The following is a 247,679-nucleotide window of genomic DNA, read 5'->3' as shown; positions in this document are numbered from 1 at the left end:
AATTGCCCTGGAAATTTGATATGGTTACACTAATATTGTGCAGCAGTGGTGGTGGGTGATTATGACTCTATCACAATAAATTGGAAATTCATCATTATCAATGCGCACATTATCAATGCATCCCGATAGGTATCAATTAACACTTTCATTAAGATGTTCAAGAATCTAATTACTTTTTGAAATTAATTTTATTTCATTTAGTTAAACATTTTGTAAAACACAAATGACACAGACGAAGTATACCTAGTATTAAAATCGGTATTCTAAAGAAACATTAGTAGCAAATTACTCTAAAACGTAAAACTGAAAATTATAGTGTATTGCATTACAAAAAAATGTGCACGTACCACCATTGATATAGTTCTGGTATAGTATGTAAGATGGCATTTCAACTATAACAACCACTCATCTGGTTTCGTTGTGTACCACCAGCAAACAGATTTGATTACTATAATGATAACAAATAATACATGTGTAATAAACACAATGACAGCTACATATTGGTTTCTGTATAACAATATATATGTAACAAATATTTTTCCATCGAGAATGTAATACTGTAATTGTGTCAAATACATTTGAACACTAACATTTACTATTCTGTCCCTGCTAAAATGCCACACTCACTTGTTCAATATTTGTCCATCATATGCATAAGTTGTCCCTCACAAAGTTCCCAATTTTAAGTAAGTTAATTCACAGTCACAGTCACATATAATGAAATACCATTTTTATTTGGGCTAACAATATAATTAAATACATCGCATTTATAATATACCACTTGGAACGTAAAAAGATACTATAGTTACAGTACTATAACAAACTGAAGGTTTGTCTGAACTGCTACATTCACATGGTTGGCAAACTACTTCTCATTCAGAACAGGACTTTTCCAGTCAACATACATCTTTCAAACCATTGAGAAAAATGTTATAATAACTGTTCAGTGCAATCTCGATGCACATACACTAAATGCCTGACATTATCCACAAAATACAGTATTGTATCTCAACTAATTCTCGTGTCAAGTGCGACACCGAATTGTATTCACAATATACACTTCTCACCATAGTATTGTGTATGTGAGCAATTATTCAACGGCATATAACAAAACAATTTCCCAAAATACTAACAGGCAGTTCAATAATTAAAAATACTAAATAAATAAGTTGTGTGCATTCACAAGATAAATTAATATATGAATTCAGTTATCTGTCATGATATATATATATATATATTATATGAAAGTCCAAATCACAAGATGCCAGTAGACACTTAAAAAATAAGAGTTTCTCTCGCTAAATTTCCCTGAAATAATAATAATCATCGATGAGCAGCAACAAGTCAAGCAGAGTGAATTATTCGATTCTAATTAAATGAAACTGGGAATCACATTATGTAGTGCAATAAGTAAATATATTTGATAATGTATTATACAGTCCAATCCACCCGTAGTATGTTGTAACTTCTAATCCTGTATATTCCCAAGGACTCATACTAGGTTTCTTCAGTACTCGTTTACAAAGCTCGTGGTGTTTGTCAATCAAGTCTGTGAAAATATATTCATACAATTATATGAAACTGTTAAAGCACTCGAACAATGACCCATGCGAAGCATGTTATACATATTGACTTGGTTTGATTTAAATATGCGCAATTAAATTGAGGCGGCGTTTAGTTTTAGTTTTAGTTTTCAACAAATGTAAACAACAACCCAATTATATTAAATTGATAAAAAAAGAAATGTTATGTTGTCACTTGCAAATGGACAAACTATATTATACCAAAGATATTACTTGGATATCAGTATTAAAAATAATTACCATCGACAGTGCAAGCAGTTAGACACATTTCAGCCAAGGCAGTTGCATAAATGTCCGATGCTTGTTCTACCATTTCTTTTGGAGAATATAATGTCCTCATCATAGTTGGATGTTTGGCAACTTCATCAAAATCAAGAAGGTTTTCGGCTATGTCTGCGGCAAATGTTTGAATGTAACCACACATTCCAATCATTCCTTTGTGTTTTGGGGCAGTGACCTTTTTACCACTTCTAAGATGCAATAGCGCCTGCCATGAATCACCATTTTCATAGACAATGTTATAGACAGTTGGCTGACTTGGATCAATTCGACCATTCTCTTCAACTAATTTAAAATCACCATCAACCATGAAAACTTCACAATGTACAAATTGATTACCAAAAGCATGATCAATCATCTTTGATATAATTGCATCTGTCAATTTCCAGACATATTTTACATCATCATTTGACAATGAAGCAGGAGTGAAGCCTCCAATTTTGCAATGTATGTGTTTATTCTGGTAGTAAGGCCATTCAGCTGTAGCCCAATGAATTATTTGACCATTCTGTACACAACATTCTCCTTGAATCAGTCGGTGACAAGGTACATATTCTTCTACCATAATAGTATCATTTACTGTGTAAGGGTATGACTTCACGTTTATGTACTGATTTAGAAAACCAATGTCGTCTATAGAATCTGGTAGTTGATTGAGCTGTTGAACAGCCAATGGCAAATCTTCGATTGAGTTTACACACATAATACCTTGACTAGAACAACGAGTTGTGGGTTTAATGAATAACCCGTGCTTCCCAATAACACGTGTGGCTATTTTGATGATATCTTGCGCTGATGTGTTAGCCTGCACAATGCCGTATTTGTTAGGTGTTGGGTCTTTATCTAGGTAAAGTCTTGTATAATATTTATGGTACGCGAAAAAGGTAGAAACTACTGAAGGACCTTTAATGTGTTCAAGATAGTTGCTAAACATGAAACACCACTGTTCAAAATATATGCAGTGTCTGAGGAAAATTCTAAACATTTCTATAAATTTCAATTTACAATTAGGGTTATTATTTAGTTAATTGAAACTCTCCTGGCATGTACCCGACATATATGCATGTTACGACAATCTCAGCTACCAGCTTCTATTTTCAACACGTGGGCGTGACATCTAAATTTGGTTCACGCTGTATTCTTCGCTACGCCATCAATAAAAAAAATATTTTAACGCCGTTGTACTGTCAGCAACACAGATAAACCGAATAAATAACACCAAATACTTGGTAAGGCAATTGCGTACCGTTTTCAAGTAAAGTAAACCTGTACTATGTACGTGACTCGAACCAATATCTTCGCATTATCAACCTGACATCCGCCAACAGAGATGTTTCATAACTGTGCTTGTTACGTATAGAGACCATAAAACCCGTTCATGCTGAAACCCTTCGATCTTACTGCACAGGTGGTGAAACTTGAATGGTAACAGCATTGATACCAGTATGTAATACTGAGAAATGATTCTAAATGTTATATTCTCATATGAGTAATGTTTTTATTTTACTTCCTGTGTTAGCAGCTATTATTAGTTTTTATAATGATTTAGCATGTAAACACTCCTACACATGAACAGAGGAACAGTTTTTACCGATACTAACCTGTAGGGTACCATATAAAAATGGTTATTCATTCTTACCAGCTACGTACCTACAGGTTATAGTATGAAATGAAATCTAGCAGCACAAGTCTTCACTGTGAATAAATACTTATCGCATTTACACTCACACATAAACCAGTGAAACATTCATCGCAGGGGGTCCTATTAGTGTACGTGTGATTGCTACTTTGAGGGCGTTTCATAGATATATATTTAAAATATCACCATATCACGTCCACGAGAATCACGTACATGTTCTTTTCCAACAATATTTGTTAAGTCGTTAATCGTTAGCACCAAGCATATATTGTGTATGCAGAGTTTGCAATGATGGTGGTTTGTTAGATTTTACCACGCCTGTTTACAATAATTTAGTTGAAACCGGGCTCGAACAGTTAAGTATATTATGGTTACATATTACAGAATGCAACACACTGTCGAGAGCATACTAGGATGGGTGCTGCAACTACTGCTTGTGGGATTGCCATATTTGGATTAATTACTCTTTCATCGCTGTCACGATTATTGTGTGCTTAGGATTAAACCCTGTATACCGCCATTGTGTCGTTATCAGGCGTTTGTCGTTGTCACGTATATCCGCGTACTCGGAGGGTGAATCGTGAAACATTAATGCACCTTATTTTACAGGTGAAACCAAAGCAATGTGTATGACAGATCCTATCTTTGGTTTAATGGTTGGAAATATTGCTGAAGTTAAACCTACTCCTGATGAAAACTGGATTCCAGGCAAAGCTATAATTCCAGCATCACCAGTATTAACCACATCCCAGGCAGAGGCAGAAAAACAATCAATCAAACCACTGAATGTGACGACAGAGAAGGTGGATGCCATTAACATTGACAAGTTGAAAGAATTTCAACTAGAAGATTCTACCCCGACAAAAATGTGGAAGTCAGCACAAAAACAAGGGCATAAGCATACGAATAATGCTAAAAGTATGCATAGAATGGGAATTAAAAAAGTGTATTGTTCAGAGTTTACACGCAGCCAGATAAGTATCGGAAACAGATAATGGTCTTAGCTCATGAAGCTGTAGTTGGTGGGCATTTTGGTGTGAAGAAGACAGTTGAGAAAATAACAACCAGCTTTCCTTAGCCAGCTGTTGCTGGTGACGTTTTTTTTTTCAATTTTGTGACATTTGCCAAAAAGACATACCAAGGGGCAAGGTTCCAAAAGCACCACTGGGATGAATGCCTCTCATTGAGATGCCATTTTCAAGGGTCGCAGTAGACCTCGTTGGACCAATTTATCCAGTTTCAGACAAAGGGAACAGTTATATACTTATAATGGTGGATTACGCTACAAGATATCCTGAGGCAACCCCGATGCTAAAAATTGAGACTGAGCGGGTGGCTGAGACACTGTTTGAAATGAGTCGCCATCTTCACAGAAGGTAGTAGGTTGCATCACCTCTCCGTACCATGAGATTTTCCACTCGATTCTACAGTGAACTGCCGGAAATCGTACTTCTCCTACCTTGTGAATGTATATAGTAAGTGTCTGCATTATATCTGTGAGAAAGTTGCCAGAAGAAAACTAACTTGCCGTACGGCTTAGCTTGGCTAAGCTAGCTTGGTTACTTCATTAATAATTTACTAGCATTGATATCTTAATTGCGTGATCAACTATTATCGGAACATGCCTAAATGTGTTGACTGCGGTAAAATAAAGAATGTCACACTCACGATGAAGATAAACCATTGTGTAATAAATGTGACCGGAGAGTTTAGAGATAGTTCATGGAGAAAAACAACCATCCTTAGTTAAAATTATGAAGGAATTGTCTTGTATTAGCAAGGATATTGCTGAATTAAAATCAGTACAAGAGGGCGTAGTTAAATCTGTAACATCCATGAGTGACAAATTTGAAGAAATGGCGAGAGAAATTGCGCTACTCAAGAAGACGAACGCAGAGCTAAACCAAGAGAATCACCGACTACGCAATCAAGTTAATACTATAGAAAAGGACCTCAATGAACTGAATCAGTACCACCAAGTTAATTTGGAGATTACTGGCATCCCAGAGACACGTGATGATGAAAACACAGAAAACATTGTACTCAATGTACTAAAGAAAATCGATCCCGGAACTACCGAGCACGATATCGATGTTATACATCGTATTGGTAAACGTGAAGATTCACAGTGGAACGATAAATCATTAATTTTAAGTTTTATGTATGATATAATTCATGAGAATCCCCCACAATAAATGTCAACAATTTGCAATATATACATCATAAATATAGAACACGACAAAGATGTCGAGATGATTTACTTGTACCTAGAATGAACACAGTAGCGGGACATTTGCAATATCTTATTTAGGGGCATATCAATTTCTTTAAGGTCTAAAGAAAAACTTATATTCAAAAATACTATACGGGGAAATTTTATGTTAGAGTATTTAGAATAGAATTAATATTTATTATAAATGTATGTTTATATATTTTATTATTATTATATTTTGATGTATAACTACCTACTTAAGTCATCAAATTAAAGTTATATCAGGGATCCTACTCGACTAGCATTTAAGCTATTTCAGATTCCAGATTATTTGTATTATTGTTATTATTATTATATTATTAATTTGTAGAGTGGTGTTCCCCAAAGCAGTCCCATGTGACCGTACACAATTTACCTCTGAGGCCCCATGCAACTACTGAAAGAGCTGTGGACACAGAGTGATCAAGAGTTACGTAATACCTACCAATACGTGATTGACTTGAGAAACAAACACGAATACACGTGCAAAATCGCCCAGGAAAACCTATTTGAGGCACAAGAAGACACACGCATCATTATGATAAGAGAACAAAGGCTTGCCATCTTAAAGGTCAGTCAAAAGGTAACTATCCTACTACCAACAGACAACAACAATGCACTGACAACTGGTGACGAGACGTCACACATTTTATCGTTAATCGGTACAACACCAGTACATTTATTATTTAGAGATACTCTTCCAGAATAGCACCTTCGTAACCATATAAATAGCAAGATTTAGCCCTGCTTCGAAATGTAATGTTTAATGGCGCAGTATTTTATTGACAAAGAGCAAGATTATTTAAGGTAGAGATGCAGGTTCGTGGGCACTTGGGAGTGATTTTTTTTTTTTTTTTGGCTTTTTATTATCCAAACAGTCTTGGCTATAGACTGTTAAATTTTGTAGAATTGTGAAAAAACGAATTTAAAATATAGATAACAGTTGCAAACGTTCTCTCTTTTGAATGCTTAGCAGGATTTAGCAAGGCTGTACATAAATAATCAAAAAGAAACATGGTGAAAAAAGAAAAGGGATCTCCATATTATGCACTATATTTAATAACACAATGATAATACATTTAAATTTGGAACAGTTACAGCCATTTATGAGCATTAGCAAACTTCTTACTGAATGAATTGTTATTAGCAATTATCCCAGCTTCTTTTTAGTGCACATCCCAGAACTTTAATAAAATAGCTCATAGACGCTTTGAACATTTGTTTTGAAATTTCCACAAATGATTGACAATGAGTTTATCTTCAAAACGCTGTCGAGCATTGTTTTTGGCTGAACAATCGTACTGACAACAAGCCTGGGTGTTAATTATGCATAAACTTGAAGTAGTGAAATTTGAGCTTCTGCCCTGCAAAATGACAACTGGTAGACAGTTTTCAAGACGGTACTTTCTTCATTGTAAACAGATGTACCCATCAACCAATTTTGACAGGAAACAGAAGCATGGTTTAGAAGCAAATTTTTTTTGAAATCACTTTTGTGCATATTTCAAACAAACTACAGTGTCCATAAAAATAATACTAACAAAATTTTAAAATTCATACAATAAGCTTTCCGAAAATATATAGTTTTGTGGACAAGGGAGGTCATCTTGGTTTTCCTACTTAACTAATTAAAATACCTGTCAGGTAAACTGCATCCCTACCTTAAGTAAGAGGGAAATGACTTTTAATTTTCAAACAAGGCAAAACAACTAGAGAGGCATAAATTTGGCTTATTCAATCCAATCCAATACAGTTGCACACTGGCTCTATTCGTCTGTTTCGCAAATAGATATTATGTTACCAACTAACTATATTATGTACTTATTATGTAGTCAGCTTGAACAGGTCTGTATTGAATATGTCCCACCAGTGACTAGATGGAAATTCACAAGCTGAATGTCGGGCTACACAGACATTGTAGGTATTGTAACTACACACGCTTAGAAAACGCGTTACCCTGTCCACGTGCAATGATTCGTATGACCTACACTACGAAGTCAATTGTTTTAATTTCTCTGTAATAGCAATCATTTCATAGAGAATGGATAACGTGCCTAGATATATTTTGAAATTGCGAAAATGATACGGCAGTTACTAGATGTATTTAACTAATACCCTGAATGTTTATGAGATCTACTATAGAGAATGTGTGATACCACACAACCATTGTACATGTTGTCTAAAAATAACAGGAAACATAGTTTGGTGTCAGACAAGAATGCTGTTTCCAGGCTGCTCAAAAAAACCTTAAATCGTACCTGCTTTCAAAATAAAAATGACGGGTAAATCTGGACCTTGATCCAGAAATGCTTTTTCTTCTAATAGATTGTGTTATGCAGCTTGCTTGTGACGTCACTAAATAACCCATTCATTGTTATTGTATGTACCAGTAGAATTCAGAAAATACGGGAATTCAAAATGGTAAATTCAAATACCCGAATGTAGTTGATCTCTAGTATATTGTTTTTGTTTTCTGAAAATTGTCACTAGGATATAGTTTATGAGATAATATGCAAATTAATCCCAAAAAGAGTAACTATTTTAACTGATACGAACTTATCAGTATCAATCGTGTTTAAACTTGTAGAGGTACATGTTATTGCACTATATAAGAACGCCCACAGATCTAAACAATTACAGCAATGTGACCGGCCTTTCCATTGTATATACAAGTCACATATTTGCTTCATCACCAGAAGGCGCTTTTATGGTTGTGTGGTAATAGATCGGTAATATTGAGGTATTAAACTTTTACTAAAGATAGAATACGTCATCCAAAATTGGGAGAATTTGTCACAGACTCAGGGCAAAACCGTTGACTGAATTTTGGGGGAACTTTGTTTGATGTGGTATCACAAAGCCCTGGCCAACAAATCCAAGTTGTCTCAAACATATGACATGGATTCTGTGATCAAGTGCACGTTATGTGCCACAATTACTATTGTATATCCGTATATATATAAATTGTTCAATATCTCGTAATTGTAATACTGGACGTTTCACGTCGAACGTGTTTCCATGTAAAATAACTGTTTTTGGAATAAATACAATAAACAAACTTGAGATAATTTAGTCTTATGATTTACAAATTATGCAAAATAATTACATTAGTACATTATATTGATATATACTACTGATAGATTTCATGTAAAGCCCTAATTGTTGAATGGGTCGACGCAACTCACAACCATCTTATTTACATGTTTCTATTTGAGATTGGTGCATTCACTAATATTATCAGTATTAGCAAGAGGTTTTCATTTTAAATTCATTTATCACTGCAGACAAGAAACATCTAGTTCAATACAGTTCACTTTGAATCGTGCAAGTAGGCTGTTAGATTTCAAAAAATTGAGACTGAAATCCAGCTCATTCTTTTTAACCCTTAGTAAGCATGGCAGTGGCTCGTCAGTGCACGATGTATACACAATAAACAGTTGCCTAAAAACAATTTCCAAATTACTTAATAAACCAGCAGTTTAGCAATAGTGTCGCACATTTAACATATCTTACTGAAATTCCAGAAATAATGTTACTATTGTGCATCTATCAAAGTGTGGGCCACGCAGCAAATAAAAGTCATAATGATGCATATTACATCAGACAGCTGTCAATAGACTTCTTTTGAATAGAGGCAATTCAGTAAGCATGATTTTCGTAATAGCATCATCTGCGTCAAATACAAAGCAGAAATAAAGAAACTGATCTCAAACAGCTCGACCACAAGAACAGAAACCTTTTATTCAGAAAACGAATGACATAAAATACAATGCAAATAACTAATATTTCTAACACGAGTGCATATACTAAATATAATATAATATCATATACTGTATGTGCAGTCTGCAATAAAAAAACAATTCTCTTCTCTGTAGAACGTCAAGCAACCATTTCAGCAGTGTACACAAAGCATTTGGAATCGTTAGTGGCTAACATAATATTATAATAACCTTGAATGAGCAAAATACCCGTATAATAGCACACGACTGTCAACTGAAAACACAATTCACATCATCAGTGATAATAATAAATATTTAATGCAATCGTTGCTCGACGTTGCCTGATATTAGCTACTAAATACAGTTAAATCTAAATTAGTTTGTGTTGCAAGTGATTCTTCGCAACACTAAATTTAATCACAATATGCACGACAAATGGGTGTTTTGCTACTTACGTTAAACAACTAATGGCATATTTCACATTGGTACGACCACAATTGGAAAAAAATGGAAATTATGATAATATTCTCATTTTTCTTAAACTAGTCTTGTATTTCAACGGCATACCACAACAATATTACAACAATATCACAAAATACTACCATGCAGTTTAAAAATATCGAATATAGTATGCAATACCATTACAGAATAAATTAGAATATAGTAGTTATAGAATAATACATTCACATCGCCTGAATCATATATGAAATCATGCACAGAAGAATCATATTATCAGATGATATATACATACTAAAACATTAATGGATATCACTAAATAGATATCAAATAAACATTTCTCTCGCTATATCTGTCTGAATTATTTACGAGGTAACATGCAAAGTAGAGGATGTTAATTACCAAAACTTGATTTTTAATAAAGAGTTTTTGTGGGAATCTCATGTATTGCCATATGTATGTCTGTTATTTGATGATATGCTATGGTCCGAATACATCAGTAGTATGCTGTATACCTAGTAAGGAATGTCATTTTGTTTCAACTTCTAATCATGATTATTCCCAAGGAGTCAAGTCTGGTTTCTTCAGTACTCGTTTACAAAGCTCATGATGCCTTTTAATCAAGTCTGCAAAAAAATTATAATGTTATAAAATTATGACCAAATTTATAATGCATAAAGTAAACAATAACGAAGATGACATGATTTCTGAATTTGTTTTACATATGAGCCAATCACACACACAGCGCTGCCTCTTTATGTGATGTTAATACTTCTAGAATTCAACTATTATGAAATCTATATAAACAATTCAATTATGTTCAATTAACAAAATAGCATGTCATTTTGTCATTTGCAAAATGGACAAACTATATCATCAACGCAGATATTACTTTTTATGATGTTAATTTAATAATAATTACCATCGACAGTGTAACCAGTAAGACACGTTTCAGCCAAGGCAGTTGCATAAATGTCCGATGTTTGTTCTACCATTTCTTTTGGAGAACACAATGTTCTCATCATAATTGGATGTTTGGCAACTTCATCAAAATCAAGAAGGTTTTCGGCTATGTCTGCGGCAAATGTTTGAATGTAACCACACATTCCTAACATTCCATTGTGTTTTGGAGCAGTGACCTTTTTACCACTCCCAAGATGCAATAGCGCCTGCCATGAATCACCATTTTCATAGACAATGTTATAGACAGGTGGCAGACTTGGATCAATTCGACCATTCACCTCAACTAATTTAAAATCACCATCAATCATGAAAAACTCACAATGTAGAAATTGATTATTAAAACCATGATCAATCATCTTTGATGTAATTGCATCTGTCAATTTCCAGAGGCGTTTCGTGTCATCATTTGACAGTGGGGCCGGAGTGATTCCTCCAATATTACAATGGGTATGTTTATTCTGGTAGTAAGGCCATTCAGCTGTAGCCCAATGGATTATTTGACCATTCTGTACACAACATTCTGCTTGAATCAGTCGGTGACCAGGTACATATTCTTCTACCATAATAGTATCTTGTACTGCGTAAGGGTATGACTTCACGTTGATGTACTGATTGAGAAAACCGATGTCGACTTTCGGACTTGGTAGTTGATTGAGCTGTTGTACGGCCATTGGTAAAGTGTTGATCGACTTTACCCTCACAATACCTTGACTAGAACAACGAGTTGTGGGTTTAATGAATAACCCGTGCTTCCCAATAACACGTGTGGCTATTTTAATGATATCTTGCGCTGATGTGTTAGCCTGTACAATACCGTATTTTTTAGGTGTTGGGTCTTGATCTAGGTAAAGTCTTGTATAATATTTATGGTACGCGAGAAAGGTAGAAACTACTGAAGGACCTTTAATGTGTTCAAATGTGTCAGATAATGCAGCATGCACAAGAGCACTGTAATCATTGGCACTGAGAACAACATCTATTCCGTGTGTGGTTACCATCAATGAACACTTATTCATGAACTGCAGAAGATCCAACACAGATCCAGTATCATGTTTTACAAACACAAATTCATAGTTCTCTTCTTCTTTACGTTTGATACGGTCATATAAGGCTTTGTATACCTCATGTTCCGTCTCAGAGGTGCACAGAGCAAGTACTTTCTTAGGTGATGCCATGGCAACTATTTGAATCTAGATGGTAAAGGAGACAGTTTTGAAATTGTAATTTAGTGGTTTTTAATATTAATCTATATAGCTTTTGTAACATTTTAAGTCCACATTTTTGCAATGTGTCACATACACGACCATTTTCAGTAATTTAAATTATATCATTAGAACGGTCTGAATCTCTTTCACAGTAATATGAGATTACATCTGAGTCAACTGTGAGTAACTGTTACTGTAATTAGTGGTACGTTTTTGTGTTAATATTATGACTCTTAGTTATGGGTCATCAATTAATAGGCTTGTAACACAGATTGCTCACAAACACAAACTGCAGTAGACAAAAATTGTAGAGGAAATGTTGATACGATTTTGAAAAATATTTGCCAAGCATGAAATATCACTGTACCCCACATATATACAGGTTACGACAAACTCAGCTATCAGCTTCTATTTTCAACACGTGGGCATGACATCTAAATTTAGTTAACGCTGTTCTGTTCGCTACGCTCTCAATAAAAAAATATTTAAACGCCATTGTACTGCCAGCAACACAGGTAAACCGAATAAACAACACAAAATACTTGGCAAGTACACCTGTATTATGGAAGTGATTCGAATCAAGATATTCGCATTAGCAACCTGATGTTCTAACAGAGATGTTATAACAGTGTTTATTACGTGTTGAGACCATGAAACCCGTCCATACTGAACCGTGTCACAAAGCAAAGCCACATATTTGTGCAAAAACCCTCCGATCTTACTACACAGGTAGCGAAACTTGAATGGTAACAGCATTGTTAACAGTATGTAATACTGAGAAATGATACTGAATGTTAGATGCTTATATGAGTAATGTATTTAGTTTACTTCCTGTGTTAGCAGCTACTACGAGTTTTTAAAATGATTTAGCATGTAAACACTCCTACACATGAACAGGAACAGTTTTTACCGATACTAACCAGTAGGGTACCATATAAAAATGGTTATTCGTTCTTACCTTCTACGTACCTACAGGTTATAGTATAAATTGAGATCTAGCAGCACAAGTCTTCACTGTGAATCACAATGCGCAGTTTTCCACTGGATAAATATTTATCCAATTCCCACCCACACATAAACCAGTGAAACATTCATTGCAGGGGGTCCTATTGGCGTTCCATGCCGATGCAAACCGAAAACGTCCTAAGCTGTGTAACTTGTGAATAGAAGGTGTGGTACGTTCGTGAGAAAGTACTTCCACGGCACTCTAACAGTTTTACCTAGCAAATGGTCAAATAACTGGCGTTTGAGAGTGTCTTAATTTATTTCAAAAATGTTATACTCGGTGAATTGATTCACATTGCTTAAACACGGTTACTAAAAAGACTATTCATGGCAGAAAATAACATTTACTGAGTGTATTTCGCAGTTTATTTTCAGCAAACAATGTATGTATGTTATTGAGTAATGTGAAAGTTGTTATAATAAATAAAATAAAATGTTGCATAATTCAAATATAAGTGTTGATATTTTGTGGGAGATTTATGGTAGACATGATTGTGCATGGTGGATGTCTGCTCGGTGTGATAAAATAAATTACACATGATCATTCGCCTTCGGCTCTGTCATCATGAATATTATGGTCATGACCACCATCCCTTGGGCAGACAACAAATAGTGATATTACCCTCACAAACATGTGTTATTATTTAAATATTTATTTTTAAATTATCACCATATCACGATCACGAGAATCACGTACATGTTCATTCCCATGATGTTTATTAAGTATATTATGAGCTTATATCCTACCCATGTTTTAAATATACTGTAGTATATTGCAAGGTTATTTACCCTTGAGAGTCGAGATCTAGAAATTATGTAATTATGGATAACATGTTATACACGCCTAGATATTTAAGGTAGAGATGCAGTTTACCTGACAGGTATTTTAATTAGTTAATTAGGAAACCAAGATGACCTCCCTTGTCCACAAAACTATATATTTTCGGAAAGCTTATTGTATGAATTTTAAAATTCTGTTATTATTTTTTTTCATGGACAAAAATGTGCTTTTTGATCAAAAGTGATTTAAAAAATAGCTTCTAAACCATGCTTCTGTTTCCTGTCAAAATTGGTTTACGGGTACATCTGTTTACTATAAAGAAAGTGCCGTCTTGAAAACTGTCTACCAGTTGTCAATTTTGCAGGACAGCAGCTCAAATTCCACTACTTCAAGTTTATGCATAAATTAACACCCAGACTTGTTGTCAGTACGATTGTTGTAACACTGTTCAACCAAAAACAATGCCCCGACGGCGTTTTGAAGATAAACACATTGTCAATCATTTTTGAAAATTTCAAAACAAAAGGTCAAAGCGTCTAGAAGCTATTTTTTATAAAGTTCTGGGATGTGCACTAAAAAGAAGCTGAGATAATTGCTAATTTGTATAACAATTCACTCAGTAAGAAGTTTGCTAATGCTCATAATTAAAATGGCTATAACAGTTCCAAATTTAAATGTATTATCGTTTTGTAAAAAGTTAAATATAGTGCATAATATGGAGATCCCGGCATTTCTTTTTTTCATTATGTTTCTATTTTATTATTTATGTACAGCCTTGCTAAATCTTGCTAAGCATTCAAAAGAGAGAATGTTTGCACTTGTTATCTATATTTTAAAATTGTTTTTTGAGTATGTTCCACTATTCTATAGCCTATAGCCAAGACTGTTTGGATAATAAAAAGCAAATTCACTCCCAAGTGCCCACAAACCTGCATCTCTACCTTAAGTTGTTCCACATCTGATTTGTTAATATATATATATATATATATTGTATGCACATCACGTTTAAACCTGACTGTGATAATTACATCCGACTCATCTTATTTGACATGAATGAAGAGAAATACTTAACGAGGATCACACGTGTTTTATAAGCTTCCACTAAATAAACTTTAATGGTATTACCCAGTATGAGACAAATGTCCTGAAAATCTTCAATGTATGTGGAATGTCGGTCAAGACAGTTAACAGTATGTTCCACTATTCACATTTCTACAAAATTTTAACAGTCTATAGCCAAGACTGTGTGGATAATAAAAAGCAAAAAAGAAATTTCAATTCCAAGTGCCCACGAACCTGCATCTCTACCTTAATAGAGGTGTAATCAAATGTAATTGGAGTAGGGATTTTTTTTCACTTATGTATTTGTAAAATATCATATAAATAACCTATCTGGGAAAATAATAGATTCTATAAATTAACACGCCTTGTATAAATAATTGAGAGTCCAGGACTGAATCCCTTCCCACAGGGGCCACGTGATGGCGCACCTAAGAACAATACAGCCACCAGCGCAGACTGGCCACCCCAGAGAAATTCATGCAACTGGCGAGTCCACGAGTAATACCGTCCAAATCTACATTCGCAACTATATCAATGGGTTTCTATCCCAGTTGGATTTCAGTCTTCAGTTCAATGCCAATGTATTAATAGTACTTGCTGCTAACCTGCAGGTTACAATTTGAATGATATGCGAATGAATACAGATTAGCTTAATTATGTGATGTGAACCTAAAGGACACAATATCAAAATTGCATAACTGGAATTTGACATGTACACACAGTATTTCGGCCTAGAGACATTACACCCGATAATCATAGCGTTGTAAATAACAATAAGTCATTCACGACATGACACGTGTTTAAATTTGTAGAGTTGGATTTATCGCATTATAAAATAACGGCCACAGATCCAAACAATAACGGTTATGTGAGTGGTATTTCCATTACTTACATATTTAGTCACATATTTGCTTCATTGCTAGAGAGCGAGATTATGGTTTTGCGGTAATAGACCGATCATATTTGAGGTAAGTGACTTTTACTAAAGATAGAATATGTTTTATAAACTTCGGTGAATTTGACACAGACTCAATGAACATAAAACAGTGTCCGGACGTGTTGCCATGAAAAATATATAGTTTTGGAATCAATACGAGGATCAAACTTGAGTTAATTAAGTCCTATACATCTAGTACATTATACTGATATATATTACCGATAGATTCCATGTAATTGTTGAATAGGTTGACACAAGCAACAGCCATTATATTTACAGGTTCCTTTTTAAGACTGGTGCATTCACTAATATTACCAGTATTAGCGAGACGTTTTAATTTTAAATTCATTTATCATTGACAGTACGAGTATATGAAAATTGACTTCCGGTTTTGAATGTGATATATATTGAGATCAATATATCACTTCTTGTAGACAATAAACACCTAGTTCCAAAACAATACTCTATCCATTGAGATTGATATTCAGCTCATTCTTTTTAACCCTTAGTAAGCATGGCAGTGGCCCGTCAGTGCACGATATATACACAATAAACAGTTGCCTAAAAACAATTCATGAATTATTTAATAAACCAGCAGTTTAGCAATAATGTCATACATCTTACTGAAATTCCTGTTACTATTGTGCATCTTGTGACGCGCGACGTAAAATCATTGTGACCACAAAACAGAAACAAGAAAGCAATACTTATTTGCACATAATGGCACAGATCAGTGCCCAAAACCACAGTGGCTTTCAAAAAAGTCATAGAATATTGTTATGCTACATACTACATCAGAAGCTGCCAATAAACTTCATTTGAATAGAGGACAGGCAATTCAATGACGATGAATTTCGTAATACCACCCTCTGCGTCAAATACAAAACAGAAATAATGAAACTGATCTTAAATAGCCCGACCACAAGAACAGAAATCTTTTATTCAGAAAACGAATAACATAAAAATACAGTGCAAGTGGCTAATTAACTAGACATACATAACACTATTTCTAACAACTAGAACTATCTAGGCAGCCAGAAATTATTTGGGAATACCTTTATATATATTTAATATATTTACAGACAAATCAATGTCAGAATCAGCACCCATGAATAACACACAGTATCAGTGTTTAAATTCACGTTGATGCAGGGGAAAAGATAGATACTATCCTTGCAATAGATGTGGACATTGAAATGAGACCTAGAAAATTATTGAAATGTAAATACGATATTTATAATAACTTTGAATGAACAGAATACCCATATATGATTCAGTGAAAATAAAATCCAGCGAATATACATTTTTCTTATGTTTTACATTCGACTTGTCAAAAAAAAGTGGAAATAAATTCCATACAAAACATTCAACAAGTCTTTTCAGCGAAAATTAATTCCAGCTAAAATAAAAATAACAAATGAACAAACTATATTATCACCACATGTATTACTTAGATTGTAATATTAAATATAATTACCATCAACAGTGTATCCAGTCAGACATGTCTCACCCAAGGCAGTTGCATGAATATCCGATGTTTGTTTACCACATCTTTTGGAGAACACAATGATGTCATTACAGTTGGATGTTTGGCATCTTCATCGAAATCAAGAAGGTTTTCGGCTACATCTGAGGCAAATGTTTGAATGTAACCACACATTCCAATCATTCCTTTGTGTTTTGGAGCAGTGAGCTTTTTACCACTCCCAAGATGAAATAGCGCCTGCCATGAATCACCATTTTCATAGACAAATTTATAGATAGGTGGCAAATGTGGATCTATTCGTCCATTCACTTCAACTAATTTAAAATCGCCATCAACCATAAAAAACTCGCAATGTAGAAATTGATTATCAAAACCATGATCAATCATTTTTGATATAATTGCATCTGTTAATTTCCAGATACGTGTCGTATCATCATTTGAAAGTAGAGCAGGAGTGATCCCTCCAAGATGGCAATGTATGTGTTTATTCTGATAATAAAGCGATTCAGCTGTAGCCCAATGAATTATTTGACCATTCTGTACACAACATTCTGCTTGAATCAGTCGGTGACCAGGTACATATTCTTCTACCATAATAGTATCTTGTACTGCGTAAGGGTATGACTTCACGTTTATGTACTGATTTAGAAAACCAATGTCGACTTTCGGACTTGGTAGTTGATTGAGCTGTTGAACGGCCATTGGTAAAGTTTTGATCGACTTTACCCTCACAATACCTTGACTAGGACAACGAGTTGTGGGTTTAATGAATAACCCGTGCTTCCCAATAACACGTGTGGCTATTTTGATGATTTCCTGCGCTGATGTGTTAACCTGTACAATGCTGTATTTTTTAGGTGTTGGGTCTTGATCTTGGTAAAGTCTTGTATAATATTTATGGTACGCGAGAAAGACAGAAACCACCGAAGGACCTTTAATGTGTTCAAATGTTTCAGATAATGCAGCATGCACAAGAACACTGTAATCATTGGCGCTGAGAACCACATCTATTCCGTGTGTGGTTACCATCAAAGAACACTTATGCATGAACTGCGTAAGATCCAGTACAGGTCCAGTATCATGTTTGATAAACATAAATTCATATTTATCTTCTCCTTTATGTTTGATTCCGTCATATAAAGCTCTGTATACCTCATGTTCTGTTTCAGAGGTGCACAGAGCAAGTACTTTCTTTTGTGAAGTCATGGCAACTATATGAATCTAGATGATGAAATAAAATAGGTAGAAGTATTGAAATTATGACAATTATAGTAATTTCAAGGCCGTTTTAAATCTCTTTAACAACAATCTGTGTCACTAGTGGGGAACGGTTACTGTAATTAGAGATACGGTGTTGTTCTAATATTATGACTCGTAGTTATTGGGCATGTAATGTGTTTCTATCAGGGGGAAATCTCTCTTCTCTCTGGGTTCTCCACACTTGCCAGGGGGGAATCTCGTCTCGTCTCTCTATCGCGTCCCCTTGAGGTACGGGATCGGGAAAGTCACTTTAACTTTACAGTCAAATAAGACACACACAACGAAATACGTTTCAACTCTCGTCTTAGTCGATCTTTTGGAACACTCTATAAGACACAGCGCCCTGGGGAAAAGTCCCCAAGACTCTCACAAAGCTGAACCAAGACTCGCCTCAAGGCTCACCCCTGGGCTCTCTTGGACTTTCGACTGCGTCTGCACTCTCTCTCTTCTGCGTCTATCGTGGAGTATTCGCCAAGACCAACTCAAACTCTCTTTATTCATTTTCAAAACTCTAACCAATTACAAAGCAGTAAAAAGACTCTAAGGCGTAACCTTCAATCATAAAGCCAATCACACTAAATACTGAATACGTCATATCTTTTGATTAATCGTTCACTACATTAATAACTACGGATATAAACTGTCAAAATGAGTAGTCTAAAAAGCGGCGGTTATCTGGTAATTAGTTCCAAATCACTGAGCCAAGTTCCGTCCAAAACTTCAAATAGACCTAAACGATGACAGACATAACACAGCAATTCAGCTAATAATCAGCTAATTAAGTCGGTTAACAGATACGAAAAAACAAATTCATGACATTTCTCATAAAACATTGATTCAATTCGTGGCGAAATAAGCACTGGCTGTTGATACGATTTGAAAATATAGTTTACCAAGCATAATATATTATTGTTCAAATATGCAGTGTTTGAAATTCTAACCATTTTTATACATTGTAATTTACAGCTATGGTTATTCTGTGAATCAAAACACTCCTTGCCTGTGCTTCATATATGTGTTGTGCGAATATTTTGAAATGATGAACACAAAATTGAACTCTATTGCATTAGCAGTACACAGTATGCTTATCATAGGTAATTATTATGTCTACCAGCTTGTATTTCAACACGTGTGCATTAAAGGTACATTTGGTTAATGCTGTTGTTCTTGGCTACGTCATTGATAAAAATAACCTAAATTGATTTTAAACGTCATTGTACTTAAAGCGCGGTAGCCGTCGCGCTGCGCATGTGCGAGATATATGGGTCTCATATAAACAAAGATGGCGATTTTGACTGTTGCGCAGATCAACGAGTACGAACTGACACGTTTCCAAGCTTTAATTAGGTAATGTTCATGTGATTGGAAGGTATCGAAGGAATCACCGGCAGTAACCAGTGCAAGTCGCGCTCAGGTCAAACGGCATACTTGTGATTTCCATTTGTTAAGCGCATTGGATTGTTGGGAAATCAATGTTTATCAACACAAATGTCGAACATGCGCAGCGCGACGACTACCGCGCTTTAAGCAACACAGGTGACTATTTACGAATGTACCTAAATATTTATTCATATATATTTAAATAACCACTTATACCTAATTTACTGAAAAAGTTTGTTACTCGAAATGTTGCGTTAATCAAGTTATATATCGGTATATAATGAGCATCTCTTTGGCCTTGGATTCAGGGCATTGTCAGAGGGGGCGTTATTTATAATCGGTCATCGGCTGCCCACTCAACACCGCCATGATGGATTTTTTGAGGGTTCAATAAAATAGATATTATTTCCGATAACATTTCATCCTGTACTCTTTTTTATGTGCAATTTAAAGTTGTCATTATTTCTATATGTGCAATCACGGGATAATTGCAGACGATTATACGAGATATGCCAAGAAACAGGTCGGTGTGCAGCATGCACTAGTGTGACAGACGATGATGGATTCTTGTCGTAAATGCACAAAATGATACAATATTGTAAAATAGTTCTACCCAGTACATAGTATTGTTTTCGTATACGCCACATGTTGTGCATGTTTCAAAACATTACCAACTTGCATAGAGTAGCGGCAAACCTGACCGTGTAAACTATGGAAGCAAATATTCAGCTGACCATGACTAAAAAAATGTACACTTACCAGTTGAGACAGGCTCGGACAACGTTACTTGATTTCAAACACAAAATGCAATTCACTAGGCAGTTGTAGTGAATATATTATATATAATTGCTGTTGACTTCGGGTCTTGGCGAAGCAAACAAACACTGAGAAAAATATCACGTATCAGCAACGTGGCAACGGTACCTGGTCACTCACTGACGCCAATTTATTGTATGGCAGGTCATTTAGGTTATAATGGACTGTCCTCGTTCTTTTCAATTACTATGTTCATGCTAGTCGTGCTCATGTACCATACGATTTTTACGATAAAAAGGTCACTTTAAAAGGCGGTAGTCGTCATGCCGCGCATGCGCGAGATATGGGTATCAAATAAACATACGATTATTACGATAAAAAGGTCACTTTAAAAGGCGGTAGTCGTCACGCCGCGCATGCGCGAGATATGGGTCTCAAATAAACAAAGATGGCGATTTCTATTGATGCGCACTTCAGCTAGTACACACTGGAATGTTACCAAGCTTTAATTAGATACTTTTTTGGTGTTTGGAAGGTATGAAAAAAGTCGCCGGCGGTAAATAGTGCAAAAATGCGCCCAGGGGCAAAACTCGTATTTGTGATTTCATTAGAAAAGCATATTGGATTATGGGGGAAATGAATGTTTGTCAATGTCAGATGTCGCACATGCGGGGCGCGACGACTACCACCCTTTAAGTTCATAGCCATTTAAAACAAGCAAGCGTTTGCAGTTAATTGTTTCGTGTGCTCAGCTCCTTAGCACGGGTTAAGGAGGCAAAAACGTAAGTCCGTGCTAAAAAAAAAAAAAAAAAAAAACGTACGCGAACGCTTAGCATGGGCTAAGAAACGCCAGATCCCGGCTTAGCGCGGGATAAGGAACGTTAATCCCGAGCTGATTATTTGACTGATTGTCCATCGTCGTCCGCCGTCCTGAGTTCGCGTCAACTGAAAACCGAAATTCCTTTGACATTTGGTATACAATATTGTGGCAATATTTTTAATTCTCTATTTTTAGCGAATATTCATGTAATTTTTAGTGAAAAATACTATTTCGACTTCTTTTTAAAAACAACTACTTGATACTTGGTGTAAATGTACCTTGTGTGGCCCTCTCTCAGTTTTGTGACGATATTTTCAATTCCCCGATTTCAGCAAATATTTATGTCATTTTTAGTAAAAAAAATGATATTTTCGTCTTCTTATTGATTGCTTTGATACGTTATACATCTTGAGGGGACCTTGCTCAGATTTGTTAATTTCGTGATATTATCTTCAATTCTCTAATTTTGATGAATATATTTTGTAATTTTTGATAAGAAGTTATATTTTCGATTTCTTGTTGTAAACCACAAGTCGATTCCTTTGTTATTATACATTTAAGTACCTCAGATGTACCTCCATAAGATTTGTCTATGATGTCTTTGGGAAGATATCATAAATACTCGACAGCTAACACCCGAGAGGCTGCTTGTTTATTTATTTTCTCAGCTCGTAAATAGTTGAATCAATAATTTTTTTAGACATATTGTAGAATTCTAGAATGGTAGCAACACTCACTATGCAAATGAGATAGATGCACTTAATCGTGCCATGTAACTCCCCATGTTAACACAATCGCCGTTGCATGCGCAATTGCGTTTTTAAATATTTCATAGAAATATGATATATTTATGTTTTATCATAACTCTTTTTATTATTGTTTTACGATATATTATACTATATTTTTGCCAAAACACAATTATTTAAGCAAATTTGTCTGTATATTCTGATGACGTAGAGAATTGTATTGTTTTGTAAAATAAAGAAAAACAAGACATGAATGTCACAGTCCCCGTCATTTAATTATTTTAATTATAAAATACTCATGTTAAAATAATACATGGAACATCTGCAAACAATTGAATTAATATGTACTCTATGTGGGTACAATTCATCATAAAGTGATTTACCTTAATCTAGTATTGTACTGATATAGCTGAAAATTCCATTGACCCATGTCCAAAATCTCAGAGTGCACAAGTGCAACTATGTCTCATACATGCTCAAGAATCTGCATTCATAAATCTGAGTAAACCTTGATGTACCTTTAATAACAACTTGACTTCTTTGTTAATTCAGGTCTTTTTATATTACCAGGACCTAGGTTTGTTTCATTATCACCACTATAATTCCCATCAAAATGTACGCCTGACACCCCTCTACAGTTTCCATTGAGATTGGTAATGGTATGACCCATTTCCCACTGATTCAGATCATGGTCATAACCAGGTCATGGCATCACTAAAAACCCTGGCATTACAATCTAAGCTAATTATTTATTCTGAGCATGCTCAGTTCTCTCAGTGGTGTTGGGAGAGGTAGTTTTGGATAAAAATCATGAAAACGACCTACTTAGGATTTTCAGATCTGGAAAAAAAATTACGTGCCTATTCGGCAGAGACTTGTTCATAAACCTGCCAAGTTTCATGGATATCTGATAAACCGCTCAGGTGGTATGACGTAGTCGAAGGGTCATTGATAATGATTGTCATTGAGTTATATGTCAGGGTATAACCTGTAATGTTTTCTAACGTCACGTTAGCAGGTATTGTCCAATTCACAGTTGCGGCACGTGTATCCATGGAAGCCATGCAAGGAACATTCGAGCAGACGATAATAGTTAAGATGAGTAAAGCTGTGGCATGCATCGCCATGATCTTGAGTATCTGCAAGAAACAGCATCGTTTAATTAGACATTGAATAAAAACAATTAAATGTTCATTACACGTCTTGCATTATTTCATAAGAATAATTTGGAATGACATTGGAATAATGAAATCCATGAAAACACAGAGCAGAAGTTACACAATACAAGATAAACATGATATACATGTATATGCATCCCGTATATCATTGCAGTTTTTACAGTCTGACATGTAGGCGTGAGTGACGAACGGAATCAGACCCTACTAACGCCTGACAGAATATTGTATGTCTTGTCGGCAAGATCAATACTGCGAATTAACAAGGTTCACGCCCTCTTGCAATGAGTTTCATTCTATATTCATGTTAGTGGTCATGGTAACAACAACAATCAAAGCCCTGTTTGCATTGTTCAACAAGATGATATAATACATTGGGCTGAAATTTGCCAGTACCTTATTACACATTATGTCAACAAACAAATAAACTCGTGAATAAATGGTTACTCTTCGATGGCTGTCACTATCTGACGTTCTTGCAATTTGATTGGTACCGACAAAAAAATCGTCGGGGAAGTGAAAAACTACATCGTTCTGTCAGGCGTGTGTTTGATTTGGAGTACCGCGAAGGGCGAAACTCACGCGACCTTGTCATGCTAGTATTCCTATAATGGAGAATTTTCAATATACAATATTTCATTAGTCATGTCCAGGATTCGAGATGGTAAATGTTAGTGAATTACTTGCGTCAGCTGACTGAGCTGAAAACATGTGAAAACGACGTCACTGAATTACTACACTCATTTTAACTAATATCACGTTTCGCTCATCGAAGATCATCTTTATCCTGTGAATCCGTCGCATCCCATCTCATTTGCATACAAGAACATCGTTCTGTGAACGGACATTTTACTGAATGTTAGAGCAAATGCTGCAATGGTCTATACACATCTCATGAGATCTCGGCAACGGTACATTTGGGTAACGAATTTGTTGAGCTGCCAAGTTAAAGGGCGGTAGTCGTCGCGCCACGCATGCGCGAGATATATGAGTCACATATAAACAAAGACGGCGACTTTGACTGTTGCGCAGATCAACGAGTGCAAACTGAGACGTTACCAAGCTTTAATTAGGTATTTTTTTAGGTGATTGGAAGGTATTGAAGTAGTCACGGCGGCGAATAGTGCAAGTCGTGAGCAAATGTGATTTCCACTAGAAGAGCGCATTGGATTGTGGGAATATCTATGTTTATCAACACAAATGTCGCACATGCGCAGCGCGATGACTGCCGCCCTTTAAGTTTGAGATAGAAATTTCAGTGAATGTTACCCGGCCCGGTATATAGCGAAATGATTCAAATTCATTGAAAATAGTCGCAAGTCTTCAAATGTTTTTGCATTTATTGAGATGACGCAAGAACCATGAATTTCGCGCAAGGTCCAATCGAATTGCATATTTGGGGTGAGATACCGAAAATATCCAATGTGTTGTAAAATCACCTAAACCTAAGTTCGGTTCATGGAAGTTTTAAATTACAGTAAACAGGAATAGTTGGGCAGTTCCATATATGGAACAAAGTGATTTCTCGCTTAAAAATCGCAACTCTTGACCCCGCGACACAGCGAATGTGAATCATGCGTCATTAAAATGACGCCACACCGCACATTTCATTCAGTGTATGAATCTTCGGCGAATATTTTAAGTCATGCATTAACATTAACCACACAGTTTTATTTTGCGCTATAAAGTTTATTTTTCAAAGGAAGTTCAATTGAAGACTACCACAGTATTGTAATGATATGTTCATTTGTGATTCACGTGACGTTATGACGTAGTTCCATAGAAAAGTCCTGACAAAGACGTATATCACGAAGTTGTGTTATTATATATAACAAGAACTACTATTATATGTTATTGACGAAATATCGTTTTTGCATATTACGGCACAGGCATTGTATTATTCATCTAAACGTGATGATTATCAGAGAATTTTTTGTAAACGCCTATTGAGTGATATTTTGAATTAACTTTGCGATGATAGTTCGTGGTATGCAGGTAATGTTAGATACATTTGTCAGAATCTTCACATGTCAAGGTTTGTTTATTCGGCATTCGGCCATCTCCTCGCCATTATACCTTTCGGCAACTCTGATTGGGTGCATGTTCTTGACGCGCTTCCAATCAGATCTGCGTATTTTACCGCCATCTATCGGCAGAATCAATATGTTTAGTTTACATCGAGTTTACAAAATTATGCGATTTAGACAACGCTTGTCGGATGAGTAATCCTATTTAATTATGGTTCATGGTAAAGTCATCAATAAGAGGTTCGATTTAAGAATTAAATATTCTTGTTTTGCAGTAGTTAACGTTCAGTTACGACAGAATAGGACGGTCTGCAACAAATGTTGAGGACCATTTTGTTGAAATTCTTTCAAATGGTAATTTGAACTCAATCGTTAAAATAATGATCACATTCAATGTATACCGTCATGAAAAACAGCGTGCGTGAAACAAAGAGTTGATTCGTCGCGTCATTGTTCTTAGTGGCGTCTATAAACAGTGGTGAGTTTTCAATTGCCCCTATTCATTGTATGGCAGATAATAAAATGTAACAAAACCCAAAAAATGCCGTTGATGAGTACAAGCCACCTAACAGTCGGATGTCGGTATGGTTGCTACTGTAAATCGAGATTTCTAAAAAAATCAATATACCTATGTTAAATGGCGACTTCTTATGAAATGAATGGTCACATAAGGTACCATCAAGGAATATTGCTGAATTCTTCTGTTAGAAGCACAGTTCAGCGCCATAATATCTAGATTTGTGACGTAGTAGTGACAAAGGTGTCGAATACAGCATCCATCTAATTGTCATTCCGACAGTTAGAATGACAAGACGGAGATCAATCAATTGAGCTGACAATAATTACGGAGCGCGTATTGCACTCTAACATATTATTTTAATTTATTATTTTTAATTTAAAAAAAATCTGATTATCATCTCAAGAAAACTATCTAATTTATCTTAGGCTTGACTAAATTAAACTTATGCACTCACCTTAAAAAGTTTGTCCTCTTCCGTAACGTATTAATCAGACGTACTAATAGTGTAACCCAAAATCCTCTTTATTGTTTCGATACCGTAAAGCACGTATTACGTCACATACAAAGAATGCTGGGATATTCATCTGACAACTTTCTCTTCCGGTTAATGTTTCGTGGACGGGTGTCATTTTCGTATTTATCTCTAATTAACAATTGGGGTGAAGTTTTTAGCCGAATACGCACACCCAAGGAGAAAATATGAGGGGGTCAACAATACCGTGAGTTTTAACCAGCCATTGAGATTTATTTGCCAACGTCGAGACGCGATTGTTTTTCACAAGGCAGCTGACCAATAAAGCCAAAAGTGTTGAATATTGACCCTGACCGTGGGTGAATACATAGTTTTCACTATAGTTAAAATACTGGGGCATGTGACACTGTTTTGACTCCCATTTTCATGATCCAGCCGATCGATTTGTCGGCAAATTTTAAGTATTTCAGCAAAATTTATGCAATTTTTTGCCAAAAAACGTATTTTTTTCAGTCATTGCGCCCTCAACGTCCAGTTTTCAACTGGCTGCAAAGCACTGCCACACAACATCCCCGTGAGTATCTCTCTAAGTTTTCATGCATGACACGTGTGTGCATTTTGACCAATCATCGTGTCAACAATGACTTAATATTTATCGCAGATGTGGTATAACGATTAGCGCGTCCATCTGTCTAACAGAACATGTAATAGACTAGCATACATTCTCTTGTTTGTTTTTGTTTTTGTGAAAGTTTCAAAGTACAGCAAATAAGCGAGCGAGTTATCGCCACACTTACACTAATTTAAAATTGTCCCAGGTAGTATTTGTCAATGATTGTAGAACATCTTTTTTTTTTTATTATAGAGTTCACCGTGTCACGTGTTCACTGTCACTCGCGACATTGTTTTTATTTCTACCACGTGATTATTGCGTTTGAAGGTCAGACGGAATTATTTCATATATACAAACAGATATGCAGAAATATTTTACATACACCTCCTCGTGTCTACGGTTTAATCGAAAAAAATCTAATAAAATTATATTATATGTATTTGTAAATAAGTTTCTATATTAACTACAAACGTGGTCGAACTGGCGAGATCTGATGACCACTCGTTACGTTGACTCTGTAGTAAAGCAATGTGACATTTGTACGTCGACCCACAATTCACTTGCACAGTGAATTTTATGAATTATGGCGATAATCGCCAAGAAAACGGCAACCATAAAAAAACAGGTTAAACTATAGGATGCTTCACAGCCGATAATTGTATAATATGATTCCAATATACGTATTAATAATGACGCGTTTCCATCATGATGAATACCGGAACCCTTTCATGAACATTACGTAACGTGATCATCCTCCGTAACAACGACAAAACCGGGCAGACTATCACAATATAGTAATAGAAATAATTTATTTCACTTTAGATCGCAAACGGCCAATTGAAAATACATACAAACTAATACTCAACACAGTATTCACGTTTAAAGTAAACAGTACAACTGCGCAATCTTTCCAATACAACCTGGCTGGTTATGTTTATTGTTTTCTGAAAAGTCGCATACTTTCAACGTTGTTTGTAATTTCGAAGTCAGACTCAGGTGCCTTCACGGGTGCAGCTTAAAAGGGCGGTGGCCGGCGGCGACTCCTTCGATACTTTTCAATCACCTACTCGTTGATCTGCGCAGCCACAGTCCCTCAACTGTGGATGGACTAGGGCGCAGCCCATATCTCTGGTATGCGTGGCACGACGACCATACTGAGAGATTTTTTTCCCGACTAGTTGAAAGTGATGTTTATGAAAATTATCATGACTCTGGTTTAAATATCGAACCCACACCGGACTGCTACACAACAGTGACCAATCATATATCTATTTGCGTCATTTACATAAGTATAATACACAATTTATATGATCTACCAATCACAGGCGCGAGTCGTCGCGTTACGTTGTGAATATGTTCTCAATATGTTGCGAAAGAGATGCGATATTTATTACCATATTCGACTTTTCCAGTGAGTTGCGCCCTCTAGTGTCAACGACGTAGAAATGTGAAAGCAATAGCAACGTTAGTCTAAGCTAAACTCACCACAACGCACACTTGCACAAGGTAAGGTTCATGTCAGGTGCGACAAAAGCAGACTATAATTTCACATTAGATTATATTACCACTAATTCTAAAATAAACTAAATAGGAAAAAACTTAATTAGGCTTCTACATCTGCGAAATGTTGACATAGGCTGTAAAAAACTTGATATTATTGCTCATATTTACTGCTAAAATAAAAATAATGGTTTACAGTTTACAAAGTTTGAATGATTCGTTAGAAAGAATGAATAAATACGCTTTAAATTAATAGTGCGTCCATGTACTTTATAACGCATGCACATTTACGACGTAGTTTCTACATAATATTATTTATAATATTAGCTGCGAACATGCGGTTATTAACCGTGCCACGAATAATATTTGTGGTGAATCCAATGTGCCCTCACGTTTCACTTTGGAATGTGTTCTTGTTTCAATCATGGTGGCATTATATCTACACAAAGTGTGTCTATTGTGCTGCACAGCATATGTGTAAGGGGGTAATCGGTGTGTTTTACGCTACAGTGAATTGTTTATACTGCTATAGCAAAGCCATGTGTTATACTCAAACAACCCACGATTTCGAAGCGAGATTTTAAACAGAGTGTAAAACGAGGACGCCATATCATAACGCCGCCCTCATAGATTCGTGTGTATTATCTACAAGATTTCGTAAAATAAAATAAAGATTTTACATTTTATATGTTATTGAATTTTCAATAGCCACATGAAGTACAAATTACGTTCGGTGTTGCCCCCTACCACCACCACCACTTCCCAGTGACACCCGTATTCTGTCCGTCGTCCGACTGTATAGCCGAACATTTTTACCTTGATTTCTTCGTTGAAATGTATGTTATTTCCCTGAATTATGGGTAGAATTATTGAAATAATCCCCAAGGATTGTGAATGACAAAAGTACAGGCGATAGAGTTGATATCGACTTAGTCTTGAATTGTTAAATCGTGTGTGAATGTATCATAATCTTTGTTAGGATAAAGTGTAGTGACACAAAACGCACCAGTCGTGATGATTCGGTATCAATCGTATTGATTCGGCATCTCTCGGTAACCCTGTGATTTGTTGAGGGACTGTGATTCAGCCGGGTCAATGGACCGGTTAGGGTTAGTTCAATTATCACAGACGTCTGCGGGCACCTTCCGATATCCTTTAAACACAGTCACTCTCCTAGTAGAGTGACTGTGCTTTAAATGACTTTGTTCAGACAAATAGATCTGTGCCACATGGTCGGCACATGCATCCATCGCGATGGATTGGGTGCAGCTGTCGGATCTGGTGGTCACGTCTTAGCAGCATAGTACTATTAGGCCAATTGAAATGCGTTAATTTCACTCTTTTTGAGATACGATGTCAAGAACCCCGGAAGTACGTTGACGACACGGTCTAACCACTGCGGTGCTCACAGTCATTAAATTAGATATCATATTACAAAATCATATATGTACATAATCTGAATACATTACTTGTATACAAATTATTATAAGTTTTTTAAACGAATTTCATTATTTGCATTTGTAACCGTTTATTCGTTTCAATTAATAACTTTGTCAGCTTTGTCAACTATACGCCGCTGCGTATATTAACGTGAATGTAAGTTAATTAATTACTCAGCACAGTTTCAGGAACTAAATTTTTTGTGTATTGTAAGAGAATCTTTATTCGAAAAAAATAGGAATCCATATATAATGGCGAACCATTAAAACAGAGACCAATTTAATATTCAATATTTATTATGAGATGTAAGTCATTGCTGTCATAGCTGAGTCAGTAATCTAACTGTGAAGTCGTGATGAAATATATTGCAGTAAGTGCGCATATACAGTAATGTAATGAGGATGGTGGTACTAGTGGTGATTGTTTCCAACGGTGCTATGGATAGAAAGACCAGGTAGACGGATCAACTTGAAGATGATGCAACTAGGTGGTGATAATATAACAATAATTGGAGTGTAGGATCAAATAAAGTACCCCACACCAAAAACGTCTTGGTCCAACAATTTTATTCTAGTAAATAATAAATAATGTGAATAAATGCCTATTTGGACGATAAAACCGCATTTCTGGTTTGTGTGTGACATCAGTAACCAATTACTTATCATAACTTTGGTATAAAACCAATTAAATGTGTTCATAATTATTGAAACCATTAACTCACGCACGAATTCCGACATAATGAATTCGATATGCATAACGAAATGGTGACTAGTGTTTTGTTCATAACAGAAATCCAACAGTACTTGTCCATTGCAGTGTACTGGGGCACTATAATAATAGACGGTCCATAGTAATAGACTAGTACCTGCTGGTCTTATAACGGAGACTGCACTGTTTCAGTGCAGAAGAATTTGCACGATAAAATGAATAGATGACAGCAAGTTCCTTGTGACAAATCACAGTTGTCCTTTGCTTTACTTTCTTTTTTAAACGTTGTCATGGGTATCACAGTTCAGTGACGCAATACTGACGTCAATAAATTGTGTTCCCATACGATTTGTAACTATTTACCTAAATTCGATAAACTGTCAGCAATTTTGATTTTTTTTAACCAGTGACTCAACTAGTTATTTCGATGATTAAGGAATGCTCCTTATACGTGTACCATTTATTTCGGTGACCGCGTTGGCAATTTGTTAATTAGTTTTGGACCCGTATTCACGACGACTTAGCTGAGATATTTGGACAGTCTTCTTTTTCTCAATTTTGAATTTATAATTTGGAGAAATGGAGATAATTTACGACGATTTATCCCGATACATGTCAATCTATTATATACATCTCGAACGATTTAGAATATTACAATTTCTACACGTATTTACGTCGATTTAGCAAGCCATTCTGGTGAACTAAGTTGTGTACTCAAATTGTAAAATAAACAGGAACAGGCTTTCTACTTCAGTTCATTGTAGCCGTTTTGACATACTGTAGTACTTTATTTTAGCTATTAAGGGGGAACCTGCGCACGCGCGGGGACAACGGACACTGAAAACGAAATACCTCGTAAGTGGTCATTTGTTTGTAAACAACATGTAAAATAATAATAATAATCTTTATTTCATAATCGTATCCTTATTTGGATATTGACAAAAAACTGAGGAAGTAACAAAATGGAAGCACTAACATATGCATGAACGCCTAGCGCATGCACAGGTGACGACTCCTCGCTATAATACTAGTATTCGCTATTTTGTGTGAAGCTTACTTTCACTGATTTTTGATAAATTTGGGTGTAAAATATGGAAAACACTATTAGTTGAAATATGGTCATACATATAGTATGGGTGCCAGAATCCTGTCCCATTGGTTAACCCCCCCCCTCTCTCTCTCCCTCTCTACTGCAGTCTGTATTTGCTGCTAAGATTATGTCTTTAACCAAGTAGATATATTTGTAACGTCGTAAAGAATGAGACATTCACACTTTCACTGTAGAAACAGTTATAGCACGTGGGAAAAATGTATAAATGTCTTCGAGATTAGCGTGCTACATATATCAGCCAATCAACGCCATGATCACACACTGGCATCGGTGGCAAAGATCTAGCAGCAGATTCAGACGTGTGCAGGAGAGGAAACAACGTATACTCAACAGTGTTCTCCACAAATAAAATTTGAAGAGGGGCGCTAATTTGCATATAATTAGCATATTTAATTTGCATATAATTAGCATACTAATCAAACATTTCAAAGGAAATTCTTAGCCCTTTTATATTTACATCAATTAAATACTGTGTACAGTACAAGTACTATATTAATGTTCTTGAACTATTTTGATGAATAAGTTAAACCACTTGATGTGTAAAAAAAATATCAACTTTGAAGAGGGGCGCTTAATCCCCTCGTGGAGAGCACTGAATACTCAACTAACAATACAATGTATTTGATCGGGGCGGGAAATGTGAATGCAGGGCGCTTGTTGACCGATGCAGGGCGCACGACTTCTCATGCAGGGCGCTGCGCCCTGCTATAAAAACCCCTCGTGGAGAACACTGCTCAATAATTAATCCCAGTTGTAGATAGATAGATAGATAGAATTTTTTATTTGGAACGTACCAATGAAAACTTGAGTAAAGTCCAAAAATAACAATAACAAAATAAAACATTCAGAACAACAAAAACTTACAGTATGAATACATATCAAGAATATAGAAAATAAATTTTGCAAAAATGCTAAGAATGAAAAAATCATTGTAAGATAACATCCCGGTACGGTGATGACTTCGGTCCCCCTTATGATTTTCATGCCATGTCCCGTATCTAAATATGTGCAAATAACCCCAAATATCGGTGAGGAATACAATTACCATGTTCACATGTGTGCAATAGTTGACTAACTTGTAACAATCATTATCAGTAGTTTTAATTGGTTCAGTGTTCATACGTATATAAAGACTAAAATAAGCCTGCTTTGTTATCGGCCGCCATGTTTCTTTAAATTACTTGCAAAGAATGGAACTCCAGCGCGAGGCTGGCATTGAGGACGTGCTTTTAAGGAGGCTTTATTGTTCACACATGTTAAAGCCGTTTCTGTAAGAACGGGTGCCGGTCGAGACTTAAACTAACTCGGCGTGGAGCCGGCTTATCGTGTTCACACGTGTATCAAACACCGGCTTCACTATAAAGCTGGCCTCCAAGCCGTTTTTGGCACAAGTGTGAACACGGTATTATTTTAGTACAAGAAATTGTCTCATTTATAATGAATATACGCAGAATAAATTGTCGATTTGTCTGTATAATTCCCATCGGGATTAACGACATGACAATGCTAACGTAATCTCTGTATTTGTATATAGGTCGAGTCTGACTACAATCTGACGTCACGGTAGAGATTCCGGTCTTTGGCGTACAATCTGATCAATTTTGCAGTATTGCACTGGGTATTTTCATCCTACCATATTAGGAAATGCGAATTCCATATATGGAGCGATTACCCGCCAGCCGACCCGCGTAAGTATCCTCAAATAATAAAAACAAACATGGCAGCCCCAGGGTTTGACCGGACCCATACAAAGAAGTTAACTCAATCTGTTCTAAACTGTTTGTATTTCGGCCTTTCCGTCGCGCATCGGTCGATACTTCCGCTGTACTGTCTTCGTGCATACTTTTCGGTATTCTCGTAATACCCTCATAGTATTAATACTTAGCATTGTGAATCTGAGCCGACAAACGATTTATTGAATTGACACATTATTATTTAGAAAATAATAGCAACATCTGTTATTAATGTTTACTTAGGAAATTAACACTTAGTTATGATTAATATTTGTAATGAATAATTATAATATCAGTGCGCATATTGCCCTCGTTAAATTGAAGCGGTGTTGACATGGGAGATCAACACCACAATTTGTGAATCAGATGTATTGATGTACTTTTTGCTGTTTTTTTCTGTTCTGTTACATGTACTAGCATATTGTTATAATATAAACAAGGACTGTTTATTGTGCTGTAACTGGGTTTTTGTTCGTTAATGCAACGTCCAAAAGTAATCACAGTATAATGGAATGGCTGGCAATATTTTGTATTAGTAATTATCACTGAGAATCAAAAACAATGAACGGCAACAATTATATTTTTACTCGATAAATTAATACTAGTAAATGTATTTAGTAAATCGGTAAATACTAGTATTTAAATGTATAGGAGTAAGTACTCATAATTTTGTTTTTATTTTTCCCACAAAACGTCATCAAGATTTGTAGCAAAGTAGATTTGTCCATTTGGTTCTAAATTTTTCAAAAAAAATAGAAATATAAATAATTTATCTTCAAAAATTGCTCAGGTTTCAACTCCAACTGCATTTGATCTTCTGACATATTCAAATAAATAAATTAAACCCAATAAACTACATTTATTCAAAAGGATAAATATTTGTATGTTAACGTATGTGATTGTGAGCTGGTTGGTTTTCGGTTGGTAACTCCACCGGCTCTTTGCAATTTTAGCTTCGCTTGATACATTAATAGCACAGATTGTCGCTCAGTATATATCGTTTGTTTTGTTTTTTCCAATGTCTATGCATCTATGCCATTACGACAAAATACTTGAAAATCTACGCCCATATCGATAGAGTGTGGTCTTGTCTCGAGGTGTACGTCGCAGTTTGTACACAGAAACAAATTTCAAAAAACAAAGTTTCAGGCTAATTGTATACAACATTTTTCCAAAATTTAGGCAATTCGTATTTTATACATCTATTTAGTCATTATTCATTAACTTTTCTCAAAATGTTTGGATATTTAATTTTTAATTTTCTGAAATTCAGCGATGCGTGGTGATATTGTTGGCGACACAAGGTCACTGACCTTTCACCTGAACCTCTATAATACAATCATATCGTAGTGTGATACGAATGTCTTATTCACACTGGCCAGATTTTCGCACATTCACATTATGCTACAAATAGTCAAAATGCTGTTTCCATTGGCCTCCCAGTAAGGAACTAACTGTTTGATTTTTATAACACGCGTGTTCTTATTGTTTTTGTCGTTCTTAATTGCAAAAATTCAACTACACATCCTAGGTTCACGTTGCTGCTAATAATAATAACAACTGTATTAATCAACAAGTACCGTGGTACGGCATGGTAAACAGAACACATAAAATACATTGCACAGACAGAAATTAATAATACATAATGAGAAACCATTAACTATTAGAAAATTTTTATTTCAGAAATAAAACCCTTTTGTTCCTTATTTTATTTTGTATGATGTATTTTTTAAATATTATTTGGCCAATAACACAGTTGCATATTGTTTAAAAGTTATTTAGTCTTTTTTTTTTTTTGGTTTGTTTTGATATCAGATTACGATTTCTCCTTATATAATTTACAATCTAGGGTGAAGGAAATTTCATTCCCAACTACTTTGTTGATGCATTTATTCTTTTCTACTATGGATGTTTTTCTTCTTCTACTTAATTCAATTTCCAAATTATGGTCACTGATTCTAAACCCTGTCACAATTCTCCCCGTGTTGTAGTTTTTTGTTAAAGGCACTAATAATTGGACTTTCGCATTTGCGCAATAAGCAGGAATTTGCCAAAAGTGCAGTTTTCGACACCGAGTGGGTCATTTCATTTCATTTACGCATTGAGGTATGTATATTTTGAAACGCACTAGCAGATATACTATCATATCAGTATTTTCTGTGTTCTTTTCCCGGACTACGCGACACATTATTTGGAGGCCCGCGTTGGTAATGGTGGACAGATGGGAAACAGATGTCACAAAGCGAGCGATCAAAGGCCCCCACATGATTCTACCTCGTAAATACACACACTACCTATACGGGTGCTTATGGTGCAAGTAGGCAACAGCTATATCCACCCGATCCTTTCAGCAACAGCCTGGTCAATGTACGCCCCGTGACGTATGTGAACACGTGCACTGACAATGCGCAACAATGACTGATCACGTGATCTACTCGTATCGCCACGTATCGATAGCGTCACCGGACCGATGTCACGTATTCAATACGATGGGAGCATTGGTAAATTATGATAAAGACATAACAAAACGGACGTTGTTCGTAATTTCAATTGAGACAACGACCACACGACGTGTTCATTATATACGTATCAATGTCGGCGTGCATGGATACTGCTTTCCGTTCAAACGTACATACACCCTACACAAATACAATGTATACACAATTTATGTTACATTAAAATATCAGCACACTTATTCATGGCTGTTGTGTATCTGAATATTCTAATTATTCAATGTTCTGGTCGTTAGAATGACGTTTTAACACACATGACCAAGAAAAGCTAATTTTACATTTCATTTTTGAAATACACATTTGAAATTTTTGCAATGTACATTTCGAATTGTTCATATTCAATGAAGGCTCATACGCTCTGATATCGAAAATGCGAAATACGTAATTGTTTTAAACATGCTAACAAATTAAATTACATTTATGACGACTTGCATATTTGTCATTTTTGGCACATTTCAAAAATTCCGAAAGTGAACCATTCAAGTTCTTAGCGCCATCAAATCATGTTTCAAAAATACTGAACGTGCTATTAAAAAAAATCACTATTTCAGATGAGCAAGTATTAATGTAGCTATTTCAAACGTTCCAGACATTTAGAATTGTTTCCTAATTTTTAGATACATGTTTGATTTGCATTTATTTCTCAAACGTGCTCTGCTATATACAAATATTTATATTTAATAGATTACTTATTTGATCCAAAATGAAAAACGTGCATCTTACTCCGCCATGTTGGCTATACATGTGCTTTTTTCTGTTTTTTTTTTTTTTTTTTTTTAATTGTCATTTTTAGTTCTTGGATAATAGCAGCTCATATACCAATGACGTCATACAAATGAGAGATGCAACAAAACAAATTTAAATTTTTGTAAATAACAATTTATGGCATGTAGGCATGTACTAGACACATGATACTAACTTACTCTAATGATCCGTCTCGGAATCTGTAGTCGGTCTCCGGCCAGATCATCAGTTTGCCTGTCATCCTATCTACGGTAAAAACTACAGTACATGTATATGCCTACACTCTTCTAGAATAAAATGTTTCAATTTACAACTTTAGTAGAAGTAGGCCGGCTCACCAGTACCTTTCAAGTTGCCGGAGTGTTCTCTAGCAAAGGTTGGGTACCCAACCTCGAAAATGGGTTTTAATTTCACCCTAAGGTGCTGTGTTGAATTTTATTGTTATTCGTGCGTAACCGTCTAGATTATGTTTCGTGTATACAACACATCCTCGAATGTATACTACATTGTGAGTTTTCTGTGAGGTCGCCTTTTAACCCAAACTCGGCGTTTGTCACCTTTCACAAGATTTTGTTTTCTATTTTTTTTTATTTTGATTAAGTTATTCCCATGTTGTTCAAAATTAATAATATAAATTACAAACAAAAAATAAATAAAAATGTAAAAAACAAGAGTCAGTCAGACACATTGTACAAATCACGTGACGTACCATTCTTCCAAGACATATCGCGAATTTTTTTGCGCACACGAAATACTAATTAAAAAAAATACCAACATCATTGGAGTTGGTCTTACAAAGATTTGAAATATGAGATTTATTTCTTTACTGCGAAAAAGTTTTCAAGGACGTATTTATAAGTCTCTGCATTTCTTCTTTATTAAATGCCTTATGTTGCATACACATACCAAATATTCCATTTTGAAATGCCATGTTACATGTAATGAATGATTAGCTTATTTTTTATATTTATTGTATATTTATTTAGTTAAAAAAATTACTTGACCTACTGAAATGCAGTATTATACAAATATACACGGTTTGAGGGCGCAATGGTTGAGGATATTGTGTATAACAAATGGTTTAGTTCCAAGGAGAAAGTCACAAAATCGCGGCCAAGAATAAACTCTGTATACATTATAGTTTTTTTGTTTTTTTTCAGTGGCAGGATACAATTTCGTTGGGGCGTGTAACACGGCGAGCGTTCAATTTCCATTGTAAGATTGCTAAATAGTTAAAAATATAAAAGTAACTTTAGCGATACTTTCTAATATAATAATAAAAGACAATGAGTAAATAAAAAAAAATGGGAACACCTAAATTTGTTTTCACCATGAAAACAACGATATAGAGATTTGCCCAACGTCTTAGCGTGATGATTCTTTATAGCACCTAATATTAACTCATAATGACTTTCCATTCGCACTGAAGTATATCTCGTATTACAACAATTTTGAAATGAAAATTGGTTAAAATGCATAAGTTCATAATTCAAAAACTAGTTGGATGACACACTTTATTTTGTTTGTTTTTTGTTGACTTCCAAATACTGTAACCAGTCACCGCGAAAAATTTCAATACTAGGAGATCAATTCTGTGTGAGCAGTGTGATATCAACGTGCACCCGCATGGACATTAATTTAATTCACGTTGTCACGTGTTTTGCGGTGGCTCGTGAGAATCAGTATCTAATCTCTATATATAGCGCGTTATTTTCAGTTTGCCGCGAATAACCTCGAAGTATTATATTTACATCACTCCGAAACATTCGAAAGGAAAACTGGAAAAAGATATAGTCAATTATTTAACATCATTTTTATTTGGAAATATAATTCTGCTGTTATTTTGGGAATATATCAAAGCCATCTATTTTCCATGCCAAGTCATAATTGCAGTCGCCCAGAAACGGTTTTTATTTTGTGTATATGAAAAGCAACAAGCTGTTTAACATACGCCAGATCGGCTAAGACATAATATTTGAATTCGAAAAACGAGTTCCGTTAATGAGGTCACGGTCATGGTCAGGCTTTGCGAAGTACTTGGTCAAAGAATCGGTTTTACGATTTGTATGCATTCATGAAAACGTGACGCTGATTCCACAACTGCAATTTCGTGTATAACACAGACGTAAGAACAACCTATATATCACTTTTTATGTGTGGCAATGGGTGTTATTTGAGCGTCGTAATGCTTCCAGCAACATGAAGTTTCATTTCCAGTTTCAAAGAAAATAACGCACGTGCGTTACGTGTTGATCATAATGTTTTCTTCTCTCCGCCTTTAAATACGTAATTACTAAAATTATAAATTCGACGTACTCTTCCCTGATTCACTTTACGTGCTTGTTTATGTTGCTGCTAATTCAATTTCATGACTCTTTAGATATTAGTCGCGAATAATCAACACCTTGTCCCAAATATAAAAATATATAATATATGTGTGTACAGACAATGGCGATGTTTTTTAGTAATATTTTATATGAATTACTCCAAATGGAAAGTCTTGAGCTTAAGGCTATGGTTTTGGTTCATCGGTAAAATCGGTAAATCGGTCTTTAGAAACTGCGAATGTAGTGCTTGGAGATAAACGATACGTTTCAAAAACGCGATCTGGAATCAAAGAGTGATATGTGTTGTCTTCGTTCATCTGGAAATAGATTTATGAAAATCTTAGTGAGGATTCGAGATGTCTGTAAGTTATAATACGTCATACTAACCACGTCATGCTTCAGAGTGGTTTACATATTATAAAGATATTAAGAAATGGGTTTCAGTCTTTTTTTTAATGGACTACCTTTGTATGGTAACCCATGACGTGCTTCCATTACACTTGGGTTTGGTCGTTCTTACTTGTCGGCTAAAAGTCAGTTAAATAAACCGTGTTCCGAACTTGAATACATGCACCACATAATATACGCTGGGGAGGAAAGATAGAACGACCGTTGTGCTGTTAATGTTCGTATGCCGCGAAAGGTCAACACTGTGAGTGGTTGGTTCACGACAAGTCGCGTCGGTACTGTGCTGTTTTCAGAAGCACATCCAACGAATCTGTGGCCATACTGGCACGATGGATATCGTATATAAGTGACCTTGTCTTTTTTTTAGTAAGGTGGGCCTTTCCGCGAATTTACCTCCCTTGCGTGCATTTGATGACGTCACCGCATGTATCTACCCGTATAAATCTACCCATGTGTTAGGGTTAAAAATTACGCCAAATTGCATCGGTGTGTTGTTGCACGCAAACTCCCGGAACTCCCGGTGTACCCGGAAATCGAAATGTCGAATCGAAAACGTCATAGTTCAATGACTAAGTAGTATACGTCTATTTTAGAAATATTTATATTATATTTTGTGTCTGTGTCCATCCATAATATTACGTAACCAAGACAACCCTTCGTGGAGCAAATCTTGTTTTTTGCCACAGCTAAACCAGCGCGTTTTTTGTGTTTGTATGTGGAACGTCACACCATATTTTTATTAGTTAATCTGTTTATTATTATTTTCATTATAATGAATATGATTCCGACTGTCCCGTTTTGGGTTGATTATATACCTATGTCATGCCGTGTCAATAGTTCATAGGTGTACGGCATAATCGGTGACACTGGTTCGGGATGATCCAGACGCGATTATACTGTGTCATCGGAACTCTGCTGAAAAACAGCCAAATGTGACTTAGAAACGGGAGAAATGCACGTTACACAATTTGTTGATATGTTTGTCAATTAAATGTGTCTTGTATTATTAAAAATATTGTTTAGATTCTTTCCAGTTGTTTTCCGATAAGAAAGCAACCATCATGCATTTCGCGACGACTCCCTTTTCTGACGCCATCTTGGATCCATTGGTGTCTGAAGAACTCGTCTCTAAAGCGGAATTTCGTCAAAAATATCCATTTAAAAGTAAGAGTTCAGTTTTATTTTTTGTAGAATCGTATTCGTTTTTATTTTATCTTTAAGATTATGTTGGTATTTTGTAGTTTTGTTGTCCCGTTTAAAATATTTTTGACGGAAACGCCCGGGTGAACGGCTGGCCTTTGCATGCGACCTCGCGGTGTTAAAAAATGCTGTCGGCCTATAAACAATGGTGAGAAGGGCCAAACTTTCGATCGCTGTCTGGGCGTTTTTACCATCTTCCTGTGCCGATTCTCATCACAGATTTAACACGAAAGCTAATAACGTTTGGGGCATATATTCAGCGACCAGTATTGAAATTTGAGCGTATTTTCAGCGCGGTTGCCCGGAAAAGATGCAATGCACACGGGGCTTCAAAAACGGATAGGCAAGGATCGCTGCGCCATTAGAAAAAAAAATGCAATCCCGTTTTCAAAAAGTCGCCACACTTTCGTTCTGTAATTTCCGGGCAAAGTATGCGGTGATGTACTTGTGCGATTATATTACTTGTTTGAAATCCAAAGCAATTAATATTTTCAGACTTCCTTCCTGGAATAAAATATTTTTTTCGCACACCGAAGTAGAATTTTTTCAAAAAGTCGGATCTCTGTACAGTGTACGGAGATGCACGATATCGTGTTTTGCGTGGTACAACAAACATAATATCAGCGTTCGTGGCAGCTTGGATTTATCGCAGTCCATCAGATTCAACCACCGATCGACCAGTTTGGACTCGAAAGTGAGTGAATATAGCGATTTAACGATCTATTTACGTGGGTGAAGGAAAGTTAAACACCCAGTTGAAAACGGCCATGTTTGCCAGTTTACAAGGTCACTCCACTCCCACCGTGTGCTACGTGTTGACCGCAATTTTAGTAATGAAGTTTTATTTCGGGCTTAGCCGTTTTGGTTCAAATGTATAGTGATCGAAAATTAATATTTGTTGAATCTTTTTTTTATGTTATTAATTAAGTCCTACAGGGTTTTTGGGATTATGAACAGATTTTCTAGCTAAGCCTCTATCTAGGCAAGAATATGTCATCTTGCTGTTCTGTGCATTAAATCTCACATTGCTTTATATTTGTTTGTTATGTTTCATCATAATTATAATATCGAAGGATATAGTTCCCACAAATTTATAGATTTTTGAAAAAAAATTCAATGACATTTCTTATTTTAAAATAATTACTTTTAAGAATTGGAGTAAATATTTTAAAAAGTGTGCAGGTAGGAAGACCAAAGCGATAACAGGCCTACGACAGCATGTGTTTTGAGAGACATTTATTTGCTTCATGGCTTTCAGGGGGGTGATGATGGACATCAGAACAGCACATACGTACATAAAAGAATGGCAACCAAACAAGCCCTCAATAGCTACATGCATATACATTTTGAAATTTTTTAATTTTTTTCCTTCTATTCCTGCTATATTTAGTATTGTGGCTTTTTTTTACCATTACTTATGTTCACTAATCGATTAATGAATGTTAATGTTACTAGTCGTAACTTTGTTTGGTCCCGAGTGTGTTTTCTCTATTGTTGTATCTATGTGTTCTTTCAAATGTGATGATTAATGCCTTGTAAGCAGTTGACGTACATGAGTGCATATATTAGATTCCTGATATTCATTTGGACTGAGTAGACAATTTTCTCAATAAATGGGAAGTCAATGACAGCGCTTGAGCTTCAGAATCTGGAGGGTACACTTTCAAAGCCAATGTTGATAAAAATGCTTTAGGATGCTAGTTAGTGCTCTATTACAGGTAGTGGTGATTATGTAAATTCACAGAGGTATTTCGATGGTAAAAATAAGTAAATGTATAACAAATGCAACATTTTACTTGCCCTTTTTTTGTAAATGCCCTTGTAATAAAGCAAATATGGTAAAATAATTATATAAGTGAATATTAGATCATCTGAGTGGTTAGTAAGTAGGTCATCCAGGTAAATTGGTGATTTTGATGCCTGAGTGAATGTTAATCTCTGCAATGCTGCACTGTTCAATGGTTGCATGTGGAAAATATTACTTATATTACACATTTGAAAATGGCCACCGAGATCTTATTGAGAGAAAAAAATTAAGCCACAAGACGTGTTGCCTCCTAACTAGTGTACCATTTTCTACTGTTCCCATGGAAACTGTTTGAAATACAGATTTGAAATAGTGAATGAGATGACGAGAGAGATAGCAATACTATTGAAGATGCAAAAATAAGTAATGACTTTCTCATTTCGACGATATGTTGGTGGCCATTTTACTGGACGCACTTGAACATCTTGTGAAAATGGGGCTTGGGGGTGGGGTACGGGTGTGACTCCAAGTGAAGACACAACTTTTGTATATGTGTCATTTACTGTACTGTATACCACTTTGAAATAGCTACTATAATGCATCAATTATTCACTCGTTTTTAATTTCATTAATAAGTAAAATCTTAACTAAATCCATGTGAACATAACAATAGAACTCATTGTTTCCTTGCCAAGGTTATGAAATTTAAAGTTTGTGAAAGTACATTAGGTTTAATGTTTTATGTAAGTATATACTTTCTTTTAGAAAAGCTACATTTTGAGTTAGTGAAATTACTTTGTATGCTAAATACTGTAAATGCATTAATTATTCACAGGGTTTTAATTTCCATATTTTTGCTGCTAAGTAAATAGTGAAATTAAATGGCAGTGAAAATAAATGGTTTTACCATTAGAATATTATAGCTGCAGTCCATGTCAGATTAGACTTGAAATGACATTCCAACATATAACTTTATCTGGGTCTGAAATAGATCATAGCTTTATGGAGGATACATTCCCAGATAAGAAAGAAACATGAATGAAAACTAGATAGAAATATCATGAATGAGTTGCAGGTTAAAATAAGGGGGGAAAACAAATTATTATAGCAAAATAAAGATAATAAAACTAGGAGGTCCAGAATATTGATGTTACACTGAAGAAAAATAGGAGCTAAGGCCTTCAGGTAAAAGGACACCCTAGCCTAATAAAGAAAATCAAAAGCAGAGTACCTAGCTCAATATACTCTATTTTATAATACTTTTCAGTTGATAAAATTATCTGCTCATTCAACTACCTTGGGAAAACATTTCTTCTTTTTTTGCTTAAATATACTAAGATTAAGACAATGGTCTAGCGTTATTGTTGAACCCTTACACTTGACTTTACAGCAGACACAAAATGAGATTCATATGGGTAACGTGCAACTTCCCTTGGAAAGTACTTATCAATGTTCCAGTAAACCCCCCCCCCCCAGACCATTGAAGTGACTGTGGATTCATTAGAATATCATACAACTACCTTTGCATAGTAACAACAATAATACAACACAGACAACATGGAAACAAATGACAACAGACAACTTGGCTATGGTACGTACTTTGACAAAAATTAATTTGTGCAAAATGAAGTGGTGCCAGGGAAATTGAGATTGTCACAAAATGTAGCAAATTGTTTTCATAACATTAAATCATTTGATAGCACTAATAGAAAAGTTCCTCACGATATTGCAATGTTCATAGAAACTTTCATAGGGAGTTTGCTAACTCCCCGAACAAATCTTGTTTTTGGCTGCTGTAACCTATCAATGCTTTGGAGGAGGTCTCAGCACTGCAATTAGTTTATGTGTGTAGGGCATTTTACAAATTGTGGTTCAAATTCAATATTTAGTTATTACTGCTTTTAAGGCAGTTTGAACTGAAATAAAATTTTGCAATAGGCATACTGCATATTTATGCAATGCATCATGGGAAAATTGGTATTTTGCACTACTGAGCATACTACTGCATATTTATGCAATGCATCATGGGAAAATTCGTATTTTGCACTACTGAGCATACTACTGCATATTTATGCAATGTATTATTTTATTTGTATATAATAGGGAACCATTATCACCCTGAAATTATATGCAAATCTTTTGAAATGTTTGACTGATAATAGGATTCATGTCAATAATAATATAGGACCTTTTCAGCTCATATCACCAAGCAAAAAGTTTGAGATATGAAGAAATAATAGAAACCAAATGAGGATTTAAGACTCTTGTAAAATTGCCTGGTGATCCCTAATTTGTTTTTATCCATTTCAATATCCTAATGACATAAACCCATAGTAATAAAAATATCATGAACATTACGTATAATCTTCCATTCAGCTCATATCTACTCGAATTAGAATGCTACTTGCAAGTTTTTTACATCTGCACATATTTTAGCGCATATGGCAGTAGTAATATTTTATGTCAGTATATGTCTACAGTTATTCATTTTAGTCAACATTATGTGAACTTTTTTGGTTCCCTGTCAATCTGCTTTTTGATAAAAACGATGAAATAGTATGCATAAAATGTCATTTCAGCAGCAGTTTCCATAGACCACAATGAAAACACATTTCCTTGTTAAAAACCCACAAAAATATTGTAGATTTTTCAATACTGTAGACATCAAAAATACCATCAAAAATGTCACGGAACGAAATTTTGGGATACTTCCATGAAAAATAATTGTAAAATGCACTAAAAGTAACAAAGTTTGCTACTTTTGCTACCATATTTTTATTCCATTTTTTTAGCTCCGCTGTCGACTTTGTCGAGCGGAGCTTATCATATGAGTGATTGTCCGTCGTCCGTGTCAATGTTTTACTTTTTCGACTTCTTCTTGAAAACTACAAGCCTGAATGCTTTGATACTTGGTGTATATGTACCTTGGGTAGACCTCTCTTAGGTTTGTTCATTTCATGTTGATATCTTCAATTCTCTAATGTTGGTGAATATTTTTGTCATTTTTGGTAAAAAGTGATATTTTCGACTTCTTGTTAAAAACCGCAAGTGCAAATGCTTTGATATTACATATATAGGTACTACATGTGGACCTCTCTCAGATTTGTTCATTTTGTAATGATATCTTTAATTCTCTAATTTTGGTGAATATTTTTGTCATTTTTGGTAAAAAGTGATATTTTCGACTTCTTATTAAAAACCGCAAGTCCAATTGCTTTGATACTACATATATAGGTACTACATGTGGACCTCTCTCAGATTTGTTCATTTCGTGATGATATCTTCAATTCTCTATTTTTGGTGAATATTTTTGTCATTTTTGGTAAAAAGTGATATTTTCGACTTCTTGTTAAAAACCGCAAGTCCGATTGCTTTGATATTACATATATAGGTACTACATGTGGACCTCTCTCAGATTTGTTCATTTTGTGATGATATCTTCAATTCTCTAATTTTGGTGAATATTTTTGTCATTTTTGGTAAAAAGTGATATTTTCGACTTCTTGTTAAAAACCGCAAGTCCGATTGCTTTGATATTACATATATAGGTACTACATGTGGACCTCTCTCAGATTTGTTCATTTTGTAATGATATCTTCAATTATCTAATTTTGATGATTATTTTTGTCATTTTTGAATTCTTGTTGAAAACAACAAGTCCCATTGCTTTGATACTATATATATTGTTCATTTTCTAATGATATCTTCTGTTCTTTAATTGCAATGTGCATTGCTAACAGCGGAGCTATCTCAGCCGAGAGGCTGCTATCATAAACTTCCTAACATGTACCGCATTTGCTTTGCTTTGTTAGATGTACATCTCCAATGCATTTAAACCAGCAGTTGCATGTATGGATTATTAAAAATGTGGCTTATTTAGACCATAGACATAAGTCATTCATGTAAGTGCATGCACTATTGGGGCTTTAACTTGACTGTCAAAGGCCTAGCCTTTAATATCCTAGGCTTTAGTGCCCTTTAAAAGAAACATAATACACTAAAGCAATTTTATCAATTTTTGCTTTGAAAATGGATGTCTTATTAACTATTAGTTCCAGCCCTGTGCTACTAATAGAGCAAATGTGGTATACTGCTACAACAAATTTCATCTTAGCTCAGAATTTTAAGGTATTAAAAAAAAAATGTAGCTCATCCCTTTGTTTTTTATATATCAATTCATTGGTGTTTGATGCCATGCATTCAGTTATTAATACCAGTAATACCGTACTCGACCGCGATAGCGCCCAACTCAGAAAATCATGATTTTTTTTACCCAAGTACCCCCTCGGAAAAGAAAGCAAATTACAATTTTAGTTCACTATGTGACAGATTGAGGGGATATTACAAATTTGGGGGAAAATACAATTAAGAAATTAGTTGCTTCATTATTGACTTTTACAATGAAGAAACAGAAATGGTCACTAAAAATATGCACATTTTCTTACAATATTAATTACGTACCATCTGAATTTAAGAGGTTAAAAATATTACTGTTGAAACATAAAATCTTCATCATTGTATGTATGTATGCAAACTCTTGATGAAAAGCACTTTCCGCTATGATGTTTTGACCATGATTTGACCTGCAACAACGTCATTTGACCTAATGGGTCAAGTCTGTTATTAACCTATCAGAATTCTGTGTTGTACCAACACAATTATTCGAAAATTCCCAAAGACTTTTTTGTAACGCAATGCGGAAGTGAATTATTGATGTCGCAGTTTGATCTGTTGGAGTTGATATCGGCAAATGAACAACATGATTTTTTTTTGTTACACAGGATAGATAAGACTGTACAATTGATTTATTCATATTCCCATTGTGCATCAATTACCCTCAGAAAAAAAACAAATATCCTTTTAAACTTAGATTTTTGTGGGAAGGTTAAAAGTCAATATAGTTTATTATTATTTCATTATCTTGTACGTAACTCTCCAAAACATCACACAATATTTATAATTTTGAACTGTTTTTGAAGTTGATGTAATCTCAACCCTTCCTCCTCTTTGGCAAGAGATACATGTATGCGTGATAACCTGGCGATGTATCTTGGTAAATGTTCTGTTTATGAGGATTGTGATTATGTGTACAGTATATCATGAACAGGGAAATACCATATTTGCGTCTCACATAAGGCAAAAATTAACTATTGTCTAAGATAGACCAGAATAGGAAGTCAGTAGATGACAAAGGATTTTTTCCGTTGGCATGAGAACAAGTTTTCTAGCATGGGCGAAAGTTTGTTAGCATGGGTGAAAGTTTGTTAGCATGGGCAAAACTTGGTTAGCATGGGGGACAGTTAGTTAGCATGGGGGAAAGTTGGTTAGCATGGGGGAAAGTTAGTTAGCATGGGTGAAAGTTTGTTAGCATGGGCAAAACTTGGTTAGCATGGGGACAGTTAGTTAGCATGGGGGAAAGTTGGTTAGCATGGGGGAAAGTTGGTTAGCGTTTGGGGAAAACAGAGGTGTTAATTCGAAAAACCATTGTTTGTGATTGTTTCTAGCAATGTTTCGGTACTTTCGACATATGCTGGATTATTGAAATATGACTAATTTTAACTATAGGTACATCTGTTATTTATGCAAGCACATTTAAATTTAAAATATTATTATACATCTGTCACCGTAACGCCACAAGTTACAGCATGCCGTAATTTTGCGGTATTTTACGGGGTAATTTCATCCTACCATATTAAGAAATGCGAATTCCAAATATGGAATGATTACGTATGGAAGCGTCCTCTGATAATAAAAACAAACATGGCTGCCACCAGAGTTTGACCGGACTCCACACAAAGAAGTTCGCTGATTCTGTTTTGAATTTCGGCATTCCCATGGTGTATTCTTGGAAGGAAAAGATGTATAATAATAAGGTTATTGCGAGAATACCTCAAAGTATGTACTCAGACAGTAACGCTGGGCATCGACTATGAGGAAAGATAAACACAACACAAAATAATATGCTCAACTTTCATTATGGCTTTTATAGTTGCATTCACACTTTATATTGATTGCAATCACCATGAGAAATCATATAAAATCAGCTAGATCACAAATCCTGAAATATTGAAAAAAACCTGAAGCTTGCCTGCACTGAAAGTTGTAGCATCTAATCTCCAAATCTAACATTATATTGTTGTAATCACTCCAGGGCTTTGGCCATTTACATGCACCAAGGTACTGAAAATGCTTCAATTCACTGGTTTTAATTTCACTATTTTCACTATAAATGGTTTCACAGACATTAAATTCAATTTTAGGACTCTGATTATCATAAGGATTTTGAATTTTGTTTAGTTCATGAAAAATCTTATTCAACAGAATCCTGCAATTGAACTTAGATGACCCTCTCAATATAATAAAGGAAAGTTATTTGACAGAGAAAAAGTACCATCATCATCTTGAAAATTGAATTTTTACACAACTTTTCCCCAGTGTGTCTAATTTCTGCTATAAGCATTACTATTCAGAGAAGAATTACTATAGAACAGACAGTACAGCTGCTCTGTCTTTGTTAGATATAATCATACAGTGGTCATATAGGATGTCTTTCAGCTATTTCTCAGAAATTCGGGATAACTGCTCCATCCTTTCTACGGATATTTGTTGTGTGTAAAAGACCATAGAAAGAGAGGAGATCTTTATTGATATCAAACAAGGACATATGTACAAGAAAAGTATCTACCCATGCTACAAATATGAACACAAACAACTGGCCTATATATATTTTATTGAATAAGCATTTTGCGTAATTCCCTCAACTTATTTTTGTACGTTAGTTTTCCAATCCTTATCACTTACATTGGCTGAGCTGAGCTAAAATAGAGGCAAGAGTTCCTTTTGTATCCCTAACCCTAACTCTAACACTCACTCCCAGTTACCCAATTCATTTGTATATGCCCCCTATAGATGTCCTCAGGAGAGGCATGTACAATTAAATGGGGAGTGCTGGAGGGTAGGGGTAGGGGTAGGGATGGGGGTATAAAAGGAACACTTTCCAAAATAGACATTATAGGCATGGTTAATAGTTATGACATAAAACTTGTTCTGGAAATTGTTGCAATATTGAATAATTTACACTTTTACTGATGGTCTGCACAGGTATTGCTACTATTCTTTTTTGGTTTTTCAAATTCCATCATTAGTAGAGTTTGTTATTATACTGTAAAATACTTTATTTTAGATGAAATTAATTTTAAATGAAAAGACATTTTAGCTGTTTTGTTAGAAGTACTAATTTTTTGTGAGTTGAATGTAAAATATAGAAAAAAAGTATTATTTGATGGATTATTTTCACACTCATTTATCCCTTCAGTGAAAATAGAGAAAATAAAGTACTTTATCATGAAAGTATCTCATTGTTAGCAATTCCCTTAAGTTAAACAGTGGTAACTGATTGATATTTGTTGAATTTAGATTTGTATAAGATGCGATAAAAACAAAAATGCATTTAAGGGAATCATGAGAGAACATTGTTTACACTGTTTTCTTTTTTTTTTTCTTTTTTTTAAACCCAGTAATTTTGCTGTGAGATAAATCTCACCTGGAAGTGCTCCTTTAAGGATTCAAATACTTATAATGCTGACATTTGGGATTATATTGAAACTTATTGGCCTTTACAATGTCAATACTTGACATCTGACCATTTTGGGTGAGAATTAATAGTGAATATAAAGATATGTCTAATGACATAGACAATGGTTATGACAGGGACTCTCAGATTGTTTGACCATATCATTTAGTGTGTTCCAATGAGGAGATGCAAAGGGATTAAGAATTATTACTGTAATCATTCTTGGCCGAAAACTCTCAGAAAACTGTACTTGTATAGCAGCTCTCGCAGAGCCCATACAAATACAGTGATACTGTGGCGTCTTACTGTTCTCTGATGTAGCTCCACTCCCTGAGGGTATTGTGAACAGACATATTATTTCTCAGATTTTGAACAAATATAATTTTATTCATGTAAAATTCATTGGCATGAATTAGAATTTTTTATATAGATATTATGAAAGAACTGAAAATGGGAGATAGATACAAATGTAGGTGCAGTAAAATCATTCTATAATAACAATGTAGGATGTAGCATTGTCACTGTACTTTGGGGAGTGATTATTCTGCTTGCTTATCACTAGGACAAATCAAGACCTAACTGGAGCTAATTACAGCACTCCCAATTCTGACAATTTTAAAGAGAATTTAATAGCATATATAGCTCCTCTAATTGCTTACATTACTCTGTTCAAGGGAACAATTTGTAGCTTTGCAGTCATTGTCAATGAATCCTTTACACAGTGAATACCATTGAATACTACATGATAGTGAATAATTGCAGTGGTAATGCATTAAGGTTCACACTATGTATAAAATTAGCTCAAAAATAAAGAGTAAGCAAAACGATGAAAAAATGAATCTGTAGAGCAGCTTTGTTGGGTCCAGGTTTGATGTTTGAATATGTCTTAATTTGTATGCTGTGGTATTTTATGTTTTTTTTCTCTCAAAATAGCAAGTTCAACTGTTATAGAACTTCTGAGAAATAATGCCTCAAATTTTTGCCATTTTTGGTGCAAATCCAAGATAGCCCCCTACCACAATACAAATACTAAATTTAAAAAAATATTGGATACTGTAAAAACTTTATCTTAGCTGGTATTAATTTTCGCTGAAAAAACTTCATTGGGTGTTTTATATGAATTTATTTTCACTGATTTTGGACGAGTTGAATGTAAAATGGTATATTCGCTGGATTTTATTTTCACTGAATCATCATTCAGTGAAAATAACGAAAATAAATTGCAAGCGAAAATTAAGTATTTTACAGTACATTTATTAACCCCCGTAAAAAATATGTAACATGTAAAAAAACATTTGTTATTTTATACGCTACTTGCAAAATCTGATCGCTCACAATGCTGGTGGTTCATAGTGTTTATATGTAAATGCAGTTAATTATACATATACTGTATTTAGAAAAATTAGATACTATTATTAACTGGAAGAAAATGCGTGTAAAATACAATTGTTTGTTTACATGAAATCTGACAATATGCAACACTGATGGTTTACAGTGTTTACATGCGACTACAGTTCACTGTACTAAGGCTTGAACTTTACAGAGACAATTGCCTCAATTCCCAAGAAGTGCATTTTGAAAAATAACAGATTTTGATATAGATACTAATCCAAAACACTGCCCTGTGAAGGGTGCTCTCTCAACTCAGAAGTTCAAACCAAGCTCATATGGATACTACCGGTATATTTAAATAAATAGTTGCTATTATTAATCCAAAGAAAATGCATGTAAAATACAATCATTGATATAACATTTTACTGTTCACTGCCAATTTTAAATCATGAATGTTATTAACTTGAGACATTTTGTCATAATGGAATATATTAAATTGTTTGCCATATTTTGGATGTAAAACAGTAGATATAAATTTAACACTTAGACCCTTTGTCTGAAATGATTGAACAAAATTAGGATATTTTGAAAACAATACCAGCAAATGTCCAGAGAGCATTTGAGTCACTGCTTATACATGTATTTAAAAAAATACACAGAATGGGGTTAATTGGTTCACAGAATGGGGTTAATTGGATATTCATTGAGAAATCTTGTACGTTTTTATTAAATAAGTACATTTGTAATTCTAAATTTCTCAGAAATTTCTCAGAGCTGATGTTCATGGCAAATATTAGGTTTTTAATGCTCCTGAATTGCTTACATAACTCTATATTTTTGACTGATTTTCAATTCAAGATTGCTACAAGAGTGAGATATAATAATTGTTAGCTTTATTTTTATATAAGTTTTTTGCCATGTGCATGGCATTAGGGTATATGTTTTAAATTATTTATAAACTTAAATATTTATGAAATCAAAATGGCAGTTAAAGATGCTTGTGCACAGATAGCATAGATTTGGTAGATTAATACAGTAGATCATGATGTGAATGCTTCACAATTTTTCAGCTTAACCAATCGGATTTTAATGATACATTTCTTTTTTATAGATACATTTATAAAATGTAAACAAGGGTTTGTAACACTTCATTGTCTTTGAGGTAACAACAGTTGTAGCAGTTTTATTCTCTTGATTTTCTACTAGTCACTAGTGCCTTTTGAATTAGGCATTGATACTAAAAATGAAAAAAGTAAATGGGGGTCACTGAGCATTTTTCCAAGAAACAGTAGTTTGTGGACTTGTTTTTATGGTGAAATTAATTCTTCATATCTTGAATGATGTTTTTTTGGGTTGACATGGGATGAATGAGAAGTCCATGGACTAATTTATACCAGACACTTTGCAATGAGTAACTTTTGTGATCTACTTTTGCAGAAATATTTGTTTACAATTTTACATACCTTTCGTTTATGATTTGGTTTTGCAATTCTCCATCACCAAATGTTTTACATAGCATGATGGGTAGCATTGTTGCCTCTAGAAATAAGTTGTTCAACTTTATGTGATCCATTTTAACAAATCCATTATCTCTCAAAAAAGTGCATTTCAAAAACATGTTTAATATATAAGGTATATAATAAATCCTAATATTATTAAAACATTTTTTTTTTCAAAAATGTCGCGAGTGATAATGGTTGCATGTAATAGATAGGTATTCCCACAATGCATCATATACATGTAGTGCTCAGTAGTGCAAAATTAAGTTTGGGTTGCACACCCTTTAAGGCAATAGTTTAAACAGAATAGGATTCTGTCAAGTGTTGTCATTATTAACACGTTGACATTTATCTTTAAGGAAACTATAAATGGCTCATGCATTGTTCATTTTCTGCTTCTTTATCTGGAGCCGCTAAATGCTTAAAAAGAAGTTAAATTTACTATATAGAGAAAGGGAGTGATTAAGTATTTTTAAAGTCTGATGATATGTGCATTTCTGGTGGATGAGCTTGGGCTTCCACTGAGGATAAAATAATCATAGCCATGGTGTGATTATGACAGTCACAGATAATCTTGTGTTTTGAAGTGTACTATATGTTTTACTTGTTCAAATTTTCTCTTTCAATATGTCATCACTGTTCTCTGCTGGTATGTTATTAACATGACAGCCAATATCCAGCCAGCAATAATCAAAATATCAACCATACAAAAGAGTCTATAGAACTTCACCCAGTATAGTTTGTGAGAATTAAAATAATAGTCTTAGCAGCATGCAACAGTGTACATGTTATTTTTATGAAGTACCTGCATCTAACTCAGTGTAACAAACACCAAATATTGTTGACTTTGTTTAGCAAATGTATTTTTTTAACCATAAGGTTGTTTATTTGAGATTTTTCATGCGTGATCAAAATAAATCCACTAAATTACATCCACTCTCATGTCTTTGCCAGGTCATTGACCTCAGTATTAGTGACTGAAACAGTGTATACATTCATTACCTTTGCAGAGTTATTGTATTTTTTTCAAATCAGGGAATCTATTCGTATTTACAGTTGGCTTAAATGTTCTATTCTACATGAACTGCATGCACATTATGTTTCAGATTTACATATACACATACTGAAAATAAACCGTATCATGTGCACCCAAGTATTTTGAACCCATGATTGGGATACCATTTTTAGCTCCGCTGTCGACTTGTCGAGCGGAGCTTATCATATCTAATTTTGGTGAATATTTTTATTATTTTTGGTAAAAAGGGATATTTTCGACTTCTTGTTGAAAACCGCAAGTCCAATTGCTTTGATATTACATATATAGGTACTACATGTGGTTCTCTCTCAGGTTTGTTCATTTTGTAATGATATCTTTAATTTTCTAATTTTGATGAATATTTTTGGTAAAAAGTAATATTTTCCACTTCTTGTTGAAAACCACAAGTCTGATTGTTGTGATACATATTGTTCATTTCCTAATGATATCTTCTGTTCTTTAATTGAAATGTGCATTTGCTAACATCGAAGCTATCTCAGCCGAGAGGCTGCTTGTTGTATTATTATTGTTTCTTGGGTGTGTTATTATCGTACTTGCTGGACTTGTGGTATTATAGCCACAGTTGTTTTTTTTGGGCAGTTTTCAACCTGTTCAACCACCACCATTATTTTTGCAATTCATGTAATATGCTACTGCAATATGGACTTTTATTAAACTGTTTCCCAGACATTTAAATTGATTTTTCTGTTGGATGTTTTTAAAATTCTCTGTTCCACTGTCCACAAACAAGATTACACACTGCTCTTTAAAATTAACACCTTTCCTTCTCTTAGATTAGTCCCCATGCTGACACAATAAATTTTGTTTTCTTTTTACTTCCTGTTCTGTTTTTCTTGAAAAATGGACATAATAATGATACTGCAATCAGTGTTTGACACATGAAAAGACAGGGCTTGAACATCACTGATGTCTCACCAGTGTGCCTCAGTGTCACTTGCAAAATACAGATATTCTCTATAATATTCATATTTGACTTAGAAACTGTGTCTTTAAAGGCTCCTCATTAGCTGGTCAGCTTGCATTGCCAATAATGTATATAAGACACTTTCTTATTAGTCTCCGTTCGGACACAGTCCGAAAACGGGGACTTATGTTTTGCCCTGTGTGCGTCCGTCTGTCCGTCCGTCCGTCCGTGATCACCTGTATCTCGAACATGCATGGACCGATTAAGTTCAAACTTCACTCATACATCACACATTATATGGGACATATGCACATGCTTTTTTTTCATGATCTGATTAACGATAGCCGAATAGCGGCCATTTTAAGGCCGAAAATGCATCAAAATCGCACATTTTCACCATTCCGGACCCGGATCTCTGTTATGCATGGACGGATTTTGTTCAAATTCGGTACATACATTAAACATAATAGGACCTTGATGCACGTCATTTTTTTTTTTGGATCGTGTTCGAAATGGCCGACTGGCGGCCATTTTGTTTTAAAGAATTCAGTTCTGGATCCGTATCTGAGACATGCTTGGATTGATCGAGTTCAAACTTCACACGCACAAGGTACATCATGTCACAAATATGTATGTGCATTTGTTTCATGATCTCATTAACGATAGCCAAATGGCGGCCGCTTTAAGGCCGAAAATGCATTGAAATCGCACATTTTCACCATTCCGGACCCGGATCTCAGTTATGCATGGACGGATTTCATCCAAATTTGGTACATACATTAAACATAATAGGACCTTGATGCACGTCATTTTTTTTTCGGATCAAGTTCGAAATGGCCGACTGGCGGCCATTTTGTTTTAAAGAATTCAGTTCTGGATCCGTATCCGAGACATGTCTGGATTGATCAAGTTCAAACTTCACACACACAAGGTACATCATGTCTCAAATATGTATGTGCATTTGTTTCATGATCTCATTAACGATAGCCAAATGGGGGCCGCTTTAAGGCCGAAAATGCATTGAAATCGCACATTTTCACCATTCCGGACTCGTATCTCAGTTATGCATGGATGGATTTTGTTCAAATTTGGTACATACATTAAACATAATAGGACCTTGATGCACGTCTTTTTTTTTTCGGATCAAGTTCGAAATGGCCGACTGGCGGCCATTTTGTTAAAGAATTCAGTTCTGGATCCGTATCCAAGACATGTCTGGATTGATCAAGTTCAAACTTCACACACACATGGTACATCATGTCACAAATAGATATGTGCATTTGTTTCATGATCTGCTTAACAATAGTGGAATGATGGCCATTTTAAGGCCGAAAATGCATCAAAATCACGTATTTTCACAATTCCAGAACCGAATCTCAGTCATGCATGGATGGATTTTGTTCAGATTTAGCACAATGTGTTGTACATATGCAGGTGCATTTCGGTCATGATCTGCTTTGAATGTATATGTCACTCAAATATGAACGGAACAGGGACGTGTCATTGACAATGACTTGTTCACTTTAATTCTAAATAATTCTAATAATTATGTTGTATGTCATGCTTGTGTAATCTTGGTGAAGTCACTGCGACACACCCTTCCCATGAATCATGGCCTTCAGGAATAAAGAACTTGTGACATAGATGAGCAACTTTACCATTGTTGACATATACATATATAATCAATCCATCAGTACAGCGGTAACAAGTATTTAAAAGATTTGCTCTTTTAGTAGTACATATGCATACATACATAGAGTCAAAATAAGTTTTATTTTAATAATCCAGCATAAAGTAGGTATACACAAATGAAGATTTACAAAATTTGCTTCTAATACCGAATTCTACACTGACCAATGGCTACATTCTGAAAAGTTGTTGCTGTACATGATATTACTTCATCCGTACTTGTCACAGAATTACTTCAGAGCTAGAGGGTGTGTTTTATTATAAAGATGTACATGGCCTTTATTAATATGTTTCAGCTGATTGATTATAATTTTTCAATTAAGCCACCAGGAGATTAAATTGCCAGTTGTAGCTTCTAATTGAAAGCACCAGGTTTATTATAAGTTGTTCAAAATTTTAATTGTAGTTTTTCTGAAGGCTTCTCTTTTGATTTGGTTATGTAATGCTTAGTGGTTCAGTGTTGACAATTAGCTCTCTTCTGGGAGCAGCACAAATCCTCATTAAAATCCTCCATTAAATTAGACAAACTGGAAACAAGCCATCAATAGACAAAGATTATCTTATGTTCTGGTTGACTGACATCGGACTTTAATAAAATATTTACTCTCAATGTAGCTTCAACCAGTGAAAACATATCAACAAGTAGTGGCTAGAGCGCCATCTAGTGTCGCAATAAAATAAAACTGCCTCTGTATTTCTATGGTATTCTCTGGGGAGGACATCCGGGCATTTTCACCGCATGGCAACCATCACAGTGAAAACAAAGGCCGAGAACTCTCAGAAACCGGTACTTTGGGATGGTTGTTGAGACTCCCCTGAACAGTGTAAGGGGTCATCTCATATTCAAATATGCGAGTCAAACCTACGAAAACCCAAACCGCCCTAAACTGCCCGAACAAAACCCAGTTTTGCGGTTTGGAAGTTTAAACAATAGACAGTGCGGTTCAGGACGGCGAATTTGCATAAAAACTGCGGTTCGAACCGATCTCATTCACACTTCATTCAAGCTGTTGTTTATTTTTAGGATTGACAGAGTTTACATTGCTTTTTGAAGACTAGATAGTTGTCTCTAAAATGTGTCGATTTATTGGTGTACACACGGTTACTAAAAAAGACCGTGGTGTACAGTAGTCATTTTACCGTGTGTCTTGCCTAAAAAAAACACTTTTTTCATATATCGGTGAACAGCGTGCTGAATAAATTGTTTTGTTTTGATAAACTGTTATGCTTGAGTCGCAAATTGAGCAGAGGACGTGAATCAGACTTTTCATTGGGCTGGACAATTGATATGTGTCTCTGACAGCTAATAAGTATCAGAAGACGAACATTTGTTGAGACTTACGCTACTGTGTTCAAGCCTTTACTACTGTTGCGCGTTCAATTTTCAAAAAGTTCATTCAGGAGTGCGGCATCCGGGAAAACAAATGCAGCATATGCCACGAAAATTTATTTTGATTTGCTGCACATCGGTTATTTGCAGTTTTCTTATTCAATTGCCAGTGACACAAAGTATCAAAACAGAAAATTAAATTAAATGGACTCGCGCTGATTATATAAGGCTATTTATCTGCAGACGAGACTGTTTATAAAAAACGAACCCTGACCTCTGAAAATACCCTATTCATAGAGTGCCTTGTACCTAAGACTGTCGCCCAAGGCAACACAGTGCATGTTGCGATATCACAATCGATGCATGCTGTGGGTGACAAGGAGAAATTCTGATTAAGGTAACCAAGATGGCTGCGTTGAGTGCATGATTTTCTGCGGTGTTTAAAAACAACACCTCGCTGCCTACTTCGTCCACAGTCTCTCAAGGCACTGTGCTTCGATCTATTTTCTAAAATAATCATTTATTTTTAATTAACCGGGGGTTCGAAATGTGTGCATTTCACTGTGGTTTTCAGATGCTTTCGTAGAAAACAATGTTGCCATTATCGATTTAATACTTTCATCATATTTTGATAAATCGCAGTCTCACAGACTTTACAAGCTTAACCAAAAAATGTGTTCTATGAATTTATGAACTGACATGGACACAAAACTGACCGTACTTGTTGCGGACAAAATGTACCAGTTCGCTCCATGGATAAACATATTTTACTGACTATGCCAAATATATATATATAACGTAAGTAATTTATCCTAAGAAGCTGCTCATTAAAATTCTAGTGCATTTTTTCCCTGTTCTGTTTCAAACATTAATTTACCATATATATCACAATAGAGAGGGTCTATGGTATCACTTGATTCACATTTAATGACAAAATATAACAAACCATCACGTGTGTAATTAATTCCAGATAAATTAAATAACAATAACAATTCTATTGTCTTGTACCAAAATGTAAGTTGTGGGAAACTGATTATTATTACCAATCACAGAAATAAATAAATATAATTTTCATCACACTTATAAATGACATGATGTAAATAGATTTGTGAAATAAATGCAAGTTTGTTTTTTATTAGCATTTACATGTACAAGACTTGCAAAGAAAAAAAATCGCTGCTGTAATTCTTAACACTTCAAAATATAACACTCAGTATGAACATGGAGCTCCATAGTATACATCTTATTTGTTTCCTACTGAAACCAGGCTGTAACAGTATTGTAAGAAAAACCTAGGTTTCCCTAGGTCTGTCTTCTTTGTTCTCTGTTTGTTTTCAGTGGGGGCGTTAATGGGCAGTTAATCTGGAGGTTAGGTTCAAACCTACTACTAATTTGCATATTGTAGGTCTAGTACGGTAGGTCTGAATAGGGCAGGAAAGGGCAGGCCGGGTTAACCCAGGTTTGACCCAGGAGTTTGAATATGAGATCACCACTAACAAGATTACCCCACAGTCAGCTGGCGCACATGTGATAATAAAATAAATACGATATTTACTATATGTGGGCCGCCATCTTGAATGACGCATAAAACTAAATAAGAGACAAGTTGTGAAACGCGTTTTTCAGATTCCTGCAAATCAGGACAAAAATACCAATCTTTCACAAAAATACGGTTCGTTGGGGTTATATTAAGCCAACCGATAACAAAATTCGGCCGAATTCGTCGTTTTTGTGTGGAAAAATCCATGCATACGAACACCTAATTACGCGAAGAACCTGGAACACTAAGCCGGGGTATTTGAAACCGAAATTGTCATCTAAGCGTTAGGCCGTCGCTGATTGGCTGCTGTGCTGGAATGCCAATTTTTAGTTTCAAATACTCCGGCTTAGTGTTCTATGTTTTTGTGAAAGATTGGTATTTTCGTTCTGATTTGCAGGAATCTGAAAAACGCGTTTCACAACTTGTCTCTTATTTAGTTTCATGCGTCATTCAAGATGGCAGCCCCCATATAGTAAATATCGCATTTATTTTATTATTATATCAGATATGCGCCAGCTGACTGTGGATTACCCCTGCGTGTGTAACTCGTATAAATTTGATTGTTCAGGATTAGTTGTGTTCCTATTGTTTTCTTGAATTTTCACCGGCTCTTCGCTTGGCGTTCCTCAGCAGCGCGCGCAAAGCCCATAGAAATACATGGTACAGTGGTGCGCGTCTTAGCACTATGGAGCGTCTTGTGACATAGCTCCGCCTCCGAGGAATACAGATTTGGTTTCTTATGAACATTATTTATTTACTTCTTTTGCAACCATAGATTGGTGACTTCCTGAACAATATACTGTATTGGTCATCAATGATGGAGTCACCCAGTGACTAACGGTGAATGTGCATGTGCCATTCTACTTTATGTCTGCACTCCCTCTTGTTAAATTTTGAATCTATAGTTCTTTCTAGATTCATCTTCCATGTGTATATGGATCAGCTTCACATTCAACATGAATTCAAAATAAGAGAGATATCATTTGTGGTTATTCAAACTATTGAATAAGTTTGTACATGATCAAGTTTATTGTTGAAACAATATTTCATAAAAAAATTAAAATAATTTCTAAATAAGACCCCATCCTTTATCTACATACATGTATTATTTTGTTTTATGTACTGAAACAAAATTTTGAGATATGACAGTGTTTTTATCATAGAATCCAGCGGGTCAATAATCTCTATAATCATTGGTGTTTGCCATATTTTTGTACAAAATATCGCTCAGCATAAAGTAAAACCAAATGTCAAGGAAATAACTATAGAGGTACATTACTTTAGGTTTGCCACTCGCATAGTACTGTATGATGACATCATGCCATTAGTAGAAAATAGAGTAGCCTGTAATGTACAAGCATTTCAGAGAAATTAGTCTAGACAACTGATCTTGCATATGATCATTACAGAATGCCTCTGATGTGAATGTATGGTGGACATTATTCATGCCAATTTATCAGTCATTGATAGTGCATTTTGGGTGCACCATATAGTATTTTGTTCAAATTTACTTTTTGAATGTGATGTCAGAAATTGTTCTACATGTTCTACAGTGCTGTTGGCTTGGCTCTAACATGTCACTATTGGTGATCAAAATACAAAACATGCAATGGGTCTATAGAACTACGCTCAGCGGGGATTGAAATAGCATTATTGTGTTATGAGGCTTTCTTCAGTGTATCGTTATTGCAATGGGGACTCTGTCTTGTCACAAAATGAGGATCTTTCTCTGATGTTGAGGATTACTGAGCAAAATTTGTGTTAAACACATTAAACCAGACTGGCTGTTGTGTGGGATTTATTTTCACTATATTTTTAACCAGAACAGGATTTCAGTGTTATTTTTAAATATTTATTTTGTTTTAAATAGGGTATATTTTTACATGTAAATGATGCAGTATGTCTATGATCAATATAAGTCATACTGTAAAATGACTAATTTTCACTGGGTTTAAATTTTGCTGATTTACCATTTCAGGCATATTCAGTGTTATTCACGGTTTTATCATTTAGATAATGTGTTCTATTCTAAATTTTACATATGCACTATGTTTTAATTTAGCGCATTTTCCAGTCAGCGAAATAAGCAAAATTAAAACCCAGTGAATAATTAATCTTTTCACAGTATTCTAATGACCAATCATATAATGAATCTTATTTGGCTTCTATTAGAGATACACTTTTAATAGAACAAATATGGTAGATAAATAATAGAGCAGTGTTTTCTCCGGGAATTAAATATGTGGGGCAGAATTTTTTCATTACTGTAGAAAATATCAAATGCATGTTTAGGAATTCAGTTGTTAAATTTTTTTTCTATATTTATAAATTGTGACTTGTATTTGCATTTATGAGAAAAATAAATCTGGGAAAAAAATATAAAACATGAAGCAAATGTTTCGTATCTGGGGAAAGTCAACTCTGTCAAAGTATATTTGCAATAGGTTTTGAGTATATTAGTTGTGTTGGAAGTACATGTATACCCAGCTTTATTTTATTACTTTGACATGACATGAAATACCGTTTTACATGAGCATACATTGTATGCACTTCAGTAGAGCAAATACGTAAAGGTGAAGGCAATGTCTGGCATTATAATACCATGAACAAACAAACAAGACATTCACCACTAAACCTTTGGTCAATGCACAGTCCCCCCAAAATGCTCATCAACTGGCTGACTTTGCACCAAAAAACAATTTTATACATGTAAGGGCAAGGTGATATGTTCATAAAGGTCAGACCGGTAATGTGAAATTTTTATGTCTATCCAAGGGCATGATGTTAAGCTCAAACATAAACAAAATACTAATTTTAATAGTGACAGAAATCTAAAATTCAGTCTTCAAATATATTCAAACTATAATATTTTCATTGAAGTGATTAATCAGAATTGTGAATGAAGGCATGACGTATCTTGCATTATGTGTTATAACTTGTAGAACTTGTATATTGAATGATTGATGGCAGGCGATTTCAAGGTGGATTAGCCAATCATAATTTTGGAGTTTGTGCACAGTTAACTAGAGAATACCTGTGTTGCTCTGCTTTATTTCCTATTTGGCTATTTTCACTACTATGAACGTTATAATGTGAATTTTGGATTCATAATTTTGGAGTTTGTGCACAGTTAACTAGAGAATACCTGTGTTGCTCTGCTTTATTTCCTATTTGGCTATTTTCTCTACTATGAATGCTATAATGTGAATATTTATATTGTATACTATTTGTGAACATTTCTCCTCACTATTGCATGTGTACAGAACTGTGTTTAGTGATTCAGTAAGTTATTTTGTATGGTTGTGTGCAACATGGAGGTCCATGTGTGAACATTTCTCCTCACTATTGCATGTGTACAGAACTGTGTTTAGTGGTTCAGTAAGTTATTTTGTATGGTTGTGTGCAGCATGGAGGTCCATGTGTGAACATTTCTCCTCACTATTGCACGTGTACAGAACTGTGTTTAGTGGTTCAGTAAGTTATTTTGTATGGTTGTGTGCAGCATGGAGGTCCATGTGTGAAGCTAGCTGATAAGGAAGTGAATACCTTGTTTGTTTGTTCATGGTATTATAATAATAATGGACATTGTCTTTAATTATACATGACATTAGTACATACAGTAAACATGCTCAAATATTTCGACTAAAAATGCCCATGATTTGATTATTTTTAGGGCATTTGTGAAGACAAAATTACTTGACATTTTTATGTACAATATACTTTGATGGCCCATACTTCTACTGTATGTTATCAGGTTACTTTGATGGCCCATACTTCTACTGTATGTTATCAAGTCTTGTGAACAACATATCAAATAAAATGATAAAGTGGTGAAATGTGCTCCCTTGTAATGAAGTGGACTACTTTAAATTGCCCTCATGATAAATGTACATTTAAATGCCTGATTCTGCTGTAGGGTTAGTGTGGTGATAAAATACCATTGATTTCTGACAACAGTCACCATTGATAACTTGTTTTTTTTCCCTTCTGATGATTTGATATATACTTTATATAAAGCCAAATAAAATTAACAGCGTTAAAGGTGTACCTGCAAGTGCCTGCTGTCCAGTTTAGCCATAAAAAGATGCATGGTCAGCCTGAAAAATCTGGGCAAGGTTGTGTTACTGGAAACGCATTATTTGTTGTATTTGGCCTAAGCAGTTGAATATGCTATTTAAAATAACACCCTAGTTCAGGTTGAGGTTATAAAGTTGAAATGGAATTACCCCAATTGTTCCTGTTACACACTATATATACCCAACAAGGCCTGTATTTGGGAATATTCATAACTAAATGTCATAAAAGAAAATGTCAAATCATAATTTCTTCTAAATTGAGAGCATAGGTTCCCTCTATTAGATTGGTCTACTGTAAAGGCATTAAATTATTAGAATGTAACATTTAAGTTTGATTGAGCTAATAGTCATGGTAGCTTGTGTTACAATACAGTGTTGGAAACTCTATTCGGTAATTGGAATATAAAGTAAAGTTTATTCTCCCTATTGTACTATGTTTACATTTGTACTATTGTATGTGTCTTTATTTATATATCATCAAATAAATGGAATGAACCCCAAAGAAGTCAAATAGAATGTAATTGGTGTTGACATAATAAATGTTTATTGTCTTGCAGACACAAGATACTGTAATCTTTTTATTAGTTGGACCACCTGATTCTTGTTGCAGCAATGATTTATTTTCCTTCCGATAGCAGTTTAACCACATTTAGGTTCTGTCATTCCATCTTGATTGACAAGGAATGTATTTGATATTACCATAGTAGCACATGTCAGTGATAGATGTGTGTCTTTTGTCAAAATAAGTTATGTTGATGGGCTGAATACTCATCTAGTAAGTCTTGTTCCTGTGGCCAATATCAAGATTTATCAATCGATCATGTGACCGTTTTGGGCCAATAACATTGTCTGTCTTATACTTGAGGGTTAATAATCTTTATTAGTAGGCTAAATCTGCATTTTGTTCATTAGTCTTATCCACCTACCATTGGGTCCCTATTATTAGGAATTGTTTGAACCCTGACACCTTGTTCACATGTTACATCAATGGGTTAAACACGCAAATCTGGGTCGCGACCAACCCTCTTAACTGAGAGCTAAACTACCGGTAACAAGTGTTAGACTGGGTTAACCTATTCATGCATGTTTTACACAATGGGTTAAAATTAACTCTTAAATTAAATCCTACACATGTGAACATCACAATAGTAGCTATGGAAACTCTTCACATTGTGTGGTCTCATCTATTTTAGATAGCGACAATGTAAGAACTGAAACACCTGTTGCCAACTGAAAAACACAATAAACTTCCATAATTTTACTATATTTTCTCAAATATTTTGACAAAAACCTGTAGCTGGTGAGAAATTATGTCCTAGGCCTAAAATTAATCCTCTAAGTGTCAAAGTCAACTTCAGGCACAATCCACAAAATAGTTCCATTTGTAGTCAACTTTTTTGATCAAAAATGTCACATTTTGTCTGTTGTGTCCAATATTAAGATTGAATTCAGTGAAAATTACAGAATGTGAACAAATTTAACTCATTCAGAGCTAGAGGGGTTAACAGATAAAGTGTAGAAAATTGCATAAGAATGTGCAAAATGTGCTTACATTGTAAAAAGGAAAAATTTTGTGTAATAAGTTATTTTTGTTTTTAAGCCATGTATAATCCTTCTATTGTGAATAACCTGCTTTTGTAAACAATATTAGAATATTGACTTGAGGTAGTAATGTAAAATCAAAAACACTTAGAGAACACAAAATGTATTTTCTATTGTCTTTGGTAAAATGATGTGTTCTTTTTAATGCAGTACTGTAAAATACCAAAAATTCATTTGTAATTTATTTTATGAAGGAATGATTCAGTGAAATTAAAATCCAGCGAATATATATTTTTTTCCTATGTTTTTCGTCAAAAAATTAGTGAAATTAAACTCCATACAAAACACCCGGAAAGTCTTTTCAGCGAAAATTAATTCCAACTAAAATAAAGTGTTTCACAGTATGCAGAGAACAGATCCAACCCAACTACTGTCTCTAGAAACACTCCTAAAATGGGCATATATGGGGTATTAGGCAAATATCCCTTGGATTTCTTCATTAAAAACAAATAATCAAATATTACAACTGTAATTATTTCTAACAATATTACTCTAATTGAAGCAGGTGACTTAAATACAAAATGTAGATGGATAGATAGTAAAAGGTATAATAAAGTAGAATCACAAATTAATCAAACAGAAATTATAAACAAAGAATTAAACAAGTAAAAATGTTGAATAAGAATCTTGAACAAATCTTTTATAAAACATTAGGAAAATAAAATATAAACTATAATAACAAACAAAATAAAATAAGGACTTGCAGAACCTTTAAAAAAAAAAACTTTTAAATTGAAAGATTATTTATTCAGCAATGGAAATGTAAAATTGCATGAACATGTATGTAAATTTGGTAATTAACCATTGTCTAAAAATATTGACAGGATGTCACACAATTTCCAGAAAATTAAAATGGGCACCAACTGTCTAGCTGTTCCAGTAGCCAGAATTCTACAGAATAACTTTAGCAACACCCATCAATTCAAAAGTAACTTTTTACTGGTACTGTACTATACAAATGTTTTTATCATATTTTATCTTTTTGTGACCTTACTACTGTACTTTCCTGTAAAGTTAGGGTTAGTAAATATTATTTGCTATGAAATCTGAATTAGGCAGTACATGTATGTTTCTGATATAAGATGGGAATACTAATACAGGATTATCTGCATCCCTGCTGGCATGCTTGCAGAATACATACATTAAAGAACATATTGACAAAGATTGGATAAAACCACAGATGTGAGGTATTGGCACCAGATGACACAAAATAACATTAGCACAATACCAGTCTACTGAACGGTTTTTGCCCAGGGATGTGTTTGAATGAATATACATGCATCTTTACTGGACATGTTATATGAAATGAAACTTTATGCAGCCAGAAATAATAATACAAAAAATTATGTTAACTAAAAAGACACATTTAAAATAGACTTATTATTATCAGAGGTACATTACTTGGGGTTTGCAACTACGGTGACATGATACCAAGATCCCGTTACAATCTCGCTCTCGCATAAGCGTTCCAACTCAGAAAAATGCGAATGCGTATGTCCGAGGTAACTAGGATACTGGGATGTCCAGGTGGATCAAAATAGCTGGCCACGATATGACGGATTACGAGAACTATATTTTCTGTACATTTTCGATGTATTACATTGTTTCACTATGAATGTGTTAATACATGTTTTATTGATTATTACAAACCGGCTATTTCATGTTTGAAGGTCGTAGCATCAGTCTCGCTATCTACGAGATGAGACTTGAATGGGATCTTGGCATGATGTCATCATACAGTACTATGCGAGTGGCAAACCTAAAGTAATGTACCTCTGTTATTATACATGATTTTGAAAACAGGTTGATGACATTTATATTATGCCTTACCTGTGAATTTAATTGTTTTCCTATATGTGTACTATGAAAGTGTTGATATATAGACCATTTTATGTTCACTCAGGGATCCCAAGCTAAAAGAAGTTTATACCATCGCATTGGGGTCAAAACATTGCATGGGACTTAACAAATGCTAAACTATTTTGGGGTATTCCAGGCTTAATTTGATTTGATTAATAGGTCATCTGTTATTAGCTGTAGTTTTATTTTTTGGTTAGTTCACTAACAGCCAAACACAGTGAGTGTGAAGTTATAGAATATATAGATTTTTCCACAAACCAGTGAAAATAACACTTTGTAGATGTCCCTGCAACATCGAATCATAGACCTTAGAATGATCGAATCCACTAAAATTAAATCCTGTGAATATTTCTCTTACTGTATTATCACAATCCCTCCCCCCCCCTCCCCCCCCACTCCCACCCAAAGTACTGAATAAAACTCTTTTGGCTGAACTAATTTTATTCAGGTACTTGATGACACTTAATTAGATGCACCTTGAATGAAAATTAGTAGAAAAATCAATTTCACCTGTGTAAAATTGTAAATATGTTCAAACCTGTATTTACTGAATGTAAATGACATGTGTGTCTATACTCAAAGAAAATCGCATTTTAAATGATCCATCCATCCAGAGATATGCTAATAATATAAGGTTATTATGAGGAAGTATGAACGAAAACAGCGAAGGTCGATGTGACAGCGTACTATCTGAGTGCATACTTTGAGGTATCTTCTTCATAATAACTTTATTATATAATTATACATCTTTTTCTTCTAAGGATTCATCATGGGAATGCCAAAATCCAAAAAGTTTAGAACAGAATCAACCAACTTCTTTGTGTGGAGTCTCTGGTCAAACGCTTGTGGCAGCCATGTTTGTTTTTATTATTAGAGGACACTTGCGTGCATAATCATTCCATATTTGGAATTTGCATTTCCTTATATGGTAGGATTAAAATACCCCGTAAAAAATGCAAAATTACGGCGCGCTGTAATGTTCGGTGACAAATATGCTAATAATAACAAATACAACACCCTTCATGTAGCGTACATATAATTGTACTTTGTCCCAAAAGATAGTGCAAATAAAGGAATGCCTCAAATGTCAATGACCTCCCAGATATCTACAATGTATACCACTGTATGTCTATAGTAAATTATACTTATATGACAATTCTGTTTTTGTCCCATGATTGTTATATAATATAGACATAATTTAAATATTGTTATGGGGTCTACCATATAACAGTGATTTTCTTCTCAGTAATGCAGTTTATTATTATCTGTAAAATGGATACGTTTTCTTGATCTTTTGTAGTTGTATATCTATTATTGGTATATTGTGAAGTTATAGAATATATTGATTTTTCCACAAACCAGTGAAATAACACTTCATAGATGTTCCTGCAACCATGAATCCACTAAAATTAAATGTTCTTCTACAGTATAACAATTTCCCCAACACCACTCTTACCCAGAGTACTGTATAAAACTCGTTTGGCTGAACTAATTTTGTAATCTATACGAAATACTACTATTTTGATTTATTTTGGCTATGTTGGCTGAGGAGTAAGTCGGTGAAAATCCAATGCAGTAACTGGTAAATGAAGCATTTGTCAGAGAAAAGCTGCAATGCCCTGACTGTAAATACAATTACTTGATATCATTGTCTGAGTTTTATATGTTTGTATAAGAACAGGTTTCAGTCTTACTTTGCTCTTAGAGTATGTCACCATGAACAAAAGGTCTGGCAGTACAGTAGACACATACATCTAGATGAATGCTTTAATGCATATTATCTTTGAAACGAGAAAAACTTCATTTGACATTATTCTTTCAATATGTCTTCTACTTCGACAGTCTACATCTTTTGCAAGATTTTAACCTAATAAAGGTAATAAAATTATGACAATTTTTGGTTTTGAAAATGTTTCAGAATTATTGAATATGACACATTTGCTTCATTTGTCTGAAATAGCAAACATGGACATTTTTGGAACTATTCAGTTCAAAGGGGCTCAAAATTGTCTAGGTTTCCCAAAACAAATCTTTTTTTGTAGATTTGTTTATAAGTTTTTATGGGAAAAAAGCAAAGACAGCTTATAGCCAGCTGGAGAGTAGTTATCCTACGACTGAACTGTAGTTTGCTGTGATGTTGATGATCTTGTCTCTGCTGAGGTGTCCAATAGTCTTGTTTACATACCAATGTTTACATGTATAGTCATCCTTGGTACTGTAAAACCATTTATTTTCACTATTTTTTTATGTTTTGAGGATATTCACTGTGTTTTTATTTCACCAATTTGTCAAAGAAACAATGAGTTTTATTGTTATTTTAAATGTTCATGTAGATTTAATTTAGCGTATTTTACTTATCAGCGAAACCCAGTGAATAATTAATGCATTTACATTATAGTGTAGGTTCATCCACTACATGTAAAATGTTTAAACTGTTCTAAAGTTTACCTAAAACAAAACAGATTATTTGAGTTTGAAGTCTAACATTAACTTTAAGCTCAGCTGTTGACTTTGTCGAGCGGAGCTCATCATATGAGTGATTGTCCGTTGTCGTCATCCGTCGTCGTCGTCCCTGTCAATGTTTTACTTTTTCGACTTCTTCTTGAAAACTACTAGCCTGAATGCTTTTAATACTTGGTGTATATGTATCTTGGGTAGACCTCTCTTAGGTTTGTTCATTTCATGTTGATATCTTCAATTCTCTAATTTAAGTGAATATTTTTGTTATTTTTGTTAAAAAGTGATATTTTCGACTTGTTGAAAACCGCAAGTCCGATTGCTTTTATATTACATATATAGGTACTACATGTGGACCTCTTTCAGATTTGTAATTTCATGGTGACATCTTCAATTATTTAATTTTGATGATTATTTTTGTCATTTTGGGTGAAAAGTGATATTTTTGACTTCTTGTTGGAAACAGCAAGTCCCATTGCTTTGATACTATACATATTGTTCATTTTCTAATGATATCTTTTGTTCTTTAATTGTAATGTGCATTGCTAACAGCGGAGCTATCTCAGCCGACAGGCTGCTTGTTTAGGTTTTCAATGTTTGTTGGGTGATTGATATGAATATCAGTTAAAATAGGACCATACATGTATTTAAATTTAAATCAAATATGATGATCAATTCTGCAATAAATCCATGCCAGTCCCTTCAGGCCAATTTTTGTCTTTGAATTCAGACAGCAAGAAACACCTTCTATATATAAATGTCACCTGATCTATTTTTTGTTTGTTTTTAGCCTAGTTTTTTTGTCTGTTTTTGTGCATTGTATCCATGATCATCTATTGCAATAGATGTTAGATGATAAAATAAATCTGTAGTGAACAGATTCTGTGAAAATTTTACTTATTCTGTCCAATGTACCATATTTCCTCTATTATTAATAGTGTACAATGCATATGGTTATGCAAATCACAGTGGTGTTTTTATGGTTAAAATATAATAGTATTTCAATGATTCAGTGTACATTACAAATGCAATTTATTGTAATTCTATTTAAGAGACACTTAGAGAGTGGAGTAATTACAGTAAAGGTCAAAAACCTAAGTGTTGCTAAATAGTGACAGCCATAATCTTCTATCAATTGAACCACTATCAGTTAGGCAACCTGATTTTTTTCTAAAACAATAAATTGGTATTTTCCACTAGCAGCTCAAGTACTCTGCACGAAAAGGCCACTACATTCATATACCACATCCATCCATCATCATCCACCTCCAAAAAAAATACTTTGGTGGAATCATTATGGTATTGTGAGTTTTCCCTGCTTGAATTAGTGTAGTGGTGATGTTAAAACTAAGCTGTTTCCAAGCTTTTGTTTTAGGCCTGTAAAATTCATTCCTATTTTGCAAGTGACGAAAAATCAAATGTTTTCTAAAAGTGTGCAGCTGCTGCATTTCTGACATGCAAGATTAATAGACTTACTTGTCATCTTCACACTTGTAAAATCTGAATTAGATGCCACCTCCCAAATAGAGGCTGCATCAATTCTTTTTGAACAATTAAGAACCAAAAATTCAACTATTCTCATATATGTAGATGGTCTAATAGAGGCTGCATTCCCTCTATTGCATTGTACCATTGTAATAGAAGTCTGGGTTTTACAGTAATATAATGTTATTACAAGGATACTGAAAAGTATGCACAAAGACAGTACAGCAGAAGTATCGACCAATGTGCAGCAGAAGCCGATACGACGGCCTATTGTCTTGAGTGCATACTTTGCGGTATCCTCGTAATAACCTTTTTATTATACATCTTTTCCTTCCAATGATACATCAAATGAATGCTGAAATCTAAAAAGTTTAGAACAGATTCAGCGAACTTCTTTGTGTGGAGTCCGGTCAAACCCTGGTGGCATGTTTGTTTTTATTATTAGAGGACGCTTACACGTGTAATGATTCCATATTTGGAAATTGCATTTCCTAATATGGTAAGATGAAAATACCCTGTAAAATACCACAAAATTATGGCACGCTGTAACTTACGGCGTTACGGTGACAGATGTATAATAGTAATTTATAATTATTGCAGCATATTCTGGCTGTGAACCAGAGAAAATATTGTATAATGTACTAAGATAATTATAATGTTTGATACTCTAACCCAGCCTATTTAAAGATCTATCAATGAAAATGTCAACATACTCTCTTATTGATCTATTTCAATTTCTATTTTAATAGGTTGTAATGGATGGCTAACTGAACTGTGTTGAAGTAATATTTCTGTGTATCCAAGTGAAGTGTGACTTCTTTCTCAGGTAAGCCTCACTAAGTAGTCTGTTAAAGGGCTATGTTGGATTCATAATGAACCCTAAACACTGCAGATCATTTTCTTCAGTTCTCTTGTAAACAGCCCCCATCAAGTTATGGTCAAGTTATTTTCTGTTGATTGTTAAATCTATCTAGCGCCAAAGTGGATACACTGTGTAAGTTTTGTGTGGAGTTTATTTTTCTCTAACTTTTGTAGAATGTAAAATATAGGAAATGTATTTTCACTCATTCATCACTCCTAAGTAAAGTAGTATACAATATCTGTGATTTTATATCATACTCTGTAATTAAGTGTGCAGATTTTGTGCAAAATGAAGAATAAAATGACAACATTTCAGGAGGAAGTTCCTGTCTAAAATGAGCTATGAAGAAATGAGTCATCTGGGTTTTACCTAAAAATAATTGTTAATTTCTTGTTAATAAGGAATGGAAAATTCAGAGATTGCAGAAGATACAATGGAGGAGGTACCAGACATGAAAATACCTGTAGCGTTTGAATTCAAGCCATCTATTGTTGAAGATAACAAAATAGGTGAGTGTACTATGACTTTCTTGGAATAAAATTGTGATATTCCATACAATATTTAACAGTAAATAATAAAAATTACAACTCAGTTGATATTTTACTACATTGTTATAACAACACACTATTGCAGTAATTTTTTTAAATGAGGGAACAGGGGCACAGCGCCCTCATGCCATGGCCATGCTGCCACTTGCTCTGGGGAGCAGATCCTCTTGAAACCATAAAATTCTGAATGACCAGGGGTCACATGTGGCCAGTCTTCAACTATGACCTGTCTGATAGTAATTTTGGTCCCAAGGAAGCCATAAAATGTTCCATTTTAACTTCACACCCTGGTAGAACCCTATCTCCTCCACTTGGTGGCGCCGCTGAATTGCAGTGTTCCCTCTTGCATTTTTTTCTAGAAAAACCCCTGCTATTCAGTTGCCTCGCTGTTCATTGTGTCATGACCAATTAACGTAACTATATGGAATATGTTAATCATCTATTGTGTTCATTGTTGTGATCATTGACTTTGTTATTATCAAAAAAGGGTGGGGGGGAGCTACTGTATAATGTCTTGGAGAACGCTGCTCAGAGATATGTAAATTGTATGACTGTAGGTGTATGGACAAAGACGCTTATTAAGGAAGGTACACTCTATGGACCGTATGGAGGTGAAAAGAAGAAAATACAAGATCACTGTGATCCATACTATTCTTGGGAGGTGAGATATAACATTCTGTAATAATTGGGTGGTGGCGCTGTTGTGAGATACAGAAATGTAATGGTGATAAAGATTTTCCATAACATAATTTTCCAAACTAGTTTAATTCTATGTGTTTTTATAATTATTTCTGGTCCCATTAATGAATTATTAATAGAATTAATTAGTTTGAATCAGTAAAAACTAAAGTTATGAAAATCTATGTGACTTCAAATTTGGGTCTGAATCGCATATCACTCCAGTTGCACACCCTTGTCTTGTAAATGATTGGTATATACAGTCAAACCTGTCTATAGCGGCCACCCAAGGGACTTTGAAATTTTGGCCTTTATAGACAGGTGGCCTTTCTATACAGGTTCACTAATTTATTCATGAATATTAATTAGGCACTGAATGTATTAAAACGGATCTCGCAACCCCATTTGACACACTATTACACTACTGTACACAGTATCCTAACACTTTATTACAAATAAAAATGTTGATTTTAAATTGTATTATGTAAACTAAAATCGATCATTGCACAATAATGAGTACCGGTAGTATGAAAATTATTTGAAGATTTGTACAGTAAAGTTCATGTTCAGCAGCAGTTTGAGTCTCATTTCCTACTAAAGAAATCACTCAGCTTGCTTTGCTTAGCTATTCTGAATTTCTTTGTTTCTTTAAATATCTATTGTGTCTGGTAACTGTTCTAATAAATCTGAATGTTTCTGGGCTATAGCAAATTCTTTCAAGGAGAAGGAAGAGGGACAGTTAGCAGTGCTTTATTGATCCCTACAACGTTACGTATACGGAAAGAACACTTATCTATTGTATCCTTCCAGTTACATGTACGTGACAACTTGAAAGTTTCCTCCCAAATCACAATTCCCTTAACATTTCGTTCATTTTTTTTCAAAAATCTTCTCGACCTACCTCACTTACGAAATGGTTGATCCCTAATCAAAACATTACTTTGCGCAATCGAAATCTGGTGCAACAATAGAAACATGTGAAATATGCCTGGCGGCTTTGGCCGGCCATGGAGGTAATAATGGGCCGGCGAACTGGGGTCAATTTAACATCATTGTTAAAAGCATCTATTGTTAGTAACATGTACCGAGGCAGTAGCGACCAAAAAAAAATTGTTGAACGAATTTAGTTTAGACAACGAGACGATACTGCACACACATTCCCTCGCAGTGATCGATACACACTAACGCAGGGCTAACGGAAACGACTCTACTTTTTGACCCGAGTTATCATAACCCCGGAAGAACAAGAACGCACATGCGCAAGGGAAATTAGCATAATTTATTTGGATGGATAAACAGGCATGGCCGTTGCGTTGATTTTTTTACTTTTGCTATCAGTTCCAGTTACATGCGTATTTATCGGTATTTATAGGAGTTCAAAGTGAATAAATATCGATACTAAATAACAAGTGAGCTGTTATGTTTTTTTTGTTGGTAATCAATTCGATCGGGGATTTACCGTCGGCATTCCGATTCACCCCAGCCACATGCATAGGGACCGTGACTGTGTCCCGGCGACTCACACAACTTTTGCGGGTCGTCGTCGTTGTGATTGCTCGATTCATTAATTGAACAAAATTGTAAGTTATTCCAATGTATACATATTTCAACAAAACATTAATGACAGCATGTTTTTTTATCAAGACACTTTCAAATTCGTAATTATGTTTTTGGCGTTCCATAGCCATCGGTACGGTGTGCTTGCCGTGGTAAACTAAATTATAAACAAGAATAAAACATAATTGCCGAAGCCATCGGTTGAAAGGTGTGAAAACGTGCTAACTTTGTCCTTTGTGAGCTTATTAGTTGTCTGAGGTGGAAGGCAGTAGTCTGCAAGACATCCGGGAACTATGTCCGTTATATGCAGTTCAACTGATCACTGCGGCCGCTGAAGCGTGGCCGTTGGCCGCGTTAGGCATGTGGCCGCTGTAAACAGGGTACTTTACATGTAAAATTCGTAGGGACTGTTCGGTTGAAACCGCTATAGGCAGGTGGCCGCTATATCCAGGTGGCCGTTAACACAGGTTTGACTGTAATGTATTCTCTGGGACGGATCAACATCACAGAATGTTCTGCATTGCTAAGACGTGCATCACTGTACCATTTATTTCTATGGGCTCTGCACAAGCTACTGTAGAATGCTGGTCAAAGAGCCGATGAAAACAGCTAAGTCAAGGGAACAGCACAAACTTAACTTTCAAGTAATCCTGAGCAACCAAATTTACATATGCTGTACATGTAGGGGGAAACTTGTAACACTGTTCACAAGAGTTCCAACAACTACCCTGAAGAACAGTATTCTTAAAGTTTTCGGCCTTTCATCGTGTTGATTGCCAGGTGGTGAAAATGCCCAGATATCCGCCCCAAGAATACTTTTTCTATCAACTTACACTTGTGTATACATAACAAGTTGTTTTCTTAACAGATACGTGGACCAAAAGGCAGAAGGTTATTCTGTATAGATGCATCTGATCCCAAGAAATCTAATTGGTTGAGATATATCAAAGTAGCCCGTTACTATGAAGAACAAAATATGGTAGCAAATCAACAGAACAAACAGATCTATTATAAAACAATTAAAGTGAGTATAGTTCTGAACCTTGTATGCATAAGGGTTAGTACTGACACCCATTTTTTAGTCCCCGTTCGGACGCAGTCCGAAAACGGGGACTTATGTTTTGCCCTGTGTGCGTCCGTCCGTGCGTCCGTGCGTCCGTGATCACCTGTATCTCGAACATGCATGGACCGATTAAGTTCAAACTTCACTCATACATCACACATTATATGGGACATATGCACATGCATTTTTTTCATGATCCGATTAACGATAGCCGAATAGCGGCCATTTTAAGGCCGAAAATGCATCAAAATCGCACATTTTCACCATTCCGGACCCGGATCTCAGTTATGCATGGACGGATTTTGTTCAAATTTGGTACATACATTAAACATAATAGGACCTTGATGCACGTCATTTTTTTTCTTGGATCGGGTTCGAAATGGCCGACTGGCGGCCATTTTGTTTTAAAGAATTCAGTTCTGGATCCGTATCTGAGACATGCTTGGATTGATCGAGTTCAAACTTCACACACACAAGGTACATCATGTCACAAATATGTATGTGCATTTGTTTCATGATCTCATTAACGATAGCCAAATGGGGGCCGCTTTAAGGCCAAAAATGCATTGAAATCGCACATTTTCACCATTCCGGACCCGTATCTCAGTTATGCATGGATGGATTTTGTTCAAATTTGGTACATACATTAAACATAATAGGCCCTTGATGCACGTCTTTTTTTTTTTTTCGGATCAAGTTCGAAATGGCCGACTGGCGGCCATTTTGTTAAAGAATTCAGTTCTGGATCCGTATCCGAGACATGTCTGGATTGATCAAGTTCAAACTTTACACCAGGGATTGCGTTAACCCCATATTTTGCTTCCCGGACTCCAATTATTGAAAAGGGACCCAGTTTTTCAGGCAAGCTGGGGTCCAATCTCTAATAAAGTTATCCAGAGTCAAATTTAAATTTCTTAATATTTTGTAAGTGGGACTCGTCTTGCCGAGACATTAGCGCAAACCCTGCTTCACACACACATGGTACATCATGTCACAAATAGATATGTGCATTTGTCTCATGATCTGCTTAACAATAGCGGAATGATGGCCATTTTAAGGCCGAAAATGCATCAAAATCACGTATTTTCACAATTCCAGAACCGAATCTCAGTCATGCATGGATGGATTTTGTTCAGATTTAGCACAATGTGTTGTACATATGCAGGTGCATTTCGGTCATGATCTGCTTTGAATGTATCTGTCACTCAAATATGAACGGAACGGGGACGTGTCATTGACAATGACTTGTAAAATCATAGTTTGAACTAAGCTTGGTCAACCTTTCAGTTTGTGTTGAGAAAAAGTACAAAAATGTTGACTTATGGATTGATGTCTGCGTGTGCGCCACTGGACTGGTCACATTCAAACAAATACTGTAAAACATGTTAAAAAAGCAACAAACTATTTTTGCGAATTGTGGTAAAATTATGTAATAGCGAAATGTTGATTTAGAGAATCTCTCTTGTCTTTGTTGATTTCCTGTTTTCACAATAGTTGTCTGTCAAAAGAAATGCGCAGTTATCACCTCTATAAAAACAAAGAAAAACTGTCAATTGTAATAAGGAAGTGCTCCAGATTATTACGTTTTCTGTGTTGTTTACAAAGTGTGTTTGTGGAAAAAAAAAGATATTGTTTGGCCGCCATTTTGAATTTATAATGAAGTCATTAGCAACGTCTTAAATTAGCGAATTAGTTCTCTCACTAAATTCACTAAGAAGACGTGTTTTACAATACATCATACATTTTGATACTGTAGAATACTTTATTTTCGCTTGGAATTTATTTTCGCTGAAGGGATGATTCCGTGAAAATAAAATCCAGCGAATATACTTTTTTTCCTATATTTCACATTAAACTCCATAAATTCCATACAAAACACCAAAAAAGCCTTTTCAGCAAAAATGTATTCCAGCGAAAATAAAGTATTCCACAGTACACAATGACTGAATGGCAGCCATTTTTGCATTTTTGTGCTAAAAATTCATCTGGATATGTTCTTGATCATTCATGTTCAAACTATATATTTTCTAAACCTGATATCTCCCAGGGGCGATGTAAAAAGTCTAAAAGTTGCCAAGCTCACAAAAAAGATACTAATTTACATATGTACAAAACAAAATGATGATTACTAATCTGTATATAACAAAAACAATACCACAATTAGACACACTCCAGTTATCTAAATATCTATCATTCATGCAATGACTTAGACACAGTTCACTTCAGTTCAGTAGGTCATAAACATTGCTGTGCACTCACTCTAGTTGAAATCAACACAATCAAACAATGAACCCAAACAATAGCTTTACCATCTACTGCACAAAACAACACCACTCTGAAGATGAATGACCCATATATTCTTGCTATGGTAAACAACATTATAGAAGAAAGGCTTGACATTTGAATTACAGGCAGGTTGCTTCACATCCCAGTCAGTGTGCTTTCTCTCTCTGCCAATATGATGCACCACGTATGCTGTTACACAACTAGTTGTGCTAATTCACTGAGTTGAGAAAATCATACATTGATATAATGTTACTATGTAATGGAATTTGTAATTGAATAAGGAATTGAAGGAGAGCAAGGCTACAACATTTCTCTTTGTGCCTTAAGTAATCCATTCAGTTGCAAATAATTTTAACTTGTTTTAACCTGAATCTCAAACAGTCAACAAACTCAACTCATTTTGGGGGATTCTATCTCCCTCATGAACCTTGTGTAATTCTATGGGAAGGTCACATATTTGTCCTTGGTAAAATGCATAGACCTGATTGGAAACACCGCAAATATACACACCCAATCAGAGTTGCCCTAGCACATGGCAGTGGATATAAAACTAAAGATGGCCTGTCCAAGTAAACTCAGAATGTTTAATTATTAGACATGTTACAACTAATTTATTTGCATTATAGGACATTAAACCAGATGAAGAGCTGCTGTGTTGGTTCAATATTCTGTCTGAAACTCAAGCTGATTCAGATGCTTCAGAGAGTGGTGAAAACACCAAGAAAGAAAAAACACTGACGGCTGTTAAACCAAATGTAGAAATGAGGGCACCAAAGAAAGGCAGTAAACAAAGAAGTTGCAGTATATCACCTGGGAAGAAGAAAAAGATGCGACAGAAAGAAGAGAGAAGTGCTGATGAAGATGGAAAAATGGACAGTGACGAAAAGATGGATAAACAAGGTGAAGGAATTAAAAGAAAGAACAAAAATTCCAAAGATTTATCAACAGTGACAAGTAAAAAATCTAAAACTGCTCATCATGAGAAAGACGGAAATGAAGAAAATGATGAGGAAGAACTGCCTGTGTTGGATAAAACAACTGAAGAAATTGAACAAGGTAGTTTGAAATATTTTAAAATAACATTTTTTTATTTTTTCCAATTCTTTGAAATTTTTTTAATCTGTTTAAAGCTGAAAAAAATAACAGCTGTGGTACCAAATAAAATGTTGGAATGTAGAGGCTCTATCTATGTAAACCGCATCTAGACAGCTGGAAATTTAATATTTGTTGAACAATGCTTAGTTTATTTTGTTTATAACCAATCACTACTACAGCTTGATATTATGATAATTTATAGTCAAATATGGGTTCATTAAACTCTCTGCTACCGTTGATACTCTGCCTGATTTTGCAGTGCAATGCATTATATGTAAACTCCAGATAAAATCAGCTTTGAGCTCAAGTCTCAACCAGACAAGCCAACAGTGATATTAGTGCGCTGTTTTTGGGAGGTATGGTGGGCAGTGTCAGTGTAAGTGACTGGCAGTGACTAATAAACAAGGGAACTATCTAGTTGTATAAGTATAACATGGTGTGGTACATTACACTTTGTTTACTCATCTGGTGCCACAAAGGTTATAGTGGCTCAGTATTACACAAATCAGAAAATGACAAAATATGCAGAACCTGGCCAGTTAATTGTAATTGACAATTCTGTCTGTGGAATCGTAATCATGCTGTATAGCATTTTTTTTTTATGGCAACTTGTTAACTTGGTTTGTGGAATACAGTATTTGTCTTGATTAAAAGATCTTACTAAAATTAAACTGACATAATCCTTGACAGCATACAAATATTTCTGCAGCTGGAATAAATTACTGGAAAGTAGTTGAAACACTGTTTCTTTTTGTCTTTATACATTATCTCATTTTATAGTACAATATTTTGTATTTATTTTCTCAGACGATGCTACAAATGGCGAAGATGGAAATATGCCAGTGTTAGAGAAGATTTCAGCTGACTATGATGAGGGTAATTCCCAGGATGAAATGATGGCATGCAAACCTTCTAGTGAAAAATCTATAGTTGAAGCTGATAGCACCACTACAGATGCTGAGGAAAAACGCAAGCAGAACAAATCTGTTCAGCTAGTGGATAATACTGATCCAGTTGTTGGTGACAGTGATACAAAACCAAAGAAGACTTACCCCAAGGTGTTTCTACCTCGTCAACTTAATGATAAAGGCGAGCCAATCATCTATACTTCTTTCAAGGATTTTAAATATGAATTAACTGCAAATGACTTTATCAAAGGTGAGGGGAAAAAGGCTATGTACCAGTGCAAGCTTTGTCCGTGTATTGTAGAATATCCACAAAATTTGAAAAAGCATTATTTTAAACGTCATATTGAAAAGAAGTTTAAAAAGCTCACCCAAGTTGGCAAGTCTTTGAAAGCTATTCAGCGCAGGGAGAAGAACAAAACCAGAGCTGTTAGTTCTGATGCAGAGATGAAGTCAGCTGATGATACAAATGGAAAAACAAATGCAGGAAAGGTGGATATGAAAGTGGAAGATGAAGGAAGTGGGGATGGAATAATGGATGTTGGAGAGAAAGCAAAAAGTGAGACAGAAGTGAAAGATTCTGTGATTAGAGCATCTGATGATAAAACAGGATACCCTTGTAAAGTATGTGGGAAGGTTTTAAAATCACCTAAACGACTCAGTAATCACATGTCACTGCACCCTAAGCAAAGCATTATGGAATGTACCAAGTGTAATCGGCAGTTTCTTTGTAAGCAGGGCTTGGAGAGACATCTGCTAACTCACACCGGTGAGAAACCACATCGCTGTAAGTACTGTGGGAAGCGGTTCAGTACCACAACTAATGTCAGAAGGCATGAACGGTTGCATTCTAGAGACAAAAAACACCCATGTGAGAAATGTCGCATTAGCTTCATCCAGGCAAGTGACTTGCAAAGACATTTACAAAGCAACCATGGAGATGTTGATGACTATGCAGATGAAGTACCTACTGAAGAAGAGCTTAAATACGATGGTGAAGATGAGGAGGAAGCAACAGATGAAAAGAGGGATAAATTAATAATCGATGAACCTGATGATGATGAACATTCATGTCCATGGTGCAGGAAGACGTTTGATAACCCTACTAGTCTGAAGCGACATGCCAGCCATGCACATCGAGGAATATACAACAAACCTGAAAAAAAGAGAGTGAAATATACCAGACGAACTGTTAGTGAAGGAGATGAGGATGATCCTGAAGGATATGTGGAGATGACAGGTTTATCTGACAGTATATCAGAAAATCTTAGTAAATACTTGGATGGTAAGATACAGAGCGCTCCAGAGATCTCAGATGCTTCTCAGGAAGGTAGTGAAAGCCTCAGGTCAAGACGAATTAAAATCACCAGACCAAAAGATCATAGTTTAGGAGGTGCCACTTCACAGGGTGGTTCACCGGCTGATCATGTATCTAGAACTTTAAAAACATCACAAGCTCCTTATAGTACAGCTACAAGTCCTGAAAAAAGTATTTTAGGTTCTGTTTTGACATCCACTAACAAAAGCCGATTCATGCCAGCAATTAATGATCATGTACAACATTTAGTAACTCCGAAAGATGAATCTCCTGCAAGGCAACTACCTCTTCCAACTCAAAAGAAAGGTGGATTTAGGTCAGTAACCTCGCCACGGAAAGTTGTAAAAAAGAATTTTGAAACTGTAGATATTATGCAACCACCAAGTGCCCATACCAGACCACCATATATTGGGAGTTGTGGACCTAAGGATTGTGGAATTTTCCACAAGAAATCTAACACTGTGAGTAAATCGAGTGAAGAAAAAATGCCAAAATCTTCTGAAAAGCAACCAAAGAGTGTAAAAGAATCTGATTCAAGAACATCCCCAAGTTCACCAAAAGCAATATCAAATATGAACAACCAAAGCAGCCCTGTGAAAGGGTCCATTGATCTATCCTGCCAGAAGAGTCCAGTGTGTGATGTGAAACCTGCGACCCCAACGAAGGCAGCAAACTATGAAAGTACCAATTATTCCAAGAGACCTGCTTCTGAGTCTGATGATGAGGTATTAGATCTTAGTGTAAAGCGTCCCAGGATGGAAGAAAAACCATTAACCAAAGCAGTTACTAAAAAAACAGACAAAGACGTTTCCCCTTCTACATCTGCTGATCAACCTTTAGATCTCACATGTTTTTCAAAATCCAAGACCTTTATCCCACGTTCTACAAGCATATTTAAGGGAAACATGTCAACAACATTAACAAAACATGGTCTGTCAAGTCAAGTTACAACTCTTTATTCACGATCAGAGGGTTTGTTATCTCGTGTTGGTTTATCACTGGCTAGTCAAAGTCAACAGTGGTCTAAAGAAACATCATCATACAGTAGCTCAAATCAAGATATGTCTGAGAATTCCATGAAAAGCCCTACATCCCCAAGTACATCTGAAGATGTGGGAAGCAGCCCAGAAGACATCACTGCAGATATTCTCTTATCTAGTAGTACTAGATCATTTACTTGTAATGTTTGTTCTACACCATTCCAATCAATGAAAGATCTTAGTCAGCATGTTAAAGTTCACAGCGATGAATGGAAGTTCAAATGCGAGTTTTGTATTCAGCTCTTTAAAGACTCCAACATTCTGGTTGAGCACAGATCTAAGAAACACAGAGTTGGCAAAACCTATGCATGCTCTGCTTGTAACCGAGAATTTGGATATTTATCCAACCTAGAGCAACATCAGGTTGATGTACATCCTAACATCAGATGCACTTACACAGAGCTTGGGTCTGGAATACTCAGAAGACACAATTTTACTGATCCTTCAAAGTCAACTCCACCTGTAGAAAGCTCACATCACATAGGAACATCCGAACAAAACAGAATTAGTCAGTTGATTGAGCAAGCTAAAAGTCAAACTGCACTAAAATTCTCTCCCAGGAAGGTTGGGAACAGCCTCTCTAAGGAAGCCTCCCCAAGAAAAATAGTCAATCCTCAGAGAAATCATCCATTCTTGGGATTACGTCCCGGTATTGATTTGCTTGGTACAGCCACAGTGGAAGATGCCCAGCAATACGTGCAGTCTATGCCAACTAACCAGTGTACCAAGTGTGGAAAGCAATTCAATGATGTTACAGCTTTCCACAAACACATCTTCTTGTGTGCCGTGAGGATACAAGAAAAGAAAAAGAAAAGAAAGAAAGGTGGTAGAAAGGGACGGCCACCAAAGACCAGTAATGAAGAGTTGATAAAAAGGTATATAGCTGCTGGAATGACTGCTTCAAACAAATTGAAACGCAGAGCATTACACCTACAACAGCAGTACAGAACCAAACCACAGCAAAAATTTTATAACCCATTAAATCATACCAGACGGAGAGAGAAGTCGGATGTGTTGGATACTTACAAATGCCAGGCTTGTGAAAGGGAGTTCAGTAACATCACTAAGCTAGAGAGGCACATGAAAGTATGCCCTAACCGGGATCAGCTTAGGAAAGCCACACTGCAGAAGACACTTGAGAGGATTGGAGAAGGCTATGATGAACAGAGTAAACAGTTATTGCAGCAGCATAGATGTCCTCATTGTACAAGGCAATTCACATATCTTCTAAGTCTGAAGAAACATGCTGAAATCTGTACCATGAAAAAGGATGGTTCTCCCATGAAAAAGCTCAAAGATCTAGGTCAAGTATTTGGGAATATGTCTGCAGATGGAACAGTACCAGTAAGGAAGAAACGAGTGAAGACTGGTGGTAGAAAGAAAAAGAGTGAAACTGAGATTGCCGCACAGCAGGTCCTAGAAGGTAAACCAAAGAAAAGACATTGGAGAAGGAGGAAGAATATTGAAGGTGACAAGAAGATTAAATCAACTAGTACTGTAACAAGTATTAGTGAGAACAAACTTGTGATTGTTGTTAAAACAGGGGGAAAAATGGGCCACTCTGTCAGGAGTGTGCACACACAGGATGTCTCAAACATAGCAAAAATACCAAAACTTCAGAATGAATCCACCAATGTCAAAACTGAAAATACATTATCAGATAATGCAGTCAAGGACAAGTTGTCAGTGGTTGTTAAAGAGGAGAATGCTGTGGTTAGTCTCGGTGGAAAGGTAACTTATGCTGTGGAAACAGCCGGAGAGACCTCAGTTGTTCCCTCAAGTGAAAGAGATGCTGTCCACATAATACAACAAACTTCATATATTAATGAAGATAAAGTGTTGCCTGTTGATAAAACCAGAAAAAAAGTAGGACATAGTGACAAAGGCATTGTTCCAAAAATGTCACCTGTTGCTAAAACTGGAGACAAAATAGGACATAGTGACAAAGGCATTGTTTCAAAAATGTCACCTGTTGCTAAAACTGGAGACAAAATAGGACATAGTGACAAAGGCATTGTTTCAAAAATGTTAACTGTTGCTAAAACTGGAGACAAAATAGGACATAGTGACAAAGGCATTGTTTCAAAAATGTTAACTGTTGCTAAAACTGGAGACAAAATAGGACATAGTGACAAAGGCATTGTTTCAAAAATGTTAACTGTTGCTAAAACTGGAGACAAAATAGGACATAGTGACAAAGGCATTGTTCCAAAAATGTCACCTGTTGCTAAAACTGGAGACAAAATAGGACATAGTGACAAAGGCATTGTTCCAAAAATGTCACCTGTTGCTAAAACTGGAGACAAAATAGGACATAGTGACAAAGGCATTGTTTCAAAAATGTCACCTGTTGCTAAAACTGGAGACAAAATAGGACATAGTGACAAAGGCATTCTTTCAAAAATGTCAACTGTTGCTAAAACTGGAGACAAAATAGGACATAGTGACAAAGGCATTGTTCCAAAAATGTCACCTGTTGCTAAAACTGGAGACAAAATAGGACATAGTGACAAAGGCATTGTTTCAAAAATGTCACCTGTTGCTAAAACTGGAGACAAAATAGGACATAGTGACAAAGGCATTCTTTCAAAAATGTCAACTGTTGCTAAAACTGGAGACAAAATAGGACATAGTGACAAAGGCATTGTTCCAAAAATGTCACCTGTTGCTAAAACTGGAGACAAAATAGGACATAGTGACAAAGGCATTGTTTCAAAAATGTCACCTGTTGCTAAAACTGGAGACAAAATAGGACATAGTGACAAAGGCATTGTTTCAAAAATGTCACCTGTTGCTAAAACTGGAGACAAAATAGGACATAGTGACAAAGGCATTGTTTCAAAAATGTCACCTGTTGCTAAAACTGGAGACAAAATAGGACATAGTGACAAAGGCATTCTTTCAAAAATTTTACTAGATGCTAAAACTGATAAAAGCGGAAAAAGTGTTGAAGATATTACAAAATTGTCAACTATTGCTAAATCTGAAGTAAAAATATCTGACATTGAAAAAAGCTTTGTACCAAATGAGTCACATATAATTGGGGAGAAACTAGGACTTGGTCTCAAAATTGCTGTTTCCAAGACGGGAGAAAAAGTAATAAGACACAGTATTGTGAATATACCCAAAGTGTCACCTGTGGCAAAAAGTATGGAAAAGGTTCCAATCGTTTCACAAATTGTAAAAAAACTTGCGCCAGCTGCCAAGAGTGAAAATAATCCCGAAAGAGTTGTCAAACCTGCAGAAATAATCCCTTTAAAAACATCAACATCTACAGACATCTATAAACCTGTTTCACATACAGAAAAATTAACTGTTAAACAAACAAATAATACACGTGTTGCTCCAAATGTTGTGTCGTTAGGTATTGACGAAACAATTGATCCCAGCAATGAAAAAGCAATACAAAGTATACTGGAAACAAAATTGAGGGAAACGAAAGAAGATACTGGAAAGTCATCAACATGTGCTATTAAAAGTGGAGAAGCAATAAATGAAGAAGAAGAGAATGAGACATCATCTGTTGATAGCGATGAGTTGCCTTTGTCAAAACTGATAGCATCATCAGCATCCAAAGTAAAAGCTGATCAGGTGGATATGAAAAAAGATTGAAAATTATGAAACATTTTGACCTTTGTTTTGCTTCAACTAATTTATTTAAATACAGTGGTAGAATAACTATTTCAGAAAAAAATTAATGTAATTTCTGTATTGGAACTCTTATAATGTGATTTTAATTATTGATTAAAGTTGCATTCAGAGATTATACTTATTGATGCAAAGTGTTTGCATATTATACAATCAATGATTAGTTCAAAACACCAATGAACCTAGAAGTTTCATGTCAACTTAAAACATTTTGTTTCATTGAGTGCTCTAGGGTTAGCCTGGAATCTACAATGTTGGCTCACCACAATGCTAATTATTAGTTATTTATTGATCTTAAATATGATTGGTCGAATGAAAAAGATTGTCAGTGTGTAAACGCTGTAGATGATCTAGAGATTCTATGTTGGCGTTGTCTCTACTCATTATTTATTGTTCATCAAAAACCACAATGTTGTTATCTAACGCTCTCTATCTGAAAACGTTTACAACTATGGAATGACAAACCTCCATCTTGAAAAAGTCAGTTTATGCCAGCAGATATATATTCTCTAATTTTGTCATTTTTCCATGTAAAACAGCATTTTGAATTGTAGAACATATGTATAAAGCTAAAGAAGCATGTAATGGTTGGCAAAATTAACACTGTATTCAAGGTACTGTCAATGGGATGGCTGAAATGCAAATATTGTTTAAGTTGTAATGTTAAATTTCTCTTTGAAGTGGTTTGCATATGCTGAGATTTTCTTCTGTTTAAATTTGTGTCAAAATAAGGGCTCTCTTTGAGACTTGTATTCACTGATCTATATAGAATTTTACAATAAGTATCTTAAATATGCATGTTTAAATTAGGAAGAGAAATTACATCTGGGTGCTGTTAAGGATGTTATTAAAATAGTGCATTTACAAAATGTTATTATTTGTATGAGTAATATAAGACAGATCCACCTATTTTTATTTTTTTCTTTAGGTGTAATATAAAAATTAAAAAAAAAGTAAAAAGAATATTTTTACTGTATAAATATTTATTATTAAAACCCTTTCTTGTTATTTTTTTCAATGCAGTTTGGTATCTTAATATTATGCTTTTTCGCATATTGAATGTTTTCTAATATTGTAAAGTGTAGTTGTGGGTAGATTGGAAGTTGAGGTCAAGGTCTAGAACATTCTAGAAAGTTATTATAAAAATTGGTTTTTGATAACATTTCCTAGAAAGGTATAGTTCATAATAAAAATTAGTTAGTAACACTTTTGGCTTCCTTATCAACATATTCTGTACTGTTGATCATGGAGAGTTTCAACCATTCTAATTTCATTGGAGAATAACTGGTAATTCTCAAGTTGCAGGAAATTGCAAAGTAATGTGGCATTACACTACTGTAGAATACTTTATTTTCGCTTGGAATTTATTTTCGCTGAAGGGATGTTTCCGTGAAAATAAAATCCAGCGAATATACTTTTTTTTCTATATCTCACATTAAACTCATCAAAAATCAGTGAAAATAAATTCCACACAAAACGCCCAAAAAGCCTTTTCAGCGAAAATTAATTCCAGCGAAAATAAAGTATTCCACAGTATTCATTGCAATCCTAAAACAATGAGTCAGCATTTTATCATGATTTCCCTTTAATCAAATAACAAATTTTTATAGCCTCAAATGTCCTTGTAGTTATAATCATTGAGATTATTATCCACTGATTTTATTGTCTGAACTGGGCACAGTTTAATGTGTAGAAATTTTTCAACATTTTGTAAATTTTGTTCACCTGAATGAACTGGTGGTTTTGGTATTTCGCATTGCATCTCAAACTCTCAATATAATTCGTTGTTTTTGAAGTTATAACTGGTAGAAAAAGAATTTCCTGATCAGCAATTAATTTTGGTATACAAATATTAAAAGTCTTGGCTTTTTTTTTTTTTATATTAGAGTCTGTTTTTTGAAATGTAAGTGCCTTTTTGCCTGTAGAAGGCGTTATGCAAGTGCATTATATGTTTTGAGAGTTTTTGAGCTGTACAAACTATAACGATAAATATAGATTTATATTGAAAGCATTGTATTTGCTCCAAAAGAAGTGTATTTCTAATATATGTGCATGTACCAGGGGAAAGCAGTATCCCAACCTATCATTGCAATTTACATGATATGTTTTTATTGGAGCAAATACTGCATATCATTTGGGCAAGGTTTGTGAATAATTAAACTGATCCTACTACAGCAAGCATGTCTTTATTCTTCATTCACATATACTGTGTGTTAATTAATTTACCTATTTTTTTAATAATATATTTGATCATTAGAATATTACTAGTATTTTACTTAGTACTTTTTGGAAGTATTAGGAAGCATTGTTTGACTCAATGTATTTCTATTAGCGATCCTAGGATTAGTCATTAGACTTTACAGTACTTCTGTAAGTTAGAAACTTTTGGTTACCTATAGAAGAGATATTTGACGACATTTATTTTCTATTAGATGGTTATCCTGGAAGAATTGTTTGGCTAAACATGTAATTCCATTAGGTGGTAACCCTGGGTCACCTTGGGGAGGAGTTATTTGTCTACATTTATTTTCGTTTAGATGGTGATCCTGGAAGAATTGTTTGGCTAAACATGTAGTTCCATTAGGTGGTAACCCTGGGTCACCTTGGGGAGGAGTTATTTGTCTACATTTATTTTCCATTAGATGGTGATCCTGGAAGAATTGTTTGGCTAAACATGTAGTTCCATTAGGCGGTAACCCTAGGTCACCTTGGGAAGAGTTATTTGACTACATTTATTTTCTATTAGAGGGTGATCCTGGAAGAATTGTTTGGCTAAACATGTAGTACCATTAGGTGGTAAGCCTGGGTCACCTTGGGAAGAGTTATTTGACTACATTTATTTTCTATTAGAGGGTGATCCTGGAAGAATTGTTTGGCTAAACATGTAGTTCCATTAGGCGGTAACCCTAGGTCACCTTGGGAAGAGTTATTTGACTATATACATAGTAGTTCCATTACAAATAGTTTCATTCCATGGCGATCTAGGGTTACCCTGGGAGCATTTGTTTGATTGTACTTCTATTTTTCTATCCTGCTGTATTCATAAGATTTGGGTGCTTTCTTTATATTCTTCATTCAAATAAAATGATTTGAAGATGTTATTCTGTATTGAGTTATTTGTTACTTGTGTGGCATACATCTTCCCTATTGCAGTAAGAGGAATTTTTACCTTGCCTGTATCATCAAAGATGAAAGGGAAAAGTATATTAGGGGGAAAATGTCTGTTGCCGTTGTTAATAATTGTTAGTGTGTGCAGAATAACTTTACTAATTCTAATCCAAACTTTATCAAACTTGGTAACCTAATTCATCAGTATAAAATATTTCCTTAGTGTGAATGACATGCGAAAATATCATGCACAAATTGAGAAAGTAGTAGTAAAAATCTGATAAAAGTTTTTGACTGTTTCTACTTGATTGATTACAGATTACATACACATTCAAAGGTCACTGGTCCCAGTGGAAATATGCAATGCTTTGTGTTCAATGAAGTAGATAAATTATCTTGTAATCATTATCATTGGCAATGTATCTCCCAAGTCCCATGGGAATATTGGATTGTAATCAATATCATTGGCAAAGTATCTCCCAAGTCCCATGGGAATATTGGATTGTAATCAATATCATTGGCAAAGTATCTCCCAAGTCCCATGGGAATATTAGATTGTAATCAATATCATTGGCAATGTATCTCCCAAGTCCCATGGGAATATTGGATTGTAATCAATATCATTGGCAAAGTATCTCCCAAGTCCCATGGGAATATTAGATTGTAATCAATATCATTGGCAAAGTATCTCCCAAGTCCCATGGGAATATTTGATTGTAATCAATATCATTGGCAATGTATCTCCCAAGTCCCATGGGAATATTGGATTGTAATCAATATCATTGGCAATGTATCTCCCAAGTCCCATGGGAATATTGGATTGTAATCAATATCATTGGCAATGTATCTCCCAAGTCCCATGGGAATATTGGATTGTAATCAATATCATTGGCAATGTATCTCCCAAGTCCCATGGCAATATTGGATTGTAATCAATATCATTGGCAAAGTATCTCCCAAGTCCCATGGGAATATTTGATTGTAATCAATATCATTGGCAATGTATCTCCCAAGTCCCATGGGAATATTGGATTGTAATCAATATCATTGGCAATGTATCTCCCAAGTCCCATGGGAATATTTGATTGTAATCAATATCATTGGCAATGTATCTCCCAAGTCCCATGGGAATATTGGATTGTAATCAATATCATTGGCAATGTATCTCCCAAGTCCCATGGGAATATTGGATTGTAATCAATATCATTGGCAATGTATCTCCCAAGTCCCATGGGAATATTGGATTGTAATCAATATCATTGGCAATGTATCTCCCAAGTCCCATGGGAATATTGGATTGTAATCAATATCATTGGCAATGTATCTCCCAAGTCCCATGGGAATATTGGATTGTAATCAATATCATTGGCAATGTATCTCCCAAGTCCCATGGGAATATTGGATTGTAATCAATATCATTGGCAATGTATCTCCCAAGTCCCATGGGAATATTGGATTGTAATCAATATCATTGGCAATGTATCTCCCAAGTCCCATGGGAATATTGGATTGTAATCATTATCATTGGCAATGTATCTCCCAAGTCCCATGGGAATATTGGATTGTAATCAATATCATTGGCAATGTATCTCCCAAGTCCCATGGGAATATTGGATTGTAATCAATATCATTGGCAATGTATCTCCCAAGTCCCATGGGAATATTGGATTGTAATCAATATCATTGGCAATGTATCTCCCAAGTCCCATGGGAATATTGGATTGTAATCAATATCATTGGCAATGTATCTCCCAAGTCCCATGGGAATATTGGATTGTAATCAATATCATTGGCAATGTATCTCCCAAGTCCCATGGGAATATTGGATTGTAATCAATATCATTGGCAATGTATCTCCCAAGTCCCATGGGAATATTGGATTGTAATCAATATCATTGGCAATGTATCTCCCAAGTCCCATGGGAATATTGGATTGTAATCAATATCATTGGCAATGTATCTCCCAAGTCCCATGGGAATATTGGATTGTAATCAATATCATTGGCAATGTATCTCCCAAGTCCCATGGGAATATTGGATTGTAATCAATATCATTGGCAAAGTATCTCCCAAGTCCCATGGGGATATTGGATTGTAATCAATATCATTGGCAATGTATCTCCCAAGTCCCATGGGAATATTGGATTGTAATCAATATCATTGGCAATGTATCTCCCAAGTCCCATGGGAATATTGGATTGTAATCAATATCATTGGCAAAGTATCTCCCAAGTCCCATGGGTATATTGGATTGTAATCAATATCATTGGCAATGTATCTCCCAACTCCCATGGGGATATTGGATTGTAATCAATATCATTGGCAATGTATCTCCCAAGTCCCATGGGAATATTGGATTGTAATCAATATCATTGGCAATGTATCTCCCAAGTCCCATGGGAATATTGGATTGTAATCAATATCATTGGCAATGTATCTCCCAAATCCCATGGGAATATTGGATTGTAATCAATATCATTGGCAATGTATCTCCCAAGTCCCATGGGAATATTGGATTGTAATCAATATCATTGGCAATGTATCTCCCAAGTCCCATGGGAATATTGGATTGTAATCAATATCATTGGCAATGTATCTCCCAAGTCCCATGGGTATATTGGATTGTAATCAATATCATTGGCAATGTATCTCCCAAGTCCCATGGGAATATTGGATTGTAATCAATATCATTGGCAATGTATCTCCCAAGTCCCATGGGAATATTGGATTGTAATCAATATCATTGGCAATGTATCTCCCAAGTCCCATGGGAATATTAGACTGGGTTTGTTGCACAATCTTATACATATTTGCAAACATAGCAATAAAATACATAAACTACCTTAACAGAAAACAAGATGTCAGATAATCGATATAAACACTCCTATGAATAACCCTTTGAGTGCCAAACTATTGATCAATATCTGAAACTGATAGAAAATTATGTTCGTTTAGTTTAAAGTTATCAAAACAAAAATAATGCACCCTCACAATTTTTGAGCATGTGAATTTGTTTTTATGTTTTGCACCCTGGTTGAATGCACGTTGACACACATTTGTGACTAAGACTGAATTCATGGAAACTATACTTCCTCTGCAAATTTCTTTGCTATACCTAAATTAATACGTTTATTTTTTTTTCAATATTAGCCATAAATTGTACCCACTTGCATGCAGATATCTGCCCCTAATGTGTGTCTGAATTATATCCCATTACACAGAAATATGCTACTTTTATGTTCCTAATATGTGATTATTCTGTTCCCATTATGAATTATATCCCATTACACAGAAATATGCTACTTTTATGTTCCTAATATGTGATTATTCTGCTCCCATTATGAATTATATCACATTACACAGAAATATGCTACTTTTATGTTCCTAATATGTGATTATTCTGCTCCCATTATGAATTATATCCCATTACACAGAAATATGCTACTTTTATGTTCCTAATATGTGATTATTCTGCTCCCATTATGAATTATATCCCATTACACAGAAATATGCTACTTTTATGTTCCTAATATGTGATTATTCTGCTCCCATTATGAATTATATCACATTACACAGAAATATGCTACTTTTATGTTCCTAATATGTGATTATTCTGCTCCCATTATGAATTGTATCACATTACACAGAAATATGCTACTTTTATGTTCCTAATATGTGATTATTCTGCTCCCATTATGAATTATATCCCATTACACAGAAATATGCTACTTTTATGTTCCTAATATGTGATTATTCTGCTCCCATTATGAATTATATCCCATTACACAGAAATATGCTACTTTTATGTTCCTAATATGTGATTATTCTGCTCCCATTATGAATTATATCCCATTACACAGAAATATGCTACTTTTATGTTCCTAATATGTGATTATTCTGCTCCCATTATGAATTATATCCCATTACACAGAATATGCTACTTTTATGTTCCTAATATGTGATTATTCTGCTCCCATTATGAATTATATCCCATTACACAGAAATATGCTACTTTTATGTTCCTAATATGTGATTATTCTGCTCCCATTATGAATTATATCCCATTACACAGAAATATGCTACTTTTATGTTCCTAATATGTGATTATTCTGCTCCCATTATGAATTATATCACATTACACAGAAATATGCTACTTTTATGTTCCTATTATGTGATTATTCTGCTCCCATTATGAATTATATCCCATTACACAGAAATATGCTACTTTTATGTTCCTAATATGTGATTATTCTGCTCCCATTATGAATTATATCCCATTACACAGAAATATGCTACTTTTATGTTCCTAATATGTGATTATTCTGCTCCCATTATGAATTATATCCCATTACACAGAAATATGCTACTTTTATGTTCCTAATATGTGATTATTCTGCTCCCATTATGAATTATATCCCATTACACAGAATATGCTACTTTTATGTTCCTAATATGTGATTATTCTGCTCCCATTATGAATTATATCCCATTACACAGAAATATGCTACTTTTATGTTCCTAATATGTGATTATTCTGCTCCCATTATGAATTATATCCCATTACACAGAATATGCTACTTTTATGTTCCTAATATGTGATTATTCTGCTCCCATTATGAATTATATCCCATTACACAGAAATATGCTACTTTTATGTTCCTAATATGTGATTATTCTGCTCCCATTATGAATTATATCCCATTACACAGAAATATGCTACTTTTATGTTCCTAATATGTGATTATTCTGCTCCCATTATGAATTATATCACATTACACAGAAATATGCTACTTTTATGTTCCTAATATGTGATTATTCTGCTCCCATTATGAATTATATCCCATTACACAGAAATATGCTACTTTTATGTTCCTAATATGTGATTATTCTGCTCCCATTATGAATTATATCCCATTACACAGAAATATGCTACTTTTATGTTCCTAATATGTGATTATTCTGCTCCCATTATGAATTATATCCCATTACACAGAAATATGCTACTTTTATGTTCCTAATATGTGATTATTCTGCTCCCATTATGAATTATATCCCATTACACAGAAATATGCTACTTTTATGTTCCTAATATGTGATTATTCTGCTCCCATTATGAATTATATCCCATTACACAGAAATATGCTACTTTTATGTTCCTAATATGTGATTATTCTGCTCCCATTATGAATTATATCCCATTACACAGAAATATGCTACTTTTATGTTCCTAATATGTGATTATTCTGCTCCCATTATGAATTATATCCCATTACACAGAAATATGCTACTTTTATGTTCCTAATATGTGATTATTCTGCTCCCATTATGAATTATATCCCATTACACAGAAATATGCTACTTTTATGTTCCTAATATGTGATTATTCTGCTCCCATTATGAATTATATCCCATTACACAGAAATATGCTACTTCTATGTTCCTAATATGTGATTATTCTGCTCCCATTATGAATTATATCCCATTACACAGAATATGCTACTTTTATGTTCCTAATATGTGATTATTCTGCTCCCATTATGAATTATATCCCATTACACAGAAATATGCTACTTTTATGTTCCTAATATGTGATTATTCTGCTCCCATTATGAATTATATCACATTACACAGAAATATGCTACTTTTATGTTCCTAATATGTGATTATTCTGCTCCCATTATGAATTATATCCCATTACACAGAAATATGCTACTTTTATGTTCCTAATATGTGATTATTCTGCTCCCATTATGAATTATATCCCATTACACAGAAATATGCTACTTTTATGTTCCTAATATGTGATTATTCTGCTCCCATTATGAATTATATCCCATTACACAGAAATATGCTACTTTTATGTTCCTAATATGTGATTATTCTGCTCCCATTATGAATTATATCCCATTACACAGAAATATGCTACTTTTATGTTCCTAATATGTGATTATTCTGCTCCCATTATGAATTATATCCCATTACACAGAAATATGCTACTTTTTGTTCCTAATATGTGATTATTCTGCTCCCATTATGAATTATATCCCATTACACAGAAATATGCTACTTTTATGTTCCTAATATGTGATTATTCTGCTCCCATTATGAATTATATCCCATTACACAGAAATATGCTACTTTTATGTTCCTAATATGTGATTATTCTGCTCCCATTATGAATTATATCCCATTACACAGAAATATGCTACTTTTATGTTCCTAATATGTGATTATTCTGCTCCCATTATGAATTATATCCCATTACACAGAAATATGCTACTTTTATGTTCCTAATATGTGATTATTCTGCTCCCATTATGAATTATATCACATTACACAGAAATATGCTACTTTTATGTTCCTAATATGTGATTATTCTGCTCCCATTATGAATTATATCCCATTACACAGAAATATGCTACTTTTATGTTCCTAATATGTGATTATTCTGCTCCCATTATGAATTATATCACATTACACAGAAATATGCTACTTTTATGTTCCTAATATATGATTATTCTGCTCCCATTATGAATTATATCCCATTACACAGAAATATGCTACTTTTATGTTCCTAATATGTGATTATTCTGCTCCCATTATGAATTATATCACATTACACAGAAATATGCTACTTTTATGTTCCTAATATGTGATTATTCTGTTCCCATTATGAATTATATCCCATCACAGAAATATGCTACTTTTATGTTCCTAATATGTGATTATTCTGCTCCCATTATGAATTATATCACATTACACAGAAATATGCTACTTTTATGTTCCTAATATGTGATTATTCTGCTCCCATTATGAATTATATCCCATTACACAGAAATATGCTACTTTTATGTTCCTAATATGTGATTATTCTGCTCCCATTATGAATTATATCCCATTACACAGAAATATGCTACTTTTATGTTCCTAATATGTGATTATTCTGCTCCCATTATGAATTATATCCCATTACACAGAAATATGCTACTTTTATGTTCCTAATATGTGATTATTCTGCTCCCATTATGAATTATATCCCATTACACAGAAATATGCTACTTTTATGTTCCTAATATGTGATTATTCTGCTCCCATTATGAATTATATCCCATTACACAGAAATATGCTACTTTTATGTTCCTAATATGTGATTATTCTGCTCCCATTATGAATTATATCCCATTACACAGAAATATGCTACTTTTATGTTCCTAATATGTGATTATTCTGCTCCCATTATGAATTATATCCCATTACACAGAAATATGCTACTTTTATGTTCCTAATATGTGATTATTCTGCTCCCATTATGAATTATATCCCATTACACAGAAATATGCTACTTTTATGTTCCTAATATGTGATTATTCTGCTCCCATTATGAATTATATCCCATTACACAGAAATATGCTACTTTTATGTTCCTAATATGTGATTATTCTGCTCCCATTATGAATTATATCCCATTACACAGAAATATGCTACTTTTATGTTCCTAATATGTGATTATTCTGCTCCCATTATGAATTATATCCCATTACACAGAAATATGCTACTTTTATGTTCCTAATATGTGATTATTCTGCTCCCATTATGAATTATATCCCATTACACAGAAATATGCTACTTCTATGTTCCTAATATGTGATTATTCTGCTCCCATTATGAATTATATCCCCATCACTAAACAGATTTTCTGCTCCCAATATGTGATGAGTAATATCCCCTTCACAGACTATGAATAATAATTCCATTATAAAGAGATATTTTGTTAGACTACCTTCCCACTGCTGTTTCAAGTCTAAAACTTGTTTGTATTCAAAATTATGACAATGCATATTCATATTTCATCATACTATGATGAAGGCACTAATATTATATAAGAAATGGCAAGGTCACCTGAGTTAAACTATATTTTAATATACTTGCGCACCAAGATCGAACAGAGTGCAAATGGTAAATAAAATCTTGTGTTGAAAACCGTAATATGGAATCATTTATTGCCAGTGTTAGCTGGGCTCGTTGTGAATGGAGGTCATTTTGTCAGCTCCTTGTTGTACCAAAATGAGAAATGTGGCTATTTAATGCTACCTTGGGATATGTTCTACCAGAAGTTCTGGGTTGAAGAGTGAACGTCTTGTATCAAACTCATTGAACCTATATGGCACTTTTTTGACTTGGAGCAACTTTGTGTAAATTGACTGCCTACAGATGTCTAGAGCTTTTCTTTTGAATTTAGTATGACAAAAACGATTTGGGGTGTCCTTTTAAAGTCATGATACTAGTATACATGGTGGTGACGAGCTTTTTCTTTCAACTGCGCATATTCAAACTAAGGGGTTTATATACTAAACTAGTTTACAGAAAATCATGAATGTTTTATAGTCTGTTGTATACGTTTTATAAATTTTAAAACATTTCCTGAAAATTTAAATACCCGCGAATCGTTTTGAAATGCATTATTTGATGGTCAATGTTTCGCATCATTGGTAGATCAGCCAAGATTTAGGAAAGAGTGAAACTTGGTTAATGAGCTGGCTCGTCTAACGATTTGAATAGAGCACAAGGGTCTTCCATTACAATGTTCCATGAATTTTACAGCTAATTTTCTGAAAGTAATATAATGGAAGTGCCACTTGTGTAATTGGCACAAGTATTTTCACAGCGCCCTCTGTCAGTATTTGGTTTTGTCGCGATATAAAAATGTCTAGGCGGACACAATGTCCTCAAAACTAGGCTGGGACAAACGTGCTGACGCAACAAGCATGAAAACCTATTCCCTCAAACAAATCACGTTTTCCCGGACAATTTACAGTCTCATTGTCGCCTGTCTCGAGCTGAAATGAGGAAACGTTGCGAACACCCGGCCAAATCTGTCGCACAAGGCACTTGTCTGGTACAGGTAGTACATTGCGAGTGTTCAGAAACAACCCTTTCCACTGATTTTAAATACAAATTTACTCCCATTTTTTTTTATAAAATGCGGATTCTGTCTTTTGATGTGTTTGGTCGAACTTCCAACAAGGAATTCAACTTGATTTCGAAAAACACACGTGCGTACCTCTCGACCAGCCAAGTGCATCCGACGCCTACTTTCCCGCCCACTAATATATAGAATATAATCTAACTTTGTTTATTTATTTCGCATCTACACATAGCTTGAGGGGAGTGTTGTAAATTGATGCATTGATGAGATATATACCAAACTAGATCTCTGTCAAATGAAAACTTTGCCTGCTCACATAAGAACCACCATTGGTCAGTTTTTCCTGTTGAACCAAATTGTGGAATAGTCTTCTTAACCATATTATAAATATTTCCAATCGCAATACTTTCAAGAAAACATTAAAAGCTCATTTAGCCAACTTACATAGTTAGTTTTTTTCTATTTACATACCTGTGGTGAAAAACAACTTCCATCTGATACTTTATTGTCAACCGAGTTTATTGCATTTATAATAAATTTTATATTTATTGTTATTTCTATTAGATTGTATAAATGTAATTTTATTTCTTAACAAAACCCCCACCAAAATGATTATTTAGCCCCGTCATTATTCGGGAGGAGACTAGACAAGCTTTACCTAAGCTATTTTCTGCTGTCCAAACATTACTGCTCATAGTTGTATACTTTAATTTAATGTGGATTTCCTAATGATTTAATGTGGATTTCCTAATGATTTAATGTGGATTTCCTAATGATTTAATGTGGATTTCCTAATGATTTAATGTGGATTTCCTAATGATTTAATGTGGATTTCCTAATGATTTAATGTGGATTTCCTAATGATTTAATGTGGATTTCCTAATGATTTAATGTGGATTTCCTAATGATTTAATGTGGATTTCCTAATGATTTAATGTGGATTTCCTAATGATTTAATGTGAATTTCGTCTTGATTTTAATAGCTATGTGTCATCTAGTATTAATGGTGAACAAGACATGAATGTCACAGACCCCGTTATTTAAGGAACATCTGCAAACAGGTGAATGAATATGTAATCTATGTGGGTACAATTCATCATGAAGTGATTTCACATAACCTAGTTTTGTACTGACAACTAAAAACTTCCACTGACCCATGTTCAGAATCTACTAAGTGCAACAAAACTATTTGTCATACATGTATACTTGCTCAAGAAATTGCATTCATAAATCTGAGTGAACCTTGATGTACATGACTTCTTTGTTAATTAAGGTCTTAGTATATTACCAGGACCTGGGTCAAATCAAAGTTCAAATAACTGCATTGATCTAATTTTCATATTTGTTGGGAATGTGTGGTCATTACTGTCAGAAGCACATCTACTCGTGCCATGGTGTAATCATACCAAATATGAATAAAATCGACACGGTGGTGGTAGAGATAGCAGCAAATAACTGCATTGATCTAATTTGCATATTTTTGGGAGGGTGTGGTCATTACTGCCAAAAGCACATCTACTCATTCAAAGGGGGGTTCCTACCACATATGAACTAAATTGGCCCAATGGTTGCTGGGATAAGAGCAAAAAACTGCATTGATCTAATTTGCATATTTTTGGGTGGGTGTGGTCATTATTGCCAAAAGCACATCTACTCGTGCCAAGGTGGAATCATACCAAATATGAATAAAATCGACACGGTGGTGGTAGAGATATCAGCAAATAACTGCATTGATCTAATTTGCATATTTTGGGAGCGCGTGGCCATTACTGTCAGAAGCACATCTGCTCGTGTCAAGGTGTAATCCTACCATTTGAATAAAATCAGCTCAATGGTTGCTGAGATCAAAGGAAATAATAGGATTTAGCTAATTTACATATGTTTTGGGTGGGGTGTGGTCATATTAATAATAACCTAAAAGATGACTTCCGATGATAAGGAAGCTATTTTGAAATTGGGTTCTGAGGTTCTGCAAAGTTGGTTCTGAGTTCTGAAAAGTATACACTACCGATTGAATACATTTGGTAAAACTTGTGAATCAGGAATTCATGAATCTGAATTTAACAATATCAATTATTCTGAGCATGCTCAGTTGCTCTGTCAGTGTAGTAGAGAGAGGTAATTTTAGATGAAAATCTTGAAAGAGCCCCATTTAGGATTTTCAGATTTGGAAAAAAAATACGTGCACATGTAACACAGACTTGTTCATCAACCTGCCAAGTTTCATTGACATCTGCTGCAGAGTTTCTGTGAAAATGTGAGTACCGAAGTCTCGCGCAGATGAGAAACAAGGTTATACATGGAATAAAATTGTATTTCATTTCTTCTCTCCGATCAATGATCTCACTTACAATTTTTTGATAATCACACAAATCTAATGGAAACAAGGAATTAATTTAATTTTTTCCGCCCTCCTCAAACAAATTGCCTTATAAAAACTCGGGAAACAAGGAATAAAAAAAGTTTGGCCTAAGTGTGAACTCTGATCCGATTGCTACGATCGGTACGGATGTAACTTTCCAATATATCGGGAGTTCGAACATAATAACCAAACGACATGGTCATTGTAATTATTACTATCTAACACGATTACACAAACAACTACGTAGAAAAAAGCATTTTTTCAGAATAAAACGGTGATTATTATTCTTTACGACTTTTTTTATTTGGATGTAAATTCTTGTACGTACCGAGAAAAATTATACATTTTTACAGTGTACGAAAAAAATATTTGATTGATTACGTGGTACGTCTAGCCTGTGATTACACAATTACGGAATTTATTTTTTACAATTTACGAATATTGCAATTACGTTGAACGAAAATAACCCTTGCCCCCCCCCCCCTGTACATGCTGCCATATGTGGTGCGAACTACGCCAAATAATTCCTACTACAGTGGATTTACAGCACGCAGTATGTTGGATTTCAAAATTTTTCTTTTACTCAGTTACGATTCTGTAAAATAAACCTATTAAGATATTGCTATTGTTTTGACAATTTTCATTCGCAATCGTTTGCAAAGCTATATACCATGCAGTATTCGTTTTTGTATGTGACGCCCTCTGGTTAAGATTCGCTTCTATGACGTATTAACCACCCGACTTTCTCACTCACATTTTTCTGCACGTTTTTCTTATATTCTTCAATATTTCTGGAAATGAACTAATTTTGGAGCCAACAGACAAAATTTGAGTAAATTTTCAGTTTTTTTTTGTCACAATCTTCTGAAGAAAAGTGTAGAGTATAAACGAAACTTTTGTGAATTTTTGATGAAATATGGAAACTGGTGTGTGTACGTGCAAGGGACGCTAGCGAGCCAAAAAAAATCATATTTTTAGGCATTTTAAATGACGAATGCTTTGAATGACAATGTTTTCATCATAGACTCTATGATGTCTTCCATCTACCTCATTTTGACGTTATAGATGGCGCAACTTACTGGAAAGGTGTATTACAAAATACCACTGATATTTGCAAACGAGGCTGCTGAAATATACAGGCGTCTGGTCACTTTGTGCCATGTTTTCATTTTTTTATTAATGTAACAAGGTGCCAAATGTGTCTTTATCAAGTAAGCAAAAATCATATTTCTCGGTGCTTCTTGAATATGCATAGCACATACATCCAACCTTTTTCTCTGTGTGTCCATTCGATACAAGAAAGAAGAATTACATGGATGATAATATATGAGAACAGACTACCTGTTGTTGAACACTTCTGCCATAACGACAGCCTATAGGTACTGGGCGTAATGCCAAATGTTGTAACACACGCATTTTTGTTGACTGAGTTAAGTGTTATTATTACTGTTCGTCTGTAATGTCCAAAGTCAATAACTCGTTTATCATTGCGCTTTGCGCATCAAGTATGCAGCGCCCTCAATGCAGTTGCCAGTACCACTGTGTTCCACGGAGTTGTGACTGTCTCCACGGCGATTGTCAGTACTAGTATGCACATACATATATGCAAATTAGGCGAAAAAAAATATTCAGATTTTCCTGAATGAAATAAATTGAATGCGTGCAAACATAAGTTTTTTGGGAATTGTCATTATCCTTGCTACTTTGTTATGCACACATATGCAAATTAAACAACAAAAAATATTCAGATTTCCCTGAATGAAATAAATTGAATGCGTGCAAACATAAGTTTTTTGGGGAATTGTCATTATCCTTGCTACTTTGGTATGCACATACGTGCAAATTAAACGACAAAGTATATTCAGATTTCCACTGAATGAAATAAATTGAATGCGTTCAAACATAAGATTTTGGGAATTTATAAATCATGTCTGAGGTATTAGCTTCCGCTGCATGACGATGATGTCAACGCCCATATCGCGATGCGTCGTAATCGATGTGGGTCCCATACGACGAATACAATGGGTGTAAAATACATTGTTTACGTGAAATTCTGGATACTAGTGTCCTTCTTCGCGAAAACTGTATTCACTGAACACTTTTGTGTGAGTTTTAGATTTTTTTGAAAAGTGTTATGTAATGAGCACGCACGCCGCGCGTGTTTTTGTTCATAAAATACATTTAAACATTATACAAGCGACAACAGCTTTCTGTCTAATGCAAATCCGTACGACATCCTACATCTTGTGGAGGTGTGACACAGAGTGATTATTTGATATGATAGGTACGTCATCAGTATAATAAATTAAACTACCCAACTTTAATCAAACCACGGTGTTGAGGGACGGTGATCAAACGAAGAAATGGTGGTCGGTTTACTTGTGTCTTTCTTTTGGAAATTACTACGGATTTTTTATGAATCTCCCAAATGTAAATGCTATTGTTTATGTGGATAGGACACATTCTAGTTTTCGTTCATAAATAGATGTATACAATTTACAAAAAAAAACCTGCTTTCAGTCTTATTCAAATCCAAATGTATAATATTCAAAGCAATCAGATTTTCCCTGGTCGACTTATTCCGTAGAGATCATGATTACGTCACTGCACTAGCATCATAACAGTTGTCTTGGAATCATAAATATTTAGGTGATAAATAATTTAAAACATAATCAATGTATGTACGTGTTGGCATTGTTGTAAATCAAGAAATATATTCAAAGTTGACGTTTTCTTTCTGAATACGACACGTGTGGCGTTGTTGGTTTTACAACGCAGTGTAAAATGTTTCGAAATCAGAGACTACCATAATGATTCCTTTTTGAAATTAGAATAACGTAAATGTACTATGTAATCTTGGTAATTTTATTGCTTCAATAAATAATAATCCTTTTAAAGATGTTTTTTTCACTTGGAGATTATTATATTATAAACGATTGGCATTAGTAAAAACAGGGGTCATCGACCTCGTGTGTGAGAAAATGCTGCAGTGTTTTTGCGACCATTCTATTATTTATAATTTTAACTATTTTCGCTATCTTTTTCCTAATTTTCTTTTCGACTTATATACTTATAGGACTTATATAAGCAAGTCGTAGTAATTATGAAAAATGACAAATAGATATGTTTCATTTCTAGGCCCTTGACGGGAAATGCAATCTATAATAAACTTCTGCGTTTGGTTGTGTTGAGTTGTTTAGTTAGTTCTCACCCAGTTCTTCGGAACGTCGAAGTTTGCTCGACCAAGAGAGTGCATACCGTGTCGAGACAACGAAAACAAGATTGCCACTGTACTCGAGGGAAACGCACTTTATACTTGCTTTGCGAATAATCAAAGGGATCAAGAAAAAAAAAACACGAAATTTATTTTCACACGCACGCATTTGTATTAGTGTACGCCTGTCTGGCATTTTATGGTCAACTCTCATTTCGCGTGACTTCGTATTTTCGTATTGTAATATTTTCTTGTAATCTTTTTCTTGGTAAATCTAAAAAAATAATGAGATCTTACTTGGTAACAGTTCTTATAAACCTTGGAAATATTGTTTTAATTAAACAATTTTTTTCTTCGGATATTGTATCTCTCCTACCCCAGACCATTCGTCCCGGAGTTATCGTGTGGCGATAGCGATAACACCGGGACGAATGGTCTGGGGTATATCTCTCCAAACATATTCCATGTGTATTATTATGTCCAATGCTCACTGTTTAATTTTGTATTCTGGCATTGTCTAAATGAATGCCTAGTCGATAAGCTCACAAGTTAATGTGTTTTCTAGCATTATGTTTATTTTTAGTCACTATTTCATCATCTGTTTGAAGCCTGCAAAACAGGTGGAAGCCTGGCTACGTTGGTTGCTCCACTATTTACATTAAGAATTAATTTACAATGTTTTATTGTTAATTATTTTTAATTGGTTTCAGGAGGTTAATTAAGTTTTGCTTAATGACGCCGCCATACCATACTTCACATTATTTATTCGATAACAACTGGAAATAATATACCAGTATACAATTTACGCCAGCCACGCCTGTTACAGTTCAGTGGAGTCAAGATATAACGACCAAACGTACTTGTGAGCCGCCATATTGATATGGAGCCGACGTGTAACTTCTAATGACTAGGGCACGTAAACCTTGTTGTAAATGCCGACTTAGACGATTTAGTACATGCAAGCGTATACGGCACACGAGGATATAGTCATGGTTGGTGGCAGAAGGCATAAAAATGTGTGGCAGACTCTTTTATTCGTCGGTATACTTGTTTGTGTCGGGTACGGCGTTTACCTTTTCAATGATGTCAACCAAAAGTTGAAAACAACCGAAGCGAGGGCATCACAATATCAACAGCAGCAAGAATCCCTTTCAGCACAGCTGCAAGGTAAGACTTTTACATGCATATATTGTTATGTACACCTATTGAATGCGCGCTGGGGTTCCCGCGGTGGTAAAACGCTTTCAAATGAACCCACCACTCGCTCATTTTTTATTGCCTCGATCGTCAATGCCCAATCATGTTGTGTTTACAATTCATATCCGGAAGTCGAATGTTACTGACCTTACCGTGTTATGCAAATATAACGATTAATATTTAATTAAATAATTAAGCTGGCGTACAAATTTATATAAATTTTGGACGCATTTTTGTTTCAATCGTAGAGCCGAGCACCCCTAATCAATGATAATTGTGCAATATACACTACATACTGTTTTTACAGGTAGATATTGTTCAATGAAAGGTTCCCATAGTGTAGTGGAGTAAATAAACTGCATTATTTATGGTGGGTTCCCTGGTGTCTTTGAGTTTTATAGTAGCTTGTGATAGTTATAAATATGAATGTGGGAATTTTGCAATGTACATATTTGCCGACGTTAACGAATGTTAACATTATTCAAATGAAGCTTCATTTCAGATCAGTGTCTCATTTCTACATAACGCAATTTTTGGTATTTATAGTGCTCGTTAAACAGAAATGTACATTTACGGATATATGCATTATTAAATATGAGCCGATAACTAATTTTTCAAATTGATCACAATAACTTGCCATCGTAAAAAGTAATTGCATGCTTGGATTTAGTAAATATGTTATGTCAGCCGAAATGTAATTTCAGAATTTAAAACATTTTTTTTTTCTAGTAATTTAAAAAGCTGATTTATAGCCATATTTTTGCGAGCAAACATCCAGGCATTTTCACTGCCTGGCAACCACAGCCAATGAAACCAACAGTCAAAAACTCTCAAAAAAATGTACTTTGTCTAGATGAGAATTTCATGTGTAGCAAAATTCCCCTACGTGTGTAACATATTTAAATTTGGTTGTTCAGGATTGTCTCAAATCTGAGTTAGTGCTGTTTTCACCAGCTCTTCGACTGGTGTTCCACATTAGCCCCACCTCTGAAAATAGAGAAATATCTGGTAGTCCATCACTATTATTTTGTTAATTTTATGTTTTAAATATTTACTCATTTTTGTGTATCATACACACAGTAAAATTATTACTTTTCCCTCTATATTTCATTTCACCATTTTGATATCACAATTTACTGGATTTTAAATTCACACATTTTCTAGTGACACAGGGAGCTGTATTGTAACTTTACATGTTCAACAGATTTCCTGTGAACTGTTTTAATTGATTAATTTTTAATTTCCAAACATACAAGTGTCAGTGACTTTGTCAAAATTTGGTCTTCACAAATGCCATAAAGTTCTCAAATCACAAAATATCCAAATACATGTATCCTAGCAGTGAAAGCTGTTTATTTAATGTTTACAGTACACAATGTATTAACGAATACCAAAACAATAACACAGGTAAAACTGCCCGAAATCATGCATAATATTCTTGTGATAACCTCAAGGTTGTTCGCAGACATGTACCCTGGTAACCTATTGAACAAGAGGAAAACAATTATTATGTTTTGTTGGTACCAAAGTATTGCATGTAGTTGTTGATCTAGACATGTGTCATGAAATTTTGGCCATTTTTACTCAGTACAAAATTTTTAGAAAAAAACAATCTTAAAATATGGCAAACTATGCCTTTTTTTATAACTATTTCTATAGGAATTCACGTTAAAGCATTATTTCATAAAAAAATTAATATTTTATGTCTGAAATTCTGAATGTCTGATTGATGAAACCATTTTATCATAGAAACCAATGGTAAATGTCCCAAAAATGGTCATTTTCAAGGCACTTTTTTTGTTCAAAAACTGACGCATGCGCAGGTGATGACTTAAACTAAATGTATATTTATCCAAAATTTTGAGATTGATGAAACCATTTTATCATAGAAACCGAAGGTAAATGTCCCAAAAATGGTCATTTTCAAGGCACTTTTTTTGTTCAAAAAAAGTTTAGTGATCCTAAATTTTTTTCTGGATTTTATGAATTACATCATAAAATAAAACCACCTAGTAAAAGTCAAGGAAATACGAGTGATACATTTTAATGGTATCAACTACTAGTACATGTACGCTACATGTACAGTACCTTAAAATTATTATGTATTTTTGTAGTCGTTATTCAATGAGCGATAAAAAGTTTACGCAATTTGTTCGAGCCTGATCGTTTGTATTTGTTGGTGGTATTGCATTTATGACATGCGCTACATTGTTGCTGAATTGTTTGAATATGTGAAGCACATTCTCTGAATTGGGAAGACATACACATGTAACACATTCAACCTGTTCTTTACACTTTAGAACAGGTTTGTACAGGTTTGTAAAACGACTAAATTTCACTACTGTCAGATGTGATATTGTTCATTTATACATACAAATATGGACAAACTAATGAACACATTTTTTGATTCTTTGTGTATTCAATTTTTTGAACACCACCATTTTCTATTTTTTCTATAATTTATTTTTAAGAAAGGCCAAACAAAAAACAACTTGTTCATCAGATTTTGTGTGTGAAAACTTTGTGGCTGTGGCTGAAATACTTTTTTTTGCCACTTATCATGTTATTAATGAACGGTGTACAAAACCTTCGAATTTGGAAGAAAATATTGCAGTCATTACTGAACAGCAGTGAATAGTGATTACGAATGTGATTATATTGTATTGAAAATTTCCGCCAAACATTATGCCATACAGTTAACATTATTGCAGTAGACTTTGACTTCACGTAAGTGAATCAGTTGTAAAACATTTGAAATGGTAAAAAACATTCCCCAATTCTATATTATATCTTTACTGTAGAAGAGAAAATATAATATAATAGAATATGTGGAATATAAATACTGTAAAATACTTTATTTTAGCTGGAATTAATTTTTGCTGTAAAGACATTTTGGGTGTTCTGTATGGAATTTATTTTTACTGATTTTTGATGAGCTGAATGTAAAATATAGGAAAAAAAGGTATATTCGCTTGATTTTTTTTTTCACTGAACCATTCCTTCAGCGAAAATAGCGAAAATTAATTCCAAGTGAAAATAAAGTATTTTACAGTATTTATATTCTACAAAATGTATTGAAAGCCTGCTAAATATAGCTCATTTTGAACTGTGTCCTCTAAAGCTGATACCACCTGTAACTGACCCACACAGATTATTAAATTTGTTTTGACGCAACTAATAATTCTAATTTCTGTCACAACTGATGGTTGATTAGCATAACGTCTGTCGAAATCCTGCATAGATACTGCAGATGAAATGGAAAAAAATGGCGTCAGCAGGGCGATATGTTAAAAAAGCAGTAATGAGAATAAAAAGAAAAGAATCAGAATAAATTAATTTCTGTACAAATTCAAATATAGCAAACTGAATACAAGTGACAAACAGGCATGTGAGAATAGGTATCATCTTTGTAAGTAGAGTTTCTATAATAATTTATGACCAATACTCGAAGCAGGTCTCTTCAAAACAAGTGTTAACTATTTTCACTGGTATTTTCACTGTTTTGATAAATTTGAGCAATTTCACCGGGTTTAAAGTTCACAAACTTAGCAGAGAAACAATGAGTTCTATTGTTATTTTACATGTTCATATGGGATTAATTTAACAAATTTTACTTATCAACAAAAATATCTAAATTAAAACGCAGTGAATAAAATTAATGCATTTACAGTATAGTCTTAACCATGCTTATATGGATTCAACTTCGCTGCTAGAAATTTGATGATTTTATGGCATTCATGAAGGCAAAATTTCATCGACAATGCATAGAAGTTTTCACTGCTAAAAATTTTTTCTATTTTTCTGTGTTTTTCGTTTTTTTTGACATGAAAAATTAATTTTCAATGCAATAAAATTACTCCCATAACTCACCTCAATGCTTTAGGAAAAGCTATTTTTCACTCTCCAACATTTTTAAAAGCCGGCTTTATTGGTACATTTATGTTAAGAGGACAATGAGAATTCTTTAATAATGTTACTTGTATAATGATGCCGTCTATACATGTAGTTATAACTATCACGGTGTAAACAGCAAAGTATGTATAATAATTATTTAAATATCAATACTTTTCAGCATTTCTGAACACTCATTGATCGTGTGCTTGAATAAATGCTGCTTGCGCTTTTGAATATCACTCCAGCATCCATGGATTTGCAAGAATTCTCTTTATGTTAGAAATTACTACATTGGCAGAATCATGGCAGACATTTGTGGGTTTTTTTACCACCAATCATTAGATCTTCACTTAATAGTCCCACGACGCCAATAAAGCTCTGATTGTCTTCAGAGTACAAATTTAAAAACTGGTTATTTGTGTAAATGTATACCAGTACATTACTGATATAACTGCATGTATAATGGTGTATTCTGGGAAAAAAACAAACATTTCATCATAATTGCTACTCCCATAACAATATTCTTAATTTTTTTGCATTCTCCATCCTGTGGCTGTGAACAAAAATAAAAGTCAGTGTGTTAGGAAATTTTGCTTTTGTTTCAGTTTCAATTGAAAATTCTATTTTTTATTGAGTGAAGACAATCACATTTATAGTGATTGTCTGATTTTGGCGGTGGCGTCCACGTCCACATTTTACTTTTTAGACCTCTTCTGATTGCTTTGGGTAAACCTCATTTATATTTGTTCATTTCATAATTTTAATGAATGTTTTTGTCGTTTTTGGTAAAAAGTGATATGTTCGACTTCTTGTTAATAACCGTTTTGATATTATACATATAGGTAACCAGGAGGACCAATCTCAGATTTGTTCATTTCATGATGATGTATTCAATTCCCTAATTTTAATAAATATTTTTGTAATTTTTGATAAAAATTGATATTTTTGACTTCTTGTTTGTAACTGCTTTGATATTATACATATAGGTACTAAAGGTGGGTTGATCTCAGATTTGTTTCATTTTTTGTGGATATCTTCAATTCTCTAATTGAATTGTGCATTGGTAGCAGCAGAGCTATCTCAGCCTGGAGGCTGCTTGTTTCTAAAATTATGACAAAAGCTGATCACCATGATGACTAGATACCTAAAATAGTTTGCTGCAAAAACACTGTCATCCATTAACTCCGAGTGCTAGCTATTTTTCCAACCCAAAATTCTGTGCAAATATTTTCACATTCTGTAAAATTTTCACTAAATTTCATTATCATTTTGGGCCAAATGAACAGTTTCAGATATTGCTTTTAGTTTTTGATCAAAATGTTTGTCAGTTTTTATCAATATTACATATGGGGAATAGCAGACTGTACAAAAACATTTTGTAGATTGTGCCAAAAGTTGATTAAGTGGTTTACTAAAAAAATTTATAATCAATGTACAAGCTGTAGGCACAGCTGAATTTGCAATATAAAAGATATTCTTGACATAACAATTCAACACTGTGTGATATTATAATTTTTTGTTGACTGTCAATTATCTATAAATAAAAGCAGCATATATTAAATAACAGCTGTTTCCTGTATTGAAGCAGACAGCTTTGAGTCGTGTCAGCACATGTGGGCGCACTATGATCTAAATAAAATTGCTCTATTATGTGTAAATTTTTTTTTTTATAAATTTGTCATAATTTATTTATTTGAAATTATCAATTATTGTTGCCATTCATTTAATAAATTATTGTAATGTTTGTTTTTTCTCAAACTTTCAAAATAAAATGATACATTAATGATACATTAATGAACATATTATAAATTATACATTAATTGATAAAAAGAGAATGTTTAGTGAGCTGCAAAAATCTGCAAAGACCAGTGACAAATCAATTCTAGTTTTGACATTTTCATATATTGAACTTGATTTTCTATTACACACTCAAATGGAAATAATAAATTAACCCAACTGACTACACGCATCCTCCACATACCAGTGAGATTAATAGAGATAAATGAGATTTTCTGTGTCCATATGGGATTCATTTGAAAACTAATTACTTTGTCAATATGATTTTATAAAAATTCTCCATGTACTGTATAGAGCGTAGGTTTCATACCACATATCTGTTATATGAAATGGGAAAATTCCATTTCTATCAGTTTGACATAAGTTCAACACATAATTTGCATAATTCTCACATCTATAATTTTACTGGGAGTATGAGAAAACAGCATTCTAGTAATATGTAAAAAAACAAAAAAAAACAGGATGATTACCGGTCACATGACATCGAATGTTAAACCTGTTTTGTACTATTCATATTTCAAAATATAGTAATTTGCAAATTACTGTAAAATACTTTATTTTCGCTGAAGGAATGATTCATTGAAAATAAAATCCAGCAAATATACCTTTTTTCCTATATTTTACATTCAACTTGTCAAAAATCAGTGAAAATAAATTCCATACAAAACACCCAAAAAGTCTTTTCAGCAAAAATTAATTCCAGCTAAAATAAAGTATTTTACAGTAGACATTATTAATTAATATGCAAATTAGATACCATGTATCTGACATTTAGAATATTGAACTTATATTTCAGTGAAGCAAAACTGGTTGTCCCATTCAAATTATATATTTGTTTTACAATCTTCATTAATAATGAAATATCGTTATTTTATTATTGTGTGTAGAAATAATGTAGTTTATCCTATTCACAACCTGACTTCTTCCAACATTTTTCTCTATATTCTGGAAATACACCCTAATTTTGGAGCCAACAGACAAAATTTGAGTCATTTTTCAATTTTTACTCCAAAAATTTGTCTATTTTTGTCCCAATCTCCTGAAGGAAAGTGTAGACTATAAACAGGACTATTTTGTAATCTGTGATGAAAAGAGGTACTGGTGGTGAAAAGGTTATATATTATCTCTCACCTCGTAGACCTTGTATTTTTATAGGCAAGTGTTTGCTTGTGAGCAATTCACTGGCGCAAAATTTCCCCGGAGCATACACTAAAATTTTAGTGAAAAAGGGGTAGTTAGACGCTTCATGTTTCTGAAGTGCTTATGGCACACACTATTACTACCGTAGTATTTTGCAAATGAGCCCCTTCCCCCCTCCCCAATAAAATTAATGGTTACACATTTATGTGCACAAGTTTGTCATCACATACTTTCATTATGTCATTCCTTTCTTGATTATAGAGAAGTATCATTTTCTTGGTGACATGTTGTCAAGTAATCAACATATTATAAGGCTTGATTTCACTGTTAGCTCAGTTCGCTGCAAATTTATGAAAACAAATTGTAACCCTGTAAACCAAAATTACATTTGCTGTATTAACTGTTAACATACACTATTTTCATTGGCATTTAATTTCACAATTTAAACTTTTTGAGCATATTCACGAAAAAAATGAATTATATTGTTCTTTTACATTGTTCATGTGGATTTTATCTAACACATTTTACTTATCAACGAAATATAGCGAAATTATAAACTAGTGAATAATTAATACATTATATATAATTTGCCATGTGTTTACTCATTTGGTGTCACAAAGGTTAAGTTATCACAATATTACATGCATCAAATAAATGGTTCTTTAATGCATGGCTGTATGAGTTGATTACCTACTTGCTAAGATAGACACGCATGCATGTAATAATAACAATTATTAGTAAAACCTAGATCATCCATGAGTTCAAAGGTCATACAGAGCTGTCAGCTGTAGGATGAGGTCACACACAGCTATCTGCTACTGATTATGTAATGGAAGTCAATTGTTATTTTCACTTGGATGATTTCAAATAAATTCCAACTGTATGATTGACAGTTTTAGTTTATTACTTTCAAACACCTGATACTTACCTCCCATCGAGACTTGCTATAAACTGTAGATGAGGAAATAGTCAGTGTTTAAGTTTAGTGGATTTAGATATTGCTAGGATATTCACAAGATTTAAAATTCACTGGTTTGTAACGATACATGTTGTTGTTTACTTTTCATATTTACTGGTTTTAGGCATGCATGGTTAGATATGAGTGATATGAAAATACAAGCCAACTAATATTGAAGCTTCTATACAGTAGTCAGTGTAAACTACTTGTACCACTGTCTGATTAATGACACTTGTACAGTGTATCACAGAACTTATCAGGACTTAGATTTAGCCATGGTGGCTAATACATTGTTTGTCTTACTATATGATTATGAAACATAACATTTGTATTAGGTTTTACTGATGTATTAACTTTGTTAATGACTTGTCAATTTTAGTGATGATGTGTCAATTTTAGTGATGATGTGTCGATTTTAGTGATGATGTGTCAATTTTAGTGATGATGTGTCAATTTTAGTGATGATGTGTCAGTTTAGGTGATGACATTTTAGTTTTGGTAATGACGTGTCAGTTTTGGTAATGTCAATTTTGGTGATGAAGTGTCAATTTTAGTGGTGAAGTCAATTTTAGTGGTGATGTTTCAATTTTGGTGATGAAGTGTCGATTTTGGTGATGTGTCAATTTTGGTGATGGAGTGTCAATTTTGGTGATGGTGCGTTAATAACTTATTTATGGTAATGAATGTCTGTGAATGAGATCGTTGATAGAAATTACATACAGTGCCCTTTTATAATGCAAAATGTTTTTCTCACACTAATCTGTTCATACAATGCATCTACAGGACTTAAACACACGATTCAAAGGCCAAGATTTCTGTAAATGCTTTTGACTGATTGAAATATACAGGTCAGATGACATTGTGTGCTTCATAACAGAATTGAAATGTACACTGTATTTAATTGTTGTTCAAAGCACCAAAGTTATCATATAGCTCATGTTTAAATTTCATCTAACTGAAATAATTTTAATGAATATTTTTGTCTTTTTTGGTAAAAAGTGATATTTTTGACTTCTTGGTAAAAACTGCAAGTCTGGTTGCTTTGATACTATACATATAGGTACCTCAGGTAAACCTCGCTCAGATTTGTTTTTTTCATGATGGTATCTTCAATTCTCTAATTTTAATGAATATTTTGTCATTTTTGGTAACAAGTGATATTTTCAAATTCTTGTTAAAAACTGTAAGTCCGATTGCTTTGATACTATTCATATTGTTCATTTTCTAATGATATCTTCAGTTCTTTAATTGAAATGTGCATTGCTAACAGCGGAGCTATCTCAGTTGACAGGCTGCTTGTTCAAAATTGTTACATAATTGCCGATTCCAACTTTTGGGTTATTTTACCCTGTTAGCTAATTAGTTAGTTAGTTAGTTTGAAAATATTTAATATTACTGTGAGAATTCATGTAAATGTGTTGCTTGCTGATACTGTTTTTTTTTCTCATTTGTTTTGGTGATTTATGAAGGCTCTCAGCTGGCAAAATGTTAAGCAATATATCGTAAAAAATATAAATACTATTTATCAGAATTTACAAACAATTCATGACAACCATATGTATCCATCAAATAACTACGTATGATTTTTTCACCATATGTAGCCAACCACATGTTTGATATACATGTATAACTAAATTAAAAACGTTTTCCCATAGAAATCAATGGATAAAAATTGCTTTTTTTGTGTCACATTTTTAGCTCCACTGTCGACTTTGTCGAGCGGAGCTTATCATATGAGTGATTGTCCGGCGTCGTCCGTGTCAATGTTTTACTTTTTCGACTTCTTCTTGAAAACTACAAGCCTGAATGCTTTGATACTCGGTGTATATGTACCTTAGGGAGACCTCTCTTAGGTTTGTTCATTTCATGTTGATATCTTCAATTCTCTAATTTTGGTAAATATTTTTGTAATTTTTGGTAAAAAGTGATATTTTCGACTTCTTGTTAAAAACCGCAAATGCAATTGCTTTGACATTACATATATGGGTACTACATGTGGACCTCTCTCAGATTTGTTCATTTTGTAATGATATCTTTAATTCTCTAATTTTGGTGAATATTTTTGTCATTTTTGGTAAAAAGTGATATTTACGACTTCTTGTTAAAAACCAAAAATTCAATTGCTTTGATATTACTTATATAGATACTACATGTAGACCTTTCTCAGATTTGTTCATTTCGTGATGGTATCTTCGATTCTATAATTTTGGTGAATATTTTTGTCATTTTTGGTAAAAAGTGATATTTTCGACTTCTTGTTAAAAACTGTAAGTCTGATTGCTTTGATATTACATATATACTACATGTAGACCTTTCACAGATTTGTTCATTTTGTGATGATATCTTCAATTCTCTAATTTTGGTGAATATTTTTGTCATTTTTGGTAGAAAGTGATATTTTCGACTTCTTGTTAAAAACTGTAAGTCCGATTGCTTTGATACTATACATATTGTTCATTTTCTAATGATGTCTTCAGTTCTTTAATTGAAATGTGCATTGCTAACAGCGGAGCTATCTCAGCCGATAGGCTGCTTGTTTGTATGAAAAGTAGTATGACCATACTTTTTTTAATTTCAATTTTGTGAGCAACAATATAAAATGAAACCATATGGTGATAATCACGGAATTCCAGTGATAAATTTATTATGTGTCACCAAGAAAGTTAATTTTTTCTGTGTATTTGTTTCAGTTGTTTATGAACATAGATCAAGACTTGAAAAGTCATTACAAAAAGAAAAAAATGAACACAAAAAATCAAAAGAAGGTAAGTCCAAATTTATATTTCTAATTTTCTTTTGCTGGAATTAATTTTACAAAAAAAAAGTATTTCTTTTGCCATTGCCTCAAACAAAAATCAGTTAATTTGTAAAATAATTACAATATTTGAGCTGGAGTAATATTTCACATATCGATGCTTTTTAGATCGTAAATGCAAATGGCGACGTTTTGAAATGACAATGTACTCAATTCTGTGCTAAAAAAATCATTTATATACAGACATTGAAGCATTGTTATATACTTTTGCATAGAATAAAGTCATTAGTTGTTGTATAGTTGACTTGAACTGTTATGAACCCACCAAGAATCAGAAATATCACAGATTTTTCGATTGACTACGTTAACATGAACAACGCCATTTTGACAAGATTTGTTTAGCGATGTCAGCATGTTGGCACGCAAAGTTTTTTCCCTATTAATTTTTGCATTGCAGGAACTGGATGTTTATGAGTTGGTAGGCTGGTTGTGATGCGTATCAGGGTTCAAAAAACCCAAATTTCATAGTGATAATTTTGTTTACATGTTTGTTTACATTGTGGTTGTCTGAATTTGAAGTCAAAGTCATACAATGAGGTATCGCTTTGCATGACGGTAAATTTTCCGATTTTATTGAATATTTTGACTGTATTGTAAACTGTCTGACTTCCTGACTCCCTCGGCCCGAGTGTGAACGGTTTGTTTACCCGCACACGATTTGAAACAAAAGAATGCTAGTCGTTTCCAGACCGGGGATAGAGGGACTGTGCCTCGTACTATAATTTTGAAGGTCACAACATTGCGGTACTAAGTTGAATTCTCTATATTAAGTAAATACTGTTTAAAAATGTTTCCAATTGGTAGTTTGGGCAAGGTGGGTGGTGGTGCTGCAACCACATCAAATCATTAACGTCCTGATTAATTTTATGATACGTCATGTACCCCTTCTGGAAACAATGCGACATCCTGTTTGGATTATTTTGTCTGCTATATATTAGGACACAATTTTATTTTATACAAGTGTTACCTGGCACATGTGTAGCCATCTGCTCAATGTGCTATTTTGTGATATAACTTTTGAAACAATTTTCTTAATTTTTGGGTTACAGTATAAAATCACGTAAAACACAAGACCATTGATTCGTCAATCACATCACAGAATCTGTATCATAATAACAATAGTTGACACTGGAGGGCGCCATTACCAATTTGTGATATTCTAAAGTTCTATTCATAATGTACACGCTGCACTTTGAGGAAATGAAGAGTTCATTGTGGGAGTCTGTTCATCTATCTTCCATGCACATTCTAATAATTTTCTCTTATTCTTTTAGATTTACAAACCAGTTTTGCAAAAGAGAAGGTAAATAAATGCATATTGTGTGAGGTACAATGTATATCAGGAGTATTTACTGTAAACCAAGAAAATCTTGAATTTCTTTTTTTGGTGACCTGGTTTACAGAATTTTTGTGATTATTATTTACTATTTAAAGCTGTTCTTTACTCTGTGGTTTGTAGACTTGTGTTTTTGTTTGATCGTATATGTTCCCATGCTAATGTACTGAAGTCTCAGAGAGAGTCAATCAATGACATAGAATTCTGTGCCAACTAAGTACTTGCATAGCGGTTCACCTGGCCATTCTTGAATCCATTACTCATGAAGGTTTTCTTCAATCATTGGTCAATTTTACTTATCCATCCTTTAAAACATTGTGATTGGTCAATTTACTTATCCATCCTTTAAAACATTGTGATTGGTCAATTTACTTATCCATCCTTTAAAACATTGTGATTGGTCAATTTACTTATCCATCCTTTAAAACATTGTGATTGGACAATTTACTTATCCATCCTTTAAAACATTGTGATTGGACAATTTACTTATCCATCCTTTAAAACATTGTGATTGGTCAATTTACTTATCCATCCTTTAAAACATTGTGATTGGTCAAATTTTTTCAACTTTAATTTTAAATTTGTAACATTCATAAACATTTTATATAAAAATATTTCTGCATCCATGAAACTCACTACTGTTATGGCATAAGTAAATCTAATCTATATTTTGTTGTTTTCATAGCAAGAATCATAAAATAGGTTTAATTCACTAAATATTTCTGCATCCATGAAACTCACTACTGTTATGGCATAAGTAAATCTAATCTATATTTTTTTGTTTTCATAGCAAGAATCACAAAATAGGTTTAATTCACTAAATACACAGCATAAAATGCTTAAGGTAAGTGTAACATCCAAACTTTAAAAATATCAATGTTTAGAAAAAGCTGTTTACTATTATTATCAGTGGTATTTCTAGAAAAAAACTGCAAGAGGGAGCACTTCAGTGGCGCCACTAAGTGGGGGATATAGGGAGATAGGGTTCTTCCTACCAGGGTGTGGAGATTTTGATAATTCTAAGTTAAAATGGAGCATTCTATGGCTTCCTTGGGGCCAAAATTACTATCAGTCAGGTCACAGTTGAAAACAGTGGCCACATGTGATCCCTGGTCAATCAGAATTTTATGGTTGCCAGAGTATCTGCTTCCCAGGGTAAGGGGGCGCTGCACCCTTGTTTCCTGCACCCTGATTAGGCCAGGAAAACAAAATTCTCTGTTTCTCGTTTCATGGAAATTTTAAAATGGGGATTTTTTTTTTTTGAATACTGAGCTAAATTGGGGCAAATTTGAAACATGTGTGAGTACAAGCGCATTTTGGAATGCTTTAGAAGGAAGATACAAGAAAAAATTGGTGACAAATGCAGATCTTTCATCTTTCAGGAAAAGTGTTTTTGTTAGATCACTGAAAAATGTTATTCCTGTTTGTATCTGTTACCTAGAGTGAACACGAGGATGTACAAAATGAACTATCGGCATGGCAACATAAACATGCAAAGCTAGATGAAGATTTCAAACAGCTGCAGTCAGATAGAGAATTAGAATTTAAACAACTTAAAGAAGATAAAGTACAGTACATGTCCAATTTACAAGGTAAGAAACTTTTATAACTTTATATTACTCTTAAATGTTTTGTTTTGCTGAGACGTGGTTGATAGATATAAATACAGAAGATTGACATTGACCTCTATGATGCATTCTAACTATGCTTCAACAAATAAATAGTGGCTGTTCAAGTCACTCAAATGATAACAATTATTTGCAGAGCCGGTATAACATGTGTTTGTTGGGTGACAACCTTCCCCATTTCAGTGTTCCAGTGTTCAAATTTTCCCAAGCGGTTATTCATGCACAGAACTTTTGTTGAATTAAATCTTCATCACTCATTATCATAGGTGGCTATCAGAGTTGAATACTTGTATTGCAATTATCCCGTATTTGCTCAATTAGTAATGTATCACTTACGTAAATTACAGCGGTGTTTTCCATGATCAAAATGTTGATGTTAATGATTCAATAGCCATGTAAAATAAATGCAATTGTTTGTATGCTCTCCTATTGGAGATGTGCTTCTAATAGAACAAATACAGTAACTGTTTGATGCATATTATTTCTGACAGCACAAATAGACTCTTTACAAGATGAAGCCTCCAGACTTCGAGCCATACACACAGGTCTGACAGATCAGCTTAGAGAATCACAGGTAGGGTAGGGTAGAGCAGAAAGAGCAGAAAGCATGTGTTTATAAATGCAGTATGAAACTATGTTGGGTTGAATCATTATACACAAGGTAGAATTTGAAAAAAGAAACTAGCTGCTCTCTGATTGGTCTGATTGTTGGGTAGCCAATCAGGTCTAACTATGTTGCATCACACACAATAATTAGTTTGGGTAAGATGTCATATGAATAGAAGATACAACTGAACACAGTATAGTCAATGGTGTAGGTGATTGCATCCTAAGTTATAGTAGTCTTTTAGACACGAATGGCTGGCAAGATATTATTCAGAGAGAGACAACCACAAAAATCGTTTTTGTTCCTCAGTGCTCCATTTCTCCATTCAACGCTTCTATTGTTTACTTGACGAATGTAACCATGGTGATTAGAACAGTAGAATGTAGTAGAATGGAACTCATGTGACTCGCTCGCAATGAGATCTTGGCGGCCATTTTGGACTAATATCTGTTAAAGGAACATTTTATGAAATTAATGAATACAGCTAGCACTGATTAAAATGAAGGCATATGTGCATTGTGGTACTCTCAAGGTGCACTGTGGAACTCTCAAGGTGCACTGTGGAACTCTCAAGGTGCACTGTGGAACTCTCAAGGTGCACTGTGGTACTCAAGGTGCACTGTGGAACTCCCACAGTTCACTGTGGTACTCTCACAGTTCGCCGTGGTACTTTCAAGGTGCACTGTTGTACTCCCACGGTGCATTGTGGTACTCTCACAATTCACTGTGATAGTCCATGGTGAAACTTTCACATGCAAACAATAGCCGGATTGGCTCACTCAATTCTCAAAACACAGAAGAGAGAATAAAACCATTTATCTTTCACAGAAAGAAGTTTGTAACACAATGAGTGAGGTGTATCATGGGAGTTTCACCAATGCGTCGTTGGATGTCTTTATTTATAAAATTACAAATAATGTTTTCAAACATTTCTAGCATGCAAACAACTTGTATAGTTACATGAGAACTAACATCATTCCCAGCATTGACCACATCTTTAAATTTCTATACAACATAATACAATGTTTCCTCTGAGATGCACATGTTTGCTGTCATTGTAATCTCCAACAAAGAAACCTATGTAGACAAAAATGTCTTGGAAGCATTTCTGCCAGACAGGAAAGCATGTTTTCTAATAAAGCAATTACGATATACCTTAAACCTGTGCTTGCTTAACAGTTGCTATGGAGACAAAATACACAGCAATACAAACGTTATTGTGAAAAGTATAACTTTTGCTTAAACATTTTTGTATGTATATCAACCTGCATGCATTTCTGGACTACTGCATGATGGGTTATCTATTTTGATGTTTGTTTTCTCTTTATTTTCTGCATTTCATCTTAGTGTTGTGCATTTTTATTAGCATGCTTTCTTCAACTCTTAATATTATTGCATACCTTGCTCTGTCAATTAAACTTGATGATAACTTGTCTTTTGTTGTAACTGGCTTTGTAATTTGATAAAAATATGTTTGTACGGTAAATTCCATTTGCCACAGCAGCTATTTAGTTCAAAATGTGATCATGATGATTCATTCAAAAGAAATCTGTTTTATTATTTTTGGCACATCCAGGTAATTCATTCTGCCACCATTCTGTTATGACTTATCTCTGCCAAATTGGTAGTCTTTGCTAAGCCGCTATCTAAAATGTAAAAAAAAAATAATCAAAAATCTTAAAAAAAAATAATAATACCGGTAGCACTTAGTGGATTCGTCTCCGTCTAACATTTTTTTCTCCAAAATTTGTTGTACAATTGACCAACAGATGGATCTGTACTGAATTTGAAACTAAAAAATTATGATTTCTGTATCGTGCAAGTTTATCATCATGTTTACCTGCCTGTGAATCTTTCCAATCTTCTTTTCAGCTTATTGCTAATGACAGTCTCAACAACAATCAAATGCTGAGTAAATTAAAAGAAGACCTAGTGATAAACCTCAAAGATGTGGAGGTTGGGTTATCATTTTATTATCGTGAAATGCTAGCTTAAATCATTGGCCTTGTAAGCTGTTAAAATACAATCATGTTAGTTTCTAATTAACATGCATAAACCTAATTAATATGCATAAACTTAATATGCATAAACTTAATATGCATAATTAGAAGAGTCTCATAGGTGATGATAACATAGAAAGATAATAATAAAAGAATATTGCATACAAAGTAACGTGAATGTTTAAGTAAAGTGGTGCATGCGTGATAAGTTTGGTTATTAACCTTTTCACTGCCAGTTCCCTCATTTCATCACGAATTCACAAAATAGTCCCATTAATAGTCTGCACAAATATAGCCGAATTTTTTGAGTAAAAACTGAAAATTTACTCAAATTTAGCTGTTGGGGTTCATTTTAAGAAATATTGAAGATGATAAGAAAAAATTGGAGAAAAATTTGGGCGAGAAAGTTTGGTGGTGAATAGGTAAAGTCTAGGGATGCCCTGATGGAGAAGGGTATGGAGTAGCAAGGCGATTCCATGCCGAGGTTTGAGTCATACATGCAGCTCTGTGCTTGAAATACCTTACTTTACCATCTATGCAGCATTATTGCCTTTGACATGTCAAGTAATATATGCAGAAGCTATAGAATTCACAAAATATTCAGCTTGATAATCTCTGAACATCGCCAAGCAGTTCTGTAAATTCGAATTGGAAGTCAGATTAGATTGAATTATTTTGATTTTGGGAGAAGTGATTCAGTTTGAAACCTGCTGGTGACTTTGTGCTGCAGTTCAGAATGCTAATTTTACAGTGACTATATATGCCCAAAACAATGTAATGGTTCATTCTTAACAGCTTTGAACTCATGGAAATTTAATGAATGACTTATGAATAACACAGATACGTAAATGACAATCAATCCACTTAAAGAAAGTTTTGATTTAGTAATATTGGACCAAATGTTGACCTATGATTTGAATTCTATTAGTGGGCATTTAGCAAATCTGATAGTTAATTCTAATTCATGTTCCCTGGCATTTCAACAATCTATAAGATTGAACATGAACATGAAAATTTAATGGATGACTTATGAATAACACAGATACGTAAATGACAATCAATCTACTCAAAGAAAGTTTTGATTTAGTAATATTGGACCAAATATTTACCCGTGATTTGAATTCTATTAGTGGGTATTATTGGGCTGATAGTTAATTCTAATTCATGTTCCCTGGCATTTCAACAATCTATAAGATTGAACATGTTTTCAACTTTTCTGTGTGCTTCTCATTGCTACCAAATTAAACAAAGACAAATATTTAAGGCTTACCGGTAGTAATCAATCATGATTTTAAATCTCACTTGTACCTGTATGTGTACCCTCTTTCACTGTTTCTCCTCATGTTACCTAACTTCCTATTCCTGAACTACAAACTATTATTGATTTCTTGAGTTTTGTGTCTCTGCTATGTTTGGAGTTTAAGACAAATTCATGTTTTACATTTACCGAGGATATTACTAAGCATATGTAATGTTATAATTGAATATATTTGACAAATATTATCTGGATGGAAAATACAATTAACCAGTAAATGACAATTTCAATTTTGTTAACAAAATTAGGGTTCATAATAACATGTGACTTATTTAGCCTCTGTCATTGAGCAAAATTGGTAGGGTGTGTGTGTGCACTTTGAACCATACCCACTTCTTGACTTATTTTGTATATTCAGATATCAATTACCAGATAGGGCAAGTTTTGTGTCACTTCCAATGAACATTGGTTGTGTGGACATGTTCACTATTGTTGTGATCAAATTTAGATTTCTTGTGCACATTTTAATTAATTGAAAAATAAAGTGAAATTAAACGAAAAAATAAGAAAATAGGCACCCACTTCTGGACTGAATCGAATAGTGCCCCTAGTTGTGGACACGTACTTGTAGAGTTGTTCTATGAAAGAGGGAAAGTTTGAATTCATCTTAGCATGTTTGTTTGGAATATTGTTTCAAATGTAGTATACAACTTGCACACCTGTACACAAAAATTAGCAGTGTGGAAAAAGATACATTATGTGATATATTAAAGATTCTATCATGCATGGCACACAACGTTCCTGTTCCTGCATATTTACAGCTTCCTTAAAAAATAATTTATTTATTAAAAGCATGTGTGTATGGTAGTTGTAGATAATGCTTTTCATCATATAATATGGTAGGTTAGTGGTTACTACTACCAGTTGATGCGGTTTCTATTAGAGCATCTACACATATGAGAACTGATGAATTTTTGTTTCTCAATTTTTCAAAAAGAATGGATGAGACTTCTATTAGGAGTGGCTTCTAATACAGATTTTATGCTAGTTTTAATTTCAATGTTCTCATGGTACTTAAGTGGTTGTTTGTTTGAGTTGTCTGGGATTCTTTGAATGTTTCATTTGTTTGTAAGATTTCAATGACACACTTACATGTACATTTGTACCCATAATGCCATACCACATACATATAAACACAGACTAATGTATTGGTAATGTTTTTCTAATGTTAGATTGACACAATACTGTAATGTCATAACATGTACATTTACATATCATAAATATGTAATTAGACACAATGCGTCTTCATTTCATTCATGTCATTAGTGACATCTTGAATTAGCTGTCTCTCGGTAAGTTCGCTAAAAAGATATGCTCGTGAAAAAGACATGTTTTACAGTACTACTTGCAAACACATCTACATTTATTGCAATGTTACATGTATGTCTACAAAATTTCACAATTTTCACAAACATGTCTTGAAATTTGTCTCTCACAAGATGGAAGCGGTTTACATTATATGTTTTACACAGAGCTGACAGTAATTCTTTTATCTGTTTTCTCTGTGACATCCTAAATCATTTTGTGTAAAACCATCAAAAAGAAATGTATTTGTTAACATGTACTGGAATATTTTGTAATTTGTACATTTATTATTCTCTACTTTCATTCCATTCCACAGATTTTTGTAATCATGTTTACGCTTTTTTTGACATTGGCATATAATTGTCACTATGTTGTATCAATGCTGTAAACCATAACAATGCTCTTTTACAGCAGGACTGTGTTTTTCCCTATTTTTAGATTATTTTATTTTTTATTAACACTCCAAATTACCTTTGTGATACCAAATGAGTGAGTGAATGGATATGTTCGGGAACTGTTTGTGTGTGTAGCATGAACTGTCTTATATTTTACCATGTGTGTCTTAGTTTGGTTCCACAAAGATCATTTGGCATAGAATTATATGAAACAAAAAAATTACAAAAACACAGACCCCTCTGAATTTTCACAATTTGGTTATGCTTTGATGAGAATGAAATGCTGTGCAAGTTGCTGTGACTCCTTAGAACCCCAATAAATGTCACTGTGACTCCCTAGGACCTCAGTGAATGTTACTGTGACACTCCCTAGGACCTCAGTGTCACTGACTCCCTCGGACCCAAGTGAATGTCACTGTGTCTTTCTAGGACTCCAGTGAATGCATGCACTGCTAAAATAAATGGTTTTTCCTTGACTTATGAAAATTTCCCAACAAAATTAAAACTGTTTACAGTAATAGCTTGATACAAAATATTGGCAGCAATCATTACCCACTAGTAAGATCAAACTGAAAGTAAGTATCATAGGATTGTTATTTATGCTTATGTTTTCTGTTTTGATAAATTGTAGGATGAAAGGCAAACACTACTTGACAGGATACGAGAACTTGAGAGACAAGTCTCCACAAATAAGGTTCTTAATTTTACTTATTTTATATCTTGTATAGTCTGGTCTAAGCTTATCATATCAAAGTATTCACGAAGGCAGTACAACATTAGTATCAACTAATGTGTTACAGATGTTAATTCTGTACCCATACTGTCTGTGTGCATACTTTGTAGTATTCTTGTCATAGCCATATTATTGTACATGTTTTCCCACTAAGAGTAATAATTGAGTACTAATAATGAGTGATTATAACCCCAAATTGCAACGAAAAATGCTTCAGGCCGTGCGAATGTTTGCGTTCAGTGTCAGGTGTCAGTGTCTATTTCTGTCGGGTGCTATAGTGCTTCTCCATCCGATGTAATCAAGGAAAAAGTGTTCAATTGTGACATGAATAATCTTGATTTAGACAAGTGAGTGATCATCCTCATTAGACAGCACACATTGTAAGCTTGAGTGCTTCTGTATCCAGTTTATAAAAATTACTACTGGTATCTGTTAAAAGAGCACTGTCTTCAACATGGTGGGACAAATATGTTTTTAAACATGTATTTTAGCAGCTTTGTAATGCATAAAATACATCACAATTCTTGCTATTCACTCCAATTGAATATCAGGTTTTCTTTCATGTTGCATACTGCGTTCTGACCAATCACTGATCAGCAAGAAACTATAAACATATAAAACACATTACTGCATTCTAACCAATCAGTACGACTACATAGAAATAAGTAGTGATAATTAATTTATGAGTTTTTTGTATATTAAACTGTACATGACTAGTTTTGTACACAAATTAATCAGTTAAAATAGATTGGAACCATTCTGATACCCATCCTGACCATTTCAGGGCATGGTCATACTTCATCTCCATATCTTACAACCGACCACTCTCATGACCCCCAAAAGTCACACATCCTGGTACTTTTGATGGTATGATGGCATCACAAATATGCACAAGCATCTCAGTGTGTGTTTTGCTCCTTGCGTAACATTTTACTCAAGCAGCAGAGACACATAGCAAAATTGTCTGATTGTCAATAAAATAAATTCATTCTTGATTCATTTCAACTAATTCACTAATAGTAGAAAATGGTCTACTGACTGTTGATGAATATGCACTCTGTTAACGTTCACTGATTCTGCTTGCAGATGAAAACGTGATCTGATAAAACCGCTTATCATTTTTCGCGCTGTTAACTATGTGCCCTGTGCTTTTGCTACCTACAGGAACAGGATGCTCTCTTTCAAAACCAAATGGCTGAGTTACATGACACTGCAGCACAACACAAGGTTCTAACATTTTTATTTCTATTAATTTAATTATTTAATATTATTTTCTGTTTCAAACTGTTTTATGTTGCTTAATCCATCCTATTATATCCAACTTTCTAATCAAATCTTGCTTTGCATCAAAGCACCGATATTCTGTTGTGGCATTGATCATTTCATCGCGATATTTAAGACAAAATTTGTCTCTTTGTGATGCCCCTAAATGAGAATATCAAGAAATTGGTTTAGGCGAAGAAGAAAAAAGATTCTGACCAATTTGTTTTCCAAAATCAAAACTCACACAGGTTGATTTTTAGTTTTATTTAAAAATTTTCATTAAATTTCTGTTTTTATTACGAATTTTTATAAAAACTGATAACAAATTTTGAAAAATATAAAAGTGATGTGACATTTAACTAATGCATGTACTAATACATAATACATAAATATTGTATTCTGTATGTATTACAGCAGCATTAAATCAAAATGTATTTAACAAAATTTTAAGAAAAAATTTCAGTAGTTTTGAGATTATATTCTTATTTGCGATGCAGATGGAAAATGTCAGATTAAAACAGGATTATGAACAAGTACTGAGTAATTTAAATAATCTCCAGGTCAGTATTAGCATGTGATATCCAGATTGCTTGTAAACTGGTTGATGACTTGATGGCTGCAAACTGAACATTATCATTCATAATGGGTTTTATTGTACATCTGTTCTCCTAATATTTACATGAAATATTTAAGACTTTCTTAAATTTGTAATCTCCATTATCAAGTACTGTTGTCATTCATGGAGTTTGTCCATAGGATATCTTCTTAATTTCTTCAAAACTTACAAACAAAAACAGTAATGTTGTCCGGTATATCTAATGTTAATATCTGAATTTAAAAAAAGCACTACAAGGAAAATCATGCAATAAGAAGAGTTGTGCACAATTTTGACTTTGTTTGTAAGATTCATAATAAAGAAAAACAATTTTTGAGAGATGTACAATAGTATGAGGTTATTACTAGTATACTGAAAGGTATACATGTAGGCAGTACAGTGATTGTATTATCAGACGCAAAGTGGATGGTGATGCAATCCTCTATTGTCTGAGTGTATACTTTGTTTATTCTTGTGATAACCTAAATATTATACATCTTTTTCTGCGTGTAATAATAATTTAGTAAAATATAACATCCCCCAAATGACAGCGAAAATTATTTGTGCCTTTACCATCATTTACATTCAGTAACATAATTACATTCAGTCAGTAAACAAAAGTAAATGTTTGGATGTGACATGACTCACATTTTCAAAATAAGGAAGGCATCGCTTCACGGATGATTTCTATAGCTCTTGGTGTCAGATGTACAATAATGAGGTTTATCATATTCCATCTTTCACACTGTCCACTGTTTGAAATGTTTTATGGTGCTGGGTTAGTATTTAAGTTACATTGGTGGCAGTGATGACATTCTTCTCATTGATACCTGGTCTTTTTGCTGTGCAATGTACATTAATTCATTATAGTTAAGAAATGCTAAGTAATCCTGTAAGCTTATTGAGAATATAATATTTAAATAGATGGGCCAGACTGAATTATTGCAAAGCAAGCATAGTTACAAACGGTTATTTTCAATTCTTTGTGTATCCACTATCTTACTTCAGCTCTGCTGTTGACTTAGTTGACAAAGTGGAGCTGTTCATATTACTGATTGTCCCTTGACATCAACTTTACATTTTCGACTTCTTAAAATCAACAAGTCTGCTTGCTTTGATACTTGGTATATATACTTTGGGTGGATCTCTCTGATTTGTTTATTTCATGAGGATATATGCAATTCTCTAATTTTGATGAATATTTTTGTAATTTAGATAAAAAAGGCTATTTTTTGATTTCCTCTTGATAAATGGCTAGCCTGATTGCTTCAATATTTCATATGTAGACACCTTGGGTGGACCTTTGTCAGATTTGTTCTTTTTTGTAACAATCCCTTCAATTCTCTAATTTTAGTGAATGCTTTGGTAATTTTTGATAAAAAATGCTATTTTCTACATCTTGAAAATGACAGCATTCCTTTGGTGGACCCTAGTCAGATTTGTTCATTTTGTGATGATAAGTTTTATTTTCTAATTTTAGTAAATATTTCTGTCATTTTTGGTAAAAAATGCTATTTTTAACTGTCTAACTGCAGTGTATACAGAGCTATATCAGTCATTATAACCACGGAGCTTGGTCCAGTCTCCTTCTCATTACGGCTCCCTGTTATAACTAATACATGAAGACTAGAAACATAAATATTGTATTCTGTGTGTATTACAGTAGCATTAAATAAGTATATTGCATTATATCTTGTTGTAACAAAATTTTAAGAAAAAAATTGTCTGTAGATTTGAGATTATATTCTTATTTGCGATGCAGATGGAAAATGTCGGATTAAAACAGGATTATGAACAAGTAATGAGTAACTTGAATAATCTCCAGGTCAGTATTAGCATGTGATATCCCGATTGCTTGTAAACTGACTTGATGACTTGATGGCTGCAAACTGAACATTTGCTACGTTCACACGACAGCATTTTATCGGAGCCCAACGGCTCGAGTCGGCTCGAGCCAGCAAAAATGGCCGTGTAAACGCGTTTGGCTCGAGCCGGCTCGAGCCAAGTTCGGCTCCACTAAACCCTCGGGTTGAACTCCGATAGGGTTGAGTCCCGACATGGCTCCGATCGTGTAAACGCATCGGGGCCCAACTATCGGAGCCGAAATCACGCCCTCAATCGTCTTCTTCGAGTAACCTCTCATTTCAATTATGGTGGAGACAACATCTTTCATAATTTCACACAATTTCCGGCTTGAATAAGAGGTACGCGTCCTAATATATAGTAACGAATTATTGCGTTAGATTGATAGCTCAACGGGAAACAAAAAATGGCGTACGAAATTATGCGACAGAAACTTGAAAGAACGACTGAACGAAAACTTTTTAAAGACACTGAAGATAAAAATCGTAGAAGCGATCGCGGTACGATGACGTGTTCCTGGTAGGTTTAGATTCTTCCATAGTTTCTCTATGATAGATAGAGAGAATCTGTGATTCTTCCTAGTAGTTTAGATATCACTACAGTTGAATAGTTACAAAATGGTAATTTTGCATGACAATAACTTGAGCGAATAGGCTGTATTAAACGCATTTTAGCTGCCGTGTTTCCTGTTTATTCGAGATACTAGTACCTAAATCATAATACCAGTCATTGTCTTTCCTACCTCCATGCTCAGGCTCTTTTTTCTCCTAGCTCAACGCATCATGCCATGTAAAGAAAAAACACAAGCACGACACTAAAATCGTTTTCAGTCACTAATTATTCAAGGGCACTGTTCCGTTCGACTCTAATCGAACTGAATCGAACTCTGGCAGATCTCGGCTCTCGTTCGGCTCCCGACCGTATGAACGCATTGGAGATAATCTCCTGTTAATCCGTGGGAGGAGAAGTAGTTCGGCTTCGATAGAATGCTGCCGTGTGAACATAGCAATTATCATTCATAATGGGTTTTATTGTACATCTGTTCTCCTAATATTTACATAAAATATTTGAGACTTTCTTAAATTTGTAATCTCCATTATCTACTGTTGTTATCATTCATGGAGTGTGTCCATAGGATATCTTCTTAATTTCTTCAAAACTTACAAACAAAAACAGTAATGTTGTCTGGTATATCTAATGTTAATATATGAATTAAAAAAAAACCACTACAAGGAAAATCATGCAATAAGAAGAGTTGTGCACAATTTTGACTTTGTTTGTAAGATTCATAATAAAGAAAAACAATTTTTGAGAGATGTACAATAGTATGAGGTTATTACTAGTATACTGAAAGGTATACATGTAGGCAGTACAGTGATTGTATTATCAGACGCAAAGTGGATGGTGATGCAATCCTCTATTGTCTGAGTGTATACTTTGTTTATTCTTGTGATAACCTAAATATTATACATCTTTTTCTGCGTGTAATAATAATTTAGTAAAATATAACATCCCCAAATGACAGGGAAAATTATTTGTGCCTTTGCCATCATTTACATTTAGTAACATGATTATATTTCAGTCAGGAAACAAAAATGAATGTTTTGATGTGACGTAAAAATGATGCAAATTTTCAAAATAAGAAAGACATCATATTTGTCTAACACTTTCAAACACTTCCGTACAGTGTTTTACTGACGGATGATTTCTATAGCTCTTGGTATCAGATGTACAATAATGAGGTTTATCATATTCCATCTTTCACACTGTCCACTGTTTGAAATGTTTTATGGTGCTGGGTTAGTATTTAAGTTACATTGGTGGCAGTGATGACATTCTTCTCATTGATACCTGGTCTTTTTGCTGTGCAATGTACATTAATTCATTATAGTTAAGAAATGCTAAGTAATCCTGTAAGCTTATTGAGAATATAATATTTAAATAGATGGGCCAGACTGAATTATTGCAAAGCAAGCATAGTTACAAACGGTTATTTTCAATTCTTTGTGTATCCACTATCTTACTTCAGCTCTGCTGTTGACTTAGTTGACAAAGTGGAGCTGTTCATATTACTGATTGTCCCTTGACATCAACTTTACATTTTCGACTTCTTAAAATCAACAAGTCTGCTTGCTTTGATACTTGGTATATATACTTTGGGTGGATCTCTCTGATTTGTTTATTTCATGAGGATATATGCAATTCTCTAATTTTGATGAATATTTTTGTAATTTAGATAAAAAAGGCTATTTTTTGATTTCCTCTTGATAAATGGCTAGCCTGATTGCTTCAATATTTCATATGTAGACACCTTGGGTGGACCTTTGTCAGATTTGTTCTTTTTTGTAACAATCCCTTCAATTCTCTAATTTTAGTGAATGCTTTGGTAATTTTTGATAAAAAATGCTATTTTCTACATCTTGAAAATGACAGCATTCCTTTGGTGGACCCTAGTCAGATTTGTTCATTTTGTGATGATAAGTTTTATTTTCTAATTTTAGTAAATATTTCTGTCATTTTTGGTAAAAAATGCTATTTTTAACTGTCTAACTGCAGTGTATACAGAGCTATATCAGTCATTATAACCACGGAGCTTGGTCCAGTCTCCTTCTCATTACGGCTCCCTGTTATAACTAATACATGAAGACTAGAAACATAAATATTGTATTCTGTGTGTATTACAGTAGCATTAAATAAGTATATTGCATTATATCTTGTTGTAACAAAATTTTAAGAAAAAAATTGTCTGTAGATTTGAGATTATATTCTTATTTGCGATGCAGATGGAAAATGTCGGATTAAAACAGGATTATGAACAAGTAATGAGTAACTTGAATAATCTCCAGGTCAGTATTAGCATGTGATATCCCGATTGCTTGTAAACTGACTTGATGACTTGATGGCTGCAAACTGAACATTTGCTACGTTCACACGACAGCATTTTATCGGAGCCCAACGGCTCGAGTCGGCTCGAGCCAGCAAAAATGGCCGTGTAAACGCGTTTGGCTCGAGCCGGCTCGAGCCAAGTTCGGCTCCACTAAACCCTCGGGTTGAACTCCGATAGGGTTGAGTCCCGACATGGCTCCGATCGTGTAAACGCATCGGGGCCCAACTATCGGAGCCGAAATCACGCCCTCAATCGTCTTCTTCGAGTAACCTCTCATTTCAATTATGGTGGAGACAACATCTTTCATAATTTCACACAATTTCCGGCTTGAATAAGAGGTACGCGTCCTAATATATAGTAACGAATTATTGCGTTAGATTGATAGCTCAACGGGAAACAAAAAATGGCGTACGAAATTATGCGACAGAAACTTGAAAGAACGACTGAACGAAAACTTTTTAAAGACACTGAAGATAAAAATCGTAGAAGCGATCGCGGTACGATGACGTGTTCCTGGTAGGTTTAGATTCTTCCATAGTTTCTCTATGATAGATAGAGAGAATCTGTGATTCTTCCTAGTAGTTTAGATATCACTACAGTTGAATAGTTACAAAATGGTAATTTTGCATGACAATAACTTGAGCGAATAGGCTGTATTAAACGCATTTTAGCTGCCGTGTTTCCTGTTTATTCGAGATACTAGTACCTAAATCATAATACCAGTCATTGTCTTTCCTACCTCCATGCTCAGGCTCTTTTTTCTCCTAGCTCAACGCATCATGCCATGTAAAGAAAAAACACAAGCACGACACTAAAATCGTTTTCAGTCACTAATTATTCAAGGGCACTGTTCCGTTCGACTCTAATCGAACTGAATCGAACTCTGGCAGATCTCGGCTCTCGTTCGGCTCCCGACCGTATGAACGCATTGGAGATAATCTCCTGTTAATCCGTGGGAGGAGAAGTAGTTCGGCTTCGATAGAATGCTGCCGTGTGAACATAGCAATTATCATTCATAATGGGTTTTATTGTACATCTGTTCTCCTAATATTTACATAAAATATTTGAGACTTTCTTAAATTTGTAATCTCCATTATCTACTGTTGTTATCATTCATGGAGTGTGTCCATAGGATATCTTCTTAATTTCTTCAAAACTTACAAACAAAAACAGTAATGTTGTCTGGTATATCTAATGTTAATATATGAATTAAAAAAAAACCACTACAAGGAAAATCATGCAATAAGAAGAGTTGTGCACAATTTTGACTTTGTTTGTAAGATTCATAATAAAGAAAAACAATTTTTGAGAGATGTACAATAGTATGAGGTTATTACTAGTATACTGAAAGGTATACATGTAGGCAGTACAGTGATTGTATTATCAGACGCAAAGTGGATGGTGATGCAATCCTCTATTGTCTGAGTGTATACTTTGTTTATTCTTGTGATAACCTAAATATTATACATCTTTTTCTGCGTGTAATAATAATTTAGTAAAATATAACATCCCCAAATGACAGGGAAAATTATTTGTGCCTTTGCCATCATTTACATTTAGTAACATGATTATATTTCAGTCAGGAAACAAAAATGAATGTTTTGATGTGACGTAAAAATGATGCAAATTTTCAAAATAAGAAAGACATCATATTTGTCTAACACTTTCAAACACTTCCGTACAGTGTTTTACTGACGGATGATTTCTATAGCTCTTGGTGTCAGATGTACAATAATGAGGTTTATCATATTCCATCTTTCACACTGTCCACTGTTTGAAATGTTTTATGGTGCTGGGTTAGTATTTAAGTTACATTGGTGGCAGTGATGACATTCTTCTCATTGATACCTGGTCTTTTTGCTGTGCAATGTACATTAATTCATTATGGTTATGAAATGCTAAGTAATCCTGTAAGCTTATTGAGAATATAATATTTAAATAGATTGGCCAGACTGAATTATTGCAAAGCAAGCATAGTTACAAACGGTTATTTTCAATTCTTTGTGTATCCACTATCTTACTTCAGCTCTGCTGTTGACTTAGTTGACAAAGTGGAGCTGTTCATATTACTGATTGTCCGTTGACGTCAACTTTACATTTTCAACTTCTTGAAATCAACAAGTCTGCTTGCTTTGATACTTGGTATATATACTTTGGGTGGATCTCTCTGATTTGTTTATTTCATGAGGATATATGCAATTCTCTAATTTTGATGAATATTTTTGTAATTTAGATAAAAAAGGCTATTTTTTGATTTCCTCTTGATAAATGGCTAGCCTGATTGCTTCAATATTTCCTATGTAGACACCTTGGGTGGACCTTTGTCAGATTTGTTCTTTTTGAAACAATGCCTTCAATTCTCTAATTTTAGTGAATGCTTTGGTAATTTTTGATAAAAAATACTATTTTCTACTTCTTGAAAATGACAGCATTCCTTTGGTGGACCTTAGTCAGATTAAGTTTTACTGTAAACGACAAGCCCCATTGCTTTGATAATTCATACATAGACCCCTGTCAGATTTGTTCATTTTGTGATAAGTGTTATTTTCTAATTTTAGTAAATATTTCTGTCATTTTTGGTAAAAAATGCTATTTTTAACTGTCTAACTACAGTGTATACAGAGCTATATCAGTCATTATAACCAGGAAGCTTGGTCCAGTCTCCTTCTCATTACAGCTCCCTGTTATAACTAATACAAGAAGATAGAAATATAAATATTGTATTCTGTGTGTATTACAGTAGCATTAAATCAGTATATTGCATTATATCCTGTTGTAACAAAATTTTAAGAAAAAAAGTAGTTTTGAGATTATATTCTTATTTGCGATGCAGATGGAAAATGTCAGATTAAAACAGGATTATGAACAAGTACTGAGTAATTTAAATAATCTCCAGGTCAGTATTAGCATGTGATATCCAGATTGCTTGTAAACTGACTTGATGACTTGATGGCTGCAAACTGAACATTATCATTCATAATGGGTTTTATTGTACATCTGTTCTCCTAATATTTACATGAAATATTTAAGACTTTCTTAAATTTGTAATCTCCATTATCTACTGTTGTTGTCATTCATGGAGTTTGTCCATAGGATATCTTCTTAATTTCTTCAAAACTTACAAACAAAAACAGTAATGTTGTCCGGTATATCTAATGGTAATATCTGAATTTAAAAAAAGCACTACAAGGAAAATCATGCAATCAGAAGAGATTTGCACAATTTTGACTTTGTTTGTAAGATTCATAATAAAGAAAAACAATTTTTGAGAGATGTACAATAGTATGAGGTTATTACTAGTATACTGAAAGGTATACATGTAGGCAGTACAGTGATCGTATTATCAGACGCAAAGTGGATGGTGATGCAATCCTCTATTGTCTGAGTGTATACTTTGTTTATTCTTGTGATAACCTAAATATTATACATCTTTTTCTGCGTGTAATAATAATTTAGTAAAATATAACATCCCCAAATGACAGCGAAAATTATTTGTGCCTTTATTATCATTTACATTCAGTAACATGATTATGTTTGAGTCATTAAACAAAAGTAAATGTTTGGATGTGACACATACATGATGCATATTCTCAAAAAAAGGACATCACTTGTGTCCATAACACTCTCAAACACATCCGTACAGTGTTTTACTGACGGATGATTTCTATAGCTCTTGGTGTCAGATGTACAATAATGAGGTTTATCATATTCCATCTTTCACACTGTCCACTGTTTGAAATGTTTTATGGTGCTGGGTTAGTATTTAAGTTACATTGGTGGCAGTGATGACATTCTTCTCATTGATACCTGGTCTTTTTGCTGTGCAATGTACATTAATTCATTATGGTTATGAAATGCTAAGTAATCCTGTAAGCTACTAAAGTTCACCTAGCTTTTTCAAAAGGATACTGTATTATGATGTATGGCAAGTGAAAATATGGTGATGGTTGTTTGACGCGTTTCTTGCTCATCTGTATTCACTTCAATCGATTGCTTGTTAGACATTTGTATACTTACATCAGTTATTTCTGTTTTTATGACCATTTTAATGTGAATATTTTATGTGCAGTACTGACTATTCTATTTTATAAATTATAATGTGTTGTGACTGCTTGTCATTGGAGTCTACCACAGCCATGGATGGATGCTGCAAACTTGTAAAAAATACAGCATAGAGCAAATGTGTGATTGTCCCACAATCCGATGCGCCCTTCTTATGGATATAACAAGTACGAGTTTTGTCCTGAGCATGACATGCCCTAATTACTGCTGGTGACTCATTTGATACCTTCCAATCACCAAAGAAATAACCTACTTAAAGCTTGGTTAAATCTTAGTTTGTACTGGCTGGTCAGTCAACAGTCAAAGTTGCCATCTTTGTTCATATATGACGTGTATCTTGAGCATGAATTACTGATGATTACTGCCCTTTAAAAAGCATTTTTGAATTGAAAATTGGTCAAAATGCAAAGAAGTTCATAATTAATTGCTAATTGCTCTTAATTTCAGGGAATTCTTTTTTAGTTCCACTGTCATCGAAGATGACCGATCGGAGCTCATGGGTTTACTGGGTCTACTTTTATTCAAGCGACTTCCTTTCCCAAACCATAAGCTAGATCACCTTGACATTTATAGCACAGCTATCTGAGATGGTCTTCTCTCAGATTTGTTCCTTCCATGACATCACATCCAAATCTCTATTTTTAGGGAATATTTTTGTCATTTTTGGTCAAAAATTATTATTTCAACAACTGCTCGTCCGATTGCATTGAAATTTGGCATGAATGTTCTTGACATGGACTAGACTCTGACTTATTAATTTCATGAGACCATATGTAAGTGTTTTTAATAAATATTTTTGTTTTTTTTGGCTCATGTTTGTGACTTCTTCTTCAAAACCACCTACCAGATTCCTTTGTGATTCATAATGTAGACACACAGATGAGTCTCTTCCAAATTTGTTCATTTGGTGAAGATATCTCTATTTTTGTGAAAGTTATGACAATTTTTGTGAAAATTTTTTTTAAAAATTTTTCCCCACTTTCCCATACATTTTATATGGGCTATGTATGATACATGGACTGTAATAGACAAGTGTATTGTTGGGTTCTGAACTACCAGGGCCAATGTTTTTCAAGAATTTTGAATTTCAGGTCAAGGTCATTTTTCAGTACACATTGTGTTGGGTTCTGAACTACCAGGGCCAATGTTTTTCAAGAATTTTGAATTTCAGGTCAAGGTAATGACATTGTGTTGGGTTCTGAACTACCTGGGCCATTACTGATCACAGCCTATCAGATTATAGACTGATTAAATCTGTAACATTGCGTAGCTCTATTTTAATCTCTATTCTATTTTGAGTTTTAAAAATCCTGACTGGCCATATCATACTCCAATAATACAATGACCAGTTTCTTTTCTGGTGCCAAACTTTATCAACATCACTCCACCCTACATTTCCAACTAACAGTCAATAATTACAGCGGAACTCTTTCGACCGCAAGGTCACTTGTTCAAAAGTCACATTCATCCTTATTATAAAAATCACGAATTGTCATAATTTATTACATGAAAATAACATTGTCCCTTCTTGGGCGAACTCATAAGTCTACTAATTGAGAAACACTCAGAGGTTGACATAAATGTGTGTCTGAAAATAGACTTCTAACATCTGGGTGACTTGCCAATGATTCATTCTAAAGCGGGGGGATTGTCACCTTCACACATGCAGAAATTGAGTCTATGTGACTATAACAATGCATGCTAAAAACGCAAAGGTTCATGGGTAGACGCTTGTTTGTAAACAATGACATGGCTGTGGCCATCTGCCACATACGCAGGTGATGACTCCTCCGCTTTTAGTAATATACCCTGTCACAAATTGAGATTCTGGCCTTCCCTACTTTGATACATGGGTTCACGCCCTCTCGTGGCAAAACTTGTCACTTCTTTTGTTTTTATTTAGAATTTTGTATTTTGCATAAAAATTGCTTAGGATACTCCCAACTTGTGTACTGTACACATACAAAAGTCACTGATTGATACCACTAAATGATGGCCTGATGTAACTCAGGAACATAAGCATATTAATAAATAGTAAACAAACATCTATAGAGATTTCCAGTTAACTGACAAATTAAATATTAAAAATTCATACATACTCCTAAGGTAAACATCACATTGAAAAAATAAAGATTTGAACTACTTCACTTCACTGATAATAATTCTGTTAACATCTTTTAACACAACAGTATGACAAAGACCAGTTAATACAAGAAAATCGCCAGCTACGTGATGAATTGGAAAACCACAAGGTCAGTTTAGCGCCTGATAAATAAAATACTTATTCTTCTTTATATGGTACTACTTCTGGAGATAAAATAAAAAATCTTATTCCTTGCAATCTTGATAATATCTATCTATCCATCTTATTTACTGCTTTGCAGGATTTTTTTTCTTAGGGTATTATAATCATTATCTTCACTGAACCTTTATTTCTTGTAAGCTAAGTGGGCTTGCATGGTTAACATCGGTGAATGCTTTATTCCTTGCTCTCATTAGTTGATGCTATCCATCTTTTTTAACTTTCAGTGCATCACGTAATTCATATTGCTTTATAATTGATTTACTTTCATGTTTTTTCACTTGATACATAGGGGTTTTTCTAGAAAAAAACTGCAAGAGGGAGCTCTGCAATTAAGCGGCGCCACTAAGTGGGGGAGATATGGTTCTCCCAACCAGGGTGTGGAGTTTATGATAATTCTAAGTTAAAATGGAGCATTCTATGGATTCCTTGGGGCCAAAATTACTATTAGACAGGTCACAGTTGAAGACTGTGGCCACATGTGATCCCTGGTCAATCAGAATTTTATGGTTGCCAGTGGATTTGCTCCCCAGGGTAAGGAGGCACATGGCCATGGCATGAGGGCGCTGTGTCCCTGTTCCTTTGTTTAAAAAAATCCCTGATACACTTGTGCTTTAATTTGATTATTTCACTAATATAGCTGTATGTGTTTGATTAAATAGTAGAAAACACATGTGTTTAATGAGTTCCTACCTCTGTATCTTGGACATGTTCAGGCTGATCACATTTACAATACATTATATACCCGGTACATGTACATCTTGAGAGATGTGCTCACTCACGTCCATGTTTTTCGCGATGTGATTGGAGATGGTCAATACTACTGTAAAATACTTTATTTTAGCTAGAATTAATTTTCACTGAAAAGACATTTTGGGTGTTTTGTATGGGATTTATTTTCACTGGTTTTTGATGAGTTGAATGTAAAATATAGGAAAAAAGGTATATTTGCTATTTTATTTTCACTGAATTATCCCTCACCAAAAATAGCGCAAGTAAATTCCAAGCGAAAATAAAATATTTAACAGTAATAAATGAAAATGCCTCTGACATGTCATGTTCCCCCCCCCCCCTACATTACACATGTTACATAGCGGTAATATTGACGTGCTTTTGCTTGAAGTTCTGATTCAAAATGGCTGACTGGTTTTCATTTTCTTTACTATTTAACAATCAGTACAGTGTCATGTCTTGACATATGACCTGTGTGTTTTTCAATATTTCATTGGCTGACTAGTTGGATTATGGGAATTGACTAGTTGAATTATGGGAATTGGCTTGTTTGAATTATGGGAATTGGCTTGTTTGAATTATTTGAATTGGCTTGTTTGAATTATGGGAATTGGCTTGTTTGAATTATGGGAATTGGCTTGTTTGAATTATGGGAATTGGCTTGTTTGAATTATGGGAATTGGCTTGTTTGAATTATGGGAATTGGCTTGTTTGAATTATGGGAATTGGCTTGTTTGAATTATGGGAATTTACTGGTTTGAATTATGGGAATAGACTGGGTTGAATTATGGGAATTGACTGGTTTCAATTATGGGAATTGGCTGGTTTCAATTATGGGAATTGGCTGGTTTCAATTATGGGAATTGGCTGGTTTCAATTATGGGAATTGACTAGTTTGAATTATGGGAATTGACTGGTTTGAATTATGGGAATTGACTGGTTTGAATTATGTGAATAGACTGGTTTGAATTATGGGAATAAACTGGTTTGAATTATGGGAATAGACTGGTTTGAATTATGGGAATTGACTGGTTTGAATTATGGGGGATTGACTGGTTTCAATTATGGGAATTGGCTTGTTTGAATTATGGGAATGGGCTGGTTTGAATTATGGGGATTGACTGGTTTCAATTATGGGAATTGACTAGTTTGAATTATGGGAATTGACTGGTTTGAATTATGGGAATTGACTGGTTTGAATTATGGGAATTGATTGGTTTGAATTATGGGGATTGACTGGTTTGAAATATGGGAATTGAGTGGTTTGAATTATGGGAATTGACTGGTTTGAATTATGGGAATTGAGTGGTTGGATTATGGGAATTGACTAGTTGGATTATGGAAATTGAAAAGTTGGGAGGAAATTACAAATAGCCTAATAATTATGAGTGTTACAGTTACTCGTCCTAGTTATGTCAAAATATATGTAGGCATGTTTTTATACTGAATCATGTAGCATTGTTCAATTGTGCAACACAGTATGGTGATATTGTTGACAGTATCAAATTTCATGGTTGATCTATTTTATGTTCTTTATTGTTTTGTCAAGGTACGTGTATGTCATATTGCCATCATCTTCCAATGGTCCTGTATAGTATTCTTATAACTTATTCTTAAGTGATAACCTTAGTAAATGCATAGTAAACAAAGAATTGTTTATAAAATATAAAATTCAAGTTTGCAAATTTTAGGCAAAATAATTTCCACTACTGTCATTACTTAGTTTTCATTTTCGTAAATGTTTGCACCTTCAATTGTTTATAAAGTTAGATAATTTTGGACATCGAGGAGCTGTCCCACTGAGCAAAGATGAGCGAGAGTTAGCTGACCGATATGACCAGTGGGTGAAAAAATATCAGCAAGACCGACAAAACCCATTTCATGGTGTAAAGTTTGTAGCAGATGAACCAGAAAATGTTAGGGAAATTCTGAAAGTAGAAGAGAAAAATGAGAATGATGTAGACGATGAGGAAATTCTGAAAGTAGAAGAGAAAAATGAGAATGATGTAGAAGATGAGGAAATGAGGAAAGTTGGAGACGAGCACATTGAGAAAGATGTTGGTGCATTCGAAGAGAAGGATGATGATGATGATGAGGAGGAGGAGGAGGAGGAGGGAGTTAAAGAAAAAGAGCAGATTAGAGATGATGGTGATGATGTTGGTGATGATGCTCAAGAAGATGAGAATGAGGACAAAGCTATACTTCATGGTGGTCTGAGTAATGGTGGAAAAAATATGCTGAACCCAGACATGGAGGTTGGAAAATACTGTTTGGATTTATGAAAAATGAAATTATTATGATTAAGCAATCACTCACCTCATGACTCACTGAGTGTATGTTGTCAGCTCATTCAGTGTCCATGAAGGAATTGTCTGTACGAGTTAAGTCCTACCCACCAGTCTTTCTTCTGCTTTCTTCATTGTCTTAGTAAATGTTTGTATAAGAATCATGTAAAGTTAAAGATATTGTCTCCATGAATCAACAGTAGACTCTTATTTGTGTTAATAAATCATAATAAACATAACCACTTTGCTGATGCAATACATTCCAAAAAGCTGTGAATATTTTTATATAAAATAAACATGTTTTTATGAATTTCAAATTACAGTTTATCTTAACAAATCTATGTGGATGAATACTGCTTGTAAAAAATTTATGGATGGTCAGCCAGACATCTGACCCATTTTCACCAGCTGAGATGTATTCATTCGGCCATGCATTGCGACTTTACCTTGGAAGATTTTTTTAACAAGGATGTCCGCTTTGGCAATTTGACATCTGGCCATTTTGTTTTATTTTCTATGTCATATCTATTCAATCTACTTATTTTTCCAAGGATGAATACATCCCATGGTAAAATCACACATACCTGTAATAAATGCTGTTTATAGTGATCATATGTCTCTAAGCTCAGCTCACATTTTAAAACATCATTCCTTTCACAGGCTTTTTACGTGTACTAAAAAGAATACGGTTCTAAGTGAAAATGTGCAACAGTTGCCCTGATCCACAGCTAATCAGTACAAAACTGCTTCCATCAGTGCTGCCATTCTCCTAACTATTAATGGAGCAGTTACACCTACTTTTCAGAGCTTTTAAAGAGCTTCAAACCCCTGGGTTTTATTTATATATTGTAGGGAAACTTGAAAGCAAATGGAAACATATTATAATAATTTACTTAAACTACACAGGGCTGCCAATTGCTGATTTTCTCTCTAATATCTTCTATGACAACCATCTTCAGTTGTTTATTTCCACCAGGTGGTTTCCATGGCAACATTCTTCATGACAATCTCTATCGTTTTTCATTTCACCAGGTTGTTTTCATATCAACATCCTTTATATAACCCTTCATTATTTGTGTTTGATTCTACCACATAGTTCCATATCAACCTATGCAGTGGGTATATCATATTTGTTATTGCATGTAAATTAAAAAGCAGCATTCAAAGTAAATTGGTACTTTCATGTTTTCACAGGTGGAATTAGCAAAATACAATGAAGAGAAGCAGAGAGGAGATGAACAGCGGGAGATGCGGGAAGAAAATGGTAATTATAACAGTTTAGGCCAAGTTAACAAAAATTGTTTTTGGTCCATTTGCTTTCCAAAATCGTTTTTTTTTTTAACTTGAATGTGTAAAACCTGAATATTTTTCTCTGGGCTCCTAATCTAATATTTGTATCAGCTTTGCTAACATCAAACTTAAACTGATAATTTATTAATTTTATCAACAAGTTTCTAATTCTTTAAACTTTGACATTAAAAATAAATACCATACTAGATAAATAAATACTAAGAATCCATTCGCGATAAAATTGCTTTTAAACTAAGTGCCTGTGAAATGCCTACAATTTTCTTGCCTAAACATTGGTACATAAATATTAATTTTTATGTTTCTAAGCTGAAAATATTTGTTTAAAGTGAAAAAATGTATTTCAAACTTTAGGTCAAGGCAACTTTACTTTTGTGTATTTTAAAACGAGGCTCCTCATTAGCTTCTCATTTGCATACAGAAATTCCCCTTGTGACGTCAGAAAAGGAAGTCGCTGGGCAGCTTGCATTGCCAATACGTGTATATACAGTACTCATTCCGCCCAACCTCCCGCTTTTATCGCTTTTTTTCCGACTGCTTATCGCTTAATTTCCGACCGGAAACCGACCGCTTTTTTTCCTGCTCGCTCGCGTTCGCTTTTGTTCGCTCGCTCGCTCGCTTTTGTTCGCTCGCTCGCTCGCTTTTGTTTGCTCGCTCGCTCCTGGTATGGCTTGCCAACCGACCGCTGGAGTAACAATGATCGTACATTGTATGTATAAACTTGTTTGTATTTGTAATAAATTTAGGTTTTAATGACGATTCAAAACACAACATCTATTGCTTCTCTGTTTTGGGAAGGGGACAAAGACGCCTTCAAATCACTTGACACATTGTAACGTTTGCTAGGCAAGTCCAAATGTGACCTGTATTTACATATTTACGTCCTTGTGTGTGTAGTTCAAGCAGCTGTATAACTGGTCAATCGCGATATGTACTAGTATTTGTGTGTTGTGTGTGTGATTTTGACTAAATTTATTCCGAACGGCGCTCAAAATGTACATGTACATGTACATGTACATGCGGCGACGAATTATTGGATTGGCAGCAGCCGGACGAAAAATGAAAGAGATCTTGGAACAGTTAATTGTTGAGGAAAACGAAACAAACGCAGCCAGTGATACATTTTGAAAACAAAAATACAAATTAAACGCAATCAGAGGAGCCGACCACGCGCGTTGGAAATAAATAAAACGTGTTGTGACAGTCTCACCAAACTCTTTCACTCGCGCAATATAATTATGTTATTTCCCAAAGCACTTATATTTAATACATTGACGAAAAACACCGCAAGAAAAATCTAAATCAGGCTTGTAATCGATCATCATTTTTGGTACCTGGGCATGTTATTTCATTAAAAAAGTTATATTTTTCAAAGTCCCGGACTTTGTCTATGGAGGTACGCAGGGCTGTGGTGGGGACATCTATCAACCGAATAAGTTACACACAGCACTGTACGCAGGGCTAGAACGAACCATAATGAACACATAATATCAAGTTTGTCGCACTGTTTTATTTCATCGATCGTCTGAGTAAAAAATAAAACAAACATTCAAAAATAAAGATTGAAAATGAAGATTTCTAAACTATAGTGATTAATAAAATAGAGAAATATTTTTTTAAAATACGACAAATCACAGTTACTAAATACTAAGTCGTTACTATATGACAGCCGCATTTTGTTGAAATGGGTGAAAGTGTTGAGGACACATGGACAGTCCAAGTGTGGATTCTTATTCCATAAATTATTATACGATCAAGCTGCAAGTAAAGGTAACAGGTGTGAATTCGTCATTCAATACCAATCAGCAAACAATTATTTTAGCCTGTGAAAATGTAAACAAATAGCAATGTGTAAGTGCTGCGTAATTTCCTGTTTGTCGTCGCTTTGATTTCGCGCAAGTTTTAAAATAAATGCTACCTCTTACGTAACACGAACAAGTGATGGTATTGCACCTAGTTTAAGTTATCTGCGCTTTTCTTTAAAAGCTGGTTGTTCTTTCATTAACGAGGATAGTTTTATGAAACAAAAATCTGAGGTAAAATGGGCACTACATATGATGGTGTAAGGAGAACGTCCATCCCAAACTTTTCTCGTTGCTTTCACTACTTTTGTCCACTGATGTCGCACCTTTGGATCAATTTGAAAACACTATAGCTATACGTATCACTCCACCCGACCACAACACAACGTTTAACCATCATAAATGTTTTTGTGAAAACAACCCTAAAAATCTCTCTCTCAAAAAAAAAAACTAGACAAAAAGTGCATTATGTGTTATAAAAGTACGGCTCAAAAGTATGGGTTCCTCTCATATTTTGGCATTTGGTGGTGCACTTTAACTTTGGCGAGATTCGGAAATCCGGAAACAATCGATCGTTTCAGGATAGTTAGGTGTGGCTACAGCATGAGAAATATTTCAAATTTACTTTGATACGAGCAATCATTTTCAACAACAATGTCAATAACTGTCTATTTCTGTAGGACACAGATCTAAAATGGGAAACGTGTGAGTGGGCATTTCACAGGCACTTTAACATTACATTTATTCTGTGCTGGATCATTGACATTATGACCAATTTTGACCATAAATATGTAACATTACACATGTGGTACAAATACTCAGAGACTAGAGAAAATTTCATTTTGATAGTGTAGTCCCTCTGAACTCGTGTTGAGCTGTACTTGATGAAGAAGTTTCACTTTTTCGTTATTTCAGTTGTGAATCAAATTGCTGCGAGACAGGACCCAGACGAGAGACATGACCCGAATGATCAGTATAACGCCAGAGACGAGAGACATGACCCAAATGATCAGTATAACGCCAGAGACGAGAGACATGACCCAAATGATCAGTATAACGCCAGAGACGAGAGACATGACCCGAATGATCAGTATAATGCCAGAGACGAGAGACATGACCCGAACGATCAGTATAACGCCAGAGACGAGAGAGAGGATCCAAATGATCAGTATGATGCCAGACGTGATGAACTAATACAGGCAGAAATTGACATAGAACAAGAGAAATATCATAAGAAATTCCAGGCTGAAGCTGAAGATGGACCAGATGGCTACGATATGAGGATGGCTCATTATGGTGCATTCTGGGATAACTACCTTAAAGAACATAAAATGGGTAACTGCATTTTATGTTTATTCAAAGAAAATCAATGATTGAAATTCTGCATATTTATGCTATTTATTTCTTATTTTTTATATATATTGAAGACACGTTGGTTTTCCATTCTCTTCTATCATCTCATCAACTGATCTATTTAACCTTTTCACCACCAGACTTTCTCGCCCAAATTTGTCTGCAATTTTTTTTTATATTTTTGGAAATGAACCCTAATTTCAGACCCCAACAGACAAAATGCGAGTCAATTTTCAGTTTTTACTCAAAACAAATTTGCCATTTTTGTCCTAGTCTTCTGAATGAAGTGTAGACTATTTTGTAGACTAGCAGAAGTATTTTGTGATCTGTGATGAAAAAAAGGGAACGAGTGGTGAAAAGTTTAAACCCGGTATTTGAAATAGTGGACTTGAGAAAAAGGCTCACTGTTTGACGAACAAATACGTCTATCGTGGCTCTTTCGACCTCAACGAGATCTGATCCGCCAATTGTGCTAAGTGTATCAATATATGGCATATTGTATTCAATAGGAGTTCCACTTGCAATGAACAATGCATGCATTTGTTTTTCTCTTTGTCTTTTTTTTTAGAGATCGTCAAACGAGTAGACGATAGACTTCAAAGAGAACGTGATATGTATGATCATCACCAACAGGTTGTAGATCAGGATTTAGAAAAAAGGTAAGTCAGAAGAGCTGATAAGCAACCAAATTTGGCATGTGGAAACTTTTCTCTGTCAAATTAATATTAATTTTTATTCTGAGATTTGTTGTTAAGCTACATATATAGTGGAATTAAGTTAAATATTTAAGTGTGGATTATTCCAATGGATTATTGTCTTCTATCTAGTATCCTGGCTACTTAATTGCCTTTCAACTGGTTAATTCAACCCTGACAGGAATCTGGAATTTCTACAAATTTATAGTAATGTAATGAACCATTGAAGAATGAGATCATAGTACATTATCACTGTAACTTTCAGTTGATATAGCACTGGGGAAAATGTATAACTCATCTATTGCACATTTGCATATTGTTATCAATGTCATGTGGGAGGATAATTGATATGGTTGTCTGTTCCTCATGCTGTTAGTTCTACTGAGGCGATTTCAATGCAAGATGAAATATTGAGTATTGAATTATGAAATATTAAATACAAGTATTCATAAAATTGTACACAAAATCATTGTCATTTTGTTGTTGTTCTTTTTAAAGGCGGGAATGGGGAGGAGAACAATACAGGGAACAAAATCAGTTTGAACAACAGCAACAGGAGGAGCAGCACCAGCAGCAACATGAGTTTGATGACAGGGTACCAGATCATGAACAACAAGGTGAGCTCATCTTTCTGGCTGTTCTGTCTATTGTCATCTCCCTGAATTGCTTTAGATCATTCATCTCTACTCCACTGGCCCAGAATTAACATAGATAGAAGAAGTTAAGATTGCACTTAGAAAAACTTCTCTGGGTCCTGTGTTATTTATGAAATTGAATGTAAAAACAGGACAAACAAAGGTCATAGCATTGTAGTGATGTTAACATATCGTATTGCATTTAACAAGTACTGGTATGAAGATTTTTTATCGTTTAATAATGTGTTATACATATTTGATGATGATTAATTTTCCCCTCGTTAAAATCTTGCATAATGTGAAAAGTTTTGAAAATCTACTATTACTGCTTCCCACACACAAAACCTCCAATACAGTAACCAAGTACGGTAAGTGTTATTTCAGAGTAATGGTGTACATTGCCTTTAACTCCATCTGATGACATCAACCAATCAAAACTCACACGATTAATCAGCAATCAATCATACCCAATGTTACATGCTGCTTTCTAATAAGGCATGCTCCAATTGGTTGACAAATCTTGTCAGATGATCAGATGTAGTTATAATTAGATGGCATATATAATTAATATAAAAGTATGCATCAAATAAAGTAGTCCCAACAATTTTAAAAGAACATTTACCAGTTTGATGATTTTTTTACCACAAGTCTTCTAATTTTTTTGGGTTTAGATATTTTCAATCAAGATGAGATGGCAAGGCAGCAGAAGTTGATTCAAGAAGAGGCAGAAAGGAGAGACCAGGAGGCGAGAGATGACTTGCTGAGACGTCAACAACAACAACAATTAGAGGTAAGATATATGAGAACCGCTATCACATTTTGATTGTCTGATCTTCCAGTATGTTGCATTCCAAATAAATAAATTATTCATTAACACCTTCAAGACAATTGTCATATGAGCGGTAATTAAGGATGGACACTTAATAAAAAAAATCCATCTTGAACTAGGTCACCATATTTTGAACACATAATATTTAAACTTGGCCTTTTGTATCCACACTGTAGTGCTCATAGACAATGTCTATCTTTCATTCTTGCAGATGCAGCAGCGGGAACACAGAGAGCCACAAATGCAGGCACAAATTCCAGGTATACCTGGACAGGGGAGAGATCAGTATGAGGAAGGTGATAATGCACATGAAGAAGAAATTGAAGATGGAAATGAGGATGGCGGCGATGATGATGATGATGAAGATGATGATGATAATTATGTTAACAATGTACACAGGTATGATTTACCGTATTACCCCGGGCACGCGCCCAGGGGCCTGAACATACAAAATCGGGAAAAATTGGGGGTGGGCGCTTACCCGAGGACCACCCCAAAAAAGATTTAAAAAAGTTGTTTTTGTGATCGTATAAGGTCAAATAAAGGAATGCTTTCGTACACTTTGTACACGTACTTATTTCTTGATTTATGCAAGGTTTCAATAAACGTGAGCACTCGGTCAAGAACTGTGGGAACATTAAGACACAGTGTCGAATTTCAAGAATAAAACTTGTTTTATGTCAGCGAATTTAGTAACCGTGATCAGCACAAGTTGAAACGGCCGGGAAAAACTACTGCTTGTAATCCAAGATGGCGATGACCTCATTAGCATAATTTTGTTCACACACGTAATTGATACATCACATCGTAATTACTGAGGAATAGCAGTTTATGAAACAAATAAACCTTTTATTACTGATGTGAAATGTTTTACAAACTATTGTGACTACATAAACATATCCAAATGGCGATACATAAAAAACAGACTGAAAATGAACTCTGGTCGACCTCATTAACATGATTTATTCACGCACCCACACACGTGACAAAATTACAAAAATAACGATGATGCAACAAGTTTCCATCGTCGACATGCCTCATTATGGTTATCGTAATGAACTTGAGGTCAGCAAAATGTTTTTTCTTCAACGACAGAAAAATAATAACATGACCGTAATGCCATAGCTGTGATGAAGGATGGAAAGAAAGTAGCAAGTTTACGATGTGATGTCTCAAAAGTGCTAGCTCCCGTTATGGATTCACAGTCAGCGAAATGCTACGTTTTGAAACCAAAGCTAAGTGCTTCAAACCACTCGCCAAGGCATGGATTGTTGCAATATTGCAATATTGGATTCATCGTGAATGAAGAGAAAGCAGAACGTGTGCGCCACATGCTGCGTGGTTCATCTTACATTGTTAAGTTCCAACGAGTTTTTACGTAAAAACACAAACAAAACGGCCCTTTTCAGGGCCACCACACACTCCAAAAAGGAGAACTACTGTAACAAACACGCTATTTAAATAAATCAAACTCGTTCGTTTTTGACAAATAAAACTTTATTGTTGACCCCGTTCTTGGCTAAAAATCACCCTGGGCGTTTAACCGAGGATGTCCCCAACATGTAACTTTTGTGAAAACAGGAGGGTGGGCGCTTGCCCTGGGAGGGGCGCGTGCCCGGGGTAATACGGTATAGTGCAGTCTTCTGTCTGTGCATCCGTTTGTCTGTATTGTCTTGAATATGTTTATCATGAATTCAAAAGATTGTGGTATCAATGTTCATAAAGCTAATTAGAAAAAAATAAATATAGTTTTTGAATCCGTGAATATTTTTGGTTTGTGCTATTATCAGCTCTTTAACTAACTGCACACTGAGAAATGATTGTAGTCCTGACAATGTTGCTATTTTGGTGTTCGGAACAATACGGCTGTAAGAGCAAGTCTTTGAGGAACTCTATTCCTATCAACTCAGAAGCACATGGAATCTGGTATGAAATTGTTGGCACATCGTTAGCAGCCAGCTTTGTGTGCTGCCCAGAGAGTTAACATATTTCAAGTTTAGCCAGAGTGAAATTGTGTATATTTCCATTTCCAAGGTCACATCCTGGCACTAAAGGTCACAAATCCTGGCATGGTCTAGGGCATATGGACTTAATTTTTTGGCAGAATTCAGGAAAATAATGAGAAATTCTAGTTTAATATACATATTTTTCTTACTGTTAGAATGTTGCTATGTTTATTTCAGAGGGTTTAACCATGACAACCAACTTCCACTACCTGGAGGCAATGAAGCTGCACAGCACCAACCACAACCAATTGAAGACTTCAATCGTTTACCAGCTTTGCCAGGGAATGAAGCACAGTTACAGCTACCACAACACCACCAACCAGAAGGTAAGTTAGCATGAATAGATGTGCTAGTTGTTCACATCATAGTTGTAAAGATGATATATGGACTAGTATGGTTTTTTAGTCCCCTTTCAGGCGAAGTCCGAAAACAGGGACTTATAATTAGGTCTCCGTCCGTCCGTCCGTGTGTCCGTCCGGAGTCATATTTCAAAATTCTTTGGACCGATTCTGCTCATTCTTTGCATGTGCCTCGAACTTTATGTGGGACATATGCTCATGCAGTGGTTTAGCAATTTGATTCAAAATTGTCGACTGGCAGCCATTTTTTTTTTTAAATGTTGTATTTTGGATGGCTCGTCAGTTTTTATTAAAATTTGGTACATAGATTATGCATGTTAGGATACATGTCCTCCGACCGTCCGTGCATCCGTCCATCCATCTGTGCATCCGTCCGGAGTCATATTTCAGAATCCTTTGGACTGAAACTATTCATTCTTTGCATGTGCCTAGTACTTTATGTGGGACATATGCACATGCAGTTGTTTTGCGATTCGATTCAAAATGGCCAACTGGCAGCCATCTTGGACATCTTGGACATACTTTGTCAGTTTTCATTCATACTTGGTACATAGATTATACATGTTAGGATACATGTCCATGACAATTTGTTTTAAAATCAAGGATGGCTGATTGACAGCCATCTGAATTTTTGGCCTTACTACTATATTTCCAAGATTTATGTACCATTTTCATTCGTATTTGGCACATACATCATACATGTCACTTTGTTTCATAATCAGATCAAAGATGCCCGAATAACAGCTGTTTTTATTTTTGGCCATATTACTATATCTCTGTCACCCATGTATCATTTTAATTGATATTTAGCATGTCATAAATGGATACATGTAGAAGTCGATTCAATTTGCAATTTGATCAAATATGGCTAATTCATGACCTGAAAACGCTGTTTTTGTAGCACACTTCTGTGTGTTGATTTAATGAAACAGAATGTGTACTTGTAGGTATAATAAAATCACTGCACATGCATACATTTATTACAATTTTTCATCTAACCAATACTGTTGAGTGTCTTGCAAATACAACATTTTAGTTAATGATAAATCGTAATCTGATTAAGTCTACAGTATGTAGCATTGCACAACAATATTTAAAAATATGTTTTCATCCATATTGTATGTTATTTCCCTTCAGCATAAAAATAACCAAAGTTAAAATATATACCGATATTGTGAAATACTTTATTTTTGCTGGAATTTATTTTTGCTTTTTGGATGTTTTATATGCAGTTTATTTTCACTGATTTTTTGATGAGTTGAATGTTGAGTGTAAAAAAAAAGGTATATTCACTGTCTTTTATTTTGTTGAATAAATCATCCCTTCAGTGAAAATATTTTCAAATATTTTACAGTTATGCATATCAGGGTATAACATACAATTGTTTTGTACGTTGTGTTATAAACATTAAAATGATTGTCTTGTCTTGTTCAGTTGATATGATGCACCAAGATAGAGATATAAATGATGAACAAGTACACCAACCAGAAATAGAAATGCACCAAGCTGATAATTATGATGACCAGGTTAGTTGTATGTACTCACTTTGATGTATGTTTGAACACTGTATAAGTACGAGTTATCACTGTGCCAATATTTAAGCTGAAAAATTGTGGATCATTTGAGTGTAGTGGTTTGAACTCGCTGTGGGTGGTGGTTGGACTCACAGTCATGATCTGACTCACTGTCATGGTCTGACTCACTGTCATGGTCTGACTCACTGTCATGGTCTGACTCACTGTCATGGTCTGACTCACTGTCATGGTCTCACTGCGTGGTGGGTTGATTCAGTGTGATGGTTTGATGGTTCGCTGTAGCTGGTGGTTTTGACTCACTGTGTGGTGGTTTGACTCGCTATGTGGTTGGTTGACTCGCTATGTGGTTGGTTGACTCACTGTGTTGTTGGTTGATTCACTGTGGGGTTTGGTGTGTCCGAGCTTGGTGTGTTTGAGTGAGCAAAATCTCAAAATCTTCTAAGTGGATTTTGACCAAATTCAGTGTGTAGGTACTATGGTGTGATACCCAAACATGATTAGTTATGGGGCCATGCATGTGCATATTTAGTAGCTAATTTGCATACCTAATTATCTCATTTCTGCCTGTGTAAGCAAAATATCAAAAATATCCTACCACACTTTGATGAAATTTGATACATGTGTACCTTGGGATATGGTGCAGACATGATTAGTTTGAGGCCATGTCTATGCATATTAAGCATATAACCATATTCGAAAACCGCTTTTTGATCAAATTAACCACATTGAACCACAATTCGAGTTCCTTTCGCCTATCCGTAAACTTACATATATTTTTTCTCAGGATAACCATGAAATCATCCAAAGTATTGCAAGATTTGTATACACAGCTTTTCAGATTAGATATAATTTGTTAGTGTGAGTTCTCCAATAGATGAGTTGTATATGTGTGTGTATGTGTATATATATAATACTTTATTTTATTGAGGCGATTAAAGTCACGCCTGTAACTTTCGCATTGTAACCTGTTCCCCCAGGTTAGTGGGGTATATTTCTTTAGAGAAATGGAAATAAAATAATAATAATAATAATAATAATAATAATATTAAGTAGCTAATTTGCATATCAATTATCTAATTTCAGTCTGTGTACTTTAATGCAAAATCTCGAAAACCTATTTAATTTTGATCAAATTTAGTACATAGGTACCTTGGGGTAATGTGCAGACGTGGTTAGGTTTAAAGCCATGTCCGTGCATATTAGGTAGCAAATTTACATATTAATCATCACATTTCAGTTGGTGTATTAAATTTATCAAATTGTGGGGTAATGTGCATTTTTCGATTTCAGTCTGTTCAAGCCAAATCTCCTAACCTCTAATGCCATTGCTCCTTCACTGACTGACTGGAATTTTCATTTTCTAGATACATGTATTTTCTATGAAAGAACAATTGATTGCATTCACACAGGAACTTTGCAGAGTTTAAGTTTGATCACAATTTAGGTCAGTGATTATATAGATAACATGTTTTGAAGGATTCTGAATCAAATTTCACTCTTGTGTTCACAGGTTGATGGAAATAATGAGGAGGAGGAGGAGGAGGAGGAGGATGAGGATAATTATGATGATGATGAAGAACAAGCAGATTTAAACAGACAGAATTTAGCACAAAAAGCAGCAGATGAAATGAGGAGACGAGGACGAGAAATGTAACAATTTCTGTTGTGTATTTTTCAAAAAATATGTCTTTTTAGGGTGGGTTTTCATATCCGTTCTTGCTGCCTATCATGTTTGAAGATTTTTTAAAAAAACTATTCTGAATTTTTTTTTGTTTTCGCCATGCTTTTTTTTTTATAAAAAAAAAGTTTTTTTTTTCATTCGATTGCAATTTTGCTTTCAAGTTATATTTAAAAAAAGTTTGATGCAAGTCGAAATGTGGTCAGATATTTGAGTACCGGTAGGTACAAGGTTACTGGATTGTGGAGTTCATTTAATTCAATAACAGGACAGCTTGCAAAAAGCTAGGGGAATCTACATGTATATTGATGTCTTCTATTGGTCAGTAAAATATACTTTCCATACTTTGAATTGCTTAGCTATACAATGATTTCTTTTACTTATATATTACTTTCTAATCATATGAAATTTAAATTATTATTTTTTCACTTACATTATGTTACAAGTTTAAAAATGAACTATTTTTCCTGTTCTTTTTCTTTTGCCAAGTGATTCCTTGCAGCTTTCTTAAAACAATGACATCACTTAAAATAGTTTTAACATTTTGTAAGAGAATGTGCTATTTACTTGACATAAATTTCAACACGAAATTGAATATTGATAATTTTAAGTTTTAATTGAAAATTGAAATTGAAAACGCAAATCATAAAATTTCTTACACATGTTGTATATGTACCATTCTGTGTGAAAACAATTTTGTAAATTAAATAGTTTTATTTGAGGAGTTGATAAAATCAAGGGCTTGAAACTTTCTTAATGATGTGAAGTTTCATTAAATTAAGTTTTGTACCCTGTTACACACTAATTCGTGACATTCAACAACTTTGTTTTTTGGTCAAGTGAAATATAACTACCAGTACCAGTATGTTGAGAATGCCTTTCCTGTATATAGCACCCTCTAGTGTTGAAACATATCATTTACATCACTCTTGTTTTCTCCTGTAGTTGTTCATCAAATGAAATGTTTTTGTGACATTTATTGTCACTTGGAAAGACATTTCATCTATGTTATTCTTATGTCACAGAATAGCTACATTGCTAACCATTGCTAACTAATTTGTGCAACTTTTCACAAAAATAAACTATTATCCATATTCTTTCAACAATTTTAATCAAGAAATAAAAAAATTATAAAATAAAAATGTTTAAAATGTCAATCAACGTGTGGCGGGAACATTACAAAACTGACAAGGTTAAAGTTGTTGTGTATTACTAGTATAAACATTCATGGACTTATCAGTACAGGTACTCCTTAAGTTACTAGTTATTCTAAAGTGTCATTATTGGAGACTAAGAGATTGTATGGCTTGCTCTACAGTTTAACTTTAGACCTAGAATCTGAGTTGTGTTTGATATACACACTCCACTCATGCCTAGAATTGATACTACCGGTAGTTATATTACCCATTCGGATGCAAACTACATGTACATCCACTATGGGATGTCATCAAAAGCATAGTTCAACCAATAAAAGTTTCTGATCAAAATGAGATATTACTGGCATTGTAACTAGGCATAAATTCACTTGACAGGAAGAGTTTACATATTCTGTCAATACTGTGAAGTCGCTGAAGCTACATGTAGAGTGAATGACAAGAATAAAATACGGATAACAAAATTTGTCAATTTAGCCTCCCTATCTTACTGATTGGTAGTCTCACTTTCAGATGTCTTGTTAGACTGTCGACAGTTGGTCGTACTTAATATTAATCTGTTATTATTGTGTATAGGCATGAATAAATTGCCAATGCCAGGACAGGACAGGAAGTATAGAGTGCTGTTAGGGACTAAAGTCCCTCACGTGAAATGATTCGCATTTCCCATCCAACGAATGTTTGAAAGTCTAGGAAACATAATTACATTAGGCCAGAGGACTGTCGACAGTCTGTCTTGTCTACACTATATTGTATGTATAGGTGTTCTTCATACTTTGACTAAGTCAACTTTTGTCAATTTTCTGCATGATTTTTCAAGAAGTTTTGATCGAGCGCTGTAGTCAAGAGGAACTTCTGTCTTATCCAAAACATTAAAGAATATTTAAAAAAAAAATTAAATATAGCATTACAATTTTAGCATTGAAAGGGTAAAAGCAAGTCAAATTAGCCTAGCAATCTACAGATGTTAAGGCACAACTATCTCACTGATAATAGGATTAACTCCCTAGGTTATTATTACTGGTGTTGGACTCCCTATCTTTTTGTGTATTAATACATTGTAAAATGTACAAGACAATATTTGCTGATTATACTGTCTATAATTGCTTGTACATAATTTATTATAACCTTGTCTGTTTCAAGATTGAGGAATGCAGTCACATGGACATTTTTAAACTGCACTCACGCAAGATTTTGTATTAGATTAAAATACAATAAAATAAATGATTGTTACTTTGTAGTCTATCTGACTGAATTAGATATTTACCCAATTTTGTTTTTAAATCTGACTTTTGGATTTTACTTCTTTTTGTGGAAAGAGCATACTAGTGGTAGAAAATTATTTTTGCCCAAAAAAAATACCATCTGAGTTTCAAAAGCCTTCCATCCTAAAGAGATTTGTTGCATTTGGCAGTCAAATACACATTTTTTTGGAGTAAATTGAATTTAACATAAATAATGTTAAATTGTACAGAGTGCCACATGTGACTACAAATTAAGGGTCATGGACATTCAAAACGTATCCCAGCAAACCTAATATCATCATTTAGCAATTACGTTCTCTCTCCACGTAAATGTTTGAAAATACAAAATAAACTAAAACAAACTGATTTTCTGCACACAGTAAATGAAATTTCCTTCAAACCCCAATCCTTAAATGAAGAGAATAAGTTTGTAGAGTGCATGTTTTAGGTTTGAACATTTCAATATAACCTGCTTTCAAAGGTGTACAAGACTTCAATTGAGGAGTGATGATCAAGGTCCCTTGATTACCAAAAACCTGGTCCAGTCAGTGCACAACACTTGGATATACTGCATGACTAATGGAACTTGTCATGATTTGTCTATACTGCATTTTTTTCTCACTTTCATTCTTGGAATATTAGCAGCATAAAAATCTAACCAACAGAACATTTTATTTCACACGATCGTATTTATTTTTTGTCAAGAGAAAATCTAACATATGCAAAGTATCAACAACAAAAATGTCCAGTCCCTTGCATATAAACTCAATCTTCTTGAGTAGTACTACATATATCAATTTGCAATGAACAGCAGTAGTTTTACTTATGGGTGCAGAAATTCACTATCTGGGTCTTGTGTAGAACCCCCTCAAATGTCACTTACTGATCGTATCAGGTATAAATTCACTGTCGATGACAATTATTTCCCTAAAAATTGTGATTGAAATTTATTCATGAAAGTCATTTTAACGTGGCATAGTTGAGATACAGCATTAAAATCCTCTGTTATCAGGCAACAAAGTACCAGGATGTATGACCTTTAGGGGTCATGCACAAAGCACATTACCATGATGCACTTGAATAATATTTTCAAACAAATGAAACAACTTAATTTATTGAATAGTGTGTTTTCTATCCGGTGAATGCTTGTGGTGATGCAATAATTCTTTTGACTTAAAGATCAATATGGTTCAGGCTAATCATCTCAATGAATTCAAATATCGCCAATCTCATTAAAATTAGATTTATTATGTGATCATTTTGTTCGAGCAGTTCAGAATTGTATTCAAATGCCAAAATAATAAATCTTATTGTAATTGGATTTGACTGAGAGCAAAGTTTAAGGCGGCCGCATAATGTCGGAGTGAAGCCCTGGAATTAAAGGTCGTGACAATTTTTAGGACTATGTATCATGTTTTGTCACTATCCCACCATCTTGACAATATCAAATAATTTTTTCGTAATTGGATGTCACACTTCCTAATAAGGTACAATGCAGATATTGATTTGATACAGTATAATTATGGCACGCTGTAACTAATGGAGATGGAGAATGAATTTATACCACTCTAATTTGAGACTTGAATATTCCTAAGTTGGGAGTTCAATAATAGATAACCACCAACTCCAAGGGGTTTCTAGCCAAGACTTCTCTCCAATGGCAATATTTTTAGTGATGCAGAGTCAAAACCGCCAAGGATGCAGCCATTATCATGGTTTGACTCTTGCATTCTGACACTAGAAAAAAACTTTTCAAAACCTGTTGAACAATGGTAGTATGCCTCATTGCCAGAACACCACTTGGACAGATAGCCTTGTGAAAGAAACACTGCTAGGACCAATGTGATGTCAGTCTTCATACAATGATCGTTAAAATTTTGTTGACAAACTAATGTATTTTACTGTCTTGTTTGTTGCATGGGACTATCAAACTTCATGCAGCACAATGACAGTTTTCCTGATGTTATGTGGCTAACTTTGATCAGACAATTATCCTTCGACATGACCGTTGGGGGGAAAAATGCAAGATTGTGCTTTTAATTTTGTATAATTATGTTTCATTCAGCTGGTTTCATAACTTAGCCTAAGGTTGGCAATAAAATATTCCTTGTTCATCTGACACACTCATACCTGCCAGTTCACATATCTGTGAGATTCTCATAAACTGGAGACCTTGGGCCAAGAGTTGTTGATCCATCTCAACAGTATTTTATATTATTCACTGCCAATGATCATCTGTTGGGAATAATTTCTTTGAAACAAATATGTTGAAGTTTTGTTTTTGTAAAGTCTAATCTTGTATATTGCCCACTCTGATCTTAGTCAACTGCACATTACCATGGCAAGTTATTTAATAATAATATTATACATCTACTATTGTATTTAAGAATACAATAATTTTTAGTTTCACAATTCAATAACTTTGCAAATGAAGATGTGGAATCCAATAATATACAAATTTACAATGTTATTGGCTTCTGTTTGATCTCTTGACCTCAGCAGTTCAAAGTAAATACAACAAAATCACTCTTTAATCTTACTTTAAGCTGAAAATATATTTTAATATTGAAAACAAGATATGGATTATCCAAACTCGCATAAATTTGTTTGATTGAAGAAATGTCGACAGTGTTTATCAATGCCACTTAATCCAATGCTGGTTAGAGTTGATCACCCAGTCACTACATGCAATAATACTTTCTAAAGATATTCATTAAAGGCCCAGGTATACTATAAATACGCTCCTAAACAATAGGGATCATTTCCTTGCTTGTCACGCTGTAGTAAACAGCTCCAGCCAAGCTCCGGTAAAAACGTGTTTTCTCGAACTTACAGGTCGATTATGTCGTGCCAAAGTGGATGCATGTGACTATGAATATCACAGCAGTGACTGTGTGTAATATTTATGACAATAAAATTGTGTACGAGCTGAGATTTTGGCGGATAAAAGTAAAGAACATGAACCGGGGAAAGGGATGCGCGACTAATCTTGAATAATTACTACTGTCAATCAAAGTCATGTGATGTTGGACCGCTGAAACAGGATGCATCATAGGCTACGCAAGTGATTAACACCATGCATTAGAATAGCCACACCTCCAATTCATACTTGCCCGGGGCAAGTGAATTGGGCCTTTAAGGTAACTAAAATGCATGTGCCTTACAGTTTTCTAGCTTGTATTAAAGCATAAGAGAGCAGTTACAATCTTTCTCAGAGCCCTTTCACGTAAAAAACAAATGTCCAGAATTTGTGTCACTGAAGAGTGCTCGCTAAATTATGCAAATTTATGTCACCTGACAGCATCTGATATCAAACTCTGAAAGAAATAGTTAAACTTATATTCTAAACATCTTTTAAAAAGATGCATAATAATAATGTTATTTAAATTCATGTCATTGTACACTATGTGCCTCATTGCTTTCACTGCATGATGTACTCAAACATAAATTCTTGTATTTTGTTAATAACATTATACCGGTAATAGAGATAAATTTAATTCATTTATAATCTAATGTGTGATTCGTCCATACTTACCTTTACCCCTGAGGGCACTTAGTCCCAAGTAAGAATAAAAATGTATATTATATTTTGTAAACTAAACCCCAAATTATTTAGTTACTATAATTAAATCTCCAATTATTACATAAATTTACAAATCTTTTTTGAAAATTATACTTTTTGTGGCAAGACATTTTAGTAGCGTTAAAATGATGTATACAAGTATGGTTCTTCGAGTACACTAGTCTACACTCAGTTTTTTAAATGACCCTGCTATCCCACCACTAGCATCCACTCCCTGGGCAGTACCTCCGAGGACGTCACTTGCTTTTGGAATACCAAACTGATCCATGTATTCAAATTCAGCGTCACATTTCATAAGGTTTTCGTACCATTCATTACAGTTGAAATCCATGAATTGACCGCCAAATTCTGGTGGTAGAATTGATGATGGAACGTAGTCGTGAAGAGTACCGTACTCCTGGCCATGGAAATGAAGCTGAAAAATATGTAACTTTAAATTAATTGGATTTCCTAAGGGAACACAGAAAATACAAACAAATGTCTTTCAAAAAAATATTACATCAAAATGTTTGCTAACATAAATTGTTTATTTAGAAGCCCAATTTTCTTAATTTGAAAATCGCACTATGGGGAATTCAAAAAGTCAATGGATAACAACTTTGGGAATTTTGTAGTTTATCTTTTATTGGATGCAACTTTTCATTCAGTATCAAGTATTGTGTTTTGAAATATTTCTGTATTTTGTTTGCATTCATCCATAACTCATGAACCAATGTCAACTTTTGTCCCACAAACTGAATCTGCATAAAAAACTTGTATTCAACGAAAAATTATGTCCAGGTTATCAATAATAACAAATTGAAAATTAAAGAAATGCATTTTATGACTTGTAGACAACATCACCAATGAGAATTTTTTTTTGCATATTAGCATAGACTAGCATTTGTAATCATCATCAATTTATTATATATCTGTCACCATATGTCAACAGTTTACATCGTGCCACAATTTAGCGGTAATGCAGCCTTCCATATTAGGAAATAAGCATTCCAAATATGGAAGGAAATCACAAAATTCCCAAGATGAACATTTTTTAAAACGAATTATAAGCGAGAATAATTCCAATAAATGTCTGAATTTTGTGCATTCTACACCAAGCGATTGGATTAGGAAGATGTATAATAAGATTATGAAGATATCACAAAGTAAACAGTATGAAAGTATGGGGTCACATCAACACTAGACATATGCCAGTCAATCTTCTTCTGGGGCATACAGTATGGCATCCTTGCATTAACATTACGAGTAACAATGGAGTTTTCATTTGTGTAGAAATATATACACTCTTACCCGCTTGATCAGCTTCGCAGACATAAATGGTCTGAAAATGGAAAACATGGTTTCAAATATATCTGGCTGTCGAATGTAGTGTGCTGCTTTGAACCGAATCGGGATTGCATTCTGAAAAAAAATATTAAAATTATGAAATCATTGATGTTTGTAACCATGGTAACCCTATGACCATTATCAGTAAGCTTCAAACAACAACAATTTAGATGCAAAGTTCATTCTAGGATGTGATAATTTATGATTTTATAATTTAAAATTATTTTGTCCTATTTACCATTTTGTTGAGTAAAATTGGTAGTTGCTTATTGGTTTACTGAGCACGTCCCAAGATCGTTACATGATTGGAACAAGTTTGGTCAAACCAACCTCAACAGGAGACAAACTAATAATGAGGGACATAAATATCAATAGAAGATAACATTTTCATACAATTTATTACATGAAATCATATAAATTGCTCAAAAAAGTTTAACAAAATGAATGCATCAACCTGATATTTTCCAATACTCTACATTACAGCAATTCCGGGCACTGATTTGATGCTGAAGTAGTGCTAGATATAGATAACATTCTACAATAGGTTACACACTTTGTTTTCACATTTACATAAGTTGTAACTAGAAATATAAACATCGGCTGCAAATCAGAGGATTGATTGACAGATATTGCCCACAATGTTCTCTATTTTTGCTACAGAGTCTGATGTCCTCAGACTTTGCAGCGCGACTGTCTTTCAGTCACCGTGTTGATTGCGTGTTTACAAATCAACATTTGTCCAATGTTATAGACTATGCCGAACATTATAAAACGTTGAGACTGAGCATTTACGGGCTACTCGAAGACGGTGTATATATGGCAGCAACCCTCCCCGGACGTGTGATCGTGTGTAGCGAGTGATAAGCTGTTTAATTAACGATTATTTCGTGGCACAACAACCTTTCGGTTCTCATCGTCGAGAACTAATAATCGAATAACACCCATTCTAATTATATATTCAATTTCATTCTTCATATACTGGACGAAGTCTTCATAGGACATTTGTTGTAGGCAGCTTTCAGTTATATACATCGGCGTGATACGGATATTTCCATAGTAGGAATAATGCACTTTGATCAATAATTCTGTCATGATCAGTCGGCCAGCTGGTTCTGTAAAATAACATTTTTTACAGTGCCACCACTGTAAGCGCCCTCCCACTGAAATAATATGTGACGCAAATTAAGTATGAAACTAAGTTGAGAGCCTCGATCGTTTATTGGAGGAGAAATTCAAAACTAATGTACCGCCACTTTTATGGGCACTTCAAATTGCAGACATGCTGTCTGCATTATTTGTAACAACTTGTGTAAATGTGAAAATAAAGTGTGCAACCTATTGTAGTAAGTTATCAACATCTAACACTACTTCAGCGTCAGCGTCAAATCAGTGCCTGGAACTGCTGAAGATGGGCTTTCTAAACCAATAAAGCGATTGTTTTGTTCAATTCCAGTGATTTTCAAGTTAATGATTGACAAGCCAAAGTGTTACTGACCATAATTTCACTGTAAATTTAAAAGCAGCTGGCCTGAAATCTGAGTGGTTAGTGTCAACTGATGGTGGAGTTATTTTAAACAGTGAATTTGTAAAGAAGGTGTGGTCCTGTCTTCTGAGTGGTTAGTGTCAACTGATGGTGGAGTTATTTTAAACAGTGAATTTGTAAAGAAGGTGTGGTCCTGTCTTCTGAGTGGTTAGTGTCAACAGATGGTGGAGTTATCTTAAACAGTGAATTTGTAAAGAAGGTGTGGTCCTGTCTTCTGAGTGGTTAGTGTCAACTGATGGTGGAGTTATTTTAAACAGTGAATTTGTAAAGAAGGTGTGGTCCTGTCTTCTGAGTGGTTAGTGTCAACAGATGGTGGAGTTATCTTAAACAGTGAATTTGTAAAGAAGGTGTGGTCCTGTCTTCTGAGTGGTTAGTGTCAACTGATGGTGGAGTTATTTTAAACAAAGAATTTGTAAAGAAGGTGTGGTCCTGTCTTCTGAGTGGTTAGTGTCAACTGATGGTGGAGTTATTTTAAACAGTGAATTTGTAAAGAAGGTGTGGTCCTGTCTTCTGAGTGGTTAGTGTCAACAGATGGTGGAGTTATTTTAAACAGTAAATTTGTAAAGAAGGTGTGGTCCTGTCTTCTGAGTGGTTAGTGTCAACTGATGGTGGAGTTATTTTAAACAGTGAATTTGTAAAGAAGGTGTGGTCCTGTCTTCTGAGTGGTTAGTGTCAACAGATGGTGGAGTTATTTTAAACAGTGAATTTGTAAAGAAGGTGTGGTCCTGTCTTCTGAGTGGTTAGTGTCAACTGATGGTGGAGTTATTTTAAACAGTGAATTTGCGTTGAGTGGAAACCCCGGAAAACACTAAACCAGTTGAAAAACACTAAACCTATTGAAAAAGACTAAACCTGTTGAAAAAGACTAAACCTGTTGAAAAAACACTAAACCCTTCGTAAAGGGCGAATTATGGATATACCATGATCGTTCAGTTGAGTATTTATGAAAAGAAAGCTAAAGAAAAATCCCTTTATGATCGAGGCCAGGGCCGCAGCTGATTTGGCAGCAGGACGCCCTCTATGTTAGATACTAGTATATCGCGCCCCAAACCAAACATTTTATTATATTTATTTATAAATTTACAAATTATGAACACAGCATTTGGCATATTGGCAATTGGTTAGGGTTAGGGTTAGGGTTAGGGTTTAGATTACATTGAGGGCGCCCTTGTGAAATCAGCTGCCGTCGTGGGTTCTGTTTCATGTTTTCGCTTTCTTTTAATCAAATATTGACTGGACGATTATGGTACACCCATAATACACCCTTTACCTCAGGTTTAGTGTTTTTATTGTCAGGTTTAGTGTTTTTTGACAGGTTTAGTGTTTTTCGACAGGTTTAGTGTTTTCCGGGGTTTCCACTCAACGCTGAATTTGTAAAGAAGGTGTGGTCCTGTCTTCTGAGTGGTTAGTGTCAACAGATGGTGGAGTTATTTTAAACAGTGAATTTGTAAAGAAGGTGTGGTCCTGTCTTCTGAGTGGTTAGTGTCAACAGATGGTGGAGTTATCTTAAACAGTGAATTTGTAAAGAAGGTGTGGTCCTGTCTTCTGAGTGGTTATTATCAACTGATGGTGCAAATTAAGAGACTGATTTGTTGATTGGCAAGATCTGTTGTCTCTGCCTCGGACTTCAAATTAAATTAAAGTGACAGGGTCGTAACCCGTGTACGCGCAGGAATTAAGTCCCAAGCGACGATAACAACACACGTTAAAAACGCAAAGGCTCATGGGTAGGCAATTGTTTGTAAACAATGACACGCTATGACTATCTCACGCATGCGCTGGTGATCACACCCCCACTTTAAAGCAGCCAGTGTTTTTCGGGCTACACCCTCACAACACCACACTTGTCATGTGGGGTTTCCTATACTTATTAACCAAATCATGGAATATACACTCACAGCCCAAAATTATATTAATGACCTACCATTATGCAATCCATTTGTTTTTTAGCCTGAGTTGGACCCAATTTCAAAACATGTTTCATTTTCAAGCCTTCATAGTCACCAACCACTACGATTCCATTCACCTGGGTTTCTTCATCTTGAATCATTTTCTCCATTGACAATAAATATCCCGCCATGAGAAAGTCATAATCAAATCTGTCAGGATCCCAAAGACCTGTAGAAAAACACAATCACTGCATTTTTTATTTAGATATAATGAGTTTCCCTTTTGTAAATTTCATGATGTATAAAAAAGCATTATCTTCAGGAATATATTGAATAGAATACTTGCAAAATATTAGTAACAGCAATCATCAAAATAGTTAAATAATAGTTAGTTAATAGCTACAAATTAACTGAAGTGTATCATTTAATAATGACATCACTTTTTAGTAATAGATTGACCAGCAGAAACTCTGGAAGGGGAGTTGTAAAGTGACTTGAGGGCTGTTTATCCATATAAATTGATCAATACTTTTTTTATTAATATTTTATGATTTTCATTGCTACTTCTTGTAGAAATAAAAATGTTATACAGCATCATGTGATATATCAATAACCATTCTTTTCAATTACTAAGTTTATTTCATTCAAATTAACTGTGCGATTCATTATTATTCTGACAGTTTCTCTAGATTTTAGTATCAACAAGAATTAATGTTGACAAATCAAGGAAAACAAGAATAATAATTTCAGCACTCAAATAACTGTTGTGAGTTTCCTGTACTTGGTTTTGAGATGGATTGATTTGTTTTTCTTTCCTCTGTCAAATGTGTGAGTCTAACAAAATGATTTGTCCAGCGCCCTCTACACTAATATTCAATTAAAAATGATACTTTTGTTTTGTCAGTCACTTTCATCTACATTTACATGTCATGATGCAAACATGCCAATCAATAAAACTAGTAAAATCTAAGTGCGTTATTGTTCATTTCACCCACTGATGGTCGGTAGTGTAATAAAGTTATTATTATTGTACAGGAACACACAACAGAGTGGAGTCATATTAGTTCAAATCAAATCGCTGATAATTAGTATACATTGTCCATATCATTTGCTTCTTGATTTATATTGTCCATTTCACAGGCACACCGCAACACACATGCATGAGATATATGGGTCTCATATGAACAAGATGGTGACTTTGACTGTTGTGCACACAAAAGAGTACAAACAGAGAAGTTACTATAAAGCTAGGTAGTTTCTTTGGTGATTGTAAGGTATGGGAGGAGTCAACAATAGTAATTAGTGCATATTGCACCCGGGGCGAAAAGTGTGCACCTTGGACTGTGGGGAAAATCAGTGTTTATTAACAAAAATGTTGTACATGCATGGCAAGGCAACCACGACTTTAAAAATAAATAAATATATATTTTAGAAGCGATTTTATGATCAACTGTATGTTAATACAATCCATGTGTAGCGTAAACACACTTAAAGAAAGCATGAAACACTAAGGAAAGCAACAAAACATTAAGGAAAGCAACAAAACATTAAGGAAAGCAACAAAACATTAAGGATAGCAACAAAACATTAAGGAAAGCAACAAAACATTAAGGATAGCAACAAAACATTAAAGAAAGCAACAAAACATTAAGGAAAGCAACAAAACATTAAGGAAAGCAACAAAACATTAAGGATAGCAACAAAACATTAAGAATAGCAACAAAACATTAAGGAAAGCAACAAAACATTAAGGATAGCAACAAAACATTAAAGAAAGCAACAAAACATTAAGGAAAGCAACAAAACATTAAGGATAGCAACAAAACATTAAAGAAAGCAACAAAACATTAAGGAAAGCAACAAAACATTAAGGATAGCAACAAAACATTAAGGAAAGCAACAAAACATTAAGGATAGCAACAAAACATTAAGGATAGCAACAGAACATTAAGGATAGCAACAAAACATTAAGGATAGCAACAAAACAATAAGGATAGCAACAAAACATTAAGGAAAGCAACAAAACATTAAGGATAGCAACAAAACATTAAGAATAGCAACAAAACATTAAGGATAGCAACAAAACATTAAGAATAGCAACAAAACATTAAGGATAGCAACAAAACATTAAGGAAAGCAACAAAACATTAAGGATAGCAACAAAACATTAAGGATAGCAACAAAACATTAAGGAAAGCAACAAAACATTAAGGAAAGCAACAAAACATTAGGATAGCAACAAAACATTAAGGAAAGCAACAAAACATTAAGGATAGCAACAAAACATTAAGGAAAGCAACAACACATTAAGGAAAGCAACAAAACATTAAGGATAGCAACAAAACATTAATGATAGCAACAAAACATTAAGGATAGCAACAAAACATTAAAGAAAGCAACAAAACATTAAGGATAGCAACAAAACATTAAGGAAAGCAACAAAACATTAAGGATAGCAACAAAACATTAAGGAAAGCAACAAAACATTAAGGATAGCAACAAAACATTAAGGAAAGCAACAAAACATTAAGGAAAGCAACAAAACATTAAGGAAAGCAACAACACATTAAGGAAAGCAACAAAACATTAAGGATAGCAACAAAACATTAAGGAAAGCAACAAAACATTAAGGAAAGCAACAAAACATTAAGGATAGCAACAAAACATTAAGGAAAGCAACAAAACATTGAGGAAAGCAACAAAACATTAAGGATAGCAACAAAACATTAAGGATAGCAACAACACATTAAGGAAAGCAACAAAACATTAAGGATAGCAACAAAATATTAAGGAAAGCAACCAAACATTAAGGAAAGCAACAAAACATTAAGGAAAACAACAAAACATTAGGGAAAGCAACAAAACATTAAAGAAAGCATACATGAATGAAGGAAGTTTCGGCACAGATCTAGAAGCAGTACCTACACACGAATTGGTGACGTCATAAAATACATGACCTTCAATCGGGGTCGTTTCCTCGGTATATACGAATTGGTATATACAAATTACAATAAAGATACTTAAGACATTACACATAAGGTAAAACAAATCACGTGACAATATAATGATAATAACGGTAATAAATCCTAGCTTAACAGTTGAACAGAACGCTCATATAGTCAGTCGGGTGACGCCGAGGGTCACGAACTGTGTTGCAAAATGGCCGTGTGGTTGAAACTGGGTCATGGCATGACGGGTGAGGAAGACATCATTAAACACTCAAAATCACAATAAAACGGGGAAGTGGTTGCATATTACGGCGTAGCTAACATGAAAAATAAAAAAACGCCCAATACAAACGACATGGGTTCGAATCACACTAGATACATGTACACACTCACCAGAACCGAAGCAATCAGAAACCAGCAATCGTTTTGGCTTTTCCGTTCAACTCATCGGAACACTGGAGTAGTTAGAAAAATGAACACCACTTAACGACCAACGTCGTGGCTTGGTACACAAGCGTGCCATCAAAATAAAACAAAATTAGCTTGAAAAGACAGTGGGTTCGAGTCCCGCTCAGAGCTACCGTAAAAACGTAAATCAAATAAACTGAAATCTCTCAAACCGTAAACAAGTAAACAAAGAACGTCGCAAAAAAATAATAAACCTCACAAAACTCCACCATACAAAACTGAATGAATAAATAATAAAATAACTAACGTCTTAAACTGGACGACGCGCAATTTGTTCAACAGTTTCCAGATTGTGACAAGAGATAAACAAGACCCAAGTCAAGGTAAGTTTTGTTAAAGTGTCGATAGCGTTCCCTATATTACGAAAACAATTCAGGCAACAGACGAATATCTTCTGTGGTGTTGTGGAATTTATACCGTGTCTGCGGAATTGTTGATTGAGGGTTCGAAGCCAGCAGTTAACATTTTGTTAGAAAGTTTCACAATTAAATCAAATATCCAATGATACCAGTATATTTATTTCATTATTTTAACAACTTGCAATGGTGGAAGTTGGTCAAACACGAGTTCTTACACCTAAATAAGTATCAAATATTTGTCGACACATTTATTCTCTCAACCTTGTAGAGGTGGAAATTAATTAAACAACAGGTATTTACTCACAAATATAATGGTCAATATTTGTCCATACATTCATTCTGTCAATTTAAGAACTTGTAATTGTTGGAATTAATCAAATGAGAGTTGTCTACACCAAAATAAGTTTCAAATACATGTCCATACATTTATTCTCTCAATTTAACAACTTGTAATGGTGTAAAATAATTAAACGAGAGTTGTCTACACCAAAATAAGTCTAAAATATTTGTCCGCACATTTATTCTCTCAATTTAACAACTTGTAATGGTGTAAAATAATTAAACGAGAGCTGTCTACACCAAAATAAGTCTAAAATATTTGTCCGCACATTTATTCTCTTAATTTAACAACTTGTAATGGTGTAAAATAATTAAACGAGAGCTGTCTACACCAAAATAAGTCTAAAATATTTGTCCATACATTTATTCTCTCACGTTAACAACTTGTAATGGTGTAAAATAATTAAACGAGAGTTGTCTACACCAAAATAAGTCTAAAATATTTGTCCGCACATTTATTCTCTCAATTTAACAACTTGTAATGGTGTAAAATAATTAAACGATAGCTGTCTACACCAAAATAAGTCTAAAATATTTGTCCATACATTTATTCTCTCACGTTAACAACTTGTAATGGTGTAAAATAATTAAACGAGAGTTGTCTACACCAAAATAAGTCTAAAATATTTGTCCGCACATTTATTCTCTCAATTTAACAACTTGTAATGGTGTAAAATAATTAAACGATAGCTGTCTACACCAAAATAAGTCTAAAATATTTGTCCGTATATTTATTCTCTCAATTTAACAACTTGTAATTGTGGGAATTAATCAAACAAGAGCTGTCTACACCAAAATAAGTCTAAAATATTTGTCCGCACACTTATTCTCTCAATTTAACAACTTGTAATGGTGTAAAATAATTAAACGAGAGCTGTCTACACCAAAATAAGTCTAAAATATTTGTCCATACATTTATTCTCTCAATTTAACAACTTGGAATTGTGTAAAATAATTAAACGAGAGCTGTCTACACCAAAATAAGTCTAAAATATTTGTCCGCACATTTATTCTTTCAATTTAACAACCTGTAATTTTGGGAATTAATCAAACGTGAGTTGTTTACATCAAACTAAGTATTTAATATTTGTTGAGACATTTATTCTCTCAATTTAACAACTTGTAATGGTGTAAAATAATTAAACGAGAGTTGTCTACACCAAAATTAATCTCAAATATTTGTCCACACATTTATTGTCACAATTTAACCACTTGTTAATAGTGGAAATTACTTAAATGCGACTTGTTTAATCAGTTGACATCAATGCAACTTACTGTAAATGGGGTAATTATTCACTGGGTTTTAATTTAGCTTATTTCGTTGACTGGAAAATGCGCTAAATTAAAACACAGTGAATATGTACAATTTAGCATAGAACACATTATCTAAATGACGAAACCGTGAATTTAAAACCCACTTAATATGCCTGAAATGGTAAATCAGTGAAAACCCAATGAAAATTAGTCATTTTACAGTACCCGCAGACAGTGCACAACAGAGTATCATTATTGAGCAATTATAAACAGGAACGTGTCTTGGCATTAGGGTTAGGGTCGGGTCAGGTATGGGCAACAGAATTATTAACAGGAACGTGTCTTGACATTAGGGTTAGGGTCGGGTCAGGTATGGGCAACGCAAATGGCAAACACCCAATTGGCAAGATGTACACTAACGGGTTATGGCATGCATATAGTTTACACAAGTAAAAACAGGGTCGGGTCAGGTATGGGCAACGCAAATGGCAAACACCCAATTGGCAAGATGTACACTAACGGGTTATGGCATGCATATAGTTTACACAAGTAAAAACACAAAATTGGCAATTTTTTGGACAATTGTAACTCAATAATAGAAATATGTTGTATTTCTATATATATACACACTATATAGTCTTATCAAATGCAAACACATCCAGTTATTCCATTGTGGGCTTGTGGGTCAGTTCTTTACATAGCGATCAGGAGGACCTGGGTTCAATTCCCTTGCCTGCCCATCTTTTTCTCGCAAACACCATTTGGCAATAAAGCTAAATATGACAACAAATTATTTAATTTGCATGACCACCCACATAGCTCAGTTGATTTGTACTATGTCAGCAATGTGAGCGATCGCTGGTTCGAATCCAGTATGTTTAGTTAGATTTTTGAATGCTAATGAAGACAGTGCTATTATGAATAGGACTTAAATCCTAACTCCTGTGTGAAGACACTCGTGGTACAGTGGACAAGACAGTGCGCTGGGAACTCAAAGATTGCAAGTTCGAGTCACGGATTGGACACTCCTACAAAAGACATGAAAGACGTTAAAAACATAAACAGCGGATTCAAAAACTCAAGTCAGGAAAACAGAACACAAGAATACTATCCCACATGGAAGCCAGTCGAAGTCGTCGAAGAACGAACACACTTGACAGCTGTAGGTCACGTGCAACAACAGACACGAGGAGCATGGCTGCTCTCCAAATGGGTCCCTTCTTTTGTATTGACCCCCTAAGGATTGCTAATCCCCCTTTCTAACTCTTCCCCCAAAAATAATATATCGCCCCTTTTAAAATGTATTGAGCCACAAATTAATGAATATTCATAAGCACAGAAACTGCAACGTCATGAATAAATTAGCATAATTTTAAAAAATTTGCATAAAGTGTAGGTACTCCTTCTGGAGCTCTGCCGAAGTTTCTTTTGAAAAAAATGTCAAATAAATGTTCTTGTATTAAACAACAAACAAAATATCATAATTTATTAAAATTATGCAGCATGCATGTGGCAAAGTATCTGAAAAACACAATCTATAAAACAGTAAATATTCTAAACTTTCAGAATTTGTCATACATTTTACCATACAGTGCCCTCAGACGGTACAGTTGTGTAATGAAGTTAGTATTGTTATGATAACGGGGTTGAGGTGACTGCGTTTGTGGGGTGTCGACGAGAGGTCGAACATGCTTTCAGTTTATTTTGGTGTAATATATTTAAGTGCTTTTTATCCCGCTTGTTGGGCATATATTTGTTGTTGCTTTTCTAAACCACTATGCAGTTTTGTCTGTGTGATTATATGGATGTCAATATTCGCGGGTTCGTTTTTATTGGGATAATTCCGCAGTGACATGGACAAATAACCTTGTTACGACATACTCACTCATTTTCCCTATTGAGACCAGTCTGCCTTGATTGTCTCGTTTTGGAAGTATACCCTGTATACCGAGCTCATATAATTGCTTGTACGCTGATGGCCGACAGTTGTTGTACAACTCCGGGTATTTTCGACGAACCTCGTAATAGTTCACGATCATCTTAAAGGCGCGATCGACATCATATTTCTTATTTCGTAGGTAGCGCACAAAAAAGGCATCCTCAGGTGGTAGCTTGATTTCAGGTCGTTCTTTTTTAAATTTTGCTCTCAATTCATCGATTTTCGCGTCCCTTGTGTCGGGGTCTTCGTTCAGCTCCCGCTTTGCCTTTTCCAGTGTTTTGGGACTGAGAGTGCAGACGTAAGGTCGACGTATGCTTGGGTCCATGGCTTTTTTGGGTGATTCTTATCCGGGTATATTTTGTTGGCAGATACTGAAAGTCACTGAGGTCAGCACGTCATCAGCTGAACTTTTGTTGTGCGCATGCGTGTTGCGTGCAATGTTACAAGTTACTAATATAACGACCTTCCCAGTTACGAACTTTCTCGGCGACAACTATGTCAACTATGAAAATAATGATGTATTGTTCGGCGTGTATTTTGTTTTTAATTTTTTATTTATTTTATTTGTACTATTTTTGTTTTATTATTTTTACGTACATATTTTATTATATTATAATAATATTATATATTAATATATTGCCATGCCATCATAATTGTGGGATTTCGCGATTATCAAAACTTATTTTTAAAAAACTGCCAGCAAATGATCAGCACATTCAAGTAAAATATATGTCCCGGACTTGAGTGGTATCACGTCTAACTGCTTTTGAGCTCAAAGATTTGTTCCAGTATGCTTCCCGGTAGCTTTCAAATAGTTGTTTTGAAATCTAGTCGCCTTTTCGTGTTAAAAAATTTGAGCCTCTTACTTACATACGTCGCGCCACGCATATGGGTCTCATATGAACAAAGATTAGATGGCGACTTTGACTGTTGCGGAGATCAATGAGTACAAACTGAGACATTACCAAGCTTTAATTTGGTATTTTCAGGTGATTGGAAGGTATTGAAGGAGTCACCGGCAGTAATTAGTGCAAGTCACGCCCCATACTTGTGATTTCAATTAGAAGGGCGCATTGAATTGTGGGAAAATCAATGTTTATCAACACAAATGTAGCACATGCGCCCTTTAATGAGATTGTAGCCACACTCACCTGAATATAGCTTTATGGAGACCATTTAGTTCATGTTATGTAAGAGGTAGCAATGATTTTGATAGTGATGCAAAAAACCGTGGCGTTGGACAAACAGGAAATTATGCAGTATTTGCATACTGCTAATTGTTTTTAATTTCACCCTTAAAATTCTAAATAGTTTTTACAAGGGCCGAAAACGACCAGGGCTGGAATGTCTAGAAGTACATGCCATATCCCACAGGGAAGTATGAATTGGGCTATCCTGTATACAGATAATAACATATTTTGTTATATGCATCTGGAGATGCGTAGAACAGTGCAGATTTAGGTTAATGCAAACTCCACATGCACACAACACACATTTTGTTGAATTTGTTTGCAGAACTTTTCCATTTGTTTAACAGAAATTCATAAAATAATTGTTTTTATATTTTTTCAAAAATGGAAAGGGGGGGGGGGTTAGATGCAACAGCTTGTTAAATATCCATGCACCAAAAAACATAGACTGGCTACAGCCGGGGAGATTTTATTTGTCCCGTCTCAAGTAAATTAAAGAAATATTTCCGCGAAATACCCCACTCACTGCGGAACATACTTTTTTTAATTAACAATTACACATATGTTTGAAACAGTCGCCCCGACAGTGGCCAGTTTACAAAAAACAGTTAATCTGTACTGTATTGTGGAATAGAATTGAGTTGTTTTAATACTTTATAGACAGACAAAACTGTACATTGCTTTAATGGTTCTTTGAAATTGAACACATTTATGGCAAAAAACAATACATAGTGTAAACCGTTTCAATTATGTAAGCTTTGGCCTATAGAGGGCAGCAGATAAATGATACGCAAATTTTCATCATAATCATGGCAGTTTTCTGTAGTCGTTCATTCTGGGAGTTTTTTTTGTGTAAAAAATCTATCAAATAGTGAGCATTACAGACAACAGAAATTCAGCAGTATAGACCAGCTGCATGTTAGGTATGTTGAATTATGTTGCCTTACCATTGGCAGACATACTGGTACTTTTTCTACAGTTCCATTACATCAAACATAGGACATTATGAAATGGAGCACTTATTATGTAACATGCAAAGGGTGCTGCTATAAAACATAATTTTTACTGCTAGAATTTTCGCGATTTCAAGATTTAAAAAAAAAAAAAAATGTGCGTATCAATGACTTTGATGGTTTACAGGTACAAGAAATATGTGATTTGTACAGAACTAAGAATGTGAAAAGTACATCACCTTACTGGCAAAGCTGATTCAAAATGGTACACACATGTCCAACCAAATATCATTACAGAAACATATTGTATTTGATTTATAATAACTAAGGAAACAACAAAATGAAAATATAGTCAACCCAGAAAGTTTGCTATTTGAAAACTGTTCATTTCCATAACTGTAAAAGGTCAGGAGCCTCAATTTCAAAACAGAGCATTTTCAAAGTTTAACGTATGTCCAAGTTTCGTATACAATTTTGCATAAGGTTGTGATTTGGTGAAATTGTGTGCAAGCATCAGCATAAGGAGTGTTCGTAATACTTTAAAAACAAACTGCCAACAGATTTTTTTCATATTCATTTTGGCTTTCTTGGAGGCTTTCAGCAACAATGTAAAATAGATGGTAAATGTACTATGTAAGTTGAAAGTGACAATACTACTACTGTTTCACTATTGAATCATGGGAAAAATGTTGGCACAGAAGGGATAATTTACATCAAATTGATGCATATAGTAAGGTATAATCAAAGTTGTGTATATTTACTTTACCATATTTACTATTTAGTAATACATGTGCATATGTTAGTGTTTCATGATTGTTTATGTTCAAAATTATTCTTTGATTTGACAATTCTATATTATATTATTATCTTCGTTACTTTATTTGTGCACTTCATTCGACCACAGTTGAACCGAAGCTGGTTTGTTACGATTATGCTATCATACTAGAACAGATGTAGTTATGGAACACGTACAGTACGGCATATGAAATGGATCGTTCAATGATTTGTTTTGTTTTGTTTTGTATTCTAAAGAAGTTCATTGCCTGAACAAAGAAATGATTACAACAGTATGTTACTGTTGTTGTTTACTCATTAGTTTATCAGAATTGATTGTCTTCATTAAAAAATAACCACATAGTGTAGTACTTTGAAACAAACGCTATAGACATTCAAGTATTTGAGAAAAGACAACCACAAAAATGTCACCACCAACTATACCTGCTAGACTAGTGCACAATACGACAATAATACATATAATGTACTCCCTGCATTAACTGATGTATACGCTTCACACATAAATGACATGTTCTTTTTGCATAAGATGTAGGTTTCAGCTACACTGGAAGACATGCTTCTCCCGGTGAGTTGACATGTTTCAGATACTAATAACCAAATTAAGTCCAAAGAATCAGTATTAGATCTTAAAAGCTTCCACCAAGCTCACTGAATGAAATACAACACTCCAAATCAAACATTTTAAATCTATTTATATTTTTGGCAAAAAATATAAATGTTACTGTCATTATCATGATTGATTTGTCCTATTAGAGGCACTAGATAAATTATTCAACAACTATCTAAAAACAAAGGAATTTTTAAATTGTTTATAGAGGGCAGAATTTAAAAGACAGACAGTCTACTATGTCACAAAAGTACTTTTACACAGGAAGCTGGATACAGAGAACAGTTGATGTGTACATTTCAACTTTGAAAGCAACAATCCAGCAACTAAAATTACAAGTGAAACGACTGTTTTCGTAAACTTTAAAAAACAGTTAAAACTTATTTTAAAAATATCACTGATTTAATCTATGATAAACCGCTAAAATTAATGGCTAAATTTGCCTGACGTTTTCCACCTTTTCTTCCCTTTCGTGGAGTAGGATTACTTTTTTGAGTGGTGCTTTGGTCTATGAGTTCTGGGTCTTCGATTTTCTGTACAGTTTCCATAGCAACTTGTGAGAGTGTGTTGCTACTTTGGTTTGTGTCATCTACGGCATCTCTAGTCTCATCCATGGATTTACTTTTAACAGGAGTTACTTGCATCCTAGCTACCTGTAAAATAAACAATGTTTTACAAATATTTGAAGGTAATGGACAATATTGAAATAAATAAAAACATTGCCTAAAATTAGAGCATGGATATTATCACCATGAAACGAATAAATCTGACAGTAGTCAACACAGCATCAAAGTAATCAAGTCAGCTTTTTTCAAGAAAAATTTGAAAATAGAATTTTTTACAAAAAATATTCAGTAAACTTTAAAATATTGTCACAAAATACACAAGTGTGAGGGACAGAAAGTCACACACTGCTGCACCGTTCTGCATGAATCATCAACAGAGCAATGTAAACAAACTTTCGGGACTTTTAATCACATATGCGTGCCTCGGTTCACTATATTTTAAAATTGATTGTAGATTGTTATTACTGTGCACACCACTCATCTGTCCTTTTTTTGTCATTATACTTGAGTTTTATAAAAACACATAATAAAGATTTTGTAGAAAATATATTAGGCTTTTATCAAGTATTTATTTTATGTGATTAAAATCTCACCTGTGGAGGAATAAATGGATTACTATTGATATAAGACTGTGGTACAGTACCCAATGGTGGTTGTTGTCCATAATCCATTGACATCACAGGCTGATGTAGTGATATTTGTTGATATTGATGAGAATAGGACCCTGGTCTTGGCTGATTGTGATGATAGTACTGTGGTGATGGTTGTTGCTGTGGGAGATACGGCGATCCTTGCATTCTTGCACCTTTTAAAAAAAATATTTATTTATAAATTAAAATAAGCCTCCATTGAAATCGACCTGAGCTGCAAATGGCTGCGGGATCTTGTTTAGAGCGAGACTTTTTTTCACCCCTTAAATAATATTTTATTCTTTTGACATCTTTTTCACTGATCCCTTGTTATGCATGTTAGTATTTGTAAAAGTAGACATGATGACAAGAAATGAAACACTATTTTTAAAGCATGTGTCAGAAGATCTTGATTATTTGCGTCTCAGGGCTATTGGACCAATTTCCTTCAAATTTACACCAGTGGCATGTGGGCCAGGAATTTTGAACTGTTTCACAACCTGCAACAGAGTTATCAACAAAAGACATAGCCGCCAGTTGGCCATTTTGATTTAGATCTGAAAAACAAAACAACATGCATCAAGGACCCATAATGTCCAATGTATGTACCAAGTTTGATATCAATTACTACACAACCAAGATTCGGCTCTGGAATGACACAAATGCTTGATTTTGCTGAATTTTAAGCATAAAAATGGCCCCCATTCAGCCATCTTGAATCAGATTGTGAAACAAATGGACGTGCTTATGCATCCTAGGATGTATGATATAATTGTGAAATTTGAATGTGATTGGTCAGGCATGTCAGAGACTTTGCACATGTGAACGAAGGTCAAGTCATATATCCAAATGGAAACTAAAAAGCTGGAGTTCAAAACAGCTCCTGAATATCACATTGTTGGATTCTGAATTGGAATTGGTATCATTAGACAGTGTTAAAGAGACTTTGAATTGATGCACTCACTCATCTGCATTCTGCTGGTTGGCTGTTGATACTGCATATATGGCCCACCACGAATGGCAACACCATGTGGGGATCGTACTGGTACCATATGTGGGGACACTGCATGCTGCTGAGGCTGAGGTTGTCGTGGTGATTGGATATACTGTGAATGTTGACCTCTTGGTGATTGTGAATATCTCTGTGGCTGATTCATCACCTGTAAGACATCATCATTAGATTATACAAGTCATTTACAGAAACTCCATTTAATAAAAGATATTGTCACTAGCAGAATAGGATTTATGCTTGACCCTCAAAAGGACATATATCCTGGTATTTTCGGGGGTATGAATTCATTATTAATGATATTTTCTAAATAAGTTTCTCCAAAAAATTCAAGCAGTTATCCAAGAAGTTCAAAAGAAGTGAAAAATGTCAAAAATTTATGTATAATTTTTGAAATAATTGCTATTAAAGGGAGATAACAACACCCATCTCACCCTCCTCCTCCACCCCGCCAATTACCAGGGTGTGTGACATTTTGGGGTCATGAATAAAGGCCATTAAATTTGTTTACAACATAGATCTACTAAAAATAGAATTAATATATTAAAGTAATCAGCATGTGAAACTGACCAAATATGGACATGTTCAGACGATAATGTCAATTTCAAACTGATTGCATCACTTCACTATGGCTTTTTGGTGATTTGGTGGAATCCCATGGAGGTTTATTGCTTCAGCAAAAATTACATAATAACAAGATTATTTGTAAGCTATTCTATTGACTTACTACATTAGTGAGTGCCACAGAGGCAGCACTTGCACAGGAATGATCTTTGCTGTTACATGGTATACCATTGTACGTTACTCCACTAACTAATCTCACTGTGCACACCCATAGACCCTGAAATCAAACAACATAATTAAAAGACACCACAACACATCATACACACATTCCCTGAAAAGATTACTTGAAGAGTTTTTATATTTTATATTTATTGTATTTATGTCATGTAATCATAATATCTGTGGGTAAAATTCTGACATAATGCTCATTAAAATTTGGGAATACTGTGTTCAACAGTAACAATGGGGATACAAGACATTGGTTTAAGGGAACATATGCCAATAGCATCCCCCCTAATTTATTATTTCAGAGAAAAAGACATTCTGGATAATTCTTTCAAAGTTGAAATGATATAATCATATTATCAATTTATGTCATGTAATCATGGTCTAAATTTATGACATGTCAATCATGGTCTAAATTTATGTCATGTCATCATGGTCTAAATTTGTCATGTAATCATGGTTTGAATTTATGTCATGTAATCATGGTTTGAAGTTATGTCATGTAATCATGGTTTAAATTTATGTCATGTAATCATGGTCTAAATTTATGTCATGTAATCATGGTCTAAATTTATGACATGTAATCATGGTCTAAATTTATGACATGTAATCATGGTCTGAATTTATGTCATGTAATCATGGTTTAAATTTGTCATGTAATCATGGTCTAAATTTATGACATGTCATCATGGTCTAAATTTGTCATGTAATCATGGTTTGAATTTACATTTGTATGTCATGTAATCATGGTTTGAAGTTATGTCATGTAATCATGGTTTGAATTTATGTCATGTAATCATGGTCTGAATTTACATCATGTAATCATGGTTTAAATTTATGTCATGTAATCATGGTCTAAATTTATGTCATGTAATCATGGTTTGAATTTATGTCATGTAATCATGGTTTGAATTTATGTCATGTAATCATGGTTTAAATTTGTCATGTAATCATGGTCTGAATTTACATCATGTAATCATGGTTTAAATTTATGTCATGTAATCATGGTTTGAATTTATGTCATGTAATCATGGTCTAAATTTATGTCATGTAATCATGGTCTGAATTTATGTCATGTAATCATGGTCTGAATTTATGTCATGTAATCATGGTCTGAATTTATGTCATGTAATCATGGTCTGAATTTATGACATGTAATCATGGTTTAAATTTATGTCATGTAATCATGGTCTAAATTTATGACATGTAATCATGGTCTGAATTTATGACATGTAATCATGGTCTAAATTTATGTCATGTAATCATGGTCTAAATTTATGACATGTAATCATGGTCTGAATTTATGTCATGTAATCATGGTTTAAATTTATGTCATGTAATCATGGTCTAAATTTGTCATGTAATCATGGTTTGAAGTTATGTCATGTAATCATGGTCTAAATTTATGTCATGTAATCATGGTCTGAATTTATGACATGTAATCATGGTCTGAATTTATGTCATGTAATCATGGTCTGAATTTATGACATGTCATCATGGTCTGAATTTATGACATGTCATCATGGTCTAAATTTATGTCATGTCATCATGGTCTAAATTTATGTCATGTAATCATGGTCTAAATTTATGTCATGTAATCATGGTCTGAATTTATGACATGTAATCATGGTCTGAATTTATGTCATGTAATCATGGTCTGAATTTATGTCATGTAATCATGGTCTGAATTTATGACATGTAATCATGGTTTAAATTTATGTCATGTAATCATGGTCTAAATTTATGACATGTAATCATGGTCTGAATATATGACATGTAATCATGGTCTAAATTTATGACATGTAATCATGGTCTGAATTTATGTCATGTAATCATGGTTTAAATTTATGACATGTAATCATGGTCAATTTATGACTTGAACACAAAAACAGAAATCATACTTTACTAATTTGTTACTTACTTGAGGAGTATTATGAAAAGTGTATGTTGGTGGTGGATACTTCTGCTTCTTGCACCAATGGAACAACTCCATGACTGAATTCTGTTGTGGCTGAGGTATAACAGTAGTAGCATGGATACCAGGACTCTGTGGTTGAACCATGGCACCTTGTATATGTTGAGAGGATACAGATTGAGAAGACAGCGGGATAGGCTGTGGTAATGAATGTGGTGACACCAGCTGAGATGAGAGTGTAACTGGCTGAGATGGCATATGTCTAGTCTGTGACATTGGCATTGGTTGCGAAATCATAGACACTGGCTGAGATGGTACATGCATTGGTTGTGATATTGACATTGGGACTGGATGGGCTGATAGTGACATGGGCTGCATAGATGAGACTGCTGTCTGCATTGTTACAGGTCTTGGCTGGGGCATTGACATTGGTTGGGATGGTAATACCATTGGGCGAGACGACACAGATCGTGCTTGCATTAATGGATTTGGCATTGGCTGATTCGTCAATATCATTGGTTGGGAAGTTAATGCTACCGGTTGTGATGTCACTTGTCTCGGCTGTGACGACACAGACATGGCATGTGATGACATTTGCACAAACGTTGGTTGAGAAACCAGTGTTCCAGGCTGTGATGACACTAGCTGTGGTTCAGATGTCAAAAATCCTGGTTGCGTAGTTACTGACGTTGTCGTAGATGACACACCCGCTGCATGATGCATCGTATAAATAGCTGTAGGTTGAGAAGAGACTATCACTGGCTGTGTTGTCTTAGTAACAGATGATGGCGTCTGCATGGAATTCTGTGCTTCTGGAAATATGAAATAGAAAAAAAGATAATAAATAGAGAGTAAAAATTGGTCTGCACCAAAAAATAAGTGAAGTGTATTTCAGATAAACAAACTCTGTAATGAATTATATTTTATAATGATTTATATTCGTATGTAATTGGGCCTTCTTAATAAATGGGACAAATTTAAGGGTTTCCATGTCTAAGCAGCAAAGAACCTTACCTTGAAAGAGTGTGGAGATTTCAACTGGTTGGCCATATGGACTGACAGGCTTCTCTTCTTCTTGCAAGGGGGCACTACCAATATTTAACAGTTTACAAATTGCTTCAGTGCTTTCCTGGAAATCAACATACAAGGGTGAATCAATTATTGTATCATCAACACGGTCGCTGTAATTACATGTTTTTCAGTTTTACTATTGTTCTCATTGACTTACACTGACATGTACATCTCGTAACTTATCTTAACAGTAAGGCTTAAAAAATAAATAATTCCAAATACACAGCACAAGTAACATTTTACTGTGTATGACTCAATCTGACATGCATGCGTGGCACCAAATTGCCAAGCTATATGGCTTAATAAAAATCAAAGCCACTGTCATTTTGAGGATACATTCATTGAGATAGGAGTTCAAATCTTGTGTGTACATATTTATATGGTCATAATGTGCCTGGCAAACCTCCATGTGTGAACTAAATATGTATCTAGTCAAGAGCATTTAATTTATATTACAATAGAAAATCAATTTAGTACAGGTGAGCAAATTTAATCAATATATTCTTGTATAATCCAAGAATCATAGACCAAAAATCAGAGCATTAACAGTCTGGCCTAATTTTGGCTTAAATTGAACATTTTGTTGATGCAGGATTACCTTCGCAATAGTGCCTGGAGATTTTCTTATATCTTCTACCACCTCGGCTTTCTCCTGTTCGAACTGGCTGTTTGTTATCGTCACTGTGGAAGATGGAGGCCCAGCATCTGTTTCTAGATGTAACGATGTCAAAATAGGAGCCAGCTCATCCACAGACTGTTCTTTCATTTCTTCTTCTCTCCTAAGAGCATGCACTGATCTTGTCTTAAGCTGAATCTTCTTGTGCGGAGTACGATGCTGAAGAACAATTTCTTTCTGTTGCCCGGCAACTAACTCTTGATTTTTTTGCAATCTTTCTCTTTCTTCTTGTGCTGACTTGATTGGAAGAGCTGCAGCAGCTTGTGCAAGAGATGTTGATATTGGTGATGAAGATGCTTGTATTGGTAGTTTCTCTGATGATGGTGCACTTGTCTCTGTTGCTATGGGCAATGGCATTGATTCCTGGGATGGAGTTGATATGGGGTCTTGCAGTGATTTCCATATATTTGCAAATTCGTTAACATCATCTTCAGCTGCAGGCTTTGTTATCTCATCCTGTGAAGTAAAACACAATGATATGGGTAATTTTACAATTCACTAAGCATATACACTTCACTGATTAAAATAAAATTAATGTATGCAAGTTCGATCCACCAATCAGCCATTTTAGATTAAATTGTAAAATATTAATACATTGCTAACAAATATGCAAGTACAATATGTAATCCCAGAACATGTGAAATCTCTTGTAAAGTAAAGTTGTATAAATGTTTAAAAATAAAATAAAGAGAATCTCACCTTTTCAGTATTTTTGTCACAAGGGGTTTGTTGCTGTCTTTGAAATCTAGGTGGGATGTCTTGCTGCTGCAAATGCTGTGATCTCTGTTGGTTTTGTTTCTGTAGTCTCGGGGGCAAATCTTGTTGCCTTGGCGATAAATTTTGACCCTGAGGAGAATTCCATTGAGATGTCTGCTGGGGAGCCTGTCGTTTTAGTATTTTCTTGCTGGAGTTAGGTGGGTTGTTGTACTGCCGATTTTGACTATGCTGGGGAGCGCTTTGTTGACCTCTTCTATCAGTGTTGACCTGACCAAAACTGACATTACCAGATCCTTGACCGCTTCTCCTGTAAATCTGAACACGTAAAAAAAAATATATATATATATTTGACTTCCTTACTATTTTTGGGAACAAACAAAAAAGTAGTTCTTGTGAAAAAAAGAAGTATTAATTTCTATAGTTTTTTGTTATCACAGCATTTCATCAAGCTAACTTCTGCTTCTCAGGTATTATTAATATTATTCAAAATTACAATAATTCCAGCTTAAATAAAGTATTTTACAGTATTAATAATTGTCTATTATTAGGGAAAACATGAGAGGATCAATGTCAGATATAAGTGGCATTCTTCATTAGGAGTTGGGTGGGCTTAGGTTTGGCCATGAAAAGTTTCTAGTGAACAAAATCAATTTTTATAATAAACTTAATAATTAATTAATAATCATAGCAATCTTCTTTAATGATCTAAAGCTTTAAAGTTATAAATTTGTTAATATTCTGAAATATTGTTTAATCTAATATTTGACAAAAACCCACTAATCCTGAAAATGAAATAAAATTTATGCTGTTGATAATTTTATGGACTTATTAAGGGGGTTGTGTGCCAAAATAAATAAATAACAGTTTGTTATTCTACACCAACCTTTTGACATTATCCCTTATTATTATTATTATTATTATTATTATAAGGATTTCATATTATTTTATTTATTTCACCAGAATGACCATATTTACAAAACTTTAAAAAAATACAATTGTATTAATTATTTGGTATTAATAATTGCTTTGTGTTTGTCTTTTGTTATTGTTTAAAATAGCATGTTGAAATAAAAAATAAATAAATAAACAAACCATCTCTACATTTTGGTTGGTTACATAAGTCTGAATAGCAAATCATCAAAAGTTGTTTACCTGACTGGGTACAAATGGTGAATTTGGTGAATGATTTATTCTTGGACTGTAAAATCCTCTCCTGTTGTCTGGCGATGATGAACCGGCTGACTTGACCATGTCAGAATACCACCCCATACTCTGCATTTTTTCAGGCGCCGTCTGCGGTTTTACTACGGCCATGGGTTTCTGCATGCCACATTCCTGACTATGCTCTTTGCGTATGCCATACGAGATGTTGATCAACGAGGAGGGTGGCATGTGATAGCCACGGGCACCGCTACCACGTATAACCAATGCGTCCAGAAACTCATCATCAAATATTACTTCATAGAGAATATCAGCAGGTCTAACAGCTGTACGAGAAAAAAAACAAATTTGATTTTGACACATCAATACACAGTATAGCAAAAATGTTGTCATGATTCTCTAATTACAGAATGCAAACTGGGGTATTTTTCCATGATTTATTGCCAGAACAAAACCTTTGAGAAATTATTTCAATACCACAACAGTTATTAATGCAATTGTTGGTATTTTAGTTTTTAATCACTCATTTGTTAGTTTGAATTGAACATCTTCATGGATGTAGGAGTTGTGTGTAAAGCTTAAACTTGATTGCTCCAGGCATGTACGAGATATGGCTCTATAGAAATACATTATTTGACACAAAATTGCTGCCAGTTCACAATTTTGAACACAATCTGAAAACTAATATCAAAGTCCAATTGCGTTCAATGAAAGTACAATGATTAAACCAAATCTGTGCACATACAACTGAGATTCGGCCTGAGAACAGTGAAAATTTGTGATTTTGATGAATTTAACCATGAACCATGAAACCAATGCATGTACATATGTACTATATAAGGTCTGATATATGTGTGAAGTTTGAATCCAAGTACCCGGTGTGAGATACGGCTAGATATGGAAAAACAGACTGATGCACGCATGGATGTATAGTTTAGTCACAGTATTCAAAACAAATGCAATTTGATTTGTCTGTGCACAATATTTCACCTTCACGGTCATTTCAGTTTTCTGCAAGCATTCCAAGATTCCTATACGGTCTATGACGCCACTGATCAGAATAAAATTGACTATGGCGTAAGGTACTACGCGAAATGGTATCATTATTTCATACAGTGGATATTTTTGTTGTAAACCTTAATCATAAATCCCCAACAATCGTGATCACATGGGCAGAAATAACAGCAAATAAGCAGCTGGGGAATACTACAGTGCCAACCAACATAAACCTATAGTGTATGGTTCTATGTTTACTGTAAAACTATTTATTTTCGCTCGTATTTAATTTCATTATTTTGATCATACGTATTGGGTTGGAGTTCACAAATTTGACAGTTGAGATAACATTTTGTGATCCCAAAACAGTATCGTTAAGAATAATTTTAGAAAAGCCATTCTAAAATATTTATTATTTATATAATCTTTTTTTAGATAGGATCAACCCCCCCCCCCAAATAAAACAATTTTTAGATAGTAACAATCAGAAAAGTGGAACAATAAGTGTATACTATATTGTTTCTCTTACCTGAGATTATCCCAGTTACAACACCACGTAAACCCAGAGGAACAGTGAAACCATCACGTACGTTAATGACTCTATCGAATAATTCATAGTCGGCATCCGGGTCTGGTATGAGATGTCCCTGCTGATCTACAGGCTACAGTGGTGGAAAACATTGGTTACTGAAAAATCATTTAAACTTCCTACAGGCTACAGTGGTGGAAAACATTGGTTACTGAAAAATCATTTAAACTTCCTACAGGCTACAGTGGTGGAAAACATTGGTTACTGAAAAATCATTTAAACTTTCCAAGTACTTTTCATAATTTAGCATATACAATGAACCATCAACCCGAAGGTGAAACAAATCTAAGATGGATATCATTTTAAAAAAACAAACAAATTATTGCATTATATAGTTGATGCGAGTTCGCAGGTTTAAAAATATATAAAGTTTGAACATGAATTTGTACAGCCATGATAGAAATAACATATAAGCAGCACAGTAAATTGGAGTGGAGGAAACATTATGCAAACAAACAAAGTATTTTACATGTGTTGCATGATACCCTCTCACTGAACACTTTTAATGGTGGTAATCTTACCCGGAACAGCAAATACGGTTTGACACTCATCTTAAGTTTTCTCTTTGTCTTATTTTGCTGAAAATCACAATACAATTAATTGATGGGTTACAACTCACTGTACAAGATGAAGAAAGAACAACTATTGACATGCAAGTATTATGCAGAGACAGTACAATGGGAGAGAATTAAATGAGAATTTATTGATATGAACTTGAGTTTTGAAAAACATCCACCATCTTTGTAATTATTCTACATATCAAACACACAAGGTAGGATGCAGACATCCTGTGCAAAACACAAAATTTCATTACACTGTAACTTATGGCAATAGGGTTATAGATGTATAATATTAATGAGTATTATTTATCTGTCACTGTAATGCCATAAATTACAGCATGTCGTTATTTTGCGTTATTTTACGGGGTATTTTCATCCTACCATATTAGGAAATGTGAATTCAAAATATGGAATTATTACGCACGTAAATGTCCTCTAATAATAAAAACAAACATGGCTGCCATCAGGGTTTGACCGGACCCACACAAAAAAGTTCACTGATTCTGTTCTAAACATTTTGGATTGAACCAAACCAGAAAATTTCAAACATCATTTTTTTCTTCATTCTCACATTGTTTGTTTTCTGGTGAAATAAATCAAATCAAAAATCAAATCAGATTGTATGTATGTATGGGTGACTGTCGATACTCCTGCTGTACTGTCTTTGTGCATACTTTAAGGTATCCTCCTAGTATCCATTCATTTGAACTCAAGATAATACTAGTTTTATTTGTGTATAGGAACAATGATGTGTGCATTGTGGTACACACATGGCAGTATTTCAGGATGCCCACGGTAAATTTCAAAACCATGCAAATTGCAAGCAATTTTAAAAATGTTAAACCTAGGGAGAAATGGATAAGGACCACCTAGCTTACTGAAGAATATTTTTTATTTAATTTAACAGTACGATTGAAAATGTGTAAAGGATGTGGATTGAAAACAATTTATAGCATTTGAACTGAATAAAAAGGACATGCATTCTATGATTGGCAAAAATCTTAAAATGTCACATGACACTTTTGTCACACAAAACTAGTATCACTTCCAAGTGCAACTTTTTGAACTGTTGTCACCTCTTATTTTCCCAAACATTTTCACCAATACTGAATGCCAATGGGAAACTTTGTACATGTGGTTCAAAGTTAACAAAGAAATTATCAAAAAATTTGCAAATATATGTATAATGCTGCACTAAAATTTTTGAACAAAAGTTACTCCATTCAAAGGATAGGGGAAATATTGATATCAGAATCATGCAGTACATACTGGATTCAAATTTAAATTGACAATAATATCAATGAATCACCAACCTTGTTTTTTTCCATCTCTTCCTGAATAGCTTTAACAACATTTTCATCCAAAGATTTCAATCCAACCTCTGTTTGTTCAACTCCGTGACATGACAACGTCTTCAGCCAATCAGAAATCTGTGATGCCCGGTCACTATCTTCACCGAACACATCGTCTTCATAGAACATGTCATTTTGGGCATTCTGAGACACATGGTCAAATAAATCTGGGAACCTTAGGAGAAATAAATAAAATGTTTGTCAGTTACTGTCCACACAAAAGCCAAAGAGTAGTCTTCATTCAATGGAGAAAATAATTATGAAAATCAATACAGATAAAAAAAGTGTTCTTATAACCATTTTAAGCTGAATCGCACATTTCCCAAGTCTGCTTGTCAATTATTGCTTCAACATGTAGGATCCAATGAATAAACTTGTTAATTACTGTTATCACAGTGACGATAAAAAATACTCTTTGTTGTTAAGTAGGCTTTTCTTTATTTAATATAACAGTACACTTTCGTCATCTCTTAGCAGTGTAACAGACAGTCAGTTAGCACCCTGAATTTGATTAGCAGCACCGTCAAAATTCTGCCCAAAGCGCTTCGCGAAAGGATTTAACCTTTTCACCACCAGACTTTCTCAACCCAATTTTTTTTTCTCACTTTTTTCATATATTTTTCAATACTTTTGGAAATGAACCCCCACACAAAATTTGAGTCAATTTTAATAATGAAATTTGGCTATTTTTGTTCCAATCTTCTGACGGAAAGTACAGACTATAAACAAGACTATTTTGTGAATTTGTGATGAAAAGGGAACTGGTAGTAAAAAGGTTAAGAAATAAAGCAGACATACAGAAGAAAGCAATAATGTTTGAATGAAAAAAAAAATATTATTACTTTTCAATATAGTCTGCAATAATATGTTGTGTTTTGATGGAATACGTCCAATTGCCGTCTTCATCTTTCCGAGTAAAACCTGCTACTTCTTTATTCCTCTTGTTGAACTTCAAATTCAAGCCTATGTTTACTTTGCTAGGATTCGGATTCCCACTGTAATAACAAACATATTGTTATAGAGTTTGCGATCACCTCTCATACAAGGATTTCCTAGGAGGCAACTACAGTTTTCCTGGGAAAAGTTTGAAAGAAATTGGATAAAAAATGTTTGTAATGAGTTATTTTAACCACAAAAAATTATTTATGCTGAGTTAACGACGACAACGACAATAACGACGACAACAGATATTTTCTCCTTGTATACCTTGCCTTTCACCTACGGTAAAAATTACATGGATGTGAACCCCTTATGCAAAGTCAGAATCAGATCCATGCACTTCTGAGATAGAGGACAGTTTTTCTACTTGTCTGAACAATGAATAGAAAAAACTTGTCATATTTATTACAAGATGCAGCTGTTCTCAAAATGAAGAAAATGAAATATACCTTCTACTTGATCCTTTCAAAACCAAGAATGAGCCTGTAATTCTTGAGACTAGATGACTTGATATTCCCAGTCGCTGTGCTAGGATATAACCTGGGACGTATTTAACTTCATATTTCTACAAAAGAACAATACCGGTACTGGGATTAAAAACCAAAGCCAAGGTTAATCACCTTTCACAATCTCACGGTACAGTGTTATCCCCAGAAATTTAAACCACTGTGGTGGCCTAATTTGCATATCATTTACATAATAATGGAAATTGACCAAAGCACATTTACACCCACACAATAAACAACATATATTTTTAAAAACAAAGTGGCAGATATTTATTTGCTTCACACAGTGTTATAAACACTTTTATTTTGGGCACTTTTGTAATATTAATGAGCTCCGTCACAGGGAAAATATTTTTTTTTTTAGAGTCAAAATATTACGTTTCACAATTTAGAAGAGTTTGAATTTAAAAATGAAACATTCTCGAAATGCAAATGCTGCAGACTAAAAAGAAACAAATAAATTGTAAAAGGTTAAATGAAACTCATTTGAAACGTTTGAGCCAGGATTATGTTCACCACTTTCATGATCTTATTTACTACAATATTCTCCTTTAAAAAATCGATCATGTAGTTATTTGGCGGATTGTTGGTTATTATTCTGACCATCAGCTCCTAACGTTTACATTTACAGTAAATGAACGAACAAATAACACTTCCAAACGATCAAAGTTACGACATGACATAACTTACTTCGCGATGTTTTACACCGGTTATACCAATAATTCCTCTTACTCGGTCATGATGCCATGCAAAAATTAAAGACTTCTTTTTTTTTTATATGAAAAAACGTAAAATTTGAGCTAGTTTTATCGGGAGAAATTATTTTTGATCACTCGATCACTTCGGTGAAAACACAGACCCGCCATGATAGTTATGACGCATTAGTTGACCGGCATGTGTCCTTTGACCTGGTGGGTCAAAAATGCCATTTACCAATCAAAATGCCGCATGGTATTGCCGGTAGAACCCGAAGTTTTCCGAATGATCGTGATCATAAAAATTACATTGCGGAAGTAAAGCGATGTCGTAGCACGATGTGTTGGTATGAATTTCAGATGAAAACTGCATGATGGTTTTCGAAAGAGGTGATTAGAAATTTTTAAAAGGTAAAAAAAGTATTGAAAGAAGAGTTTTTACATAAATCACGATGATAACAGTTCAAATGTATTTTACCCAATAACGCAATAAACACGTTGTTTTTTTCTTGAGTAGCGTAAAACTGATTGTGAACTCTGATTTGCCCATGTTATATCGGGTGGAATTGATTTTGAAAGAATTTTAGCTTTCAATCTAAAGACTGCATCTATCGTCAGAAAGTATTTACTTACAAACAAAGAGGTGCTAATTTTACAAAATTGACTTGTATTGTTCAAAGCCGCTACCACATCACGCGACTATGTCTATTGTTTACAAATTATTATCCACGACTGGCAGGATGCGTGTCGGTCGGTACGTAAGTATAATAACAATATAAGAATAGTCCTGGTCGGAAGCGTTTTAGTGGTGTTCCCTAATTTTGAGTGCCGGTCAGGCCAACCAGCGTGACGAGATCCCCCAATGAAAAGCAGCACTGTGGCGGTCTTGCTAATCACCGTGGCGGTGTCAGACCAGTGTGGCGGCAAATCGAAGCACTGTGGCGGGACCGCCACGCTGTTTACATCCTGGGGAGAACACTGCGGTAATATGTAATCTATGCAATACTGAAGTTCAGCAAATGAAACAAAAGTTCTGTCAATTTTGCAGCTATTTGCTATGTTCCTTCAAGTTGTTTTGTCAGCAAAATTTGATTTAAAAACTCAATGTCAATATGTGTACTGTAACAAGACATTGTTAATGACATATTATGCAATTACAGGAAATGTTTTTCATGCCCAAGATAAAGTTAGAGGCCAAAAAGCAATATGACTACAAGTCTGTCGTATTATTTGATCACAAATATAATTGTTATGGATATGCATTGCTATATGCATAATATATTCAAATCACTTGTCATGTGACCAGGTGAATTGAGAGTAAATAGACTAATCTAGTATCAACAAAAAATAGATTTATTAAATGATTTTAATAATAATTTAAGGACAATGAAGCACAAGACAAACATGAACATGTACTATCAATAACATACAAATTTTTTTTTGAAAAATATACAGCTTGGAGTGTCAGTTTAAGTTTAATCAAATATGCATCTCAGGAGGAAATCCTGCCATTCATGAATTTATTTGCAACCAGACTCTACTCGCTTATGTTATCCCACATGGTCTAAATGTGTGATTTTGTTTATATTTATTATTTTTTTTTAAATTTTTTGACTATGCACATTTGATACAACCTTCAGAAGATATTCCTTCAAATAAGTACAGGCGTGTATTATGATGTATGTGACCAAAATATAATAAATAATACAAAAATAATACTTTTTCAAAAAAACAAGATGGCTGTCAGTTGGCCATTTTGATCCAAACAAAAATGAATCTTCATAGACTTATATCACAACAATGCATGAGATTGATATGTGTAGATTTTTTGATGAACAAAGTAAAAATAAATGAAATGAAAAACATATTTCCGATAAACAGAATTATCTTATAATCGGTTCTATCTAAAAATTCTAGACATACCCACTGCTGCTTCATAATGTGGTCTAATCTTGGCTCTGATGGCGTACTAAAAACAACCCTAATCCGTGGCTCACCTTTCCTATCCACCTCTATAACCTGTGAAAACAAACCATGGTGAGAATATTTACTAATATTATACATCTGTCACTGGAACGCCATAATTTGCAGCATGTCGTAATTTTGCGGTATTCTACAGGGTATTTACGAGGTAATAATAAAAAACAAACATTGCTGCCACCAGGGTTTGACCGGACTCCACACAAAGAAGTTCGCTGATTCTGTTCTGTTCCCATGATGTACCCTTGGTAGGAAAAGATGTACAATAATAAGGTTATTACGAGAATACCTCAAAGTATGCGCGTCAGTCATTACTCCAGCTGTACTGTCTTCGTGCATACTTTGAGGTATTCTCGTAATAACCTTATATTATTATATATCTGACATAGTCGTAAAAACGCTATATGAATGTGTTCAAAAAAATTAGATATGTTCGAATAACTTTCTCATTCAGAAATTGCGCATCACTTTCATGTCACGCTCTTAAAACTTTAATTTATTTATTTAAGATACAGAAATAGAATCCTGTTGCTATGAATTAAAGCAAAAAACAAACAAATCTGTCAATATTTTGTAATTCGAGTTTTTATGGATGAAATGACTGCCACGTTATGTTACATTGAAACCCAAAATCAACTAAAGAGAATAAAAAAAAAATTATTTGTAAAACCAGTTGGCCATTTTGAATAAAATCATGAAACTAAGCAATGCGAATCAGTCACCCATCATGTGAGAAGCAAATGGTGACATGTTTTTAAGAATTCATTTTTTTTGTATGAAATTGGCAGTCAGTCGGTTGACACAATTGTACCAAACTGAGACAAAATCACTGTAAGTTTACCCGAGAAATTGGGGAAACACATAAAAAAATGAAATAGCCACCAGTCAGCCATTTTAAAACAAACCAAGAAATAAAATGACATGCATCAGTAACCCATTATGAGTGAATTCTATGTTTGAATGAAATCGATGCAGGCAAGCTTGAAACAAGGTTGATGATGTTAAAATACTTTTTTTTGTGACAAAAATTGTCACCGTCCAGTCAAATGTCATGATTCAGAAAGTTGCTAATAAATCACATGACAATGTTTATTATGTTAAATCATGGCGATATTGTCCCACTGCACCAGCATTATTTTGTGCATTACAGTGATGTATTTTGAGAAACTTTCTCAAAAATTAGATCAGATGTTGGGACTGAGGTCGCTGAGCCAGCCACCGTACATGATACACCACCGCATCCTGCCATGTCTTCAACTTTGATCAAACCAAGTACCGCTGAACGTCAAATATCCACAGTCACAAGTACAATGTAGTATGATGAGTCAGAAAACTGGTTTATATCACAACTGTGCATTCAATGGGCGATTACAGTTCAAATTGTACAAAACCGGAATGAAAACGTACACGATTGTAATTGTACATAACCCTGTATTTCAAATGACGTTGATGTCGTCAGTAAAAGGTCAGGAAGGTAATATTTTGTTATTCTAATTTTTGAGTTTATGTTTTAATGTGGAATTATAGAAGTTTGTATTTAATTTGAATTGTGTTGCATGTGTATTTTTGTGCGCATTCAGTGTACAACTACATACTGTTTTTATAAATATTCATATTCAAGGGCCATAATCATGATCTTATATTAGATGCAACTAAACTCATTTTTTACTAGTTTTAATGAATATACAATATAATATAATAGCAATACCCCCCCCCCCCCCCCCCCCGCCTGTGGCTCGTGCATACATGTCTTGAATTGTACAATATCATGTGGTATACCCACCTTTGCTGGCGGGTTATTGGCTAAATATATCACAGGAACCTATATTAAAAGTTATTTATTGATAAAATCATCATTTTCTTGAAAATTAAGCTGGTGACCCCAACTTTTTTAGGTCAATATTCTTATATTGCCTGGGAGTACACTTTATTTCAAAATGAATAAATTCTTGGTATTTTCATTTACCAGTAGGCTTCTACATTATACAAAAACAAATTGGTACCAACAATGGATGAACAGAACATAAATAAATATAACTCTTAACATGGACTAACACAACCTTTGTAATTAAACCAAACCAGCAAGTATCAGTTTATTTACTGAGGAATTACTCACCTCTCCCATACATCCATAGTGTGGAGTGCCAAGCATAAAACACTCTGACTCGGGTGGAAATAAATCTTCTAAGTTACTAAACTGTTTGAAGGACGGATCATAAGCTGCTATATCCTGTAGGAAAATAGTAATGGTGGTTTAAACAACAATCAAAACACAACAACATACATCCCCTGCAAATTTCGAGATAATCAAATAATTACATGACAAACATACATTTTGAGAAAGCCTCAAGCACATTAGCGAGTTTGTGAAAGAACTGGTTCATGTTAATTTCAAACTTTTTTTGGTCCTTGCACATTTGAAAAGCATATAATACATGCATTTTGCATTTTTGAATGCTGCGAATACTCTGCCCTTTCTGTTTACATAATGAAACATTTCCACGCATTCACCCTGTTCAGTGACGCTATTGGTTAGAATTATGTTCAACTGACAAGCACAAAATAGGATAGCTTTTGTGAGAGTTTATGTCTTCTAAGACCTTCATCACATATCAACAAGATTATGAAAGTGGCAGACTCTTATATTATAAATTCCTTGATGATACTTTGAGAAACAGTAACATTGTGCTCACCTTGACTGTTGTTTGAAGTGCAAAAGTAGTGGGAGTCGATTCCCACTGTTTTTCTAATGTGATAAGGCCACCTGCACCACACACATACCTGTCACAGAAAGCAAAGACTACACTTGAATACGCAATTATATGCAGTGGTTTTGTAGACCGAATTCAGCAAGTTGGTTTGAAAAATTACAAATGTTCATAAAATACCGGAATGAGAAAAGTATTTTGTTTTATTCCCACAGAGATGAAGCAGGACATTTGTATGTACATTGTAGACCTTCTGAGAAGAATAAAATCAATGAATTTTAGGTAATTAGTTGCAATTAATACTATCACCAAATTTCCTTGGCTTTTAATTAATAGATTTAAATTTATACAGTAAGCACACATTACGGTTTCCATGGCAAAAAGGTTTCAAAATTTCATTGTGGTGAAAATATATATAGTTATAGAATTAGATACTCTTGGTTGTTTATGAACTATTAGGAAATTCTGACAAATACTATTTTTTGTTATTAAATAATGCTTCCAATGGAAATTCAGAAACACACCATTTTTGCAGTTTTTATCCAAAAACATATAAACTGGGTAAAACATGCACAAAAGGTAATAACTAAATTAACATGATTATTTTTTTGCTTTTATTCAACAGGTTGAATGCCTGTGAATGCCCTCAAATAGCAGACAACTATCTTATAAGAAAAAAAGATCACAAAATCACATCCACGTCAAGAATGAAATCTGTTGAATAATAAAGCAACCAACTAAACTTGTCAACTAGCCAGATATTATACTTGCCTCCTACCAGCCATTGGTGTAGCATACACTATTACAAACGTCTGACCAATCTCTACGCCTTTTCTACCACGATAACTACAGAATAAATTAAACACAAAAATTAAAATTACAATGAGATAAAGATTCTGTTCTTAGAAGAGTAAACCACAAATCATACATATACTGCATATCTAATTAAAGAATATTTAAATTATACAAGAAACCACCTCAAAAAGGTGCCAATGATTTTGTGTGCATTTCAAAAGACACTAATTTGTTGTTTCGACCAAAAAAATATTTTAAAATGCATCAAAGGTCAAATAGTCAATAACAGTCCTTTGACAATGTGTCTTGGATGGAATAATTGAAGTGAGAATAAGGTCAAATAGTCAATAACAGTCCTTTGACAATGTGTCTTGGATGGAATAATTGAAGTGAGAATAAGGTCAAATAGTCAATAACAGTCCTTTGACAATGTGTCTTGGATGGAATAATTGAAGTGAGAATAATCTTGAAACAAATGCATATAATTAACTATTGTCTACAGGTCTACAGAAAAAAATTATGCGGGCAACAAAAGTTGACTTTGCCACTTCAAAAAGTTAATTAATACACACAAAATCAAACATCCTCACAAAGAAGTCCTGATGCTTTTGTGACATTCATTTGAAACATGCGCTATAAGGTTGCACATACACCCAATTACATAAGCACAAGTGCAATACAAAAAATGCACTAGACATGATTAAACTATTATTTGATAACAGACTTACTGTTCCGTAATAGACTGTACTTCTTTTACCCATCTAGCAGCCTCTCTGTCTGATTGTTCATAGCATATTATCTCACTTGTACCATTATGAGCAGGATTCTTACTTTTACTTTCCTTCAGTTCATACCTACATGTACAGGCAAAACAAGACTTCTAATGTATAAGAGTTTAACTGTAACCTTTTCACCACCAGAATTTCTCACTCAAATTATTCTGCACTTTTTTCTCATATTCTTCAATATTTCTGAAAAATGAACCCTAATTTTGAAGCCAACAGACTAACCAAAATTAGACTATTTTCGTCTAAAATCTTTTGACACTAGACAGTTGGATTAAATTGTGACACAAACACCAATTCGACAACATATTGGTTTGTTGTCAAAAACAACCCTTGTGGAATGACACAGAGTTAAATGCTAAACATCAAATGCAAATTTTGCCATGCTTCCATTACATTTCAGACTATTTTCTCAAAACATTCTAAGGTGACCTGAATTATTTGGTATTTAATGACATTCATGCACAATAATGAAAATGTTAAGAAGAGATACAACATTTGAATTTTCATTTGGTTTAAACTTCTGTAAAAATACACAACTCAACACAAACAGCATGACCTATAATTGTTATAATAACCTCATTTGAGATACGGTAAGGCATTTCCACAGCTATGAATTCTCAGAAAATTATAATTTGACAGCATTCAAGAAGATTTGCTGTCTATTTGTTGAATATTCCAATAAAAAGTTCATGTCTACAATTTTTCCTGTCTCTCAAAAAAGAAAGCAGTGTACATATTGTTCAATAGTCATCCCATGTGAGCAGACTAAACCCACCTGAACTGATCATCTGTTACTGAAACAACCCGTACTTCCTGCAAATGTGGCCACCCAGCAAATATGGTTTTTCCGAGCAATTCATTTGCAACTTTTTCAATTTCCTGTAAAAAGACAAAGACAATCTTGTTTAGTATATTTTTCATTTAATTATGTTGAAATAATATTGGCAACAAAATCATAAACCAATTAAGCTATAGCAGGAGCAAAAGTTTGATATTGAACTACTGTAAACACTATAAAATGTTGTCAACTCTAAGAATTTGGACACCTAATTATTGGCTTCATTCGACTGAACACATAATAACATTTCATCCATTTTCACACTCAGCAGGTCTTTTTTACAGTGATTCAATCATATTCGTATTCTGTTTTTCCTTTTTTTTTTGGCCATAAAACATCGCCGGTGATTTTGTTTTGATGAAAACAAATGATGCACATCTAATATTTTTATAATAATGGATTTTTACTTCAACAAGTTCAGAATTTCAACATTTTGTACTCTAACAAGCAGCCTCTCGGCTGAGATAGCTTTGCTGTTAGCAATGTATATTTCAAAGAACAGAAGATATCATTACAAAATGAACAAATCTGAGAGAGGTCCACATGTAGTACCTATATATGTAATATCAAAGCAATTGGACTTGCGGTTTTTAACAAGAAGTCGAAAATATCACTTTTTACCAAAAATGACAAAAATATTCACCAAAATTAGAGAATTAAAGATATCAATACAAAATGAACAAATCCGAGAGAAGTCCACATGTAGTACCTATATATGTAATATCAAAGCAATTGGACTTGCGGTTTTTAACAAAAAGTCAAAAATATCACTTTTAACCAAAAATGACAAAAATATTTATTAAAATTAGAGAATTGAAGATATGATCATGAAATGAACAAATCTGAGAGAGGTCTACCCAAGGTACATATACACCAAGTATCAAAGCATTCAGGCTTGTAGTTTTCAAGAAGAAGTCGAAAAAGTAAAACATTGACATGGACGACAACGGACAATCACTCATATGATAAGCTCCGCTCGACAAAGTCAACAGCAGAGCTAAAAAACTCAAATGTTTTAAAAATATTTATTCAAAAATGATCAGAATTTTAGAAATTTTATGGTAGTGGTTCTCAATGAATTTGAAATCTAGTAGTATTACTCATACACCTAGTTTTCAGATTACAATTTCGTCTAGTATCCCAATGTACTGATATATTAATTTTTCTAAAGATATTTTTGCCAAAATGTAATGAATAACGACTGTGTGACAGCTATTGTGTTGTATAGCTGAGACATCACGTATTATCATTGCTTACCGGCTCAGAGTCATTCATGATATACAACATCATATTGTCACCACGACTATTCATTTGAAAAACTTTCACACCTTCTTTTTTCAACTGGGCCTGCAAAAAACAAACAGTTAAATAAACTACACATGGTTTGCCTTATATATGTAAGGGCGGTGGATCATAGCATAGGATGGGGTATCATTACACAGGTGGGACAGATCACAGCATAATATAGAAGACTGACTATAGGGAAGATCATAGCAAAGAGTGGGGAAGGCCATCTATGAATATGGATTAACTATATATATAAGTTGACTCTTTAAAAGAAACAATTTAAAGAAATTCAAAATCAGGTTTAAATTGGGCAAATGTATACAGCAACACAGAAACAACAGTGTTGAAGCTGACACTGGCACAGACAACGACAATGAGACATTTTGTCAAGTTCCCTTCACTTCATTATGGGCAAACCAAAAATAGAGAATATAAACTATTCAGAAGCAGTCACTTAATAAAACATCACAAAACAAATAAAAATTATTAAAATTACGTTATTTGTGTTAATGGTTGAGACTATGCAACACATTTTGCACATTCGAAACATGGTTTATCAGACATAGCATGGATTTTAGTGACCATACCAGCCATCACATGGTAAATTTTAGTTGAATGGATTGTGACCAATTATCACAGTAAATGTTAAAGAATTCAGATATACAAGAGGTGATCTATACTCACTTTATGTGGTACATGCCTCATTGTGGGAAATCCTGGATAAAAGACTCCTTGCTTTGTACCAACTAACAAACCTTTCCTCATTTTACTAATATCAATACGGAATGCATCTAGCGGTACTTCCTCACACCTAGAAAAAAAAAAGATCGTCACATTCCCATCAATGGACCATATAAATTAGATGCCACAGGGAACATAGTTGTTCTAATTGCCAATATTGAAGAATAAACTCTCGTGCTGTAAAATACACTTTTGGTAAATCTGTTACATACATTTAAAGTATCCTTGTCGTGCATTTGCATATTTGTGTGATTCACATCGCCAATTAATCACGCTCATGACACACGTTTTGAAGTGGCTCGAGTCATGGTAATTGTATTTTTAAAACCAGGGTAATTTTTTCAAAGAAATGATCTGACAAAATCATGTGATCAGGTTATTTTGTTTGTGTTTTGTGACGTCAGGTAACCAAAGGAAAAGAATGAGAACTGGACCAATCAGAATGCTGTAACCATTACTAGTTACCGGCCTCTTGTGCCAAGGTGCGCCATGACACTTGAGGTGGGAACCAGCCAAGTAAGATGAAAAATTTTGTCCATTTGCTCCAAAATTAACAAAGAAATTATAAAAAAAAAAAAAAAAATGTTTAATCAAAATAATGACAGTAACAAATATGGTGATTGATCTACACAGTGAATGCAGTGTTCTGCTCTGTGAAACACAGAATACGGTCATATTATTTATAGATACATAATAGGGCAATGTAATCACTATAATAATGAATACAATGGATTGTGATTAAATTATCAGTCGTCACAAAGCACACCTTATCAGTCGTCACAAAGCACATGTTATCAGTCGTCACAAAGCACACGTTATCAGTCGTCACGAAGCACACATTATCAGTCGTCACAAAGCACACATTATCAGTCGTCTTAAAGCACACGTTATCAGTTGTCACAAAGCACACATTATCAGTTGTCACAAAGCACACGTTATCAGTTGTCACAAAGCACACGTTATCAGTCGTCACAAAGCACACGTTATCAGTCGTCAGTCGAAGCAAATGTTTAAATTTTGTGTAAACAAAGATGTACTTTTCACTTGTTGCATATGAAGCACGAGACCCAAATAGAACAGGACAGGATACAATGAATGCGGATTATTACAAAATCACGAGAAAGACATACCATTCTAGAAATCATAAATTGAATCATGTTCATCTCAAACAATTTTTGGTAGTATTTGAGTTTATTTAAGAAGCTTTTCATATTTATAGAACAATTGATGAAATGGAAATGCTTTCAAACATTTGCAAATCATGAGAGTTTGCTTCTTATAAAATCTACATCGCATATATGATTATGAAAGTTGCATACCCTTATCTTATTAATCCCATTGTTATGCAAATTATGATTAGTTCTGGGAAAGAACCAGTGAATGAATGATGACAAAACAAACTTACTTTGCGTGACTACAGTTTATATCAGTAAATACACCTGGTAACGAGGACGGATAACAAAAAGACAACTCCTTATCGTAAGTATACAATAAATGAGGCCCGTGCGAATTACGTCGTTTTTCTTCGTCCGTCAGAATATTGTTCAATGGTGCCATGGCATCTAGTAAGCATTTCTACAAGAACACAAAGACAAAAGTTAATCTAATATGGTCTGTAGCAAAATTAAAATCAAAATTTTGATACAAAACAATATATGACCTAATATTTTTTTTTTTCTTTTCAAAAACTGTGTCTCATGACAGCTCAAAGCATTCTCGTCAGATATTTTTACATTGTTAGTGCAAACAGTATTCAGTATCACATAAACCATGATCATAGGGTGTCACACTTGTTTACATTTTATGTGCATATGAGCGTGAAATGAATGGTTGGCAAGAATCGGCCGTTCCCACCCAAAGATAAAATAACGGCATTGTGCGCTATTATTAAATATACATGTACGTGTTGCCGTTAATACAATAACTTGCAGGCAACATTGCTGTGCGCTAGTGATGACCAGTAAGCTATATTTGTTATCAGACATTCACAGGCTGTTTGGCAATACATATACCGGAAACACCACAGTACAACAACAGCCTATATAACAGGATTGCATGACTAGTATATTTGCTTTATGGCTATTTTATGCACTTTACTGGTATCAACCAAATCTGATAAAACATCTTTGAAGACTGTAAAAAAAATGGTCTCCAAAATTGTATATGAATCACAGGGTAACTTTTGGGATCAGCAGCCGAGTCACACTTCCATAGCATGCGACCTTTCAACCTAACATAAACCCGACAAAAAATGTTGTCAATATCAACTGTTTACAATGTAGTCTTACCTCATCTATAAATGGTATTAAGACTACAGCTTCCCAGTCCTGTTGTTTACCATTGAGGTCTGTATCAAAGTCTACTGGATAGTATTCTATAATGGGTGAATTGTCCATGATCATTAAAGACTGCAAACAAGATAAAGGTATATATTAGTTACTTTACCAGAATCAAAGATGAAGTGAAAAGTGTAATAGGAAAAATGTCTGTCCGTGTTGTAGTTGTCTCCATTGTAAACTTTTATTCTTGTTACATTAGCTCAAATCAATAATTTACCAATTAATATAACCACTGCAATATCTTTCGTAATGCATAAATGGCGCAGACTGAACGTCTGCTGCAAAAATTGAATGATTTGACTTTGGAATTAAATTTCATTTTTTATAGTTCAAAATTTCAGAGAGAAATATGATGTTAAGATACACTTACTCTAGTAAAATTGACCATCATCAAATGTGTACAGCACATTATTAAATATAGAAATATCCCCAAAATACTTTCATGTTTGTTGGATCCCATGCGATGTTTTGATGCCACTACAACTTTTGTTTGTCCTGTTCTTACTTTTGATTTCACGCATAACATAATATTAACTGATTACCTACTTTGTTTCAAAATATTTTCAAAGTATTATTGAGTACCTGCAGACTTTGTCTAGACATATTTACTTTATGTGTGAATATGTCAAGACTGTAGACATAATCAACCTAGCCAACATAATCGACAATATTTTAAAGCAATGTTGGTAATCAGTTGTTCTAATCTTACAATATCCAAGGAAATCTCAATAACAAAATCCTGGTGGTTTTCACTGTAATCATACTTATGCCTAGGATAGCACTATCTCTGATTTTCTATGTTGACTGTATTTGCATGCTGGGTAATTTAGTTTGTGCAGCCCTACTGATACCATACCTGGAATGGTTTGGGTAGAAGTTCTCCACTGGCTGCCGGCAGTACTGCTAGTAATTGTTCAAATGGTTTGAAAGGTCTACCGATGTCGTATTTTAATTCACAATCACTAAAACCGCATACATCGGACATGAACGGGGCGTAGTGATGAGGATAATACCAGCCCCATGACTGAACACCGTTGTAATAATAGTGAAGAATCCACTGGATACCAGTGACATAACACAACGCTTGATCTTTTAACACTTCCCTGAAACAAAAACAAAATTACCTTTGTAGAGTGAAAAAACAAGAGTAAACAACACAAGATTTATTCCATGTTCCACTTTATTACACGCCTTAATTTCCTGAAGTTACATATGACACTCTTATGGTGTGACGTTACGTTTCAAGTGAAACTTGTTCAAACTAAACACCAACGAAAATTTATATAAATGGTTGTAAAGTGAAATCTGTTCTAGGGTGAACACCAAGGTTAGTTATTTTACACATGTTAAGGTATTCTGATTCTGAATTATGCAAGAAACAACATCAAAATTCAATGTCAAATAAAAAAATTATTTCTTAATTTTAGAGTTTCACCTCAAATAGGTTCTTATCCTACAAAAACAATTTTATTTTTATTTTTTGTGAACTGTGAGTATTTGTGGCTATTTTAACAATCTGAACAAAAAACCGAGGTATGTACGACCTAGAAATAGTGCCGTATGCGAGTACCAAGTTGCTAGTCGCAAGTAGCAAAATATGCCATATGCTAGTGGTAAAAACGGCATATGCGAGTGGTAAAATGTATCGTTTGCTAGTAGCAAAAAAGCCCTATGCGAGGAGTAATACAAAGGCTTGTAACGTTTGCTTATAATATAACAACGTACGTTCAATTGTGTTTTATCACAGTAAAATCAAATATTTACCATGGTTATGAAATGATGTGTACATGGTTGGTTAAGATTGGAATGATGCTGTACCAAAAAATATGCGGACTTATCACTCAACATGCACTTTATTCCTTTTGCCGATTAGGAATAACGTGGTATTTCAACAGCTTTGTAATGAAGTACAGGCCCTCAGCTAAATCCTCCTATAAACTGTTGATTCTGTCGACCAATGGGAACGCACGTTTCAACCAGACTACTTGGACCTTGGACATATATGTATTATGGAATTGTGTGCTAGTTAACACTTGGGTTGTGGCAAATTTAACACCTCTCCGAGGTGTGACTACTTTTGAAACCTGCCATTGTCTTCATTTAAACGGCGGCGCGTGACACAAGAATTCTGTGACCCTTTGGTGAACATGCACCCGTTTTTACTAACTACAATTATAATTCTATGATTCTTTAATCGCTGACCACGGGTTCATACTAATTTTACCGAAAGAAAAAACAATTTTCACATGTTATGCGGAGTGTGCTGGCTGGTCATGGCCGTTTATTAAATTATTGTGCTTTCACGTTTCCTGTGCAATTTCGTGAAGAGCAAACATCGATTCTATGCAAACGACTGAACGAACTTTTTGATATAAACACTTAAATGAATAATAAACAAAAAGCACTGGAAATAGTAGTTAAAGCTGCTTTTATTTGCGACCTTCGCAATGTAATCCGCGTACACTAGTCGACTGTAATGTTTAGTACAGGGCGGCGTGCGCCGGTTGACACCTAAGCTAGATCGCGTTGACCCCTATTTGCTACCATTATTTTTATACATGAATCACCCCTGAAGTAAAAACCTTAACAGCATCATGCCAATCTTAACCAACCATGTACACATCATTTCATAACCATGGTAAATATTTGATTTTACTGTGATAAAACACAATTGAACGTACGTTGTTATATTATAAGCAAACGTTACAAGCCCTTGTATTACCCCTGGCATAGGGCTTTTTTGCTACTAGCAAACGATACATTTTACCACTCGCATATGCCGTTTTTACCACTAGCATATGGCATATTTTGCTACTTGCGACTCGCAACTTGGTACTCGCATACGGCACTATTTCTAGGTTCTACATACCTGAAAAACCACAAGAGTGCATAAAGTACATAAAATAACCGATCTGTCATCCAGTGAAATTAATGTACTGCAAAATCTGCATTAGAAGGCACATCTCTTATAGAAACCATAACCATTCTTCTTGAACAATTTCTCATGTGTTGATCTAATAGAAGTTTTTTCTCCTCTGTTGTATTGTACATTTTTTTATAGAAATCACAGTTCCTAATACAGATTTCACAGGTAATAAGTTCAAATATTCATTATGCTGCCATTTTGCCATGGAGGGGTGAAAGGATCTGTGGGAAAACTTTACATCTTAAGTTTTTATCAAATATTGAACTTTTGTTCAAATTCAGACAGATTTCCTGCATAGAAAGAGATTCTCAGTATACACAGAAGTCACTGTGATAACGATCCTGTATTATAGTAAATCTGTTATTTAATATATATTGACATAATACTGGCACACAAACCAACAGGCAGCTGCCATTTTAATTTCAGCCAATCACAGAATACCTGAAATGCATCCTGGGTCATTCTGTTACCATCACCATAGTTACTTACTCTGTCACATTCTCATATCCGAGTTTGGTTTGATAATAATTTCTCTTGTGTTGACGGAATTCCATTTCAAAAATTTCCGCTTCATCAACATCAGCATCAAGCTTTGTCTCCTCATCAAACACTACATGGGTTGCAATAAAAATAAATGTAACCTTGGCACGGATGATGAAGCATTGACTGCCAAACTGAAATACTGACCAGTCCAGTTGCATTTTGAAAAACACAATGAAGTTTGGAAATATGTAATTTTTTTCATGTCTCAGTAAACTACTTATACAGTATGTGTGTAAATATATACTTAAAAATCTGATTTAAAGCTACAAAAAAAAACTTTGTTCCCACAAAACCTTTGACTATAACTTTTTGTCTCAGTTTAAACTTTAGCTTTCAACATAGAACGAACAAAAAGTAAAACATACAAGTTACTGTAAACAGTCAACTTGCACATTTTCAAAACATAATCGGAGTGTCACTTGATTTATTTCAGTTAAAATAGCAAAGATTTACATGTAATTTACAGTGTCTACATTATGAATTAGCAAGTTTATTTTTCTGATTTTCAGTCTATATTTTTTTTTCACGATATTTATAAGTCTATCTTGTATATTGTACATAAATGAAACATTGAAAATCCACCCTTACATGTTTCAACTGAATTTTTATTTCCATTATCTGATGAATCTTCACTCTCTTCAGTCGTTGATAATACTTGGAACATGGAAGCTTGCTAAAAAACAAAAATTTTGTAATTTCCATGAAGACACATAACATTGAATAAATTTGATTTGACAAATTACAACATGCAACACATCTCTTCAGTGTTATATTCATATTATGTTTGGGTGAAGGTCAAGTGCATGTCATTAAAGATTTATAGAATGAAGGTATAGCAGTGTGTGGCGTGCAATGAAGACCTTGCAAGAATTGAAGAAGTCGCATGAATTGCAAGGCAATGCTGCTGTTTGGGTTGCATTTTCATTTACATTAAAAACGAACGAATGAAAATTACTATACAAGTTTAATAAATCTGATTATGGAGGGCTAGTTAATTCTATGTATCTATTTCACAGCTTCTAAAGTCTGACACTGACAGTAATTGTAATTTCTGGCTGATTTACATAAAAGGTCATCTTGGTTTATGAACACCAATTACCATTAGTTATGATTTAGAAATACAGCTATTTTTGAAGCCATCATCAATATATTTGGTAACATAATTACTGATTTTGAAGTAAATTCAAACTATAGCTGTTTTACAATCCATAAAAAATGGCCATGAGACATGTGTGAAACACATTTCTGTGTGTAAAAAGGTTGTGGTTGGAAGAATTAGAAATGGTATCACAAACATGCGGCTTACAATCACACACACATCTTAATTGAGATCTGAAACTACTATAACTATTCATTGAAGAATTGATATACCCCTGGTACTTAATATAAATATTGTGTAAAACCACCAGCATGGTCATGATCTGTTTTTTCTGTTCATACAACACATTGAGACATTTATGCGTATGTTGTCATAGCAACCTATGTTTGCTTGCATGGACCAATCAGATTGCTGAGATTTTTTATTCTATAGTGTGGGGATACAGAAATTTATTACTACTTTATTACAGTGAACCGCTATGGTATATAGGATTAAGACATATGTGACTTACTGCTAAATTTTTTGCAGCACGTAGAGCCTCTTTCTTCTCTTCCCTTTTTTTTATGCGTTGTCCTTTCCAAGCACTGCCTTCAGTGCTTCCTTTCTTACCTTCGAAATATTTCAGATCAACAGACGTCTCGCTAAATTTATTTCTGTCAAACTGTAAGGGGAGATCAGTATATAAACATATATAAATACCTTGGACTACAGGACTATAAGAAATGATGGGGAACGATTGAATTTCAGTTTTTTATCTTGCATCATCATCATATTTACCTCCTGGAATTAAATTTCACTGAAAAGATTTTTTGGGTGTTTTGTATGGAATTTATTTTCACTGATTTTTTATTTTTGATGAGTTGAATGTAAAATATAGGAAAATAAATAAATTGCAAGTGAAAATAAAGTATTTTATGGCTACATAGTTGCTTCAGGTAGCGTAGTCATAGTTGCATCAAACTCAAGATTAGTAGACTCAAGTTCAAAACCAACCAGTGAATGATACACAAAATGAAGGGGTCACCCCCCCTCTACCCAAGGCTGAGCCAGAGTGCTACAGGTTTAACGGGAAGATCAAAGCCACTAGTAGAGATTCATTCAAAATAGATTCAACTTTGAGGTGACCCTGGGTAATGTCACCAGGTATTTATGTTTGATTGTGCCATAATGTTACACAGCCCTATCATGTATCCCAAAAATGGAATGTGGTTTCTATGGCAACATGTACTACATGTATATATTTACAATTAGCACTTACACTTGCAGCAATATTTCAAAAACAAATAATACTTAACTTACTTCAGACAATTTCTTTAAATAGACTTCAAATCTTTTCAAGTTAAGAATTCCATCTTCATTCAAATAACCTGCAATAAATTAAAACGTCAAAACTTTAAGTTTCCGTCTTATTAACATAAAGCAATATGCTAATATGATCATGCGGTTATTACAAGAACGAGAATACCGCAAACACAAAAGTGTAGTGAAGGGATGATGCAATCACGTATGGCCTGAGTGTATACATATTCCCATGATCACCTTACTATTAGAAATGGTTTCCTGTTTGTACTTGCAATGTCATGCATCAAAACAAAATGCCAGAAAAACACAATTAGATCTGCACAGTCAGTTGTGTGCTGTGATTCTATTTCAGCCATGTGCTACATTGTTGCTGAAACTGGTGAAAATGACGGGAGTGTTTGAATGTGCTGTCAAGTGATGAATTTCCTTCAACTCTTTCAAACACAGCCGTACAAAGTTTTTGTAGCCAGATGTATAATAATGCATAATATACTGATCCAAGAGTAAACACTTACCATCCACTAATGGTAGCACTTCTATATATGTCTTGTATAGTAGAGGCAGTGCATCATGGTTAATATGCAAATCAGGCAGATGAGGTATGAAATCATTACCAACAAGGAATCCCATTAGTACCCAATCGTCAATAATCCTCTCCAAATCATAGTCAAATGATATTTTACCCTGGAATTAAAAAATAACGACAATTTACTCAGTGATTCTTCTGCTACACTCGTGTTAAAACACACATTTGGGTTTCATCTGTTACATACAATGTACATGTACAAATAAAACAGCAAAGATGTTCCCATGGTTAATTAGAGTATTATAAAATGTTTAATTTTTGCTGCTAATATTTTTATGATTTCATAATTTTACTCCATTCATTGTCAATATTTGGGTCATAGAAAACAATGGTAATTTTCACTGCTACAACAGTGTTCTCCTCAGGCCTTTCAAACTCATGGAACCATGTTGCTATGGCTACCTGATGTGTTGCTTTGGTTCCACTCGTGACACTTTGTTAACATCAGTCACTAAACAAAATTTAGTCATTTTCACAAACTTGCCAAGGTTGTGACAAATATTTATGTTTTGAACAGCATATAATGCATAGTGTACACGCTGTGAGTAAAGACCAAACAGGAAAACAATAATAAACCACAGCACCAACCCTCAACTACTTACTTTAACATCTTGAAATTCAAACTCTAAGTACTCTCGAAATAATGATAAATGAAGTAAATGAAAAGTTGTTTCTTCTGGAGTTGGTGTTCTCTTCTGTTGGGATTTCTTTCCAAACCGTACTTCTTCTCTCAGTAGTGAAAAATGAGGTTCATGCGATGTCAGCCCGAGCATCATCTGGAAAAAATATTTGAAAATTTTCAAAAATGTTCACAAAAAGACATTCCCACTACTAGTATTTGATGATTCTGCAAGTGTCATTGTGACTCCCTAGAAATCTGGTGAAAATTACTGTGACTTCCTAGGACCCTGGTGAAAATCACTTTGACTCTACCCGGTGGGTCAAAGTATATAACCTGTCCTCTAACCTGATTGGGTATCAACCAGTGGTACAAGAAATATCATTGGATAACCAAGACTGGCTATCACACAATCTCATCAATTGTTCCAATAAAAGGGGCATAATTGGCATAAATCACACTGATGGTGATTTGGGGCACCATGGTAATCACATTTGAAAGTCAGCTTATTTTGCACTTTACCGCATTAGTAAAATTCAGACTCTATTGGATAGAGCGGCTACAATGAAGTTAATCCATGCATGTGTGACATCAAGATTAGACTACTGTAATATCTTACCACATTACCGTACTTAACCGCGTAAGCGCCCATGCCCGGGCAAGCGCCCACCCCCCACTTTTAAGCAATTTTTATATTTGGGGTCACATTCGGCAAAGCGCCCACCCCTTTAAAATGCAACTAATTTAAAACTTGGTCTTGCGTAACGAATCTTGGTAATCGTTTATATGATACAGCGTGGATATCGATCGCTATGAACATGTTGTGAATGCGTAGAATACGGTAACCGTGCTTCGACAATGACCTGTTAATACAAGTAAAATGCGATAAATATTTCATGCCATATTCAGTTTACCTCTCAAAAATGGCTAGTTACTAGTTTTTTTGGAAAAACCATGTTGTTTATTTGGTGAAATCAATTCCAACAGATCGTACTTCGACATCGATAATTCACTGCCGCATTGCGTTATCGGAAAGTCTTCGGGAATTTCTGAAGAATTGCGTCAGTCAAAACACAGCATTCTGATTAGTTAATAACCAACTTGACCCATTAGGTCAAAGGACGCTGCTGTTGGGTCAAATCTGCAATGCATCATGGCGGAAAGTGATTTTCATCAAGAGTTTGCGTACGATCCAACAACTTCGTCAGTGGAAATAATATGACAATTTTGACTTTGACTGTGTTCCAACAGACTCAAATGTTTTTAATTCCGTAAATTATGGTGGTACGTAATTAATATTGTAATAAAATGTGCATATTTTTTGTGATCATTTCTGTTTCTTCATTGTTAAAATCAATGACGACTCAACTAATTTAGTAATTTGATTTTCCCTCAAAGACGTAATCTGTCACTTGATGAATCAAAATTTTCATTTGCACTCTTTTTCGAGAGGGGTGCTCGGGTAAGCGCCCACACCTAAAAAATCAGGATTTTCTGAGTTGAGGCCCCTGGGCGCTAACGCGGTCGAGTACGGTATATCTACACTTAAAATTGTAAAGTACTGTTGACTATCTAATACAATTCTGCTCCAATTTATTTATATGACTTGGTTGACTGTTATGAACCGGGTCATAATGGCCTCAGGTCATCTAACACTGATATTTTGTTATTGAAAAGACAAGATGTACTGTACAAGATGTAATGTACCACAAAACCATATGGTTGGCGTTCTTTTAGCAATTATGCCCCCCCCCCCCCCTTTTGTGGAATGAACTTCTACTTCCCATTCATCAGTCAATAAATATCAATGTTTTTAAGAGAAATCTGAAAACTCATCTGTTTAGAAGACAGTTTAAAGCGAACCTAAATGCGGCCTTAATTTATAGTTGTGTATATTCTAAACTGTATTTGAAATAATATTGCAGTGGTTTAATTTTGTTTTAATTATAACTGTAGCTTGGATAGGCATTTGAAGTGCTTGCAATTAAACACCATGGAGGCCATTCATGGAGGGGAATAAATAACGAACGAACATATTTAACATCCGGGTACTTTTCAAAGCTATGACGTTTTAGTATCTGATCACATTCGTATACGCCATTGTACAGAGCCGTTCATGCTGCCAAGCATTGTGTACTACTAGTATAAACTCAACTTTTATATGCACAATGTGCTTTTTAAAACTTGGGTTAGAGCCTTATGCGTTTGAACCACAGTATTCTGAGAGTGAAAGCCCAATTGCGTTAAAGTACCGTACTTCCTCGATCGTAAGTTCCTCTCGAGTATGAAGCCCATCCCTATATTTTTACTTGGTATTTATCGAGTTGAGAGCATTCACGATTATAATATGCATGTAAAAGGTGTGTTTCATTTTATAATAATCGTGAATGGCATGGTAGTTTGGTTCATGCTTTTAGTTTTATGAGAAAACTCGCATGGCGAACGTACACAACGTGGTTCGCATGCTTTCTATTCTGTCATTTACTCAGGATGAACCCCGATGTTGCAATTCTGGAGTAGCTTTCGAAAAGTCAAAAATGTGATCGTTAAGTCGTGTACCTGGTTATTGGGCATGGTTTACTTTGAGACTATCATGAAAGGCCTAGGGTTTGAACGATGAGACATGTTGGCGACCGAGAAAGGTGTTTAAATTCTTCCTCCACACTCAGTTTACCCACGGTTACTATTAACCGTCATCTATATTTCGGAAATTGCGATTCGCCAGTTTTTAGGGAAAAAAATCATCATTTTTTCGTTGCAATCAGTGCTACAGATTGCATTTTAACATTGCGGTAATTCACTTCCGCATTGCGTTAAAAAATCGTCAATAATCGGAAAATTTCATCATTACGACACATCATTTTGATTGGTTAATGAAAGACATGACTTGTTATGTCGAAGGAAGTTGTTCCAGGTCAAATCGTGCTGAAAAACCTCATGGTGGAAAATTGCTTTGCGTCGAGAGTTTGCGTACGATCGAAAACGTACTAAAACGAAGATAATGATAAATGCCTTCGTCCACTGTTTTCTCACAGATCCTACCCATTATTTCACCATAAATTCAGATGGTATGTAAATCGTATTGTAATAAAATGTGTGTGTTTTTTATGAACATGTTTGTTTCTTCATTGTAAGTGTCGTTCAAATCAATGACGCATTTTTTTTCAAAAATAAGTATTATTTTCCCGAGCCCAGCGTGGTGAACGAATAACTTTTTTGGATAATTTTTCGTTGTTTGCAAGATGGTTACAGTGTTTAACCCCAAAACAAAATCATTTTTTCTGAGTTGGTCCTCGAGTACAAGCTCATCCCTTACTTTTCCATTACGTGTTCATGCCTCCGGGCTTATGATCAGGGAAGTACGGTATACTGTGAACATTCAGATCAGTCCAGTGTGAGTGATGAGAGTATATCGTCGACGATGCCCCTTGTTCGGATGATAGTTTTATTTCAAATTACATGGAAGTCTGTGAACAATCTGCTTGGTGTTCCTGTGACACTTGTCCCATGATTTGCCAGTGCAGCCCCACGAATACATGGACGAAAATGTTTCCACCACCACCCTACGAACTCAAGATTGCATACTCCAGCATCTATATTAAATTGAATAATTTGCACGTCGCACAGTGCAGTACTGGAAACAGCATTTATTAGACAGTTAGACAAGAAACAAAACAAAATGCCTGTCTCGATCAATCGCACATCCATAATGTTTGTATGTTGATACGCTTGTAAATAACATTAACGTAAAAGTCGAAACAACGTAGACTAGAATTCAATTCACCAGTCCAGCCAACTATGGCTCCCTAAGTTGCTTATATTTAATCAGATACTATTTCGTCATCATGTTTTGTTACCTTACCTGTTTATACCTCATGAGGGCGTTTTTTGATGGCAAGATGGCGCAAACGGAAGTCCTTCGCAGGTTTATGGTTTCTCATATTTAAATCATCATAACTCTGAAGATAATCATTTTTTTTTTCAAATTTATAATCAATATACATAACTTGATAAATACAAACACCAAAATAGGCTCTATTTAGTTCCCCTTTAAATCCCATTTTAATGGTAATGTTATTTTTAAAGTATTTTGAAAACTTTTCATTTTATTTTTATATAATACTGTTAACTTTTCTCTTAATGTGATTTGTATTCAATGTTTTGTACAGCGGTGTGTGACACAGTGAACATCGCTTAAGAAAATTATTATTATTATTATTATTACTTGCATTATGGCACACATTTTAATCGGAAATGCAAACCAATGTAACCACTGATATTGAAAACAGATCTTCATTTGAAATATATTAAAAAACACGTATGCACATATGCACATGTCATAGCACAAGAATTTACATGTGTACAGTGCAAATTCATCCTTGCATTCTGTCATATTATTTGACATACAATCAATAATTCATATCTTACCAAATCAGCATCTAGACCATACAGACAATGCCTTGTGTTTGGATCATACTTAGGATCTGCTTTTTCAGCTCTAATGAACTCCATCACTTTATGTTCACCTTCCCCAGGTGTCTGTAGAACACAATCATATAGTATGATATAAAGAGGTCTCCTGATATCCCTGGTTTGTACTCAAAGCTATGTTGTCAAGAGTAACACCAAAATGAAGAATTTTAGGAATACACCTGTTTCTACACTTTCTACTGTAAAATACTTTATTTTAGCTGGAATTATTTTCGCTGAATAGACATTTTGGCTTTTGTGTGTGAAGTTTATTTTCATATATTGTTGATGAGTTGAACTAATATACAGGAAATAACTAAAGGCAATTTCACTGGATTTTTATTTTCACTAATTCATCCATTCAGCAAAAATAAATTCCACCTGAAAATATAGTACAGAGGGTACTTTACAATATCATTTCTCAAGTATGAGACAGTCGGTTATTGTACTTGGTTTTGACCAATATCAAGAATTATCATCCTCAAGAGAATGGTATTGGCATCAGGTTTCTGATTTATAAAAGCCACATGGGAATGAAAATTCAATCACTATATAGTATTTGCTTTGTTTATCCATCTATTGTTTATCCATCTATTGTTTCATAAAACTAGAGCTCATAGCAATTCTCAATATTGGGTAAAACATTTGCACATAATAGCATGACTTCTTGATAAAATTTCAATTTATAATTTATAAAATCAAATCAAAATCTTCTACATAAATCTGATCTAGTATGTCCATATATGGTACTAGTACATGGTGCTGATTATTACGTAGGATAAAAGAAAAAGAAAGAAATACTGTAAAATGACTAATTTTCACTGGGTTTAAATTTCACTGATTTACCATTTCAGGCATATTCAGTGGGTTTTAAATTCACGGTTTTATCATTTAGATAATATGTTTTATGTTAAATTTTACATATTAACTGGGTTTTAATTTAGCGCATTTTCCAGTCAGCGAAATAAGCCAAAATAAAACCCAGTGAATAATTAATCATTTTACAGTAACAATAAAGTATTAGCCAGCCACCTGTCTCTCTGTACTAAACTGGCAACTTTAAATTAAAAAGAACAACAAATTAGAATGTCAAGCAATGGAACAAAAATTTTGAACAATATTAATTATTTTGTTCAGTATCGTTGTAATTACCGGTATGCCAGTAACATTCATAAATAGCCAAAACAACTATAGATAGAAAAATAACATGTCCTATTTACAGTATATGTATGTATACTTGGCTTTCAACATTGGTAGCAACTGCGGATTTGGTGGCAATGCTATTTTTGGACAGACATCTTTTTATTTCTGGCTAAAGGCATGATTCAACCTCACCTCATGACCCGATAAATATATCCTTAAACCACGCCACATTTCATCTTCAGTAATCTTTTTATTAACGAAATATTTGAGTTGTTCATTCAGCTTTACCATGAACTCAGTACCAGGCGTGATGCAATTAGAATCAAATCTTTTTTCTGTAGGAAGCGTTTCTCCTTTCGACAAGGCTTTCTTTTCTTGTTCTTCCGCTGCACGTGCAGATCTGTAATTACAACACCATTATTAAAGAATATACTGTAATTTACACCACAGAAATCTCAGTAATTTTAGGGTATTTGCAATGACTAGATAGATTTTAAAAACATTGCTGCTCCCAGTGGACACAGTATAGACATAATAGATACTTTGACTTCCCCAAAGATCTATTTAGCAATGGATGATTGGGGTTGTGTTCAATCATTCCTAGTAAATGCCGAAATAGTCACATTTGTTAGAGAGGTGGCCACATACATGTATCCTTGGCATGAACAGTATTTCTGTGGCAAAATACGCAGATAGTATCCAAGACATGGTTACTAAAAAAAGTTAGTAACCGTGTCCAAAGAATGTTGGGCAGTATAGTAACTCATTTGCATAACAATGCATAATCTAATTTACATAATTATTAATGGGCCACTATTCTCTATAACAATTAAAGGCACAAAATTGACACAATGGGCCACTATTCTCTATAACAATTAAAGGCACAAAATGGGCACATATGGCCACTATTCTCTATAACAATTAAAGGCACAAAATTGGCACAATGGGCCACTATTCTCTATAACAATTAAAGGCACAAAATTGACACAATGGGCCACTATTCTCTATAACAATTAATTAAAGGCACAAAATTGGCACAATGGGCCACTATTCTCTATAATAATTAAAGGCATAAAATTGGCACAATGGGCCACTATTCTCTATAACAATTAAAGGCACAAAATTGGCACAATGGGCCACTATTCTCTATAACAATTAAAGGCACAAAATTGACACAATGGGCCACTATTCTCTATAACAATTAAAGGCACAAAATTGGCACAATGGGCCACTATTCTCTATAACAATTAAAGGCACAAAATTGGCACAATGGGCCACTATTCTCTATAACAATTAAAGGCACAAAATTGGCACAATTGGCCACTATTCTCTATAACAATTAAAGGCACAAAATTGGCACAATGGGCCACTATTCTCTATAACAACAAGTCATTGTCAATGACACGTCCCCGTTCCGTTCATATTTGAGTGACATATACATTCAAAGCAGATCATGACCAAAATGCACCTGCATATGTACAACACATTGTGCTAAATCTGAACAAAATCCATCCATGCATGACTGAGATCCGGTTCTGGAATTGTGAAAATACATGATTTTGATGCATTTTCGGCCTTAAAATGGCCATCATTCCACTATTGTTAAGCAGATCATGAAACAAATACACATATCTATTTGTGACATGATGTACCATGTGTGTGTGAAGTTTGAACTTGATCAATCCAGACATGTCTTGGATACGGATCCAGAACTGAATTCTTTAACAAAATGGCCGCCAGTCGGCCATTTCGAACTTGATGCGAAAAAAAAAAAGACGTGCATCAAGGTCCTATTATGTTTAATGTATGTACCAAATTTGAACAAAATCCATCCATGCATAACTGAGATACGGGTCCGGAATGGTGAAAATGTGCGATTTCAATGCATTTTCGGCCTTAAAGCGGCCCCCATTTGGCTATCGTTAATGAGATCATGAAACAAATGCACATACATATTTGTGACATGATGTACCTTGTGTGTGTGAAGTTTGAACTCGATCAATCCAAGCATGTCTCAGATACGGATCCAGAACTGAATTCTTTAAAACAAATGGCCGCCAGTCGGCCATTTCGAACCCGATCCAAAAAAAAAATGACGTGCATCTAGGTCCTATTATGTTTAATGTATGTACCAAATTTGAACAAAATCCGTCCATGCATAACTGAGATCCGGGTCCGGAATGGTGAAAATGTGCGATTTTGATGCATTTTCGGCCTTAAAATGGCCGCTATTCGGCTATCGTTAATCAGATAATGAAAAAAATGCATGTGCATATGTCCCATATAATGTGTGATGTATGAGTGAAGTTTGAACTTAATCGGTCCATGCATGTTCGAGATACAGGTGATCACGGACGGACGGACGCACACAGGGCAAAACATAAGTCCCCGTTTTCGGACTGCGTCCGAACGGGGACTAATTAAAGGCACAAAATTGACACAATGGGCCACTATTCTCTATAACAATTAAAGGCACAAAATTGGCACAATGGGCCACTATTCTCTATAACAATTAAAGGCACAACATTGACACAATGGGCCACTATTCTCTATAACAATTAAAGGCACAAAATTGGCACAATGGGCCACTATTCTCTATAACAATTAAAGGCACAAAATTGGCACAATGGGCCACTATTCTCTATAACAATTAAAGGCACAAAATTGGCACAATGGGCCACTATTCTCTATAACAATTAAAGGCACAAAATTGGCACAATGGGCCACTATTCTCTATAACAATTAAAGGCACAAAATTGGCACAATGGGCCACTATTCTCTATAACAATTAAAGGCACAAAATTGGCACAATGGGCCACTATTCTCTATAACAATTAAAGGCACAAAATTGGCACAATGGGCCACTATTCTCTATAACAATTAAAGGCACAAAATTGGCACAATGGGCCACTATTCTCTATAACTGTAACTCTAAAACCATATTGCCATCATTTATGAGAGGATAAAAAAAAACAAGACTAGAATTTGAGTAAACCAGACAGCTGAGATGACCTTTACTAAATGTGTTGATTACAAAGTGCTACAATAGATTTGGTTTGTTTTCTTCTACTAGAGCATGCTTTCAACATTGTTACATTGCCCATACACAGGCATTTTTTTAAACAAGAGAACAGAGGCACAGCACACTCATGCCATGGCCATGCACCCCCTTACCCTTGGTAGCAGATCCTCTGGCAACCATAAAATTCTGATTGACTGGGGATCACAAGTGGCCACAGTCTTCAACTGTGACCTGTCTGATAGTGATTTTGGCCCCAAGGAAGCCATTTCAACTTAGAATTATCAAAAACTCCACACCCTGGTAGGGAGAACCCTATCTCCCCCACTTGGTGGCATCGCTGAATTGCAGTGCTCCCTCCCTTTTAGAAAAATCTCTGCATACGAACTGTAGAATACTTTATTTTCGCTTGGAATTTATTTTCGCTATTTTCGCTGAAGGGATGATTCCGTGAAAATAAAATCCAGCGAATATACTTTTTTTCCGATATTTCACATTAATCTCATCAAAAATCAGTGAAAATAAATTCCAGGCAAAATGCCCAGAAAGCCTTTTCAGCGAAAATTAATTCCAGCGAAAATAAAGTATTCCACAGTACATGTTCATAAATTTGATTATGTATATTTCTCATTGCTTCAGCAACATTTAGAAGCTAATCTACAAGCATCTGACGGGATTACCCAAAATGTTCAATATATTTAGAAGTTACATATTAAAAACAAAACTAGCTCCCATGATACAATTGAGAAGCAAACTGCACAACCAAGTACATTCAGCTAAAAACTTAAAAACATGGATGGTAACTTCAATACCTGAAACGTCTCCCTCTCTGTTGATTCATCTTGGCTCTCGGAGCAACCCCATCCACAGCCATAAAAAACACTTTACGAGGTTTGATAATTCGGAACAGTACCTGTCAAAAAAAGTGGTTGTTTTAAATGTTACCTAACTTCAAAAAAGTTTAATCCACAAACAGACACATTTTCCAGGGCATGAGAAAACTGTACTAAGTTTAAACCTACAAAAAATTATCTCATAACTTTTTGTCCACAGGTATTTTGACTATATAGTTGGTTTTGACAGCAGTACCAGAGTTAACTAACCAACAGACAGTTATAATATAAGTGTTGCTAGTTATCTTGGATGACAGTCAAGCTAGAAATTGTGCCAGGAAATAATTTCCAGTGAAATATTCCACAGAAACACTATTTTAGTATGGGTCATAGATAGATCACTTTTACGACAATAGAGGAATAATAGCAATGAACAGTATACATGTATATAACAACATATGTAATGAAAGTTTCAAAAATTATACACACATGTAGAATGCAAAAAGAATCAATTAGAAAAACAACAGACTCAATCAACACTTATTTTAATTAGCAAATTAGTCGTGGTGCAGCATGAATGTTTAGTACACTGCATGTATAAGTCATGAAGACGCTAAATTTCACCAAGGGGAGCTAACAACAAAACTCACCCCAAGCAAAATTATTTTTCAACACATTGGAACCACTTCTTCAACTCACCTCAGCACTTTTAGGAGATATTATTCACCCTGCAGGCAAGGCCTGCTATGAACTCACCTCAGTCCTTTCAGAAGAGTTATTTTTCACTCTGCAGCCAGACCTGCCGTGAACTCACCTCAATATAATGAAATATATCTTTAAATATTTTTTCTTCTGATATTCTAAAATGTGGATCATCGTCGTTGGGATGCGAGCACACATGAATCACACCATTCATATCAAGATAAAGATTATCAAACTCAGGAATCTGGAAGATGAGACAGAAAGAACTGTTATTTTACATAAACTTCACACAAAACAGACAAAATGTCTTTTCAGCGAGTATTAATTCCAGCTATTAAATAAAGTATTTCACAGTAAGTAAATTACAGAAGTGTATCTAACTAGTATGGTAAACAAAAACTAATATTCTAATGATTCAGTATACTGCATTAATTATTCACAGGGTTTTTATTTCGCGAGTAAAATTGGCTAAATTAAATCTATGTGAACACAGAACATAATAATAGAACTCCTTGACAAATTTGTGAAATTACCATATGTTCAAAACATTGAAAATAAATGGTTTTCAGTACAATAAATGTAATTTTAGGTTTACATGCGTTTCTATTGAGATGCGATTCTAATAGAATAAATACAATATGCAATGAATATTATTAGGTTATCGTGGGAATATCACAAATTATTACAATATATATCAAGCATTGAAAACAATAGCACTCTTTCTAAAAATTATTAGCACTCATCCGAACGTTTAAATGTTTCCTTATATCCTTGGTCATCAACATAACTGTTTTTTTGTTGTGTGTTGTGTGTTGTGTTCTCACTTAGTAAAAACGCCGGTGTTTTGTGCCCTCAACGAATCATATCACGGAAAGGTCAATAAACAAATGGAAAGGTCAATCGACATCATGGCGTCCCCTCTGGTAAATGCATTTGCTTTGTTTCTGTTTTTTCGTGTGTTTTTACGCTCGAGAAGAAGGCAACGATGATTGATTACCCGGTAATCAAGATTTCGAAGGGCAAGACGTCAAACAAAACTGAGAAATGATCGGTTCATGTTCACGCTATTCACGTGTATGAATAACGCAACAATAGACTCAGCAACCCGAGCGATTTGGACTCGACAACACAGAAATAACTGGAGGGAAGAAATAGTGTTACAAACGTGGGATGAGATTGGCTATAAAATTTGACTTGAACCTCAGACGCCATCTTGTGTAATGTCAAGCATAAATAAGATAGAGGGCTTTTAGCTGTCGTATTGTGTTCACATGGCTCATTCCATTGTGCAAGAGTCAGTGTGACAACAGCGTTTAGGACCTGGTCCACCCCTTTTACGACGGTGTCAAAAACACAACTGCGTATTCTGTTCACACACACATTTTTACAACGTTCTCAAATAAAAGGCAATGTGACAACAGTTTATTTCATCTAGTGAGAACACCACTATAAACATGTTCTGGCTTATCAACATCACACATTTGACTATTAACCTTTGTTTACATTGGATGCAGAAACACTAAAGCATGGGATAAAAATGTAATCCCATTACTCACACAAATGTGAGCACAACAATCAACGTCTTTCATTGTCATTTCAACACATACTCTCTCAAATTATTAACTATAAGCAGGAAAAAGATGTCTAAGAATAAGGTTATTGCGAGAATATTGCAAAGTATGCACTCAGGCAGTATGGGTTTGCATCGTCCTCTGCTACACGTCAGCCAGTACGATCATTGTACTGCCTACTATAAATGAGTATTTTTTCACAATTTAGATTTAATTGAGTAATTATTTTTTGAAAAATAAGGTTTTTCCACCATACTAACAAGTCAGAGTGTTCAAATTTCCACCTCGAATACAATACTTGTACACGATAGATCATCAGTTCTTTTCTTCAATCGATGTTATATCTGTCAATTTTTCATTAAAATTCACCAATTAGCGTAACCCATTGTAAGTAGGTGCCAAGAGCTAACAAGAACCAATTTTTGTGAACAAACATTGACAAATGATCATAGGGTAAAACTAAAACAATAGCTTCCTGGCTCCTTCCGTTAGTACCTTCCATGGTCTGACTGGCCCGTTATACTTTGATGCTCATGGCTATCAGCTTGTAAATAAACTACAAATTTCTGCAAACATAGGCTATGCTAGTGATTAACAGAACTCATCAGCATGGTCACACCTCCAATAAACACTTGGCTGGGGCAAGTGAATAGGGCCTTTAATGAGCTCTATTTCTGCAATTTCGTGGACACACATGGAAACTGTTAGAAGAACTTAGAAATGTTGACAAAATAAATAGTAACACTGACAACATTAATGTAAATGATTGGTTAGATCACTTTAAAAGTCTAAACAGTGAATCTAATGTTGATGAGAGTAGTTTTACCCATACAATTAGGAATAGTGTCAGTACACTGGAGAGGGAGAATGTAAATTAATCTTGATTATGAAATTTCTAGTGATGAAGTAATAAGCATATTAAATTACTTAAATTAGGTAAAACCTCAGGTAATGACATGATTTCAAATGAAATGTTAAAACATGGTGCACCATATCTCATTAATTCAATTGCCAAATTATTTTGTTTAGTTTTAAAGTCAGGCAAATTTCCTGCATTATGGAACTGCAGTTTAATTATCCCTATTTTTAAATCAGGAGACCAAGCGGATTGCAATAATTATAGAGGCATTGCCATCTCCAGCTGTTTATCCAAACTTTATACCATGATATTAAACAGCAGGTTAACTAGCTATCTGCATGAAAACAATCAAAACAGGGATAACCAGTTTGGCTTTAAGAAAAATCATTGGACAACAGATAACATTTATATTTTGAGATCCTTGATTACAAAATATGTAAACAACAAACGTAAAAAGACAGAAAACTATTTATTTTCATGCTTTATTGACTTCTCCAAAGCCTTTGACTCGGTTTGGCGTGAGGACTTACTATATAAACTTCTGCATTTAGGCATTGGGGGTAACTTTGATTAAGTCAATCTATAAAAATACACACGATAGCATAAAAATGAATAGGGGAATTACACCATACTTTGATTCTAATAGAGGTGTGAAACAAGGCTGCAACTTTAAGTCCCCAGTTGTTTAATATTTATATCAATGGTATTTGTGATGTTGTTAACAATTTTGACCCAGTGGATCTGTATGGTGTGAAATTTAACTGTATTTGATATGCAGATGATCTGTTGATATCTACTAGTTATGATGATCTACAGAAGGGCATTGATGCCATTCAAAATTACTCCCAGAAATGGAAATTAAAGGTTAACATAAACAAATCTAAAATTATAGTTTTCAGCAGCACTGGTAAAAACCTTGAAAACAAATTTCAATTCTACATTAATAGAACACAACTCGAATGTGTGAATTTTTATAACTACCTTGGCATCACTTTTCAATCAAATGGGAAATTTAGTGCAGCCACAGCAAGGTTGTATGAAAAGCTCACAAAGCATCATTTAAAATGTATAACATGTCTTGGGATTCAAATGAATGCCATTCAGTGAGTCTAGCCTGTAAACTGTTTGATTCTGTTATTAAACCAGTTATTCTTTATGGGTCAGAAGTTTGGGGTTGTTTTCTGACTAATCTATTTAGTGGAACTGGCAAGAGCAAATCAGAGATTGATAATACCGGTACTGTTTTTGTATCAAAGCTATTCTCTGACAAAATATTACCAGAAAAACTTCATATAAAGTTTTGTAAGAGAGTTTTGGGAGTACACAGGAAGACATCAAATATTGCTTGTAGAGGTGAACTTGGTCATTTCCCACTTGTGATTGATTATAAATTTGAAAAAAATACTTGGATGATATAAAAAACAAAAAACACAGAGTAGCATTAACCAAATTTCATATTTCAGCCCACTTCTTGTCAATTGAATTAGGCCGTCTCAGGGGAATAAAAACAATTGACAGGGTATGTAATAAGTGTGACTCTAATGATGTGGGTGATGAAAAACACTACTTTTTTCATTGTGACAGTTCTTCAGAACACAGGAAAAAATTCCTCTACACATTGTTCAAATACTCATCTGACTATCAAACCTTACCAAATGGAGAATTGTTTATTAATGTTTCCTCTAGTGTAGACAAATATGTTTGTAGTATTTTAGCTAATTTTGTTTTTCAGATTTTAAAATTATTTTAGATTAGTTGTGTTACTGTATGTTTCTTACGTTGGACTTTACTCAAGCATTGTTTTTGTGTACGTTCCAAATATAATATCCTATCCTATCCAATCCATGGAAAACAAATGGAGATAGCAATATAAGCGATGACATCATAGTGGTTGGACATGTATCAAAGTGAAGTCAATGGTAATTAGCATATCTAACAATAGAGTTTCCTAACAGTTCTTCTAGTAAGCGTGGGCTAACCAAAGGCAATGGGACAAATATGAATTGGGACGAATATAAATAGGGACAAATCAACTTGTGGGACAAATGTATGAATTGGACACACTAAACATGCAAACACATTTATTTCACTTCCTGTTGTAATATAAACAGACACACCAGTAAATATAAACAAAAGGAATTTTGTATTGAATTTCATGTGCTTGGATATTGACCATCTGGACGGCAAGTTATACACAACGTCATATAAGGTACCCCAACACCAGGCCACTTAGTGGTGGGGGAATGTGACGTACAAATATATGCATATGGTGACAGTTTCAAAATTATGTCTGCAGTTTTATAGTAATCATACTTCACGTGTATGGCCAACTGGCTACCGGACGGTGTACGGGAACCATCGATGGCCAGGACAAACCATATCGAACGGAGTCCACATGGTTTGACCGCTGTCGCTTGTCGGTCTAGTAGCCAGTTTCACGAGACTCGAACCAAGTCACCGGGTAGAACAAATAACAATTGTAAAAACATTGGCAACATCATTTTAGCATACCGCTGCTATGAGTAACAGAATATGAACGAGTTGCACCAAACATCAGAAATGCAAAACATGTGAACAAAAGTCAAATGTACCTGGTTCTCTCGTACAACTTCGCTTAGACAGGGATATCTTTCGCTTATCCATCGGTAAAATTTCGGAACTCCCATGATGTAGGTTTTACAACGACTATTTCGAGACACAAATATCGATCCACCAGTATGATTTATTAAACAGTTGCACAACGTTGCAGCACCGATAAATATATTGTTGCAAAGCTCGTAGATTCACCCGGAAGTGAGGTTAAAGATCACGTAGTGTGACGCTAATGTAATGTTGACTCTGATTGGACAATCGCTGTTGGCATGTGTTTCGGCGAAAACACATGTTATTCTGATTTCATCTCGCATTGTGTATCGTTTTATACAACTTGCACAGCTTTAGCATTTATTCTATCCGTCCTTCCAAGAACATTAATGTCACGCCGCCAGAGGAGAAACGACAAGTCACATGCCGTACTGGGTCGCGATATTTTAACCAATCAAAAACAACCTTGCTTGTAACAATTTGGTGTGTCGGTGCCTGATTTTCAGCCATATGAGTGAAATAATAGTACCACAATGAGGTCCTCATATACTAAAAAAGATATACTGCTTTGATGACCTCGAAAAAAACGTTGCGTAAAATACTAGTACAATGCATTTTCACAACGCCGAATATATGTAGCAGTTCTAGTCCGCCGTAGATGGCACTAATTTTAATCATTTTGGTAGGTAACGTGGACGCCTAGTGGTTTGTCAAGCTCGAACGAGTTCCCAGACTACTACTCTTGGCCCCCAAAATACATCCTTCACCTTTATAAATACATATTTATAAATTTCAATCGCAGTTGAATAAAACCAATCATCAAGCACAGTGCGCAAAGACGTCATTTGAAACTGTTCCAATGTTATTCAATCAGCCAATAGAACATCTCGTTTCAGTTTGAACTGTGAAATTTATAAATATTTATAAAGATGAATTGTTTTCACCCTTATGGATATTTTTTTTTTAATGGAAGTTGGTCTGAGAGCCTCGGGAAAGTTAGAGGCGCTTGACGGGGGTGTTTTTCTTGAAATTATTCATATATTGAACCATCATGTGCGCTCATACTTTGTTTGAGACACAGACATCGTTATTATACGACATGATACGGGACCAAATAGCGAACACGTCCTTGCTATTAGGGCCCGCATAGTAACGAGCCCCTGTGGTCTGAGATATGGGAAAAGCATCCGGGTACAACGAACATCTGAAAAAACGTCAGTGAGTATATTCAGAATATTTCAGACCACAACAACATAGCTGTGTTTATATTGTGAAATTTGAATACAAAGTGAAGATAATATCGAATGTGGATAGCTGCGACTGCGAGAAAGTGTCTGTTTCTTGCTTGCTTTTTTCAGTTCATACTTTTCAGAGTATCGATCTTCATTGTATTTCTTCCACTGATTCATTTACAACTCAATAAATTAACTCACATAAACTATTACTAGTAAATTATGTTTGTTTGTTTTTACAAATGAGATTCCACAACATTTCACGCTTCTTGTCATTACAATGAATATATTTTTTTTCATTTCCAACAAATGTGCACACTTTCTGCTGCATCTTCGCCGACCAAGTCTTTTTTATTCAGTCATCGCCTCACTGATGTTGATTGACATTTCATCTTCATACTAAATATAATTGACTAGAATGAAAACAAAAGATACAGTGAACCATACTCATTAGACAAATTTAAATAGCAATATATATGTCCCACAAGTATAAATTACACACTGATTTGACCACGGCTTTTAGGCTGTGTAAAGGTCGCCCACAAGTATCAAATCACACACTGATTTGACCACGACTTTTAGGCTGTGTTAAGATCGCCCACAAGTATCAAATCACACACTGATTTGACCACGACTTTTAAGCTGTGTAAAGGTCGCCCACAAGTATCATATCACACACTGATTTGACCACGACTTTTAGGCTGTGTTAAGATCGCCCACAAGTATCAAATCACACACTGATTTGACCACGACTTTTAAGCTGTGTAAAGGTCGCCCACAAGTATCAAATCACACACTGATTTGACCACGACTTTTAAGCTGTGTAAAGGTCGCCCACAAGTATCAAATCACACACTGATTTGACCATGGCTTTTAAGCTGTGTAAAGGTCGCCCACAAGTATCAAATTACACACTGATTTGACCACGACTTTTAAGCAGTGTAAAGGTCGCCCACAAGTATCAAATCACACACTGATTTGACCACGACTTTTAAGCTGTGTAAAGGTCGCCCACAAGTATCAAATCACACACTGATTTGACCACGACTTTTAAGCTGTGTAAAGGTCGCCCACAAGTATCAAATCACACACTGATTTGACCATGGCTTTTAAGCTGTGTAAAGGTCGCCCACAAGTATCAAATTACACACTGATTTGACCACGACTTTTAAGCTGTGTAAAGGTCGCCCACAAGTATCAAATCACACACTGATTTGACCACGACTTTTAAGCTGTGTAAAGGTCGCCCACAAGTATCAAATTACACACTGATTTGACCACGACTTTTAAGCTGTGTAAAGGTCGCCCACAAGTATCAAATCACACACTGATTTGACCACGACTTTTAAGCTGTGTAAAGGTCGCCCACAAGTATCAAATCACACACTGATTTGACCACGACTTTTAAGCTGTGTAAAGGTCGCCCACAAGTATCAAATCACACACTGATTTGACCATGGCTTTTAAGCTGTGTAAAGGTCGCCCACAAGTATCAAATTACACACTGATTTGACCACGACTTTTAAGCTGTGTAAAGGTCGCCCACAAGTATCAAATCACACACTGATTTGACCACGGCTTTTAAGCTGTGTAAATATCGCCCACAAGTATCAAATCACACACTGATTTGACCATGGCTTTTAAGCTGTGTAAAGGTCGCCCACAAGTATCAAATTACACACTGATTTGACCACGACTTTTAAGCTGTGTAAAGGTCGCCCACAAGTATCAAATCACACACTGATTTGACCACGGCTTTTAAGCTGTGTAAATATCGCCCACAAGTATCAAATCACACACTGATTTGACCATGGCTTTTAAGCTGTGTAAAGATCGCCCACAAGTATCAAATCACACACTGATTTGACCATGGCTTTTAAGCTGTGTAAAGATCGCCCACAAGTATCAAATCACACATTGATTTGACCATGGCTTTTAAGCTGTGTAAAGATCGCCCACAAGTATCAAATCACACACTGACTTGACCACGGCTTTTAAGCTGTGTAAATGTCGCCCACAAGTATCAAATCACACACTGATTTGACCACGGCTTTTAAGCTGTGTAAATATCGCCCACAAGTATCAAATCACACACTGATTTGACCACGACTTTTAAGCTGTGTAAATGTCGCCCACAAGTATCAAATCACACACTGACTTGACCATGGCTTTTAAGCTGTGTAAAGGTCGCCCACAAGTATCAAATTACACACTGATTTGACCACGACTTTTAAGCTGTGTAAATGTCGCCCACAAGTATCAAATCACACACTGACTTGACCATGGCTTTTAAGCTGTGTAAAGGTCGCCCACAAGTATCAAATCACACACTGATTTGACCACGGCTTTTAAGCTGTGTAAATGTCGCCCACAAGTATCAAATCACACACTGACTTGACCATGGCTTTTAAGCTGTGTAAAGGTCGCCCACAAGTATCAAATTACACACTGATTTGACCACGACTTTTAAGCTGTGTAAAGATCGCCCACAAGTATCAAATTACACACTGATTTGACCACGACTTTTAAGCTGTGTAAAGGTCGCCCACAAGTATCAAATCACACACTGATTTGACCACGACTTTTAAGCTGTGTAAAGGTCGCCCACAAGTATCAAATCACACACTGATTTGACCACGGCTTTTAAGCTGTGTAAATGTCGCCCACAAGTATCAAATCACACACTGATTTGACCACGGCTTTTAAGCTGTGTAAATATCGCCCACAAGTATCAAATCACACACTGATTTGACCACGGCTTTTAAGCTGTGTAAAGGTCGCCGACAAGTTGGTTATTCCCTGGTCAATCGCGTTGCCATGTCTGTGTTCCAAATACGGAACAATATCTGCTTATATTTCAATCAATCAATCTCTTTAATAAAGAGTTATTGTACATTATGTTGACATATTTTCATGAACAATCGGCCCTTACAGGTGTCGACGATTTTAGCCCGATCGTCAACAAAACTTCACTTGTCTTCAAAGTGCATTGGAACCGTTTAAGGGACGACGTCAAAAGATCGATGTCGGATAATAAACTTATTTCCTTTAGTTTGGGGGTGGGGGGTTTTGACCTCAAAAAGTTTTCTATCCAATCATGGACAGAAATAACCGAAATAACAAACATCCAAGACGAGAAAATGGTTTGGTTTGGTTCGAGTGTAAATCTGTGCGTCAAATGAGGTGCATTTGTAAAATCTTTTTACACCCACCCGACAACCAACTGCTACGCAATACTATACTGTCCGATTATCAATTTGTATTTAATGGTGAATGTAGTCTGACGCCATGACCAATATTTATCAATTAAGTTTCAGTGGGGGGTGGGGGTGTTTGGAAAAAAATAAAGGAATTAAGTTTTTTATCCGACATCGATCTTTTGACGTCGTCCCTAAGCCACAATATAACTATAAAAAATCGATGTTCGTTGTATTAAACTAACAGAAAAATCATGTGTTTCTTGATCATTTTCATCGCTAAAATCAATAAAAGTCGTTATACTATTTGATAATGTTTGTGCCCTGTCGTGTTTCTGACGTGATTCGTTGACTAAACCAATCAGAAAAGGTCTCGTTGAAATCTCGTTATAATGATGGTCAAGCCATCTCTTATGATATAAAGGCTAGTAGAAGGGATAACCTACAGCCCTAGGATCAAATTTAAGGCGGATGTCAAGATATGAGAAAGAAGAACTTGATTCTGTAGTGTGGATATATCATAGAAGACAAATAAAAATCAAATTCTGTTCAACTATTCACAGGAAATAAGGCTCGACAAGCTCTAAGCTATATTTCGATTTCCCGTTCTCACAATCAACATACATTTAAACATTGTTTGTCATCATAATTCTTAATAATATCATAGTATATTTTTATAATTTTTGTGATGTTATCAATGCCATGTAAATTGTTATTGATTGAATAAAGATTTTATTTTAATTTATTTAATTATTGATGGAAGGATTTTTGATTAAAGTATATCATCAATAGATAACTGAGAGTGAAATTGAATTGTTTCGCGTCCATGTGTCTTATTTTTTATATTAGATTTTTTAACAAAATCTGCTTCATACGTGCAAAGAAATAAATCGGCCAGCATATGAAGCACGTTGGAATGCCAATGTTTTGCATAAATAGATAATCATGAACAATGAAAATCTTTTCAGAAAAACACTTCCAAAATGCTTTCCGATAACCAGCATGGTATTTCCAGACTGGATGATTATATCGATATACTGGTATAAAATATTTTTGATACACGTTTTTGATCAGATTCCAACAAACTGTAACCAGGTTTTTTTTTACCTTTTTTTTTAGCAAGTTACAAAATTTACTGAGAATGCAGAGGCTCGTTGATAGTTCAATCTAATACTATAGCTCAAAATTGCGCACAATGTTTTCAATATTTTTTTTCCGTGACAAGCGAGCCTGTGTGTGTGCATGCGCAGTTTGAAATGGTACAATTTTGAACGCAATAAAATAACGCCAAGAAATCCTGCAAGAAACTAGTAGCACCAAACTGGCTGTCTCTTGAATTGTTTTGCGATAAACACAATTTTATTCGCTAAAATGATTTCATCTATTCGTAAAAAGGGACGAGGTCTGCGCGACGTTGTCTCTATCTAGAACAACGAACTGCGTTTGACTTTGATCTTAGTTTGATATACACTATGGAAACTGCCTGTAATCTACTTGATTAACAGATTAGTGCTTTACTAGATTGACATCTATACGATCTCACGTACGCCGCTACTAAAACGTTATACCCCAAATTTAACCCCGTATAGAATTATCATATGACGATACGAATGACCAACCAAAGCACTTTCAGCTCATTGACGATTTTGGACGAAAACAAAGAAAACAAATACAATGGGCCTATGGCCACCTGAAATAAGAAGGTCAACTCGCGCTGTTTTCTATCTATGCATATGTAAACCCGATCTCACTACGTAATAATATTTTTGTATGGCCACACATATGTGTACACAGGGTTCTATAATCCCGGAGTCTCTATGCGAACGCATAAACTTGTATTTGAGTTATTTGTGTGATCTATGATATTTGACATACAAGTGTGACAGTGTAAATAACAAACAAGGACACTGAACTGTAATGAACCCATTCTGTCACATATCGGGAAGGTCAGTTTAAGGTTATTGGTGCGCAATTGGTAACTGCGCATTACGAAGACGAACAGTGCAGCCAGAGTAAAACGGTTCTGTAGTTCAGGATTTTGACGTTAATCTGTCGGAATGTAAGTAATATACACGATGGCATTTAGAGATGGCGAGGTCTTATACCATATTACATTATTGCAGTATAGTATGTGTGAATACGCTAAGATGTTGGTGTTGTGGCGTACTGTCCCGCAGCGACATGAGAGTAACATTATAAATACAGTTTTAGTGACTGAAAGAGCGCAGCAAAGCCCCCGGAGCGGTCTCTAAGTCTCATTAAAACTTTATATTCACTGTTGTTAAGTATTAATATTCCAAATAATGCAGGTCACCCTCAGCTGAATGCATGTATGTACACCAATCTTTAAGTTGAAAGAGTTTAAGAGCTGTAAGTGATTGAGATGATTTATCACTGATTGCTATAATTTGTTCCGACTGTGTAAACTATTTTAACCTTGGATCTAGGCGTGCAAAACTAGTCAATTGTTAAATATTACCGAGTACCGTGTTCCCATTGACAAATTGTCGACGAAAATACAGAACGAAGGTTTCCAGATAGAGTTAGGCATTGGAAAGTGACATGTAGACATATATTTTTAACTGTAATATGCGAATCTGGAGACGTAGTTCTTGCGAGCAAGTAATAACCAAGGTAGTATCAATAATATCATACTATAGACGTCACATACCTTAGTATTGTTTTATAACGGAATAACTAACAAGTATACCTAGTTACTGTACTGAGTATTGTTTTATAACGGAATAACTAACAAGTATGTCTAGTTACTGTACTGAGTATTGTTTTATAACGGAATAACTAACAAGTATACCTAGTTACTGTACTGAGTATTGTTTTATAACGGAATAACTAACAAGTATACCTAGTTACTGTACTGAGTATTGTTTTATAACGGAATGACTAACAAGTATACCTAGTTACTGTACTGAGTATTGTTTTATAACGGAATGACTAACAAGTATACCTAGTTATTGTACTGAGTATTGTTTTATAACGGAATGACTAACAAGTATACCTAGTTACTGTACTGAGTATTGTTTTATAACGGAATAACTAACAAGTATACCTAGTTACTGTACTGAGTATTGTTTTATAACGGAATAACTAACAAGTATACCTAGTTACTGTACTGAGTATTGTTTTATAACGGAATGACTAACAAGTATACCTAGTTACTGTACTGAGTATTGTTTTATAACGGAATAACTAACAAGTATACCTAGTTATTGTACTGAGTATTGTTTTATAACGGAATGACTAACAAGTATACCTAGTTACTGTACTGAGTATTGTTTTATAACGGAATAACTAACAAGTATACCTAGTTACTGTACTGAGTATTGTTTTATAACGGAATAACTAACAAGTATACCTAGTTACTGTACTGAGTATTGTTTTATAACGGAATGACTAACAAGTATACCTAGTTACTGTACTGAGTATTGTTTTATAACGGAATAACTAACAAGTATACCTAGTTACTGTACTGAGTATTGTTTTATAACGGAATAACTAACAAGTCTACCTAGTTACTGTACTGAGTATTGTTTTATAACGGAATAACTAACAAGTATACCTAGTTACTGTACTGAGTATTGTTTTATAACGGAATAACTAACAAGTATACCTAGTTACTGTACTGAGTATTGTTTTATAACGGAATAACTAACAAGTATACCTAGTTACTGTACTGAGTATTGTTTTATAACGGAATAACTAACAAGTATACCTAGTTACTGTACTGAGTATTGTTTTATAACGGAATAACTAACAAGTATACCTAGTTACTGTACTGAGTATTGTTTTATAACGGAATAACTAACAAGTATACCTAGTTACTGTACTGAGTATTGTTTTATAACGGAATGACTAACAAGTATACCTAGTTACTGTACTGAGTATTGTTTTATAACGGAATAACTAACAAGTATACCTAGTTACTGTACTGAGTATTGATTTATAACGGAATAACTAACAAGTATACCTAGTTACTGTACTGAGTATTGTTTTATAACGGAATAACTAACAAGTATACCTAGTTACTGTACTGAGTATTGTTTTATAACGGAATGACTAACAAGTATACCTAGTTACTGTACTGAGTATTGTTTTATAACGGAATAACTAACAAGTATACCTAGTTACTGTACTGAGTATTGTTTTATAACGGAATAACTAACAAGTATACCTAGTTACTGTACTGAGTATTGTTTTATAACGGAATGACTAACAAGTATACCTAGTTACTGTACTGAGTATTGTTTTATAACGGAATAACTAACAAGTATACCTAGTTACTGTACTGAGTATTGTTTTATAACGGAATAACTAACAAGTATACCTAGTTACTGTACTGAGTATTGTTTTATAACGGAATAACTAACAAGTATACCTAGTTACTGTACTGAGTATTGTTTTATAACGGAATAACTAACAAGTATACCTAGTTACTGTACTGAGTATTGTTTTATAACGGAATAACTAACAAGTATACCTAGTTACTGTACTGAGTATTGTTTTATAACGGAATAACTAACAAGTATACCTAGTTACTGTACTGAGTATTGTTTTATAACGGAATAACTAACAAGTATACCTAGTTACTGTACTGAGTATTGTTTTATAACGGAATAACTAACAAGTATACCTAGTTACTGTACTGAGTATTGTTTTATAACGGAATAACTAACAAGTATACCTAGTTACTGTACTGAGTATTGTTTTATAACGGAATAACTAACAAGTATACCTAGTTACTGTACTGAGTATTGTTTTATAACGGAATAACTAACAAGTATACCTAGTTACTGTACTGAGTATTGTTTTATAACGGAATAACTAACAAGTATACCTAGTTACTGTACTGAGTATTGTTTTATAACGGAATAACTAACAAGTATACCTAGTTACTGTACTGAGTATTGTTTTTATATTTTTTACAGGTTCTTACAGGTGCCCATGCTAAAATTAGCTTAAATCTGAGCCCGTATTTCATGTAGCGTGAATACTTCTACTGTTACCTTGACTATTTCTCTACCATTGAAGATTACAAAGCTGAAATTAGTTTAATTGTTCAGAATTGTTCTCTCCTGAATTCTCAGATGTAACATCCATCCGCTTTTTTTATATAATATAATATTTATTTTTGTTTTCAGATTTAAATCAGAATTATGATAACTTATATCCTGCATAATATCTTTGATATTCTTAACACTCCAACTAATGTTATTTTACTGTTGTTGGTGTTTATCATAACATATGGATTGTTCAGTTTACGCAAACCATCTGGGTTCCCACCTGGACCAATGGGATATCCATTTATTGGCTCTATGATGGGTGAGTATATCCCAAGTAATCGACACCATTGTTTCAATATAATGTTTTGAGGTCATAAGTTGAAAGGTCATGAAAATACTTATACCATGGAACTATTACCTCCATGCTTATACGTACCGAAATCGTTTCAGTTAAAGCACCACCAGCCGACAGTAGTTGTTTTACCTTATTGACGTCATTCCCCCTCCTATCAAATCATAAACCTTAGAAAACAGGGATATGCAACTTCTGTCTGAGACAAAGGACAATCCTGTGTGCATAATGGATTATAATCTCTTGTATAGATAATCCCATTAATACATATACCTATACATCTGAAACAGTTTTAGTTGTTACCTTTCGACGCTTTTTTATATGTTTGACAAGTTATGCTGTGCCAATATTCACATTTGTCAGTGTATAACGGGTACACTATGCTATATCTGTTCTAAATATGATGAAAAATCTACTTGGTATAATGACACAAATTTTGACAGGTCATTGTTTACGTTAAGGCAGTTTTGTTTTCTTGTAGAGAAAACTGACTATTTTTTGTTTCCTCTTCCTGTTTTCATAGTGGAATGCAATTTTTAGTTGTACTCATATCAATAGAATGAACTTTGCTATTCAGTTTTAATCAAATGTAATTTTTCTGATTATATCCTAACCACAAAGTTGGCTCATTTTGTGTAGCTACTCCCTGGCAGCCATGTTTAGCTTATGGAACAGGAGAGGATGTAACAGTGGTGTTGACATAGCTTTATTGTCAGTTTCACTAAGGTGTTAATTGGTTAGAGGATTATAACTAAGGTTACATGAAAGGGATACACACAGTAGAATGTCCCTGTTTTGTAAGGTCTGTGGTCAAATTGAGCTTGTCTGAAAGAAGATAAATTTACTTCTTTTGGGATGTCTTATACTGTATGTCATTCTAGAGTTTATAAGTTTATTTGTAGCACATCTCAATCGAAACCAATGAGTGTTAGGCTGTGTAAACCGCCTGGGCTTTCTATGCATATGCAAACACATTTATAACTACAAATACATTTCATGTGACAAGATCGTATCAGTATATGTGTTATATTGTAATCAGCTTGTTGGGGAGTGGTTGTATGAGTGCCTTACGCCAAATTCCGTGCAAGCCCATCCTGCCTACTTTGCGACATTGACGTGAAATCAAATTAAAATTATGCATTATTATTCAATTATTTGTTCCCGCTTATACTCATAATTCACTAGAAAATTAATAATTAGATCCAGTTACATTGAATAACTGTAAAATAAGTTCCCTTGACTATGTAGATGATCTGGTGTTAATCTCTGACACAAAAAACGGTCTACAAAATGCACTAAATAGTTTAGACGTTTATTGTCAAAACAAAAACACAAGTTGTTATTTTCAGATGAGGAACACTGAAAAAGACAGAAAAGTTCTATTATAATGAACAAAATATTACCTGTATAAATATAAAGTCAAATGGCTGCTACACTGAAGCCAAACACAATTTAGCAGATAAAGCAGTCTGAGCAATGTATGCATTGAAACAGTTTCTACCGCCAGAAACAAATTGTAGAACTATCAGGGGGAAATTCTTCTCTCTAGGGTTCTCCACACGTGTCAGGGGGGAATCTCGCCTCGTCTCTCTATCGCGTCCCCTTGAGGTACGGGATCAGGAAAGTCACTTAAGCTTTACAGTCAAATAAGACGCACACAACGAAATACGTTTCAACTCTCGTCTTAGTCGGTCTGTGGAGCACTCTATAAGACACAGCGCCCTGGGGAAAATCCCCAAGACTATCGCAAGGCTGACCCAAGACTCGCCAAGACTGGACTTAGACTGCGTTTATCGTGGAGTATTCGCCAAGACCAACCAAAACAACTTTATTCATTTTCAAAATTCTAACCAATTACAAAGCAGAAAAAAAGACTCTAGGGTGTAACCTTCAATCATAAAGCCAATCACGCTAAGTACTGAATACGTCATATCTTTTGATTAATCGTTCACTACATTAATAACTACGAATACCAACTGTCAGAATTAATAGTCCGAATAGCTACGGTTATCTCGTAATTAGTTCCAAATCACTGAGCCAAGTTCCGTCCAAATTCATCCATCTTTTTAAAAGGTGTATTCAGCCAGTATTATTGTATGGGTCTGAAATCTGGGTTCATGAAAATCAAGGTTACAAAAAATGGGACAAAACAATATTAGAAAAAAACACAATTGAATTTGGACAAACAACTACTAGGATTGAACAAATTTGTGGCAAACATTGCATGCAGAGCCTAAGTAGAAGAATCCCCACTCTTAGTAGATATTCAGATTAATTTAATAAATACAGTAAATCACCTGGCAATAATATCACAAAACAAGCATGCCTTGAACTCAATGGTTTTCCTCAATACAAAAAAAATGATGAAGAACATAAATTTTTCACTAAAACAACAGAATGATTTGTTAACAAAACATATAAAGCACATTGGCAAAGTTTTCAATCAAAAATACATATATTTCTGGAGAAAATGTAACTGAAAAAACAAAACGTAGGACTTCTGAAGAATTCAAAGACTCAGAAAAAGCAACAAAAAAGGGAGGCAACCAAAATACTTACTGACAATAGAATTTGCAAACAGAGAATGAAATAGAGGATAAACGACTCTTTCTTTCGATATGCTCTCGATATAAATTAATACGCCAATAAATTGTAAATTAAATTTCCACAAGAAACATGGGATGATCTCCAGAAATGTAATTTCTTGATGACTTCAAAAGATGTGTAATAATAAAAAAGATTGTCAATTATATTCATAACGCATTTGAATCATGAAATGAAAATACCATTTGATATGTAACACTTGCTTTATAATATTAACAACTACCTTTCTATTTATAATAGTAGTTATCACAACTAATTGCACTGATCTGATAGAAAAATTCTATTTCCTAGAAAACAATAAAGTTATTATTATTATAAATCAAGTGGGATATAAAATCCTGATATGCCAGTAAAAGTGTTTGTGCCAATTTTTATGAGGTCGGTTACGTTCAGTTTATATTTCAGTCACGCGCTACATTGATGTTGAGTCCGATGTAAGCAATGGGAAATGTAAAACATAACTAGCATTCGAGATTCTATGTTAATCGCATAATAAGCTTATTGGGTTCTGCTCAGTGTCTCTATATATTAGCCAACTCGAAAATGATTGTTGGTGGTCCCGTCAGTGGTTTCGTATGACCATTATTATATATTATGTTACGTACAATAACGACACGATTATAATAATATACATGGTTCAATCGTTTCATTTATTAGATTTGGTGAACGATCCCCACCTAACTCTTGTAAACTATGGTAAGAAATATGGAGATGTATTTACAATGAAGATTGGCAGTCAGCCTGTGATTGTACTCAACTCCTTAGATGTTATTAAAGAAGCATTGGTGAAGAAACAGAATGATTTTGCTGGGAGACCATATTTTTATTCATGTAAGTCAGTAAACTGAATCACTTTAATGGCTTTAATTAAACGCATTAAATCAACAAAGCGTTGTTCTGCGATAAACTACTGTAAAACAAGGTTAGAGCCGTCTGAACACGGTTACTAGAAGAATACAAAATCTCTTCTGTGTGCGGTGGCGAATTGATCAGATTCTGATTGGTTTTACAGCACATCGTGTAGAATGTCGTCGGTTGTCTCGCCTACGGAATACTCGTTTTCAAATTGCTTCCCGAATTCAACTTCGTTCTTTTTTAGTCCCCGTTTGGACACAGTCCGTAAACGGGGACTTATGTTTTGACCTCCGTGTGTCCGTGCGTGCGTCCGTCCGTCCGTCCGGACCTGTAACTTAGAAATGCCTGTACCAATCAATCGATGCAACTTCACACATGCATCATACATGATATTATACATATGCACGTCAATTTGTTTCACGATCTGATTCAAGATGACCGAATGGCGGCCATTTTCGTGCTAAAAATCATCAAAATCACGCATTTGCCGGGTGTTTACAGATGGATTTTGTTCAAACCTCGTATTTACGTTGGACATTATACGACCTTGATGCACATTATTTTGTTTTACGATCTGATTCAAGATGGCCGAATGGCGGCCATTTTTGTGCTAAAAATCAAGCATTTCCCGGCGGTTAACAAATGGATTTTGTTCAAACTTGATACATACATTAGACATTATGGGACCTTGATGCAAATAATTTTGTTTTTCAGACAACATTCAAAATGGCCGACTGGCGGCCATTTTGTTTTAATAAACATCCCATATCTCCGACTTGTTTTGACTGATTATGTTCAAATTTTAAATATTCATTATACATCATGTCATAGATAGACAGATATATTGGTTTGACGATCCTATTTAAAATGGCTGAATGGTTGTCATTTTGTGTGCTAAAAATCGTCAAATATCAAGCATTTCTGGCATTTATGGATGGATTTCGTTCAAACTTGGTACATACATTGAACATTACGGGTCCCTGATGCACATCATTTTATTTTTCAGATCAGATTCAAAATGGCTGTCTGGCGGCCATTTTGTTCTAATGAATGGGTTTCCAGACTCATATGCCTGACTTGTTTTGACTGATTATGTTCAAATTTTTAATATTCATTATACATCATGTCATAGATATACGGATATATTGGTTTGACGATCCTTTTCAAATTGGCCTAATGGTGGATATTTTTGTGCAAACAAAAAAATCCTCGAATATCAAGTATTTCTTGCATTTATGGATGGATTTTGTTCAAACTTATAACACACATTAGACATTACAGGTTTCTGATGCACGTCATTTTATTTTTCAGATTAGATTCAAATTGGCTGACTGGCGGCCATTTTGTTTTAATGATTAGGCTTCTAGAGCCATATCTCTTAAATGCTTTGACTGATTATATTCAAATTTTATATATTCGTTATACATCATGTATACGCCAAATGACGTAACATAGAGTGGTTACCAATGATAGAAAATATGGATAGTAAAAATTCACGCCACTCATAAACACTGCTAAACAGTCCAGTAACAACAGTAACATTTCGGCCGAGTTTTGGCTCTGATGGAAAAATACGTTGTATGAATTTTCGATATGTTTATGCGTTATTTGGCCTGAGTTTCGGCTCGAGCCAGGGTGTCCATCTGAACACAGTAATAGACGAGTTTCAAATTGTGGGGGTAATTTCTAGTTCGCGCAATTTATTGTTTAGGTTTCCCTGTTTCCCGGCACTCCCCGATGTCTACGCGGCGAAATCAACCCCTTCACGAACTTGGAACGTTTTTACATAGTTAAATTTAAAGTTACCTTAAAATTACAGTGTCAAGTCTGATGGCAGAAGAGAGTCAAGACATCTTATTTGGTAACTTCACTACGAAGTGGAAACTGCAGCGAAAAATAGGACATCAAGCCATTAGGTGAGTTTATGTAATTTGTATCCTTCATTGTTTGTATTGGCATAGGTCTTCCTTACGCGATTAACAGTGTGTTGATTACCTATCATTAACTCTAAGGGTACAAGGCCAGTAGTGCATTGTTTTATCCTCGTCTGAACCGTTTCATAAATACTTGAAGCATATTTCGTTGACTAACTAACATGTAACATGATTGACAGAAATAAAGAATATCTCAAGAGCGACCTTACAATATCAGATTTATTAAACGTGTGTAGTAATTTCCATTTTTAGTATTCACGGTTCAGCACGAACTGCTAAGCTGAAGTCTGGCCTCAAAAGACAACCCTGCCCACCAGAACAGTGAATTTGCCAAGGAAATACAAACAAGTACAGGCAACGCCATTGACATAACGGGACAAGAAAATAAATGAAAATTGTTACATGACTTCATTAAATCTGATATAGTATGGTCATACCCTGTATATGTCTTGTATCTATTTCACAATGCTACAACTAACACAGTTATCGTAGTTTGTGATAGGGTATTCAAGAGCGTTACATATACGATCACTGTGCATAATACTGATATTTTGAAACCATCGCTATATTTACGATTTAGGAATGCATTGGTAACATAATCACTAATTTTTGAGGCAATTCAAAATTCCAATGGACTGCCTCGGCATTCATATAACTGGGTCGTTATTTATTCTTCGCCATGGTATTTTAGTCATTTCATTGGTGTCATTAAATTTGTTATTAGGACATTATGATTGTTATCGACATAGAAGAGCTATAGTTTCTCCCATAGACTTGGGTAACACAAACCTGCGACGCCAAATGGTAAAAGTCGACCAAAGCAGAATATGTTTTCCCATCACACCATCGAAGCTACCGTCAATAGATAACATTCATAGCATGTCCGCGTCACATATTAATGACATTACTGATTGCTTATTTCCCTTTTCAATTTAGAAATTATGCCAGCGGCGAAAAGTTGGAAACTCTTATACGATGTGATGCTTTTCCTAGTTTCCAGAGAGCTGTCAATAAAAACAATGGAAAACCATTTCTTCCGAAACCATTACTTTACCTGCTTGTGGGAAATATCATTGCTTCCATGTGTTTTGGAAAGAAGTAAGTCGACGCTGTGACTAACAGATAAGCACACCATTGTGGTGCAGTAGTTTAATATTCTGTTTGATTATGTTGCTCCCCTCACCATTCGTTGTCTTCACTTTCGTAAACCCACAAAAACAAAGTGATACAATAGTAAATATATACGACCTCATATACGACCTCTAAACAGACCCTAGGTCGAAATTTTGAATACAAAATATCTAGTACTCTAAAGCTGTGTTACGTATGTTTGATGACAGATATGAATATGAAGACCCCGAACTTCTAAAGTTTATGGGAGTCTTGAAAGATCTGAATACATCATTTGGGAATGGACTAGCAGCTGACTATGTCCCTCTGTTCCGTTATATACCTACTCCCGGTCACATTGCAGTGAAGAAATATCTGAAAGAATGGTTAAGCATAATTCAACATCAGATTAATGAACATAAAGACAAGTTTGAAAAAGGTAAAAAAATATATGGTGATTATCATTTTTGAAGGTATTTCTGGTTTCATGAATTGAATTGTTAGTACGGTGTTGGTAACTCACATGAAAGCACTCAGTGCAGGTAACGTTGGTGTGTATGGTGTGCTAACATTGTTCGTTTGTATTCCGTTATATTTCCCATTCACATTTGCTTTGAGAAATTCGCAGCAGTCTTTACCATCAAAGTCACCGGTAATTAATTACCGCATTTTCTTTTTGGCCACTTCATTAAGTTAACATTTTGGTTCTTATAATCTTTCAGCAGTCGATGAGCTGACTGGCGTATATCTGCACTAATTTCTAGAAATAATATCACTAACGTATTCCAGTACAAACGATTTGCTTACTGTTACACAGGTAATAAAGAAGTGAAAAGTCTCATCGATGACCTCTTATCAATTCAGCGTAAAGCAGAGTTGGCTGGAGAAGACCAGGCCAAACAACTTACAGACGTCAATCTACGTCAGACCGTGTCTGATATATTCGGAGGTACGTCTAATAACAATGTCGACACTAATAACTCAGCTATATGTAAAGATTACAGCACTAGCAAAAATTTTATTACGTTTTGAAGCTATTACAAAAAAACAGAACTAGTACTTATAGATGAAAGATGTGATTCATAATGATGTGTCCGACAGACATAAAGAAGTTTCAAAACAGTTGGTACTCGTAGGAAAATGAGAAACAATTACAATGTTTGAAATTATATAGTTGTCTTAGTCATATTCCTGACAAGTATGGTTAGCGTGACAATTTTCTAAATCCATGGATGTCGTGAAATGGAATACAAGTCTACAGTGTGCATCAAGCCCACATACACTATACGTTCTCAAGGTCGTTCGGTGTATGCGACCGCAACATCTAATTTTGTTTAATAAAAGGGCTGAATAAATTAGAAAGTGACCCTACTGGCATTACAATTATTTAACACGGTTTGAGACATTTTCGGTTGGTGTATTTGAATAAATTCAGCGTACCAGTATTTAGGAGCTGACTCAGTTGTTAAAACATATAACCAATAGCTTCCCTGAATAACATATAAGCCACTAAGTAAAATGTGCGATCATTCATTGAAACTGCTTGTTATGAATTTTAAGTAAAGTTTTAAGTGGTGTGTTTATTCAAATATGACTCACCATGCAATGCCAGCGATACTATAAGCTTTACAATGTTGTGTATTAAAAAGGTTTGGTTTAGTGATGTCAAGATACATACGTAACTTACAACACAGCGTACTAATACCTTGATCAATATGTATTTTTTCTAGCGGGACTAGACACCACGATCAACACGTTAGATTGGGCTGTTGCTTACTTAACGTATTACCCTGACGTGCAGTCCAAGGTACAGAGAGAAATCGATGACGTCATTGGTGATGGTCGTCTACCACTGTTATCTGATAAAGGAAAACTACCGTACTGTGAAGCCGTTATACACGAGCTCATGCGAGTAAGAACAATTGTCCCCTTTGCCTTACCTCATACTACTACTGTGGATACGTCTGTAGGTACGTGTTGTTTAGCTTTTACAATTCATAATCGAGGGAACAAGCCATGCTTAGTATGTATATTTCGGATAATACGGCCTACAAATTAGTTAGTAAATTACAACATTAGTTTCTCGATTGAGCTGAAGGTTACAGGTTGACACCCAAGTTATATATTCACACATTTTAACAGACATTTGTTAGTGCAGATATCACTCCATTGTACCGATATACATGTATATGATTACGTCGTGGTAAGGCGCGTATATTTCTATTCTGCGGTGAAATGTGTGACAGGAGGTTATTTGTCACCCAACTAGATTAGTGTATGGTATTTACTTACAGTAGAAGTATGCTGAGTAAAATAACATAATAATTGAGAACACATTCAGAGAAGCACCAATTATATTGTGATTTAAGATGCAATATGAACGAAAATATGTAATATTGTTGTTAGACGGGACGTAAGAACCAACCTGGAGTTGGATTTAACGGAAAATAATAATATTGATATTGTTGCATAATGTATAGTTAAAAATGAAAACCAACAATGCGCATGTGCAGTGATTATTGTTGTATATGTGTATTAAAAAACGTCCTATTTCATTAAACGAATAATTAGATGTTTACTACAGGAATATTGATTATATTTAAATGTAGTATCACACAAATATATATTGAAGGCCGGTGGTCGTAGCGTCGCGTGTGTGCATTTTATTAAACCCACACCCAAGCAATAAAATATTCTTCGATGTAAAGTCGATTCAAGAAACATAATACGAGAATATACTGAATGCGTAGAATAACTGCTGATCACACACATCCTACAAATCCTAAAAATACATAACATATGTTATGTACAGAGTAATGAAAGTAATTACACACGTAAATTGGTTCAAGTTTGTATCATGTCATACGACTCCTAGTCTTAATGGTTATTACAGACACGAATACATTGTATCATCCGTCATGCGATGATAGTACATTACTGATGTAATCTACCGTCATACTAATCACACTAATTCAATTCAGAATTTTATTAGCAATTGCATGAAAGTGTTTCTTTTCATAATCTACTTTACTCTTTAGAATGTATTGTGTGCAGCTTTTATTGGATCGATTTGAAAAAAAAAACTACTAACAAGGATTGTGTCATTTTTAATATAATATAGGTGGGTACGCAATACCGAAGGATACATGGATTTGGTGTAACGTGTGGAATGTCCATATGAATGAGAAACATTGGGAAAAACCAGAAGAGTTTCGTCCAGGTATATATCAAATCACCTCAAATTAAACAGTTTACCTATACCTCTTTCTGCTATCATTGGTATAATTGCAGTATACCACTGATGTAAATGGCACAAGTCTCTTGATTCTCTCTCATTTGCATATATTTTATGGACGTGAGAACTTAATGTAGTTTTTAACCCTGTCATTAGTCTGGACGATTCGAATTCGAGGGTAAGTTGAGTCTGTTTTTGTCATGTAACTATATCTTTGTTGATAAATAGTGCAGTAGATAAGAAGTTTGTTGATTATACAATTCCGAAAGATTTTTAGGGGAGGAAGCTGAGCTTACCTTATTACTGTTATGGTATCACAACACTGCTTTTTTAGATTATGATCGTATAAAAACCTAATATTTTTCAGCTCTGCTGAGCCTAACGTCAACAACACAAACATTAATGCATATTATATATGCAATTTATTTTCAGAACGATTCTTAGATGCAGATGGAGGATTATTGCCTCATCCAGACAGTTTCATGCCCTTTTCAGCTGGACGCAGAGTGTGTATGGGAGAAGCATTGGCTAAGAATGAGCTGTTTCTCCTTTTCGCGAGTGTGTTCCAACACTACACATTCAAGGTACCAACCGACGGCGAGAAGCCATGCTTGAAGACGCATTGCGTTGGGCAGACTATAAGAGTCTGTCCATACAAGGTTATTGCCGTTGAGAGAATGAAATGAATCAACCAATGTGTCAACGATTTCAGAAAAAATACACTTAACTTTAGCACCAAGAAATTACATACTAACAGAATTATATGATATAATTGATCATAAATAATCCAGTGTCCCCTTAACCGCATCTCCCAACCTAACAGTATTAGCGAGTGTGTATTTTACCGATCATTTCAATTGCAGTCGTTTATTGCATTTATTGACCTACTCCAGCAACTTACCAGGGATTGGGAAGTACTGGACACTGATCCTTCTCGAAATTTCTTATAAACCTTTTCTTGAAAATGTTGGTAATTATTTACACATGTCTCAGTATCCAAAACGATTTCGTTTCCGTAGTTTAAATTACTAGTATATGAAATCTTATTATTAAGTATAGAAACAAAAACGGAGTTAGAGTGATTGTAAATGAGGTCAACAGTATATATTCAAACTAATTAATTGACATACATGTTATTATCACTTGATAAACATTGATCCAATGATGTTCATGACAAATGTGCTATGATTTTTCTATTCAGAATAAAATAATTATTCCAGAATTGACAAATTTGATTGTTTTTTGCTGTATTGCCGTTTTTGTATTTGCCATGTCCAGCATCATATGAGTAGTTTCGTAGATTATGTTTACAAATATTGAGCGAATGAACTTATTCTAAACATTCTACCATCTAACCAACACTAGCCAAATCAACTAAAAAGCTCAATGGGCCATTAACCTGTCACAATTAATTACGTTATCACATTACTCAGTCAGTTTTAATTGCAGATATGTATGAATTATATGTATGAGCACGTGTCACATGATATGTATTACACAAGGCGAATACAACATATAATGGCTCCTCTAAACAAAGTTCCAATATGTATCGGCATAATGTGACATTTATACTAAACTATCATACCGGATTCTATGAGTAATACTATAACTATACTTTTACAATCTATGTTCGACAGTCTTAAAGAAATTTGATAAAATCAGTTTTATACATTTCATCTTAATGAAACACATTGTCTTTGATTGGAATTGATTTTTGTGAGGAATGGCGCATATTCAAGGATGTGGTTTTAACACTCTTTTTATCTGTGGGACTGAGCATTTCAGGAAATAAATAAATGTTGAAATAACATACCCAAACATAGATCATTAAACTGAGGTCATATAGAAAATATACAAGTTCATAAAACACGACTAAAGTACATCAGAAGATAATGAATAATACATAGAGTCCAAAGTATACCAAGACGTGATGTCTGGAACACCCTGCTTCATAAGTTGCACCAGTTAAATATATTTCTGAGTCAAAATTACATGAGATGATTTCAGTATAAAACTTTGGGTCTTAATAAAACTAGCGTCATTAATGCCATTTGAAATCCTCTGTGTTTTAACAGTTTTATCATGTTAAACCACTGACGTATTGGTTTGATCATTTTGTAAGGAGACGTATTTATAAAATATTTTCATATGTACTACAGACATAGGCATAGCGAATGTTCTCAGAAATATATACCCAATATATAATGGAGTTTAATCTTTGTCTAATGCCCTCAGAATTAAATTCAAGTATGAAGCAGATTTTGTAAATTATCCAATTTTAATTGCAGCTGCATAAATTTTAAGTATATATTAATATATCTGAATGTGAAATTAAATGATTTTTTATTTGCATACCATTTGCTTTTAACCAAGTCAATTAGCAATTGCTATATGCGAAAAACGTAAATTAAGTAAATTTGCTTCAATGGGAGTATCGACACTATGTTGAAAAATCTGCAATTGTTGGTATATGACACTTCATCAGTAGTAACGAAAACACTAAATACAGCCACACAATAGACCACGCACGCATTATATGTTGAACAAAAGGAACAATAAGAAAAATCTACCTTTTATGCTTTTGTAATATTTTGAATTTTTCGAACAATACTATGTGCGGGTGTCTAGTTGGACAAACATTAAACAATAACGTTAACCTTAGTTTAGCAGATATGACTAAGATATTATATGAGAAAACATGTTCAGGAAATCTATGCGATTTATCATTATATTGAATATAATCTTACCAAAACTAAATGTATGCACTTTCACATTACCTTCTATTACTATATATGATCATAATATCAGCTTTGTTGAGCGCTTAACTTACCTCGGTCACATATTGACTACGGATTTAATTGACAATATGGACTTTGACTGTCAACGACGGTCGTTCTGCATACGAGCTAATATCCTGTTTACAAAGATTCGCTAAATGCAGTTACCAGATGCATTTACTTGTGTTCAACTGTTTACATGTCCAATTAAACATTAATAATGGCTTTGATGCTGGAACGAACAGTGTAAAAAAACCCAAAACATTTCCTAATATATGTGTGTGAAGATAATATATCGACAAAAATATAATTTACATACATGTAATAAATATGAACGCCAAAAATTTAATATTTAATATGTGTACGCCTATATACATGGGAGTCTAATGTTTATGTTAGACTGTATTTATGATCACACGGTGATTTGCATAATCTCGTGTTGGCATCAGTTTCTCAGTTTTATCTGCGTCAGCGGTTATGTTTGTTGCAAGTTGAAGTTTATTTCTGGATTCTGTACGAATTTACACCAACTTTTCGCACGATGCAGAATTCTACAGTTAATACCAGACGACGGGGTCGTAAACGTGGAGTGCCTACTGCACCCCAAACAACAGAGCCAGTGTTGCCGGCCACGAGGAGAAAATCAAGTCGTCGAGGCCGTGGTAGGGGTCGCCATCGATCTCTTTCTTTACCAAATAACGCCTTGGGCGATGTCAACGAACTATCGAGATCGCGAACGTTTGATGCCTCAAACCCTAACAATTGGACGGCGGCTGAAGTCCGACAGAAACTTTTGGAAATGGGCATAACGGTACCACAGTCCATGAATAAGAAAGAGGCGATTCAACTATACAAATTGAACTGCCAAGGCCGTGTTTCGACGGTTTGGCGTAGCTTTGCACGAATTACCTAGAATCGTGCCAGTTTCAGATTCCTTGAAAACCAGTATACTTCAAGGTAAATATGTTAATTTGGCTACCTTACTGATACCAGCTCATGACAGTTCAGAGAGTCGCACTATTATTGATGCAACAGGTAACGAGATTAAACTGAAGGGAAATCCTGACCCTCGACTAAACAAAGTTCTCACTCACAATGAATTCTTGGTGGCGTTCGGCAAATATCAATAAATTATATGCGAAGCGTTTCCACATCGTCGTGAAGAACTTGTTTGTTACCAAGCTCTTATTACCAACATGGCCGTCAATTTTGGGGGTAGCTTGTTTTATGATTATCATGTGGAATTCGCAAACCAAGCTGCAGCATGGCAAGCACAGCGTAATATTAAAGTGGATTGGTCGATTAGAGATTCTGAAATTTATATGAATCTTACGTCCGGACGTCGATGTAATACTTGTACAGTCTGTGGCAGTACTGGGCACTTGGTTGATTTTTGTCCCCGTAAACAGTTCACTACCCAGTTTCTACAACGTGGGGATTCCAGCAATGACAGTCGCGGTCGTCCTAAAGTTTTCTGGAATGGTAGAGAGATTTGCAACAATTTCAATTTGGCTTATAAGGGTTGCACCAGGAATCCATGTCCTTTTATTCATGTGTGCACTTCATGCAAAGCCAACCATCCTGTTAATACTTGCTCAAAGTCTATCGCAAAAAGTAAGGGATCTTCTGCTGCTCCTGGTAATGTCAACGCTACCCAGTGACTACCAAAGTCAGCCACCACACCAATCAATGTTGATATATAGTATGTATTTATTTTCATCCTCATGTATATTAACCTACCATACTTGTAGCTATGGCTTCCGCCATTTCTACCTTGCCAGGCAGCTTCCGCTGCCTTACTAACCCTTACGTGGTCTCGGCTTACGCTGTCTCTGCTAGTATGTGCAGCCTCCGCAGCACTACTGATAACTTACTTACCTCAGGTAGTCAATAGTCTTCGCTGTTCTACCAGGTAGTCTTATCTCAGCTACCACAGCTTCACCTCATAATCATTACTGATTACTAATAGTTAACATTTATTTATCTTTATCGCAGTTTGTTTTTAAGAAGTTTTCTGTATGTTTTGTTACCAGGTGCTAAAGGTCATTAGTACTGTCACTGACTGACCTATCTGGGGGGCCCGCTGTGGGACACGTTATCTTAGATAGCTTAGTTACAGTTTGTTAGGCAGTCAGTCATTTTCAACTTTGTACAGGCAGATTGTCCCAGCAGCGTGCCCCCCCTTGATGCCAAATAAAGTTCTGTTTACAATATTGAGTGTGTCATAAATGGGAGTCTAATGTTTATGTTAGACTGTATTTATGATCACACGGTGATTTGCATAATCTCGTGTTGGCATCAGTTTCTCAGTTTTATCTGCGTCAGCGGTTATGTTTGTTGCAAGTTGAAGTTTATTTCTGGATTCTGTACGAACCGCCACCAGCCCCAACCACCACCAGGGGGCTTCGTATTAGTGGATTATACTCATTTGTTCCCCCAAGATTTATTTTTCCTAGTTTATTTTTAGTATGTATTTTTGTCATCCTTGTGTTTATAGTTCACCCAAGTGTTTTCTCTTAGTTTATATATAGTATGTATTTATTTTCATCCTCATGTATATTAACCTACCATACTTGTAGCTATGGCTTCCGCCATTTCTACCTTGCCAGGCAGCTCCGCTGCCTTACTAACCCTTACGTGGTCTCGGCTTACGCTGTCTCTGCTAGTATGTGCAGCCTCCGCAGCACTACTGATAACTTACTTACCTCAGGTAGTCAATAGTCTTCGCTGTTCTACCAGGTAGTCTTATCTCAGCTACCACAGCTTCACCTCATAATCATTACTGATTACTAATAGTTAACATTTATTTATCTTTATCGCAGTTTGTTTTTAAGAAGTTTTCTGTATGTTTTGTTACCAGGTGCTAAAGGTCATTAGTACTGTCACTAACTGACCTATCTGGGGGGCCCGCTGTGGGACACGTTATCTTAGATAGCTTAGTTACAGTTTGTTAGGCAGTCAGTCATTTTCAACTTTGTACAGGC

At 34.6% G+C, this 247,679-nt stretch overlaps 5 protein-coding genes across 10 annotated transcripts; 3 read left to right on the top strand and 2 right to left on the bottom strand.

The window, feature by feature from the left end:
• Nucleotides 1-40,697: 40,697 nt before the first annotated feature.
• LOC100378993 (uncharacterized) lies at nucleotides 40,698-89,071 on the top strand. Its single transcript, XM_002741680.4, has 7 exons — nucleotides 40,698-40,783; nucleotides 71,720-71,796; nucleotides 72,234-72,341; nucleotides 72,938-73,041; nucleotides 75,484-75,639; nucleotides 78,591-79,020; nucleotides 79,867-89,071. The coding sequence occupies exons 3-7, from the start codon at nucleotides 72,236-72,238 to the stop codon at nucleotides 85,932-85,934; spliced, it is 6,864 nt and encodes a 2,287-aa protein (XP_002741726.1). The 5' UTR covers nucleotides 40,698-40,783; nucleotides 71,720-71,796; nucleotides 72,234-72,235; the 3' UTR covers nucleotides 85,935-89,071.
• Nucleotides 89,072-104,406: 15,335 nt separating this feature from the next.
• On the top strand, nucleotides 104,407-155,276 carry LOC102803866 (uncharacterized). 5 transcript variants are annotated; one of them, XM_085508635.1, is made up of 23 exons: nucleotides 104,407-104,747; nucleotides 115,257-115,331; nucleotides 116,656-116,684; nucleotides 117,508-117,561; nucleotides 118,159-118,309; nucleotides 118,837-118,919; nucleotides 124,599-124,661; nucleotides 125,865-125,927; nucleotides 126,461-126,523; nucleotides 128,321-128,383; nucleotides 131,205-131,267; nucleotides 134,142-134,204; nucleotides 137,560-137,622; nucleotides 140,171-140,659; nucleotides 141,884-141,953; nucleotides 144,715-145,134; nucleotides 145,721-145,811; nucleotides 146,346-146,464; nucleotides 147,154-147,272; nucleotides 147,523-147,710; nucleotides 149,495-149,643; nucleotides 151,111-151,202; nucleotides 152,722-155,276. In XM_085508635.1, exons 1-23 carry the CDS (start codon nucleotides 104,537-104,539, stop codon nucleotides 152,863-152,865), a joined length of 2,925 nt encoding a protein of 974 aa, XP_085364761.1. In that variant the 5' UTR covers nucleotides 104,407-104,536; the 3' UTR covers nucleotides 152,866-155,276. The 5 variants fall into 5 exon arrangements, with proteins under 5 accessions (XP_085364761.1, XP_085364764.1, XP_085364765.1 ...); XM_085508638.1 differs by lacking the exon at nucleotides 140,171-140,659; XM_085508639.1 differs by lacking the exons at nucleotides 134,142-134,204; nucleotides 140,171-140,659.
• Nucleotides 155,277-155,956: 680 nt separating this feature from the next.
• LOC100369446 (alpha-tocopherol transfer protein-like) lies at nucleotides 155,957-171,352 on the bottom strand. Its single transcript, XM_002730330.4, has 4 exons — nucleotides 170,882-171,352; nucleotides 163,664-163,857; nucleotides 160,161-160,271; nucleotides 155,957-159,285 (listed from the first exon to the last, which is right to left on the bottom strand). Exons 1-4 carry the CDS (start codon nucleotides 171,258-171,260, stop codon nucleotides 159,028-159,030), a joined length of 942 nt encoding a protein of 313 aa, XP_002730376.1. The 5' UTR covers nucleotides 171,261-171,352; the 3' UTR covers nucleotides 155,957-159,027.
• A 1,396-nt stretch (nucleotides 171,353-172,748) lies between these two features.
• Nucleotides 172,749-222,595, bottom strand: LOC100369596 (5'-3' exoribonuclease 1-like). Of its 2 annotated transcripts, none has more exons than XM_002730331.4 (36): nucleotides 222,390-222,595; nucleotides 217,481-217,612; nucleotides 216,646-216,746; nucleotides 213,007-213,214; nucleotides 211,630-211,740; nucleotides 207,185-207,358; nucleotides 206,512-206,680; nucleotides 205,994-206,061; nucleotides 205,206-205,355; nucleotides 204,184-204,268; nucleotides 203,542-203,662; nucleotides 200,983-201,229; nucleotides 200,076-200,195; nucleotides 199,193-199,362; nucleotides 197,731-197,857; nucleotides 197,017-197,106; nucleotides 195,697-195,800; nucleotides 194,862-194,987; nucleotides 194,110-194,184; nucleotides 193,324-193,411; nucleotides 192,747-192,860; nucleotides 190,574-190,669; nucleotides 187,899-188,014; nucleotides 187,353-187,505; nucleotides 186,472-186,685; nucleotides 185,120-185,176; nucleotides 184,539-184,671; nucleotides 183,005-183,339; nucleotides 181,835-182,167; nucleotides 181,058-181,591; nucleotides 180,403-180,517; nucleotides 179,395-180,200; nucleotides 177,412-177,525; nucleotides 176,640-176,835; nucleotides 175,640-175,851; nucleotides 172,749-175,133 (listed from the first exon to the last, which is right to left on the bottom strand). In XM_002730331.4, exons 1-36 carry the CDS (start codon nucleotides 222,462-222,464, stop codon nucleotides 174,888-174,890), a joined length of 6,315 nt encoding a protein of 2,104 aa, XP_002730377.2. In that variant the 5' UTR covers nucleotides 222,465-222,595; the 3' UTR covers nucleotides 172,749-174,887. The 2 variants fall into 2 exon arrangements, with proteins under 2 accessions (XP_002730377.2, XP_085364760.1); XM_085508634.1 differs by having other exon boundaries at nucleotides 174,999-175,133; nucleotides 175,690-175,851.
• A 6,196-nt stretch (nucleotides 222,596-228,791) lies between these two features.
• LOC100369746 (cytochrome P450 1A5-like) lies at nucleotides 228,792-243,148 on the top strand. Its single transcript, XM_085490809.1, has 10 exons — nucleotides 228,792-228,869; nucleotides 231,967-232,147; nucleotides 235,442-235,615; nucleotides 237,459-237,555; nucleotides 238,510-238,671; nucleotides 238,914-239,122; nucleotides 239,501-239,632; nucleotides 240,414-240,653; nucleotides 241,805-241,903; nucleotides 242,351-243,148. Exons 2-10 carry the CDS (start codon nucleotides 231,982-231,984, stop codon nucleotides 242,602-242,604), a joined length of 1,533 nt encoding a protein of 510 aa, XP_085346935.1. The 5' UTR covers nucleotides 228,792-228,869; nucleotides 231,967-231,981; the 3' UTR covers nucleotides 242,605-243,148.
• The last annotated feature ends 4,531 nt before the right edge of the window (nucleotides 243,149-247,679 follow it).

This window comes from Saccoglossus kowalevskii, chromosome 15, assembly GCF_978046115.1.
Source record: "Saccoglossus kowalevskii chromosome 15, keSacKowa6.1, whole genome shotgun sequence".
Taxonomy (NCBI): Eukaryota; Metazoa; Hemichordata; class Enteropneusta; family Harrimaniidae; genus Saccoglossus; species Saccoglossus kowalevskii.
Note: the sequence above shows the minus strand (reverse complement) of the source record. Positions and strands in the feature narration are given on the sequence as shown.

Bases quoted from the DNA above. Each gene is read 5' to 3' on its own strand.
- LOC100378993 (XM_002741680.4), top strand. From the start codon at position 72,236: ATGGAAAATTCAGAGATTGCAGAAGATACAATGGAGGAGGTACCAGAC. The intron at 72,342-72,937 runs GTGAGTGTACTA...GTATGACTGTAG, and splicing joins TGTTGAAGATAACAAAATAG to GTGTATGGACAAAGACGCTT. The intron at 79,021-79,866 runs GTAGTTTGAAAT...TTATTTTCTCAG, and splicing joins AACTGAAGAAATTGAACAAG to ACGATGCTACAAATGGCGAA.
- LOC102803866 (XM_085508635.1), top strand. From the start codon at position 104,537: ATGCAAGCGTATACGGCACACGAGGATATAGTCATGGTTGGTGGCAGA. The intron at 145,812-146,345 runs GTAAGTCAGAAG...TTCTTTTTAAAG, and splicing joins GATCAGGATTTAGAAAAAAG to GCGGGAATGGGGAGGAGAAC. The intron at 146,465-147,153 runs GTGAGCTCATCT...TTTTGGGTTTAG, and splicing joins ACCAGATCATGAACAACAAG to ATATTTTCAATCAAGATGAG.
- LOC100369446 (XM_002730330.4), bottom strand. From the start codon at position 171,260: ATGGACCCAAGCATACGTCGACCTTACGTCTGCACTCTCAGTCCCAAA. The intron at 163,858-170,881 runs GTGAGTATGTCG...GTTTTTCTACAG, and splicing joins GGTCTCAATAGGGAAAATGA to GTCTTTGGGATCCTGACAGA. The intron at 160,272-163,663 runs GTAGGTCATTAA...ATTTTTTTTCAG, and splicing joins AACAAATGGATTGCATAATG to AATGCAATCCCGATTCGGTT.
- LOC100369596 (XM_002730331.4), bottom strand. From the start codon at position 222,464: ATGGGAGTTCCGAAATTTTACCGATGGATAAGCGAAAGATATCCCTGT. The intron at 200,196-200,982 runs GTATGGTATCAG...TCTTGTTTGCAG, and splicing joins TTCTACCCAAACCATTCCAG to TCTTTAATGATCATGGACAA. The intron at 185,177-186,471 runs GTTGGTGATTCA...TGTGATTTTCAG, and splicing joins AAGAGATGGAAAAAAACAAG to CAAAATAAGACAAAGAGAAA.
- LOC100369746 (XM_085490809.1), top strand. From the start codon at position 231,982: ATGATAACTTATATCCTGCATAATATCTTTGATATTCTTAACACTCCA. The intron at 238,672-238,913 runs GTAAGTCGACGC...GTTTGATGACAG, and splicing joins TCCATGTGTTTTGGAAAGAA to ATATGAATATGAAGACCCCG. The intron at 241,904-242,350 runs GTATATATCAAA...ATTTATTTTCAG, and splicing joins ACCAGAAGAGTTTCGTCCAG to AACGATTCTTAGATGCAGAT.